The 288,358-nt window shown below is 43.3% G+C and overlaps 3 protein-coding genes across 10 annotated transcripts in view; 2 read left to right on the forward strand and 1 right to left on the reverse strand.

Annotated features, from left to right (window-relative positions):
• Window positions 1-6,645: 6,645 nt before the first annotated feature.
• Window positions 6,646-192,240, reverse strand: PTBP3 (polypyrimidine tract binding protein 3). Of its 7 annotated transcripts, none has more exons than XM_044271212.1 (15): window positions 192,150-192,240; window positions 90,996-91,054; window positions 59,004-59,079; window positions 55,593-55,762; window positions 47,102-47,248; window positions 43,262-43,426; window positions 41,820-41,930; window positions 32,727-32,901; window positions 20,940-21,014; window positions 20,130-20,266; window positions 19,177-19,210; window positions 18,478-18,570; window positions 15,926-16,142; window positions 15,222-15,299; window positions 6,646-11,042 (listed from the first exon to the last, which is right to left on the reverse strand). In XM_044271212.1, the coding sequence occupies exons 3-15, from the start codon at window positions 59,026-59,028 to the stop codon at window positions 10,910-10,912; spliced, it is 1,560 nt and encodes a 519-aa protein (XP_044127147.1). In that variant the 5' UTR covers window positions 59,029-59,079; window positions 90,996-91,054; window positions 192,150-192,240; the 3' UTR covers window positions 6,646-10,909. The 7 variants fall into 7 exon arrangements, with proteins under 7 accessions (XP_044127147.1, XP_044127142.1, XP_044127157.1 ...); XM_044271207.1 differs by lacking the exon at window positions 192,150-192,240 and adding an exon at window positions 139,366-139,435; XM_044271222.1 differs by lacking the exon at window positions 90,996-91,054 and having other exon boundaries at window positions 192,150-192,219.
• Window positions 192,241-192,326: 86 nt separating this feature from the next.
• HSDL2 (hydroxysteroid dehydrogenase like 2) lies at window positions 192,327-233,544 on the forward strand. Its single transcript, XM_044271243.1, has 12 exons — window positions 192,327-192,422; window positions 192,609-192,668; window positions 199,076-199,239; window positions 200,583-200,681; window positions 200,967-201,081; window positions 215,123-215,226; window positions 215,640-215,738; window positions 223,044-223,238; window positions 227,470-227,541; window positions 229,144-229,287; window positions 231,529-231,657; window positions 233,109-233,544. Exons 2-12 carry the CDS (start codon window positions 192,652-192,654, stop codon window positions 233,219-233,221), a joined length of 1,251 nt encoding a protein of 416 aa, XP_044127178.1. The 5' UTR covers window positions 192,327-192,422; window positions 192,609-192,651; the 3' UTR covers window positions 233,222-233,544.
• Window positions 233,545-275,794: 42,250 nt separating this feature from the next.
• LOC122921271 (uncharacterized protein KIAA1958-like) overlaps window positions 275,795-288,358 on the forward strand; it is a 153,802-nt gene continuing 141,238 nt past the window's right edge. For both annotated transcript variants that reach the window (XM_044271259.1, XM_044271253.1), the window contains exon 1: window positions 275,795-276,065. The gene's annotated coding sequence lies outside the window, so the exon portion shown is untranslated. The remainder of the gene's footprint in view (window positions 276,066-288,358) is intronic.

The following is a 288,358-nucleotide window of genomic DNA, read 5'->3' on the forward strand; positions in this document are numbered from 1 at the left end:
AAAGAAACCACAGAGGTCAACCAACACTGCCACTCCATTCTGAGGATCAGCTGTAGTCCTGGCAGTTAGATCCCCAGGAAGTGATGGTATACCCTAGCAATAAGTCATCACTTGTGTTGTGATTAAAACTCTTCATGAACTTTTGAGCAACTACCGAGTCTACAGCATTCAGTATAAAAATGTAGATTTAGTCTGGTGGTTTTTGTAGCTTTTTCAGTGCAATTTCTGCTGGCTTCTTTTAGGCATAAAATGGCAGCTACAAATGTATCAAACTCTATGGGAAATATTAAATGAGAGACAGGGATTTTTATCCTTAAAGTCCATTTCTGGGTCAATTAATTTTATTATTTTTAAATTGCTAGTATTTTTTTCCTTCCTTGCCTGGCATTCTTGTCCAATAGACTTCCATTGTTTTTTAATGCCATTTTAACAGTGCTTTTTTCCTCTTGCGGATCACAGAGGAAGTAACATTACACAGGGGCACATACTTTCCCATAAATATATATATATATATATATATATATATATATATATATATATATATATAAACCTAGGCTTACAAAACACTGATCAAGTCAGATAAGAAAAAAAATGTACCTGTGAGGGAACCCTTACAAGGATTTTCTCACTAAAATAGGGGTCAAACATGCCTGCTCATTCTCAATGAAAGAAACAGGAGTTACAGAAAGACGATTATAAAATACATAAAACAGTCACAGTGTACTGCATCTTTTATCACGCGAATTAACCAGGTCAACAAAAAAATGAAGATAATAAAATAAGAAGACAATATTAGCATCACAAATAAAGACAAGGGAAACCCTAATGTAGGAAACAAGAACGCAGGAAAAATTTAGAAGAGTATAGGTGTAATGACATTTATTAACGGCATGCTACAAACAGCTAGAGTTGTTAAGAAAGGGTAAGTATAGATATTTGAGTAGTTTTCAGTAAATACATAAACTTATAAAAATGATACAGAATACAGAAATATGAATTAACCATGCACTACGCAGTTAGAAAATATTGGTTTCTTTAATATTCATCTTCACTTTCCATGTGATAACAGGTCATGATATACATGAAATTGTGCTGCCCACCCACCCTCTGCATTGTCACAAGTAAAGCTGGTACTGTTGCTTATCAAAATATACAAGACAAGTGATTCTTTTCATATAAAAGCACTTTATACTTTAAATTGTTCCCAAAAACCACATTTTTGTCTAGTTAAAAAAAAAATATTTACAGCATTTTCTTATGTCAGATCAACATTCTTGGTTTGACGAAAAGGTTGTGATGAAGGAAATAGGCAGAACAGACTTAAAATGCCTCTGGCTCCATAATCTCTCTATAAATACAGTACTGTAAATAGCCATCTATTGTCTCAGGTTACATAAAATGTTGATCACAAAACGGAAATTATCTGGTCAACAGGAGAAGAAAAGAAGTTGAAAAGGCCACTTTTCATTTCTGAATAACGTAGTATAAATGTACAGAACCACTGAATGTCTTAGTAATACCAGGACAGACATCTTTGGTCAGAGCAATGAGGTGACATTCTAGATACAGTACAGAAGTGCACCTGTAACTTGTGCTACCGTGGGCTTAAATCCTAAATGTGCAATATACACATATATATAAAAAAAAAAAAAAAAAAAAAAAAAAAGGAACCTGGAGAGAAAATGCGACATGTACTTATCAACACTACAATGCACACAGAATAAGCTATAACATCTCACCTGTGCCCTCCCATTAAACACCAAAGAATCACATTGACTGCTGCGAAATAAAGACTGCTGCATATTAGTTATATGGGAATGTAGTTTACATATTTCTAATGCTGTACGACACAGGGCAACCTGCTGAGGTCCTTAATTAAGTATATACGTCATTAACAGGCCTTCTATTTTCTCCTAGTGATGACCTCTAAGGTCTTCAACCTCAGCGAGACACTAATGTGAAATGGCATTGAGGATCTATGCAAGGACAAACAACGAAATGTGAATAATTGAAGGCACATAAACTTTGGTCCTTTAAAATGTTAAGAATCTTGCATCAAACCCCAAGAATATATATAAAAATACATATTAATTACATAAGCTAGAACCCAAATAGATGTGAATACTCTCAGAATAGTCAAATAAGAATTACTATCGGTCTGAAAGCAGTTTGGAGAGAAAAATGCATGAAATGTAGGGAAGCATCTGTGCCATACGGTAAAGGACTCTGTACCACACATCCACTTAGATATAACACGCAAGGAAAGCCAGTGACAACTGTAAATTCACCACATTAAAACTATGTTTTACCTCCACTAATGTCTGTAATGGCTGGATAGGTGAAATGACATACATTGATCCGAAATGTCAATTTTCTCTCTTTAGTGGCATTGCCCTGGAGGCATCCTCAAACTGCGGCCCTCCAGCTGTTGCAAAATTACAACTTCCAGCATGCACGAACAGCCTACAGGTATCAGCCTACAGCAAGGCATTGTGGGAGTTGTAGTTTTACAACAGCTGGAGGGCCGCAGTTTGAGGATGCCTGGTCTATGCAATGGAACGTTTAGGAGTCCTCTTCATTATATCTCTGGGATTAGGAGTCCCCAGTATGCATTTGCATACAGCACAGAATACAAGTAAATACCAAGATAAAAAAAATGACAGATTCGAAATCTGTGTCGTATCACTTATACTAGTGATGGCTAACTTCCGGCACTCCAGCTGTTGTGAAACTACGACTCCCAGCATGCTCCATTCATTTCTATGGAGTTCTGAGAAAAGCCAAGCAAGTGTGTATCTTGTCTGTGAAGGTTCTCATTTATCCAGGTCATGGTATCTCTGTAAAGAATCAATCAAGGCAACTGGACGTACTGTAGATTTCTTGAAACGTTTCACTCGTTCTTCCAACGAGCTTTCTCAATTCTTTGAGAATTGAGAAAGCTCGTTGGAAGAACGAGTGAAACGTTTTCAAGAAATCTACAGTACGTCCAGTTGCCTTGATTGATTCTTTACAGATAAGTGTGTATCTTGTGAGTCGTAGTTTTGCCACAGCTGGAGTGCCGGAGGTTAGCCATCACAGACCTATACAGTCATGACAGCAATTGGTAGGTGTAACACAGTGACAGATTCCCTTAATATGCAGCGCAAAATTTATCATAAGTTGTTGCATGTAATCATGCCGGTTAAGTGCGTAAATGCTACTAATTCATTAGATATACATACATTTGTGAATGATATAATAAGTACAGCTGTTCAAATGCAATGTTAAGAATTACGCTACACACAGTCGACATTGTGGCGACATTCTTAGTTAAAATCAATCTTGTAGCACTACAAAAAAAGTTCAGGCGTAGCCCTGGGGTGCTGCTACACAGTTTTTAAGCCCTAATCATGAGTGGATGATAAAAGTAGAGAAAGTATAAAGGACAGATACAAACTCCCCTTCAATCCACTGCTGGATTTGCTTTCAAAAACTGCATAAAAACCTGAAAACATAGCAGCACACTTGGCCTAAATTCCTGATTTTCCACGTGCTCTTTAGGCTACTTTCACACTTGCGTTCAGAGCGGATCCGTCTGAGACGGATCCGCTCATATAATGCAGACGGTGGCTTCGTTCAGAACGGATCCGTCTGCATTATATTGTAAAAAAAAATTCTAAGTGTGAAAGTAGCCTGAACGGATCCGTCCAGACTTTACATTGAAAGTCAATGGGGGACAGATCCGTTTGAAGATTGAGCCATAGTGTGCCATCTTCAAACGGATCCGTCCCCATTGACTTACATTGTAAGTCTGGACGGATCCGCACGCCTCAGCACGGCCAGGCGGACACCCGAACACTGCAAGCAGCGTTCAGGTGTCCGCCTGCTGAGCGGAGGCTGAACGCTGCCAGACTGATGCATTCTGAGCGGATCCGCCTCCATTCAGAATGCATTAGGGCTGGACGGATGCGTTCGGGGCTGCTTGTGAGCCCCTTCAAACGGAGCTCACAAGCGGACACCCGAACGCTAGTGTGAAAGTAGCATTAGAATATTGATTACAGGTTTTCGGCTAGAGCTAAATATCCAGTGTCGGGCACTATACTGTACATTCAAAGATATCATGGATATAGAGGATACAGGAGTTGCACTGAATTATTGACTCTTTGATACAAACAGAAAATCAAAAAAAAGGAGTCTGGTTTATAATAATCCACACATTTAGCCTTAGCAGCATTGTTCTCACATATTGTATGTGTACAAACTACGACAACCCGAACATGCCACAGGGATTTCATATTTTGATAATTGATATCTTCTATACATTCCAAACTGAACTGTGAGGGTACAGCTGGCCACACACATCCTCGCCAACCCCACCTGTTCTTGCAAAATCATGCGGTCATTGGCTGCCACCAGCGGTCGTGGCATTGCCAAAAGCAGCAATCCACTCCATGTAGCTGTACCCTTATATTTGTCACGAACTCAAACACTATAGTGAAATAAAATTGCCCTGCATCCATATAACTGGGACTGTGTCAGGAGGGGGGGGGGGGGGGACTTTTTGCAAACTGTAACCATCCCTTTAAAGTGTTTTATGATGAACAATAGGAATGCCTTGAAGGCACTGGAATACACTTGTATTTAATTATTTGGCAGTACTCATTTACATAAACAGCCTATATGCACAGGCATGCCAAGTCCGTCAGGACGTTGTAACCACTTTCCCGATTCACAGATGAAGGCCCTGAATGCCCCCCTTTCCAATTCACTTATTACATAACAGGGTACCTGAGAATAAACACAATGGCCTGGAGTGTGTTTTAATGTTAAAGGGGTATTCCCATCTCAACATTTTTTGGTATATTGCTAGGAGAGGTGCTGGTCCCACCTCTAGGCCCACTCCTGTGTTAAGAATGGGCCCCCAAAGTTAGGGAGAGCAAGCAGTAAATCCATCCATTCCAGGTGCTCGGCTATTTTTGGAAATCCCATAGAGGTGAATGGACGGTGGCTGCACATACACAACGGCTTTCCCTTCACTTTGAGGGCATTCTAGAGACAGGAGCGGGCCCAAAAGTTGGACCTGCACTTATCTGACATTTGTGGCATATCCTAGCGATGGAAGAATCTCCTTTAGGTTTATACTGGATCTAGTATGAATTGTCAAACTTACATATTAAATGAAGAATATGCCATGAAAGTTACAGCAAACATTTCCTTGCTGATTGTGACCAAATAAATGTTTACAGGACAACATCAAATACTGAATGTTCTACTTTAGAGTCTCAAATGATAGCTAGTTTTAGAAAACGCAACTTGAGTGGCAGAATATACTTTTCTCATCACAATTAAATAAGCCACCTTCCAATATTATATAGGTCAAAAGAAAAGAATGCTAGCTCTTTAAACCACACTCACTGCATGCCATAAGATAAACAGAACCTCTTTCATAACCAGATAATAAAATAACACATTTGGCCGCACACTACTAAAAAAAAACAAAAAAACACCAGATCAAATATATTTATATATACACACACACAATGTTACATAAATAATCAAACCTCAACTAATTTAGGGGTCTACAGCTTTGTCCCCACAGCAACCCTTCATACTATTGACCTCAATATCAACGGTACACAAGCATAAAGTGATCAAAGCATGCTTGTATATACAAAATTAACCCACAGAAGTTATTTTACTCTACCTAATGTCATGCAATACGTCACAAGTAGTCTCTGTCCAAGACTAAGTCATGCATCAACATTATTTGTAGACAGGTGTAATAAAACTGGTAGATGGGCATGAGCGCATTCCATTTGCCAATGCTTCGACAAGCGATTACGTGACAAAAGAATTATACCCTGCCACTGAATAAATGCAAATTACAGCTGCCTCCTTCACCATCACAACATATTCATTGAGTTCATAGGAAGCTAATTATACATTCCAAGTTCTGCCAGGCATAATATACTGTGCCTTGGCTAAGTAGAAGAGCAACATATACGTAAAGGCAATCAGTATATGAAAAAATGTATCCCTCTAAAAATAATAAGCATTTCTGCTAACTACAGTAAATAGTATATTCTATATCTCAGACACGCACATATAAGTCACCAGTATATATTGATGTTAGCCTATAAGAATGGACATGAAAAATTCATGAAGTCTCTCCCACTAATCACTAATGTCTTAAAACATCATCTTGAGCATTAAGCCACCTTCTATATATACACACACACAATACTTGAGAGTATAGAAAGAGTACTTCAACAATCCATGAGTAGCAACCCTATAATGAATCCATGAAAAAGACCATATAGTTTGACAATTCTAGGTTAATGCTGACGAGCGCTTCTCAAAGTCCAAAATAATTTTTGCCATGTTACAAAGCAAACATTTAGGAACATAAAATTGCTTGTCACCATACTCCAGCCATAAGTATCCTATAAAAGACATAGATAATAGTTAATCATGAAAAATCAAACAAGTAAGGCTGACCGGTCTACATTTTCTCAGTGGTCCTGGAAGTTATTCCGTGATATGAAAAATTCCTTATTGCCTCTGGATGTGAAGGGGCGAAGATTCCAGCAGAAGTATTGTTTTATTGCAGTTTGGTTAAGTATCTCATTCATGGTAGGTGCACCCAGCTACATGACACATAATGGAAACGGTTCGGATGATAACTTTAATTGCCAGAAAAGTGTATATTACAATCTGGAAAGAATAAATTAAAGTGCCCCCCAAAAATCTGCATTTGGGTAATTTTGAGAAGCCACTCAGGAACTATTTATTTTTGCTTCTGAAAATGACCTGAGACAGGATTTCAATTAATACAGGTTGTTGGGTATAGTTACCAGTACTCAATAGGTTAAACATCTTTGTATAACGTACGCATGTGGAAACGGACGTCAGGGGTACTATAAATGACATGTACAATATTAATTAAAACACTGCTAGCGCTCCAGTGAAATCCTGAAGCACCTTCTGACTTGGTTCTTCACAAACATTATATAAATAGTCAATGATTTTGGATTCTGATCACATATATATAGATATATTTCAGACACGGGGAAGGGGTGGTTAAGAATCCAATGAACACCACACAACGTACTTAGACCAGCTAAGACCTCACATATTATCTATATTATATATCTTACCACTGCAATTTCTTGTAAAGCAGCAGCTGACATTCAGTGCCGGTTAGAGATTCTTGAGGATATGATTGATTTTATTTTTTATATTATGTTTTTTTGCATTTTGAAATGCATAATCAAGCAAAAAAAAAAGCTCAAATATATCCTGAGATACTCTGAGTGTGGCAACGGTTGCAGACCATGAATCTATCAACCCAGAACAACTGGCGGTCAACCAGGATTTAATCACAAACCACAGCGATTCACAAGGTTGACATATTTTGGGCCCATTTATCAAAACTCTTCAAGGCCTTATGCTCATGGTGGTATTACAGCTCCACTTTGTACAGGGCACCCATAGAGGTGCATGGGCCTTGGTGTAGATTTGTATGCCTCTAATTTCACAAGGAGACCCTTGTTTTTCTCTGTTGGATTCTGCATATTTGCAAACAGTCTCAAAATTGCTAGGATTGTCCTGGATTTTCTGAGACAATCCCAGCAAATTAAGCTTTTCTTTGGCCAAAAATGAGTGGGACTTATGTAAACCTTGCCAGGAACTAAGCATTCTGGGGGAGCGGAATTGAGTGTGCCCAGGAGTGTGGCTTAAATAACACATATTTATCAACACAAATGTTGGTAAGCATGAATTCTGTCCAAAAATTGTGGCATGCTCCATCAGGTGCCGTTTGTATAGTACATTGCTTCTAGGTGATAATATCTCCATACATACCTGATGGTGCATGGTACAGCAACACCCGGAGCACAGTGCCCCACAGGACTTCAACTGGCGCCATACAATCTCTACAAATCTCTGGTGTTTGCAAGAAAAAGGTGGAAAATTTGTCTTGTTTGCCCCCCCCAAAAAACAAACAAACAATCACAGCTCAGCTTGTATTTTCTGAGTAGTTAAAAAAAAAAAATTGCAGTACTTGGTTGCTTTGGGCAACAAGGCCAGCTCTACTTTATCTTAGACAGTATGGATAAATAAAACCTAACGTCTTCACTGCAATTTTTACGTCAACACCTTATAAACAAGATAAACCATCACATTTTATGTTAGCTATATATCAATACAAACAGGTTTGAAACTTGCAGATACTTTCACATGTGAATTTCCTAACTGGCTTTCATGCATTAAAAAAATAAAAATAAAATAAAGAAAACCATAAAAAAATAAAAAAAAAATAAAGGAAAAATATAAAGCCACACCTAGGTTTCCTAATTTCTTGTTAGTCTGAGTACATAGGGGTGCAAGATACTGCCCTTTTTGCATACGTGCACAGTTTTTCAGCCAGTGACTACAGTGGCTTCCATACTATAAAATAGGAGCAGAAAGGATTCTTGAAACCACATATAGTTTTTCTACAGAACGGAAAGTTGGAAAGCTTCAGAAATAATGCAGAGCTTACACAAGTAAGTAGTTGTAGAAAGACAACTATTCACTGAAGATCTGTGACATTTTTCATCACTCACTATTAGGATAGTGCTATCCAACCTGTGGCTCAAGGGACTGATGTGGCCAAGTACAAGTGCTCCATCACCCGAGTACACTTCATATCTACCACACCGAAAAAAATCTGGCATGCAAACAAGTATTTTTAACATACATGAAGTCCACCACATTGTAAAAGTATACAGATTTTCAAGGCTTTTATCTTCTGTTTCTATTCTCATTATCTGCTTTCTACACAACTGAAACAATTTAAAGGGAACCTGTCATCAATTTATGCTGTCCTCCCTAGTGACAGAATGCTGATTTCAGTGACGTCATTCTTGAGATAAAAGTAAGTGGTTGTTGAGCATCTGCATCATAATCATTGCAGCTCGGGCCTGGAAAACAGTCGTGGCTGTCTGTGAAGATTCACGTTTATTCATGATCACCTGCTTGATCTCTCCCACCTGCTGATGATTGCCAGTCTTCTTCTAGAAGAGAACTGCCTCCATCAGCAGGTGGGTGGGTAGAGCAGGAGATCATCAATATCCATGACTCTTCTCAGGCAGCCATGACTCTTTTCCAGGCCTAGTTGTGAAGATTAGGAAGCTGGTTTTCAGCAACCACTTATTATCTAATGAATGACAACACCACTGAAATCAACATGTATGTCACTACTCTATGCTACCCTCAGTGAGGGCAGCACCAAGATGATGGCAGTTTCCCATCAATGCTTCTGGAAACAGAAAAAAGAAAAAGAAAAGAAACACAACATGAAATCTGAAAACAGAAAAATGTGAAGGAAAAAAAACTCACCAAACCCACAATACAATTTTCAAAAGATACATCAAAAATAATCTACCCTATTTTACATTATAAGCACATAATAAGGCACATAAGTAAATTAAGTACACAGTAATTCTGATGTAAGGATTTTAGTTATCATAGTGGTACAAAAACCCTTGAGGTTTAAATCTTCTTTAACATATTACCAAAAATAATTTCTCAAAAATCTGCAAAACCAAATGATAGACCTGAATAATTATTTGTAAGACTGTAAACTTCTTATATTCAGAAAAGAAACCGTTCATGATTTCATTTAACAGTGAACTTTTACAGTTTGCTCCAAAATAAGCATATCACACAACACATCTCGACAGGCAATAGCTGGCATTTCACAAGGCAGGCCGCTTATGAATATGTGCAGCTACATTTTCAAGTAGCATTCAGTGTGATAACCATTTCCAAAAACTTGGAGATCCATTAGAAAAAAACTAAAATATCCCAACATGCAAGGTTTAATTAGGAAAAAGGTAACTTAAATGATTAAAAATGTGTAAAAATTATATATTTGTGGGCAATAAAACAAATGTGGTCTACTGTCTAACTTGTCATGGTATTATATTACCATATCATCTGCCTAAAATAGAATACTTGACAGAGATCTGCCCACTAAAAAAAAAACTATAACAAACAAAAAAAGGTCATCTTCGCTTTCATTGTTCTCTACCTATAAGTATATAAAAAAAGAAGGATGTAAAGGGGTCGACCAGGATTGACATATGTCACCTGTCTATAGGCTAGACGATAAATATCCAACCACTGGGGGCACTACCAAACACTAAAACAGGGGTCCTGAACCCCTGTTCCTCCTCACTGCACAACCAAAGGGAGGAAGAGTTTGAACCATGCAGCTCCATTGAAGGTCTATCAGTCCAATGTAGCTGCACCATGCATACTCGACTGCTGTGCTTAAACTGCTCCTCACTGTGGTCATGAAGTGAGGCGGAACGGCAGGCTCAGGACCCCCATTCTGGTGTTTGGTGATGTTCCAGAGGTGGGATTCCAGAAATCAGGCTTTTATCACCTATCATGTAGGCGATTGATAAATGCTGATCTTGGGACAACCCCTTTAAATTCTTGTAAAGTGAAATTCATCACAAAATAAAAAAATAAAATAAAAAAAGAGGAAAAGGAGGAGTAGAGATTTATCTCCATAGAACTATTTCAAAACCTTGATGATTGTCAGAAAAATGTTGTGTACGGTTTATTTGGAGCAAAAAGAAAATGAACACCAAGGATATGAAGTTGTAAAACAAAATGATCATACTTAGATTTTGCTGTAAATGCAGAATGTGTATATTTCATCACTATCAAGCACAAAGCTTTAGATGGGTTCTGCATATCCTCAGTCTGTTTATAAGAAGGCATATGATGCGTTCCTTCCCATGGAGACCTAATATTACAAACGAGGCAGGTTTGGTCTTATAATTATCAGTCTCTGTCTGACGGCTTTTGCCAAAACCGTGGTCCAGTCTTTACAAAGATTTAATGAAGAGGAAGGAATGTTGATGGCAGATGGAACTTAGATCATTGATTTGGAAAATGAAACTCTCAGATGGTGGTTGTCTCCCAAATCATGGTTGTGTAGATCTATTACAGCTGTTATAGCTTCCTCCACTGACCCCAGCTGGATAAGTGCCATTTTTCTGTCTTTCCTACAAAAATATAAAGCAAACATTTTTCACAATCTACACATCTGCTTTACATAAGATGTGTATAGCATGGATTTGTTCCTACATGCATTTGGACTTCTGATAGCTTTGTTTAAGTTTCAGTCTAACAGCAGCTGCCACTAGGGGGGGCTTAGAAGCTTTCTGCATACAGTTTTTTTTTTATGGAGGTTGAATGAATGAACAAACAGTATACAGCAAGTTCCTAAAATCCCCCTTGTGGTGGCTGCAAGCAGACTGTTATAATTGACCTCTGACTATGCAGGCAGTTTGGAGCTCTGTATCAGAAACACAGAGCAATAGCCAATATAGAGATATATAAAATAAAAAAAATCTAATACTTCAATAATTCAATTTATAAACATTTCTTGCATGGTGGTAAACTCACCTGGGCAGGGGAATTTACTTTCAATATTTTTAATAATCATGCTCCAATTATTTTCTAAAAGGATCCCTGTAGCTGGTTATTCTCTCTGTTGCAAGGATACTTCTCCCCCTTCTTTTCAGCTCCTACTTCCATGTAGTGTTATTTTCAGCTCTGGGCAGGCTGCGACTGGCTACATGTTGCCCCTGCAGCTGCCCTTTAAATAAAAAAAATTCATTGGGTCCCTCAGAACGAGCCACTATTTACGGCAGCTCTCTTCTCTGACCCCTCTATGACAGTCACGTACCCTAAAAGAGCATATGGAAGGGGGTTTCCTAAAGTGAAAGTAATATATTTTATACTATATATTTCTGTGCCATTTTCATTTTATGGTAAAACAATCCTTTAAGGAAAAACAAGCGCTTCCCCCAGGATTAAAGTGTAGGCATACATGGTGCTCAATATATCATTCCATAATAAGTCATTTAAAAAAAGGGTTAGTAGGGTTTCAAACTCTGGTGACCCCCCACTGATTGTTCACATGAATGAATGGACTATGATGGCAGCTTTACCAAAGCACCGCTCTAGCCATCAATTTATGATTTGTAAGGTATTGACCAATAAAAAGTGTTCATGTCTTAAAGGGGACCTGTCACCCAAAAATGCAATGCAATCTTAAATTGCCATGTTATAAAGCAGAAGAAGCTGAGCAGAATAATATATAGTAAAACCTGTAATTTATACATCTATTTTTTTCACTTCCTGTTGACAAACTCCGATGGTATATAACCGGCACACACGCACCCTGCTGTGTGTGTGGAGTGTGTGCTGATTGGTTTGTGCGCGGCGTGTGTGCCGATTGGTTTGTACGCTGCGCATGCGCACTTCACTAATCGGCACACACGCACGGACAACAGCCCTGAGCACGTACACAGGGCTTTTATTAGTATAGATATCTCTGCTTTTTCTAAGAACTATCAGTACAGGAGGGAGGGGTCATCAGTTATTGATGGCATTGGGTGTATAATTGTGCATTAGAGATAGCGGTCACTCACTAATAACCCCTCCCTCCTGTACTGATAGTTCTTAGAAAAAGCAGAGATATCTATACTCATAAAAGCCCTGTGTACGTGCTCAGGGCTGTTGTCCGTGCGTGTGTGCCGATTAGAGAAATGCGCATGCGCAGCGTACAAACCAATCAGCACACACGCAGCGCACAAACCAATCAGCACACACTCCACACACAGCAGGGTGTGTGTGTGCCGATTATATACCATCGGATCAGGGTTTTCTCCAATCCGATGGTATATTTTAACTTGAAGCGTCCCCATCACCATGGGAACGCCTCTATGTTAGACTATACCATCGGATTTGAGTTAGATCGTGAAAACTCAGATTCGACAGTATATTCTAACACATAAGCGTTCCCATAGTGATGGGGACGCTTCAAGTTAGAATATACTAAGAACTGTGTACATAACTGCCCCCTGCTGCCTGGCACCACCCGATCTCTTACAGGGGGCTGTGATCCGCACAATTAACCCATCAGATGCCGCACCTGAGGGGTTAATTGTGCGTATCATAGCCCCCTGTAAGAGATCAGGTGCTGCCAGGCAGCAGGGGCCAGACCCCCCTGCCTCCCTCCCCAGTTTTAAATTCATTGGTGGCCAGTGCTGCCCCCCCTCCCTCCCCAGTATTAAATTCAATGGTGGCCAGTGCGGCCTCCCCTCTCCTCCTTCCCCCCTAATTAAAATCACGCCCCCCCCCCCCATCATTGGTGGCAGCGGAGAGTTCCGATCGGAGTCCCAGTTTAATCGCTGGGGCTCCGATCGGGTACCATGGCAGCCAGGACGCTACTGCAATCCTGGCTGCAATGGTTACTTAGCAATTTTAGAAGCATTATACTTACCTGCGCTGTCTGTGGCCGGCCGGGCGCTCCTCCTACTGGTAAGTGACAGGTCTGTGCTATATACAATGCGCCGCACAGACCTTTCACTTACCAGTAAGAGGAGCGACCGGCCGGCCACAGACAGCGCAGGTAAGTATAAGCTAAGTAACCATGGCAGCCAGGACTGCAGTAGCGTCCTGGCTGCCATGGTAACCGATCGGAGCCCCAGCGATTAAACTGGGACTCCGATCGGAAATGCCGCTCCGCTGCCACCTATGATGGGGGGGAGGAGGGTTGTTAGCCTGTGGCCACTGCCACCAATGCTTTTAATACTGGGGAGGGAGGGAGGGGGGTCCCCCATAACAGTACCATTCACAGATACCCCCATAACAGTGTGCCATCCACAGATCCCCCCCATAACAGTGCCATCCACAGATCCCCTCCATAACAGTGCCACCCACAGATCCCCTCCATAACAGTGCCATCCACAGATCCCCTCCATAACAGTGCCATCCACAGATCCCCTCCATAACAGTGCCATCCACAGATCCCCTCCATCACAGTGCCATCCACAGATCCCCCATCACAGTGCCAGCGCTACTGTTCTAGTGCCAGTTATTGTAACGGGCTTAATGTCTAGTAAATGTATAAATTACAAGCTTTACGGAATCTTTTTCCACAAACTATATATCAATCTGCTCAGCTCCTCCTGCTCTATAACATGCTGCCTTCAGATTAACTGCATTTTTTGGTGACAGGTCCTCGTTAAAAACAGTGGGGATTGTTCCCTAAGGCTGGGTTCACACCTGAGCGTTTCTCAAACGCGCGTTTTACGCGCGTTTTAGTCGCGCGTTTTTTGTAATAGTAAACGCGCGTTTGACGCGCGTTTGTGTGATTGACTGCAGTGTCCTATGGCCACAAACGCGCGTCAAAACGCCCAAAAGAAGCTCAAGTACTTGATTATGCGTCAGGCGTTTTACAGCGCGATCGTACGCGCTGTAAAACGCCCAGGTGAGAACCATTCCCATAGGGAAGCATTGGTTTTCATGTGTTGAGCGTTTTACACTTTGCTGATTTATGCCGACAAACCTCAGGAACCCCCATGGACTGTGAGACTGAGTGAGGTAAAGTCCTTTCAGCCTTTCCCCATGCGGACTAGGTACAGAGGACTGCAACTCAACTCCACTCAAGGGAAATCCTGGACAGGAGTGTTATAAAAAAAAAAAAAAAAAAAAAAAGTCTAAATTCAAAAGGCGCTGGAGTGCAAAACTAAATTTATATAAACCTGCAATTGATTGGGGTACCAGCAGTCAGAAACTGTTGAAAGCATATCCTAGCAATATGAAGTCACTTGCTTAGGTGGAAACCTCTTAATGACATTTCAGAAAGTAGCCGTGGCTCCAGGAATCCCCCCATAGATGTAATTTTGATGATACAGTATAACATGTTAAAACAATAAAGGATATTGTACACATGCAGAAGTCCATGTAAAATGTAAAGTAATTACTGACAGTGATGGCCAGTTCGCAGTGTGCGCCAGCGAACACATGCGGGCTGCCATCTTGACTCACAAGGCTGGCGATGCACAGGTAAGCTCTTGCCTGTGCCGGGAGCCGGTCTGAAAATCAAATGCGGTCACCAGGAGCAGGCAGTTCCGATAACAGCCCGATGAAGGCCCTCGGCGGCTGTTCTAAGACTGCCTGCTCCCGGTGACCGCATTTGATTTCAGACCGGCACCTGGCACAGGCAAGAGCTTATCTGTGCATCTCCGGACTTGTGAGTCAAGATGGCAGCCTGCATGTGTTCGCTGGCGAACACTGCGAACTGGCCATCACTGAATACTGATCTGACATTGCATAAAAGGGGACAAAAAAAAAACACTTACTGCAAAAACGAATACAGATATACTTACTGGAAGAATTTGAAGGCCTTCACTGAACATCCTGTACTTGCAAATAATCTTTTAAGGTCATCATCCGAAACTGAAGGCCTTTCAAAAATAAAATAAGAAGGAAATAATATGAAGCATCCAACACTTATAAAAGAAGGTTCTCTGAGGAACCTGGAAATGTACCATTTGAAGGTTTCCATTGTATAGTTATAATATATAAACCAAGACCAGTGAATGTGTGACATATACAAAATCCATGTACCGTACTAAAAACATTAAAACCAGGCACTACATACGCTGTAAACCTGATCAAACAGTTGTGTGAAGAAATAATGAGAAGTCCCCATCACACCAAGTTTAATTAGAAATGTCAAAGGCACATGTTTCCTTTTAGCATGCATTTGACAGGTAAACATGGGACTTCTGCACATGGCTGTGCCCAAATTTAGGTCTCCAAAAAAAAAAAAAAAAAAAAAAAAAAAAGGGGTATTCTGTACCTTTCCCTTTCTTTCAATAGAAAGGGCTATTCTCATTGACAAATATAAAAACAACGGATGGCCCCATAGGAATGAATGTGACATTGTGCTAGCCATAATAAAATAAGGATAGCGCAGGTAGAAAAATATGGTTGCATGCTTGAACCAACTTATAAGTGCAGGGTATATTGTGATCCCATCAGATGTTTCATATTGCCCTTAAATACACTACTCAAATATTATACATACGGTATGTTCGATAGGTGTAGGGTTGCAGAGGGGGGAAATATATTCTGGAAGTTCTTTGAGCCTGGCTTTTTGAAGCGATGTAGTGGGCTGTTGGTATAGTCCTTAGTTAGGCCTTGGTCTTCATGTCCTTCGCGAGGAAGCTGAACAGCCTGGTGCTTTGACAGGGTAATTCGCAGTACCCTTCCGTGAAGTCTCTGTCCATTCAGATGGCTCATAGCTAAATGTGCAAAAGCACAAAAACATTTCACAATTATTACAGCAATGCAGTGGGTTAAAGAATGGTTAAATATCAAGTCCAGAAAACGCTAGAGAATAAAGGAGACGCACTCTAGACTTGTAATACAATACCTACATTGAAGGGGATTGTCAAGCATATTCAGTGTATGATTACTTTGAATTACGATCCCGCAGGTCCGCTGTCCTATGTGCCGCCGCTGCGCTCTGAAAACTGTCCTCCAGTCAGTCACTTATACTGGGGACTGCACATGCAGTAGCTCCATTGTCTGTCTCCAGTGTAAGTGAATTGAAGCAGCTGAAGGACAGAACCCTCCATGAGTGGTCATGTCCCAAGCACGGTGGCGGCATGCAGGTCAGTGGACCTACATGTGAACATGAATTATTCATATTAAACTATTGGACATCCGTGCTGATAGTTTAATAATGCTTATTACTAGCTGCATGCACATGTTGTTACTAGTAAATGTGCAGCTAGTGATATAAAATAGTCAAAGACTAGTGAGGAGCTCAAACACAACTATAGTAGGAAGTTGCATAATGCTGTCTTTACATAAAACCTAAAACCATCTTGTTTTAGATGATGGTACACTGACCCCTCTACACCATTTGAGAACTCAGTGGAGTACAGCTCGGTTTCCCTTTCTAGCAGGGTTTAGTGAAGATTAGTGAAGTCTGCGTTGCTATCCTTGCCAGCAAAAATACCAGAACCCTGATAGAAACTTGATCAACCCCGTCAAAGTACATTCAGTCAAATGGAGGCATCAGGATTCGTTGGGATGAAAATGGATCCGTCCTGCCTGTCATGGCTCTATTAATAATGGAGGGCATGTAGCTGTCGTTAACAGCCTGCTAGGTAATAAAATGCTTTCTGACCAACATTACACTTCCAATTCACACTTCTTAATAAAGTGCTGGAAATAGTCATAAATACTGCTGCAGCCCGAGTTGTAAACGATGGAGCAGGAATACAATTTATTAAAGGTTTTACCAAAGTGCTGTAAAAAATAAAAAAAAATTAAAAAATGCACGTACATGCAATATTTGCATTATAATTTGTAACTTTTTGGACTTCTATAAACTTTTCAAAAGCAAGTTTAGTGGGAGGGCCCAGTGCCAACTGCAGCCCAAGGATTTACTACAATATACGCCAGAAGGTGAAATCTTCAGCCGCTCCTAGCTGGCGTACATTTTAATTTCTGGCACACAGACAGTCAGAAGATGTGCCCAATATATTCGGAGGTCTAGTGTCTCTTAATAAAGTTGCTGCCTCTTACTCCAAAGTACTTTTTACCAAGGCTTGCGTATGAAATGTCTTCGGACATCTACCTTAATATGTTTATTCATTTTCCGGTGTGCCTATCCTCTTTGAACACCCAAGTACAGTAAATGTTAAAGGGGTTTTCCGTGCTCCTACTATTGAGGACCTGTCCTCAGGATGGGTCATCAACATCCAATCAGTGGGGATGCGACACCATGCGCCCCCATCGATCAGCCTCTGGTGCCGGAACTTGCACTTTGAACACAACCAGAAACACAGCTCGGTTCAAAGTGTAGTAGCTGTGTTGGGTTACTGCAGCTCAGCGCCCATTCGCTCGAACCCGGCATTGCCTATACACTTTGAATATAACTGTGCGCCCAGCTCTGGTCAAAGTGCTCATTTTGCTGCCAGAGGCAGATCGGTGGGGGTGCCAGGTGTCTGACTCCGACCAATTGGATGGAATAGGTCATCAATATTAGTTGCCTGGAAAACCCCTTTAAGGATATATTCATAAGTGGCTTGTAAAAATCCACACAGGTGCTGTAGAATCAGAAACATTCATATCTATGGAATAGATTTTCAGGATTTTCTGCAAGAAATCAGTCACATATGAAGACCCCCTAAGGAATTATTATGAATGTCAAGTTATAAAAGACAAAAATACTGCTAACTGGGCAGTATACGATAAAAATAAAAAAAAACTGGCTGCTTTATTTTTCTGGTGTATTCCGACTGTGCTGTTAAAATCACATCTGTAAAAAATTAATGCTTTTTTTCCCATGCTCTGATACAGTTGGAGATTTTACAGGTGAAACAAATTTATTTAACATGTTTCTCCTTTGAAAAAAAGCAACCACACTAAAAACCACATGCTTTTTGAGGTGTCTGAATACAAACCAAAACCTAGCATTGCATCTCAGCCCCATTCAAGTGCTGTGGAGCTGAGCTACAATACCAGAGAGAACCCATGGGCACAAGTGGGGCCGTTTCTGGGGGGGGGGGGGGGAAACAAGGAAATAAACAGTTTTTCTCATGGACAAATCCTTTAAGTACTCACCAAGTTGTGCTTGAGTTGCATCTGCCATCTGCACCAATGCGTTTTCTTTTTTATTGAACAGAATCTTCACACGATGAACGTCACCATACACTCCTAAAGGATTGCAGCATTATAGTACCAATAAGCCACAGATGTACAGCCATTCATAAATGAACTATGCAGCGACTATGAGGGTTACAAACAGATTTCCTTGGTAACCACATTTCAGTTAAACTCTCAATAGTACCTTAAGTTCCTTACTAAATATATGAGGAACCTGCTGAAACAAAAATGACCTAGTAGAACCTAATTGATTAAATTAATCCTATTAGCACCAGGGGTTATCAGTTATTTCCATTTCACACGACTTATCTATGAAAGAAGATCCTGGTTCTTGGACAACCTATAGCTACAGTAGGCTTTAGGCTTGGTTTATATCTGTGATCCATCGCATGAAAGGAAAACCTTGTCAGTACTATGATGGACACCAACAGAGCCCAGCAAACCCCACTGATTTATAACTGGGTCTCTCAGATTTCTTAATGATTTTCATGGAATTTACGAAAGAGTCGTCTAATGGAAAAGCAGATGTGAACTTGACATTAATTCGGTATGGGTCTGGGGATGTTGCCTACCATATAAAATTTTTGAGTAAATAACTGAAATATGGTAAGTCTTTATATCTGAATGGTTCTTCAACAAAGAGATAAAATTGCTTACCGAACAGGATAAATAGGGCATGGGGTAAGATAACCTGTTAAAAAAGTTAGATGCAGTTTAGCAAAAGAGGTAATTAAGTACAATATATTACTAAATAGGAAGCAAAAACAAAAACAAAAAACCTTTTCTGAAGGGTACTGAATTTAAGGGGACTGTCAACAAATGCAGCCTCTGTTCATCAGTAGTGTATATGGACATCACAGAGGGGAGTCCCCTTTAAGAGACAGAGCAGAGTGCTACAAGCTTTTACTTACAAAATACACTCTGCTTCTAGCACTGCTCTCAGGGTACGTCTACTGGTTGAGAGGGGAGTATGACTACCAACATTCTTCCTTGAAGGGCTACTACTAATATATTTTTATTACATAAAATGAATGTCAAGAATGTCTTGAGGGAGTAAATTACAATGTCCTGGGTCAGCTGTACCCGACCTACATTGATACCAGGTGCCAGCAATATTGTGGTCTTGCAAAGTTCATATCTAGAAGTGCTACACTGACAATTAGCAGACCACAGTTCCTGGTGACATGGAGAAGGTCAGGTCCCAATACACTAGGTCTAATAAAACCTTGAAGCCTGTGCCTGTGATCTCGGTCACCTTTTGTTTTCAATAGGACGCTGATGCCATTGTTGCTTTATTGTCCACCAATACATTTTCTGCACCTTACATTTCTCATAATGATCTATCCATCTCATCTCTCTCATGCACACACACCCAAATCTCGCTCTCCCACAGCTCTCTGAGGATAGCTCTCTTTCATAGGTCTGTCATATCGCTCTCTAATCTCAGTCCATCTTTCCCACATCTCTCTAATATTTCCCTCTCTCTAATATCTCTTTCATATCCATCTCCCATCCATCCATTTCATATCCATCTATATAATACACACACTGATCAGCTTCATCTCTCTCTAATATACAGTCAGTAAACTTAAAACAAATGTCTAACTTACATCAGGATTTAGATTACTGACTAACAAAACCGAGTGTCCTGGAATGGCAGTCATGCCAGGTATTGCCATACGTCCAGTGATAGAAGTGGTGAGAGCAAGAGGTCCAAGGGCTCCTGGTACACTTGAGACTGACAGCCCTTAAACAGGGAAAAAAACAGAGGAATTAAAATTCAATCTGGTACTTAAAGCAGACATCCTGGATTACAAAAATAAAATAAAAAAATGTTCTTTTTCCAGACACATCACCGCTTTTGTCCATTGGTCATGTCTGCTACTGCAGCTAAACCTTGTTAAGTTGAACTGCAATACCAGACCAAACCCATGAACAAGAATGGCCCTATTTCTAGAAGATCAAGCAACCCTTTTTTTTTATCCCATTTTTAATGTACAGAGTCCACTTTACCATTTTATAAGTACAAAAAAAACAAAAACAAAACTACAATAGATCCGCAGCCACATAAAAACTCACTGCATCATAAATCAGTGTGATGCAGTAGGTTCTGCTCAGATGAGCCGCCACCGTCGGTACGGAAGATGCAGGTGACACATGGGCACAAGGTCATGTACATGCAGTCTTATACATATTGTAAGGAATTATTCCACATATAACAGCTGATAAAAATTCCATTCAAAATCATCAGCAAGAAGCGACAGCACCCAAAAGACTTAAACTGGTTGTGTCACAAAACATATTCTACATTTTTCATATAAATTCTCCTATATTCCAAAATTTAAATGACAGTTACACTTTAATTCTATAGAGATTGAGAAAGATACCTAAAATTTCATGTTATTTCATGGTACACCTACCTGCCTGAGGGAAGCCAATAGTGGGTGCAAATCCAGCAGCTCCTGCATAAGGTGAGGAAATTATACCTGGAGCACCTGAACAGAAAGAAAAAAATGTATATGGTCAAGAGGGAGAGATGGTTATGTTCTTGATCTACAAAACCTCCATCATAGAAAAAAAAAAATGGCCACAGCAGGTTCTTTTTCAAACATTGCAATAAATAGCACTGAATAAAATCTAGAGGGAGGGTCACCTCTCAAAGGGGCTGTCCAGTGAAAAAAATGTTTTGCAATACCAGATCTTGCCCGAGTATCGGTATACATTTTTCTAAACGATCTACCTTGATTAAAAATTCCAGAATTCTCCATCACATTTAGCCTCCTTTCTGGGAGGGAAGTTCTGTAGTTTTATCTGTCTCAACATAGATTTAGATTGTGAGCTTCACTGTGGGACAGGGATTCAAATATCTGTAAAGTGCTGCAGAATATGTTAGTACTAGATAAGTAAGTAAAATAAAATCAAAAACAGATGAAACTGCTTCACCTCCCTTCTGTGTTGAGAAGTCAGGAGCTCATGTGACTGAGGGGTTTGGCTGTCCTCTGGCCAGTGTCCTTTGGGCCAGCCCTCTCTATGTCATCATTCTCTCCACTAGCCTTGCACCACCCTCTCCCCATCTGCTTCCAATACTTCTTCCTGAGTCTTCACTGATGCATGTCTCACAATTCTTTGCACTGACCAGTGAGGACACAGAAAAAAGTATGGAGGAGAGAGTAATACATTACTTTGTTTCGCTGAGAGAGGAGGATCATACTACCAGACGCAGAGCAGAACGTTTTACTGCTACAGTAAGAAACTTTTTTAGCACAGACAATTGCCAATCGCAGATAGTGTGTAGTTAATACGGTTGAAAAAAAGACATAAGTCCATCAAGTTCAACCAAGGGAATGGTGGGGATGCGAATCCCAGAAAGAAGTGAGACTCCGATTTCTACACGTTTTCATAAGCATTAATGTCATTTACTTATAAGAATTCACCTAAACCCTTGTTAAAACTGTCCACTGTTCCTGCTGTGACCACGTCCTGAGGAAGTCTATTCTACAGATTCACAATTCTTACAGTAAAGAAGTTTTGAAGCTTCTGGATACTGAACTTTTTCTTCTCCAGTCGGAGGCAGTGCCTCCTTGTCTTTCAGGGCATTTTACATGGAACAGTTTTTCACCTTAATTTTTGTATGGCCCATTTTTTATTACATCACCTTGAAAACACAAATGACTGGTCCTAAACCCTGATCTATAACTCCACAAGCTTCCAACTTGTTTACACCACATCAACCCTCATATGACCCAACTCTCTCATGATTGCTGTAATAAGAAGAACATGCAAATCTTTAAAACCAAAATTAAGCCAATTGGAAGGGCATACAGGGCAGGGCTGTATCTCTGTAGGCCTCTAAGTTCATACACAGGTATACAGAGTCTTTTTGTTTGGATTCCCTACGAGTAAGACATAATCTAAAAAAATGTGGCATGCTGCTTGGGATGCTATATTACAGAGGTAATAACTTACAAGCATTGCCTTTAGAGGAGAGTAACTCAAGAATATAGTACTGTATGCAGCACTACACATTAAATTGCCTATGGCACCACCGTATGGTGCCGCAGCAACTAGATATTCCTACTTACAGTCTTAAAGGGAACCTGTCATCAACTTTATGCTGACCTCACTGAGGGCAGCAAAAAAAGTGTGACAGGAATGCGGATTTCAGCGGTGTGCCACTCATGTGCTAAATGTAAGTGGTTGCTGAGAAACAGCATCATAATCATTGCAACTCAGGGCTTGAGAAGAGTCACATCTACCTGAGAAGAGTCAGAGTTATTCATAATCTCCTGCTCTCTTACCTATCTGCTGATGACTGACAGTTCTGTCCTAGAGAGAAAGGGAGAAAACTAGATAGAAGCCTGTCAGTCATCAGCAGGTGGGCGAGAGAGCAGGAATCCATGAATAACCAGGACTCTTCTCAGGTGGCCGGGACTCTTTTCCAGGCCCAGTCTGCATAGATTGTGATGTTGGTTCTTGGCAACCACTTACTTTAAACTTATAAATGACAGACCGCTGAAATCAACTCCCCTGTCTCTAGTTTATGCTGCAGTTAGTATGGACAGCATAAAGTTGATGACAGGTTCCCTTTAATGTGCATGTGGCCTTTAAATAATAAAAAGAAAATCAAAGATGCCAAGCTACAAGGAAGGGAGCACTGATGCTGTCCTGACAGTAAAAAAACAGGAGTTGTTTAAGTAGTGATATCAAAAAACTTCCCTGGAAAGCAGAATGATAAATGAATGATGGCCTCATCACAGCAGCTGTAGGACACAAGGGACTAAAGAAAGTCTAAATGAAAATCTGCATTATAATGAACGATGGTACATAAAATATCATGAATTACTGTAAGATCTGGCAGTATGACACATTCACAATGGGATAATTTAAACCTGGCAAGATTCATCAGTACAGAAGAGCAAAACACACTGCATTAAAGATGCGAGAACGGCTACGGTAAGTTAAGACTGTGGCATCTTAATAACTATAGATGGAAGGAGAAAAGCAGTATGAAGACCAAGGGGCTTCTCTCACTCCAGTGATGACTGACATGCTTATAGTCATTCCTGTGACAAGAAAATTGTAAGCATGCAAAAAAACTGGAAGACTGCAGAATCTTCAGGGAAAAAAAAACAGTAAACCTTAGTGATGAATACTAATAAGAACATAGAGTACACACCAGCATAATCATGGGAGGATATTAAAGGGCTAAAAAGAGTCAAGAGCCTGACAAACAAGTAATAACTAGGACACATTTAGCAATAAACTCTCTAATACTGCACATATATTTGCACTTAATATGGTTGTCAGGGATTTAAAATTTGGCTACCTGCAGGGTATGTGACAGAATATTCGCTAACTTGTAGTGATGACATGCTGTACATGATAGCTGCAGCAACAGTACCCTTAGCAGGCATATGCCGTACAGCCAATCATCCCCACTGAGGCCAGTCATTGCCTGCAATGGTTACACAGCCCGGAAATGGACTCCCAACGTTGCCAATGGGAGGCTGCAGTTTATTGCTGTGATTGCGCCTAGAAAGGACTTAAAAAGGTACTTGCAATAAATTGAAAAACAATGGGAGGCAGATTCTTTTTGCCCGCACGGCCGTTTCTGGCATGGAATCTGCGCCAAATTCAGCTAACAAAACAATGTGCGAACAGCCCTCAAAATAGCTTTATATTTTTGTTTGCTATGGTCCACCAGTTATTTTAACATCGGGAAACTGCGTCAGGTCTAGGGCTCTAGACAAGCAGGGAATGAGTAATGCAAGGAATTTTTATTACTGCTTTTTAAAACTGTATGAAAAAAAAAAGACTTTTTCTGCTGGATGCCTGGCTCTCAGACAGCACTGATCTGGGGTTTCACTATGCTCCAAGCAGCTGCCTTTCCACAGTGCCATGTATTCAAAAATGTATGGCAAATCCCCAAAAAGTACTGTAAATACCCAGACCCATATTTTATTCGCAATAGATCATAGAACACATATCAGATGCTGGAAGTTAGACATTTTACCATTTCATTAAAAAAGTTAACTCATTTAGAACCTGATGGCAGCAACACATCTAATAAAAGTTGGGACAAGGCCATGTCTTCTGATGTGTAGCATGCCCTCTTCTTTTAACAACAGTCTGAAAACGTCTGGGAAGTGAGGAGACCAATTGCTGGAGTTTTGGGAGAGAAATGTCATCCCATTCTTGCTGTAGGATTCAAGCTGCTCAACAGTCCTGGGTCGTCTTCTTTGAAAACACTGCACCCCAGGGACCCCAGCTCAGCACTCACTCTTCTTCTGTGAAACCATGCTCTTGTGATAGATGCAGTATGTGGTTTAGCATTATCTTGCTGAAATATGCAAAGCCTTCCCTGAAAGAGATGTCTGGATAGGAGAATATGTTGTCCTAAAACCTCTATATACTCTCCAGCATTGATAGTGCTATTACAGATCTGTGAACTGCCTACACCATAGGCACTAATACACCCCATACCATCAGAGATGCAGGCTTTTGAACTACGTGCTAATAAGCTGGATGGTCCCTCTCCTCTTGTCTGCAGAACATGGCGTCCGTGGTTTCCCAATAGAAATTAAAATTTTGATTCATATGACCATATAACAGTTTTCCATTTTGCCTCCATTTTAAATGAGCTTTGGCCCAGAGAGGACAGTGGCGTTTCTGGATTGTGTTGACATATGGCTTCTTCTTTGCGTGATACAGCTTTAACTTGCATTTGTGGATTACACTGTGTGCAGAATCACGCCTGTTTCTAACGCAGTGCCGCCTGAGGGCCTGTAGACTACAAGCATCAGATTTTTTCATGAAATCGTAAAATGTGATCTAAGATCTATTGCAAATAAAATATGGGTCTACGAACTTTGCAAATGGTTGCATTCTGTTCTTATTTATCATTTTACACAGCGTCCCAACTTTTTGGGAATTGGGGTTGGGGACACCTTATATTTTTTTGAGGGCAATAAGTCCCCATGGATCTGTAGTTTTTGAGATCTGTTGTACTCATTTAGCCATAGTTCCCAGAGAACCTCTTCACATGCTGAGTCACACACAGCACATTAGCTTCAATGTTCTATTCTTCCACTTCTACTCATTTTTACATTTTAGATAGTACTTTGTCATTTTACAGCACTAAAACGAGTGCCATTATCAGGGCTAAAAATATAATTTCAGGGGAATAGAAATGTATAAAATATTTTCTTCAGTGACCTGAATTACACAGGGAACAGCAAAGAAAATATTTTAAAAGTATTTTTTTTACATTTCAATCCATAGATTTAAGAGATCCTCCTGTGAAAACAGTTGCCAAAATGTAGTCGTCAACATATAGGGGAACAGAGGTTGGGGGGAGGGGGGTATTTACAATATTTTTACTTTTATTGTAACCTCACCAGCTGTTAACCACCCAGGATATCTATAATGACTGTATAGCCAAATCAAATTTTTTTTTTTTTTTAAATTCATATATACCTATACTGTAAAATATGCTATACTGTAAAATACAGAGCACTTCAGCCAGTCCCGCCAAAAACAGGGTCGATTGTACATGATTAAGAGTCATCAGCTAGAAAATGCAGAAAGGCACATAGAAATAATATGTTATATGTATATAAACACTACATGGACAAAAGTATTGGAACACTTCTTAATTATGTAATTCAGGAATTTCATTCAGTCCCATTGCCACAGGTGTATAAAATCCAGCCCCTGGCCATGCAGTCTGCCTTTACACACAATTGTGAAAGAATGTTCATTCTAAAGAGCTCACTAAATTCTAGGGTGGTACTGTTATAGGATGCCATCGTTGTAACAAGTGAATTTATTACATTTCTTTCCTAGATACTCCACGATCAACTGTGAGTAGTATTACTGCAAAGTGGAAGTGTTTAGGACCCACAGCAACTCAGCCAATAACAGCAGAGTTCCAAACCTCCTCTGGCATTAACATCAGCACAAAAGCTTCATGGCCAAGCAGCTGCATGCAAGCCTTACATCACCAAGCACAAGTGTTGGATGGAGTGGTGTAAAGCATGCTGCCACTGGATCAGTGGAAAAGTGTTCTGTGGAGTCAAGACTCATGCCTCTCTGTTGTCAGGTGAAATGCTAGGAGAATGTTACCTGCCTGACTGCATCGTAACTGTAGAGTTCGGTGAAGGAGGGATAATGCTATAGCGTTCTTGGACTAGGTCTCTCTGAAGTTTATGTATGCTTCCAAACCCATCAAACACCCATGGAATGAACTAGAACGGAGATTGTGAACCAGGACCGTTGGCTATGGGGCCCTACGCCACTGGCCCGTCCGGGCCACCTTCTGTTGATTATTATTTTTTTGTTTTTTACACACACACACTACACAAGCCCAGTGGCGTATCTAAATGACAGCTGCCCCGGCAGCGTGTGTGACAGTTTATTTTCAAGTTAGTTAAATATCATGTTCAGGGCCCCTTCACAGCAGCAGCGGCTGACCAGGCCCCCTCGCTAATGTGATCTAATCTTACCGTCTCCTGATGTGTCTGGGATTCAAACCCACAACCTCCAATGTATCAGTGGCAAAGCATTAACCCACACACCCATAAAAGGCTGCATTGTAATATGAGACTTCTACTGTATAGCAATACTTAGAGATATATAGATGTAGCAGAGCTGGGTTTGCTGGGGCAGCTGTCATATATAGAGATATAGTAGAGCTGAGTGTGCTGGGACAGCTATCATATAGAGCTATAGCAGTAGTGGTTGAGTTTGGGCAGCTGTCATGTGTATATATGTAGCAGAGCTGCGTTTGCTGGGGCAGCTGTCATATATAGAGATATAGCAGAGCTGAGTGTGCTGGGACAGCTGTCATATAGAGCTATAGCAGTGCTGGTTGTGTTTGGGCAGCTGTCATGTGTATAGATGTAGCAGGGCTGGGTTTGCTGGGGCAGCTGTCATATATAGAGATATAGCAGAGCTTAGTGTGCTGGAACGGCTGTCATATAGAGATATAGCAGTGCTGGGTGTGTTAGGGCAGCTGTCATGTGTATAGATGTACGCTTAGCCAGCTATAACAGTAGAAGTTTCATATTCTTTCAGTCAGCAGCAAGGTGCTTTGTTAGGTGCTTTGCCTCTGATACAGAAGGTCGTGGGTTCGAATCCCAGCAGAAACTTTTCTGAAATACAAGCACTGACTCCATATATGGACATACAGGGCGGGACACAGGAAGAGGCTGCATCGCATCGCTGACATGGAGGTAAGTAGAAGTAGTTTTTTTTTATACCCGACTGTTACTGCCATGGGGGGAGCGGGAGGCACTTGATACTGGCACATGGGGGGGGAGGGGGGGAGGGGGGTTGGCACCTGATACTGGCACATGGGGGGGAGGGGTTGGCACCTGATACTGGCACATGGGGGGGAGGGGTTGGCACCTGATACTGCCACTTTGTTGGGGGGGGGGGAGATGGCACTATGATATACTGGGACATGGGGGGGGAAGAGAGAGGCACTTGATACTGGCATGTGGGGGGGGGGGTTGGCACTATGATACTGGCACATGGGGGGGCGGAGAGAGGCACTTGATACTGGCATGTGGGGGGGGTTTGGCACTTGATACTGGCACATGGGTGGGTTTGGCACTATGATACTGGCACATAGGGGGGAAGGAGGCACTTGATACTGGCACATGGGTGGGTTTGGCACTATGATACTGGCACATGGGGAGGAGAGAGGCACTTGATACTGGCACATGATGGGGGGGAATCTATGGGGACACTTACTGGCACATTATTGGGGGGCATTATGGGGGACACTAGGCCGGCAGCCTATCAGAGGCAGGACACTGAGGGGCATCTACTGGGGCACTATATATGGGGCATTTTATACTGGTACATTATGGGGGGCACTAGGAGGGAGGGGGTGAGGAGCACTATGGGGGCATTTACTGGGGGCACTATATAGGGGTATTTTATACTGGCACATTATGGGGGCACTATGGGGACATTAGCTCAACTGGGGGCATTACAAGGGGGTATTTTTTGCACTGTCACATTATAAGGAGAATTATTACTACTGGGGGGGCATTATGGTGGGCTTTATTACCCCCCATGGTATGACCCCCTAGTAGCAGCACCAGCCTCTCCCTGCTCTGCTATCCCTCTGCCCCTTCTCCAAATCCTTATTATGAAATCTTTCTCATTAGGGTAAAACACAACATCAGCTCCGCCGAGCCCCCGGCCAAAGTGTTGAAGTGGTGTCCGAGATCCCCAAGGGCCAAGCCAAGTAACTAAGTTTTCATATGAAATATGTTTATGTTATACACATATAGCCTACACTGTGCCACACAATATACAGTATACCGCTACACTGTGCCCCACAATGTACAGTATACCCCTACACTGTACCACACAATATACAGTATACCGCTACACTGTGCCAAAGGAGTGGGGTTTACACAGGAGGAGGGAGGTGCGAAGCACGCTGGGGGGGCCCTTACAAATATTTGCTGTGGGGCCCAGTCACTACTAGTTACGCCCCTGAATGGGGCTGTTGTTGAGAAGGTAAGTAGTACCAAGTTTTTGGGTGTGCACATTTCAGAGGATCTGTCTTGGGGTGAGAATACAATGGCCTTGGCTAATAAGGCTCATCAACACCTTTATTTTCTTTGTAAGTTAAGAAGAGCCAGTGTCCTAACCCACAATTATGTGCACATTCTACAGAGGTGCTACTAACCGAATTCGAAGTGGTATTAAGGTGTGGTACAGGGCCTGTACCGCGTCTTGTCGTAAGACCCTTCAGCGCATTGTAAGAGCAGTCATTGTATATCTCATGCAGATACAGCAACACCTGCCTTACTCGTAAGGCCATTAGCATAGCCAGGGACCTGGTTCCCCCGTTATATTGCTTCTTCAGCTTGTTGCCACCAGGGAGGAGACTATGGAGTCTTCGGGCTAGAACTAGCAGATTAAGGGATCTCTCTGTCCAACAGGCTATTAGAATGTTAAATTCTTTATCCGTTTTGCCTGCTTTCAAACCAACTTGGAATCAGGATATTGTACATATATTTATACTGGATTTTTTTTATTTTATTGGATTGTACTATTCATTATTGGTTAATGATTTTTAAGGCATTTATATTACCAAACAGTATACTTACAAAAACAGACTAGAAGAAATATTTACAATGAGAAACTAAGGTCCTTTTTACCTTATAAACAGCTCTGATTGATAATTTGTGTTAAGAATTTGTAAAGCCTAGTAACAGCAGGAAACTAATGATATGTCAATGGGAAAAAAGCGGCTGAGAGGGAATAAATGGCCCCCCTGGCAACTCTGCTTTCTTTTTATATTTTATTATGATTTCTTGCTCTCGTTCTGGGATACTCTGAACAGTTGGCATTTATTACTTGTACAGCTGAATAAATGTGAAAACAAGTCATATATTACTTCATATTACCCTATTGCACAGGGGCATAACAAAAAAAAAAAAAAAGGGCCCCCCGAAGTGAACACCCTCTGTTCACGGCTATGGGATAAAAAATAAATAAATAAATTGATGCGGGCCAGCTCTGCTACGCCCACAGCAATGAATGGAGAGCATGCCGTGTATGTGCAGTGTGCTCACCCTCATTTCCGGGGCCCCATTCTGGAGATAGGAGCGGGTCCTAGAGGTGGTCTGACATTAATAGCATATCATAGAGATATTCCATCAATTTCCCAGATGGTCCAACCCCATGAATCTTTTAATAGGTCCCACTCAGCAGTAACAGCACCCCAAAACTTAGCAGCACTTTACTCCACTTCTTTTAACTTACACTGTCTTCTTTCACTCAATCTTGTTTCCGGTACTGTAACAGGTAAAGAAGGTCATAGCGCTAACTAGTGCCATGACGTTCTTTACCAGTGCCAGGGAAGTGGGGAACAAAAAGTCCTCCTCTTGAATCCTGACTGCCACAGGTGGCAGCCCCTGTATTAACCCCATAAAGATCGGGCCTATTTTCATTTTTGTATTTTTGATTTTTCCTACCCACTTTCCAATAGCCATAACTTTTTACAATTTTTGTTCACATAGCCATATGAGGGCTTATTTTTTGCCGAACAATATGCATGTTTTTAATGCCACCATTTAAATTTACCATGTCTTGTATTGGAAAGCGGGAAAAAATTATTTGTGGGGTAAAATAAAATTAAAAATAAAACAATTCAGCCACGGTTTTTGGGGTTTTGACATCACGGCGTTCACTGTGCGCTAACAATGCCATGATGTCCTTATTCTGCGGATCAATACAATTGTGGCAATACCAAACTTGTATAGTTTTTATTTTAATTACTTTTTAAAAAAATGAAATCCTTTGAAAAAAAAAAAAATTCAACATTTTCTTTCCATCGTCATAATCTAACAGCCATAACTTTTTTATATTTCAGTATAAGGAGTTGTATGAGGGCTTGTTTTGTGAATAACGAACTGTAGTTTTGATTGGTCCCATTTTTGTGGTATGTATGACTTTTTGATCATGGTTAGGCTACTTTCACACTAGCGTTCGGGGCTCCGCTTGTGAGTTCCGTTTGAAGGGGCTCACAAGCGGCCCCGAACGCATCCGTACGGCCCCAATGCATTCTGAGTGGATGCGGATCTGCTCAGAATGCATCAGTCTGGCACAGTCTCAGCAGGTGGACACCCATTTTTTTTTGGGGGGGGGGGGGGGAGACAAGATCACTAAAACAATGGCGAACCACATGTTTTTCATTTTTTTTATCCCTTTACGGCTTTCATGGCACAGGAAATGTTTTAATATATTGTAATCGCTCAGACATTTTCAGATGCAGCAATACCTAATATGTTTGTTTTGTATTGTTTACATATTTTTATATGCAAAATTGGGAAAGGAGGGGCGATTTAAGCTTTTAATATTTTGTGTTTTTTTTTTAAACTTTTTATTTATTGGTTTCATTTCTTTTACATTAATGGGATAACGTCTTTAATTTGTAGCATACTGGTGGAAGGAAACCTCACAACCAGGATAAAGAAATATAAAAAGTCCGAAGGAAATCAATCAGATAATGGCTCTCATTTTACGCTAAGGGTACATGCACACGTTCAGGATTCATGTGCGGAGAATCCGCACTGAAATCCGCAGGTGTTCGCAGGCAAATCTGTGCGGTCAATCCGCATTAATTAGTGAAATCCGCATGCGGAAAATCCGCACCAAGTGAATGAAGAAAATCCGGTCAGGAAAAATAAAATAAACTGACATGCTGCGGATTTTAAACGCACCGAAGGTCAAAATCCGCACGGAAAAAATCTGCATCATGTGCATTGAGAATTTCAAATTCTCATAGAATACAATGTACATGACCTAAGGTGCGGATTTTCCGTGCGGAAAATCCGCACGCAATCCTGATCGTGTGCATGTAGCCTTACAGTATATCAAACTGAATTGTAAATCTAATGTGGAATGAGACTAAAGGTTGTATCAAACAATTGCTACAGGCCAGAATGTAATGGAAAACTTTATGATTAAAGAACTACTCCGGTCAAAAATTAAAAAGTAATTTATATGCGTGTTCCCTACTTTTACATTGTTCAGGCTTCCTGCTCCATTTTATTTCCTGGTACTACATATATTCCACATTACAGCATCAAATGGTTGCTATCTCCATGACTCCAATGCCAGAAACGGAGTCAGCTGTATAGCCATTATGACTCAGTACATACATGCGAGTATGAAAGAAAATGCATGTAAAAAAAAAAAAAAAGTGAACTGTATTTAGAAAAGATCCGTCAAGGACCCTGGGAGACACAGCCCTGAGGTAATTTTACATCCTAACTTTCTCCAGGCTTCATCATCACTGGTGTCCTGTTAATATCCCGCAGGGGAGTAGTCATCATTGCACAATTAGGTCATGCTGTATGCGTATATGCTCAGTCACTGAAGTGGCTCAGGACAGCACAGGCATCAGCTTTGGCCTAGTAGGGGACCTCTGTGATGGCACCATTTAGGTGAATGAAACTTTGGAGGCATGTATTGCTCCATGGCTCTGACCAAAAGGATTACCTTTTAGTTCCTGGTCAGTGTACCTTGGTAGTAGTCATGTAACATTTCGTACATTATAATAGTAGCTATGTGATATTTCCAGAATTGACAACACAAAACATATTTTATATGAGCTTATAAGGGGTTAGGAAGAGGTTGGAACTCTTTAAGATGATGCTAAACCATGAAGAACCTACCAAAAGCAGCTGCCATTGTGGCATCAAGGGATGGCTGTCCATCTCCACTAGGCAGGTCAAGGCGGGTGAAGTCTCGACTCTTATCATTGTTGTATTTGACATTAAGGCTTGTCAGTTTGGAGTATTCGACACGCAGTGTGCAGCAGGCATTGTAAATATTCTGCCCATCTAAAGCCTAGAAAAAGACAAGAAGTAGAATAAAATTTGCCCCTTCAATTAAATGAAGACACACAGGAAGAACGCAGATTTTATTTCACAAACTGCTGGTAAACATGTACTTTAGGTTACCCAATAATCTTTCTAATATTTTATATACCGCAGGTAAATCCATCTTGTGACTGTCAGATAAGGGGCCATTCACACGTCCGTATGAACGGGTCCGGATCCGTTCCGCTATTTTTCGGAACAGTGCTGACCCATTCAATTTTCAATAGGGCCGCAGAACGGAAGTGAGGATGCGGACAACACACAGTGTGCTGTCCGCATCCGCACTTCCGTTCCGCATCCCTGCAAAAAAATAGAGCATGTACAAGAGACACGGACAAGAAAAGACATTTCTATTGGGGTGCCGGGCATGTGCGGTCCGGTGTTTTGCAGATTCGCAATTTGTAGACCGCAAAACACTTGCGGACGTGTGAATGGACCCTAACTCAATGTAGCACTCATCTAACTAGGATACCGATCCTGGATTTATGCAATAAGTGTGGGAATCTGGTATTGTTACTGGTAATGGTAGTGCATATTCACACACGCCTTCAGCACTTTGAATACCAACAGCCACCTTCTTAACCCAGACGCCAGAGACCAAAAATGCTGGGAGCATGTACAAATGTGTGCGAGTCAATGCTAGTGTTGGATAATGGATTTCTATTTTTTTTAAACCTTTTGTAATGTTGAGGGGGATTAAGTAGGAATTTTTCATGAGTAAATCGGCATAAAAGACAATTCCAAGCTTGGATACCTTGCACTACCTCCTTTGTAATATTTTAATGGATGCTACATTTATTCAAGGCTCTACAATGTCATAAAAGATGACAAAGTACAAAAAAAAAAATCGGTAGAATTGCTAAACTGCTGCTTCACGTGGCATATATGAGAAGACAATATCGCAGAAATTAATCTGCACGTCATATTTTTGGCCTAATTAGAGTAGGGTCCAGCATGGCACAGTATCAGCAAAACGACATGCAACTTTGTACGGTCTTCAAACTGACTGTTTAAAAATCCACAATCAATTGATTGTTGAAGGATGATTCTCTACCAATCAGCAGTCAATTAAGGGCCGATTCAAAAACCGTGCTTAGTCCAGGAGACATGGCCCGTGTGTCAAGACCGACTACAGCTCCTCTGACCCGAACAGACTGTATTATAATTCACTACGATGCAGTCAGCTGCAATCAGATTGCGGGTCTGTTGTACTGTACTCACATGTTCAGACAGGAACGCACTGCATCACAAAATCAGTATGATGCATCAGTTTGGGTCAGGGGAGCCGTGATCGGTTTGGGAGATTCAGTCGACACACGGGCCAGGTTTCCCGGACCAAGGATTTTCAGTTTAAAAAGTGAGCAAGTTAGTTTTTGCTCTAACTTTTGGACAAATTTCTGCACTAAAATACCACACTCACTGAGCATTCATTGACTTATGACCTGCTCCTCTTTTACTCCACCAGGCAGTAGGGTTAAGCGAACCGGTGGAAATTCAGGTTCGCCCGAACTTGACCCCGAACCCAATTGAAGTCAATAGGGACCTGAAATTCACTTTATTATTTTCATTATAACATTGTGTTTTTTCTGTGTTAACCACTTGCCATCTGGGCCATTTGCCCCCTTCCTGACCAGGCCTAATTTTGCAAAACTGACATATCTCACTTTATGTGGTAATAACTTTGAAACGCCTTTATTTATCCAAGTCATTCAGAGATTGTTTTCTCGTGACACATTGTACTTCATGATAGTCATAAATTTTTGTCAAAATATTTCACCTTTATTTATGAAAAAATCCCAAATTTAAAAAAAAAATGAAAAATTCGCAATTTTCTAAATTTCAATTTCTCTGCTTTTAAAACAGAAAGTGATACCTCATAAAATATTTATTACTTAACATTCCCCATATGTCTACTTTATGTTGGCATCATTTTGGAAATGTCATTTTATTTTTTTAGGACGTTAGAAGGCTTAGAAGTTTAGAAGCAATTCTTCAAATTTTTAAGAAAATTGCCAAAACCCACTTTTTAAGGACCAGTTCAGGTCTGAAGTCACTTTGTGGGGCCTATATAGTGGATACCCCCATAAATGACCCCATTGTAGAAACTACACCCCTCAAGGTATTCAAAACCGATTTTACAAACTTTGTTAACCCTTTAGGCCAGGCATCCTCAAACTGCGGCCCTCCAGCTGTTGCAAAACTACAACTCCCAGCATGCCTGAACAGCCTACAGGTATCAGCCTACAGCAGGGCATTGTGGGAGTTGTAGTTTTACAACAGCTGGAGGGCCGCAGTTTGAGGATGCCTGCTTTAGGCGTTCCACAAGAATTAAAGGAAAATGGAGATCAAATTTTTAAATTTCACTTTTTTGGCAGATTTTCCATTTTAATCAAATTTTTTCTTTAACACATCGATGGTTAACAGCCAAACAAAACTCAATATTTATTACCCAGATTCTGCGGTTTACAGAAACACCCCACATGTGGTCATAAACTGCTGTATGGGCACACGGCAGGGCGCAGAAGAAAAAGAACTCCACATGGTTTTTAGATGCCATGTCCCATTTGAAGCCCCCTGATGCACCCTTACAGTAGAAACTCCCAAGAAGTGACCCCATTTTGGAAACTAGGGGATAAGGTGCCAGTTTTATTAGTACTATTTTTGGGTACATATGATTTTTTGATCATTCATTATAACACTTTATGGGGCAAGGTGACCAAAAAATTGGTTGTTTTAGCACAGTTTCTATTTATTTATTTTTACAGCGTTCACCTGAGGGGTTCATTCAAGTGACATTTTTATAGAGCAGATTGTTACGGACGTGGCGATACCTAATATGTATACTTTTTCTGATTTATTAAGTTTTACACAATAATAGCATTTTTGAAACCAAAAAAAGGATGTTTTAGTGTCTCCATGTTCTAAGAGCTATATTTTTTTTTATTTTTTGAGAGATTTTCTTATGTAGGGGCTCATTTTTTGCGGGATGAGGTGAAGGTTTTATTGGTACCATTTTGTGGGACATACGCGTTTTTGATCACTTGGTGTTGCACATTTTGTGATGTAAGGTGACAAAAATAGCTTGTTTTGACACAGTTTTTTTTTTTGTTTTTTTTACGGTGTTCACCCGAGGGGTTAGGCCATGTGATATTTTTAGAGAGCTGGTTTTTACGGACGCGGAAATACCTAATATGTATACTTTTTTTTATTTGTTTCACTTTAACACAATAATAGCATTTTTGAAACCAAAAAAATGATGTTTTAGTGTCTCCATGTTCTAAGAGCTATAGTTTTTTTTTATTTTTTAAGAGATTTTCTTATGTAGGGGCTCATTTTTTGCGGGATGAGGTGACTGTTTTAGTGGTACCATTTTGTGGGACATACGCGTTTTTGATCACTTTGTGTTGCACCTTTTGTGATGTAAGGTGACAAAAATTGCTTGTTTTGACACTGTTTTTTTTTTTTTTTTTTACGGTGTTCACCCGAGGGGTTAGGTCATGTGATATTTTTATAGAGCTGGTTTTTACGGACGCGGCAATACTAAATATGTCTATTTTATTTTATTTTTTCTATTTTTTTTATTCCTTACTTGGGGACTTTTTTTTTTTTTTACATGTGAAACTTTTTTTTATTTTACACTTTTCGTCCCCCATAAGGTCATACAAGACCTCTGGGGGACATTTACTTCACTTTTTTTTTTTTTTCACTGTTGATTTCTCCTGTAACTGGGGCTGACATAGTAGCCCCAGTTACAGTGGAAATACACCCCCCAGAGAGGCTGTACAGCGCAATACTGCGCTGTACAGCCTCAGAGCAGGGCTGATCGAGGTCTCTGAAAGACCTCGCACAGCTCCTGCACTCTCCGGTCCTGGCGGTCGCCGGAACAGGAAGCGCATAGCGCTTCCTGCTCTGCATACACAGCGCTCGGTGAGCGCTGTGTATGCAGCGATCCGGAAGGCAGGGACACCTGGGCACTGTCCCTGCCTTCTCTCTGGGTTGCCCTGCTGTCACTGACAGCGGGCAACCCGATCAGCAGCTGCACGATTAGCGTGCAGCTGCGATCTCTGAAAGGACGTTTTAAAACGTCCATTAGGAGATAGAGATCCACCTCCCGGACGTTTATAGTCTATGGGCGGACGGGAGGTGGTTAACAATGCAATTTTTTTCAGAAATAACCATGTTGTAATGGAAAACAATGAAATCACCCGAACACAGAACCCAAACTTCTGTGAAAAAGTCTGGGTTTAGGTCCGGGCACCTAAACTTGCAAAGTTCGGTACGAACTCGAACTTTGCAGTTCGGGTTCGCTCATCCCTACCAGGCAGCTTTCCTTGCAATACTCAGATGGACTCAGCTGTACGCAGTGTATGTAGATATCCTTTAAGCAAATTCTTTAAAACCTTTTTATGTCTTTTTTTTCTACATCACATATGGATGTGTGATTTAGTTCCTACTTGTGTTCCATATTATCTCTTACATATTAAAGCGTGGTCCAAAAGCAAGCAGGGCTGAGGTGTTAGGAACTTCTGTGAAGTTCTTTCATACAAGTCACACTGTGGTTAAATAGTGACACTTGGACAACCCCCAGCTAATGAATTTATAGATACCTTCATCCTCAGGCTGGGGTTCAAAAGAAGAATGAGGGCAAAACACCATAAGAAGGAAGCAGCACATTAAAAACCTTAGGACAAATCAGAAATGGACCCATGTGTTTTCCAGCAGGCTTTACTACGAGTGGAATTTTTTACTAGTAAAAAACAATTTTGGCCTAATTACCGCCAGATGGGAAGGTGCCAGCAGCTAAAGTTCATCAGACAGACATTTTCCCATTTGAAACCTTTCTTAATAGTTTTGCGCCAGGGTTCACACAGCACCTTTTTGACACTGCCATTTTAATGCAAGGATTTTCTGATTATTACTATTTATCATTAAAGCACCATTTATTCCGGGGCTCCATACATATGAAAACACGTAATACAAAAACAAGTACAATAAGCACAAAGAAGACGAGTTACAAACTGGCACAGAAAGAGAGAGAAACCTGTCCACAAGGGCTTACAATCTACAAGGGGTGGGGCAAGAACACAGTACATGAAAACAGAAGCTGCTCATATGGCGGTATAGTGGCAGCAGGGTTACTGTAGGTTGTAGGTTTGTCTGAAGAGGTGAGTTTTCAGGTTACTTTTTAAAGGTTTCCATGGTTATGTTTTACGTTGTTTCGTTTTTAGATCTCGGTAGTCTCTAGCTGAGATTTTTGCTGCATTTTGCCCAAATGGCTTTCAATGGTGAAGAACAGAATGTTTTATAAAACTGCACAAAAAAAAAGGGCACAAACAAAAATGCATTGTGTGTTGAGAACTTTAAATTCTTATAATGACTACCAGCAAACATCTGCCCGCTGCATCTCTAGCAGCTGAAGAAGACAAGGATGAAAAAAACCTGTTATCAATACGCTGTTAAAACCTTAACCCCTTCAAGACCAAGCTAGTTTTTACTTTCAGGACCAGGCCATTATTAGCAAATCTGACATGTGTCACTTTATGTGGTGATAACTTTAAAACACTTTTACTTATCCAAGCAATTCTGAGATTGTTTTCTCGTCACATATTGTACTTCATGACCGTGGTAAAATTGAGTAAAAAAATATAAAAAAAAATATTTCAAATTTGCAAATATCAATTTCTCTACTTTTATAATAGACAGTTATACCTCTAAAAATAGTTACTACTTTACATTTCCCATATGTCTACTTCATGTTTAGATCATTTTGTGAATGCCATTTTTTTGGGGGGGACATTAGAAGGCTTAGAAGTTTAGAAGTAAATCTTGACATTTTTCAGAAAATTTCCAAAACCCACTTTTTAAAAAGGACCAGTTCAGGTCTGAAGTCACTTTGTGAGGCTTACATAATCGAAACCACCCAAAAATGACCCCATTTTAGAAACTACACCCCTCAAGGTATTCAAAACTGATTTTACAAACCTTGTTAACCCTTCAGGTGTTCCACAAGAATTAAAAGAAAATGGAGATGAAATTTCAGAATTTCACTTTTTTGGCAGATTTTCCATTTTAATCCATTTTTCCAGTAACAAAGCAAGGGTTAACAAGAAGGCCATATGGTTTTGGAGGGCCATGTCAGATTTGAAGACCCCCTGATGCACCCCTAGAGTAGAAACTCCAAAAAATTACCCCATTTTGGAAACTACGGGATAAGGTGGCAGTTTTGTTGGTACTATTTTAGGGTACATATGAATTTCGGTTGCTTCATATTACACTTTTTTGAGGCAAGGTAAAAAAAAAAAAAAAAAAAAAAAAAAAAAAAAAAAAAAAGCTGTTTTGGCACCATTTAAATTTTTTGTTATTTACAATGTTCATCTGACAGATTAGATCATGTGGTATTTTTATAGAACAGATTGTTACGGATGCGACAATACCAAATATGACTAATGACTTTAGTGTCTTCATATTCTGAAAGCTAGATTTTTTGGGGGGCGACTGTCTTATGTAGGGTCGCATTTTTTGCGGGATGAGATGATTATTGGTACAAATTTGGAGTGTGTATGACTTTTTGATCGCTTGGTATTACACATTTTGTGATGTAAGGTGACAAAAAATTGTTTTTTTACACTTTTTTTTTTTTTTACGTTGTTTACCTGAGGGTTAAAGCATGTGATATTTTTATAGAGCAGGTTGTTACAGATGTGGCAATGTCTAATATGCCTACTTTTTTATACACTTATATTTTTGAAACAAAAAAATAATAAACATGTTTTAGCGATTTTATAAATTTTTGGGGAAATTGTTTTAGGTAGGGGCTCATTTTTTGCAGGATGAGGTGACAGTTAGATTGGTACTATTTTGGGGGGCATATGCCTTTTTGATCACTTGGTGTTACACTTTTAGTGACGTAAGGTGACAAAAAAATTAGTTTTTTTTATCAGCACAGTTTTTATTTAACTTTTTTGACAGTGTTCATCTGAGGGGTTAGGTCATGTGATATTTTTATAGAGCCTGTCTATACGGATGTGGCGATACGTAATATGTCTACTTTTCTTTTTTTTCCTATTTTGTACAATTTAGTTTTTTACTTTATTTTGGAAAAATACGCTTTTTTTACTTGAAACTTGAATTTTTTTCACTTTATTTTAGTTTTTCTATATTTGTCCCACTGTGGGACTTCATCTTTTCAGGGTTTGATACCTGTTTCAATTCAGTACAATACATTCTGTGTTGTACTGAATTGAACTGTCAGCACTGACAGTTGCCTAGGAGACCCAGCGCTCAGGCTGGATCTTCTGGGCTTCCGTAGGCTGGCAGCTCCGATGCCTGTGCAAGGCATCGGGGCTGCCATGGCAACCATCGACTCCCTGCCAGCGCGGGGGAGCTATGGAGTCAGAGGGAGCCCCCTCCCTCTGTAAACGCCGCACGTGCCGCGGTCAGCACTGACTGCCGTACGTGAAAGGGTTAATCACCGCAGACACACATGCCGGCGGATGCAGCAGGGGCCCGTGCTGCAGATCAGGCGGGTGCAGCTCCTGCACCCGCCCGATCCAATCACGTACATGCACGTGAGGATGCGGCAAGGAGCTACATTCGCTCACGTACATGTGCGTGATAATGCGAAATCTGTCATCAGTCTTATGCTGCCCTATCTGAGTGATCCTGCTTAAAATTAGGGGTCGTTTTCTTACAGTCAGTACACAGCAGCTTCCACACGAGCCAAGCACTGGCATATGCTCAGTACAAGCTCAGAATTCCCAATATTCATCAGTTCTTTGCTCTTTCCAACGCTAACTGGCAGGCTCCTTTCTATATACAGTATAGAAAGAGAGCAGTTAGCCATCCATAGAAGCTCTTGAATATTGGTGCTCATCACTATGCCGAGTGGACTTCAGCACTCTGATCATGCTGGAGCTGCTAAATAGTGATTTTAAAAGAAGAAAATGTTTTTCTCTAACCTGTTAGAAAGGTACATGATGTAAACTGTAGTGAGGGTAATCTTCTTTCCAGTTACTGTATTTGAGAGCTATAACCTTCCTTCTGATCCTCAGCTGTGTCATGTGACCAACTCTCTGATCTCCAACTGACAAAGGACAGGAAGTCAGTTACTTCTCTATTGATTCCTATGAGACTGACATTGAGGCTCCCATAGGAATACATAGAGAAGCTGATGATGTGTTTTTTGGATCGTCAGAGTGTTGGTTACATGACACAGCTGAGGATCAGAAGGGAGGCTATAACTCACAAATACAGTCACCGCTAATTGGATTACCTTCACTACAGTTTACACGATGTAAGTGGGAGTGCTTCTTTAAGAAAACGACTGGGCCAATATATATCCTCCTTTTTGCATGCTAAAATAATCTAAACAGAGAAGTATATGTAGGCATCACACTATAGTGTGTGGCAAAATGTGCAACATAAAATACTCACGTCCACTTTGCATTTCACGTGCCACACTGCTGCACAACAATAGGGTGATCTCCAGAAGATAAAAGACTATCACGCCAGATAAAAACCAACCAATAGTAAGATGAATGATAGATTTGTGAAGACACTTGCTCGCTTGATAGACAACCAGTTCTGCAAAAGCTCTTTCAGGTGGATAAATTCCCCCCCCCCCCCCATTGTTGGCACAAGCTCAGCCACTTATCTCTATTTTGCAAAATAGGTCAGTCATTGTAGAGCTGGGTCCAAGAACATTTCAGACTCATTCATTACTGAAGGTCTTTGTTTATCAGGCGCATTTACACAAAGCAGCTTTGTAACTCGATAATGCACAGCATAAGACTGCCAAATTTTAGGAATCCCTATAAAACATGCAGAAAGAATATTTTTTCTCTTCCCTGTCTCCTGTAATAAGTGTGCGTCATGTGCCGTTCTTACCACTTTGGCGTGATGTGCGTTCATTGGATCAGCATACTGAAGCAGAGCCTGGAACTGGTTGTTCTTTGTGAATGTGATGATCTTCAGTACTGTTCCAAACTTGGAAAAGATCTGTGACACAGGCAAGAAGTGAGATGTCTCAAAGATGTCTTAAAGATTCCTCCTACTTATCAAGCGTGATGTGAACGTGTTCTTCCAAAGATTTCAATGTGATAATAGGGTAATAATGTAGTGCCCTAAACACAGTCCCCCTTCTGCTATAGGTCTTGGGATTAATTAAAAGCATGGAGCATTGGGCAATGTATAATGTACTACGCATGCAGCATACATTATACATTGTAAAATCTATTCCTGGAAACTATACTGCTACTGGCATACTGTACTATGATGTACTAATGCAATGAAGACTCTGAAACTGCAATTAAAGGGGTATTACCATCTCAGCAATTCATGTCAGTATGCGTTGCTATGGAAACAGCCGAGTGGGCTGTGTTACAGTGTTTCCATAGCACCCCATTCAGTTCTAGGGGAGATATGGAAACAGTGTAGCACAGGCCGCTTCTGGCCTCTGCGTATGACAGGTATTCTGATCTCAGCCATGAATGGATGAGATGGAAATGTGTGTGTAATACAAGTGAAATATAAAGTCATATCAGGCGAACAGATTGGTCTGTTTGTAGACATTGCATAAAAGTAGAAATATGGTGGAACTTCAGTTCAAAATGTCCCACTGCTTCAATCGGGAGAAAGTGTACTTTAAATACATATCCAAAGAGCAGTTAAAGAGGACCTGTCCCATCTCCATACATGTCTGTCTTAGGAACTTCTTGAATTCCCCATGTAATAACAAGTCTGGAACATCTATTCTTATGTCTCTATGTTGTGCCATTCCTTTATTATTCCTTCAAGAAGTTACGTATTAAAGGGGTTTTCAGAGATTTTTATACTGATGGCCAACCCTCAGAATAGGTCATCCGTATCTGATCTGGGACCCCCACCGATCAGCTGTTTAAGAAGGCACGGGCATTTCTGTGAGCGCCACGGCCTTTCTGTGGTTACCAAGCACAGCGTTGTACATTATATAACAGCTGTTCTTGGTATTGCGCTCACCCCCACTTAATTCAGGAGTGGGGGTCCTGGGTTTTGGACCCCCACTGATCACTTATCCTGATAATAGATCATCAGTATCAAAATCTTGGAAAACCCGGCACAGTCTGACACTAGTAGCACTGATTGGATAGTGGCAGATTGTGCATGCACGCCCCCCCTTAAAATAAGAGACAGACACAGAAATAAAATACACAAAAAACAAAACAAATAAAAATAAACATAAGGTCAGGGGTAGTAATAATGCAGTGAGGTATCTATTAGGCTTAATCACAGGTTTCAATTATTTTTGGACTATATTAGTGCAGCTAAGGGAAGAGTAGAAATATGAATACCTGATGCAGAACTTCCAGAGTAACGGGATAGAACAGGTTTTCCACAATTATTCTTAGCACAGGACTATGGCCTGTTAACATCAAGCTTTCACTTCCGGGAACACCAGTGAGAGTCAGACCACCAGACTGGACAGTGTTCACAGCTTGCAAAGCAGCCTGTGCGCGCTTATAAAAAATAAATAAAAAGGCATGTTCCATATTAGAAAACATTTTCTGTGCATCAGCATAAAAACAGCCTAAGAAACAACTAATTATACAGTATTAACCAATAACTTTATTTCATCACGGTCATAACTATGTATAAAATGTGAATTCCTGTACATGAATTACACAGCTTAGTAAATGCACTGAACTACTCATCTTGCACCAGTCCTGAGTTACAGCTTGTATATGTAAGCATAATAGTTTGGTGCTACATTCAGATTTCTGCTAGCTCCAACTAGAGTCAACAGGATTTCAGTACATTCTGTCAGGGTTCGTCTTACTGTATTTGAGATGACTGAAGAAAAGTGATTTCTAGACAACAGGAAGGGCCAGCCTATTACGAGGCACCAAAACCTGTACGGCAAGATTTAATTATTTTTTGTTAGAGAGAGTCTGTCACCTCCAAAATCAAAGTAAGCATATGTGGGATAGAGGCCCAAAACACAACCATACCCTACTTGTGAAAATACAGTTTTCTAATCCTGAGAAATTTTCTTTTTATTTGGTGCAAATAAGGATTTCAGTGCACCAAAGTTACTCTATTTGATGCACCTGGCGTTCCCTGTGTCATCACTACTGCCTCTGAAATCTCAGGGACTGTCAACTGTACAAGAGGGGAAGGTGTTGGTTGGTGTTATGGCAGACCGATGGGGCACCTGAGAGGCCCCACCCATAATAAAAATAAAGCTTTTCTAGATTTTCATGAAAAAGTAAGGTTATATTTCAGGGTACCTACCCTGCATGGTGGTATGCTTTGAAAGCAATTTTGGAGGTGGCAGATTCTTTTTAATTAAAATTTTTTTTTAACAATAAGTCATTTTCTGATTACATACTCCCTTTAAAACATCAAACTGGCCCCAATATAAAAAAAAAAAGTCCCACAGGTCACCATTATATTGAAGGCCAAAATAGTGCAAATAGATTTTTGGGCCTATTTCTTATTAGATTTTTATTCGGTTTCCCTATATGACTATACAGTATCAAAATATACAGTCATAAGAAAAACAAGGTGCACCATCTTTGAATTCTGTGGTTTTACGTATCTGGGCATAATGCTAAAAAAATCTTGAGGTAAATACATCCTCAGATGAACAGCACATGACAAATTATACCACATCATTATTTATTTTAAAAAAACTAGGCCAAAATGCATAAGCTGTTTGTGAAGTAGTAAGTGCACCCATTACTGCTCCCATAGAATTAAGAGGGTAAGTGGCAACCAGGTGCCACGGAGGAAAGACTGGGTCATGCCACAGGACAATGATCCCAAGCATACCAGCAAATCTACAACAGCGTGGCTGAAAAATAAATGATTATTTTGTGGAATAAATAATGGCACGGTTGAATCCGTTGTGCGTGGCCGTTTATCTGAGGTTCTATGTATCTAATTTTAAGACATTCTAAGGGTCAGATTTTTTTTTATGCCTCGATATGTAAAACCATTGAAAGACAGTGTACATTGCTTTTCTCAAGACTGTAGCCGTTTCCAGTTCTTCTTACAGATGTTATAACGAAGAAGCTCATGACTGCACTGGTTACATTCATGTTGGGCTCTAAAGCGAGTAAAGATAGATAAAAACTGAAAGGAAGGGAAGAAGAACAGGAGAGAGGGAAACTTAGGGGATGAAAATTAACATTTAGGAGCGAGTAGAAAGGGAGAACGGGATAGGGTGGCCCAATATGAAGCTTTAACACAGTGTTGTCTAACTGGTGACTCTCCAGCTCTTGTAAAAACCCTAAGACATTCTGAGAGTTGTAGTGCTGCAAGAGCTGGAGACCTATAGGTCAGAGACCACTTTTCAAATGACATTAAAAGGGTTGTCCAGGGGGAACTACAACTAAACAGCCGATCTCATATTGATGGGCTATTCTGAGGATAAGCCATCAATATCGAAATCCTAGATAAGCCCCTTTAAGGGAGCTATATGTAGGGGTTCAGCAGTTTGCAACATGTACTTAAATCTACAAACGTCTTTGATGGTTTTCCTGTCGCTTGATTTTGGGCAAATGGCTGAAAAAGGTAGAAAACAAAAAGTACTCCATAAACGTCCGGTCGTTCTTTCTTCACAAGGCGTCAACGCAGGAATGCAAGAGATTGGTTAACAAACAAAAATCCGGCTGCCTGCAGACGTCACTAGGGTTACACTCGTGCAGACTCATCTACAGAGCTCCTACTGAACTTTATGAAAAAGAACCGTCTTCGGTATGCTCCAGAGATCTGCATAGTGGCGACGGCTGGCAGCCAGCAACTACACGGTTAACAGTAAAACCCAGGATTGTAAGGCTATGTTCACACTGCATTTGAGCCTTCTGTCAGAGGTGTATGTAGGAAAGTATTCACTGATGTACATCCACGATGACAGATTGTGACGTACACCGCTGTATAGGTATATAGTGGCATACAACATCCATAAGCATCCAAAGTAAACAAGCCTGATGGAGGACATTCTTTGGCTTCCACTGATGTAGGAAGATTTTCCTGCATATTTGGCAGCTGTACACAGCAGAAGCAGTATGGATGTAGCCCAAGAGGGAGTTCAGATGCGGTAGTTTAATACGCAACAGAATTTGATGAAATCCACAGTTGCTACGTGTAGATTTTGAAGTGGCTTTTGCTGTGGTAATTATCCATAATGGAATAAGGATGGTGCAGACATGAAAACCTACAGCATGCCCTCACATCTGAAGTAAAAAAAATAACCTCCAATCTATATGGTGTTGCATAATCTGCACACAAAAAAAAAAATCTGCAAAAATATCACATCTGAACGTGGCCTAATAATAAACTAATTAGCACAGAATTTCCAATTTAAAAATAAAAAATGGCAACAATGGCACAGCTGGTTGTTTATTCTAGTTGTCAAAATTAAGGCTCATACACACGGCCGTAGTTACAGTCCGCATCCGATCCACATTTTTTTGGGGCAGATTAGATGCATTCATCTCAAAGGGGGCCGCAAAAGATGCGGACAGCATTCCCATGCGCTGTCAGCATCCGCATGTACGGCCCTGCGGACAAGCATAGGAAATTTTTACAGAAGTTAAAAAAGGTGGGTTGCACTCCGCCAGGATCATTGTTTTGCGGACCACAAAACACTTAAGGCCGTGTGCATGAGTCCTTACCATCTACAAATTGACTCCATTGAATTTATTGACGAGATTTACCGTATCCATTTAAAACAGGTCCCGCATAACTCTTATGGCTCTTTTGTAAACAGAAGCCATAAAGAGCTAGTGTGAACAGAGGCTTGGGATCCTTTTAGCTGAAGCTGGGCCATATTGTGTGTTTCAACAATATAACAAATTAATCGGGGCCTGTTAAAACGGCCTTTACAAGGGCAGATGCAAAGTGTATGGGAAGATGAACGATCATTCGTTCCAAATACAGTTTGTATATTGTTGGCAATACATCCCTTGTTTCCATGGGAAGAAGTGCTGCCAGCAAACACTAAAGATCTGCTCAGCCAACAAATGAGCGTCTGTCGGCTGATCGGTGGAGAGTTTAGATGGGCCAATGATAGCCAGGACAAACAATCCTACAAATATTCACTCCTGAATCATCGTCCCATGTAAAATGGCTTTTAGTCCAAGCCCACTGAAGTAGATTACCAATTACAATCGCATTCTGGTACATACCGACTGATTAGGTAGGTTGTCAGTCTTTAATTCTCTGTGGTTAGAATACTGAATATAGACAGGCTGGCTGCGGAGATGAGGAGTGACAGGGGTGTAGTAATTCATCATAGTAATAGCTGCTTCTTCAGAAGCCATTTCCAAGAAGGCCTGAGATTGAAAGAAACATAGGAAAATATTACCATAAAACCAGACCGTAATACATTTGTTTGCTCAATTCATTATTTCAATCTAGAATGCTGAATTCCTGGTTAAAATACTGCTTAGAAAAAAAAATTATCTAGGTAACTAATGGGTTATACTGCATCCTTTTCAAAGTAGCAGACTCAACGACAGATCAATGCAAGTATTTGTGCTTTTCCAGTAAAACGTGGGTATGTAGCGTATAAATAGCATATCTGCTGCATACAACAACCTACTTGTCTCCATTCTCACTAACTAGAATAATCCAATTACCAGAAGTGGTAACTAAGTAGGTTTGCTTTAATTTTAAGCTTGTATGTACGCAAACACAAAGAAGCAGAAAAATGAAGAATCTAAAAAGAAAAATACAGCATACAGTAGTGCAATCCCATGAGAAAGCTAGTCACGCAACTGGACTGTGCACATACCGCATGTAATCAAAGTCATTCACCAGTACATTGAATGGCAGGGCTACAGTCACACTACTTCAGACGTGGACCTGTCAAATGGATAGACTGTTCACACTGGAGTCACACAATAGAGCAGGGGTGCACAGCCTGCGGGCCAGGGGCCACATGCAGCACGTTATGCCATTCTGTGCAGCTCTCAACCATCTACACACAGAAATGGAAATAAATGGGAAAAATAAAAAATAAAAAAATCAATAGAAAAAAATATAAAAAATAAATCTCCTCCGCATACTTGGTATTGCTGTGTACAATACAATTATAGTATGATTTACCCCACATGGTGAACACCGTAAAAAAAAAAATTATTACTTAATTACAGTTTTTTGCTTATTGTCCACCAAAAAAAAAAGAATTAAAATTAATCTTATGCAATTGAGTCTTATGCAAAATGATACCAATGAAAACTTAAAGGGCTTCTGTCACCCCACTAAACAGTTTTTTTTTTTTTTTGTTTACTTATAATCCCTATACTGCGATTTATGGCTACATAATCTAATTAATCATTTTGGTTCAGTAGATTGTGTTAAAAACGTAATTTTAAAATATGCAAATTACCTTGCTACCAGCAAGTAGGGCGGCTACTTGCTGGTAGCAGCCGCATCCTCCGATCCTAAAGACGCCCCCTCCGCATGTTGATTGACAGGGCCGGTGAACGGGATCGACCTCTGGCTTGCCCTGCCTGCTATCAAGATCTCGCGCCTGTGCCGTAACGGTATTCAGTCGGCGCAGGCGCACTGAGAGGCGGCCGCTCGCTCGGCCGCTCCATCCTCAATGCGCCTGCGCCGATGACGTCACATCTTCACCCGGCGCAGGCACATTGAGGATGGAGCGGCCGAGCGAGCGTCCGCCTCAGTGCGCCTGCGCTGATTGAAGACAGGTACGGCGCAGGCACGAGATTTTGAATGCAAACAGGGCCAGCCAGAGAACGATCCCGTTCCCTGGCCCTGTCACTCAACATGCGGAGGGGGCGTCTTTAGGATCGGAGGATGCGGCTGCTACCAGCAAGTAGCCGCCCTACTTGCTGGTAGCAAGGTAATTTGCATATTTTAAAAGTACGTTTTTAACACAATCTACTGAACCAAAATGATTAGGTAATTAAATTATGTAGGCATAAATCGCAGTATAGGGATTATAAGTAAACAAAAAAAAAAAAACAGTTTAGTGGGGTGACAGAAGCCCTTTTAAAAAAAAAAGCCCCCCAAAAAAAAAAAAATATAAGGAATTGCCCTTGGAATATGGCAAGGAGAAAACATTTTCTTTTTTTTTCCAATAGGTTTTAGGCCCCTTTCAAACAAGCGAGTATTCCGCGCGGGTGCAATGCAAGATGCGAACGGACCCATTCATTTCAATGGGTCTGTTCACATGAGCATTTGTTTTCACACATCACTTGTGGTTGAAAATGGCAGCATGTTCTATATCCTGCGACTTTCAAGCAACGCTGGCCCTATAGAAGTGAATAGGGGTGCGTGAAAATCACGTTTTTCATGGATGGTTGCTAAGAGATGTTGTTTGTGTACCTTCAGTTTTTTATCACGCGCGTGCAAAACGAATTAAATCGCACTGCACCCGCGTGATAAAAACTGAAAGCTATTGCAGACAAAACTGAATGACTTGGTTTGCGAAATCGCGCAGTTTTCACTAAGAATGTATTCACAATAAATCCGGACCTAATCTGCACACGCTCGTCTGCAAGGGGCCTTATTGTGGATAAGTAGTAAAGGCAAAAAAAAACACAAAAAAAAAAACAAACAAAAAAAAAACATATTTGGTATCGCTGTAATCATACTGACCCAGAGATTAAAGTTATTATGTTACTTACGCAGCAAGATGAACGTCTTAAAATTTACAGTGTAAAAACTCATTGGTGGTATTACTGTTTTTTTTTTCCATTCTTCCCCAGAAAGAGTTAATAAAAGTTAATCAATGATTATACGTAGAAACGTGAAACACTAATCCAGCTCATCCAGTCTTGTTCACTGTATCTGCACGGTAACTCCTGGAGTATCAGGTAGGGGTGGGCGATATGGCCTAAAATCTATATTGCGATATAATTTTAAGCATGTGCGATATGCGATATATATTGCGATATATTGTTTTCTATATTGGGGGGGGTGTTAAATTTTTTTTTTTTACTTTTTGGCCTCCTTAAGGGCTAGAACCCTTGTCATATTCACCCTAATAGAGCTCTATTAGGGTGAATAGGACTTTGCACTCTCCCTGCTGCCCTGTGCATAGTGCACACAAGAGCAGGGAGCTGACCATGGCGCCAGCCTCTCATGTGCTCCCCCAGCCTCTGATCTGCCCCCCTTCCCCAGCCTCTGATCTGCCCCCCTTCCCCAGCCTCTGATCTGCCCCCCTTCCCCAGCCTCTGATCTGCCCCCCTTCCCCAGCCTCTGATCTGCCCCCCTTCCCCAGCCTCTGATCTGCCCCCCTTCCCCAGCCTCTGATCTGCCCCCCTTCCCCAGCCTCTGATCTGCCCCCCTTCCCCAGCCTCTGATCTGCCCCCCTTCCCCAGCCTCTGATCTGCCCCCCTTCCCCAGCCTCTGATCTGCCCCCCTTCCCCAGCCTCTGATCTGCCCCCCTTCCCCAGCCTCTGATCTTCTCCCCTTCCCCAGCCTCTGATCTTCTCCCCTTCCCCAGCCTCTGATCTTCTCCCCTTCCCCAGCCTCTGATCTGCCCCCCTTCCCCAGCCTCTGATCTTCTCCCCTTCCCCAGCCTCTGATCTTCTCCCCAGCCTCTGATCTGTCCCCAGCCTCTGATCTGTCCCCCTTCCCCAGCCTCTGATCTTCTCCCCTTCCCCAGCCTCTGATCTTCTCCCCCAGCCTCTGATATGTCCCCTCTGGTAACGCAAACCCCCCCTCCCTCCCTCCCCAGTATTAAACATTGGTGGCAGTGGCCACAGGGTCCCCCTCCCCCCCCCCCCCCCATCATTGGTGGCAGTTTGCAGTTCCGATCGGAGCCCCAGCAGTGTAATGCTGGGGCTCCGATCGGTTACCATGGCAGCCAGGAGTCACGCTACTGAAGTCCTGGCTGCCATGGTATGTTAGTGAGCAGAGAGCAGCGCATTATACTCACGTGCGCTGTGGCCGCCGGTCGCTCCTTCTTCTCATAGGTCTGTGCGGCGCATTGCTAATGCTGTAAGCATTAGCAATCCGCCGCACAGACAGAAGAAGGAGCGACCGGCGGCCACAGCACACGTGAGTATAATGCGCTGCTCTCTGCTCACTAACATACCATGGCAGCCAGGACTTCAGTAGCGTGACTCCTGGCTGCCATGGTAACCGATCGGAGCCCCAGCATCACACTGCTGGGGCTCCGATCGGAACTGCAAACTGCCACCAATGATGGGGGGGAGGAGGGGGACCCTGTGGGATATGGCCGGCACAGTCATTGGTAGCGCAGTGGCCACAGTCCCTCCCCTCCTCCTCCTACTCTGTCCTCGTTGGTCTTCAGCGGCAGCCGCGCACAGTGGGGAGGGAGAGACTCCCTCCTCCTCCCTCCTCCCCCCTCCTCCCTCCGCTGTGCCGGCCGGCTCAGGAGAAAATGGTGGGCGCGATCATATCGCGGTCCGGCGATATGGCGAAAATCCATATCGTGGCCCAAATTCATATCGCATATCGCCTATACCGCCCACCCCTAGTATCAGGTTTTCAGAACTGTAGTAAAACAAATCCAGACCCAGAAACTGTCCAATAAAATACAGTTTATTTCTTGAAAAAAAAATACAAAAAGTCCACATACAGGAGCCTACTCCCTGGAAATGGACTTCATTTGTTTCATGAAAAATAAACCATGGATATTATTGGACCGTTTCTGCTGCTGGATTTTTTTGGCTAGAATAATTATTTGTACCTCAAAATTGTGCCATTAAAGACTACAACCTTTAAAAAAAATTTAAAAAAAAGTTCAGATATGACTACATAGACAGAAAAATAAAAAAAAAGTTGCTTGGTCGCCAAGGTGCAAAATGCAAACGGGGGACAGAGTTAGGGCTGTTTCACACAAGCGAGTCCATTGCGGGAATCGCGCTCCGTGTGTGAGTGTGATCCTCCGCTCTGGACTTGCAGGAGCGCACGGCATTATCATGATTTATAATGCTATGCGTCTCTGCATGGCCTTATTTCCACAGGATCATAGTGACATAAAGCTGTCAGTATGATTCTGTAGAAATATCGTCAAGCAGAGACACATGGCATTATAAATCATGATAATGCCGTGCGCTCCTGCAAGTCCAGAGCGGAGGATCACACTCATACACGGCGCGCGATTCCCGCAATGGACTCGCTCGTGTGAAACAATCCTTAAGAAAGCCATATGCATGTCTGGCCTCCTACTCTCTGAAGTGATTATTGGTGGAGAAAGGGACCCTTAACATTTCAATATGTGGGTGTCCTGATAGTGGAACCTGCATAAATTTCTCAGATGGGAATAGCCCTTTAAGTTTTAGGCTGAGGCTAAATGGCGACACGTGAAGCTTGCCATGTTGCACTGCATGTGAAGTACTGTGACACAAAGAGCACGAAAATGCGACATGGTTGTATTTTTGGTCGCAAGCAACTTGTCATAAACCAACACAGGTCACAATGCAACTTGTGTGAGACTGTGATTTGCCTGTGAACTTTCTGCTATTTGACCTTTTTAACAATTGAAGCCATAAAATCACGCAACAGAAAGTTGTTTTGGTGACTTTTCTGAGACTTTTAGTCGTGCATTACATGTAATCGTGTAGTGCCATTCTTGTTACGACCCTTTGAAGTTGTTCAGTATAACAATGTGGCCCTCAAACCAGAAAAGGTCATGAACCTCTAAGAGATCTATAGTGAATGCATTTTAATGGATCAAAACAGAACTGTTACGTGACCGCAGTAGCTTTAAAGGGATCTGTCATTTTAGAAAATTTTCATGAAATAAACCAACTCTGCTTGTCGACGACAAAGGAATTGAATAGAATGGGTCTCAGAATATGGTGACAAAAAGAAAAAAAAGTGTGCAAAAGTTGTAAAACTAAATTATTAAAATTTGGCATCACCATAATCGTACTAATCTGCTAAATAGTAAAGATAGCATTTCAACCACACAGTGAATGCAGTTACAATGAAACTCAATGAACAGGAAATTGCAGTATTGCTGTTTGTTTTTAATCCTCCCCCACCAAACAAAAATATATTTTAAATATATTAATGAAATAAATATATTTTAATATTTAAAAAAAAAAAGGTTAAAAAAAAAATAATCACTTGCTCCTTAAATGTTGGCTGTACTTTCAAACAAACTTTGCATAAATTAATAGTACAGGCAACTATAATAAACCTTACAATATATTTTATTAGAGAAAAAAACCTCTTTCTCCCAACTCTTAAATTAGTCTTGAGAGACAAATTGGATTGCCATCTCACTGATGGATCAGATTATGGGCTGCCCATAGAAGTCTAAGGAGGGATGGGGAGGAAGTGCAGAGAAACACACATAGACATGCTGCCAGTGAACGTCTATGGAGAGGGGAGGGATTAGAAGGAGTTAGTTGCTAGAGAGAGAAAATAGCATTTTGTTCTGATGAGATATATTTCAAAGTTTCTTATATTTTCCTGTACTACTAATTTATGTAAAGTTTGATGAAAGAACAGTCACCTATTAAGGCCAAATTAGATTTATCTTTAAAAGGGGTTGTTTCATCATAGACAATGGGGGCATATCACTAGGATATGTCTCCATTGTCTTATAGGTGTGAGTCCCACACCTATATCGAGAACGGAGCCCTACAAGGTGGTAGCTGGAGGACTCCGGTCCGGCCATCATCAAGCCGGCTCCCCGTAGAAGTGAATGGGAGTGTATCGCGCATGCGCGGACCCCACTCCCATTCATTTCTAGGGGCCGACGGAAAAGCAGAGCCAGCGATCTGCTATTTTCGCCGGCCCATAGAAAATGAAGAAAATCACAGAAATAAGATAATAATGCACTTAGTAATGATAAAATCCGAGACACCCAGCCAATATATTTTGATCAAAACATATCCGCGCCCGCGCACCAAGCGCCAAGGTGGTCTCAGGTCGGGCGGGTCCTACGCTAAACCTACCTAAGTCATTGGGCCTCTATGTTCAGGAGCGCACACGCCGCACATATGGTGTGCTGTTCCTAATCACCTTCATGTGCGTCAAGCAACCGATGGGAGGAGGAGCAAGCACACCTATATGTCCCCATAGAAAATGAATGGAGGGCGGCTGCGCATGCTCAGTGCGCCCTCCTTCACTTATGGGGCTCTGTTCTCGATATAGGTGCGGGTCCCAGCGGGCCCTCACCTATAAGAAAATGGGGGCATATCCTAGCGATATACTCCTATTGTCAATGATGAGACAACCCCTTTAAGGAGCAAATTCTCAGGAGTTCTCATTTGCTAAAAGTTTTATAGACAATAAGTTGGGGATTGCATCGCCTATATTTTTTTCATTAATTAAAATGAATCATCATCATAATAATAGTCATCATAACTACCAGCCCCAAACTACTATAATGCATGAATAGCTGAAGAAATACAGACATAAAAAATGTCATTAGTACTTTCACTCCACCACAGAAAGGCACGCAAAACTGTACACTTAAAGGGGTCGTGACAAGTTTTAATGTTACAATGCCCGGCAGTTCTAGAGAGAATGAATAAGGCTACTTTCACACTAGCGTTCGGGCGGATCCGTTCTGAACGGATCCGCCCATAATAATGCAGACGGAGGCTCCGTTCAGAACGGATCCGTCTGCATTATATTAGCTAAAAAAAGCTAAGTGTGAAAATAGCCTGGGACGGATCCGTCCAGACTTTCAATGTAAAGTCAATGGGGGACGGATCCGCTTGAAGATTGAGCCACATTGTGGCATCTTCAAACGGATCCGTCCCCATTGACTTACATTGTAAGTCTGGACGGATCCGCACGCCTCCGCACGGCCAGGCGGACACCCGAACGCTGCAAGCAGCGTTCAGCTGTCCGCCTGTCCGTGCGGAGGCGAGCGGAGCGGAGGCTGAACGCCGCCAGACTGATGCAGTCTGAGCGGATCCGCTCCATTCAGACTGCATCAGGGCTGGACGGCTGCGTTCGGGTCCGCTCGTGAGCTCCTTCAAACGGAGCTCACGAACGGAAACCCGAACGCTAGTGTGAAAGCAGCCTAAAGCAACAGGATGCATGCTTGACCTGCTGCTACATCAGGATGATGGGGATCCCAGCACTTGGACCCTCAGCAGTCAGTTAGTTATCCCCTATTTTGTGGATTAGGGATGACTTTTAAAAAGGTGGCAAACCCCTTTAACAGAGTTTTGGATTGTTCAATCCATCTCTCGAAATAAATACAATACAAAGTTCATTAAAAAGTCATATGTACCCCAAACTGGCACCAATAAAAATCCCACAAAAAACTGGCTCTCACATAGCCCTGTCAAGGGAAGAAAAAGTCAGTCATTGTTCTTTCAAAGCATTGATTCAAAAATAAAGTTTATATCAAAAGTAGAAAAACAAACGCTGTATAATGTGGCATCTGTGTCATGCTCCTAATCTGCCGAATAAAACACAGCGAATGTCATAAAAACAAACCTTAAAAAAGTTATACACATCAGATATACCCCGAAATGGTATACAAATACGACTTGTCTTGCAAAAAACAAGCTCTCTTACACCTATGTCAACAGAAACATAAAAAAGTTATGTCTTTTGAAATGCAAAGATCTAGAAATGAAAAAAAAAAAAAAAAATTCATTTTTTTTTTTACATTGTATACCCATGTTGCACTATATCAAAAACAAAAAATAATAATGAAAGATAACAGAAATGTGCTTAACAGCAAAATATAATATATAGTACCTGGCTTTTACTTTTCAACATCAAAAGATTGGTAACTTTTCCAAAAGGTACACCTAATGAGATGACGTCAGCTTCTGTGACTTCATTTGGAACCTTGCGAATGTGGATAACGCGTGAAGGGGAACAGGGAGAGCGATCTCCTTTAAATATCTTGCTATCGTTCCCATTAGCTGAAAAGAAAGAAATTAAAATAGTCAGTAACACCAATGCAGACATGTCTGTAAGGTTTTCATTAAAGTGGAGCTACTGCTTAGAACTGAAATTCCAGCTTATGAAAGGAGCTTCATCACATAAGGAAACAACATCTAAAATAACAAAATAAATAAAAAATAATAATAACGAAAAATATGGGGCTACAAAGAGGATCACTTAAACGACTGAAATAAAGCACCAGATTCATAGAAAAAATAAAATCACAAAAGGATTTATTATATCACAACATCACAATTTAATGGGCATCGTACAGTCTCCAAATAGCGATAGAGGAGACACAAATCCGCAATTTATGTAGCGTAATACAACATTTACTGCCAGGCAAACTAAGGCTGTGTTCACATGACATTTTTGTCCCATGTTTAAACCATTTCTGACACGACAATTTTCCGTTTTTTGTGTTTTAGTTTTTCCCTCTCTGCTTTTCTATAATGTTGGGAAGCTAGAATTATAATTTTTTTCTAAAAGTGGTGAAATTGGAAAAAGAATGCAATTCCACCATAGTTTTATGGGTTTTGTTTTGACTTGTTACCTTCATTCTCGGATCAGTATGATTACTTTGATATGACATTTATATGCTTTTTCTTGCATTTTAATACAAAAAAAAATATTGCGGGGCGATCTGTAGTATTTATTGATACCATTTTAGACTGTGGAAGACTTTTTGATTATTTTTTATTCCATTTCTTTGGGAGGCGAAATTATAAATGTTTTAAAGACATGACAATGCCTATGATCTTTTTATTGTTTGTTTATTTTTATTATCGGGAAAGGGGGGGGGGGCGATTTGAATTTTTAAAAACATTTTCTCACTTATTTTCATACTTTTTAAAAGTTTCAGCGTGGGGAAGCTGTTCAGGTCCTGGAAGCGCAGCGTTTCCAGGGAAGGCCGTCTGAAATGCTGGTTTCACAAATGAACCACAGCATCTGAGGCATTAAAAAAGTCTTCCATCTTGGCAGAAATTAGCCCCCGATGCCTGCTGTGTAAAAGATCAGAAACCCGGCACCTAAAAGACTTGCTCGCTCTGGTTCAGGTGGCATCTTTAACCCTTAGGATACCAGAGGTTTTTTCAGGTTCACATTTCACTTCCCTATCTTCCTTGAGCCATAACTTTTTTATTTTCCCGTTCACATAGCTTCATGAGGGCTGATTTTTTGTGGAACAAGTTGTACTTTTTAATGCCATCATTTAATATGGCATACAATGTAGTGGTGGAAATAGGAATTGTTCCCACGGCGTTCCCTTTGCGGCACAACTGACCTGTGCCCTTCATTCTCTGGGTCAGTAAGATTACAATAATACCACATATGTATAGGTTTTTAATGTTTAAATAGTGTAAAAAAAAAAAAAAATTGGGTTTCATTACCATATTCTGACCCCCATAACTTTTATATAGGTATATCTACTGAGCTGAGTGGGGGCTAATTTTTGGTGGCACAATCTGTAGTTTTTATTGATACAATTTTGGAATGTGTGACTTTTTGATCACATTGTATTACATTCTTTTGGCTAAGAGAAGCAATGAAAAATGGCAAATTGACCGGCATTCAGGCAAGTCTTCAGTTTTTTTGGCCGGAGACAAAACCGTAGCATGCTGCGGTTTTCTCTTTTGCCTGATCAGTCAAAAAGACTGAACTGAAGACATCCTGAACGGATTGCTCTCCATTCAGAATGCATGGGGATAAAACTGATCAATTATTTTCCGGTATAGAGCCCCTAGGACGGAACTCAATGCCGGAAAAAAAAAAAAAACGCAAGTGTGAAAGTACCCTAAGGAGTCCAGATTGCCATTTTTTATTTTCCTACTGCCCCCTGTTTCCCCCTCCGTCGGTGCTCAAAGCTCAAGTCCGGACTGCTGAGCCATGCTAACATAATGGAGGGGACTCCTGTGTGTATCCACAGCGGTCCTGATAAGGTATTTCAGTGCAGCTCTTACCGTTGACAGCAGAACAGCAGTAGTAGAAAAAAAAAAAAAAAAAATTGCGATCTGGACTACCATATATATAGCATTACCATATTTATTGAAAAACAAAAAATACAAACTTTCTTTAATACATTACATACATAGTAAATACAACATACAGACACACAATGCAATCATGCAAGTGGGCAAAAAAATCTGGTGGGCATGAGATACAGCGAATTGTCACGCAGAGCCTTTAGCACAAATTTACACTCACGATTTATCTAAAAATTTCCAGTCCTAGGTGTTTCAGGGTCACATATTTGATGCACCAAAGTTACAGAGCTCTTGGGAACATATTCGCTCACTATACTGACTTTTGGACAAACTGACTGCATGCACTGCCTCTACCTTCTTCATAACCACTGCATATTAGCCCCTAAACCATGCCAGATGCAAAGCAATATAAAGTGTGAACCCCTCAACCGCCCCAGATCACTAATGCTGTTAAGAAACTAGAACATTTTCATTGATCCCTAAATCATCCTAGAACACCTGAGATATTACCAATAGCCAGAAGAATTAAGCCACCCTAGACCACAAGATATATCATTCACCCTTAATCCACCCAATAGAATATTCTGCCCTCTATATAGCAGTATTATTTAAACGCTGGGCACTGTAGGGCAGTATTATGTGGTCAGTAAGTGACTGACTTGTCCATTGTATGGTAGTTTTATATATTTTTTGCAATGTATATTATACACTTGATTTATTAAATAATGACAAACTCAAAGTTTAGAGCACTTTTTCTGGTTTTATTCTCCTGCATGTAAATCTAAGTTTTTATGATAAGGAAATAGAAGTTTTGACAAATTATTTGCTGTGAGGCTTCATCTTTATTTATTTCTATGAGTTAGGTTTATTTAATGATGGGGAAGATCTCATTTTTATTTTTTGGCGTTATTTACTCTAATATCAGCCCTGGATATTGAAATGTCAGATGCTAAATAAAGTATAGCACTGATATACGTGGAAATATTAAATCACTTTATGAGCAAAGTAAATTACCGTAATAATCAGCACGTTTTAACACTATTTTTACCAGCCTTCCCTGACAAGGTGTACTGCATTCTTATTTTATTTATATACAGTAGGACAGGTCTCTCATCCAGTAAGAGAATTTCCCAGCATCTGGAACATTTAGCTAGGACTAATAAATTGCATTAAGAAAATATCACTTCATGAGAGGCTAGCAAAGCACAGCATGCTGGCTCTCAAAGACTCACTGTACCTGTAGCTGGAGTGGAATGGCTCATGGTAAAAGGCCCGTTAGCGATACCAGAACGGAGAAGCTCATCAGATGCCCGCTAAAAAATAAAAAAGTAAAATAAAACAAATGCATATCAGTATAAAACAATCAAAAAAAATAAAAAAAATGCTAAAAAATGACACTAATTATGTGTTTGGAATTACATGTGAGAGAGTCTATGGGCACTGGGTTTACAAACTGTACTATTAAGCCCACATACAGGTGCCTTTTTGCCAAGCTTCCATGCAAATTTGTCAGGCTACTTTCACATCTGCGCTTTTAATTCAGGTTTTGAGATCCGGCAGATGATCTCAAAACCTGAATTAGGCCACTTTCACACTTGCGGGATCCGTGCTACCGCAAGTTCACCATGCTGGTGGAAGTCTGCTCCGGCCCTATTCACTATAATGGGGGCAGGCCGTGAGGACGGCTGCAGCATGGCAAACAAGCCAAGAGGCGGCCGGACAAAAACCGCAGCATGTTGTAGTTTTATTCCGGCCGCATCTCGGCATGTGAATGGGGCCGGAGCGACTTTCACGAGCACGGTGGACTTACAGTAACACGGATCCAGCAGGCTGTTACCCCGCCGGAACAGCCTGCCGGAAAAGGCTACTGCAAGTGTGAATGTAGCCTTAAAAGTATCCGCTCCATTTAATAATTCCCGATGGCTCAGTTTCAGCTGGATCCGGTTGTATTAAAATCAAAACTGAACAAACTTGATCAGGCATGAAAATCATTGTAAGTCAATGGGCGCCTGATCCGTTTTTTTTCTGTTACGAAATAAATGTATCAGACGCCATTGACTTACGGCTCATGCACACGGCCGTTGCTCTGCCGTGGAAGTATTGCGGCCCAGAATACACAGGGCACAGGCTGTGTGTACCCCACATCACGGATGCGGACCCATTCACTTGAATACGTCTGCAAACCCGGAGATGCGGTGCGGAAGCACTGATCGAAACCCCACGGAAGAACTATGGAGTGGTGTTTCTGCCCGTGCCTCCGCACTGCAAAAAAGTAATTTTTGCAGTGCGGACCGCGGACCCCGTTCAAGTGAATGCGTCCCAGATCCGCATGCGGCTGCCCGATCAGGTTTGTTCAGTTTTGCAAACCGGACATAAAAACGCTGCTTGCAGCGGTTTCTGGTCCAATCTTCATTACACGAGACAGAAAGATCCACAAAACCGTTTACCAATAGATTATGGCTATTAAGCTTGGCTGCGGGCTGGAAAATCACTTAAAGCACAAGTAGCAAAGTGTTTTGGAGACCTCTTGCCCATGAGTACTATACATGCACTGGTAAAATGGAGGATTTCCGGTAATCCCTAATTTTTTACATCCCACCCTTGTCTGTATCACAAAGTCCTGTTCTAAAGCACTGGATAGATCACTGCCTTCCACCTTGAACATGCATCTGACACGCATAGGGCCCTATGGCGTTCGTATATGATGTTTTTACCATACATTAAAAGGGCATCTGTCAGCAGACTTGTACCTATGAAACTGGCTGACCTGTTACATGTGCACTTGGCAGCTGAAGACATCTGTGTTGGTCCCATGTTCTTCTGAGAAAGATTATGCTTTAATATCTCTCTCTGTAACTGCTGCACACACTCTACTTTAATTGACAGAACCAGACAGTCATCATAAGATCGTAACGTCTGGCTCTGTCAATGGCAGTGGAGTGGCAGTGGCAGAGAAAGAAGAGCCTCTAGGTGTAATGGCAACGCCCCTGTTGCTCCTAGAGGTTCATTTGAATATATTAAAACATCATTTTTCTCAGCAACGCTGGGACATATGAACATGGGACCAACACAGATGCTAATATTAGCACAGGAGTGTATGATACGATATGATAAGTGCTTCATACAACTGCAAAAAAAAAAAAAAGTCTGAAATTCAAAATCATGGATGCATAAAACGCCATGCACATACACTTTTTCATGAGAATCCGCCCTAGTTACTATACATCCCTTAAGAGAATTTTCATTTTTGCGTTTTTCAGTTTTTCTTACCTACCTTCCAGGAGCTATAACTTTTTAAAGGGCTTATTTGTTTCGGGGCATAGCTTGTATTAGAAAACAGAAAAAAATTATTTGTGGGGTGAAATTGTAATAAAAAAAACGAACAAAAAAACAAAAAAAAACAAAATGCAGTTCTGCCATGTTTTATTTTGGTCTTGTGTTTATGGTGTTCACATGACTCCCTTATTCTGCAGTACCAAATATATGTGTCTATTATGTTTTACTACTTTAAAAAGCATTGCCATATTCTGACAACCATAACTTTTTAGTTTTCCATTTTTCAGAGCTGTGAAAGGGCTCATTTTTTGCGCAACGAGTCGTGGTTTTTATTGGTACCATCTTGGAGTCCATACTAACTTATTGCTAACCTTTTATTCAATGTTCTTTTGTTGGGGGTGTGGGCAACATGACAAACAACAAATCGTCTATTTTTTCCACGTTACAGTTTTCGCTGCAAACTATAAATAGTCTTATATTTTAAGAGTTTGGACATTCTCAGACACAGTGACACATATTATGGTTATTTTTTTTATAGTTTATGGTGTCACAGTAACTGGGGGTCTCAATGCAGCCACATTCTTTTTATCATGTATAACTTTTGATTAAAATAAAAGTTTAACATATACAAATAGTGCATCGTTTCAGAATGATTTTTGTAAAGATATCCACATAGTTTGACAAATAAATAAACCGTATGATGCAAAACCCCCCCCCCCCCCCCAACTAACTGTCCTGCAGGGAGACGATTTCGACTGACCACATCTGAATGAGCAGAAAAAAATAAATACAATTACTGCACTCTAATATGGTAGGCGCAATATGAAAAATATCCTATACATTGAAATGCAGAGAAATATATAATCAGGTGCGGCTGTAAAAACAGACCTAGAGCCATGGGTGTGTTCATATAATTTGCCCCAATATGGACATTTGCGCACTCAAACAATCCCTCGTCAACACCATAGACACTAATCCAGGGACCGCAAACCAACCCTCCTATATCTTAATAAACTTGGCGGGGAATATCCTTTTCAGGTAGGCCCCCCTTTCAAATTGTAAAATTGTGTTCAAGCGGTTCACAAATTCCTGCCTGGTAGGCGGGCTACTCTGCATTCAATGTTTAGCTATCAACACTCTGGCCTGGAAAAGTATTCTTTGAATACACAAGGATATTTTATCAAGTCCTGGTGAATCTAAAATTCCCAGCACATGGACCCTATGGTCCCCCTTGTATCTGTATCTGAGTTGTTTTAGCAATGATCCTTATTACTCCTTCCCAGCAGGCCCTCAACTCGGAGCACTCTCAGAACATGTGCAACAAGGAAGCATCCATCCCTTCACATCTAGGGCATTTTGAGCAACGCAGCCACAATTACTATCATTAGTTACTATGTAGCCGCAAGAATTTCTGATCTTATGTTGAGTGGCCATAAGTTACCTCATAGTCCTCGCCTTAGGGCATGTTCACAAGGCTGTTTATGTTGCCAAAATTTTAGCGTGGACACTGTACCAAAATTCCGGCATCAGCCATGTAGAGTCTATTGTCAATCGGAAGCACCACTGTGAAGTTCACACAAATGGCAGTTAAAAGTCGCCAAGGCACCAAGAAGGCTCCTTCTTGGCACAGTGTCCGGACGGATGTTGCTTGACGCCGTGGTGTGTGTCCACATGTGCTTTAGAATCAACCAGCGAGAGGGTCCACAGCGGCTTTTGCCTTGTGAACATACAATAAGTGTTACAATACATTCTCATGGAAGGATTTTTTCTACTCTTGAGTTCTCTGCCGAATCAGCAAAGAAGGCGTCACTGTTGCTCTTGTTGCACCCAAGCTCCACTCATTTCTGTGGCCAGCTCCTCCCTGGGTGCTTTCATTGACAGGGCCAGGCAATGGCAATGCCTCAGATTGATAGAGCAGATTGGACAGCAAATACAAGTCAGAAGTTTCAGAAGTGTATTTGCTGTGTGAATCTAACCTGAGGGTCACTGGCTAAGCCATCTCCCATAGACTTCACTGTTTGCAAACATCTCCTGCATACGCCTGTGATAGGGTGGTGGTGTTGTCTTGTGGTCCCGTATACTGTGGTGATGGACACTTCTAAGAACTTTAATGGATCTAGTTCATTTTAAAATTAATACATAGCAAGGATTTCCCATTCATAAGGATTTAAAATCTAGAAGTGTGCTATAGCTTTAGTTAAAAAGGACCTGTAGTCTCTCTAGACTGTTACAATGACGATTCATGGCCACCGCTGTCCTGTACGCATGGGTACCGGCTGCCTGTGTCTGAATTAGGGCCAGTGTCCCTTTAGACACCTCTGTTGCAGTACAGCAAAGGTTCATCTTGCAGCTGTATGACTAATGGGCCCTCCTATAAATGCTGATCTGAGGTTCCACCACTTGCCTGATCTTCAGGTGCCTATTTTGCTACTTTAACCAGTGAAGGTGTGCTATTTTGATTGTCTGCCCATGTGCTGCATTTCTTCCTGTTAACTGACTCTGTAATTATGCTGCCTGCCCTGACCTTAGCCTGTCTACAGTAATGATGGTTTGCTGCCTGCCCTGAGCTCGGATGAGTTTCGCACACAGAGTTGCATGACCTCTGTCTGTGCTGACCTCTGCCTGTTTACCGACTAGGCCTGACCCCTTGAAGCTTTGCACTGGGTTCTCTGACCCTGTGGGTCAACTGCCAAATATACCGTTCAAATAGGTAGTAGCCCAGTAGGTCCCCTACAGCAAAGGGGTAAAAGAGCGTAAACCAGGGGATTGCCATGATAACAACCACAGGACTAACACAACATCAAACTGGTTAGTTGGTACAGTGGGTTCACACCGACTGCTTGTAACACTGACATGTCTCTTTTTGCAGCTACTTGAATTCCCCATGTAATAATTCTGGAGCATCTATTCTTATGGCTCTATGTTGTGCCATTCTTTCATTATTCCTTATAGAAGTTATGAATGAATTGCTAGAAATCTGCAATGAAGGTCCAGCTGGGTGTTACAAAGTTGGTTGTGTGTCCCTTAAGTCTTACACTATCCATTCAGTGCTGCTAGTATCAGACTATCCATGTACCCCCCCCCCCCCCCCAACTGATAACACCCATCTGGACCTTTACTGCAAGCGGTTAGCAATGCATTCAGAACTTCTAGCAGGAATCCTAAAGGAATGGCGCAACAAAGAGACATAAGAATAGATGCTCCAGAATCATTATTACATGGGGATATAAGTAACTATAAGAAATGTCAGGAAAAGTTATAGCTCCTTGCTAGGTACTGACTAATTACCAGGGTCGAACAAGACGGGGGCAATGATACAGCAGGACTCAGCACAGCCTGCAGCAACGCAGCTTACCTAACTGTTTCAATACAAGTGCTGGTATGCTACGCCAACAATTCTGGTATCCTCCGGAAGGGAGTGAAAGGGTTGGGCAAAGTTGACAATCTTTGTAATTTTTTTTTCTCATTCAAATGACTGCATCTTTTTTTTTATCTCAGCAGTATGACTAATACGAGTAGCTCATAAGCCTAGCAGATGTGCTATACCCAAGCCAGAGAACTTTTACTACATACAGTAATTTCTATCACTACTGTACTTTTATAGTTTTGTCTGTACAAAGGTCTCCAGTAATATTACACAAAGGATAAAATTGCTCAGGTAAACATGTTGTAGGGGGCACATAATCACATCATGGTCTACGTTAACATTAGATATCAACCTGTTTCTAAGGAAGAAATATGTGCCGTATGAGTTTTGACATATCTGTTGGCTTGGCCCTTTGAGCCAGTGATCATGAGACTATCACATGGCATAAATGTACCTAAAAAAACAACAACAATGCTATAAAAATAAAAAAAAGGGGAATTGGGCTCTCAGCAGGTTTCAAATGGCCATAATATGTCTGTATCAATACCGACAAGTGTGTTCAGGATTTATACATGGATTCCACTTCCATAGCCTCATCAAATCCTCAAGCATTCTGCATCCAGTGAATCGGTATTACATACCCCACATACATGCTCTGGAAAAACTCAGCACATTTTTGTCTGTGTCATGAGGAAAAAAACTAAAATAAAAATCAGTGATGAGAAAGAGCATGTTCATTTTTTTTTCTTCTTTTTGTGTATTCTGCACTGAAAAAGCTGTGAATTAGCCCCACTGAGAGACAATGGGCTAAAGGTCCTTTTAGATGGGACGATTCGGCAGGTGATTGTCGGGAAGGCAATCACCTGCTCGTCAGTGGAGGAGAGCAAGACATTTACATGCAGCGATCCCCTCCACAGTATGAGGAGGAGCGATCACTAATGCCATAGCTTGTCCCCATACAGAATCACTGTTTAGTAGCAGCGGAGTGCTGTTTACACAGCATGATTTGCTGCCAGCAAACGATAAATTATGTGCCTACACAAATGATCGAATTACCTGACGAATGAGCGTTTCATGGCGAGACCTTTAAACCGGCAGATATCTGGCAAATTCTTGTCCTATGTAAAGGGCCCTTTATCCTCGTGCAGATGTGCAGACACATTTGCTGCATATGTGTGCCAGAGATCATAGTGTCGGCCTTGGATTTCTGCCATGGATCTTCTTGCTAGAACATGTTGGATTTGCCATTGGCAAATTGTGAACACGTCAAAAAGTCCAAGGGGCTTGAGCTACACGTCAGCAGAATAGGATGCAACATTAGCATATAGCAGCATCACCTCTAGTTGCATCCCATACCTGAAGCACTGATTCATACCCGTCTGTAAGTGGGGTCTGTGCAATGTACTCAGGAGCTGCAATGACCAGATATATGGATAAACATCTGGCAAGTAACGCCAGACCGCTTCTAGGCCAACAGTCATTACATATCGCTAGGCTAGGGCATGCAATAACTGATAGAAGGACAAAATATTACTGCCATACAACAATTGGGTCATCTCATCTGCCCGTTGTACAGGGGCACAAGAATATATCTATTTCCAGTATATCTTATGTAAATACCAAAAATGACAAAACTGTACAAGAAAGGAAACTGCTATAGCGGTTTCCTTCGTAAATGTAACAAGCACTTAAAGGGAACCTGTCACCAGGTTTTGTGTATAGAGCTAAGGAAATGGGTTGCGAGATGGCCGCTAGCACATCCACAATACCCAGTCCCTATAGCTCTGTGTGCTTTTATTGTGTAAAAAAACACGATTTGATACATATGCAAATTAACCTGAGATGAGTCCTGTCCCCGACTCATCTCACAGACAGGACTCTTCTCAGGTTGATTTGCATATGTATAAAATCTTATTTTTTTTTACACAATAAAAGCACTCAGAGCTATGGGGACAGGGTATTGTGGATGTGCCAGCGGCCATCTAGCAACCCATGTCCTCAGCTCTATACACAAAATCCCGGTGACAGGTTCACTTTAAAGGGGTTATCCCATGATTAATGTAAAAAATGAAAATCAGACATCATATATAGAGATGAGCGAATCGACTATGGATGGAACATCCGAAGTCGATTCGCATAAAACGTTGTTCCAATACTGTACAGAGCAGGAGCTCCATACAGTATTAGAATGTATGTCTCGCGAGACTTCAGGCAATACCTTTATAAATTAATTTGTACTGTATAAAAAACAAAAACAAAAAAAACAAAAAAAAACATTTCCCGAAACATTTCCCAAATCAGAGTTCGGGAAATGGTTTTCTGCCGTAGCTCTTTCCTTGTAAATGTCACAGCTTCTAATAGAATATATGGCTGGTGACAGTTGAAGATTAATGGGGCATTCACATGACTAGCTTTTTTTTGTGGTCCCCAAATTGTGGATCCACACAGAAACCAGCCGTGTGCGTTTTGCATTTAGTGGATCAGCTGCAGAACGGACATACGGATGTGGACAGCACACAGTCCCATTGTAATGAATGGGTCCGCATTTGATTTGCAAAAAATGCAGATCAGATACAGACAAAGTATGTTCATGTGAATGTCCCCTTAAACTAAGTAAGTGTGACCCCCAAAGTGAGGTGGACAAGAAATAAGGACAAGAACAAACAGCAGGTGGTGCTATGCAGATTCATTCTATTGAATAGCTCAGTGACTATACAGAATTCTTGATTACAAGCAATTACCAAAGTATTCAGATCCAGGTGCTGGTTAGAAAATGTAGAATATAACCCCTTTAAGTGAAAGGCGTTGCCCCATTACAAACACATATCCCAATCCATAGTCGCTGTGTCTGACAGAGTTGAATGGCAATGAGCTTGCATTATTGGAGCTCCAATGAGAGAACATAGGGGGTCCCATTCTTGTGGTCCACACCAGCAGTTGGACCTCCACAGATCAGACACATCCCCTTACCCTGTGAATAAAGGAAAAGTGCTTGGAATAGGACAACCCCTGTAATTGAAGGGTAGCTGTTAGGCCCTGTTACATGATATGGTTCTTGCAAAAGAAACAGAAGCTTCTGATGCTTTCAGATAGGTTATACCTTGCACTCCACACTTCGGGATCATTCAGACGGCGGTGTTTGCGGTCCGCAGAATGCACAGGGCCAGCGCTATACAGAAATGCCTATTCTTGTCTTCAAGAATAGGACATGCTCTATATTATTTGTGGGGCCATGGAACGGAACTACGGATGTGGACAACACATGGTTGGCTGCCCGCATCTTTTGCGGCCCTATTGAAACGAATGGGTCCGCACCCGTTCCTCGCAATTGTGGATGGAGACCCGTACATATGGCCGTCTGAATGAGCCCCTATAGAGGGAAATAAGCTAAGCTCTGTGATATATAGGTTTATATGATTTGGAGGATTTGAACAGAAATTCCACATTGATTTTTCTGCAGATATCCACACCATTGCAAAGGGTGAAATCCAGAGGAAAAAAGATCGCACAATCAACATCCTGCAGACTTCAAAATCCGTACGGGAGGTCAATTTACTGCATCACGCTAGAGAGTTTTTCCACATGAAAATTCAAATATAATCTGTAACTTGAGCAGGTAACCTTAGAGTCAGTATGTAGGGCACAAATGATGAAATACAGTGTTTTTCTACATTTCTACAGGAAACTACAGTGGTCCCTCAAGTTACAATATTAACGGGTTCTGTATCAACCATTGTATGTTAAAACTAGGGATGAGCGAATCGACTTCGGATGAAACTTCCAAAGTCAATTTGCATAAAACTATGTAAAGGTCAGAAATAGATGCTGAAAGCTGTAGATCACTTTCTATGATGAGAATTAGAGCTTCCTAAGGAACCTGCAGAGCACACAGGGCACCAGTATGATAAAATGGAGCTTGGTGCTACTTTACTGAGCTGGGTGTGTCCTCTGGTGGTCGATGCAAACAAAAGGGACCACCAGAGGACCAGGTAGCAGGTATATTAGACGCTGTTATCAAAACAGCGTCTAATATACCTGTTAGGGGTTAAAAAAAAAAATGTAAAAAAAAAATAAAAATCGCATCTACAGCCTGCCAGCGAACGATCGCCGCTGGCAGGCTGTAGATCCACTCGCTTACCGGCCGATCCTGTGTGCGCACGTTCACAGGAAATCTCGCCTCTCGCGCCGGCGCGTCCAGGAAGAATAACAAGAATCCTGCGTACGGCGGTCCTAGGGCGCTTAAAGACTTCAACTGCTCATGAAATAAATTAAGGGCTGCAATTTTCAACACAATCACTGGGTGGCAGCACATGGACACAAGCTGGTCATCTCATGACACACCTATCAGGGCATGTCAAGCCAAGAGGAAAGGATGCATCAGTATGGCAATAATGTGGCTGCACCTACAAGTTTCAGACACTACTGTGAGAGATAGGTTCTCGTTCTGTCTCTCTCTATATCTATATCTATATATACTGTATTACTCTTTTCTGTCCACAAGATGGCAGCAAACCAGAGGTGTGAGCCTCATGTGCATTTATTTGTCTTAAGGTCACTGGGGGAGGGAGGAGTTAGGTTGTCATTTTTGAACGTGCCAATGAAACTCAGGGATAAAATTGGCAAAATACTCCATTTTGTCAAAGAGCCAATAGTCTTTTCTTAAGGAACACCCCTTTTGTGATGTCATGTCTGCTATTTAAGTGAATGTAACTTGAATAAAGTGCTCTTGCTCAGGGGGATGAGAAGATGCTTTCATGAAACCAACTTGTGTGTGTGGTCTCATGAAAGCAGTATGGCCTATGCATACTTCTACTTCTAATTGATTTGGCACCACACAAGAAGATGAGAATCACATGAATTGCGCTAACACTACAACAAATCTAAAAAGAAAAATATTACATACATCCTCATTTCACATACACTTGTTAGTCAAGTTACAAAAGTCATTGGATAGTACAAGTTTTTAGCAAGGGGACTGTGCCACAAAATGTGCTCCGCTACTATGTGACGCTCAGAAAGGAAAACTGCTCCCACAACTGAATTTTAAAAAGGTTTTCTAGATTTTGATGATCTACCCTAAGGATTGCTCATCAATATCATTATTGGTGGGGGCAGTGGCGTACCTACCATATAGGCAGACCACGCAGCTGCTATGGGGCCCGTGAGGAAGAGGGGCCCGCAGTGGAGGAGAGGCCCCGCCCCCGTCTATCTTCCTAATTGTCTCCCGTCTGCTAGCCCCGCCTCCCGTCGGCTAGCTCCGCCTCCCGCCTGTTAGCTCCATTATGCCTGATTCCTCTCTGGATTGCCAGTAATGAAGTAAGTGACCGCTTGTAGGTGAGGACAGTGGAGTGGGGGGTCACTCAGCTTTCCCAGGCTATTCCTCTGCACATATGCCATTCAGAACAGGAGGAAAGCTGGGTGCTATTATGTAATGTGACTCAGCTTTCCTGATGTCCTGCATGGCACAAGTGCAGAGGCCTGAGGAGATATGAGGGGAGGTGGAAGCTGTGTCACTCAGCTTTCTCAGATTATTCTCATGTCTCTCCACATGTGCAGGCAGGACAGCAGAAAAGCTGGGTGCTATTACATCATGTCCCTCAGATTTCCTGCTATCCTGCAAGGCATAAATGCAGATAATAAGAAGATGGTAAGGCAGGGGGGAGGGGTTCACCCAGCTTTCCCAGAGACTCCTGTCTCTGCACATGTGTCATGCAGGATAGCGAGTAATGTCAGTGTCTCCCAGCTGTCCTGCATGACACAGAGGATATGGGAAGGGGGGCACTCGCTTCCTCAAACTTTTCTCATGTCTATGCGCATGTGCATGTGCCATGCTGGACAGCAGGAAAGTTGGGTGGTATTACATCATGTAACGCCCCAGATTCTTGTCAATATATGCTGAACACCGCCGGGAACTATCAGATCCCATTCTCTATAAGGCGACTTTCACACTTGCGGCAGGACGGATCCGACAGGCTGTTCACCATGTCGGATCCGTCCTGTGGCTATTTCGCGCGACCGCCGCTCCATCCCCATTGACTATAACGGGGGCGGAGCTCTGGCGCAGCATGGCGGTGCACGGCGAAAGCCGCCGGACTAAAAGGTACTGCATGTCTGACTTTTTAGTCCGGCGACTTTCGCCGTGCACCATATAGTCAATGGGGACAGAGCGGCGGTCCGGCGGCACGGCGAAATAGCCACAGGATGGATCCGACATGGTGAACAGCCTGTCGGATCCGTCCTGCCGCAAGTGTGAAAGTAGCCTAATGGGTCTGTTGGGATCCGGCATGAGTACTGCCATTTTGTAGAACAAAATACTTCTGCATGAGGTGGGGCAGGGGAGAAGTTAGGGAGGGTAGTAAGAGGAGCCAGGGTGCATAGTAGGAGGGACTAGGAACGGGCATGGGGGCCCAATCTAAATTCATGCTATGGGGCCCAATGATTTCTGTGTACGCCCCTGGGTGGGGGTCTTACACCTGGCAGCTGCTGGCGTCTGAGAAAACACAGTGTAAGCAGAATGCTCTGTCCGCTGAGCAAGCGTACTGAATCTCAGGTGCCATTCACTTCAACCTGATATTGATGACCTATTCTGAGGATAGGCCATCAATATCTAGACATCTCCTTTAGGCCTCTTTCAGACGGAAAAATGTGCGGGTGCAAAACATTGTAATGCGTTTTGCACTCGCATGAGAAAAATCGTGCATATTTGGTACCCAAACCCGAACTTCTTCACAGAAGTTCGGGCTTGGGATCGGTGTTCTGTAAATTGTATTATTTTCCCTTAAAACAGGGTTAGAAGGGAAAATAATAGCAGTCTGAATACATAATGCATAGTAAAATAGCGCTGGAGGGGTTACATTTTTTTTTTAACTCACCTTAATCCACTTGCTCGCATAGCCGGCATCTCCTTCTGTCTTCATCTTAGCTTTGTGTAGCAACAGGACCTGTGGTGACATCACTCCGGTCATCACATGGTCCATGGCCATGGTTAAAGATCATGTGATGACTGTGACGTCACCAAAGGTCCTTGTTGCTACACAGAGCTAAGATCAAGACAGAAGGAGATGCCAGGCCGCGCGAGCAAGTGGATTAAGGTGAGTTAAATTATTATTATTTTTAACCCCTCCAGCGCTATTTTACTCTGCATTCTGTATTCAGAATGCTATTATTTTCCCTTATAACCAAGTTATAAGGGAAAATAATAATGATCGGGTCTCCATCCCGATCGTCTCCTAGCAACTGTGCGTGAAATCCGCACCGCATCCGCACTTGCTTGCTCACAACCCTATTCACTTCTATGGGGCCTGTGTTACGTGAAAAACGCACAATATAGAGCATGCTGCGATTTTCACTCAACGCACAAGTGATGCGTGAAAATCACCGCTTATGTGAACAGCCCCATAAAAATGAATGGGTTGGTATTCAGTGCGGGTGCAATGCGTTCATCTGCGCATCCGCGCAGAATACTCGCCTGTGTGAAAGGGGCCTTAAAGTGACTAGCTATTCGAAGAAAACTTTAAAGGAGGATCCTGTGTGTATATTAGACAAACACGGAAGCATTTCACAATTCTGTGCTATTTAACTATCCAAGAAAAAAAAAAAAAAGTTCTGGATCTCTGAAAGTCCCACAGAGTTAAACTGAGTAGCATTGCACATGATTGACTGTGGCTCTATTCTCGTCAACACCAGGGCCCTCAGCGGTGAGACCCTAGACCAGGGATGCTCAACCTGCGGCCCTTCAGCCATTGTAAAACTACAACTCCCACCATGCCCTTCTGTAGGCTTATAGCTGTAGGCTGTCCGGGAATGATGGGAGTTGTAGATTATCAACAGCTGGAGGGCCGCAGGTTGAGCATGCCTGCCCTAGACAATCAGACTCTTTTCCTCTATCCTGTGGATTGTAGAATAAGAATTTTTCATAGGAAAGCCTGTGTGTGCTTGCGTCCTAGGAATCTGATTATTCATTTTTTTTTCAAGCAAAAAACTGCTAAAAAGAAGCAATACAAACAAAAAAAAATAGACTGCAAAAAATTGTAAGCAAGATAATAAATAGACAATGAAACAGTATAAACAATGAACACACACATACCAGAAGATGACTACACAGAGAAACAGATGTCTGCTATTTTTATTTTAGCACTCACTTCTTCCTGTACCTTGGCCCTGCTTACCACTGTCCTCTTCTTGAGTGACCTGCTTTCTTTTCAAGTACCTCAACATGGTAGCAGAACTAATTTCTCCTCCCTAAAAAAAAAAAAGTGTGTGCTAGACCAGCCAATTTCAGCTAGGGACCGCCCTGATTTACGTAAAAATAAATACAACCTAAAGCAGTTGTCCCATCAAGACCACCACTGTCCATATACATAGGTGAGGTGGCCTGAGCGAACGACTTCTATTGTGGTGGTCTTGAGCTGTCCATGTATTACTAGACATTATTCACCCTAATGGCCATGTAATACTACATACCCCCTGCAGCAGCATCCTGGCTGACCATAGCTTTCTCCATGAAAAGACCAAACGCAATCATCTGATCACCAAACAGAGGCCTCATTCTGCGAGGGATTCCCTTTGATGAGCCAATCCCTTAATTTTTTTATTAATTTATTATTTAATCAGGGCGGACCATAGCTGGACCACTGTGTTCTACAGATGTTTCAAACATAAATTTTTCAGGCTCAGTGCTCGTCACGATGCAAATATGACACCTACATTAAAGGGGTTTTGTCACTTCAGCAAATGGCATTTATCATGTAGAGAAAGTTATTATAAGCCACTTACTAATGTATTTTTATTATCCTTTTCCATATACACTGCTTATTTCCGGGGTTTATGGCCAACACTGCAGAACAGATACGAGGTGGACCGGATGGTAGCTGCTGTGCACTCCTGTGGTCCTAGCCACTGAGTGGCCAACACTTTTTCCTATAATGTTCAAGCATGGCCACTGCTGCTGGATTGCAATGATGGCCATAACTGCTGGAAACGAGATGTGATGGAAAAAATTAATCAAGCCAGCAAAAAAGGCAATATGGACAAACACAATATTTAATAATGATTGCCTATTCTCAGAAAGGGTCATCAATATCTGATGGGTGAGGCTCCACCCCCCGCGATCAGATGTTTGTAGAGGCCGTGGCACCCCGGTGAGCACTGCTGCTACCTCACAGTTTACCAAGCACAGCTCTGTCCATTGTAGGGCTGTGCATGGTATTGTAGCCCAGGCCCATTCACTTGAATCGGACTCAGCTATGCCTAAACCATGCGACCGATGAACATAACGTCAGTGTTGTAGAAAGAGGGCACAGCACTCATCAGAGTGACATGACCTCTTCTAACAACGGATTGACAGGGGTGCCAGGTGTTGGACCTCAACCAATCAGATACTGATGAACTATCCTAAGGATAGGTCAACAATATTACCCCTTCAGTACCTTACGATTTTCTGTTTTTGCGTTCTCATTTTTTTTTACTCCCTGCCTTTCTGGAGCCATAACTTTTTTCTTTTTTCTTTCACATAGCCATATGATGGATTGTTTTGTTGCATACTTTTTTATTGGCTCAATTTAATATGGCATACAATGTTGTGGTAAGCTGGAAAAACCCCAAATAGGGTAGAATTAGAAAAAATAGTTTTATGTGATTTGTTTTTATGGAGTTCGCTGTGCGGTAAAACTGACCTGTTCCATTTATTCTCTGGGTCAGTGCGATTGCAATGATACCACATTTAGATCGTTTTCTTATAGTGTTTTTTTCTAAGACTTTAGACCTTTTTTTTTCCTTTCAATTGTCTTCTGTACCCCCATAACTTTTTATATTTACATCTACCGAGTTGTGTGAGGGCTCATTTTTGCGGTACGATCTGTAGTTAATACTGATACCATTTTGGAGTGTGTATGACTTTCATCACTTATTATTACATTCTTTTGGGAGGTAAAGTAAAAATTACAAATTGGCTATTTTGATTTTCTGCCGTTATGCCTTTCGCCGTATGGCATAAATATTTTTAGATTTTATTTGTACGAGCGTTTCAGACGCGGCAATGCTCATAAGGTTTAATTTATTTTATTATTTATTAAATTTTTTTATTGTGAGGAAAGCGGGGCAATTTGAATTTTTACTTGAATTAGTAGACTGCTACTTGTATTCTGTAATGGATAGAAATCCATTACAGACTACAGGATTCAGTATATTCCAATGCAGTGCTAACACTAGTAGGCCAGCATGGCAATATACTAGTAATCAGCCTGGAAGTCTCATAGAGGCTCAGGCATATTACTACCAAGGAACACCTTCCCTGATCTCAGTCAGGGGAAGGCGTCCCCAGCTGGGCAGTGCAGGGCTTCTGGATTTAGCCCTCTCAGATGCTGTGGTCACAATTTACCACTGCATCTGTGGGGTTAAATGTCTGCAATCGGAATTATCGCCAATCGCAGACATTAGCCTCTTTAAAGACCAGACTTCTGCCGTACATTTACAGTGAAGGTCTGGAAAGGGTTAAAGTCCCATAAAACCCCTTTAATAGGACCCGTGTATGATACTTACAATGTGCAATTGCATCTCTCAATGCCAGCATCAGTTTCTGCTAAAAATTATGTGATACAACCCCTTCAAGGTAGTAATCTGTAGCTAGGCTTTCTTTCACCCGGAACAAAGGTTCAGTTTATTACCCTATCCCTGTATCTGAATACCCCAGCCAAAGCAAGGAGGCTGACGGCGCTCCCCTCAAACTCTGTACCAGGTGTACACGCCCTGGTTGCCCCCAGAGCCACTCGCCTGAATATTCCAATTGCTTTGTCCTATTCCCAGGGTGCTCTATTATGTTTATCCAGAGCAAAAGGGAAAGTCAATACGACACACACTAAAGGCTAGTATACATGGCAGAGATGTGAGTAGAGGGGGCACACTTTTTGACATCTCCTATTGCCACCGACACCATATTTTGGTAAAAACTAAATTTGGATGTAGAACCGCTCGAAGGCCTGGTTAGGGACAACAGCTAAAAACTAAAGAATTTGTAAAATAAAAAATTGCTTTAGCCATGTTTTCCCCAGCGGCCTTTAGGATTACGTCTAGTGAGAAAATATATACAGGTGCTGCACTCACTATTTGATCCATAGGCCTCATGCACATGAGTGAATTTTTCTTCAGTGCTTGTTGTGGATAGCAAACTGACCCATTCACGTCTATGGAGCCTTGCACATATCTGTGTTTTTTGCGAATCTGTGTGACCGTTTTGCAAACTATAGGGGAGGCCCAATTCCTGCCCGTATTTGCAGATGAGAATAGCCACAAATATTTTGTGGACCGAAATATGGACATGTCTGTTTGCATGAGTAATAAGGAGAAGAGCGATTCCTCCTCTATACCTTCACCATGCTCAGTATCAATCCAGGACATGCAGGATATTGTATACCCCCCTATGCACATAACCTATTTTAATGTGACTTGGTAGGTTCACATCTGTGACAGGTAAATCCGGTAGTCTGTTCCTGCAAAGTAGAGGACTACCGGAGTTACCGTATCCAACACAGCCAGACAATGGTGGATCCCCATTCACTGTAATGGGATCCGATGGGAATCCAGTGGGTTAACAGCATAACTGCTGGCTTTCTGCCAGAAAAATACTGCTGCATTCACAATGCTGGCATTTATGCCACAAACCCATCAGATTCCATTATAGCGAATGGGGATCCAGTGGTGCCCAGCTATGCCCGATATGGTTACTCCAGTTGGCTGCAACTCTGCTGAAACAGACTACTGGATTTACCTGTAGCAGATGTGAACCTACCCATACAGCCTGCTCACATCTGTGTCGTAGACGCAACTCAGGGGCTGTCGCAGATTCAAAAACAATGGAAAGCAAAGTCTTGCATGTGGGACATTATTCTATGCAAAAAAAAAAAAGTGGACTCCTGAAACAGACCCCATTATAGTCAACTGGATCGGTTTGGCCCCATTCTGGTCAGTTATGTGATGAAACTTGCACGTCCGTTATTTTTGTTGTTCTGCGGCTATAATGGAGCAGAACGATAGAAATCGATAGCCAAGTGTGAATAAGGCCTTAGGAGTGTATAGAAACAGAGAACAGATGCAGATATGAAATAAAATACAGTATATCGAGCACGAGCCCATAGTAGGAACCCGTGGAGTTAATAAGGTCTCACGCACACATCCGATTTGCATTTTCTGCATTTTCTGCAGATCACATGTGGACTCTTTCATTTCTGTGGGGCCACAATAAACAATGGCAGCACACGGATGTCATCTGTGTGCTGTCCACAATCCTGCCGATTTGCCACAATTTATAGAACATGTCCTATTTTTGTACGAGTATCCGCAGACCACAAAACAGATACGCCTGTGTGCATGAGGCCTAAAAAGAGTGGCATCATCTGAAGAGGGGAGCAAAATATCTACACACCCCTTAAAAATATCGGTAAACATTTACCTCCGATTTTCTTAAAAGGCAGGGTCATGTACGGAGCCCCAGGGAGTGTCTAGAGGGAAATTCAGCTAAAAGGAAAAGAGATGAAACGACAGAAAACAAAATATACTGTCATTTTTGTCTTTTCTAAGTGTAAAGGGATAAGACAGGAAAAAAAAAAACAATATATCCTAGAACTTGGCGAAGCGGAGAGGAAGACAATTCGGGTGAGCAAACTGATTTGCCAACATCAAAGCCGTTCGCAAATTTTGAGTTATTACTGGACATGGACAAATTGCTTCGTCTAACCAAATTCAACCATAATTTCGATAAAAAAAATATATATAAAAATCATAAAAAAGTAGGAAAATCTAAACCAATTTCAAATGATACTAAATATAATAAAAAGAGAAAAAATAGGCATACATTTATTCAATGACGGAAACGCAGCGGTTCTCTTATAATGGGCTATTATAGGAATCGTGACGCTATGTATACAACTAGGCAAATATATGGTTTCCTTTTTGCATGCAAATAGTTAACTATGAAGTGCCCTTCTGTCCATTAATCTTCCTCTTATTGCATTGGTACACATGTAAAATAAAAAAAAAATATATAAAAACTATCTAATCCATCAAGTATAATATACACAGACTAATATTCTTCCCACCGCTAAAAATATGCTGTTAACCCCTTTCATGACATTTCACTTCAGAGGCATAAGGACTTTAACAACAATGTATTCTACAACAGCTCGCTCGACGCGTTTCTTTTTCCTTGTTACTACAATTACCAGTACACAAGGCAACAAATGACTTGCAAAGCAGCAAGTAGGGCAATCATGTCGCACTTACCAAACAGGAAGCGTATACATTTAATTCATTTGGGAGGCAGCGTATTAACTTTCGCCGCACAATACACAAATAATAAGCGACGGTATAAATAAAAGTAGATTGAAGTAAAACAGAGTCCTACATATTCAGATGCATCTACTGAAAAGTGTAGGAAAGAAGAAGGCAGGGCTTCCCCGTGCCTGCTCCTCAAGCAGTTTGGGTGTATCTCTGCCATGAAACTCTCTGTGCAATACTACCTTTCACAAGTTGGGTGTCCCTGGCAAGACTTCAGACGAGGTGACAACACGGTCCAGCCGTGGCGGAGGGTGACGGAGACGACAAGCTGCCATGTAGGCCTCTAGCATGAGAAGCAGATTTCAGAAAGAGAGAGGGAGAAGAGAGAGACAGAGCCGGAGGGGAGCAGGACAGAAAAGAGGAAGCAGTGGGAGCTGCACGCAGTAGATAAGCAAATTACCCTCACACAAAAGAGGGCTGTCATTTCAGGCAAAGAGCACAGATGAATGAGAGCAGAGCGCTGGGAGGGAGGGGTCTCGAACACCCAGCTCTTCTCAACAGGTGATCTCCTATACAAGCACGCCTGCTGCTAGGAGGCTCCTATTCGCTCACTAAATGTGATCTCCATCCAGCTTTCTATCTCAGAAAGTGTACAGAAGCAGTATTGACCAATCTGAATAGGAGGCTGTAGGCTGCTTTCACACAATCAGTGTTTGGTCAGCGTTCGATCTGTGATTTCCATCAGTGACCATGAGCCAAAAGCAGGAGTGGAAAGATTTGCACATGTGCGTTTTTGACCCGTGTATGGCATTGGCTCAGAATTACTGATGGAAATCACTGATCGAACACGGACTGTGTGAAAGTGGTCTTAAAGGGAACCTGATCTCACTGAGGACAGCATAAAATAGTGACAGAAATGCTGATTTCAGCTGTGTGTCACTCATGAGCTAAAAGTAAGTGGTTGCCAAGAACCAACATCACAATCATTGCAGACTGGGCTTGGAAAAGAGTCTCAGCCACCTGAGAAGAGTCCTGGTTATTCATGAATTCCTGCTCTCCCGTCCACCTGCTGATGATTGGCAGTTCTCTCCTAGAAAGAAAGGGAGAAAACTAGGTAGAAGACTGTCAGTCATCAGCAGGTGGGCAGGAGAGCAGGAATGACTTTGTATATAGACACCTTTACCCAGGTTAGGCCCCCTTTTTGGTAAACGAGAGCCATCAATATGGGCTGTATAAAGTTGATGACAGGTTCCCTTTAAAGGGAATCTGTCGCCTCTATTAACTGAAAGCAGCATGGTATAGCGACAGATGTGCGGATTTCAGCAGTCAGTACTTTCATAGTACTGGCATGCTGAACCTCACAGACAGAGGTAGATGAGTCTGATGAGACTTGTGGCACCGCCCTCCCCCACCTCCTGACCATGAGTAGCAGGTTTCTTTCCTAGGCATGATTAGAAATAAAGCTGCCAGCCATGGCCTGTAAGTGGGGTACTGTGACCACGTGTCTCGGATCGCCCGGGACAGTCCTGCATTTGGAGAGTCTGTCCCGGGTCCCGGTCACCCTCATTCTGGGACAATGCAGTGTCCCGGAATGACCTGAGCCACCGACCGCTGCTTTTGCGACAGTCAGGGCCGGCGTTTCTATAGAGGCAAGGGGCCGGAGATAAGCGCTTCCATTGTGGAAGCACTCATCTCCAGTAATCTGTATCGCCGTCCTCAGGACAGCGATACAGATGGCTGTGCAGCAGGGCAGGGGAGGGAGAGGTGTGTCCCTTCCCCTTCCTCTGATAGGCTGCAGGCCTAGTGCCTGCAGCTTATCAGACGCCGCCGCCTGAGCCCTTAGCCGTACAGCGCGGGACACAGGCCGGAAGAGGCCTGCATCACATCGCTGCCAAGGAGCTAAGTATATGTGTTTTTTTTTTGTCAATACTGGTGGCTACTGGCACATGATTGGGGGGGGGGGGGCTGTGGCTACTGGCACATGATTGGGGGGGGGGGGGCTGTGGCTACTGGCACATGATTGGGGGGGGGGCTGTGGCTACTGGCACATGATGGTGGGGGGGCTGTGGCTACTGGCACATGATGGTGGGGGGGCTGTGGCTACTGGCACATGATGGTGGGGGGGCTGTGGCTACTGGCACATGATGGTGGGGGGGCTGTGGCTACTGGCACATGATGGTGGGGGGGGCTGTGGCTACTGGCACATGATGGTGGGGGGGGCTGTGGCTACTGGCACATGATGGTGGGGGGGGGCTGTGGCTACTGGCACATGATGGTGGGGGGGCTGTGGCTACTGGCACATGATGGTGGGGGGGCTGTGGCTACTGGCACATGATGGTGGGGGGGCTGTGGCTACTGGCACATGATGGTGGGGGGGGCTGTGGCTACTGGCACATGATGGTGGGGGGGCTGTGGCTACTGGCACATGATGGTGGGGGGGGCTGTGGCTACTGGCACATGATGGTGGGGGGGGCTGTGGCTACTGGCACATGATGGTGGGGGGGGCTGTGGCTACTGGCACATGATGGTGGGGGGGGGCTGTGGCTACTGGCACATGATGGTGGGGGGGGCTGTGGCTACTGGCACATGATGGTGGGGGGGCTGTGGCTACTGGCACATGATGGTGGGGGGGCTGTGGCTACTGGCACATGAGTGTGGGGGGGCTGTGGCTACTGGCACATGATGGTGGGGGGGCTGTGGCTACTGGCACATGATGGTGGGGGGGCTGTGGCTACTGGCACATGATGGTGGGGGGGCTGTGGCTACTGGCACATGATGGTGGGGGGGCTGTGGCTACTGGCACATGATGGTGGGGGGGCTGTGGCTACTGGCACATGATGGTGGGGGGGCTGTGGCTACTGGCACATGATGGTGGGGGGGCTGTGGCTACTGGCACATGATGGTGGGGGGGCTGTGGCTACTGGCACATGATGGTGGGGGGGCTCTGGCTACTGGCACATGATGGTGGGGGGCTCTGGCTACTGGCACATGATGGTGGGGGGCTCTGGCTACTGGCACATGATGGTGGGGGGCTCTGGCTACTGGCACATGATGGTGGGGGGCTCTGGCTACTGGCACATGATGGTGGGGGGCTCTGGCTACTGGCACATGATGGTGGGGGGCTCTGGCTACTGGCACATGATGGTGGGGGGCTCTGGCTACTGGCACATTATTGGGGGACATCTATGGGGGCACTTATTACTGGCACATTATTGGTGGGCACTATAGGGGCATCTGAGGCCACAAAGAATGGTTATTTTATATGGGGGCTCTGTATAGGGGCATTTTATACTGGGACACATTATGGTGGGTACTATGGGGAAGGTGAGAGAGGAGTACTATGGGGTCATCTACAGGGGCACTGAGATAGGGGGATTTTATACTTACAAATTATGGGGGACACTGAGGGCATCTACTGGGGCACTATATATGGGGCATTTTATACTGGTACATTATGGGGGGCACTAGGAGGGAGGGGGAGAGGAGCACTATGGGGGCACTATATAGGGGTATTTTATACTGGCACATTATGGGGGCACTATGGGGACATTAGCTCAACTGGGGGCATTACAAGGGGGTATTTTTTGCACTGTCACATTATAAGGAGAATAATTTCTACGGGGGGGGGGGGGCATTATGGTGGGCTTTATTACTCCCCCATGGTATGAGCCCCTAGTAGCAGCCCCAGCTGCCTATCCCTGCTCTGCTATCTCTCTGCCCCTTCTCCAAATCCTTATTATGAAATCTTTCTCATTAGGATAAAACACATCAGCTCCGCCGAGCCCCCGTGCAAAGAGTGGAGGTGACCGAGATCCCCAAGGGTCAAGCCAAGTAATTGTAAGTTTTCATATGAAATATGTTTGTTTATGTTATACACATATAGCATACACCGTGCCCCACAATATACAGTTTCTTCTGTAAAAGTCATCAAGTGTCATGGGGGGGGGGGGGGGGGGCCTTATTGTTTTTCGCCCCAGGGCCCCATTTCACCTAGAACCGGCCCAGCACTTGTGAAAGTAAGTGTCCCTAAATGGCAGTTAGGAAATGTGGTCACCCTAAAGTGGGGGGCGGGGCCACAAGTCTCATAAGACTCATCTACCTTGCAGAGCTGGTGCGTTCTGTGAGGTTCAGAATGTCAGTAGTATAAAAGTACTGACTGCCAGCTCAAAAGTGACAGACCACTGAAATTAGGTGAGGGTAGCTTAGTAGAGGTGACAGGTTCCGTTTAAAGGGGCATTTCTATTTAAATAACATGGGACGACAGCCTCAGTGCTCAGATCCTGTACTACAAAAGCGGGTCAGTGCAGTCTGCCGCTTTCAAAAATCAACACATTCTTCGCTCACCTCTTGATCAAGTCACTGTAAAACTTTTCATGTCCATGGCTATAAGAATAGGTTGCATGTGCATGCAATGATCTGTGTCAGATCAATGTGCACACTTATTACCAGATGCAGTACGCCCCCTTTAAAAAGAGGACCTGTCGCCTCTACCGATATGCCTATTTTAATAGCTACTTGCATTCCCCCTGTGATAACAATTCTGAAGCATCTATTCTTATATGACTCTGTTGTGCTATTCCTTTATTATTTCTACTAGAAGTTATGAATGAGTTGCTAGCAGTCTGCAGTAAGGGCACGGAGGGGTGGTAACCAGTTGGGGGGGGGGGGTGTTCTTGCACTGTGACACCAGCAGCACTGATTGGATAATGTCAGACTGCGCAGGTACACCCCCCTTCCCCCACAACTGGTTACCACCCCTCCGTACCCTTGCTGCAGACTGCTAGCAATGAATTCATAACTTCTAGTAGAAATAATAAAGGAACGACACAACATAGAGCCATAAAAATAGATGCTCCAGAATTTTTATTACACAGCAAATGCATGTAGCTAATAAAACAGGCATGTCAGGAGCGTTGACAGGTCCTCTTTAAATAACTTTTGAATGTGACAGAAAAAAATAAAAATAAAAAAATATCACGGAAAGGCCTATGAACACCCCCCCTCATATTTAGACAGACTTGCCAAGAATTTTGGCATCAGGTGGCCATGTTAATCATTTCTAAACATGCCCTCTTTGTTGTTTTTCTTATCCTAAAATTTATTCCGTCCACGTAAATAAAAGGGGGTCAAGTGACTGATTTAGCTGGATTTGCCCATTGGAACACAGCTTGTCGTCTATAATAAAAACTAGCAGACACATGTAAAGAGAATACGGGAGGATGGGTAAATAAGAAGCCTGATCCTCCTGCCTGGCTGTGGAAAGAGCAGCTGCTGGCGGTGCCTGCCTATTCTCCTCCCCCTGCTGCCCAGCTAGCGTGCGGCCTTTTGTCTAAAGGATCAATTATTGAAGAGAACCTCTTCATCTTGTAATAAGATACCTGACGTTCTAACAAAAGCCTATTCCACCTTGTCATTAGACAGCCCAAACGCAACAGGCTTCACAAGGGGAACACTGAAGCAAACACAAAGTGACAAATTAACAATTCGGCAGGTAGAAGACAAAAAATGTGTTATCCAGTTGTAATACAATTTAAAAAATATATAAAAATGCAAAGTTCTATACAAACTACTGACTTGTGTTTCCAGCTTTACTCCTTAGTGATTATTAGTGCAGTAAAAAGATATATAAATCTACATATAGATATATGGCACAAAAAACTATATACATAATATAAAATAAATTTTAAAAATAAAGACATGGATTACACATCCACATGCCATGCATTGATCTATTGCTGCCAAGCATAACTTATAAACATGAACACAAGCTTCGTTGCCCACTCCCCACCGTCACTGTGGCTTATTTCAACTGGGTTCTATACCAATGCGGCAGACCACCACATGGTGATCACTGTCGCCACAACATAGCACCTGCTGTCAGACACAACCTCCGTGGCAAAGGACCACAGCAACAACAGCCCCCATGCAGTACCGCTTGTGAACAGATATCATAAGTGCGTCTTTCCATGTGATCTCAGAAACCAGACAGACCAAATAGACATTAACCACTGTCCAGTCACCTGCTTATTTAAAGCACCAGGGTTAAAGGGGTGCTGTTGGGCTACTGGGTCTTACCACCTGCAGATGCTGTGTTAAGGAGGCGGATATTGCCATGTGGTGTTTTTGTGGCTAATTACAGTCGGGACCCACTTAAAAAATGCCACTATGATCCCAGCATGTGCGGCTGGGCTGGTTTCCAGCCAGGTGAGGTCAAATACCAGACCGGAGTTTAAGTGCCGATGCAGGTTTTGGCAGCACCTGGCTGTCCTTAAATAGGCAGCTGGGCTCAGCAGAGATGTCTCTGTTTTGGGGATCTGAGACTTTGTGCCATGCTGGAGGGCTGAGAGACGCATGCTGGGGAAACAGGACCCCTAAAGCCTGCTGTGGACTACTGAAGGCGAACTGCCAGGAAGGTGACTTATGGTATATAAACTTTCCATTGTGTGTGAATCAACACCAAGACTGCAAAGTTATGTGCTGTTTTGTGCAATTGCCTCAAGTGTGACGTTTTGAGTCAAGAACTTGTATTTTGCCTCTGTACTGCACCCACTTACCCTATCTACCAGAGCGAAACCCCACAATATATAATCTTAGAAAAAATAGGACTGCACTCCAGAATAAAAGTGAAAATTGTGAGCTTTTATTCACCCATAATATGGCAAGGTTGCCATATGATGGGTGAATAAAAGCTCACAATTTTCACTTTTATTCTGGAGTGCAGTCCTATTTTTTCTAAGCTGTACTATTGGGGTATTGCTGCTGCCCTTGTGGACATTGCACCCGTTCCCTGGTTGGTGCTCCCGCTGGACTTTTTTTTACAATATTATATATATATATATATATATTATATACATATACACATATAGGTAAAACAATAAAGTGCAGCACCTTGAGGAAGATAAATTGTTGTGTTGCATCACAAACTTGCATATACAGATCTTTGAACATTTTCATTGCTGCTCATTACCATACATGTTATAAATTAATTTACATAGAAATGAAAAGCCCAAGCCAAGATTACATTCCCCTAGGTCCGATGAATTACTTTGTCACCATATATGCAATCATTACTACTCTGGCTGCCTCTTATCGGTTGCTACAACCATATCTATGGAAGTTTTAACAGTATGCCCTGACAGCCTTAGCTTTAGTTCTACAAACAGCTGAGGAGCCACAAGCTGGAGACCACTGCTGTGAGTGCAAATGTAAGGTGCTCTATATCCAGTCCAACTATGGAGCTGAACGTAGATTATGCTTTAGATCACAGCTCAGCATTAGGCAATTAGCCATGGAGTCTTCTGAAATAAAACCGTAAATATGTGGTGCCCAATCACTGGCTCCCAAGCCACAGGAGGCTTGCGACCCCCGAATGTGTGGCTTACCATTGGAGTTGTCAGGTCTGGCCATATGCACTGGTTACAATACATCTGTTCTGACAATATTGCAAACATATACTTACCCCTAAACAGTGCAAATACACTCCCTGACAAAAATAAATAAATAAGCTAACGCACCCAGATAGAAATGTCGGATTTCAGCAAAACTTGGTGTGCAGTTATGTCCGATATGTAAATGTTTCAATGTGTGGTCTGATTAGAAACTGGGTCCGATAGCAAAAGAGCGTAAAAGTGCTTCCCCACAGCTCTATAAAAAGGCTCTCAGAGGCTACTTTTGGGTAGTATACCTGTGTGAGAGATTGTTTTATTAAATATCTTCATTTAAGACACAACATCGTACATAAATCTGTACAACCATCATCAGAAACACATACAAAAATATCCTGCTCATAAAATAACATTCCGCGACAAAATCCATGGTCTGAATTTTGCGCTTATTTAGCAATCCAGCGAGAACCTTTAGCGGGTCATTTACCTTTACAGAATGGCGATGTGTTAGTTTTCAATGATGTAGTCTGCCTAATGTTCCTTTTAGTTGTTCAGTCAGATACCATTGGGTCAATGAGAAAGGGCCTTGCTACCGATTCGATGTCTGAACTAGAAAGGAGTTGCACTATAAAACAGCGCAATTTAAAATAAAAATAAAAAATTGCCTACACTTCCCTCCTTCCGTCTCTCTGCTCCCCCAAATAGATGTCTCAGAGGCTGGATCAGAGTGCAGCGACTGGGGCTGGGCCTACTCGCGGCAGTATTGTGGTCCAATCAGTGCTTACACTCCCAATCAGGGAAAGGATCGGACCATCCTTCAGGAGTCCTCAATACACATAAGATGGTCAGCTGCTCCGGCTGAAATCAGCAGGTTCGGCCGACATTTATCCAATGTGCATGGCCAGCTTCACATTCATTTCCAGCAGGTTATGTACATTCTTACTTTGGGAGTAAATCAGCAAAGAAGAATTTAATCTGCATTTAGTACCACTGTTATCATATCTATCACCATTTTATCACAGTAGGACTGCTCCAGAAAACGCTTTACTGTGACATTAATTTTTTCCCTGAAGCAAGGGAGGGTCCATATAATTTTTTTTACAGATTCTAAGATCTAGCCATATAACTGGTTTTATCAGGAATGTAAATGAGCAAGGTGCAGCCCTAGCTTTCTTGTCTGCAAAATGATCACGTTTGAGGAAGGAGCATAAGTGTGCCGCTTCTGCACGTATGGTATACCTGTGCTTTATCTCAGACACACGCATTTATTAATATTCACTTTTACAGAGGACCTGTCACCTCTCCTGACATGCCGGTTTTAATAGCTCCATGTAATAATTCTGGAACATCTATTCTTATGTCTCTGTGTCGTACCATTCCTATATTATTTGCACTAGAAGTTATGAATGAATTGCTATTAACCTTCAGAAAGGGTACGGGGGGTGGTAACCAGTTTGGGGGGGGGGGGGGGGGGGTGTACCTGCACAGTCTGACAATGGCAGCACTGATTGGATAGAGTGAGCCTGTGCAGGTACACCCCCCCCCCCCAACTGGTTACCACCCCTCTGTACCCTTACTGCAGACTGCTAGCAACTCATTCATAACTTCTAGTAGGAATAAAGGAATGGCACAACATGGAGCCATAAGAATAGATGCTCCAGAATTGTTATTACATGGGGAATCCATGAAGCTATTAAAAACAGGCATGTCATTTCCTCCCAGTGTGCGCTGCTGGACTGATTTGCAGCCAGGTGGGGTCAAACACCAGACTAGATCTCAGGTGTCCGTCCGGGGTTTTGGCAACACCTAGCTGCCTTTAAAAGACAGCTGGGATCAGCAGAAGAGATCTCTGTGTTGGGATCTGAGGCTTGTGCCGAGTTGGAGGGCTGAGACCCGTGTGAGGGGAAACAGGCATCCTAAGGCTGGGTTCAGACCCGAGCGTTTTACAGCGCGTTCCTATGCGCTGTAAAACGCTCAGCAGGCAAGAACCAATGATTCCCTATGGGAATGGTTCTCACCTGGGCGTTTTACAGTGCGTACGATCGCACAGTAAAACGCCCGACGCCCCAAGTAGTACATGAGCTTCTTTGGGGCGTCTTCTCGCGCGTTCCCGTACATAGACTTAGCGGTAACGCGCGACAATAGGCGTTCGCTTGTTCTGGAGTCGCGTATGTCAGACGCCCGTAGAATCTGCGCGACATCCCGAACGCTCAGGTCTGAAGCCAGCGTAAAGCCTGCTGATGGACTTTTTGTGGCAGAACAGCCCGCCTGGCGTGAACCAACAGCAATACTGCAAGGTGGCTTTTTGCTTGAAAGTGATTTTTTGTTTTGTGAATTTGCTAATGTGTGAATAAACACTGAACTTTTTGATTTAAGAACTGGTTTGTGCCTCCATACTGCGTCCGCTTATCCTGTCTATCAGAGCGAATCCCCACAATACATAATATAAAGCAACACAGATACAATAAGCATGAACTCATTAACAGACTGGTACAGAGGAAGAGAGGACCCTGCAATCTACAGCTTGAACATACTAATACACATGGACATATAAGACAGAAAAGACATACAGCTGGATATAGCAGGTCGCCAGTCTGATGGTTACAGATTTTCCATCTCTTTTTGTTACTAGTATTTTTTCATTTTCTTTTTTCTTTTATTGTTCTGTTCGATCCAAACATATTGTGCTGGTCATTGAACCTACCAAAAAAACTCCCGGTGGGCTGTGGCCTAGTGTGGTATCAAAGCCCTCCTCATGGCCACAAGCCGGGTGCATGAATGATCAGACAGCCTCAGTGTTATGCACCTGACCAGTGACCGCAGGTACTTCCCTGACGTTAACTATCGCTGACCTTAGGGCGGTAATACAAATGGAATATTGCAGCAGGGGATGGAAGCCGATGGCGTCCTGTCATCCACCCTCACAGGCCACTAGATCTCAAGCTTATGAAGTAGGGTACATTTTTAATTTCTGCGGGCACTATAAGGGACATTACTGTGGGACATTATAGGACACTTTAATGAAGGCACTATAGAAGGCATTGTTCGTATTACTGGGGGCACAATAGATGCAATGTCATTATTACTAGGGGCACAATAGGGAGCATATTACACTGGAGGCACTATGGGGACATTATTGTTACTCGAAGCATTCTAGGGGAATTATTACTGCGGGCAATATAGGGGGCATTATTAGTCTATACAAAGATTTTCCAGCATCTGGCGGGATCGATAGGTCCTAATTAGGGATGAGCGAATCGACTTCAGATGAAACATCCGAAGTCGATTCGCATAAAACTTTGTTCCAATACTGTATGGAGCAGGAGCTCCGTACATTATCAGAATGTATTGGCTCCGATGAGCCGAAGTTATTGCTTTGCGCAATAACTTCATAAATAAATTTGTACTGTAAAAAAAACATTTCCCAACTGAAACATTTCTGGTTCAGTTCCAAGGTACCAAATGTTTTTTTACAGTACAAATTAATTGATGAAGGCATTACCCGAAGTCTCTCAAGACTTCGCGAAGCAATAACTTGGATTGGAACGAAGTTTTATGCGAATCGACTTTGGATGTTTCATCCGAAGTCGATTCACTCATCCCTAGTCCTAATAGGCATGTGAGGAAGGCACTCTCCACACATACTCTTTATTTAATTTCTATTCTATTGCCTAACATTTAAAATTATCATTCAGATTATATTTTGGCTTTATAATATACATAGATCCCGGTTCTATATAGGATGGGGTTGCGAGATGCCATATTACCCATTGAATATTCATATCCTACATTGTCCTGTGTATGTACATTAGCAATATTTGTTGAAGTGGCACCCTACTTAAGCAGGTTGGTATAATGATACCACGAAACCTTTTTGCACACAGATGTAAACCAGTGATATACATTATAATTTAAGAGCCAGCCCAGCTATTAGCCTGTGTAATGTTACTGTTAATGAAGCACACTGCTGCCAATTTAATATTATGGTCTTTCAACAAAAAGGACAACAGTGTCTTTTCACTTAGGCTTAAGCTAGGCAGATGGTTTCTGTTTATTCAGTAAGCCAGGTGGAGGATGCTGGAAAATATATAACCCTCCCTATGCTTCACATAACCATCATCATTGTATTTTGAGTGGAATGAAAATCTCATAATACTAGACACTGTCTAATTTACAATCTAATCATTTGGTAGTCATATCAAAGATCTAGTCAATACTGTCCCATTCCTAAAGTATTCCCATCATTCAGAGGTGCCGTGTGGGTTGCCAGCATCTTGGGCATAACCTGTGGATATGCCCCTTTTAGAGGGTAAAATTAATTGGTTGAACTATCTCTAGTGTATTTTTTCTACATCGTATAGTCTTGTAAAATTAGACATTGCTTTAAAAGCAGCAGGATTAATTTTTTTTTCCCAGTTTACAAAATCTCCAAAAGGGTTAAATGCTTTTCCCAGTAGGTTTCGAGAACTACTCATACCCCCAACTCAGATGTTAACTATCCTGACCAGAACCACATTGTTCATCACACTGTTCCTAAAATAACAAGGACTACCAAATTATCGAGAGCTATACAATTCTGAAGTGGCTTTTTTTTCCTTTTTTTTCACACAACTCAACTTGCGCTCTTGTTTCCCAAGTGCTTGCCCAACAGCTTCTGTAGACTCCTGCCACTCTCAACAAAGAGAAGGAAGACTCTTTATTTAACGCAGCATGTCTGTCTTGCTTCTCCTTCACAGAGATACAAAGCTGAAGTTTTCCATGAACATGTCAATCGATACTGCCAAGCAAGACTTGTGACAAAGCCTGTATGACTTGGCTGGTCGTTCAGACACATTGGTAAATACAGAGTGCCCGTGCCAAGCGGACCATTATTACACACATTGGTGAATAGCTGGTTACAGGAAATATAACGTATATTATCCATGTATTTTAATCTCTGACAGTAAAGAAGTTTCCATGCACTTTCATATAAAACAAGTACTGCTTTTTTCAAGACCCAACTTGTAAAGAGTGTAAAAGAAAAGCTGAAATTCTACTTAGAGATTTCATGTTGATTTAACACTCTTTTGATGTAGATATGTGAAACCACACATTGGATTAATGCACAGTATTTTAAAAGAAGCACTCCCACAAAATTTTTTATTCTTGCGTGTTAAAAAAAGAACGTGATGTAAATTGAGGTGACGGTAATCCCCTTATGTGTAGCTGTCAGTTATAACCTCCTTTCTGATCCTCAGTTGTATCATCTGACCTCCACCAGACTCTCCAACGGACATAGCGTCTTATGTATGGACAGGAAGTCCGTTTCTCTATTCACTCTTACAGGAGCTTTGAGGTCGGTCTCATAGGAATGAATAGAGAAACTGACTGCCTGTCCAAACATAACATACTGAGTCAGTCGAAGAGTCAGTGTCGGTCACATGACGCATCTGTGGAACAGAAGGGAGGTTATAACTCACAACTATGTCCACTGAAAGAGGATTACCTTTACTACTAATTAACTCATGTACCTTTCTAACAGGTCAGAGAATAACATTTTTATGGGAGTACTTCTTAGAACTAAAAAACACAAAACCGAATTACATTAATTACAAAACAGAGTTACATTAAGGTAATTTAGGCTTCCCTTTGCTGGAAGAAACCCCCAATTAAACACAGATTTTTTGGCGCCTATTTTTGCTAAAAAAAAAAGAAGTGCAGACCAACAGTTAATTGGAGCCTGCTGCAGTTCGTATGGCCATGTGGTGTTCAACCACAGCGTGGCCAGTTCGCAATCATGTCACGACAGTGCCATGTGGTTGTACGCTTCTTGTAGTTGATATATTGAAGCATAAAATGACAGCATTATATGAAAATGGAGGGGGACGACGACAACAATATTTCATTGGGCAACAAGTATATAATAAATAAAGAAAGTGATCATGCTACACACCTAGGGTTGTTTTGCTCATGGGCCAAGGACCTCAGCCAGGCTTCCTCCCCTGGTGTCTCCTGGAACAGGAAAATGGAGGATTTTACCAATGCTTGCCTGGAATTCTCAAAGTATAACTTGGATTATCTAATTGCACAACAATTAACAGTGCGGTCCTAATTATTTAATTGAAGCCCGCTGCGACTTGTGCGACCGCACCTTGTGGTCATACTTGAACAAGGATCAAAGTTTTAAACAACACCTTCCAAAAGCTTCCTGCCTTATCAGGATGGGCAGAGATAATTTCTCTAAATCTAGATGTGCCAAATTGTGCTACATTTTTGATCAATTCATGCCAAAATTTGCGCCATAATTTGTGACTCTTTGAGCTTCTCGCCACTTTTCCAAAGTGGTGAGAGAAGGGTGTGGGGCTTAGCGGGAGGATCCTATTGTGGCCTGATGAATTTACAATAACTTGCACCAGAAACTAGCGCAAGTTGTAGACTAAAGCTTCAGAGGCGAAGAATGCCAGTTTTGATAAATTCCTCCCCATTTTAAATACATAAATAATGCTTTGCCATACTCAGTCCTTCTTGGTCAAAAATAGTACATAATGACATCAATGTGAGTAATCGCCACCACATGACCAGCTGTCAATATGAATGAAGCAAACCCATGGTGTGGGCTTCAACTGGCCACCACAGTCACTTGACATGGACATCACATACTGATACATGACAATAATTATTTTTGTTTGTGGATTTCTAAGAGAAATGTCAGAATAAAAAGTTTGTGAGCACTAATCTAATTTACATCAGATTAAAGGAAGAAGTAAGAATGCATTGCTGTATACAATGAGACAGTTCATTTAGGGCCAATTATATTTGTACTGATTAAACAAGAAGCACCTACAACTAAGCTTTCTAGCTACAGCATAGGCTACTTTCACACTGGCGTTTTGGATCCGTTCAGGGCTCTCACAAGCGGTCCAAAACGGATCAGTTTTGCCCTAATGCATTTTGAATGGAAAAGGATCTGCTCAGAATGCATCAGTTTGCCTCCGTTCTGTTTCCATTCCGCTCTGTAGGCGGACACCAAAACACTGCCTGCAGCGTCTGATGAAACTGAGCCAAACGGATCCATCCTGGCACACAATGTAAGTCAATGGGGACGGATCATTTTTCATGGACACAATCTGGCACAATAGAAAACGGATCCGTCCCCCATTGACTTTCAATGGTGTTCAAGACGGATCCGTCATTGCTATAGAAGACCTAATACAACCGGATCCGTTCATGACTGATACATTCGGTGGTATTATTGTAACGGAGGCAGTTTTGCAGATCTATGACTGATCCGCAAATAACGCTATTGTGAAAGTAACATACGCAATTCAAAAACTAAAAGATATTTGTCATGCAGTTGACAAGCATTTGTAATTACATACAGTATATGGGCACTGGAGCTGTATTGGTAAGCTTAGGAGATTTTTACAGCCTAAAAAGGGAATCTGTCAACAGATTTGTACCTATGAAACTGTGTGACCTGTTACATGTGAACTTGGCAGCTGAAGGCATCTGTGTTGGTCCTATGTTCATATGCGCCCACATTGCTGAGAAAAATGTTTTAATATAGGGGTGGGCGATATGGCCTAAAATCTGTATTGCAATATAATTTTAAAGCATATGCGATATATATCGGGATATATTGTTTTCTATATGGGGGGGGGGGGGTTTAAACTTTTTTTTTTTTTACTTTTTATTTAATAACTATTAGCCTCCTTAAGGGCTAGAACCCCTGTCATATTCACCCTAATAGAGCCTCTGATCAGCCCCCCAGCCTCTCATGTGCCCCCCAGCCCCTGATCCGCCCCCCAGCCCCCTCTGGTAACTCAAACCCACCCTTTCTCCCCAGTATTAATAATTGGTGGCAGTGGCCACAGGGTCCCCCTCCTCCCTCTCCCCATCATTGGTGCCAGTGGGCAGTTCCGATCGGAGTCCCAGCAGTGTAATGCTGGGGCTCCGATCGGTTACCATGGCAGCCAGGACGCTACTGAAGTCCTGGCTGCATTGGTATGTTAGTGAGCAGCATTATACTCACGTGCGCCGTGGCCGCCGGGCGCTCCTTCTCATAGGTCTGTGCGGCGCATTGCTAATGCTGTAAGCATTAGCAATGTGCCGCACAGACAGAAGGAGCGACCGGCGGCCACGGCGCACGCGAGTATAATGCTGCTCACTAACATACCATGGCAGCCAGGACTTCAGTAGCGTGACTCCTGGCTGTCATGGTAACCGATCTTCACTACCGCTCCGTGGTCATATCGCGGTCCGGCGATATGCACAAAATCCATATCGTGGCACAAATTTATATTGCATATCGCCCACCCCTATTTTAATATATGCAAATTACGCTCTAGGAGCAATGGGGGGTGGTGCCGTTAAACCTATAAGCTCTGCTCTCACTGCCACTGCCGTGCCTTCTGCACTTTGGTGTCAGAACCTCCCAGGGAGCCAGTAGTGGGATGAGGAACCCACTGGCAGTAAGCAGCTGACAGCCCAGAATGCGGTACAAGTTTAGGGATAATCCACTGCCTGTCCAATCCGGGTCGAGGCAGGCAGTGAAGGTTCAAGGCGGAAGACAGTCCAGGGGTCAGTAGCAGGGAAGGATTCAAAGAAACAACAGGCAATAGAAGGATCTGCAGGGAGGCTAGGTGTTCACCATAAGGTGGAATAACTCAGCAATGAGCCAGAGCTCAGGCCAGGTCTTTATAGCCAGGGAAGGTAGGAACCACCCTCCCCAGGAACCAATGGCAGGCGAGGAAGGTGGAAGGTGTGTACTGGGAATCTCCCTCAGCAAGGTTCACACCTGACAGCCGGATAATGCAGGAACTCTATGCACCCGGAAATGTGCGAGCAGCCTGTGTACTGCGCACACGCCGTGCACCCGCACCTCGGGCACCAGGTGTTCTACCGAGCTGAAGGGGAACCCGTGCCCTGCGCCGTGCCCGTGGTCCCAGAGTAGGGGTAACACCCCCTGCTTCCTGACATTTGGTTAACAGGGCCAGGCAGTAAAAATGTCATCACACCTGGCTGTGTCAATCAAAGTGGAAAGGGAGCAGCAGTTGGAGACCAGAGCCTATAGGTGTAATGGCAACACCCCCATTGCTCCCAGAAACTCAATTGCATATATTAAAATATAATTTTTCTCAGCAATGCAGGAACATATGAACATGGGACCAACGCAGATGCCTTCAGCTGCCAAGCACACATGCAACATGTCAGCCAGTTTCACAGGCATAAATCTGCTTTAAAGAGGACCTTTCACCTGAAAATGCAAGTTAAACTAAAGATATGCCCTTACTTGCCGGCCCCCGATGGTGCTTATTCAGTTCTTCATTTTGTACTCTGTGCCCCCGTTTGTCCGCGGTGTTCCCCGCAATATTTCCCGTCTCCTTTGCTAATGAGCCATTCGGCTCAACTGGGCGGGCCTGCAAAAGTTCTCCCGGGGCGTGTCTTTCTTCTCCCTGCAGAAGAAGCTCCATTTCTTGCGAGAACTGGAGCGATTTCATCCATCCTGAGCCGGTGCCATCTTGGATTCCCGCGGCGAGCATTGGAGCAGCGTCTGAGGCGGCGGCTCAGGATGGATGAAATCGCGAGAACTGGAGCTTCTTCTCCCTGGCAAAGAGCGGAGCGCGCTGATTGGATGCGCTCCGTGCCAGGGAGAAGAAACACACGCCCGGAAGAACTTTTGCAGGCCCGCCCAGTTGAGCCGAATGGCTCATTGGCATAGAAGGCAGGAAATATTGCGGGGGGCATCGCGGACAAACGGGGGCACAGAGTGCAAAATAAAGAACTGAATAAGCACCCATGGGGGCCTGCAAGCAAGGGTATATCTTTAGTTTAACTTGCATTTTCAGATGAAAGGTCCTCTTTAAGTACATCGCTGTAGATTACATTATCAGGGTCAGCCTTGTCCAAGCAATAAAAAAAATATAAAAAACTGTCCCTAACAATGACATTTTGACAGGGTTAAACTTTTTAAAACAGATGCTCTCCTAATTAAGGCATCCTACACCAGCTTGTTGTGGTGCAGATGTAGATCAGTATCTCCTGGAGTCTTCTCATCAAGACAATCCCTTTTTCAAATGAAAACAGCTAGGTGAAAAGCAGTCTACAGAGGGTTTGGTTACTGAAAACCCTACTGAAGAGCTGAAACCCCTGGCTTCTTGAACAGGGGAAACTTAGTCCTATATGCCAGCCATTTGGATGAATGGCCAACCATTTAATACATAGCCAGGCCCAGAATGAGAGCCACTCTTTCTCAGCAGCGTTTCACTCTGTCTAACAGAGTTGGGTCTCAAGTCTAATTAGGCATATGAAAAGAGTTGATTGTAAAAGGAGTAGTCCCATTACAGCACTAGTGACTACTTGACCTCCACTGAGGAACCAAGTAACATCACTGTCCTGAACAGCTGTAGTAAACTTCACTCAGTCACTTTATTTCCAGGTTTCTTGCATGTTTCTATATATGCTTTCCATTATTGCTTGCATACTTCTCAGCTTGGCTACAGTTTAGGTAATAAATTCTTACGAACTCAATTATCTCATAGATTGGCCTAAACAAGACTTCAGGCCAAGATCAGCTCCTAGATTACTACTCTACTGTGTTACTCATTACTGTAATCCCTATGGAAGACAGTGTTTTAGCTACAGATATTAAATGTTGACACAAAAATGTAGGACTATAATTCTTCCTGCATAATTTCATGTGCAGGACAATGTCCAAGTGGGCATTATGCCCATTGACAAGGTCCCAGATGAAGGCAATTTATCCTTAAAAGGTAACCTCAATGCTATACAGATCACAAGTAAGGACCAGTATAGTTGTGAATTAGTGGGTTCCCAAGTATTGCAGTTCATTTATAACTCAAAATGCTAGCTGCCACATACAATATACTATGCAGTCTTTTCATTTTATATAAAGGCCGCAAATGGCTAGGATGCATCAAGATATTATAAAAATACATTCCAGCCATGCTGGTAAATTACCCTCTTTAGTCTAAATTTTTCCTGTCCACATTTGTGTGTCAGTTCCTCAAGCCTCTTCTCTCTAAACATTGCCTTGGCTCACATCCTAGCTTTGAAAAATCCAATTAGGTAATAACCTCATTACACCAAATATTAAGCTAGGTTTTCAACGTTTTTTCCTCCCTGAATGCTGTCATATGTTCTCCGCTAATGCCTGAAAAATATGTTTCAAAATAATTAAGGCTGCAGTGCAAGTCAATTTAAATCCTAATATTTCAGATCTTTCAATATGTTCAATCAGCATCTGGCAGTATTTTGTCTATACTTAGATTTAAAGCAGCCTTAGGCTAGTGCCACACAGGTTTTTTTCTGGCGTTTGAGGGGTTTTGTTGTTTTTTAACACTTTCTTAAAGCCAGTTTCCAGATGTTGCACGGAAGTCTATGGGAAATATTAAAAGCAGGACAAATTAGTGTTTTTTTTGTAGTGCTCTGACTTTTTCCCCTCGTTGCCTGAAGTTTTTCTCCCATAGACCTCCACTGAGCAAAAAATTAATAAAAAAATAAAATAAAAATAACAAAAATAAAGAAGATGAAACATCTGAAGTCGATTTGAATAAAACGTCCTTCTAATACTGTATGAAGCAGGAGCTATGTACAGTATTAGAATGTATTGGCTCCTTTGAGCCGAAGTTATTGCTTTGCAAAGTCTCACAAGACTTGGTGTAATAACTTTATAAATTAATTTGTACTGTTTAAAAAATAAAAATTTCCCAAACTCTGGTTCGGTTCCAAGTGTTACCTTAGAACTGAACCAGAGTTCGGGAATGTTTTTTATTTTTTATTTTTTATAGTGTTATTTTCCTTTTTTTCAATTGCTGCATGCTTAGAGTGTCACCCTAACAGGAAAAAAAAGTAAATAATAATAATAATACTTAAATACCTCAATTTCATGCTGTTTTTACATAAAAAAGGCCAACAAAGATGTAGTGTGGCAGCACCCTAAAGAGTATGAAAAATGTAGCTGATCAACACACCAATTTGTTTTCCCATGTGGCATATGCATTTTGGCCTTCATAGGTGTGGTTCTACCTATTAGGGGTGGGCGATATACGTGATATGCAATATAAATTTGTGCCACCATATGGATTTTGTGCATATCGCCGGACCGCGATATGACCACGGAGCGGTAGTGAAGATCGGTTACCATGGCAGCCAGGAGTCACGCTACTGAAGTCCTGGCTGCCATGGTATGTTAGTGAGCAGCATTATACTCACGTGTGCCGTGGCCGCCGGTCGCTTCTTCTGTCTGTGCGGCACATTGCTAATGCTTACAGCATTAGCAATGCGCCGCACAGGCCTATGAAAAGAAGGAGCGCCTGGCGGCCATAGCGCACGTGAGTATAATGCTGCTCACTAACATACCATGGCAGCCAGGACTTCAGTAGCGTGACTCCTGGCTGCCATGGTAACCGATCTTCACTACCGCTCCGTGGTCATATCGCGGTCCGGCGATATGCACAAAATCCATATCGTGGCACAAATTTATATTGCATATCACGTATATCGCCCACCCCTAATAGGTAGAACCACACCTATGAAGGCCAAAATGCATATGCCACATGGGAAAACAAATTGGTGTGTTGATCAGCTACATTTTTCATACTCTTTAGGGTGCTGCCACACTACATCTTTGTTGGCCTTTTTTTATGTAAAAACAGCATGAAATTGAGGTATTTAAGTATTATTATTTACTTTTTTTTCCTGTTAGGGCAGGGTGACACTAAGCATGCAGCAATTGAAAAAAAGGAAAATAACACTATAAAAAAAAAAAAAAAAAAAAAAAAAAAAAACCATTCCCGAACTCTGGTTCAGTTCTAAGGTAACACTTGGAACCGAACCAGAGTTTGGGAAATTTTTATTTTTTAAACAGTACAAATTAATTTATAAAGTTATTACACCAATTATTCAGTAGCGTCCTGGCTGCCATGGTAACCGATCGGAGCCCCAGCATTACACTGCTGGGACTCCGATTGGAACTGCCCACTGCCACCAATGATGGGGGGGGGGACCCTGTGGCCACTGCCTCCAATGATTAATACTGGGGAGGGAGGGGGTGGGTTTGAGTTACCAGAGGGGGCTGATAAGAGGGAGAGGCTGGGGGGCGGATCAGAGGCTGGCTGCCATGGTCAGCTCCCTGCTGTTGTGTGCACAAAGCACAGGGCAGCAGGGAGAGTGTTAAGTCCTATTCACCCTAATAGAGCTCTATTAGGGTAAATATGACAAGGGTTCTAGCCCTTAAGGAGGCAAATTTTTATTTTATTTTTACTTATGAAATAAAAACTAAGTTTAAACCCCCCCAAATATAGAAAACAATATATTGCGATATATATCGCACATGCTTAAAATTATATCGCAATATAGATTTTAGGCCATATCGCCCATCCCTACTACCCATCATGTATTAAAGGGATTCTGTCACTAGAATTAACCCTATTAAGCTAGCTGACATTAGCGATGTGCAAATGCTAAACCTAACTAGCCTATTCCTACTTTTATCTATGCCCCCGTTACGCCAGAAATCTAACTTTTATAATATGCTATTTCGCCTCTAGGAGCAGGAGGGGGGCATTGTTCCTGCTCCTAGAGGCTCCATTCTCCCACCTTTGACGCTTCCCTTCAAGTCCTGATTGACAGGGCCAGGCAGCGCTCACATCTGTCTGCCAGCCCTGTGCTCTGGTGAAATCTTGCGCCGTTCAGAATTCGGCGCAGGCGCGGTGAGTAGGCTGGCAGCTGGTTATAGTCTTTTCCTCATTGCGCCTGCGGCGAATGCTAAACGCCGTGATATTTCACCAGAGCACAGGGCTAGCAGACAGATGCGAGCGCTGCCTGGCGCTGTCAATCAGGACTTGGAGCGAGGCGATAAAGGTGGGAGAACAGAGCATCTAGGAGCACGAACAACGCCCCCTGCCCCTGCTCCTAGAGGCTAATTAGTATATGATAAAAATTAGATTTCTGGCGTAACGGGGGCATAGATAAAACTAGGAATAGGCTAGTTAGGTTTAGCTGACATTAGCACATTGCTAATGTCAGCTAGCTTAATAGGGTAAAATCTGGTGACAGAATCCCTTTAAGCTTCATGCAGACGTCCATGGAACACAGTCACTTTGATACCGGACTGGCATTGCAGGAGCAATGACGCCGTGCGCTTCGTGCCGCCGCTGCTGTACAGTAATACACTCATAAGAGTGTATTACTGTACTGCGGTGGCGGCACAAAGCGCACGGCGTTATAGCAACCAATGACGCTGTGCGCTCCTGCAATGCCAGTCCGGTATCTCATGGACCATGTTCCACGGACGTCTGCATGAGGCTTTATTGACATGAGAACATCTACTATCTCATGTAACAGTCCACTAAATTGAGCAGGAAGTCTGCAAGAGCCCTCCAACATCCGATGCTTAGGCCAACATCACATGTTGGATCAAAGGAAATTCCGCTCCATGTCCCATCATTAAACTTTTGCCCACCTCCTGTAGAATTCTATATATGAGTGTGGATGAAGCAGATCAAGCCAACCAGCTGACATACACCAAAATTTTGCACAAACACAAAAGCTGTTTTGCAAAAAAAAAAAAAAAAAAAATAAATAAATAGACTTTTGTCTTTTTCTGAATTCATAAATTAGGTGCATCCTCCGGCAGCGCAGGGGGTATCAAAAACCGGTCTTTGATAAATGACTCCCATTATATGCACCGCTGAAGTTTATGATCACCTTTTAGGGAGCAGCCGCTTTAATTTTTCCGTCTCACAAGTGCCATCACCAGTGTGGGAGGATTAGAAGATTAAACGAGCACCAAGTCTGCATCCTATAAATGTGAAGCTTGAGAAAAAGAGCCGATAACATAATCCGCAAACAATCAAACGTATTTCTTGACATTTCCATAACTAGAGAGCTGGGAGCGAAAATTAGTCCCTCCGAAGCTTCGTTAGCTACAGCCACATGTAGCGACTGCATAGTGACATTGCATCTGCCAGAATGCGCAGTAACAGAATCCAGAACAAATAGGGCGGATTTTGTTGTGGAATTTGCCGTGAAAAGATTTCACCCTCTTCATTGTAAATTGAGAAATACAAATGTAGCAGAGTTACCAGTCAGGCTTGGTGAGTTATCATACCTAGTTAACTCTGCTACATCTGTATGCATCGATAACCCATGGTATAAACTGACACGCTGTGGATTTAAAATCCGGACTGCATGCCTAGTTATGTGAGGATTTTCTGCAATTTCCGAATGCAATTCTGCTGCAGGAAATCTTGTAACTAACTGAATGAAACCAATGAAATGATACAGGACTTTGGATCTCTGGATGGAATTGCTATTTGAACACATAAAACACATGCATTAGTAGTGCGGTTTTAAACGAAGGAAAAAAAAAAAAACACACACACACACATGAAATGGATAAACTAGACAGACAACATTTCAACAAGGAATTACAGTTTCAGAGTCAAGACAAGGAAGAAAACAAGGAAGAGGACAAGAAAGAGGTCACGCCATGGAGCAACTGTAATAGGATCTGTTACAGCACTGAGAAATGGAAAGCTACATTTGAAAACGGTTTTCTCTATAAAATTGTGCGTTTATGTAGCTGCCTTCTATAGGTAAATTGTGAAAGCGGTGTTCAAAGCAGGCAGTTTTATTTGACTTTAAACCTTTTGAATTATTTTTTGTATAAACTGTTTACTGTGCAATCCTTTGATCGCTCCAATAATGCACTGCAGTACTGACAGGCAACCTATTAGGCCTCATAGGCCAATACACATGGCAGACATGAGGCCTTTGTTAGGCCCCTTTTTTACATGACATTAGTACGTCGCAGGGGCGATCATGAGGTAACAGGCGACTTTGTTAACTCATTCCAGCCCTTTGACGCAACTGTACATCCAGGTGAGGCATTATTTTACGCAGCTTGATGTAGAATACTACAGTCTTTGGGAATTTTAACCTATTAAGCCTTGTCACTGGTAGGGCTTAACAGGCAGCTTACTATAGCCTTCCATTTGTGTAACCCCTCAGATGCTGCAGTCACTATAAACCACAGCATCTATCGAACTGATCTATGTCATTGTGACTGGGTGTCAGCTGTATTACACAGCTGGCATGCATGCATATGGTGCGGGTTCACTACAATTACATGATTTACATTAAGGAATCTAAAAAATAAAAATAAAAAAAGGAATTCCTTGATACTAAAGTAGTAAAGCTATAAATATTTGGCACATCATATCAACCCATATAAAAGTTAATCCATATGGTTAACTCCATAAAAAATACTGTAACAAACATAAAACGTACCCCAAAATTGCTCCAATGGAAACTACAACTCAGCCCACAAAAAACATGCCCTTATACAGCTCCCTGAACAGACAAATAAAAAGGTTACGGATTCTAGGATATGGTAACACAAAATATAAAAATTACATAAATATGGCATAGTCACCATTATTTATTATTATTACAGCACCATCAATTCCATGGCGCTGTAGATATAATGAGGGGTATACATACATAATACAGACAACTGCTATAAGCATGAACAAGACGAGTTACAAACTGGTACAGAAGGAGAGAGGGCCCTGCCCGCAAGGGCTTACAATCTACCATCATAAACTAAAATGTATAAATAATAAAAAAAAATTGACAATTGCTATTATTTGGCCACCTTATCTTGCAAAAATGGAATCTTATTACTTCTGTGAAAATGACTATTGGAAAAATTCTGTGAAACACCTGTGGAGTCAAAGCCATCGCTGCACTCCTAGCTGAATTCCATTTTCTACAGGAGGAGAATATGAGGAAGTAACTCTCACTATACAACAGAACCTTTACAAGGTCAGAGGGCACATTAGTGCAGCAGAGGTCAGAGGGCACACTAGTGCAGCGGAGGTCAGAGGGCACACTAGTGCAGCGGAGGTCAGAGGGCACACTAGTGCAGCGGAGGTCAGAGGGCACACTAGTGCAGCGGAGGTCAGAGGGCACACTAGTGCAGCGGAGGTCAGAGGGCACACTAGTGCAGCGGAGGTCAGAGGGCACACTAGTGCAGCGGAGGTCAGAGGGCACACTAGTGCAGCGGAGGTCAGAGGGCACACTAGTGCAGCGGAGGTCAGAGGGCACACTAGTGCAGCGGAGGTCAGAGGGCACACTAGTGCAGCGGAGGTCAGAGGGCACACTAGTGCAGCGGAGGTCAGAGGGCACACTAGTGCAGCGGAGGTCAGAGGGCACACTAGTGCAGCGGAGGTCAGAGGGCACACTAGTGCAGCGGAGGTCAGAGGGCACACTAGTGCAGCGGAGGTCAGAGGGCACACTAGTGCAGCGGAGGTCAGAGGGCACACTAGTGCAGCGGAGAGCAGACACTTTTCTACTGAGGATGAAAAAGGACTAAGAAGTCTATACAAGGAGCCGCCGCCCTAATGTCAAAAATCAAAGATCTAAAAAATTACTGTACCTTCGAAGAAATAATCTTTGGATTATTGGAATTCCTGGAAGAGTAGATGGTAAGGAGCAAGGAGATGCTATTTCCACTGTTCTTTACTGAGAGGGTTTACAGGGTCCCCACAAAACTATTGCCGCCGGGTTGTTCACAGTGCCCATTTCTTGGTAAAGTTCTTCACTTCAAAGATGGGGACGCTATACTGTGAAAGGCTTAGGACCATCAGGATCTAACCAATAATAGAATTCAAGTCTCTATTTTTCTTATTTACTTATTACTTAGTTGACGTGCAAAAGCACCGGGCCTGTTTTGTGGTTATAAAATGCCACTTGATAGACCTACATGTCTGCTACTCTATAATCAGGCTTTCGATTGCAGCTATAAGAGGGTTGCAGGTTTTTTTTAATTAAAGGTGGTTCTCCAGGAATTAAGAAAATACTTAAATATTACTTTATTATAAACATATTCCCAAATACCTTTAGCCATAAGGCTGATCGCATAAATTTTCCCCTTCAGATGCCGTGGTCAAATGTGACCACGGCATCTGATCAGTCCGGAAGCGTAAATCGCGTGTTTCCGTTCTGGTAACAGCGTTCCCGGCTGAGATCAGGGAGCCATCTACATCTCTGAAAGAGCCTGAAGCCTCAAGCAGGTTCGGAGCCTATTTCAGGAATATACCAATACATGTCACTAGGTGGCAGCATTGTATTGTTATATTGAAAATTAAGTGTTCAATGATGGCTATATAGGCTAAAGATTATAAAAAAATAAAATAATTTTTTTTGTAAGAAATGAGCCCTCAAACAGCTCTGTATACATAACTACAAATAAGTTATAGGGGTCAGAATATGGTTATAATTTTTTTTCCTCAAAAGGTTTTAATTTTTTTTCAGTATTAAAAAGCAAGAAAAATTATACAAGTGTGGTATCGTTGTAACCGTACTGACCTGGAGAATAAAGATAACAGGTCAATTTTACCGCATAGTGTACAGTGTAAAAAAATAAATAAAAATCTGAATTGCGTTTTTTCCCAATTCTACCCCAAGTGGAATTTTTTTCCGCTTCCTACTACATGCAACCGTAAATGATGCCATTAGAAATTACAACTTGTCCCGCAAAAAAGAAGCCCTCATAAGACTATGTGAATGGAAAAATAAAAAAGTTAGGACTATGGGAAGGATGAGGAGTGAAAAACAAAAATGCAAAAATGGAAAATCTCAGGGTCCTGAAGGGGTTAAAGAAACCTTGCTTTGGGAGGACCAGCATAAATCCAGTCTGTGGAAAGTTAAAGGGAACCTGTCACCTACGCATATAAAACCGCCAGCATTGCCTTATAGTAGCCCCCGTCTGTTATTAATCATGTGTTTGATCAGGTAATCTGATGCTCCATTCATGACAAAAGCGATGTTTTAAGCGCCATCAGCGCTATCTGGCCGGTCAGCCTGAAGTCAAGGGGGCAGCGGCCTCCTTGCTTTAAGTCAAGATAAGCACGCCCCCTAACCATCCTCTCTTGTGTGTGATTGACATCCTGCAGTGAGGCCTGGGATCACGCAAGTCTCACGCATGCGCGGTGTGCTGATGAAACCCGGATAACTGCGGGAGTCGAGAGGGGATCGCACAGTAACAAGGAGCACCGTTCATGTACGAGACTAACACGATCCCAGGCCGCACTGCAGGATGTCAATCACACACAAGAGAGGATGGTTAGGGGGCGTGCTTATCTTGACTTGAAACAAGGAGGCCGCTGCCCCCTTGACTTCAGGCTGACTGTCAAAATAGCGCTGATGGTGCTTAAAACATTGCTTTTGTCATGTATGGAGCATAGGGTGGCCAGACGTCCGGTTTTCAGGCTCCCTGTCCTCCGTCTGCCGCAGTGCCTGGACGGAGACAGGGATGTCCTCCCTTTCAGTAGCTCACGCTCAGGCAGCAGCATTGTGCTGTCTGAGCGTGAGCTGCAGCAACTGACCGAGGCTTCTCTCACCTCCAGTCAGTCACTAGAGCCGCAGACATGGCTCCCTGTGGCTGACTGAGGGGGAGAGAAGCACCCGGCTGCCCCTGCTCTCCTTCCATTCACAAAGTTCTTCCCTCTCCTCCCCTGTGTTTTTCCGGCAGGCTGTGGGGGTGTGGCTTCACAGATGTGAGGGGGGTGTCGCATGGTTTGGAGGCGTATTTTGGGGTGTTGTGGGTGTGGCCGGTGAGGTCCTGCTTTCCAGGGTGAAGTCAGTGGCCACCCTAATGGAGCATCAGATTACCGGATCAAACACATTATTAATAACAGACTGGGGGCTACTATAAGGTAATGCTGGCGGTTTTATATGCGTTTTTTAGTTGACAGCTTCCCTTTAAAGGGGTTGTCTCACTTCAGCAAGCGGCATTTATCATGTAGATAAAGTTAAGGCACGTCCTAATGTAATGTTATTGTCCATATTGCCTCCTTTGCTGGCTTGATTCATTTTTCCATCGCATTATATACTGCTTGTATCCAAGCGTTACGACCATCCTACAGTCCAGGGGCAGTGACCGTGTTTGCACACTATAGGAAAAAAATTGCTTTTTTTTTTAAAGTGTGCAAGCGCTACTACAGGGGGGTTGTAACTACTGAAAATGAGCAGAGTATAATGTGAAGGAAAATTGAATCAAGCCAGCAAAATGAATTATCTACCGTTCACGGTGTGGTGGCTGTGCTGGGTTAATGCAGCTCTGAAGTGAACAGGAGCTGAGCTTTCTATTCCATTGAAGGTGCTAGTGCCAGGATCAGAGGCTGCAGTGAATGGTGGGGGTGCGGGTGTCAAAACCTTACCATTCTGATATTAATGACTTATCCAAAGAAAAGATCATCAATATCAGGAGCCTTTAATGCACATTTTTGAGATTTGAAGGGAGGAACAACCATCCCTTCTCTGAAGCTTGAAATACTTCAACACCCGAAAACACAGGGGGGCCTACCATAGCTTGGTCTTTGAGCAGAAGAACAGGTGTGGTGACTAATATAGTTTTTGTGAACCATGTTTTGAGAACTTTCCTAGAGAAACATTGGAATCGGATCTTCCATCATCTCTCTGGAAGAGGGACACTCACAGCTATACATTCTTATTAAGATACGTTAAACTTCTTCTAGACCAAATCAGAAATGTCTACAATGTGGCAAAGAGCAACTGTTGGAGGCAGGTTTTAGGTCTGGTTAATCCAGGGGTGCACAACCTGCGGCCACATGCGGCCCTTGATACCATTCTGTGTGGCCCCCAACCATCTGGTAACAGACATGTATGCCTATGTCTTGTGGCTGCTCACATGTATTTTTCATGTATTTCTCCCATTAGATGGGAGTCCTGGAAGTGTAACTAGACATTAATGGTATATAATGTGTGTTCAATATGCCATAAGTACAATATTTCAGTTGTTAATACATCTTTAAATTTTAATTTCGGCCCTCGTCATTGGTTCAGTCAGGAAACGTCGTGCACCCCTGAACCGTTAATCAAATCTTCTGCCCTAACAAGACATCTAGCCATGGGTTGTTTTAAAGAAATTATAAAAACTACTATTTAAACATTTTTAAAATGAAACAACCAACCACTGATCAGCCGATTGCTACAGGTCCAGGTTCTCCCATCTCTTTCTAATCAACTGGACAAGCCAAAACCAGCCAGACTACTGCAGGGGAAATTAAGCATTACATACCGTCCATTAAAGTGAATAACTGCCCATGTAATACAAGAAGAAATGCTTTTAACTTGAGCCAAGTTATAGAAACACGAATCTGGTAATGACACTCCGACATTTGAGTTTAAATGGAGTGTGAAATGGATGTGGCTTCTTACTTTGCAGTCATAACAAAATAAAATACTTAAAAGGGGTTCTCCCATAATTAGTGTAAAGAATGAAAATCAGACATCATATAATACAATACATGACAAAGCTAGAACCAGCCCTGTACCTCACATGGATCCTGAGATCTCCCCATTCATTGCTCTGCCAGATTTATATTAAGCTGACAACTCAAAGGCTGGGTTCACACGAGCGTGTTCGGATTAGGTCCGGATGAGTCCCGATATATTGCGGCAAACCCCTGAGAGTAGGTACGCAATTGCAGTCAGTTTTGACTGCAATTGCGTTCCGATGTTCAGTTTTTATCGCGCGGGTGCAATGAAGTTCACAGAAGTTCAGGTTTGGGTTCGGTGTTGTGTAGATGTTATTATTTTCGCTTATAACATGGTTATAAGGAAAAATAATAGCATTCTGAATACAGAATGCATAGTAGGTGATCAATTGAGGGATAAAAAAATAAATAATAATAATTAACTCACCTTCTCCTCTTGATCGCGTAGTTCCCGGTCTATTCTTTACTTCTTTAATGATGAGCTGTGGGCTAAAGGACCTGTGGTGACGTCAGATCACATGCCCCATCACCACGGTGATGGACCATGTGATTGGAGCATGTGATCTGATGTCACCACAGGTCCTTTAGCCGGCAGCTCATCATTAAAGAAGTAAAGAAAAGACCGGCAACTACGCGATCAATAGGAGAAGGTGAGTTATTTTTTTTTTTAACCCTCAATTGATCACCTACTAAGCATTCTGTATTCAGAATGCTATTATTTTCCCTTATAACCATGTTATAAGGGAAAATAATACAGTGAATAGACTATCACCTAGCAACCATGCGTGAAAATTGCACCGCATCCGCACTTGCTTGCGATTTTCACTCAGCCCCATTCACTTCTATTGGGCCTGCGTTGTGTGATAAACGCACAATATAGAGCATGCTGCGATTTTCACGCAACGCATAAGTGATGTCAAAATCACAGCTCATGCGCACAGCCCCATAGAAATAAATGGGTCCAGATTCAGTGCGGGTGCAATACGTTCACCTCCCGCATTGCACCCGCGCGGAAATCTCGCCCGTGTGAACTCAGCCAAAGGAAGTGTCTTTTCTGCTGCAGATAAGGGGGTGTGTCCATGTGTAACACCCCAGAGTTGTGTTACGACACGCCTCTACCCCTCTACTATCTGTTAAGTGCCTTTACATTGTCATTAGATATGATTTTGCTCATATCTTCACAACTGTGCATTTAAAACTATGTTAAATGTAAATGTCCTTGTAATTTTCCATGTTCACCAGCAGGTGGCAGCAATGCATTGGTAAGGAACTAGTTTTAGTTTAGTGTATCTAGGCTGGAATGGTTCACTCCAGCTTACCCAGCCCTCCACCCCACCCCTGTGGAGGTGTGGACTCTTCCCACCATCCTGCAGTACGGGAGGGGAAGGAAGTTAGGTTCAGTGTGCCAGCCACCCCTGTTAGGGAAGGCTGTGTGATAGAGTTCAGGAGTCCCCCTGCATACCGAAGAAAGCCAGGATCTTGTCTCGGCTGAGACATTGATCAAATACCCAGACTGAGCCCTGCAGCCTCAGCTGGATGACAAAAAAGCAGACAACCTACAGAGTTCCAGGACGAAAGCATTCCCTGAGAATATATCTGTGAGTAAAGTCCAGAGACTTAGGAGAAGTCATATTCCTCCTCAGCTAGTCAGTCCTCACAAAGCAGAAGATAAAGAGAAGTGCAGAAGCTAAATTCCACAGTTACAGAGCTACTAAGCAGAGTCTTAAGCTACATGCATAAGACCGTATGTGTTTTGCAGTCCGCAAATTGCGGATCCATTGTAATAATGCCTATCCTTGTCCGCAAACTAGAAAAAAATAGGACATGCACTATTTTTTGGGCGGAGCAACAGAACGGACATACTGATGCGTTTTTTTGCGGACCCATTGAAATGAATGGGTCCGCATCCTATCCGCAAAAAAAAAACGGATCGGACACGGAGACAAAATACGGTCGTGTGCATGAGGCCTTATCCTGCAAGTTCCAGATTGATAGTGCAGAAGATTTATTCCTGCCTTCCTGCCAACGATTGCCAACCCCTGCTGGGACCAAAGACCAAAGCTGTAATCTGCTTGGATACCAGTTATCAGAAAAGAAAAGTTTGAACTTCATCTAAAGGTCTGACATAATTTCTGCTGCAAAATTCCTCTATTACTCCTACTATCACTACACTAAAATTTATTGCAAGTGAGCCAGGAGTCCAGCCGTACCCAGGTAGGAGACACCGTTGACACCATTATCATCACCATACAGAGACATTATAGGCAATTACACCACGCTGGCATTCCTAACCTGGGACGTGCGTTATAACACCTTGGGAGGGCCCTGCGCACACTGCAATTGGCATCACAAACAAACTATAGACTATTAGCCACCCATATCCTGACCCACTGCATACGTGTCGTCAGTGTACCCAAATCCTGCTCATTGCACATGCTCTCCCCATCACAGCTCAGGAGGCAGTTGAAGGATGAAACTGAGCGTGTGCGGCCTTCTCAGTGAGCAGGACAAAGAAATAAGAAAAAGAACAAACAGCAGGTGGCGCTATACAGATACATTTTATTGAATAACTCAGTGGCTAGGATACATTTTTAATTACATGCAATCATAAGAGTATTCATATCCAGGTGCTGTTTTCGAAACTGCAGAATATTTTTCATGTGACACTAAATATGCAAAATGGACATGAAAAAAAAAAAAATAATAATATCTAAGCTTTTCTTATATTAAAGGGGTTGTTCAGGATTTTAATACAAATGGCCTATCCTCAGGAAACGCTTTAATAACATATGAGCAGAGGTCCTCACACGCCAGCTGACCAGCTGTTTCCTTCTAGCTCAGTCCACCGAGTAGTGTAGTGCATGGAGCTGGTAACTGTAGCACTGCTGCCATGGACTTCAAATAGCAGCAGAGCTGCAGTTACGAGCTCTGTCCACTACACAATGAACTGAGCTGTATAGTGTCAGCACTAGTGCTGCAAGGAAACAGCTGATCATAATGGGTGGGGGGGATGGTGGATGCTGGCAATCTGATATTGATGACCTATCCTGAGGCTATTTCAGTGCTGCAGCCCTGTGCAGTTACCCAGCTTACCCTAGTATGCCATAGTGATTTGTTTTGTACAACTAATTGAAAGTGATTGTCTATGGTGACAGACAGTGAGCTAAAATGTTTTTTTTTTTTTTATATTATTGCTGAGTGTAACTGGTATCACTAGAGAAACAATCTGCATGTTGTATGGTAAAGATCAGGTATGGACAGGACATTGTAAAATGGTAATGATATTAACGTTAGTGTGTGTGTGTGTGTGTGTGTGTGTGTGTGAGAGTGTGAGATGCAGGGGCGGACAGGGAACTTAAAGTGGCCCTGGAAAAAAATACTAAAAGTCGCCCCATTTTGTAGTCGAGTCCAAATTGATGGAAGGCAGGGCCAGCAATACCATATTGTGGCACATTATACCACCTCAACAGAGCCAAACACCACAGTCCATCACAAAATACATCCCCAAAAATGTCCACCTGCTGGCTGTGAGGAGGGCCCAGGAGACCCCCTGGGCATTGGCCCACCGGGAAATTTCCCTGTAAGGTCTATGGCCAATCCGCCCCAATGGGATGCAAGTGTTTGGTGTGACCCATTTGACACTGTGATCCAGACACTGGTAAACGTCTGTGTCGAAGCACTGCTAAATGGGTGAATTAAGTACGGAGCGGTGATGAAAGGGCAAGCACTCATTTTGTCACTACCTTTCCTGGAAATAAAAGACCTCCCATATGTGACAACCAAAGAGAAAGTATGGTCTCTCATTAATGGGGGAAGGGGGGACTGAAAACATGCACAGAAGTCACCCTTCCCTTGGGGACATATACAGTCATGCCTCATTTACATAGTAAGTGCTCGGTCAGTGATTTCCATCAGTGATTGTAAGCCATAACCAGGTGGTGGTCTAGACATAGAACCGGTGCAGATCTTTTCCTTATACCTTATGTCTGCGGAGGCTCCAGTACTGGTTTTGGCTCACAGTCACTGACGTGTGAATGAGGCTTTATTCAGGGAGAGAGGATCTGTGGCTCTCCTCACTGCAGCCTGTCCCCCCACACTATCTCAGGCTACAATTAAATAAGAGCAGGACAGCGGTGCTAGCTGCCATAAAACCGGAGATACAGTCTTTAATAATTAGGTCGAGAGTGCAGGTTTGCGCAGCTCTCATTGGGAACCGTTTCTAATGGCTGCATTTCCAGTTTTATTTTAAAAAGATTGTTAGGCACCACCCCTTGACTACGCAACCCTCTCCCCCAGAGTTTCTCCAGGCGAAAATGGGACAGATTGGCAGTAAATGAACCTTTGGATTTCTATAAAACTGTATGCGCTGTAGCCGTGATTCAGGTCGACTTATTGCATAATATCAGATCTTGCTACTGCTCAAGTATTAGTAGCTCTACCTCAAAAAGATCATATCTATCTATATAGGAGTTTTTTTTCTCTATCTTTCTTCAACTTTCACTATTGAATTTGAGGAAAACATGATGCGATTCTGAAACTCCCAGGTCACAGGTAATGACCAGGGCTATCTAGGGCCCCTTTAATTTATGTTGTAACACTGAGGAGGTATTTAGCTGACCAACATAATCTTCTATAAAAAGTGCTTCCTCTCTTTGATCTGGTAACTCCAGATGTGAACACGTCCTACAGAACATAAAAAAGAAAAAAACAAAGATCATTGAAATTACCCTAGTTAATGCTACTGCACTGCATGCTGTGGGAAGACGAGGAGAGTTGTTTCCATTTATAAATTTTTGCCCAGAGGCCAAGCTTTCTACGGAGAGAAACCTTTGCGCAGTTAAGAGAAATACAAAAAGGAGATTTATAAAAGGGCAAAATGAACGCTATTACTTTTATATTACCCTTTCTTGTTTTTCTCCACACAAAAGGTATTAGCTACTGAATAATGTCCACTGTCCAACACAAGACTGTATTCTTGGTTATTTCGGTCTGGAATGCAAACAAACTGTGTGTGGGGGGCACATGAGAACATATGCCGTTTTAAATTATTTTTTTTAAGTACATGGCATGTTGTAGTTAAGGTAGGTTGTCATCTGACCCACCCCTGGTGGACATCTGAACTTTCATGATCAGGTGCATCCATTACAATACATTTACAAATGCTTCTTCACTATAGAATATCAGGGAAGAAGGCTGCTGCAAAATATGAAATTAGTCCACCTTTCATAACATGTTTTCCCTGCCTGAAACATAAAATTTACAGGGTAACTTTCTGCATAAATAAGTGTCCTGTTACATTTGTTCTCACACCAAGCAATCTTGAAAGCTAGCATTGTAAATCTCCTCCAATAGCCAATAAGAAGTATTACTCATTCTCAAATATACAAAGAAAAGGGGAAAATAACATCCTTATATTTGATTTAAAAAAAGTGGTAACCCAGCTTTCCCAGGGCCCTGAAGTCTCCCAAGCTATGGCACTATTTAGGAATGAGGAGGAGGATTTATCTTGGTAGACTTAGTATTCTGCATTCTCTATTGCAGATCCACATGGTGGTAACCCAGGTTTCCTAGCACCCTGAAAAGTAAATCTGCCTAGCTATGCCACTATTTAGCAGTGAGGAGAGGGATCTATCTTGGTAGATTTGGTATTCTGCACGATATGGCAGTATGACCTAGTGGTAACACAGCTTTCCCAGGACCCCGAAATTTCTCTAGCTATAGCACTTTTTAGGAATGAGTAGGGAGGTTTACTTAGGTAGACTTAGAATTTAGCAACCCTTACTACAGCACCACATAATGTGTTACCAAGCTTTCCCTGACCTGAATCTGTCTAGCTATGCTACAGTATGGTGGATTGTGCAAGCCAAAGTGAACATGTTGGAGGTAATCCCGGGTAGACCAAGGAGCAGGGCTTAAAGTGATTTTCCAACCCTATACAAGTAATGACCTATCCTCCAAAAGAGGTCATCATTATCTGATCAGAGGTCCAACACCCTGCACCCCACTAAGTCAGCTATTCTGTGGTAGAAGAAAATAATCCAATTGAGTAAAAGGATCCAATATCACATGTCTGAGTGGCAAAATTATGTGAACCTTTGCCTTTAGTATCTGGTGTAACCCCCTTGAGAAGCAGTGACTGCAGCTAAGCCTTTCCGGCAATTGTTGATTAGTCCTGCATATCAGCTTGGTGGAATTTTAGCTCAATCCTCCGTACAAAACACCTCCAGCTCTGTTATGCTGTTGGGTTTCCTCCTATTAACGGCTCACTTCAGGTCCTGCCAAAACATTTTAGATTGACCCTTTCCTGACACAGCGATTTTACGTTTTTCGCGTTTTTTTCGCTTCTTGCCTTTCTGGAGCCATACGTTTTTTATTTTTTTGCTCACATAGCCTCATGAGGTCTTGTTTTTTTGACACTGTTTAATATGGTTTACAATTTAGTGAGAGGCAGGGAAAAATTCCAAATGAGGTAGAATTTGATAAAAAAAATAAAAATAAAAAACAAAAGCAATTCCTCTTTAGTTTTACAGGTTTTGTTGCGACTTGTACTCTTCCTTCTCAAGGGCAGTACAATTATAGCCATACCACATATGTACAGTTTTTCTTAAGTGAAAAAAAACCCAAAACATAAAAGCTTTTGACAAAATTAATTTCTTCTTTTCATCGCCATATTCTGACCCTCATAACCTTTACCTATAGTTATGTGAATGGAGATGTGTGAGGGCTCATTTTGTAGTTTTTGATAATACCACTTTTTATTCAAGTTTTTCTGGGGGAGATAAAGTTATAAAAAAAACCTGCAAATTGGCCACATTTTTTTTTCCATTTCGCTGTCACCATATGGGATACGTATTTTTTATATTTTAATATTATAGACATTTTTCACGCCTATGTTTTATTTTATTGTTGAAGTATATAGATTTTGAGGACAGGGGGGTGTTTATATACAATTTTTTTTTACTTTTTATTAGGTCCCTAAGTGGACCACAACATGCAATCTTCAGATTGCAATTTGTATAGGGTAATGGAATTTTCTCCATTATCCGTTATGGAAATAGGTATAGTACAGTTCAGTGCTACCACCTGCTGACCTGAATTGTAATATACAAGTAATGCTCCTGGAAGCCTAATACAGGCTTTGGCTCATTGCTCTGAATGAACCCCTTCCCCGGTCTCAGCCGGGGGGGGGGGGCGTTCCTGTCCATAAAGCACGCGCTTCCAGGATTTCAGATGCCGTAGTCACTTTTGACCATGGCATCTGAGACGTTAAATGTCTGTGATTGGCATTACCGCCAGTCGTGGACATGTGTCTGCTCTATGAAACCATATTTAAAGACCCAACATCCGCAGTACATTTATGGCGGATGTCTTGAAGGGGTTAAGGTCAGGACTTTGACTTGGCCATTCCAAAACTTTAACTTTATTCATCTTTAACGATTGTTTGGTACAACGAATTGTGTGTTTAGAGTTGTTGTCTTGCTGCAGGACCCACATTCTGCTCACAGACAGATGTCCTGACATTGTTCTTTAGAATATACAGGTATAATTCAGAATTCATTGTTCCATCAATGATGGCAAGCCATCCTGACCCAAATGAAGCAATACAGGCCCAAAGCATGATATTACCACCATTATGTATAACAGATGGGATGAGGTTTCTATGTTGGAATGCATTGTTTTCCTTTCTCCAAACAATACTTCCCATTCAAACCAAAAAGTTCTGTTCTGTTCATGCATCCACAAAACATTGTTCCAATAGCCTTCTGTCCAAGCGATTTTTAGTAAACTGCAGACAGGCAGCAATGTTTTTTGGAGAGCAGCAGCTTTCTCCTTGCAATCCTGCCATGCCACTGTTGTTCAGTGTCAGAAATGTGGAAAATTTTAAAGGGTAAAAAAAACTTTCAAGCACCACTGTATATGCAGTATATACTGTTACCATTTGCACCTAAACATTCTGAGAGACACTCTACCTAAAACCCCAGGTAAATGCAATCTGTTAAATAGACATCTGAGGTCCAGTCCCACTAAAGTATAATATCAGCAGGCTGGTCTTGCCTAAACTGGTAGTTGGAAAGAATTTTCCTAAGGCCAAAGACGTCAGCAAGAAAAACAGTTTTTCAGGTTTGCTAATCCTTCACAAAACTGTGGAATGCAAGAATAAATATAGAAATCTCAGTAAGACCATAAATATATAGCTGCACTCATTACAAACTTGTTTTTTTCCCCATGTCCCTTCAGTTTTTTTTATGGCGTCCGTATTACGGACAAGGATATGTTCTATTAAGGGCGGGGGACCTTTCCGTACTGCAAAATGCACACAGCTGGTATTCATGTCTAGCGGATCAGCAATTTGCGGACCGGAGAACATCCAACGGTTGTGTGCATGAGCCCGTACTACACTGGTGCTTTACATTACATTAAAAGGGTTCTGCAGTTCTTTTAAACTGATAGATCATCAGCATCTAAATCGGCGGGGGTCCAACACCCGAGACCCCTGCCGATCAGCTGTTTGAAAAGGCAGTGGCGCCCTCAGGCCCAGTGACATCACGACTAGTATTATTGGCCTGGGTGGGGCCAAGCTCTGTTCACTTGAATGGAGCTTAGCCGCACCCAGGCCAGTGATACTAGTCGTGATGTCATTGGGCCTTCTCAAACAGCTGATCGGCAGGGGTCCCGGGTGTTGGATCCCTGCCAATCAGAGGCTGATGATTTATTCAGAGGATAGATCATCAGTTTAAAAGAACTGCAGAACCCCTTTAAGAATGGATTTACACGGCCGTCCTGGGTACGGGAAACACGGTCTGTGTGTTGGCCGCATCTCCCGGACTGATTACAGATCCCCTGATCTGAACTGACTGCATCATAGTGATTTATGATACAGTCAGTTCATATGAAAATCGCAGGTCTACTGTATACATGATGTGAGCACAGTACATTAGACCCACAATCAGACAGAAACTGACTGCACCAAAAAAAATACTATAATGAAGGGTTAGTGGAGCCGTGGTCAGTCCAGGAGATGCAGCAGACACTCCGGCCAGCCCTAACCCTCTCATTCTTATCCCACTTTTTCATCCTTCGTAGATCTTCAATATTACACCTCCAAATCACTGGAATACTAGATTCCAGGTGAATTAGGCACATGACCTACAAGTACAACATATCACATAAGATCCATATGGCAGGCTTTGTCATTTCTATCCTTGCTACTTACAGTATGACCACATTGTGTGGTGATAACACTACTGCAACGCGGCCGCGCTTTGGTTCAACCGTGCGAGCCGCAGTGGGCTTCAATTAAACCAATTAGGACTGCACTGTTCAGACTGCATTGTTAATGGTCGCACAGGCCATTAATATTTCATCAATTTCTGATCGTCAGGAGTCCCACTCCCCAAAACCTGTTGATCAGCTGCTTCTGAGTAGCTCCAGCACCGCAACGTGATGGAACTACACAGCTCTGCCCATTGTGTAGTCGATGGGAGCTGGTCACTGCAGTGCTGTTCCCATTGACTTTAAAAGGGAGAAGTGCAGCAGTAACCATCTCTGGCTGTTACACAATGGATAGAGCTATGTAGGCCGTCAATACTAAAATCTTGGAACACCCCTTTAAGGCCATTTGCTGAAACCTTTATGTTCCAGAGAACAGATGTTAGAGGAAATGAGGATCAGGCATGTTGAATTTTCATGTACAAATCCTTGTTCTATCCCCATTTCTCCACTGAAATAAACATGTATGCTTGGCAGAGCCAAATATGCTTGTTTATGGGGTGATCAGGGAAGCCTTTCCTACTCTCCCAACTGCATCTCTCCTGGTCAGTGTGACAAATAATAGTAATATGAAGAAGGCTACTTTCACATCTCCTTTCCCTTTCCGGTATTGAGATCAGTCATAGAATCTCAATAGCGGAGGAACACGCTTCAGTTTTGTCCCCATTAATGGTCAATGGGGACAAAACTGAACTAAATGCAAAAGAAAGCGGATCAGGCGCCCATTGACTTGCAATGGTGTTAGTGCCGAAACAGTCTTGTACATTTTAGAGAGAATCCAACTGGATCCGTTCATATAATGGATGCAGCCGGTTATTGTAATAACAGAAGCGTTTTTGCTGATGTTAAAATAGCCTAATATAGAATAGGAAATTCACGTACATGTACAGTGTACAAGATTAACCACATCACAAATGAAGACTTTTGTGCCTTCTTTGTCACTTCCTTTCAGTCTTTAAAGGGAACCTGCCATTAACGTTATGCTGACCTCACTGAGGGCAGCATAATATAGTGACAGAAATGCTGATTTCAGCGGTGTGCTACTCATGAGCTAAATGTAAGTGGTTGCCTAGAACCAGCATCATAATCATTGCAGCTCAGGGCTTGAGAAGAGTCCTGGTTATTCCTAATCTCCTGCTCTCCTGTCCACCTGCTGATGATTGACAGTTCTCTCCTGGAGAGAAAGGGAGAAAACTCAGTCATCAGCAGGTAGGCAGGAATCCATGAATAACCAGGACTCTTCTCAGGTGGCCGGAACTCTTTTCCAGGCCCAGTCTGCAATGATTGTGATGTTGGTTCTCGACAACCACTTACTTATAACTTATAAATGAAAGGCCGCTGAAATCAACTCCCCTGTCTCTACTTTATGATGCCGTTAGTATGGGCACCATAAACGTGATGACAGGTTCCCTTTAAGGAAATGTGTCACCTACATTTTTGCCTATTAAAAAACAGATAGTAACACACACTCTTTGTATAATCTGTTATTTTTTTAAATTGTATTTTCTATGTAATATATTATGGGGGAAGCCATGTTGCCTGAGCTGTTGTTAAAGGGTTTGTCCTGTTTCAGAATGAAACTGGATAATCTTGAGAATCAAACTGCACCGAAGAACAGGTAAGTACTTACCAGCCTGCTCCGATTCTAAAGCTGGGCTTCATTTGTTTAGCTGCAGAAGTGATGTGATGTCGACAAAATGTGACAGATGAAGCCAATCACTTCCCGCACCAATGGACCTGAAGAGGCCACCAATTGGCTGCAGCAGTTACATGTTGTTACTCATAATGTCACCACAGCAGCTGGGTAAATAAAGCCCATCCAGTAAAATTGGCGCAGCAGCATGGGTTCTAGCAGGTAAGTATTTGCCCGTTCTTCATTGCCAGATGGTTATCCAGTTTCAACCTGAAACAGGACCACCTCTTTAACAGCATTTACAGAATACTCTGGAGGGGTCTTTGACTTGTATGGGATGGTTTTCTAGACCTTCTGTGACTTGTGCAGAGTGAATCGTGGGGTGGGGTGGGGTGGTCAGATAAGCTGTGAATATCACTTATTATGAATGTTGGATATTTATTTACATATAAAGGTGTTACCGATTATTGTAATCCTGGTAGTAGTGATAATGAGGTCACTACTGAAAAGTGATCTATACAGAACAGAAATTCTTAGGCTATTCTGAAGCTTAGTGAGCAATGCAAAAATTGCAGGGACTTTAGGAACAGTTTTAAAACATAGTGACATAGAAAGCTTAAAAAATAAAAATAAATAAATAACTTAAAAATATGATTTAAACAATTTTCTGATGACTCATTTACTCTTACGCATAGACCACGACATAACTTAAGATGGAGTATTCTTAGTAAAAGGGAGACATTCTACCAACAAACAATTCAATTTATGCTTTGATGTCGCTGTAACTTAATGACCTTCTTGCAAGGAAACTTCCTGAAGCCATTTTCTTCATAATGAACCTTTAAATCATCATCATCATCAATAGTACATTTGACAGAAAAACTGTGGTAGCCTGGAAAGATCATTCAAATCCACTTTTTTTCCCAATCTAATTGCCCATTTATGCTTTTTAGACACTAAACCTTTGACCTAAAGATTTTAAAAGCAAATCATTCAGGCCAAGAGATTTTGCACTTAAAGCCACCCCACATACGGCTGTCCAGAGCTGTGAAAATGGATGGGGTTTCACAACGGGAAAGAATTTCAAGAGGAAGACATGTTTTTCCCTTTACGCTTTTCTGCATAATGGAATTCTGCGACTGAAAATCAGTTCCATTCATTTGAATGGGGCAGTAAGTGCATGGATTTCAGCAAGCCCTATTAAAGGGTTTCTACCACTTCGGTGTCACATATTTAGCTGTCAGACACTAGCGATCCGCTAGTGTCTGCTCTGCCCAACCATCCTAATATAATTGCTTTTTGTGCAGCCGTTTTGCTAAAAAAAAGAACTTTTATTAATATGCTAATGAGCCTCTAGGTGCTATGGGGGCTCATTAGCATATTAATAAAAGTTCTTTTTTTAGCAAAACGGCTGCCCCAAAAGCAATTATATTAGGATGGTTGGGCAGAGCAGACACTAGCGGATCGCTAGTGTCTGACAGCTAAATATGTGACACCGAAGTGGTAGAAACCCTTTAAGGTGAATGGAACCAATTTTCAGTCGCAGAATTTTCTGCCACAAAATCTGCCATGTGAAGGCACCCCATTACAGAAACTAATTGCCAGAGGAACAAGCAAACGCTCGCTCATCGGGCTGAAAGATCTGGATTTGCTGGTGGCATTTTTGTGGTTGCAGAAAAAAGATCCAATCCGCCAAACAAGCTTTAGCCAATTTCTCAGTTGATTGGGGGTGTTCAGATGGGCCAATGATCAGTTGAACCATCTCAGAGATTGGGGGCATATCGTTAGGATATGCCCCCAATGTCAGATAGGTGCGGGTCACACTTTAGAGGCATTCCGGTATTCATTCAGTCATAGAATTGCGTTCTGGTCCGTGGTAACGGAATCCATAACGCAATTCTGCTTTTACCAGTAAACGAATCGCAAACTAATTTCAAAATATGAAATTCGCTCATCTCTAAGGGTAACCATAATGGCTGGTAGTGCATGACTTGTAGTAAAAGCCTGACATTACTAGAAAGCAGACAAACCTGAAAGGGAGAGTCAAAAAGCCAGTTTGTGTGGGGCTTGCTCGATCTGCAGCCGTAAGCACTTGGCTGTACCTCTGCTAGATTACAGCCTGGCAATGAGGGACAAGAAAACGGGAAAAAGGTGCCAGGAATACAGTAGCTTTTTTGACATTTGTGTTTTTAGACGACATTGGAGTAAATTATACAGCTTTCAAACATGATTCATATACTAACATTTTGACATACATATTAAATATTTTAGAATATCACTAACAAAAAAAGCCCATGGTGAAAAAAAATAGAAATAAGTCACAAAGCAGAAAGCCAGGGCTAATCCATGCCCCTGGTTTCACCTACCCACAGCTGATGTAATGAAGATTCCTCTACATACAGGTGAAACTCGAAAAATTAGAATATCAGGCAAAAGTTCATTTATTTCAGTAATGCAACTTACAATTAGAATGTTGTGAAAAGTTTTAATATTCTAGGCTCAAAGTGTCACACTCTAGTCAGCTAATTAATCCATACCCCCTGAGCAAAGGGGACCTCAAAATTGTGACTTTGGGGTTTCATAAGCTACAAGCCATAATCATCCAAATTATACCAAATAAAGGCTTGAAATATCTCGCTTTGCATGTAACGAGTCTCTCATATGTTGGTTTCACATTTTAAGTTGCATTACTGAAATAAATGGACTTTTGCACCATACTCAAATTTTTCGAGTTTCGCCTGTATGTTTTCCAGATACACAGTGAGCACTACAATTAACCATTTGCTAGTAATTCCTACCGAGAGCTTTAATACAAGTCGAGGCATACCAGCCTCATGATCTAAAGACATATTTGTAGACTTCAGACTTTCTCATGTATTCCATGTGAAGTCAAAAGATATTTGTTAACATATGGAACAATTGATAATACCAAGTTAGACTACAATCTACAATTGAGGTAGCAGGGGGCCACTACAGATCTTAGAGAACCTGTCAGTTAGGCTAGGCTAGTTTCACACTAGTGGTAAACAGATCTGGGAGGCTGTTCTGGCAGGGAATAGATGTCTGACAGTCCTCATTATAGTTAATTGGGCCAGGGGACATTCAGGTAGCATTGGGCAATGCCAGACAGAGAGATTTTGCCGAAACAGCCTGCCAGATCTCTTTACCGCTGGTTTGAAACTAGCCTTATAGAACAGGAGGAGATTGAACCTCTGGGTGGATACTATTTCTATTATGGAGACCAGCTGATATATGTGAACAGTTGTAGGCTACACAATGCTCCTCTGGATTTCTGGGTAAAATATATGCAAATTAACATCTGCCGACATCAGATTTAGGAAAGCCAATTTGAATATCTTTACCAGAAACCATGAGGGGCATCACCTTGCTCACAATACTGCGCACACAATGATGTGTACAGCTACCTTAAAGTGGATGACCAGGGCTAGAAAAAATTTAAATAAATCTACCACTTCTGTTCACGATGTGTCTGGTATTACACTTTAAACCCATTTTCTCGAATGGGAGTTAGCTGCAATGCCTGACACAGCCCTTGGACAAAAGGGCATTGCCACTCTTTCCGGAAAGAGTTGCAGTTTTTTTTTTTTACTTTTTTGAATTTCAACTCCAGACTGCTGTACCTGTGGGGAAAAACAAACAAAAAAAAAAAAACACAGTCACTTGCTCCCTGCTGCACCTTTTGGGATACCTGGCTCTCTTCATTGGTATTCCAGTCCCCATCCTTCAAATTTATGAACAGACAGGGTCAAGTGCACCACTGCACCAAGTGGCTGACCTCAGCAGTGACGTGTATCCAAGTGGCACTTCACTGCTAGCTCACTTCACCGCTGAAGCCAATAATTGGCTGCAGTGGCACACATGACCTCATCTGTCCAGAGGTTTACAGGGAATCCAAGACCAGTGAAGTTGGAATGGAGCAGAAAAAAGCTGGACAACCCCTTTAAGGGTCCATTCATACGTCCGCAAATTGGGTCCGCATCCGTTCCGCAAATTTTGCGGAACAGGTGCAGACCCATTCATTCTCAATGGGGCCGGAATGTGCTGTCCGCATCCGCGGATCTGCACTTCTGTTCCGCAAAAAAATATAGAACCTGTCCTATTCTTGTCCACGATTGCAGACAAGAAAAGGCATTTTCTACAAGAGTACCTGCGATGTGCGGTCTGCAAAATTCGGAATGCACATTGCCGGTGTCCGCAATCTGTGGATCCGCAAAACACATACGGACGTGTGAATGGACCCTAAGAGTTCAACCCTTCTAAAGCAAAATAATTATATTTATAAAGCATCTTAAAAATGGGAATTCATCATTAAATGTACAAAACAGACAAAAAAATAAAATACTAATAGAAACATTACAGCTGATCTTTAAATGAAGAGCACATGTTGAAAGACATTTACTAAGATTAAGAAAAGCCTGATAGCGGAAGAATGGACCAATCTATTAAGATTAAACACACATCTAAGGCCTCATGCATCAGGGTCTGATCTGCATTTTTGCAGATTGAATGTGGATCCATTTATTTCCATATGTCCAGCAAAAAAAACACTTGGAGGTCATCAGTGTGCTGTCCGCATCCGTGTGCCCAACAGCAACAACATTTTTGACTTTTATACACCATAAAAACTGTCGTAGAGCTATAGTAAATGGCCCCCAACTGCTCTACAATGTTGCATAAAACCCCCCCCCCCCCAAAAAAAAACACAAAATAATTCAGCTTCCTGTGGCACACTTCAATCAGAAATTCTGAACAAATGAAGTATAAAATGATGTTCAAACATAAGTGACATTTTAAATCCATTGCAACATGTCATTATTATATTTTATTATTGAATCACTATTAAAAACATGTTAAAAAGAATGTTCCCCAACCTCTTCCAGAAGAAACAGATGTATGATTGCACAGCTTATCACATATAGACCCTGCCTTCACTAGTGCCCCCAAAAGAGCAACACTGGGGCATATTTTCTTATTCGGCTATGCTCACATTTCAGTACAAGTTTCTGGCAGGCTGTTCTGGCAGAGAATGGCCTGCCAACGTTCCCTAGATCCTGCACTACCAGATTCAACAGATCACATGCACTTTGCTTTTCATGCGGAAACTGACCTGTCATGCAGATTTTGGAATCTGCAGAATGTCAATTCTTTGTGCGTTTTGTATTTAGGCTAGTTTCACACTAGAGTTAAAAGCATCGGCAGGCTGTTCTGGAAGAAGGACAGCCTGCCGGAGTTCATCATATCCGGCATAGCTAGATACTACCTTTCCCCACCAGACCCCAATTCACTATAATGGGACCTGACCCATTTCCAGTGTTGAGATTCGGCCGGACAAAAAGCGGTGCAAGCACTTATGCCAGAAATAGCCCGGATCCCATAATAGTGAATGGGCAGGGTGGTGCTCTGGCGATGAACTCTAGCAGAGGTTTTAATGTTGGTGGTTAGCGTTAGTGCAGATTTTACCCTTTTGAATACGAGGGTAAGATCTGCGGTAAAACCACATCAAATCCACACCAAAAAGCACACAAGGTTTCTGGTGTGGAAACGCATAGAATTCTGTAAAAATGTATACTGCTTTCACAAATCTTTTTTTTTTGTTTTTGTTTGTTCTTTTTTTTGTTTTTAACACATTGCCGTTGTGGATGGCCATAAACGATTTTGATCAAAATATATTTGCCGAGTACCTCACGTTTATTCATATAGTGAGTATAGCATTAGTTCATACATTCTGTGTTTGCAGAGTACTGTTTGATTTTGCTAAAGAGGTAGCATACAGATTGGGTCCAGTTGATAAATGGAGCCTGCTTCCCTTAATTTATTGGAGTCAGTTGGCACCAAAAGAGGTACAGTTTAGAGTGGTTCCCTGTCCAAAAAGAGGTGACCTTGCTGTGGTAGATGGGCACAAATGATTTTGCTCAAAATATATTTGCCAAGTACCTCATATTCATTTTATATTGTGAATACACAGTAGCATTACTTCATATATCCTGTGTTTGCAGGGGTGGTGTTGCATTGTGTTTGCTTTATTTATTTTTTATTGATGTGCTTTCTGCACTTTTGCAGTTTTATTCTCATTTTTGCAGTAATAACACCAGCTCCAGACGAACGTGTGCTGGCTGGGCCCATGCTGCAGACCGGACCCACTTGAATGGGATCCGTAATCCGCACCACAAAAAAGTACTGCATGCACTACTTTTTTGTGGTGCAGAGGCACGGACGAACCTCACGGAAGCACTCCAGGGTGCTTCCGTGCCTCCGTTCTGCCCCGACCTTCCAGATTGCGGAACATTCAAGTGAATGGGTCCATATCCGTGATGCGGGGTGCACGCGGCCAGTGCCGGTGTATTGCTCACCCACTATGTGTGGCCGCAATACAGCCACAACCGTGTGAATGAGGCTTTATTCTGTCATCTTTTGTGATACATAAAACACTGGAGCAACAAATCATGTGTATAAGGACTTAACAGTGGAATGTCAAAATGCAAAGTAATAAGAAAAATTACTCTGCTCGACCTCAGATCTATTGCATTGTACTGATGGCATGATGTCAGTATAGGGGCGTCATTCATACAACTGTATCCATTTTTGCGGTCCACAAATTGCAGACCTGCAAAACATGCATAACAGCCATGTGCGTTCCTCATTTTTCGGAACGTCCTTCTCCTGTGTACAAATGCCTATTTTTGTCCGCATTTACGGACAAGAATTGGACAGGTTCCATCTTTTTTGTGGGGCCACGGAACGAAGTATGGATGCAGATGGCACATGGAGTGCTGTCTGCATAGTTTGCGGCCCAGTTGAAATGAATGGGTCCGCATCCGTTCCACAATTTTGTGGAACGGATATGGACAGAAATGTATACGGTTGTGTGAATGGGCCCTAATTCAGTAGATCCGAGGCCGGGCTGAGACACACCGTATTATAAATCATTATAAAACCATGATATCCTGTTACAAGAGCAGAATCCGGATGGGAAATCATGCTCCTACATGTGTTTTCTGCAGTGTACACTTTTGTCTGAAATTAGCCTTAAAGGGGTTGTCTCACTTCAGTAAGTGGCATTTATCATGTAGAGAAAGTTAATACAAGGCACTTACTAATGTATTGTTATTATCCATATTGCTTCCTTTGTTGACTGGATTCATTTTTCTATCACATTATACACTGCTCGTTTCCATGGTTACAGACCAGCCTGCAATCCATCAGTGGTGACCTTGCTTGCACAATATAGGAAAAAGCACCAGCCAATGTGCGCTCCCATGGTCCCGGCCAACAGAGAGGCTGACGCTTTTTCCTATAGTGTGCAAGCATGACCACCACTGATGGATTGCAAGGTGGTCTGTAACCATGGAAACAAGCAGTGCATAATATGGATAACAACAATACATTAGTAAGTGGCTTGTTTTTACTCTCTCTACATGATAAATGCAACTTACCGAAGTGAGACAACCCCTTTAGGCCCCTTGCAGACGAGCGTTTGTCATGCTGCAAATCCGCAGCGCAGCTCCCGTCCTGAACTCCCAGCGCTGCCGGGGAGGGGGGGGGGGGGGGGAGGGGGTCAAATAGCACTATATTGATTTATGATGCCATGTAACCCTTACAGTTCTGGAATGTTTTGGATAACACTGACATATTGCTGCCAGTGTTATCCATTACATTCCAGAACTGTAAGGTTACATAGCATCATAACTTAATATAATGCTATGCCACCCAGTCAGTGCTGGGAGCTGCGCTGCGGACTCACAGCGTGACAAACGCTCATCTGCAAGGAGCATTTACATGAGACTGTTATTGGGCATTAGGCTCCTTTCACACCTGCGTTCAGGTGTCCGCTCGTGAGCTCCGTTTGAAGGGGCTCACGAGCGGCCCTGAACGCAGCCGTCTGGCCCTAATGCATTCTCAGTGGAGGCGGATCCACTGAGAATGCATCCGTCTGCCAGCGTTCAGCCTCCGCTCCGCTCAGTGAGCGGACACCTGAACGCTGCAAGCAGCGTTCGGGTGTCCGCCTGGCCGTGCGGAGGCGAGCGGATCCGTCCAGACTTACAATGTAAGTCAATGGGGACGGATCCGCTTGAAGATGACACACTATGGCTCAATTTTCAAACGGATCCGTCCCCCATTGACTTTCAATGTAAAGTCTGAACGGATCCGCTCAGGCTACTTTCACACTTAGAAATTTTTTCTAAGTTATAATGCAGACGGATCCGTTCTGAACTGATGCAAACGTCTGCATTAATATGAGCGGATCCGTTCAGAACGGATCCGATCGAACGCAGGTGTGAAAGTAGCCTTAATTGTGAAGGTGTCGATGTTCATCGGGGGAAATACTTTTCAGGTGAAATTATGGCTTGTGGGCAGCAGATCATGCAGTGTAAACAGGGATTTGCTGCCCAAAACAATGAATCTGTATGAGGATGAGACACTGTAGTAGCCATTGCTCGTTCCCACACAGGGGAGGTGATTGCTTCATGTAACTGCAGCTCTTGCCTCCACTGAAGAGCAGGAAATTATTGGGAAGGAACGGTTCATTCCGATTACTGCTCAGTTGGCGCATGTGAATGTGCCAGTACTCTTTCATGGGCACTAGTAAAGGCCACATACTGTCGGTTCATTCAGTTTATTTACCACTGAATCTGCATTTGTTCACTCTGCTGCAGAGAAGATGCCCATCATGAAATTCTACTACATTTCTAGGAAGAATAACAGAGGGGCAAATACAATACAAAGTTCTAGTAAAAGAGGCTCTAGAATTGTTTTTACACAGAGTATATTTACATAGATAAATATGTGAGGAGAACAGACAAATCCTCCAGGAACAAAAGCTAAAAGATGATATGTGCCATTACCATGTGTTTACTCGTGGCACCACATCTTACGAATACATGTTCACATGCTATTAAACCATATTTAAAATTTTCCTAACCACAAAAATTACCTGCATTGTTATGCCCTGGTCACCACTGCAGTAACCCAATTGTCCTGGCTACGAGACACCGACAAGGTGATATCAGCAGAAACACTAAAACAGGTTATGGAAAATAATGAATTTTCATGTAATGAAATAAAGTAATCCATAAACTGCCTTTACACACAATTGTGCAGATTTATCATCTCCCACATGCCTGAAAAGTGGCGTGAAAAAAATTGTCGCATCTGCCAGTTTTTACGCCGTCTTGGCACTTTTCATAAAGGGGCTTGGCAGCTACAACAAATTTATCTTCACTTCCACCAGTTTTCTGTTTAGGCGCACGGACTGCCGGAGGAGGCACCTAATTTATGACAAGGCCTGAGCCTCGTCAAAAATTAGGTGCATCAAAATCTCCCCTCGGCAAAAACTGGATGGACATTTCCATCAGGACAATCCTCCTAAGAGCCATGCGCTAGATGCCAATGCCGGTTGTAGATGTTGCTGTATGTAGGAGATTACTGTGATTTTTAATGGCAGTAAAATTTGTGAAGAGTAATAATAATGATAGCGTTATTGTTCATCTCTTGCTGGATTCAAGCTGTCTCGTAAACTAGCGAATGGTCATGATAAGTGACCATTGTAAATTGGCGCATTCCTGTGTAAGGCCTAGTTCACATTTCCGTTTTTTTACTGACGTTGGCTGTCTGCATTTTCCATAGACAGCCCACGTACAATTTTTTTTGAGTTGTCTGATATGCACTACTTTGGTCCGCAAAGTTTATGGGTCTGAGAAAATCACTGGCACGACACTGATGGCTTCCGTGTTGCGTCCATTTCTTTCACTGACCACTAATAGGAGATGCTCTGGAAATAAATTTTCAGCCGAGCAGGGTCCATGGAATACACACGATACACGAGTGTAAAAAAAAAAAAAAAGGGGGGGGGAGGTCACATGGACCAAACACGGATCCTTCACCGACATCTTCACGGATAAAACACGCACGTCAAACAGACACGGAGATGTGAACGAGGCTTAAGGCTGGCCATACACATTAGATAACTCTAGACTAGAGATGAGTGAATCGATTCTGCTCATCAGCAGCACTTCTTGACCTGCAGCAATTGCAGTGGTGAGCAGTGTAACTACAAGTATGGCGTCCCCAATCACTTCTATGGGACAGTTCTGTAGTATTCATTTGAACAGACAGAGCCATCCCATAGAAGTGAAAGGGGACGCCATATTTGTAATCACACTTTTCACCACTGCAATTGCTGCAGCGAGCAGAAAAAAAACGGAGCAGAGAAGGCAGCGCTGCCTTCACTTCAAACAGGTGATCGGCAGGGGTGCCGGGAGTTGGACCCCAACCAATATGATACTGATGACCTCTCCTGAGGAAAGGTCATCAATAGTAAAAAGCGGACAACCCCTTTAAAGCAATGACCTCATTATCCCAACACCCACACTGACAATATTTCCCTTGTGCTTATCTGATGCTCTCCCGTCTGGCACACATCCTGCTCTAAGCCAATCACGTTGAATGCTATACAAACAGTGTCTTATCTTCCATACCTTCCACGCAGTGTATATTTATACTTAATTCCTAGGATTCCTGTCCTGAATTATTACCTTTCACCTCTGACATCTGCTACCATTGATTTTTGTCTTCAGATGGCCACAAAAGCCCAGCTCTAGTTACAACGAACGTCAATACTACAGTAAAAAGCCTTTATTCGGAATTGTTATTCTTGTCACATCAAGATGGTCTACAGAATGTCATTTCTTCAAACTGGGAGGTGCTTTTTTTTTAACCTGTACTCATGGTCACTGGCAAGAGAAGAAAGATAGAAACTGCTTTTTGCTCAGAAAAGTGATTTCAAGTTTTTGATACATGGGGGGAGGGCATTAAACCTAAAAAACACGAGTATGCAAATTTTTTTATGCCACTGAGACTAAATTTTGTTGCAATTGGTGATTTTAAAGCGCCCTCACCATTTTCCAAATAAAGGGGTGGCATCATCATTTACACCATGACTTATGATTGAAATCTACAAATGGCAAAAAGCTGGCATAAATTTCATTATAGCCACATGGACTACCAGAGGATGTGCCTTATTTATGACGAGAAGCACACCATTATTTAAGGACATCCTCTGGTGGTGCAGGGGATGTCCAGCACAGAGTAGAAAAAGCTGGTCTTGATAAATGACCCCCCATTGAGTAAACTAACCTGAAAGTTAAATGTTGTGGCAGGCACGTTTTAAAACAAAGAAATCATTAAAATAAAAAATAAAAAGTAAGCTACCTCTAGTCGTGGCTCCCTCTAGTGGTGGCCAGAAGTTCATAGGTTATGACTATACTAGGATTTAGAGTGTTAGAACGTGTAGACTGACTGTATTGAAGGAACTCAAAGTGGTTGGTTCAAGATGATCGCCCCTTTTCATATGATTTTTTGAGGAAACTTGCCATTTACTATAATGCATGATAAAGATGTCTTGGGTCCACCATCTATTTGTTAGGCTAGTTTTACACCAGTTTCTCTGCCGGAATTCACCGGATCAAGCACTGCCGGCTGCAAGCGGAATCCCTACTAGAGCCATTAAGTATAACAGGGTCCAGCAGAGGGTCTAGCCGCACTACCTGAAACTGCCTACTTACAATGGTCTCCATTGTGTTCTTGTCATTCTGCATTAAAGGGGATCTGTCACTGATTCTGGACGATTAGCTATAGTAATACATGACTAGTACTGCAGATAAGGAGTCCAGATCACCATTTTATTTTCCTGCTGCCAGCACTCAAAGCTGCACTGAAATACACAGTTCAGACGTCACACCAGTCCTGATAATGTATTTAAACACCGCTCTGATCGCTGACAGTAGGGGAACAGGGGACAATAGGGATCTGGACTCTATATCTACAGTATTACTCATGTATAGCTGTAGATAAAAATCCAACATTGGGGTGACAGATTCTCTTTAAAGACGACCTGTCCCCACTCAGGGCACGCACTTCTGCAATAGAAATGGTAATGCCCAGTTGCCATACTATTCATTAATAGGAAAAGGGCACGCTATAGCGCTAGAAGCTGCATTTATTTACTAAAGACATGTCAGGAATTGTGGATTCCTATCATCCTCAATAATCCCTGAGTGGCGACACTTATGGGTGAATAAATACATCCTTTTTATCACAATTTTGGAGTGCTGCTCTGCTTTACAGCTTTGTATTTTGGGTAAGCTTTTCCCCTTGGCACCCATCTCCTATACAGGTTGGTGCTGCCATATTCTCATTTTTTGTATATATATATATATATATATATATATATATATATATATATACACATATACACACACACACACACACACACACACACATATACATACACACACATATACACACACACTGGTATATATATATTTTTCTTTTATTTTTTATTAATATTAGTCTCTTCCGCAACCTTTTCTCATCATAAACACAAGTCGGTGTGATATTTTTAATTGTCCTGTAATATGTCCTTACACATTCAAAGAACCCAGACATTTTAATAGAAAACAACCACCAAAAATAAAGTATCTAGGGATTCTAGGCGCAATAACGACCTGGCTTTTGGGATTTGGATAGGCCTGGCTCGTGACAGACGGGAACTAGCAGATATGACATTTTCTGCTGGTAAAGATGCCAGCTACACAAGACTGGCACTGTGTCAATACGTGCACCAGCCAAACAGATACCTTATCATTTATTGATGGTATATACAATACATAGCAAAAAAACCTCACAGGAGCACACCCCAATTACTGTGGGTTCCTGAAAGAACGCAGCGGTCTCAGACAGATTACTGCTCTATTTGTACCATGATTTTATCCTGCAAGCAAAGAACTTTTTGACCCTGGATTCTCAAGAGGTCATTGACTCTGGATTAATATTTTCTATTGCTGTTTGCACTGTGAAGCGCTGTGCTCACAGTCACTTACCTAGCCACAATAAGTATCTGTTCATGCCAGCACTTTATGTATGCCCCTGTACTGCACACTGGGAACAGTACAGGGAAATTTTAAATTGCAACACATGAAAGTGGGCTTCCTCAAGCAACTGGATAAGCTATGGTGTTACCAGACATGTTCTGGTAACCAGGCAAGGGCCCTTTTACATCACCACCATTGTTTTCCATTCCGCCGCTACGTTATAGGAGTAGAAGAACGAAAATAACGGAAGTGTGGGATTCCCCATATAACTGACAGGAAAGGAGCCAGACGGATCCTATTTACTATAATGGGATCTATTAGGTATCTAATTTTTATTGAAGAAAAAAAGTCATGCATGTAAGACTTTTCTTAAACTATTTTTGATGAACTCTGTGACAGAGGCTCCGACACAGATGTGAATGTAGCCTTATAAAAAATAAAATATATAATAATAATAATAATATTCAGGATTACACTTACAGGTAATAATTTTTCCATAAGTCCCCTTAAGAGACCGCCTCCATCCAGGACAGGAAACAGGAACTTTCGTGGAGAGCTCTTAAGGAGGGGCTCTGCCCCTATACCACCAGTTAATGGCGAGAACGTGTCCAAAACACTTTATAAAAAAAAAAAAAAAAGTGTTTGTGTTTTTTTTTTTTTTTTTTTACACATTTTAATTATTTATTATATTATTTTTTTTCATATGCATTATATACAAGCTGAAAATATAGAGCGGGAACAAATCCCGGGTGCTGTCATGGGCTCATGGAAAAACGAATACCGGTAAGTGTAATCTTGAATTTCCCTTACGCCCATGACAGCTCCCTTGAGAGAAAACTAGAATAGTAAGTAGCTTGGGGGGGTGGACTACTGCCTGCAAGACCTTCCTGCCGAAAGATAAACGTTCCTTAGAGTAAATCTAACCAGTAGTGGCGAAAAAAAAAGTACATGGAGACTTACAGGTAGCAGCCCTACAAATTTGTTCTAGAGATGCATCAGCCCGCTCTGCCCAAGAAGTAGAAATTGATCTAGTTGAGTGAGCACCAAATCCCAAAGGGAGAGTTTTCCCTGCTGAGGAACAGGCTAAAGCGATAGCTTCCACTATCCATCTGGATAGAGTTCTAGAAGAAACTTTATTAACTGTTTTTTTACCCTAACTGTACAAAAAAGTCTAGAGAATTTCCTCTACTGACCAGTGACTTTCAGATATTCAGACAGGCATCTTTTAACGTCTAGACCAGGGATGTCAAACTGCGGCCCTCCAGCTGTTGCAAAACTACAACTCCCAGCATGCCCGGACAGCCTACAGGTATCAGCCTACAGCAGGGCATTGTGGGAGTTGTAGTTTTGCAACAGCTGGAGGACCGCAGTTTGACATCCCTGCTCTAGACAATGGAGCCTCCTCTCTTGCTCGTTCTTTGGGGATTGACACAAGGATGGAGGAACAATGTCTTGGGTCCTATGAAACAGGGAGACCACTTTAGGTAGAAAAGAAGGATCTGGTTTAAATGAGCACTCTGTCCTCCAGGATGTTAGTATAAAGAAGGAGGGGCTGAAAAGAAATCTCACCCACACACCTGGCAGAGGTGAAAGCCACCAGAAAAGCAGTTTTGAAAGAAAAAGCTTTAATAGATAAATCCTTCAGAGGTTCAAAAAGAGGCCCCATCATTCCAGACAAAAGTAGATTAAGATCCCACGGGGGAACGGAAGATCTGATCACAGGCTTAATCCTACTAACCACTTTAAAGAACCTCCTAATCCACGGATGATTGGCAATTGGTAAATCACTAATAAAGCACTAAGGGCAGAAACTTGAACTTTAAGGGTGCCAAGTCTTAAGTTCTTATCAAGACCCTTTTGTAAAAAAATCCATCATTTTGTACATAGGAGGAGAACTCAAGGGATCTACTGGGGACATTAGAAAAATTTAAGGTCTTCCATACTCTGAGGTAAATAGTAGAGGTTACTTCTTTCCTACATGATAAAAGGGTAGATATAACTTACTTAGATAGACCCCTATGCTCTAGGATTTCCCCTTCAAATACCAGGCTGTTAGATGAGGGTTTCTCACTTCTGGATGGAAGACAACAGATCCTGCCTGTCCGGAAGAATCCAGGGATCTGCAAGAGATAGCTTCCTCAACCAAGTGATCCATGTTCTCCTTGGCCAGAAAGTGGCGTTTAGAATGAGCCTTGCCTGTTCCTGCCTCAGCTTATGTAATCTCGGAATCCTCGGAAGAAGTCGTAGAGGAGGAAAGGCATACAGAAGCTGATCCGGCTATTGAAGGGAGAAAGTCTATCCCTGACAGAAAATCTTTCAGATTTAGAGAAAAGAATAGGTTGCATTTTTGTTCTCTCTGGTTGCAAAAAGGTCTACTTGAGGTTGGCTCCACAGCTGAACTATCTGACTGAAGACTTCTTGGTTTAAACACCATTCTCCCTGATCCAAATGGTTTCTGATTAGATAATCCGCCACTTTGTTTTCTGTTCCCTTTAAGTGTACTGCCTTGATAAAAGGAACATAAGAAATGATTAGAGAAAAAAGGTCTGCAGCTAAGGACATAGGATTTTTTGACCTTATCCCTCCTTTCCTGTTTAGGTAGGATACCACCGTGGCACTGTCTGAGAAGATTTTTACTCCCTATTCTCATATTTTGGGTACGAATTCTCTTAAAGCCAACAGAACCCAGAACGCATTGCCGGATCCGACGTTTAGCTTTTTCTGAATGGTTACCATGGCTGCCGGGACGCTAAAGTCCTGGCAGCCATGGTAAAGTGTAGTGGAGAGCGGGGGAGCAGCATACTTACCGTCCGTGCGGTTCCCGGGGCGCTCCAGAGTGACGTCAGGGCGCCCCAAGCGCATGGATCACGTGATCGCATGGCACGTCATCCATGCGCATGGGGCGCTCTGACGTCATTCTGGAGCACCCCGGGAGCCGCACGGACTGTAAGTATACCGCTCCCCCGCTCCCCACTACTACTATGGCAACCAGGACTTTAATAGCGTCCTGGCTGCCATAGTAACACTGAAAGCATTTTGAAGACGGATCCGTCTTCAAATGCTTTCAGTACACTTGCGTTTTTCCTGATCCGGCGTGTAATTCCGGCAAGTGGAGTACACGCCGGATCCGGACAACGCAAGTCTGAAAGAGGCCTTATCGCCATTTGCGACTTGTCCCACCAACTTTTTTTTTTTTTTTTTTTTTAATACAGAGGAGGTAAAGAGGGTTTTATTACTATGGAGGAGGCACAGAGGGCTTTATTACTATGGAGGGGCGCACAGAAGGCTTTATTACTATGGAGGGGGGCACAGAGAGCATTACTACTATGGAGGGGGGCACAAAGGGCATTACTAATGTGAAAGGGGCGCAATGAGCATTTCTACTATAGAGGGGGCACAGAGCCAGAGGGCATTGCTACAATGAAGGAGCACAGAGGGCATTATTACTGTGAAGGGGGCAAAATGGGCATTATTACTATGAAGGGGGCACAGTAGGCATTAATATAAAGGAGGCACAATGGGGATTATTACTGTGAAGGGGGCACAAACAGGGCATTACAACTGTGAAAGGGGCATAACTACTGTGAGGGGGGGAACAATGTGGGTATCACTACTGTGAGAGGGTGCAATATGGGCATATCTACTGTGAGGGGGCACACATCTGTACAAAACTACTGTGAAGGTTGTACAATGACGACAATACTACTGTGAGGGGGTACAATTTTATAGAAGTATTGTGGAGGGGGGTGCCAGAGAAAGGTCCCGCCCCGGGTGCCAAACACCCTAGGCGCACCACTGGCAAGGACGACAAGCTTGTGAGTACACAAGTACAATACTCTGCCTTCCTAAACACTTCGGCATCCACATTGGGTAGTCTAACTGGCTGCATATCATAGCTGGTACATTATCATGAGGCCCCTGTGCTGCTCCCCCTCCCCCGTCTTCCTCCCTTCACGGCACACTTCTTTGCCTCCTTCTTGTGGAGACCACGCTGCTCTGAAGATTTCTACCTTCAGTGCAGACAACGCGGATCACAGGAGACAGGCTCTCACCGAAGATCATGAAGCAGGGACCATACAGCACCACAGGGAACACAGAAGTGCTGAACCAAGGACAAAGCCCAGAGAACTGCTTTAATAAAAGTTGATCAATGAATATATATATACCCCAGGATGGTACTATTGAAAAGTAGAACTCAATCTAGTGTGATTTTTTATTTTTTTGTCTGGAGCACTGGAACCGCTCTCAACTCCCTCATATTCTGGGAATCCTGACCTGTTGAACTCCACACCCCCTGCTGAACCCCCCACTGACAATAGGCCCCCACCCGGTCGGACTGGTATCCGTGGTGATGGTTATTTGCTCTTGTAGATCCCAAGGGAGGCCCCGAGTCAGATTTGAAGGTTCCAGCCACCTTGTTAAGGATTGTATCACCTGAGGGGTGAGGAGGAAGTAGGGCATCCAACGGGGACAATGATCCCTGCCACTCTTTTAGAATCTGCCATTGAAGCGTCCTGGAGTTAAACAGGGTCCAACTGACAGCAGGTATCGTGGAGGTAATTCTGCCTAAGGCCTCTTAAAGGTCCGGATGCGTTGCGGCAAACCCGCGCGAGTAGGTACGCAATTGCAGTCAGTTTTGACTGCGATTGCGTTCCGTTGTTCAGTTTTTATCACGCGGGTGCAATGCGTTTTGCACGCGCGTGATAAAAAACTGAATGTGGTACCCAGACCCGAACTTCTTCACAGAAGTTCAGGTTTAGGTTCAAGGTTGTGTAGATTGTATTATTTCCCTTATAACATGGTTATAAGGGAAAATAATAGCATTCTGACTACAGAATGCATAGTACAATAGGGCTGGAGGGGTTAAAAAAATAAATACAAATAATTTAACTCACCTTAATCCACTTGTTCGCGCAGCCGGCATCTCTTCTGTCTTGTTCTGTGAGGAATAGGACCTTTGATGACGTCACTACGCTCATCACACGGTCCGTCACATGATCCATCACCATGGTGCAATGCGTTCACTTCCAAACGGAAGTGCTCTACATTGTAAATGATGAACTTGGCCTTCCATGGACACCGCCACTCAGATATTTTTTTTAATCTGCATGAATTGGGATGTAATAATAGGCATATTTTATGTCTATGGTAGCCATGACAGTCTTTGAAGAGATGTTTTATTGCAGACTGTACCGATTCCATTCAGAATTTTTTGTATTTTAGGTACTGATTTAAGTCTTTTCAGGTTTATAATCATTCTAAATGATCCGTCTGGCTTGGGTATGAGAAAAAGAGACGAATCACCCCCCCCCCCCCCCCTTCTCCGAGTCTGGAACAGGAACAAGAACCTTTTTCTTAAAAAAGGGAAAAAAAAAAAACTTTGTCTCTTACAGAATTTGGAACCAGATTTGTAATTTTGAATCTTCTCGGTGTGGAAGCGATAAACTCTACACGAAACCAGTCTTTTACAATACCAATAATCCAAAGGCTTGCCGAGATTTTTTTTCCCAAGCCCCAGAAAACAGAGAAAGTCTTCCCCCCACGGGACAGTAACCGTCATTGTTGACCAGCCTTGGGCCCTGAAGTGGATTAGGTATTAAAGAGGAATCCCTTATCCTTCCTACCTAAATTTTCTCCACATAGACGTCTTATCCATAGGACAAGAAACCGGAACTGGTGGTATAGGGGCAGAGCCCCTCCTTAAGAGCTCTCCACGAAAGTTCCGGTTTCCTGTCCTGGATGGAGGCGGTCTCTCAAGGGTGCTGTCATGGGCGTAAGGGAAAAAAATTATTGCATTAAAAGGGAGACATCACTATTAAGCAGCTATGCTAATGGTCAAAAGTAAAATGTCTAGAGGTTTCAGAGATGCTTTCTGAAATGAAAGACTAAGCCCTCCTGTACAGGTTCCTCTCTCCTGTACCAGCCTGTAACTCGTCTTGTTCATGCTTACTGCAATTGTCTGTATTATGTATGTATACCCCTCATCATATGTACAGCGCCATGGAATGAATGGCACTTTAATAATAAATAATAATAATGAAAAAGTATTTCTTACAGATTTATTGGTTCCTGAAGTGGGTGGAGCTTAAGATGTGTCCCGCCTCATAATGCTGCAGTCATATTATAAACAACACTTACTGCATACTCCCCAGTCACACACCGATCCTCCCCAAGGGTCTTTGGCTGCAGCAGTGGTATATAGCCAAGCAGTGGTATACAGCACACCACCATAAAGGAGGATTGAAGTACAGCACTAAAGATGCATTTACACAGCCTGAAAATCGAGCAGATTATTGAGAACGACCGTCCCTGTGAAGCGGTCATTCCCGACAATCTGGACATTTAAATGTGCCGCCGATCACCCGATGAATGAGCAAAACACTCATTCATCGGGTGATCCTGTTGCTCCACCAGGCACCACCAATCATGGCTTCTGGGCAGCAGATCGTGTGGCCTAAACAGTGATCTGCTGCTCAGAAATAATGATTCTGTATGAGGATGAGGGATCACAATAGCGATCCCTCGTCCTCATACTGTGGAGGAGATCACTGCATGTAATAGCAGCATCCTCGTTCACTGGGCGAGCAGCCGACTGTCGGGGAGAAACGCCTCCTTCCCGACAATCGCCACTCAGTCGGCCCATGTAAATCCAGTTTAAGGGTACTTTCACACATGAGTTGTTGGATTCCGGCAGGCAGTTCCATTGCCGGAACTGCCTGCCGGATCCGGAAATCCGTATGCAAACGGATAGCATTTGTTTTGAGATCCGGCCGTCAAATGCATTGAAACACCGGATCAGTCTCTCCGGTTTCATCCGGAAAAACTGATTTTTCACATTTTTAAAAGGTCTGCGTATGGATCCGGTTTTCCAGAACACTTGGTACCGGATCCGGCATTAATACATTTCAATGGAAATTAATGCTGGATCCGGCATTACAGAAAGTGTTCCAGAATTTTGGCTGCAGTATTTTCTCCGGCCAAATACCGGAGAAAATACTTAAGTTCAGTCACCGTTCAGAGTGACTGAACTTAAGACATCCTGATGCATACTGAACGGAATGCTTTCCATTCAGAATGCATTAGGATAAAACTGAAGCGGGTTTTTTTCCGTTATTGAGCCCCTGTGACGGAACTCAATACCGGAACACTTTAACGCAAGTGTGAAAGTACCCTAAGGTATTGAACTGCAGAGTATAGATTGCTGGTGTAGACAATCAGTAGATTTCTTACAGTGGCGATTGCATAACTGGACCATGGCCCAGATTTACTAGTCGTAAAGATGGTGTAAACTTAGACCTGCTGTCTAGACCTGCAGCAGATTTATTACAGGGGCTGAGGCTGGATGATATATCTGGTACAGGGATAGACACTTTCACTGACTCGATCCCAACTATTGGTTGGATTACTTTGAGATTTTTACACTGGAATTGTGGCACAAAATGGCACATCTTATGCTCTGCCCCCGTTCCCATGAAGACCCACCCCTTTCAACTAAGCACCACCTCCTCGTCAAGCATGCCGGGAATTTTTTATTTTTTGTAGAAACCCTAGATGTGCCAAACTAGGTCACTTTTTAGAGAAATATTTGGTGCAGACTCATTAGTAAATCTAAATAGCTGACAACTGAACAAATCCTGAACAATTCACCCCATATTATCATTTGCCAAACAGTAAATGCAGATTTAATAGATACGCGGTAGCTCAGTGGTTAGCACTGGTGCCTTGCAGTGCTCGGGTACTTAGTGTGAATCCAACCAATCACAACATCTGCATGGAGTTTGTATGTTCTCCCTGTGTTTTTAAGGGATTCCTCCTTGTACTCCTTCATTATAAACACATCCTGACAGGTAAATTTGGGATTTAGAGATAGTTTGTGAGCCCCATGGGGGGACATATGCATACAGATCGGTTAGCGATCATCTTGCAGTGTAATACTGCTGTTGATTGCCCGATCATTGGGCAATCCAAATCCTTTGACATGTTAAAAAAAATATCGTTTGCAGGCGGCAGATTGTGGTGTCTAATCACGATCTGCCGTCAGCAAACCACTATATAGCGATTGCACAGCAGCGGTCTCCTCCGCTCGTGAGCAGGCGATTGCCGGAAGGGAACGCTTCCCTCCCGACAACCGTTAGCCACGTCGGGAATGTAATACAGCCTTTAAGCCTGGGTGACACATGTTGTGACCCGGCTCAGTCTCCCTCCAGGAGGAAGACTGACGCTAGAACTGATATCACTCTATGGGATTGTTCATATTCATATCACGCACAAGTTATGATGCCAGGATCTAAAAAAGCGGCAGACATGAAACTGCTTTTTCGGTCTGCTATAAAGCAGTCTTTATACTCTCATACATCAGTTGTGTCCAGAAAGACATAGCTGATGTATGTGGGCCCGGCCCTACAATTCCTCGTTCTCATCCCCATATAACACAAGATAAAACCAGAATATTCAATCTTTTCTGGTCTTCTTACGTATAACTTATCACTGCAGATGTGACGTCTTAATTAATCTATCCTCTAAAGAGTAAGACATCAAAAAAAAAAAAATTGTTCCATCAGAGTCCAGTCAGTAGAGAAAGCGAGCGTCCTACTTGCCTCCAGCTACACAGGTGTGACCGTACATACACAGGGAGGGGCAGCTTGCATACTTCACACACCTCTGCTTCAAGTCCACCACGTAATGACAGGCCAGGCAAGTCTCCCCGCAGAACAAGGCACATATTACATAATTTCATAGGAGCTTCTGCCTATATACCTAGAGATACACAACGGATATGCACAGAGACGGAGACTGACTCGAAACATTTGTAGAAGTACATGAATAGAACTACACAGCACCATGATGACACAAAGTATGGAGGTCTCCTTTAAGTTTCCCTTTTTATATCTTCCCATTTATATTCTGAATGGATAAAATGTGGACGGAAACAAGTATAAGTAATATAACTAGATCAATGGATCGAATACGAAAAAAGGGCACCCATTTATCCAGGGATCTTTAGTAGGCATCTGCCGCCCCTCTGAACTGAGGTTTACAAACACATACACACCCACCAACCCCTAGAGGGATGTTCAAAGGAGATCCTAATTCCAGGGTGAAGCAGTGAGCACAAGATATTCTCAAGTCCTGTCGGGCTACATTCACTGGCGACGCTTAGCACCTTCACAAATCAGGCATATAGACGGTATAGACACTTACCCATCCATGGCCCGGAGGACAAGGAAAAGAAGGCAGAGGAGAGACAGGCAGAGAGCAGAAGAGACCAGTGCAGAGGAGAGGGAAGAGGCGGAGGAAGGGAGATGATTGAAGAGGAGGAGGGAGGGCAGGAAGAGAGGTGCCACTGGAGGAGAGGAGGTGGGGAGTTACCACTTTAACAGCTTCAGTGCCAAAAGAGCTACACACTCACTGACAGCAAGCAAGAAACTCTACAAAACCTCTCCAGAGCCATCAGGAGCCTGAAGACTCAAACACAAGACAGAACAACCTAAAGAAACATCCTTCATATGAATGCCAGGAGTCAAGACTGGCTTGATAGAACTTAACAATAATAAGGCTACTTTCACACTCATGTTTCTCTTTCCGTTGGCGAGATCCGTTCAGGGCTCTCACAAGCGGTCCAAAACGGATCCGTTTTGCCCTAATGCATTCTGAATGGAAAAGGATCCGCTCAGAATGCATCAGTTTGCCTCCGTTTAGTCACTATTTGGCTCTGGAGGAGGACACCAAAACGCTGCTTGCTTTTGGTGTCCGCCTGACGATGCAGAGGCAGACTGATCCGTCCTGACACACAATGCAAGTCAATGGGGATGGACACAATATGGCACAATAGAAAACTGATCCGTCCTCCATTGACTTACATTGTGTGTCAGGACGGATCCGTCTGTGCAGATCCATGACGGATCCGTCTGTGCAGATCCATGACGGATCCGCACCAAATGCTAGTGTGAAAGTAGCCTAATAGTTGCAACAGAAATATAGAATAACAACACTACAATATAATATCAGTAATATATACGAGATTAGAATTATCATCAGAAAAGACGATTTTGCAAGCACTTGTAATAAATCAGTCTTATAATGATACAGTTGGACTACTAGGGATTTGTATAATTCTCTAATACAATCCTATCACTTGAGTTGTTGCATATACAGTATGCAGGTATGATGTGGATCGTAGGTGGGCGCAACTGCAGGGAAAGTAAATTCTTGGTGGTTGCTCTCCCCACCAGCATCAGCAGAAAACACCAAGGCTTCTTTCACACTGGTGTTAGGATTGTCTGGCAGGGGAACCGCCTGCCGGATCGGTACTAAGGTTTGCACACGTGCGCTGCCGGAAGTCTGCTCCGGACGGGTCGGAGATGCGGCCACAGCGCGGCAAACATGCAGAGAGGCCAGAGCGGACTTCCTGCAGCACACGTGCGCAAACATTAGAACGAATGCGGCAGGCAGTTCCCCAACCGGAAGAGCCTGCCGGACAATCCTACCGCCAGTGTGAAAGCAGCCTTACACAGGAAAGCACAATATACACAATGCTGTTGCAAAGAACTGATGGCAGAGGTCCCATGCCTATCGGTGATGCCATGTACTCTGAGCTTGTATGGCAGCAGAAGGAATCCCTACAGGTATATGCACACGGCAGTGTAGTTTTTGCAGATTTTCGTGCCGTTTCCACACCAAAGCCACATGTATTACAGATTTTGTCGAGGATTTGCCGTAGATCTCCTAGTCTGGACAAAGCCCAGTGCGGCTGCATGCACGCTAGACTGGCCACTCTTTTCATTTTGGAGGGCACTAGGGTCCCCATTCTCTTGATTGGGGGAGGTCCCATTGGCAGCACCCCCACCGATCTAACAGTCATCTCCTATCCTATATAATCAACACTTTCTCTTCGGCGGTGGTTTGGTTCTCATGCTGCTTGTTTACAAACTGCAGCAGTGATGTGCCGGGATCCAGCATCTGACCATTGCAGCCACTGTCCTCACCGCCAGGGGTCCACAATCCTAGACAAAAATAGGGCATGCTTCTGTGGCGTCACCGTGGAAACCACTGATGTTTGAATACACACCTTAAGGTCTATAGATGTGTGTGCTGTCCATGGAGACGACATCCGTGATTCACTGACATGTGAAAGAGGCCTTTTAAAAAGGTCATACACATGAGCCTATTGCCAGTATTGGAACGCTCCCACTCGAAACTGGAGTGATTACAATAACAGTATATTGGGGAGCGATTCCCCAGTTTCCATGAACTCTCAGATTTTTAAAGAACTTCTCAGGATTTTCTCAGTGTCTACTATTAAAGTTCCATTCACACGTTGGAACGGGTGCTGACCTATTCATTTCCAATGGCGCCGCAAAAGACGCCTTGTGTTATCCGCAGTTCCGTTCTGCAGCCCCGCAAAAAGAATAGAACATGTTCTATTCTTGTCCGCAGCCACGGACAAGAAAAAGGCATTTCTATTATAGTGCCGTCTGCAAAATGCGGGATAAGGGCTGTTTCACACGAGCGAGTCCATTGCGGGAATCACGCGCCGTGTGTGAGTGTGATGCTCCATTCTGGACTTGCAGGAGCGCAGGGCATTATCATGATTTATAATGCTGTGTGCCTATGCTTGACCTTATTGCTACAGAATCATAGTGACAGCTTTATGTCAGCATCATTCTGTAGAAGTAAGGTCAAGCAGAGACACATAGCATTATAAATCAGTATAATGCCCTGCGCTCCTGCAAGTCCAGAATGGAGGATAACACTTATATATGGAGCGCGATTCTCGCAACGGAATCGCTTGTGTTAAACAGCCCTAGCTATTAGATCTGTGGGAGTCCTACCACTGGGACCCCCATCGATCATGAGAACCTCGTAATACTCGAAGCCCCCAAAAATTAACAGAGCAGCAGGTCTGACATGCAGACTGACACTCCATTCATCTCTAAGGGGGTTCCAGAAAACTCTGGTAGAGATGAATGGAGTGGAAGTGTGCACGCGGCAGGCTCTGTTCACTTCAAGGGGGTTCGGTGAAGGGATTACAGGGTACCCATTCTCTTGATCTGTGGGGATCCGAGCATTAGGACCCCCCCCCCCCCCTATCAAATAGTTATCCCCTATTCTGTGGACAGGGGATAGTTTGTAACGAGAATACACCTTTAAGTACATATCCCCTTAAGAATGAGTTAACAAAGAGGTGGTCTTTCTGTGCACTTTTGCAGTTTTAGTGGTAAAAATGCCAGCTCCAGATGTCAGCTGAAAGTTTATGGGAAATATGAAATGAAAGACACGCAAGCGTTCTTTGCAACTGGCATTTATGTTAATAAGCTGGGCTTTTTTTTTAAATCTCTGGCGCATCGGGTTAAATATTATGGAGGTTTTTTTTTATTGCTTTTCTCTGTAGAAAATAAAATGCCAGTAAATGGTTTTGGTTTTAGTATAAAAGAATGTATTTTAATATATATATATATGAGAAGAGATATTTATATGTTTTTGACTTATCCAATATACTGTGTAATTACTTGTGATTAGAGAGTTTTAATACGTATGTGCCTTTTTTCTCATAATGTTATCCTTTTGGAGTTTGCAAGTTTGACCACTAGGGGGACATTGGTAGAGATGATCCAAGTCTCGGTAATGCTGCTAATGCTAGGTCGTGTGTGATCCTAGAGATACGATAATACACATCCAGCTCTGCAGTATACTTCTCCGTAACATTATACCATAATGGTACAGTGGAAGAGAAGGCCAAATGGTAACACTGTCACGACAAACATGTAAAAAGGCCATTGGGTCAAATCAGGCACCAGTGCCTAGGTGCATCTCTAGCATCAACACTTCATATATTAAAGGGGTTGTCCATTTTCAGGAGTAAACTGTACAACCCTCAAGATCAGCTCTTCAGTAAAGAACAGGTAGATACATACAGGACAAGCTCTATTTACCTGACTGCAGGGGTGACATCACATTGACAACACATGCATGCTTGTCAAGCTCTAGTGTGGGAGGGAAACACTGAACCTAGGAGGGAAAGGGGAAAGGAAATAAGGCCTGAAAACTAGGGAAGGAAGATGGACACCTCCTAGTGAAAATCCTAATCAAAGCCCTGACTGAATACAAGTGTGAACAGACCCCAGAGGTAGGCGAGTTCATACACAGGAAAACCTGAAGTTCTATCTAACCCTAAAGGACCCTGGTACTAATGGCAGAGACAAAACTACCTGTTCCTCCAAAAGGAAGGATGAACAGGAATCTCCCTAAGGCCTAATACAAAACAACAAGGATATGCAACACACACAGAAAAGCCAAAATACAATGGGAAAGGAAACACTTAAAGAGGACCTTTCACTAGAATAAAACATCTAAACTAACTATACAGACATGGAGAGCGGCGCCCAGGGATCTCCCTGCTCTCACTGTTATACCTGGGCGCCCCTCCGTTCTCCCGATATAGCCTCCGGTATCTTCATAGTTAGGCTCCACCCAGTTGAACCTGCCGGCGTCTCATTCTCCCATGCTGTAGCGCTGGCCAATCACAGCGCTCAGCTCATAGCCTGAGAGAAAAAAAGGCCCCCTCCCCTTACCTGCTTCAGTTAATGATATAGGACTCGGTTAGTTAGTTGGTTCAAGAACTGTATTGATATAATGACAACATAACATGAATAACATAACACTCCCACATTAATTATACAACCTGGGTAGGGAATCCAGTGCCATTGTGGAGGCTATTGGAAAATCCAATTACCGGTAAGAGTAATCGTCTCTTTTCCCCGGCGCCTCCACAACGGCACTCCAGGAGGATTAATAGAGAAATAAACACAAGGGTGGGACTACTGCAGATAAGACATTTCTGCCATATGACAACTCATAATTTTTGAGTACATCTAATTTATAATGTTTAAAGAAAGTATTTTGGTTTTTCCATGTAGCTGCTGTACATATATTTGTTCTACTGAGGCAGAGGCGTTTTCCGCCCATGAGGCCGACACAGCTCTGGTAGAGTGTGCTTTGATCCCTTTAGGAGGGGTCAAGTTTCTCTGCAGGTAGCAGAACTCGATGGTGTTCCGGATCCATCCGGATATAGTGCCCTTGCTTGCCGCTGATCCCTTGTACTGGCCTTGATACTGAAGGAGGAGATGGTCCGATTTTCTAAATGTCGCTGAGACTTCCAGGTAGGTTAGTAGACATCTCCTGACATCCAGGTTATGGAATTTCCTCTCCAAGTCAGAGGTTGGATCTTTACAGAAGGATGGAAGTGACACCTCCTATTGGCGGTGGAATTTTGAGGCCACCTTGGGTAGAAACATTGGGGTGTGTCTAAGAATAATATGGTCCTCTAATACTGTGAGATAAGGCGCTTTACAGGAGAATGCCTGAATCTCTCCTACCCTTTTGGCTGATGTTATAGCCAGCAGAAAGGCGGTCTTTAAAGGACAAAAGTTTAAGTGAGATCTCTTCTAAAGGCTCAAAGGGTGCTTCCATTAGAACCTCTAATACTAGGTTCAAGTCCCAAGGGGGAATGGTCGAATGAATAAATGGGCATTTCCTGAATGCTCCTTTTATGAATCTCTTTATTAATGGTAGGTCTGCCAATTTCACATCTAGGAAGCTACTTAATGCTGAGACCTGCACTTTTATGGTGTTGGGTCTGAGACCTTTGTCAAGGCCTGCCTGTAAAAAGTCCAGTACGAGTGGAATATTAGCTTCCTGATTGTGGTATATTCTGTCTCCTGCAAATCCTAGGAATGTTTCCTCTGTTCTTTTGTAGATCCGTGAGGTAGAGGCCTTTTTACTGCATAGTAGGGTAGATATTACAGATTCTGATAGGCCTCTTTATTGTAAGTGGACCCGTTCACTTTCCATGCTGTTAAGTGAAGACTTGCTACCTCTGGATGAAGCACCGGCCCCTGACGTAGTAGCCCCGGATAAGACGGGAGAGACCAGTATAGACCTGCTGACAGATTGTAGAGTAGGGGAAACCAGGACCTTTTGGGCCAGAATGGAGCAATTCATATTAGTTGTGCCTTCTCTTCTATTACTTTCATTAGCACTTTGGAAATTATATTGTACGGGGGAAATGCGTACAGGAGATCTTTTGGCCATGGACAGGACAGGGCGTCCACCATCAGTGGGTGATCCCTGCTGGAGAGGGAACCGAATAACTCGAGTTGTCTGTTCTTCTGATTTGCAAAGAGATCTACTTTTGGTAACCCCCATTTGAGAGCTATTTGTTTGAACATGTTGGGATCTAGTGACCATTCTCCCAATTTTAGCACCTCTCTGCTGAGATAGTCTGCTATTCTGTTTTCCTCTCCTTTCAGATGGACCGCTACCAGGTACTTTATATATTTTTCTCCCCAGCTGAAGATTTCCCCTGACAACTTTTGTAGTTCTTTGCTTCTGGTACCCCCCTGTCGGTTTAGGTAGGCTACGGTAGTAGCGTTGTCGGACAGTATTTTCACATGATGGGTTTTTATGTATGGAAGATGATGTGTTAGCACCTCCCATACTGCCGACAGTTCTCTTACGTTTGAAGAGGCTGCTGACATCTCCGGGCTCCAGGTGCCCTGGATTACATGACTTCCTGTATGGCCTCCCCAACCTCGGCTGCTGGCGTCGGTTGTTATAATGATCTGATTTGCCGGACGCTAAAAGACTCCTCTTTGGAGATTTCTCTTTATCTTCCACCAAAAGAGATATTTTTACTCTTAATGGAATTTCTACCTTCCCGTTTAAGGAGTTTTGCTCTCCATCCCAGGATTCCAGGAGAAAACTTTGTAAAATTCTTGTGTGATGCTGGGCCCATCGCACTGCGGGAATAGTGGATGTTAGATGACCTAACAGTCTCATGATGTCTCTTATGGTCACTCTTTTTGCTTCAGAGAATCTGGAGATTTTTTGACTTATGCCTATCTGTTTTTCTGGGGGTAGAAAGGACATGAGATTGTATGAGTCTAGTAATATTCCTAGAAATTTTTTCTGTTGACTGGGAACCAGGTCGGATTTTTGGGTATTTATTAGCCAGCCTAACTCGGTCAGTTTCTCCTGCACCAGCTGCAGATGCCCCTGAAGAACCTGAAGAGATGAGCCCGCTATCAGGAGGTTGTCTAAGAATGGAACTACTAGGATACCCTGAAGGTGTAGAAACCCCATCACCTCGGCCATGATTTTAGAAAAAATTCTTGGGGCTGACGATATCCCAAAGGGAAGGGCCTGGAATTGGAAGTGAGACTCCTGACCTCTTAGAAGAAGGGCTATCCTGAGATATTTCTGGTAAGCTCTGTGTATAGGAACATGGTAATATGCGTCTCCAAGGTCTATAGTTACCATGTAGCAATTACGGGATAGGAGATTCACTGTGGATCTGATCGACTCAATTTTGAATCTCTTGTAGGTCATGTATTTGTTTAGTTTTTTTAGATTGATTATTAGCCTGAAGGATTTGTTGGGTTTTTGAATAAGGAATATGGGGGAATAAAACCCCTGCCTCTCCTGACCTTCTGGAACTTGAATAATTACTCCCTTTTTTAGGAGAGATGATATCTCTAGTTCTAAGGCATATTGACTTTCCGTTTTTTTTTTATGGTTTGTTGATAGAGAAATGCTCTGGAGGAGCCGTATCTAATTTATTTATGATCCAAGGGGCGGACGAGATCTTTCCCCAGGCCCTGGCAAACATTCTTAGCCTGCCCCCTACTTGATGGCTGGCGCCATTGACCGGGCTTAGAGGTGGATTCAGGGTTAAAAAGGAACCCCCTCCCTCTGGAGGATTGCCATCTATTGGTGTTGTCATTCCTCTTCTGGTCCGTTCCATTTCTTCTTTGATTACGAAAGGACTGACGCTGTTGATAGAATTTTGATTCTGAAGGAAACCCTTTCTTTTTGTCCGACGCTTTCTCTAAAATGTCCTCAAGGACTGACCCAAAAAGCTTTTCCCCCTCACACGGAATGGCGCATAGCCTACTCTTTGAGCTGGCGTCACCGGACCAAGATCTAAGCCACACAGCTCTTCTTGTATAGGAGAGGGCTGCGGATCTAGCCGAGAGCGTCACCAGATCTGCCGATGCGTCTGACAAAACATTACAGGCCTGCTTTAGGGTAGGTATTGAGGCCAGGATTTCCTCCCTAGAAGTCCCTACTGCCAGGTGTTCTTCTAATTGGTTTAGCCATACTGACAGGGATCTTAATGTGCATGTAGCTGCTATACTGGGCCTAAGCATGGCTGTGTTTGTCTCCAATGTTCGCTTTAATAGTCCCTCACATTTCTTATCCATGGAATCTTTAAGCAGGCCCATGTCCTCAAAGGGAAGACACCTCTTTTTAGAAATTCTGGCGACAGGCGCATCAATTTTAGGCGTCTTGTCCCACAGAACTGAATCCTCCTCCATAAATGGGTATTTCCTTTTAAAGGAGGCCGATATTAGATTATTTTTCTCAGGACCTTTCCATTCCTTTTTAAATTAAAGTCTTAATATTACTATGGACTGGAAAAACTTTCCTTTTTTTCTCCCCCAGCCCCTGGAACATTCTGTCCTGCACGGACTGAGGCTCTTTGGTCTCTTCAATTTTCATTGTGGCCCTAATGGTCCTTAACAGCCTCTCGGTTTCTTCTGGGCTACAGAGGGGTCTTCCCGATTCCTCATCAGAGGATTCAGATTCCTCAAGAGATACTACCTCTCCCTCTTCGGAGTCAGGCTCCGATGGTCCGACACCTGAGATCTTTGCGAGGTGGAGGGCTGAGGAGAACACGGAGGGAGTCTACTATTAATTGCAGATTTCACCTCCTCTTTAATCATATCACAAATTGATTCTAAAAAAGAGAGGGAGATTTCTCCGCCACCATTTTGTCCGTACACTTAGGACACAGATTTAGAGGGTAGGGATTTTTTGGTGCTGGTGTCCTTGCCCTGAAAGATAATATTTAGATCCTTTTTAGGGCTTGTAATAAGGCTACTCTAACACCAGCACCACACCAGTGAGGGAATAGTAGTGTGCACTCTTCCACCCCCCCCCCCCCCCCAAACAGGGTTAATACACACAGTAAGGAGACTTACCGGGCTCTGGGCGGCAGGATCCACAGGAGCCGACATCTCACCAAGTAAAGCAGGACGCCGAACTCCTCGTTTCCAGCTCTATATCCGCCAGTCCTCTGACGTCACACACCACCGGAAGTGACGCCGAGGACTAGCAAGTTTACTTCCGCCTGTGCGCGCGCATGCTCGATCCCTCGTTCCTGTAGTTAGATCCCTCGTTCCTGTAGTTAGATCAATGCGCATGCATTGATCCCTCGTTCCTGTAGTTAGATGAGGAACTGTAGGCCCATGGCTGCCTTCACAGACGGACTTACGCCTAAGGTACAGGGCAGTCAATCAATCCCCTACCTCTGCACGGCCCTCCCGGATGGGGAAAATCTCCAGGCTGTGCACATTGAACCCCCGCCGTAGCAGGAGCGGCTTCCACGCGATCCCGAGGACAGGAAACAACAAAACTGAAGCAGGTAAGGGGAGGGGGCCTTTTAAACTTTAGCTTCTACGTTGTTTCCTGTCCTGGGGAGGCAGGGACATCCTCCTGGAGTGCCGTTGTGGAGGCGCCGGGGAAAAGTTAAATGACCACAATAGCAACACCTGGAGGTTAGGGGTGTGGCCAGTACCAGAAACAACACAGACGTCTATTGATCCACAAGGTAAACATGTTAAATCAAACCATGTCTCACCAGTCTCAAAAATCTCCTGCCACTCACTGTCGCGGGGGCGTCTTTATGTCTCAGTACGTCCGTGACAATGCTGTAGCCAATCACTAGTCTTAGCAGTGCACCTGACAAGGCCAGTGGCTGGCTGCAGCAGTCACATGTAGTTGATTTAATCTCACTGCTACAGCTTGGTAAAAAAAGATTCAGGTCATGAGAACCCAAGTGGTAGAATGGGATCTGTCAGTTAAGTACCTACCAGGACTTTACTGCAGGTGGATTCCAGGATTTTTCTGGTTTTCACCAGAAACCAGACAACCTCTTTGTGAGCCAATACATAGCAGTTCAACGGCAGTGTTGCTTCAATTTTTAGAATTATTTGCCAAAACTGCCGACATTTTGCCTCAATTTTCAGAACACTTTGCTGAAACAAAACTGCAACTAGTGGTCTTGCATTTAACTCTGAAATGAACAATCATTATATTTATGTCAAAGAACTTGGACAGTGCACCTTATCCCCATCACGTGCATAATGAGCACATTGAAAATGATTAGACATGAGTGAATTCATTCATAAGAATGTATTTATCTCATCAAGCAGAGTTCTGCAGAGTTCAGTGCCCCCAAAGCTGAGGATGCCCCACTTGCCACTTGATTGACATGGCTGGACATCTCTGCCGGCCTTGACAATCTTGCACCTGAGTAGCAGAGCAAGCGTAGAGGTTTGCTTCTGCTTCCATAGCAGCGACTGTTCATGCACCTCTACCCAGAAGTCCTCGGAGCCGAGATGTCTAGCCTGTCAACTATGTGGCATGGGGTGCGTCCTCAGCTTCAGGGACACCCCATTGCAGGTATAGAACTCTACTAGATGAGATGAATTGATTCTTACAAATTAAATCACACTTCTCTAATAATGATTATTGTCATATCATAATACATACTGGATGTAATAATGATATCTGTGGACAGTGATAATAAAATAGTGATGTCAGGGGTAAAAGTGCCCATACAGTTTGTTCAGACCACAGTTAACAGTGTAAGGCTCCATTCACATGTCCGCAATGTGTTTTGCGGAGACACGGATCCGCAAAACACGGAAATTATGCCGACATAATAGAATATGCCTGTTCTTGTCCGCAATTGCGGACAAGAATAGGACATGTTCTATTGTTTTGCGGAAGCACGGATGCGGAAGTGCGGATCCGCAAATGTGGATGCGGACAGCACATTCCGTCCCCATAGAGAATGAATGGGTCCGCACCCTTTCCGCAAAATTGCGGAAAGGATGCGGACCCATTTTACGGACGTGTGAATGGAGCCTTAGGCTGCGTTCACATCTTAATTTCAGAGATCTGGCGCAAATGCCAGCTGAAACACCAAATTCATGATTTCTTGATGACCGCTGGACCTCATTACAGTCATTGGGGATCCAGCAGGCTGCTCTTTGCTGCAACCGCCTGCCAGATCTCTGAACTGAGATGTGAATGAGGCCTAAGTGCTCTCAATTGGGAGAGGAGAAAACCATTGCCAGACACCTCTGGTGGTGGCTTATCTCTAAGGAGACAACAAAAGGATCAGGTATTAAAATTCAAAGCACCCAAAGGCCTCCATAGGGTAATTCCTTTGTCAGCTGATTTGCATCTTCATCAGGATAAAAAAAATGAATGATTATTAGCAGCTCATCTCCATCAGGGATGTGCTGCTGGTAATAAATAGAAGTGAATGAGGTAGGAACAAGTGCAGTGTAATATGCCAATACAAATGAGAGAAGCTGCAAAAGCAGTAATGAACCGCTCCTGTCTTCTCCTCAGGGTCCCTGCTGTGTCCGTCAGCCGGGACCGGACCTGCTCCTGCTAGATTGCAGGAGCAGGAGCTTTAATCCCAGCACTGATCAGCGCTGGGATTAAAGCGCTGCCTACACATGTATATATGTGCTATCTGCACAGGGCATGTGCAGATAGCACGTATATACACAGCGGGCAAGGGGTTAAAAAAAAAATATAAAACCATAAAAATATGAAGTAATTGCATTTTCTACAAATTCCACCCCATTTCTTTTCTTTTCCAGCTTCCCACTACACTGTATGCCATATTGAATGGTGCCATTAGAAAGTACAACTTGTCCTGCGATAAAACAAGCCCTCATACAGCTATGTGAAAGGAAAAATAAAGGGAGTAAAAAAAGTAAAAAATGAAGACACAGAAAATCGCTCAGGAAGGGGTTAAAGGGGTTGTACCATCTCAGACATTTGTGCCCCCAATGTCTCATAGGTGCAAGTCCACCCACCTCTGGGACCCGCACCCATACTAAGAACGGAGCTAGCAAAGTCCTGGAGGGCGACCATACGTCCTTCATTCAATCCTATGAGAGCACCAAAAATAGTCAAGCCAGGCTAAGTGAATGGAGCGGTGGCCGCACTTGTGCAGTGCGCCCTCCAAGACTTTGCCGAAGGGTGCGTGCCTTTCTGCTATTTTTGACGCTCCCATAGGAATGATAGGGGAGACCCACACCTATCAGACATTGGGGGTATATGCCAGCGATATGCCCCCAATGTCCGAGATGGTATAACCCCTTTAAATATCCATATGCTGGGAGCCATAACTTTGTTTTAACATCACTCAGGCTGCAGGCTGAGTTATAGTTTTCATTGGTATCATTTTTAGGCACAAATGACTTTTTGATCATGTTTTAGGTTAAGGTTACACTTAGCAACAAGGTTTCACACACAGCAGATACCCGATCGTGGACATTTAACTCCCTCATTTGCCACGGTCAAGTGTAACCACGTCATCCAAGAGGTATAAAAACCCAGAAGCGCACTTTTGCCGGGCAAAAAGCGCCTCCCTCGGGTGGTGATATGGGAATGTATTCCATCAAAGAGTTGTAATATAGCGATCTAGGTAATGGATAAAATTCCATTGCTCTATACAAATTGCATGATGCCATAGTCCCCATCTAAATAAACCAGTTAATATTATAAAACCACACCATCATAGAGTCGTTAAAATAAATTCTTTATTAAATATTTGTTGGTTACTAAAGGCTGCGATGCTTATCAGGTTACTAATAATTAAAGTTGATCAATAAATCAATAACCAATTAATTAAGTTTCAGTTTATCACTTATGATAATAAACCAACATTTGAAAAACTTTTTTAAACTTATAGTCCACTCAACAGAGTGACTTAACCCCCATCAATAAGCAACGCGACTAATTAAACGTTTTTGGGGGGGGGGGAGGGAGGGAGATTGAAAATGTATATTTACGTGAATGCACTAATGCTATTGTGTCTGTTCTTTTATAGGTCCAGAAAAGACCTTTTGAAGATTCTCCAATCAAACTTCTTCCTGATGTCTACTGCCAAACTGCAGTTTCCTTGGGACCGTCCATATGAACCTTCAATGCAGGTAAGTAAATGACAATTTGATTCAACCAACAATACCATGAAAGGTGTCAAGACATCATGGCTTCCCTAAATTGCCTTTACAATTTGGTTCACGTCATCATGCCATATTCCACATTTAAATAAACCAGTTAATATTATAAAAAACACACCACCATCGAGTCGTTAAAATAAATTCTTTATTATATATTTGTTGGTTATTAAAGGCAGCGATGCTTATGTTACTAATAATAAAAGTTGATCAATACATTAATAACCAATTACATTTCAGTTGATCACTTATGATAATAAACCAACATTTAAACAACTTTTTTAAACTTCTAGTCCACTCAACAAAGTAACTTAACCCCAACCACCAAAGCGTGAAGCGAAATGGCAAAACATCGCGAGCCAAATTAAATTAAATAAGACATTTTTCTATCATAATATGTCACAACCAATATCCGAGAGATGGCCTTTTAGTGGATGGTAAAGACCTATAAAGCATCCATCCAATTCCACATGTCTGTAAGAATGTTCTCCAATTTCATGCATGAATTTTTTCATTTGTTTATTAATTGTTCTACAGATTTTTTCCAGGAATGCAATATCTTTGTTAGACCGTTGAAATTTTGGAATGATGTCGGAAAACACTAAACTGGCGTTGCCTAGTAAGTGTCGGATTTGTACAATATTTTCTTTGAGCGCATAAATAAGTTAATGTATTTAAAATTAGCCTAGTTCGTGAGAACCAAGTTGTAAAATGAATAGATCAGGTTTAGGCCATTTTGCCAAAAGATATCTACATTCTGAAATATTGCTGATTTTTAGTCCACTCACAGCTTTCCATATTATACTGTAAACCAATTTTTTTGAAGATTTTCTGACTGAGGTTCTTTGATTGGCCAGGGATATTCGTTCATTACCAAGGATTCATATTATTTTATTTTGTCCTGAAAATTAATGAATTTTAAAATTAGGTCGAATGTAATATTTAAAACAATTGGAGTTCCATCTACCTATTCATTTTATCATGTTATGATCCAGACCGATATGAGCCGCATAAGCTGAAATTTTGAGATCATTACACCCAAGTCTCGTTAAGCACAATTTAAGGATTTAATAAATTGGTATTTAGTCAGTGGGATTACATCCAAGTGTAGAATTAAAGGACCAAAATTATTCGGTTTGATTTTGAACCAATTAGAAATATTTTCTACTGGGCAAACATACTTGGTCGAAAATGTATTCAGGTGCAACCAGGTTCCCTTGCCTAATTGGTCTGTCTTAGATTTTTTTATGTGGATTTTTAAGTAGATATTGTTACAAAAAAAAATAAAAAAAGTCAGAAATTAATAATGGGGGTTCTGAATGTTTATCATCAGCAGCTAATTCAAAGAGCAGGCTGACGAAAAAAAGAAGCGTTTCATGAATTGAAGTAAAAATTCTAGGTAATTACTGTCATGAGATTTTACCCCTATAACCTAAACCCCTATAACCTAAACATATGCCCATGTCTGTACTAACAACATGAATCCTAAGCTGGCCTTATTAAACCTGCTTGTGGCTCTATTAGCACAAAAAACAGGTTTTGTTGAGCGAAGTGCGCATGCGCATCAGGCCGACGCATGCGCACTTCGCTCAGCGAAGCTGCTGCCAGGAGTCCGCACAGGCACATCAGGCTGAGCCTAGTGCGCACGCGCGGGATCTGGCAGAGGGACGGGAGGATTGCGCAGGCGGCGCTGAGGAAGGCAGCACTGTAGACAGGGAGGGCGACAATTAAGACAGGGAAGGCGGTGCTGGGCACCAGACGGCGATAGGTGCGGCCGGGCACCCTGTATTATCAGATGTCCCCTTGGGCACCTTAGGTAGGTGATTGACAGGTTATAAAAACCTGCTTTTTGGGCTAATAGAGCCACAAGCAGGTTTAATAAGGCCAGCTTAGGATTCACGTTATTATTTTTAGGTTAGGTTATAGGGGTAAAATCTCATGACAGAATCCCTTTAAGTGATGGCTCTCCAGCTTTTTTTAAACTACAATTCCCACCATGCCCTGCTGTAGGCGGACAGCTGTAGGCAGCCTGGGCATGCTGGGAGTTGTAGTTTTGCAACAGTTGGAGAGCCACAGGTTGGCCATCCCTGGTCTAGTTTTTTCTTTACACAGATTTTCAGCGAATGCCTTTTATGATCTGTTTTATTCTGAAGAGGGGCGTAGATAAAGGGGGGGGGGGGGATAGGTGTTCACTCTAAGCTTCGCTTGTGTTAAGCAACAGATAGGAGCAGGAGGCTGCTGATTGGCCAGTATCAGCTAGCTGCCCTGCCATTGGTCCATCCTTTCACACACCCTTCTCTCTGCAACTGAACACAGCAGGAGGTTGTGAAGACAGGAAGCCTGCGTTCTCACAGTGGATCATGTGACCATGAAGGAGCATGTGACCAGTGACGTCACAGACCTCCTAACAAATCCATTCTAGCATCTACCCAGCATGTATGGCAGGACTCTGCTTAGCAAAGACCATGTGCCCAGGTGAGGTGACCACAGAAGTGCTCTGGCATCTGTCTGCTGCTGGAAGCTCAATGTGGAGCTTTATGAATGTAAAAACTAATACCCAAGAGGCTAAACAAACCCCTGCTTGTCTGCTTCTGACCCTAATCTTAACACATAATGTTCATTTGATTGCAATTTACTCTAACACCTAAAGGGATTTTTTTTAAAGCCTGCTGTTTCTGTAGATGACCTTATGTTGATAGTAGTGTTAATAGAGTCTCAACGGTCTGTAAAAATAGGGCAACTGCTTTTATAGACCCTTGAGACTCTATTAACACTACTATAAACATAAAGGTCACCTAGAGAAAGAGCAAGTTTTTAAAATTATTTTTTTCCTTTAGGTGTTAAAACATAACTTATTTGATTGCTTGAACACCTAAAGGAAAACAAATAAAAAACCTCCTGTTTCTCAAGATGTTGATAGCAGTGGTAATAGAGTCTGAAAGTGCTATAGAAGCAGTTACCCTATTTTTTTTATAGACCTTTGAGGCTCTATTAACACTACTGTCAACATAAGGTCATCTAGAGACACAGCAGGTTTTTAAAATGATTTTTCCTTTAGGCGTTACTGCAATCAAATGAAAGTTATGTTTTAACACCTAAAGGAAAAACATAATTAAAAAAAACATGTAGTTTCTCTAAATGACCTGATGTTGATAGTAGTGTTAATAGAGTCTCAAAGGTTTATAAAAAATAGTGTACCTGCTTCTATAGATCTTTGAGACTCTATTACCACTACTTTTAGCATAAGATCATCTGGAGAAACATCAGGTTTTTTAAATTATAATTTTTTCTTTAGGTGTTAGAGCAATCAAATGGAGGGGGAGAAATGTGACATGGGTGAGGATGGGGTTACATGATGGGCCGGAGACAATCTCTGTAGTCTGTCTGTACCATGGACGGGGAGAAATATGACATGGAGGGATGATGGCTGACATGGGGGTCTGATCTGAGACATTGGGGCTGTGCCAGTGAGCTGAGGTCTAATTAACATTGGGGGTCTGATGGCTGGTCTGACCTGAGGTGGAATGAAAAATATTGTTTCCTATTATCCTCCTCTAAAACCTAGGTGCGTCTTATGAGACAAACCTACATTTTGGCGCACCCCCCCCCCCCCCCCGGTGAGCTGAAGGGGGGGGGGGGGGTTGGGGGCACCAAAATGTAGGTTCGCTTGTGTTGGTAAAAAACCTTGCACAGGCCCTGCGGTGGCTGGTATATTTTTTTCAAACCCTGGTGTGTCTGCTAGATAAAGTCTTATAATTTGAGAAAGCTGAACCCCCCCCCCCCCCCCCCCCTGGAAAAAAAAAACATTATCTACAGCACCGATTCTGAAGGAATTCATTAAGGAATTAAAACCCTGTAGTTTAAAGAAAAATGAAATACCTGACAATTTCTTTGATATAGCGTCAGCCTGTAATCCTTTTTTAGACAGCATTAAAAAAAAAAGATGAAATACTCTATTATATAATTAAAGGAGTGAATTTTTTGAATTTCACAAAATTCGTTCCATTACCACCATGCGGCCGAATATGAAGTATTTTTGGCTAACGAATTTATTATTAAATCGTTAGTTAATCTGTCATGTTCCATAGATGAATTGGACAAGAGATTCCGATTCGAGAAACTTGAGGTACCATCATAAAGAACTCCTTGAAGTGATGCCGGGACAAAGAATCCACGATAATATTATATTTAGCTGGGATGTATTTCGCCTTGATCCAAATATTGTTTTTCAAATATTGTAGAACCAATTGACGCAATAAAGAAATTACTATTTTGGATTTGGAGGAGAAACATTTGATGGTGAACACTACGCCCAGGTTATCGGAATGTAAAAGGATTCTTTTGTTTTGCAATTTGTGAGACCAAATAGTTAAAAGAAACTAGGAATGGGAAAAGCTCAATGAAAACCAAGTTTTTTGTGTAATTATTGTTGACCCAATCCGAAGGCCACTTTACCACTGACCAAAGTTTGTTATAATAAGCTTTATAACCTGCAGCATCTGTGTATAAAAAAAAAGCATCTGAATTTATAAACTATTTGCCAAATTGTGTGACCGTTAAATTCACGTAAGAATTTGAGCCAAATGTTAATATCTTCTTTGATTTGTTTTGTTATGCGAATATGAGAGTGAGGGCATGATTTACCTGTTGTGGTTGAGTACATTCACTTTGAGAAGACTCTACCCATGGGTGTCACTCTAGAAATAAAGTTCAATGACCCAAGTACAGATTGTAGGTTTTTGAAAGTTGTTCTCTCTTTTTTGGACAAGTCTGATAAAATTTTAATAGTTTGAAGGCTTTTTTCCTCAGGATCACTGAACTCCATTGTAACAGTATTTATATAAATACCTAAGAATTTTAAATACGTTGTTGGATAAATAGTTTTGTCCATGGCCAAAGGGATATTAAAATAATTCTTTATTACAAAGAATTTTTGAAAAAGGAGCAGAACAATTACTGGAGTCCCTTTGGCCTATGAACAAGAAGTCGTCCAGATAGTGTATTATATAACCTTTATCTGAATGCATTTCCAACATCCAATGTAAGAATGTTGAAAATCCCTCAAAATAGTGGCAAGAAAGTGTAAAACCCATGGGAAGAGCCATGTCATAAAAGAATCTACCAAGAAAATGGAGACCTAATGAATTCTAGCCTTTCGGGTTTATTGGTAAAAGTCTAAATGCGGATTTAATGTCAGCTTTGGCAAGAAGAGCATTTTGTCCTGCCTGATGAAGAAAAGACAGGGCCTGATCAAAAGATTATTATTTAACACTGGCTTTATTTTTGTCTATTTCGTCATTCAAAGAATTATTCCTTGGAAATGATAGGTTATGGATTAGTCGAAAGGAATTTTGTTCTTTTTTGGGAACTAAGCCAATTGGAGATATGTGGAAATTTGCAAATGGTGGGGAAACAAATGGACCAGCTATTCTACCAGCAATTATTTCGGAATGAATCTTTTCTTTAACGATGTTGGCATTTTATTTTACCGATAATTTATTATCAACTATAACACAAACCTGTACCTGTAAATTCAGGTTTGAAAAACCATCAATTAATAGCGTGGCCGTCTGTTTGTTTGGATAAAGCTTTAACCACTGAATTAGCCTTAATGTATTCAGTGGTGTCGCTTTGTTTATTTGCATGTTGTTCTTTGTTTGAATGTGGGAAATGAATTCTTAGTTTTTTTTATAACATTTGGCTACTGGATGTGATCTGGAACAGAATGAACACTCATGTATATATTTACAATTTGTCTGCCATCTACAGAAGTTTTCGTTGAAGGCAAAAAAATATCCCTTTTTTGAAGTTGTTGAGACTGCTGGATGGTTGGCGAAAAGGATAATTCCATTAGGCTGGGTTCACACGGGCGTGACGGATTGGCTCAGGATGCGTTCAGTGAAACTCGCACTATTTTGCAAGCAAGTTCAGTCAGTTTTGTCTGCGATTGCGTTTAGTTGTTCAGTTTTTTCCGCGCGGGTGCAACGTATTTTGATGCGTTTTTCACTCGCGTGATAAAAAACTGAAGGTTTACAAACAACATCTCTAAGCAACCATTAGTGAAAAACGCATCGCACGTGCACTTGCTTGCGGACGCAATGCGTTTTTCACGCAGCCCCATTCACTTCTATGGGGCCTGTCCTGCGTTACAAACGCAGAATATAGAACATGCTGCGATTTTAAAGCATTGCAGAAGTGATGCGTGAAAAAAACCGCTCATGTACACAGCCCTATTGAAATGAATGGTGCCGGATTCAGTGTGGGTGCAATACGTTTACCTACCGCATTGCACCCGCACGGAAATCTCGCCCGTGTGAACTCAGCCTTAAGGAAGCATCAGATTCAGCCAAAGCCCAACATCTTTGCTTCCACAATTGAGATTTGGAAAAATGTATAGTTTTTGTCTATATGATTCATTGTATAGACACCAACCGAAGCTTCCGAAATTTTTATATATTTATGTGATAAAACAAGCCCATGCAAAGATTGGGATGCTCTTCACCCAATACTGATGCATATATGCTAAAGGCTTGTAGCCAATTTAGGAATTACTTTTGTTGTGGTCTCTTTATCTTCATTAGATTCTTTACTTTTTCCGAATCCATTTTTAAATTCTCGTTGGATGAAGGTAAAAGAGAAAAAAATATAAAAGCGACGTATTCTCTTTTCCAAATATTTATTTTTTTACGCTCTGGATTAAATGAAATCCCAGTGGTGAAATTTGGCATGTTAAAGCTTCTTTTACCAAAGTTTCTTTGATTCCTGTACCAAATTCCAGCACAGGAAGTGTATTAAATTACGGATTAAAAATAATTTGATTGGACGTAGGAGATGGAAATACTTTAGGTGGGATAACCTCAGGTTTAGAACTAGGAGGAGGAGTAAATTGTGATGCATTAGAAGATTCGGACCAAACATTGCATACTGAATCTGAATTCTCTTTTTTGGAAATAAATAGTAAAACTTCTTTAAACAAATGACTCTTGTCAGAAGAAGATTCAATGTCTAAAGAATGCAATTCCTTGTTTGAAGTGCGCTGCTGTATGCAGTCTCTGTGTTTTATTATGTGAAGTCTCACCCAATGAAGAATTGACAGTTGGTCTGCTGTCTTAAGTGATGAAATGTTCTTGGCAGCTGTTGGACTTCTGTGAGGATGGTTTTCCTTGTTCACGAAGCAGATTTGGAGTCTGATGGATGTCTGCTCTTTTTTGTTGGTGGTATAGTAGTATATTGGGACAGAGAGTAAACTCTTCTATCTTTTCTCTGCCGCTTTTTAGGAGGAAATACGTCACACACTCTGCGCTCGCGCTGGGACCTGCGTAGGAGCCTGTATTAGAAGATCGAAAATGGATTTCTTCTATGTCCGGGGCGGATTGAAGACATCTGCGCAGCCATTCTTCACCACTGAGTTTCAGTCTTGAATAATCAGCTGTTTGAGAAGTTCTTCCATTATGAAAGTCACGCAGGTCTGTATCGAAAGTTTATACTTACGTGAATGCGCTAATGTCGTTGGGTCTGTTCTTTTATAGGTCCAAAAAAGACCGTTTGAAGATTCTCCAATCAGACTTCTTCCTGATGTCTCCTGCCAAACTGCAGTTACCTTGGGACTGTCCATATGAACCTTCAATGCAGGTAAGTACTGTAAATGACAATTTGATACAACCAACAATACCATGAGAGGTGTCATGACATCAATGCTCCCCTCATTGCATTTACAATGTGGGTCCCTTCAATCTAATAATTGCGTGTTGGGGTCCAGTCGGGGAACTAAAAAAGTAAAAATTAAAAGTTAAAAATCACCCCCCTTTCACCAAAATCGAAATAAAAAATAAACATCATGGGCATCGCCACATGCGATAACGCACATACTATTTATAAAAAAAAAACAAAAAAAAAAACACACACTATCCCATGTGGAGAATGGGGTCATGGATTTTTTTTTTTAAAATATAATAAAAAAAGAAATAAGTGATCAAAAGTGACCAAAGAGTCGCACACCCCAAAATGGTATCAATACAAAAACTAAAGATCGGATTCCACACAGCTCTGTAGACAAAACTATTAAAAAAAAAAAAAAAAAAGTTATGGAGGTCAGAATATGGTGATGTAAATAAAAAATAAAATAAAAATTTCTAAAGTTTTTTTCTGTATTAAAACATAAGAAAAACTATACAAATATGGCATTGCTGTAATTATACTGAAAATGAAGAGCAAAAGTCAGTTTTACTGCATACTGAACGCAATAAAAACAAAACCCATAAAACCATGGCGGATTGTACTCCAAATGTTAATAAGACCCCCAAATCAGACCCCCCATGTTAATAAGACCCCCATTAACACACTCAGATCAGATCCCCATGTTAGGACCCCTATTTAGACCTCAGATCAGACATCAGACAAAAACAATAAAGCAACTTACCTCTCCTTGCTCTGGAGATCCTGCCGCACGCTGTGCTGTGACCTGGCGCCGCACAGCATGAGGTCACAGCACGCCGATGTCCTCACGTTATGCGCAGTCACAGCACAGCAAGCATCTGAAAACCAGGAAGCAGCGAGTACAAAGCCCAGGGAGCGCTGCTTTCACCGCTTCCCGGTTCTCTTGTACTAATGAGTGCTTCCATAATAAAAGTGCTCATTAGTATTCGTCCCATAAGACGCAGTGACATTTTCTCCTCACTTTGGGTGTCTTATAGAGCGAAAAATACAGTACCCTTTTTGTGGAATTCAAACAGATGCAGCATGCTATATCTTTGGGCGATATGCAAATGGTTAATCACCATCACTCGACTGTTTCGGCACCTCTCAGAGATATACTGAGCATCAATTGTGGGGGGTATTAGTGGTCACACCTACCCTAATGTAACATTTGTCAACTGGTCCATAGGGATGGCCATAAACTGTGTCCAATAAAAAAAATACACATAATTGCCTGTCCACCTTCGGGGATATCAGTGGTCACACCTACACCAATGTAACATTTGTCAACTGGTCCATAGTTGTTAAATCTTACATTAAAGGGGTGGCTAAAGCTGTGCCCAATTAAACAAAAAAAAAAAAAAAACTTACCTGTCCACCTTCGGTTTGGCAAGGACCAGAAGTGGCTTGGTCCTGTGACCGTTGTAGCCAATCACTGGCCTCAGCAGTTACACCTGCTAGACTGGCACATCACTGACAAACCAATGGCAGATCTTATAGGCATCTGTAAATGGCAGGCCCGACAGTTAGGCACCATGCGATCTTGTTAGTGAGGAGGGGGGTTATGGGGTGAGAGATAGAGTGAAAGCCGCCTCACTCTCTCTAACCACTTAGATGCCATGTTAAAAACCTGGGATTGGAGTTAATTTCGATCTTGGAAGGGAGTGGGGAGTGCCAGCTGTATAACACAGTTGGCACCCTCATGTGATGGCATGTGTACAGCTCCTGAGCTATTACTGCGCCATAACAGCATGGCTCGTGGGAAGTATAGAATTTCTACAATGTACTATTAAGCTACTGGGCGAGCAGGGTTTAATAAAAAGCATCTAATTGATGCTCCTAGTAACTGCAGAGTGCTGTATATGCTGCTCTGAGCCACTTATGTGTACAGCATGGTGGCTCAGGGATCAGCCTTGTCGTGCAGCAGTCCTGTGTCTGAATCTATTGGAGGATACCATTTGCATGGAGTTTGCATGTTCTCCTGTGTTTGTTTGGGGGTTCACCATGAAAGATCAGCAGCACGACGCCTGCTCCTGTGGGAAATCATCTCACATCAGTATCCAGTAGTCACGGCAGTGTCAGGCTCCAGCTCCTGAGCCCCACAGCTCTCCTACGACAAATCAGGAAAACGTTGCAAATTTTTTCTCAAGCAGCTTTTCACGGTGCATAGCTCAGGCATTATAAAGGAATTATGACATTGCACATCTCACTAAAGTGCATTTGTACCTATGAAACCGGCTGACCTGTTACATGTGCACTTGGCAGCTGAAGGCATCTGTGTTAGTCTCATGTTCATATGTGCCCGCATTGCTGAGAAAAATTAGGTCTTCATATATGCAAATGAGTATCTAGGAGCCATTGTGATTAACAGGACACGGCAGTGTAAAAATCATCACATTTGGTCCTGTCAATCACAATGCAGAGGGCACAGCAGTTACACAGAGAGCAGAGTATCTAGGTGTAACGGCAACGCCCCTGTTGCTTCTAGAGACTCATTTGCATAAATTAAAACCTCATTTTTCTCAGTAATGCGGGCACATATAAACATGGGACCAACACAGATGCCTTCAGCTGCCAAGTGCTCATGTAACAGGTCAGCCAGTTTCATAGGTAAACTGCTGACAGATGCCCTTTAATTACGCAAATGATCTAAAATCTCATCAACTACCCCTATACACACAAAGTGCCATTTTAGAGCAGATAGTGAGAGTTGGATACTGGGATCAATGGTGCTTTTGCTCTCTATTGAGAATATAGAATATGACGTCTTCACCCAATTTCCATTTGGTATAGAGTTGTTGCGATACCATAATTTGGAATCGGTTTCGATACCATAAAAAAAGTATTGCGATACTCGATACCACGCGAAAAAAATAAAACAAAAAATCCACGTGCATTCCACATTTTTAAAAATAGCGAATCGCGCAGATTTTTTTCATATTTAATAGTTTGAACTTTTCAGACGTGGCGACGTTTATTTATTGTTTATATATTTTATATGTAAAATTGGGAAAGGGGACGATTTATAATTAAAATTTAGGTGTGTTTTTTTTACAGGTTTGTTTAATAACTATCCTGGGATCTTCTAATCCCTTGTCCTATTCACCCTGATAGAGCTCTATCAGGGTGAATAGGACTTCACACTGTCCCTGCTGCTCTGTGCTTTGTGCACACAGCATCAAGGATGTTACCATGGCAGCCAGGGCTTCAGTAGCATCCTGGCTGCCATGGTAACTGATCGGAGCCCCAGGATTACACTGCTGGGGCTTTGATCAGAAGCTGCCACTGCCACCAATGAGGGGGAGGGGAGAGGACCCTGTTGCCACTGCCACCAATAATTATAATACTGGGGGGGTTGAGGGGGCACTGTGCCACCAATGATAATTAACCCTTAATACAGGAGGCGGGTACTGGCAGCAGATCAGCGGCAGTTAACCCCTCAGCTGCGGACAAGAATAGGCATTTATATAGGGGTGCCGGGCGGGTGTGTTGCGGATCCGCAACACACCACGGACGTGTGACTGGAGCCTAAGAGAGGTGGAGTATGCACAGGTCATGACGGCCATCCCAGAAGGCTGGGACAGAATAGGAGGGCGACTGCTGTCAGCTCCACCCTCTGCCGAATGGGGATAAAAATGAGCTATTGGGAACATTTCTTTGACACAATATGGGGATCCGATCAGCATTGGGTTGTGCTCCACTTTCCTCCTGTCCCCGGAAACCAGAAGACAATCTGACCACACAAATCGTTGAGTAATAACCTTTTTTGCTTTTTATCCTTTATTTTTATACTGTTTTGTGCACGTTTATGTAGGTCTTATTTCTTGTAACTCCGTACTGTACCTTTTTAGTACATTAAAGCACATAGTTAATGGTTTTGCCTTGTGCCCTGAACAAGCCCAGTAACCTCCATTTTTTATGTGTATGAGTGCGGTTTGCGTTACCGTGTATTTGCTATAAGTGTGGCCTGTGCTACTGTGAGCCTGCGAGTGGGGCGCTGTGGGGTTTTCTATGAGCCCTTAGTTAATCGGTATATCGATTTAAATGTCATAGATGGTGGCAGCGTGTTGGGGTGCATGAGAGGCTGTGACAGGGTGTGATCGAGGCTCAATCTGAGGTCTGTGTGTAGGGGCGCGAGAGATTGAGTGCCCGAAATAGATCGACCCTTGGATGTCGCACCCGGGTCATGTGACAGGGCGGTTCCCGTACGCGACACCGAGCTTTTAATATTCCTGTTCACCGCTGCTTTGCCATAGACAGCAGCGGTGAACAGGAAGAGAGGAGGGAGACGGCAATGATATAGCTCTGGTATGACCAAGCTCTTATGATCGAAACACGTAAGCAAAGATATTGAAGAGGTTTCCATGTTGAGGTTTTGAAGATTTTACACTGCTCACAGGAGTGCTGGATATTGCTTTCCTCATGGTTGAAGCTTTCCAGCTATTCTCCGTGCACCCAGAGGACTACTATTAAGAAGCCAGGTGAGCTGACTACAAGTGTGTACCCGGGCTATTAAAACAGATCTATGTGCCCCATCCAAGAAATTCAAAGCGTAGTCTGGTATTGTGGATGAAACTCACCTTCAAATCTATGGGAGACAGAAAAAAGTGATCGTGTGCTATTTTTCACAGATCTGCAGACAGAAAAATTGGGCACAGGCGTGTAAAAAAGGCCTTAGGGTATGTTCCCACAAAGCGAGTTTAACCACTGGAAAATCCACCATGGATTTGACAGCGACTCCTTGGCAAACTTCACACAAATTACATGCAAAGAGAGAAGTCAGCGATGGACATTTTGCAGCATGAAGTGACATGCTCTAGGGTTCGACATCCACACCACAGGTCAACTTCTGCTGCAAATTTTTTCCGCAGGGTGTTGAGGTTTGTAAAATGTCATCCTCTTTGCTGCTATTGTAAATACTGCAGATTTTCCACCCATAACTTCCCAGTGGAAAATTGGCAGCATCTACATCCCGGGGGGGAAAATCCCCTACATGTCCATGTTGAATAAATGTCACTATTCCGTCTAATCAGGCAGGTTCTGACTAGGAAATCCCAATAATCTAGCTTTACAGAGAACAGTCTGCTTTCTTCTGCACAGCCGGGGTAATACGGCCATGCATTTATTAGGCAGGATATATCAGTAACATACAGTTCCAGTACATCTCTTTCATGCTTCTATCAAATTATGGATGTCATTTCCTCCGCCTGCTTTTTAGAATACCTATTAGAAGGTGGTTGTCATAGAAAAAGAAAATAAAGTAGGCATGTAATTCAATTTGCGGCACTGTTGTGTGCGCAGTTCATTTCAGACATGCCGCTGATCATCTGTGAAGGGCTATATTTTCTGCTGTACATGTGTATTATGTTCAAAGATTAGAAGAGAGATAATTCATCAACATTTTTCTATGCTCACCATCTGCTGCAATACTGCCGGGTTTCTGTCCGTCCCATAGATGTCTGTTCCACTGTGGGGCTGGACAAATCCTAAGACTCTGGTAGCCAAAGCGCTTATAAAATGGTCATTGGCCATTTGAAATATCTGGAAGAAAAGTCAAGCTGGCTCCTGCTGCCTCTGAAATAAACACCGAACGCAATTGCAGACAAACCTGACTTAACTTGCTTGCGAAATGGTGCAAGTTTCACTGAACGCACCCTGACACAATCCATATAGCTCATGTGAAAGAGGCCTTAGGCCTTAAAAGGGGTTCTGCAGTCCTTTTAAACTGATGATCTATCCTCTACATAGATCATCAGCATCTGGTTGGCAGGGGTCCGACACCCGGGACCCCCTCCGATCAGCTGTTTGAGAAGGCAGCAGCGCCGCGGCCTTCTCTCAGTTTCCCTCAGACCCAGGAGGGAAATATATATATATATATATAAAATTTTATATTTCCCTCTGGTTAATATATATATATATATATATATATATATATATATATATATATATATGAAAAGTAGGACTGCACTCCAAATTAGTAGTGAAAACAAAAGGTTTTATTCACCCATGTGGCAAATCTTGCGACGTTTCAGCTCACACGAGCCTTCCTCAAGCTTGTAAATTGTAAATAAAACCTTTTGTTTTCACTACTAATTTGGAGTGCAGTCCTACTTTTCCTGTTTATAATATTGGGGATTGCCGTCTCCCCACAGCCTGGCTGGTGCTCCCGTTGGACTTTTTCTTTATATATATATATATATATATATATATATATATATATATATATATATATATATATATAAAATTTGTGGTCAAGGCTCCGGTGGGAGTGCTGGACGAAGGTAGAGAAACTGGACACAGTTGGACCTAACTTGGCTAGTGGTGTGCCTCTAGCCATGTAACGCGGGTAAGCCAGAAAAGGGGGCAAAACATGAATTTAGGCAGTTTATTGATTGAGAAATTACAGAACCAAACTGGAAAAAGCTTTGGCGATCTCGACCCGTGGATGTGGGATGTAACGGGAAAAACATGAAGATTGCCACTGTCCCATCTTCCGTATGACGTGAGCGGGGACGCCGTGTTTGGAAGCTGCGGACGCGGCCCCGATTCGGAAAGAATGCCCGGATATGGAGGCAGCGTGAAACCCTAGACCCGAAGCTAGGGAGCGAATGTGTCTGATGAACTGCGCAGAAGTCAGTGAGAGCACGGGAAAAGGCAGTAAGGGGCTGTCGGGAGTTCTGTCACGGAGAGTGGAGAGCAGTTGATTGAACACTGTCACTGGGCACCAAGGATTGAATGAATTGAAGTACTCGATCTGTACCGGTGGACCGACTTGGGAGGTTTTAGAGGAAGGTAGAAGGAAGATGAAGTGGTCTAGACTACGGTGGAGCTGACTAATTGCTGGCCCTAAGTTCTGGGCTGAGGTGCAGCAGAACTCCCCAGGCCTGAGGAACCCATAGAAGCTGAGGTAGAGGACAGCTTTGAGGATCAAACTTTTGAATGGGCCAAAAGGACTACCATCTAGGGCGGCAGAAATGTTTTAAAATGAATCCCCTGTAACCGGTTGTCTGGTGGGAGTGGATGGAGAAGAGAGCTTCTGGATGCCTCTCAAGACTGCCTTAACCGCCTGGGAAGAAAAAAAGGAGGTATGACTGATCATGTGGTGGTGCTGGATGCCCGCTAGGTAAAGTCTGATGGTGTTGTGGGATAACCGGAGCTCCTTGTGGTATTACGCCAAAAGGCCAGGACGAAGGAGACTTTGTCCCTGTCCCCCCTAGGATGAAGGCGTGAAAACCGTCTGAAGGTGTTCCACCCCGTTAGATAGTTCCGGGCAGAATTAGCCGAGAGTGACTTGCGGATGAGACCGTGGGCTGCGGAAATGTACTTATCTAGTCCATGATCAGGGTTTCGAACCCTGGAGGGTTGATTCCGACTTTCCGCGCTCCCGGCATGACCTGAAAAAAACAAATTAAAGTTTAAGCGGGACAGGGCATCGGCTGCGGTATTTTTCTTGCCCTGTATGTGCCTGCAGATGACATGGCAGTTGTATTGTAAAGACAGCCAGGTGAGCTTGCGAACTAGACACATGACCTTGGGGGAGCTGGACCTACCCCTGGCGAGGATGTCGACAACTGCTTGGTTGTCTGTCATGAAGCATACTGGCCTGTTACTCCATGACTGCCCCCAGACAAGAGCAGCTGGTACGATGGGGTATACTTCGAGCAGGGGAGAGGACTTGGCGGCCTCCTGGTCTGAAGAGACCTGCGCGGGCCAAGGACCCGCAAACCATTGGTCCCCGCAGATGGCCCCGAAACCGAGGGAAGCAGCAGCAGCAGCATCGGAAAAACACCAAGGGGGAGGCATCGTTCCACTGGGGAACAAAGAGGGAGATGCCGTTCCAGCTGGACAAAAAAAACTGACCACATGGCCAGATCCGCAAACGCATCGCGTCCGAGGTGGATGAGGGCATGCTGATCTGAGGCTGTTGGGAGGAGTCCGAGTAGGCCGGAGGTGAACGATCTGCCCTGGGGCATGATCCTGGCGGCAAAGTTGAAAGACCCCAACAATGATTGGAGTTCCAACTTTGACACCGTGCGGGTACCCACGAGCCTGGCCACTGAGTCCTTTAGTCTGATTAATTTGTCCAGGGGAAGGCTGGCCTCCATTTTGACGGTGTTCAGGGTGATACCTAGAAAGGCGATTACCCTGGAGGGGCCCTCGACCTTTGCTTAAGCCACTGGGACGTTCAGGCGACTGAACAGGCTGAGGAGGCTGTCCAGCATATCCGGGGCGTGTTCGGCCTGCTCGATGAGCAAGAAGTCGTCCAACTAATGGATCACCCTCGGACAATGGGCATGGTTGACCAGAATCCAGTGAAGTGCTTGGGCGAACTGGTCAAAGAGCCAGGGGCTGCTCTTTGACCCGAACGTCAAGCGGGTGGCAAAATAATACTTTGCCCTCCATTTGATGCCGTAGAACTTCCACAGGTGAGGCAGAATTGGCAGCAACTTGAAGGCATCAGAAAGGTCAGCCTTCGACAACCAAGCTCCTGGCCCGACCTGTAAGATGAGTTCTATGGCCTCGTCCAGAGAAGAATACTGCATGGAGAATTCGTCTGACGGGACCAGGGAATTTAGGCTGGGGGTGCTGGATGCATGAGGAGCAGACAGGTTGTAGATTAATCTTTTTTTATTTGAGGATTTCTTGACAACTAAGCCTATGGGGCTGACCCGGTACACGAGGAAAGGAGAATCGGCAAATGGACCAATCATGAAGCCTTTCTGCAACTCGGCCTCCAACAATTCGTCCACCGCCACGGGGTCCGCCAGAGATGAGAGAAGGTTGGGGCATTCATTAGTGACCTCCGAAAAACCCTGTTTGAGAAACAGGACGAAACTGGGGTCATGATGCTGTTGGAGGAGGGAGAGTAACAGGTCAATGTTGACCCCGCCTAGTCAGGAGCGTTTGGCTGTGTGTTGGGAACAGGAGGACTGAGGGTGGGCCCTAAAACAGATAGAGCAAATGTGCAAGGCTTTGCACTTATCATAACTGCAGAAACCTAAATTGAAATTGTTGCATATTTGATTCTTCCCTAAGAAGGTGATGGGACGACCGAGTTTGTCCGTGAAGGGGTTGGATTTCTGCGCACCGGTGTTGATCATTGGCCTAGCAGGGGGTGGGTTGGCGACATGGGGGCACCAATCGGAAGAATGGAGGACTGATTGGCATCCGGCACAAGCTGGGGCTTTCTGGCCGGCAAAATGCCTGCAAAAGAGCTCCATGTCCAAGACAGCCCAGTTGGTGACATGCTGATATTGGAGGAACACAGCTGCAGCTTTTGCGGAAAATGACCGGTGGTATTCGTAGAAGGCGGAGCCGCCGTATTTGTACCCTAACTCGGTGATCCTGTATAGGTATGTATCTAGTTGGAGCACACAATGTCACGGTACAGGCTGAAGGTCAGCATGAATTCGGGGATGGTAAGCTTCCTATTGAGGCGGACGTCTTTAGACCTCAGCACCACTGATACATCACCGCAGGCAATTGTCCGGTTTTCGACTGTGTCGTGGGTGGAGATCAGGATGGCGGCTAAATTGATTGCCTTTCCTGCCAGGATATCCCGCCTGATATTTTCTGGTACGGGGCGGAGCCTGACCTCGCTTCATGGCGGTTGCATCTGAATAGAGCTCCCGTCACCAAGCGCTCCATAAGCCTGTCTATAGCACGTTTTGCCTAACATGGTGAAGATCCAACCTAAGGATTTTGCTGAGAAGATGTCCAGCGTGAGTAAAGTTGCCAAGCAGGACAAATCTATGGAGAAATACCTGAACAAACCGAGACCTCGCTCAGACACCGTGCAGCCCAAGATGGCGCAGGCGGGCGCGAAGCGGAGAGACGGAGGGGCCGGTGGCCTGCTTGATAGCTCGGACGCAGATGAGGATTACATCTCGCCCTCTTCAGGAGCAGTGGTCGATCCTCCGCTGACTGCTGCTTATCTGGACTTAGCCTTGAGCAAAGCATTAGCCCCGCTAGCCGAAGACCTCTCCCTCATTAAAGCTGACATCCGCCATATTGGAGACAGGGTTGAAACCCTGGAGCAGCGGAGCGAGGACCAGCAAGTTCTTAACACAGCGGTCAGACAATCATTATCATTATGTCAAACGTATCTTAATGACTCTATCGCGATGATAGAAGATCAAGAAAATAGGAGCCGGAGAAAGAACTTACAGATAAGAGGCTTTCCAGAAGCATCCGATAAGGAAAGTCTGTTTAGCATTATGAGGGAACTATTCTCCTTCTTGGTAGGCGCTGACCGGGCCACATCCATAACGGTGGAACGTGTGCATCGCTCCCTCCGACCCAAGCCCCTACCCTCGGAGAACCCGAGGGATATCATATGTGGGTTGCTCAGCTATAGGGACACGGAGGCTTTGCTGAAGAAAGCGCGAGACCTTCCTGATGTTTTTATAGGCAGCACAGAAGTCCAAGTGTTTCAGGATATCTCGCCCACCACGCTGCAGAAGAGAAGGGTGTTGAAACCCCTAACAGTGGCGTTGAGGGAAGCTGGGATCAACTACCGCTGGTTATTCCCTTTCGGTCTCCTGATCTCCGCAAGGAACAAGAGATTTACCATAAGCACCCCGAGCGATCTGGAGCAGATTTGGGAACCCTTGGGGATCGCCCCGATTAAGCTTCCGACATGGCTTCCTGTATCCATATTACCCGAATCACCCGCTGTCAAGGTTCCATCCAGCTGGTCCACCGTCAGGAGACCAAAGATCCATAAGCAGCAACGATCTCTTCAGCCGGACTCTAACGACTGAAAGGGACTTGGAGCCGTCGTTCGGATACCTTCCCACCAGTTCCAGGAGTTCCTGTGGACTTCTTTATCTCGCCTGGTTAGACTCACCTTACTTTGCTTTTATGTTTTGACCACTATTGGCCTCGGTGACTCTTCCTGCTTTGCGGGTCTCTTCTTATATGGAGGTATTTGTCATCGTGCCTCCCTACAGCAACTGGCTGTGTGGCTATAATCTTGACCCGCAATGGTAGCATTCAGGTTAGATATGTCTGTATTTCGCAGTATTACCATTGGAGTTATTTGGCCATTACTGTTATTTATTTGATTGTTCTGTGCTAATACCTTTGGTGTTTCTATATGCGCCATAGAGGCGAACTCTCCTTAAGCCTTGTTGTGGAGAGTTTGGGCGGATCAGGCTTCATTGTACCTCTATACTGAATTTCTGCCCCTGCTCCAATTCCATTGGAGCCATGTATACTTACTATTTGTTCATTTTACTGTTCATTATGTTCATCATTATGTTGTCACAAGTCTGGATCACTTTTGGGGTGAGTGGGTGGCTGTTAAGCGGACTTCCTCCTGATAGATTGTTATGGCCCCATTGTGCTTAACTATAACCTCCCTTAATGTAAAGGGTTGTAAACAACCTGTTAAAAGGAGCCGTATTATGCAGTTGCTCAGGAGGGAGTCAGCGGACATCCTGCTATTGCAGGAGACCCACTTTAAGAAAGGGCGCATCCCTAACATGAATAAGTCAGGTTATTCCACATGGCATCACGCCTGTTTTGATAAAGCTTCCAGAGGGGTCAGTATAGGCTTACACAAAAACCTTCCTTTTGTGATGACCTCCATATTATTGGATCCCGAAGGGAGGTATATCCTTCTGAGAGGTAGGCTGGGCTCAAAAGAGATTACGGTTTGCAATCTGTACGCACCTAACTCGGGCACGGCTAGGTGGTTGTGTAAAATGCTCACCACTATCTCACAGTTTACTTCCGGCCTTTTACTAATAGGGGGGACTTCAACCTCGCCTTGAACCCTGCACTCAACTCCTCGACGGGTAGATCAGTGGTTCCAGCCTCACTACTGAGGAAGTTGAACAAGCAATTGCTTGATATGGGCGTGTGTGATGTGTGGAGGTCCTCACATGGTGACACAAAAAATTACACTTTTTACTCTGTCCCACATAAGTCCTATCATAGATTGGACTATATTTTTATTCCTGATAGGTCGCTTAATAATGTCCGTAGGTCTGACATACTGGGGATTACGGTCTCTGACCACGCTCCTGTAGTGTGTGAGGTTACCCTTCCGGATTTGGAGGGGTTTGAATGGACTTGGCGGATGAATCCCACTATTTTGGAGACTGCCACGCAGGTTACAACCTTAAACGACAAATTGTCTGACTATTTTAGGTTTAATGATACCCCCGAGGTCTCTCCTACTTCGGTATGGGAGGCTCATAAGTCAGTCATTAGGGGAGAAATGATTTCTCTTAGCTCACACCTTAAAAAGAAGAGACGAGAGCAAGTCACCTCACTGCTTGCCAAAATAGCGGAATTAGAAGCCACCCACAAAAAGACATTGACCCCTGATACTCTTAATACCTTGTCTGCTTTGAGGAATGAACTAAAATCAGTCCTGAACATTAAGGCTGCTCAAGCTTACCTGAGACTTAGGCACAGACAATACGCCCACGGCGACAAAGGCAATAAACTCATGTCTATCCTAGTGAAAAAACAGATTCAATGCTCCTTTATTTGTCAAATGGTTGATGGGGACGGCAAAAAGCATACCACCTCCTCAGACATAGCGGGAATCTTTGCCAGATTCTACCATTCCCTTTACAACATCAGGTCAGAGGAACTTGGGGGTGAGTCTGCCCATAGATCCCAAAAAATTAAAACCTTTCTAGACGCCCTCGAGCTACCGATTATCCCTGAAGAAGCCAGATCCTCTCTTGTGGCTCCTGTCACTCTGGAGGAGGTGAGCAAAATACTATCCTCTGTTCCCAAGGGCAAAAGCCCAGGCCCTGATGGGTTGCCTATTATTACAATAAATTTTTTCCCACCATTGGTCCCTATCTAGTTAAGTACTTTAACTCTTTGCTCTCGGGAGCTTTACCAGCTAAACAAAACTTGGAAGCTTTTATAGTGGTCATACCGAAGCCTGATAAGAACCCTGAGTCCCCTGCAAGCTATAGACCAATTTCCCTGCTGAACGCAGATTTGAAGCTATGGGCAAAGTTGTTGGCTCACAGAGTGGCTCCGCTACTGCCTGGATTGGTGTCTCCTGAGCAGACAGGCTTTGTGGGGGGTAGAGAGTGCAGAGACAGTACATTTCGAGTCCTACAGGCCATTGATTATGCTAGGAAGCACGGGTCCCCTCTTGCTTTGCTCAGTACAGATGCTGAGAAAGCATTTGACAGAGTGGATTGGGGCTTTATGCAAGCTACTCTTGCAAGGTTCGGCTTTCCCCAGATCTTCATTTCGGCCGTGCTCTCTCTGTACTCCTCCCCCCATGCCAGAGTACGTGTCAATGGGATACTTTCCCCCTCATTCCCAATAACTAATGGGACGCGGCAAGGCTGCCCGCTATCCCCCTCCCTTTTCATCCTATGTCTGGAGACACTGATCCAGGCAATACGTCAGGAGGAGGCGGTTGAGGGGCTGCAGGTGGGCCCGGTGACACAAAGTGGCAGCATTTGCGGACGACATGCTCCTCCTGTTGTCCAAGCCTGCGGCAGCTTTCCCTGCTTTACTTAATTTACTGGAGACTTATGGGGCCATTTCCAATTTTAAAATAAATCTTGCCAAATGTAACGCTCTCTCCATTAATCTCCCTCACAATACGGTCTCAAACCTAGCCGCTAGCTTCCCCTTTGTGTGGGCTCCTTTACATATTAATTATTTGGGGATAAAGATCTCCTCTAAGCCTTCGCAGCTATGTGACCTTAACTATAATCCGATACTGATAGAGGTTAAAAAAACAATTAGATGACCTGCGTATCCCATTCATGTCCTGGTTAGGAAAGGTACACATGATAAAGACCTATGTGCTTCCTAAAATTCTCTATATTATACAGACACTCCCAGTTTATGTCCCCGAACATTTCTTCTCATCTCTGCGTAAAATTCTTTCCTCCTTCGTCTGGAAGCAAACTAAACCTCGTTTAGCTCATGATACGTTGATACGCCAGAAACAAAAGGTGGAATAGGATTGCCAGACTTTAGATATTATTATTTATCCTCCTTTCTTCGGTTACATTCAGAAATATTAAATCCTAATAATCACAAGTTAGGCTGTCAAATTGCGAGACTAGTCCTTACTACTTCGGAAATCGCTAGGCTTTGGAAGGTCAAGAAGGCAACTAGTTCACCCACACAACGACACCGCTGGGTCCTGGCTAATTCCTCACCCTTCTACCAAGGTGTCTTATCAGCCTGGCAGAAGATGTCACATCTTTTAGGTCTCTAGGCTCGCCCTACATGCCGATTAAACTTCTCCCATATTTCCTGCTTAACGGATATTCCGACACATTCGGCATATGGTCGAGGATGGAGAACCACACTGTTGGGGACATACTGACTAACAACTGTGTACCATGTGAAAAATATCTCCTGGAGTCTCTCAGATTGGTTGGTTGGTCCACACTACACTACGCCCACTTCAGCTTTTTCTGTAGGCAATTTCTGAGCAGGACCCACGCGGCATATATCCCCTCCTGGCATGATGTCCTTCTGACAACAAAACTGCCATTGAAGAAAGTTCTTTCACTAATATATAACAAAACTCTGGAGGCCAGCTCCCAATTCACCCCCTCGTTTATCACTCAATGGGAAAAAGATTTGGGCGACCCTCTTGAAGATGAGGACAGAGGAGACATTCTTAGCCATTCCCATGGCTTCTCTAGGTGCGTCCGCTTCCAAGAGAACTCTTATAAACTTGTAGCCCACTGGTATCGTACTCCTGCTATTTTGCATAAAATGGACCCCACTTATTCCCCATATTGTTGGAGATGCAGTGGGGATCTAGGCACGGCTTACCACGTGTGGTGGACATGCCCGGGAATTGCAGCGTTTTGGGAAATAGTGTCGAAGGACATCCAGGATATTTGCTCCATACGTACTCCTTTAACTCCCAGGACTGTACTACTGAATCTGCCAACTAAAGACTACCCTCTTTCCAAAATTTCATTAGTCTCTCACCTAATAGCCGCAGCCAAGATCCTTGTTCCACGACACTGGCTATCGACGGTCCCTCCGTCTAGAGGGGAGTGGATAGATGAAGTAAGAGAGGTTTGTAGATTTGAAGAGTTATCCAGTTGGGAAACCTTTACCCACGATAAATACCTTAAAATATGGGCTCCCTGGTTTGACTGGTGTAGCTCCAGGGGGTAAGATAACTTGCATGATATCCCTCCACGCATGGTAAAGCCCTCTCTGATTGCCACGACCCCCAGACCAGCTCCATTTATATAGTAATCTCATCATATGGTAACTCAACTGCATGTTTTAGGGAACTCGCTCATCTGAATCCAACTCGCCAAACCAGTTGCAGCGATTCTGTCTTGCCCTTCATATGTGTTCCACGACTTGTACCTAGTTTACTGTTTATTTTTACTTTTTTGGTTTATGTTTAAATGATGCACTTATTGCCTGCACGATGGATTCAGGCTTTTGTCGAACAGGGATGTAATTCTGCTTATAAGATCTTCTATTGCTGTGCTGTGTATGTACAATCTGAATGTATACCCTGTACCTTTGCCATGCATCAATAAACAAAGATTTGAAAGAAAGATATTTTCTGGTACGAAGAAAGTGGGGGCGATGTCGGGAGTGCCAAGACTTGTACCTGGGGTGTTGGCCCGGGAAGTGGAAGGAACAGCTTCGGGCTCTGGGGGAGGAGGAGACGTGGAACCCTTGTTCTCGATGGCCTGGAGTCTGGAATCGATGTCCGATATTGACTACGCTAAGTTGTTGATGGTCGCGTGGAGCTGGGTCAGGGATAGTTGAATGGTAGACATGGAGACCAGGTCTTCGGAGGCTCTGGGTGGTTCGGGAAAGAGCAGACGATATAACTCGGCCTTTCGTGCTGATGCAGAGTGGCGGATCCCTTTCTTTTTAAGTTCAGTGATCAACCTGGGGATGGTCCAATGTCTGTAAGAAGCGCGGCTGGCTGCTTTGGAGATCGCTGACTCCGGGATAGACATTGAGTCTTCAATGTCGGACACGTGGGACATGATACCAATTAAAAGATGGGCACACCGTTCGAGCCGGACCCTGTTGGGAGGATCTGAAGTGAAATGACAAACCTCATGCAATACCATTTTTTTTTTTTTTAAAACTTACCTGGAGCCAAGAGGGGTTAGGATGGAAAAAAAATGGAGCACTGGGCGCAAGCAAAATGCCCGGGAATGTCCGCGAAGAGGGTGAAACTTCACACCCCACGAACCTGGGATTGGTAAGTGAGGAAGAAATTTAACTGGTACCTGCGTGAAGAGGTACACCAAAATAGTCTGAAAAACTGAACTTACGTAGATGACGATCAGGAAGAACGAGACCTGAATAAGGAGAAAAAGAAATGACAACCTGAGCGGGTCAGGAAATTACAAAAAACAATGGACTGTGTAGAATGATCGGACTGGAGACCCAGGGTACGCCAGGAGTTGGTACTGAAGGGGATAAAAGACGGTGCTGTGTAGATGAGTGGCACATGCCAGGTGCCGTGATGAGTGGACAGAAAGCATGCCCAGGGCCAACGAAACTGACCTGAACGTGTCAGGCAGAAGAAACGTAAAAATAACCTGAACGGTATCAGGCGACGGAAGGACAAGACCTGAAAGAAACACGCAAAACAAAGTGGCCTGAGCGTATCAGGTAGTGAAAGAAACATGACCTGTGGCGACAGGCGATTTAGAAAACGTTGGGCCCTGTAAACAAGACAGAGAGCCGAGACGCCTCCGGTGACGAAGCCCCAACTGGATGCCAGCGTAGAATTTACCAGTGTGGCAGGCAGTGAGGTGACATGACCCGCGCGTGACAGGTAAGAAGCATGAACTTGACCGTGATAGGTACACTTATGAAGCAGAAGACAAGAAGCGTGACAGGACAGTAGGAGAGGAGTGACACGAGTGGCATGAGTAAACAAAGGAAATTATTTAGAATGAAGAACGAAAAACAAGCAGATCAGACAAACCGGACAAAAAAAAAAAAAAAAAGAGGGCCTGAGTGCCAGGACCAGGACATGACGAAAACCTGAACGGGACGGCCAGGAAACATGGAGTGACCGTGGACGTGTCAGGCAAACGGGCCATGAAAAAAAACGAACGTATCAGAAGGGAGAAAAACTGAACATGACAAGCAAAAGGACATGACGAAAACCTGAACGTATAAGGCAGGAGGATACTAAGAAAAACCCGGAAGGTATCGGGCAACAGGACACGAAGAAAACCTGAACGTATCAGGCGACAGGACACGAAGAGAACCTGAACGTATCAGGCAGCAGGACCCGACGAGAACCTGAACGTATCAGTGTAAAAACAGGAAATGAAGACAACCTGAACGCACTTGGAAGGATAAAAAACATGGCGGCCCAGACAATGGAATGCAAGGAAAACCTGAGCATGCGACAGAGCTGGACGGAAGATAGGCCCTGACCCGTCTCATGATCTGCCCCAGGCGAGCCCCCCCCCCACCACAGCCCCGGCCCAGGATAGATCAAGATAGCGGAAATGTACCAGGACCTGGGGGAGCTGTGGCGGAGCGGACCCAGCCCGAGCAGAGGACCCTGGCACCCCACCCCCACGCACGCCGTGTCTGAGTGGGGGCCCAGGGGTGGCTGAGGGGCCACTCCTCTGCGGAGTGAAGGTGCGCCTCAGCAGGGCCTGACCCCGCAGGAGACTGCGGGGCAGTGCATACACTGTGGCAGAGAGCCGACCCATCCACAGGGGAAGCGCAGCTCTCCGCGTCCCCGTCTGCTGCTCCCTCCGGCTCTGACACCGGTGATGCGAACTGCATGAGGGAGGAGAACGCGCGGCGCCCCCTGCAGAAGCGGCCTGTGCCGGTGGAAATCTCCACAGCGCTCTGATGGCAGGGACCCCGCTGCTGCTGCCCGCGGCCCCTGGATGCTCAGCTACGGGCCGCAGCCGTGAATGTGAGGCCGACCGGGGAATCAGCCGGGGCGGCTATGCATGCGTGCGGAGGGAGCACGGTTAGCGGGGACGTGCTGGGGGGGAAACGTGAAGCTGGCGGTGGCCGCCCGGACATGCGGAGGAGCGACGGTGTAAAACGGGACCGATTGCAGCTTACCACGAAAAAACGCTGCGCAGGAGAGGAGTACCGCCGCCGCCGGTCGATGTAGGGAGGCCGGAACCGGAAGTCGCACTTGGATGACGTCACCGCAATACGAGCACCACGCGATGCCGACACCTTGGGGAGGCCGTGCGGCAGGATAAGTACCCTATGCCCCTCCCACAAATGCAGGCTGGAAATCCAGCCGTACGTACATATATATATATATACACACACACACACACACAGGTCCTTCTAAAAAAATTAGCATATTGTGATAAAGTTCATTGTTTTCTGTAATGTACTGATAAACATTAGACTTTCATATATTTTAGATTTATTACACACCAACTGAAGTAGTTCAAGCCTTTTATTGTTTTAATATTGATGATTTTGGCATACAGCTCATGAAAACCCAAATTTCCTATCTCAAAAAATTAGCATATTTCATCCGACCAATAAAAGAAAAGTGTTTTTAATACAAAAAAAGTCAACCTTCAAATAATTATGTTCAGTTATGCACTCCAATACTTGGTCGGGAATCCTTTTGCAGAAATGACTGCTTCAATGCGGCGTGGCATGGAGGCAATCAGCCTGTGGCACTGCTGAGGTGTTATGGAGTCCCAGGATGCTTCGATAGCGGCCTTAAGCTCATCCAGAGTGTTGGGTCTTGCGGCTCTCAACTTTCTCTTCCCAATATCCCACAGATTCTCTATGGGGTTCAGGTCAGGAGAGTTGGCAGGCCAATTGAGCACAGTAATACCATGGTCAGTAAACCATTTACCAGTGGTTTTGGCACTGTGAGCAGGTGCCAGGTCGTGCTGAAAAATGAAATCTTCATCTCCATAAAGCTTTTCAGCAGATGGAAGCATGAAGCGCTCCAAGATCTCCTGATAGCTAGCTGCATTGACCCTGCCCTTGATAAAACACAGTGGACCAACACCAGCAGCTGACATGGCACCCCAGACCATCACTGACTGTGGGTACTTGACACTGGACTTCAGGCATTTTGGCATTTCCCTCTCCCCAGTCTTCCTCCAGACTCTGGCACCTTGATTTCCGAATGACATGCAAAATTAGCTTTCATCCGAAAAAAGTACTTTGGACCACTGAGCAACAGTCCAGTGCTGCTTCTCTGTAGCCCAGGTCAGGCGCTTCTGCCGCTGTTTCTGGTTCAAAAGTGGCTTGACCTGGGGAATGCGGCACCTGTAGCCCATTTCCTGCACACGCCTGTACACGGTGGCTCTGGATGTTTCTACTCCAGACTCAGTCCACTGCTTCCGCAGGTCCCCCAAGGTCTGGAATCGGTCCTTCTCCACAATCTTCCTCAGGGTCTGGTCACCTCTTCTCGTTGTGCAGCGTTTTCTGCCACACTTTTTCCTTCCCACAGACTTCCCACTGAGGTGCCTTGATACAGCACTCTGGGAACAGCCTATTCATTCAGAAATTTCTTTCTGTGTCTTACCCTCTTGCTTGAGGGTGTCAATCATGGCCTTCTGGACAGCAGTCAGGTCGGCAGTCTTACCCATGATTGCGGTTTTGAGTAATGAACCAGGCTGGGAGTTTTTAAAAGCCTCAGGAATCTTTTGCAGGTTTTTAGAGTTAATTAGTTGATTCAGATGATTAGGTTAATAGCTCGTTTAGAGAACCTTTTCATGATATGCTAATTTTTTTAGATAGGAATTTTGGGTTTTCATGAGCTGTATGCCAAAATCATCAATATTAAAACAATAAAAGGCTTGAACTACTTCAGTTGGTGTGTAATGAATCTAAAATATATGAAAGTCTAATGTTTATCAGTACATTACAGAAAACAATAAACTTTATCACAATATGCTAATTTTTTTAGAAGGACCTGTATATATATATATATATATATATATATATAAAAAATAACTGGCAGCACTATCCAAATAGTATAGAAAAAAAACGAAGGTGGGTGCAATGTCCAAGTATGGTAACTGGTGCTTACCCACTAATACAGAACAAGAAAATCGGACTGCACTCCAGATGAATCTTCAGAAAAGTGTGTGTTTATTCACCCATATGGTGGCAAAGACGACGTTTCGGCTCGTACATGAGCCTTTCTCAAGCCTTGAGAAAGGCTCATGTACAAGCCGAAACGTCGTCTTTGCCACCATATGGGTGAATAAACACACACTTTTCTGAAGATTCATCTGGAGTGCAGTCCGATTTTCTTGTTCAATATACATTATATATATATTATACAGGTAAAACCGCAGCATACAGAGACTAACCTGCCGTTTAAGGTGGCCATGCATCGTCAAATTCGATGAACGCTCAGCCGGCAGCTAAAATTTCAGCAGCACACCTCTCCATAGTTCAATCAATGTATAAACAGCAAAGTACAGGAGAGCTGGACTAGTCTTTGCTTCATCTTGGGCAAAGCTTCCTGCCCTAGCCCGTCATCTAAATACCATGGCCAAGCAGAGTGGCTTGTCGAGCCTGCACCCCAGCATATGGGACACATGCCACCCCAGCCCAGATTCCTAGCTATGTTCCTGTTAAAGAATGCCAAGCTTAAAGGGGATATCCAGGAATTCATATTGGTGACGTATCCTCAGTAGAGGTCATCAATATTATTTCCCAGATAACCCCTTTAATGCCTTTTTCCAATATTCAAGACCAATATAACCTATAGAGGCCCGTCACTGACGTGTGGGGTCATGAAACAATCTGGAGCTTTAGGTGCTTAAAAGGCCCCAAAAATTAAAACAGACTAAATAATAGGTTATAAAACCCGTGGGTCCTTTGAAGCTGGCCCTTCGCCTACTTGCTGCATGGGCAAACCTTCATGTGCCGTTATGTAGGGCTAGATCTGGGAGATACATGACCACCCTATGCTGAGCTCTAGGTGGGCAGGGGTTGCTCAGTAGCCCACAACACAACAAAGAATTAAAACAAATGTATATCGCTAAATGACTTTGCTTCGTATGGTTCATGTATCAAGAAAACATAATTACAAAATCTTGTTTTATTTGTAGCCAACAGATAAGAGCAAGAGACCTACCAATAGGACAGTGCAGGGATATGCTCAGCTTCACAGACAGCCTTGCATCCCTGAGGGCTAAGGGCGAGGCCACGGCTAACATACAGATGTGGCAAACCTTGGAAAGCATCAGATAAATGTTTGGCACGGCCAAGATCTTCCCAGAGGAAATTACAGAACACATTTCTCATTATGAAATCTATATTTATAGTCTGTGTGTAGACCTTCTAGTAATGGATGTTCATATTCATAAAATATTCAGCAGAAATTGATTTCTGCATGTGTCTGCATGGGTTAATGGATATTTCGAGGAGCAGATTATTCCACAACTGTCCTGCAAATAAACTGTTGGGGAACCTACATACACAAATTCACTCTAGCGTTTTTTTTCTTAGCTCAAAAGACACCACAGAAACAGCTTTCGCCTATAGAGAAGGAGATGTAAAAACACAAAAATTTTTTATATATATATATATATATATATATATATATATATATATATATATATATATACACACACACACACAATATTTAACCCCTTCCCAACAGCTTGCAGGAGCTGCTTGCATCAATGAATTCACCGATGCTGGTGCATTAACCCCTTGTATGCAGCAGTCAATGCGATGCCCTCCACAGGCATTCGGGCTTGCCTCCTACAGAAGCCTGTCAGACCCAGCCCCCTGAATTAAACTGGCAATACAATGACAGCCAATGCATTACAATACACATGCATTGTAGAGGGGATTAGACCCCCAAAAGTTAATGTCCCACAGTGAGACAAAAATAAAAAGATTAAAAGTGTTTAATTTTATTGTTTATTTTATTGTTTTTTTCCTTTAATTATTTTTTTAAATTATTTATAAAATAATTCAAAAATAAATATAGGACATATTAGGTATCGCCACATCCATATTGACCGGCTCTATAAAAATATCACATGATCTACCCAGTCACATGAACCCCATAAAAAATGTAATAAAAAGGCATCAAAATAGCCATTTTTCTCACCTTGCCTTACAAAAAAATGTAACAGCGAGTGATCAAAAAGTACTATGGACCCAAAATGGTACCAATAAAAACATCAACTAATCCCACAAAAATGAGCCCCCACACAAGACGATTGAAAGAATAAGGGTACTTTCACACTAGCGTTTTTCTTTTCCGGCGCTGAGTTCCGTCCTAGGGGCTCAAATCCGGAAAAGAACTGATCAGTTTTATCCTAATGCATTCTGAATGGAGAGTAATCCGTTCAGGATGCATCAGGATGTCTTCTGTTCAGTCTTTTTGACTGATCAGGCTTTTCAGAAAAACGTAGCATGCAGTATTTTTACCTCCGGCCAAAAATCCTGAACACTTTGACTGAACGCCGGATCCGGCCTTTTTCCCATTGACTTGCATTAACGCCGGATCCAGCGCCGTGTGTTCAGTCAAAACGGATCCGGCTTTTGCATGTTAAACCCGAAAAATAGGGAAAAAAAGTTAAAGTCCATAAATGGCGGATCCGTTTTTTCCAATGCATTTTTCCATTGTGATCGAAAGCCTGATCAGGATTCAAATGTAATCAGTTTTCACACGTTTTTCCGGATGCGGCGGGCAGTTCCGGTGTCGGAATTGAACGCCGGATTCAAACAACGCTAGTGTGAAAGTAGCCTTATAAAAAAATAAAATTATATGGCTCTCAGAAAATGGCAGCATAAAACACAGCAGTTTTTTTTATTTATTTTTTGCAAAAAATGCTTTTATTGCGTAAGATTGCAACGGAACCATACATTTCAATGGGGCTTGAAAAAAAAAAAAAAAATTGACATATTAGGTATCGCTGCGTCCATAATGATCTAATGGTCTATCCCTTCAGCTGAATGCTGTAAAAAAATGGCAACGGCAGAGTTGCCACCTTTTCTTTATACTGTTTCCCAAAAAGCTAAATAACAAGTGATCAAAAAGTCATATGTACCCCAAAATAGAACCAATAATAAAGCTCAGTTGAGAGAAAAATGAAATGCACGATTGTCAGAAAATGGCTGTACTGGTGTATAGCAATATGACGCCCATAAACCATTATACAAAAATCTGCCCTTCAAAAACCATATGGTGCTCCTTCTCTTCTGATCCCTGCTGTGTGCCCACACTACATATGAGCTGTTGCCATCTTCAGGAGAAAATGTTTAACAAAATTTATTGTGCTTTTTCTCCTGTTACTCCTTGCGAAAATGAAAAATGGGAAGCTTATGCAACATCTTATTGGAAGAAATAAAAATTTTCATTTTCACAGCCAAGCATTTCTAAGGCTACTGTCACACCAGTTTTTTTTGCGGATCCATCATGGATCTGCAAAAACGTTTCCGTTACAATAATACAACAGCATGCAGTCATGAACAGATCCGGTTGTATTATGTCTTCTATAGCCATGACGGATCCGTCTTGAACACCATTGAAAGTCAATGGGGGACGGATCAGTTTTCTATTGTGCCAGAGAAAATGGATCCGTCCCCATTGACTTACATTGTGTGCCAGGACGGATCCGTTTGGCTCCGCTTCGTCAGGCAGACAGCAAAACGCTGCAGGCAGCCTTTTGGTGTCCCCCTCCAGAGCAGAATGGTGACTGATGCATTCTGAGCGGATCCTTTTCCATTCAGAATGCATTAGGGCAAAACTGATCCGTTTTGAACCGCTTTTGAGAGCCCTAAACGGAAAGCCAAAAGGCTAGTGTGAGAGTAGCCTAAGTTCTAAAGCCTGAGCGGTCAAAATGGTCAGTACATCCCTCAATAAATTCCTTGAGGGGTGTGGTTTCCAAAATCTGGGGAGTGCGCTTCAAATGTAACATAACGCCCAAAAAACATTCCAGCAAAATCTGCCTACAAAACCATATGGCTCTCCTTACCTTCTGAGCCCTGTCGTGTGCCCATACAGCAGTTTACAACCACACATGGGGCGTTTCCGTAAACTGCAGAGGATAATAAATATTGACCCTTGTTGTGTTAGGGCTCATGCACACGAACGTATTTTACATCCATTAACATTCACCATATGTCTACTTTATGTTTGCATCATTTTGTGAATGTCTTATGTATTTTTTTTTACGTTTCCGTTCATTTTTTTTTTTTTACAGTTCCGTATACGGAACCATACATTTCAATGGGGCTTGAAGAAAAAAAAAAAAAAAAAAACCCATGTCCTATTCTCGGATCCGCAAAAATAACGGATGTTTGTTTTTTTTGCAGAACGCACATGTGGACATACGGAAACGTAATGCACATGGAGTCATTTCATTTATTTTTTGGCAGACCCATTGAAATGAATGGTTCCGCATACGGACCTGTAACAAAAAAATAAAAATAAAAATACATAAGAGACATTCACAAAATGATGCAAACATAAAGTAGACATATGGTGAATGTTAATTAATAACATAACTATTTTATGAAGTATAGCTATCCAGCTTAAAGGGAACCTGTCACCGGGATTTTGTGTATAGAGCTGAGAACATGAGTTGCTAGATGGCCGCTAGCACATCCGCAATACCCAGTCCCCATAGCTCTGTGCGCTTTTATTGTGTAAAAAATAACAATTTGATACATATGCAAATGAACCTGAGATGAGTCCTGTCCCTAAGATGAGTCAGGGACAGGACTTATCTCAGGTTAATTTGCATATGTATCAAATAGTTTTTTTTACACAATAAAAGCGCACAGAGCTATGGGGACTGGGTATTGTGTATGTGCTAGCGGCCATCTAGCAACCCATGTCCTCAGCTCTATACACAAAATCCCGGTGACAGGTTCCCTTTAAAAATCAGAGAAACTAAAATTTAAAAAAATAGTTAATTTTTCAAAATTTTCCATATCGACTGAATATACACCACTGGTGAAGAAATTAATTCAGTTTCTAAACACGTCTGGTGAGCAAGATCCATACAGCATGCTACTACAGAAGTGTGAATAAACACATTATAGTTAGTGGGTATATGTGCTGTCTGTGCAGACCAAGCAAGGACAGGACACATCTGTGATTCACTTATGTGGGAAAGAGGCCACAGCACACCTTTAACCACTTCAGCCCCGCTAGCTGAAACCCCCTTCATGACCAGAGCACTTTTTACACTTCGGCACTACACTACTTTCACCGTTTATCGCTCGGTCATGCAACTTACCACCCAAATGAATTTTACCTCCTTTTCTTCTCACTAATGGAGCTTTCATTTGGTGGTATTTTATTGCTGCTGACATTTTTACTTTTTTTGTTATTAATCGAAATGTAACGATTTTTTTGCAAAAAAATGACATTTTTCACTTTCAGCTGTAAAATTTTGCAAAAAAAACGACATCCATATATAAATTTTTCGCTAAATTTATAGTTCTACATGTCTTTGATAAAAAAAAAATGTTTGGGCAAAAAAATAAAATAAAATGGTTTGGGTAAAAGTTATAGCGTTTACAAACTATGGTACAAAAATGTGAATTTCCGCTTTTTGAAGCAGCTCTGACTTTCTGAGCACCTGTCATGTTTCCTGAGGTTCTACAATGCCCAGACAGTAGAAACACCCCACAAATGACCCCATTTCTGAAAGTAGACACCCTAAGGTATTCGCTGATGGGCATAGTGAGTTCATAGAACTTTTTATTTTTTGTCTCAAGTTAGCGGAAAATGATGATGATTTTTTTTTTTTTTTTTTCTTACAAAGTCTCATATTCCACTAACTTGCGACAAAAAATAAAAAAATTCTAGGAACTCGCCATGCCCCTCACGGAATACCTTGGGGTGTCTTCTTTCCAAAATGGGGTCACTTGTGGCGTAGTTATACTGCCCTGGCAATTTAGGGGCCCAAATGTGTAAGAAGTACCTTGCAATCAAAATGTGTAAAAAATGGCCTGTGAAATCCGAAACGTGCACTTTGGAATATGTGCCCCTTTGCCCACCTTGGCTGCAAAAAAGTGTCACACATCTGGTATCGCCGTACTCAGGAGAAGTTGGGGAATGTGTTTTGGGGGTGTCATTTTACATATAACCATGCTGGGTGAGAGAAATATCTTGGCAAAAGACAACTTTTCCCATTTTTTATACAAAGTTGGCATTTGACCAAGATATTTTTCTCACCCAGCATGGGTATATGTAAAATGACACCCCAAAACACATTGCCCAACTTCTCCCGAGTACGGCGATACCAGATGTGTGACACTTTTTTGCAGCCTAGATGCGCAAAGGTGCCCAAATTCCTTTTAGGAGGGCATTTTTAGACATTTGGATCCCAGACTTCTTCTCACACTTTCGGGCCCCTAAAAAGCCAGGGCAGTATAAATACCCCACATGTGACCCCACTTTGGAAAGAAGACACCCCGAGGTATTCAATGAGGGGCCTGGCGAGTTCATAGAAATTTTATTTATTTTTTTGCATAAGTTAGCGGATATTGATTTTTTTTGTTTTTTTCTCACAAAGTCTCACTTTCTGCTAACTTAGGACAAAAATTTCAATCTTTCATGGACTCAATATGCCCCTCACGGAATACCTTGGGGTGTCTTCTTTCCGAAATGGGGTCACATGTGGGGTATTTATACTGCCCTGGCTTTTTAGGGGCCCTAAAGCGTGAGAAGAAGTCTGAAATATAAATGTCTAAAAATGTTTACGCATTTGGATTCCGTGAGGGGTATGGTGAGTTCATGTAAGATTTTATTTTTTGACACAAGTTAGTGAAATATGAGACTTAGTAAGAAAAAACAAACAAAAAAATATATATATTTCCGCTAACTTGGGCCAAAAAAATGTCTGAATGGAGCCTTACAGGGGGGATGGTGATCAATGACAGGGGGGTGATCAATGACAGGGGGGTGATCACCCATATAGACTCCCGGATCACCCCCCTGTCATTGATCACCCCCCTGGTAAGGCTCCATTCAGACGTCCGTATGATTTTTACGGATCCATGGATCGGATCCGCAAAACACATGCGGACGTCTGAATGGAGCCTTACAGGGGGGTGATCAATGACAGGCGGGTGATCACCCATATACACTCCCTGATCACCCCCTGTCATTGATCACCCCCCTGTAAGGCTCCATTCAGACGTCCGCATGGAGCCTTACAGGGGGGTGATCAATGACAGGGGGGTGATCAGGGAGTCTATATGGGGTGATCATGGGTGATCAGGGGTTCATAAAGGGTTAATAAGTGACGGGGGGGGGTGTAGTGTAGTGTTTGGGTGCGACTTTACTGACCTACCTGTGTCCTCTGGTGGTCGATCCTAACAAAAAGGACCACCAGAGGACCAGGTAGCAGGTATATTAGACGCTGTTATCAAAACAGCGTCTAATATACCTGTTAGGGGTTAAAAAAAAAATATATATCAGATCTCCAGCCTGCCAGCGAGCGATCGCCGCTGGCAGGCTGGAGATCCACTCGCTTACCTTCCGTTCCTGTGAGCGCGCGCGCCTGTGTGCGCGCGTTCACAGGAAATCCCGGCCCTCGCGAGATGACGCGTATATGCGTTGTCGTGCGCAGGGCTGCCGCCTCCGGACCGCACATCTGCGTTAGGAGGTCCGGAGGCGGTTAAAGCCTCATTTACATGTCCGTGCTCAATTCCGTGAGCAGGTGGTCAGTGATGCAAACGTGAAGCATCCGCGTGTCCGTCTTTTGCTGTCAGTGTTATCCCCTGTATAACGGAAACAGGACTGATCCGTTATGCAGGCTATAGACTTCTATTATGACGGAATAAAGGCCTCTAAAGGCATTCCATCATAGAATTGCGTTATGGTCCGTGGTAACGGAATCCATAACTCAATTCTGCTTTTACCACCAAACGAAGTGCAAACGAATTTCAAAATATGAAATTCGCTCATCTCTAGCTCCGATGCTCTTCTTTACTGAATTGCGCAGGGCAAAGGCATTTTCAGGAGATCCGGGGACGTACCTGGCTCTTCATAGGGCTGCCAGACAGAGGCTTGAGCCCGATGTGAGCCCTGTAAAATGGCTAGGGCAGCGCTAAAGCCCGCCAATCAGAGCCGGTGACGTCAACAAACACACTGCTGGGCAGAAGCCTCCGCTTAGCAGTGTGTTATGGTAAATAAAAAATGCTCTGATGCTAACATTAGGGGGGGCCGGAGAGGTAAAATTCTGGTTATGTCCGGGTTCAGCTCTGAAACCGGACAACCCCTTTAAGATACCACAGCAACTTAGCCATGAAGTAGAGACCAAATAAAGTCACAGAGCAGGATCACCGAATGCTGAGGCGCATAGTGCATAAAAGTCACCAACGCTCGGCTGATTCAAAAACTGCAGTTTCAACCCTCCTCTGGCACTAACATCAGCACAAAAACTGTGCACCGGGAGCTTCATGCCATGGATTTCCATGACCGAGCAGTTGTATGCAAGCCTTACATCCCCAAGCACAATGCCAAGTGTTGGATAGAGTAGTATAAAGCATGCTGCCCATGGATACTGGAGCAGTGGAAATGTGTCCTGTGGAGTGATGAATCGTGCCTCTCTTTCTGCCAGTCTGATGGTAGAGTATGGGTTTGGCAAATGCCAGCAGAACATTACCTGCTTGACTGTAATGTGCCAACTGTAAAGTTTGGTGGAGGAGTAATAAAGCTATGGAGTTGTTTTTCAGAGGTTGGCCTGGGCCCCTTAGTTCCAGGGAAGATAAATTTTAATGCTTCAGAATACCAAGACATTTTCGACAATTGTATGCTTCCAACTTTGTGGAAACAGTTTGGGGAACACTATTTTCTGTTCCAGCATAATTGGGGCCCAGTGCAGAAAGGAAGGTCCATAAAGGCGTTTTTGGGTCAGTTTGGTGTAAAAGACCTTAAATGGTCCACATTCTGCCACTGATGTAAGTGAGAGAAGACTCTGATGAGTGTCAGTGGCACTCTCGTACAAGTAATAGAAGACAGTTAACGCGCTATACTCATTCCTCTACTGATACCAGTTGCATGTAGAATTCCAGTGAGGAAGATGCAATTGATATGCTTTTAGATAATTTATGGAATGTACTTTGAGAAATGATGAGAGAGGTCCAGGGAAAATCCTCTCTCCAGCTCTGTGATGCATGTCTGACAAATAGGAAAAGACTGAAAGACACAGTATGTGAGCTCACAGAAGAAGAATTACAAGATGAATGACATAATGAATTACAACCACAGATAATTTACTTAAACCAAATATAACAATGGCCACTAGGTGGCAGCAAAGTACATTAAGTACAGTGGTTAACAGCTGTAACACTAAAAATGTATTGAACTCTACAGTAGTTGAGAAGCTATAGCTGGGACAGCACAGAAGAGTGGAAGCTGTTGTAGCTCCAAAGAAGGGGGGGGGGGGGGGGGCCCCCAATAACTACATATTAATGCCTATGGATGTCATAAAAGCTCCTGTATATGTAAGTGTCCCAATACTTTTGTCCATATAGTGTCCCCTTTTTGAGTAGCATGGTATCCAGTGATATACAAGAAAAAACACAGCATTGTCAGATAATCTGAAGACAATTTGACTGACCAATGTGCCTGAAAATAAATTTTTGTGTGGCAACAATTACAACTATTTTTATAAATGATTAAAATGCCCTTTGAGATGTTTTCTGTGAAAGGCCCCTAGCAGGCATTGTATACAGCAAGATTGTTATTTACCAGCTACCCACCGTTCTGGCCCTGAGCGCTGGCTCCCGTTTCTCTATCTTTCAGTCCCCAGGTTGTTTTCGTCTGACTGGGACATGGACATGCCTCCTGCACCGCAGCAGCCAATGAGTAGTATCAGCGGTGACACATCACCTCTGAATGCAATCACTGACAGCTGTACATGGGGAAGATATTATCAGTGACTGATCGTATTCTCTGTGTGTGTATACATAGATAGCTGTCAGTCACTGAAGGTTGTACATGGGGAAGGTATTATCAGTGATTGCAGTCCACCTTTCACATATGGTTAGTTGGAGACGCTAGTTGGGCATTCTTCTGTTCTGATTTGACAAACATGCAAAAACAGATGACATTTTTAAGCCATACGGATGGAAAAAAAACAGACAAAGAGAACGCAGATGAAAACAAAACTGATTCAACATGAATGGAAAAGGCAGTTGTTTAGTGGACAGAACCTAGCTGGTGGTCTTCATAAGTCCTTAGACAAGGTATTCTATGATGTACAAGTATTAAAGAGGATCTGAACCTGTCTCTACAAAATGCAATACAATCTGAAAGCACTGTGCTATAGAGCAGGAGGAGCTGAGCAGATTGATACGTAGTCTTGTTGGAAGAGATTCAGTAAAACCTGTAATGTATACACATATCTTTGCTTTTTTAACCTCCTGTGAATACCTATTGGTACAGGGAGAAGGTGTAATCAGTGACTGATAGCATTGTGCATACAGAGAAAACGCTAAATGTATAAATTACAGGTTTTATTGAATCTCTACTCAGCTCTTTCTGCTCTATAACATGGTGCTTTCAGATTGCATTTTACCTTGTAGTGACTGGTCCTCTTTAGGCCTCTTTCACACGGGAGTGTGCGCCCCCGTTGCCGTATTGCGGACCGCGGGTGCCGTTTCGTGGGCATTTTGCATCACGGATGTGCACCCATTCACTTCAATGGGTTTGCAAATCCGGAGATGCGGAAAGGAAGCACGGAACGAAACCCTATGGAAGCACTACGGAGTGCTTCCGTTCCGCAAAAAGATAGAACATGTCCTATCTTTTTGTGGAACGGTCGGATAGCGAACCCATTCAAGTGAATGGGTCCGCGATCCGCTGCGGCTTCCCCAGGGACTGTGCTCGTGCATTGCGGCCTGCAGCATCACCACGGGGCGCACATGCCCGTGTGAAAGAGGCCTTAAGGGGTTAAGGTCAAAAGGTTACCAAAAAAGGGTGCAAATTAGTAACCAGTCATATATAGAAACTCAGCTAGACAATGCACCAAACTTATTAAGAGGCGCGTGCCTTTTAATAAAGTAGGTAGGTATAATACTCGTCCACTACTCTGACCAGTTTCATTAGCGCCAAATACTCCATTGGGAGACAAAATGTATGAGGCTGAGGCTACATGGGGATCTTGTCCGCAACACATGTGGTTTGACCAAAGATCACTGTGCAGCTGTGGACCTGTTGAAATGAATGGGGTCGTAGCATGACTCAGATTGCAGTGACCATGACCCCAGAATCTCTGAACAAATTTGGCGATTCTGGTGTTAGGGCCGTGGCAATTTGTGAGTTGCACTGCGACCCCATTCAGTTCAATGGCTGTACTCCCACACAGCGATCTTTGGTTGCGCGGCATCACAGCCAAGAGAGCCATGTAGCCCCAGCCGAGGGCTGCATATACATCTGCATCAAAGGCTCAGCTAGGAGCCTCTGTGCATACACAGGTGACTTATAGGGATGAGCGAACTTCTGTTTAAGTTCGGCGTACATGGTCTGTTGTAGCGGAATCCATAACGGAATTCTTAGATAACCTGAACCTTGTATACCAAACTTGAAAATAGATGTTCACTCAACACTAGTGACTATTGTTCGGCATCTAAAGTTTGGGTTATCGAAGAATCGCGTTATGAATTCTAAATGGACCATAACGGAATTTAGAATCCATAACGCGATTCTTCGATAACCCAAACCCTAACTTTAGACGCCGAACTTAAAACACAAGTTCGCTCAACACTACTAGTGACCAACTCAACCAGGGACCGGCTGAGAGGTTCTTTCCAGCATGTCTAAATGGAGAGCACAGGTGACGTACGTAGTGTCGGAAAGGGATCCGTAAGCCAAAGTATGGATTATTATTTTTTTAACCCAAAAAATCTTCTTGGAAAATCCCTTTAAAAGGGAATATTTATATCACTTATTAAATCCTTACACCCTGTTTTAATTTTGGGAGAGGATTTCTCTAATTGCCGTACACCCAGTGAGTAACGCACCTTGTAAAACCTGTCACCAAGTGTGGGGGAGGGAAAGCGACAACCAGTTTGTGCATATTTTTGCCTCTGAAATGTTGTCAGTTTATCCCACTTGTCAACAAGGGCTGCATTTAGATTAAAAGGAGCAAAAACACAGTCTTGGCAAAGGGCCACCAAATGAGTTATAACCATGAAGTATGAACACTGAGAGAAAAAGTTTTTTTTTTAAGACACGAGCAGACATTAATTCGTATGTCTAACAAATACCTGATGTATGTTTTCCTTCTAGGTGTCTACCCCACACACACACTGCACCAAGGTCCACCATCCATAGCATAAAAAAGGAAGACAGGCTCCCAGACCAAAGCAGTAGCTTTCCTCCTTCCAAGCCTCGCTCTCAGAGCAGAAGGCTGAGCGCCTCACGTGTATTGATGTGATCGCTTATTGGCTACCGGTCCTGAGGCTTCTTATTGGCTGCGGTTGGCACTCGCTGCAGGAACTAGGTGACCGGTCACCGAGAAGACAGAGCTCCAGCACAAGGTATACAAGTGTGGCACAATACCTGCCGTGCTTATCTATGTGGCATTAAGTGCCAGCCTTCACATGGCGGCTTGTATAACCCTCAGGGGGGTTAGTGCACGCGACCTTTAGTACGTGACGCTGTGGGTGAACTTGGAAATGTGGAGTAAAGGTTATAGTCTAACTGCTGCCTCCTTATACACACAGAAGCCGGACATTGGGAAGGATCGTGTGCCCTGAGGTGTCCAGCATGCTGCCAAACACTGGGTAAGAGGGCAGGCTAAGGGCACAGGAGGGTCTCTCTGCTTGAAAGGGGCTCATCCCAGAAGTTCTGATGGGCTGCTATTCGCTACTGTGCAGTGTTTGTAGCATAGCCAAACTTCCTTTCTGATCATGATCTGCTTCCCAGTGTTGTCCTTGGTGCAGATCTGACCCTGGGGCGGACTCTGGAGACAGTCGGTGTCCTTCTTCACTTTTATTTCTATTGGGCAGTGAACAGAGGATGAGCATACCTGACCTCTGTAGATGTGGACATGCGCATTTCTTTACACTTTGACCACCAGGTGGCGCCATACAATGTAGAGAATTGTCATAAGGGTACTTTCACACTTGCGGCAGAGGATTCTGGCAGGCAGTTCCGTCAAAATGCTTGCAAACTGATGGCATATGTCATACGGTTCAGGATCCTGATCCGTATGACAAATGCATTGAAATGCTGGATCCGTCTTTCCGGTGTCATCCGGAAAAACGGATCCGGCATTTATTTATATTTTCAAATTTTTTGCGGTCTGAGCATGCACAGATCCGTTTTGCAGGAACACTTAGGGCCAGATCCGGAATTAATGCATTTCAATGGGGGAAAAAATGCCGGATCCAGCATTCCGGCAAGTGTTCCGGAATTTTGGACGGAGCTAAAACTGTAGCATGCTGAGGTTTTATCTCCGTCCTGAAAAAGACTGAACTGAAGACATCCTGATGCATCCTGAACGGATTGCTCACCATCCAGAATGCATGGGGATAAAACTGATCAGTTCTTTTCCGGTATTGAGCCCCTAGGACGGAACCCAGTGCCGGAAAAGAATAGCGCTAGTGTGAAAGTAGCCTAACTTGTCATGAGTGAATTGATTTGTGCAAAGCAAGTTAGATTAAAAATCAGCCTCCTTTAGCAGCAAGGGGCTGACCCCACAGCTCGAGGTCCAAAGTGCACCAGACTAAGTGCAATAAATACTTTGCCAGGCACATGGCACTTAATAAGTTAGTCATATGGTTGCCTGTCTGTGTGCCAGTAAATGAAATCTATGACCGCTATGAGCTGCCGTAGATCTGCGCTGTGGTGTCATTTATAGTGAATCTATTGGTTGTGGGAGTCAGGCAGTTGTGAGGTGTCAGGAATAAATGATCATTACTAACCTAGCAGGTCCCATGCCACTGTTCTGGTTCTCCTGGCTGGGCTCTGTTGATCCTCAGTGCATTACTGAGGCCAATGATTGGCTGCAGTGGTCACGTGTTGTCGACGTGATGTCACCACTGTAGTCAGGTCAACAGGACCTGCTAGGTGATAGTCTATTTTTCTTATCTCAGGCCCGCCCTAACTGTTGTCCGATTTCTTCCTGAAAACAGACAACCCCTTTAAAGTGGTTGTCCGAGATTTTAATATCGATCCTATTCTCAGGAAGACCATCAATAACTGATCAGTGAGAGAACAACTCTAGAGACTGCCGTTGATCAGCTGGAGTGCTACAGCCTCTTCCTAGGCCAGTGACGTCATATTCATCGGTCACATTGCCTAGGCACAGCTCGGTCTTATTCGAGTGCATGGGCCTGGGTTGCAGTACCAAGCACAGCTTTTATACAGTGTAGAGTGCTGTGCTTGGTAAACTGCAAGGAGGCTGCAGCGCTCACCAAAGTGTCTGATTGGAGGGGGTCCTGAGAGTTGGACCCCTTGATCAGATAAGGGTACTTTCACACTAGCGGCAGGACCGATCCGACAAGCTGTTCACCCTGTCTGATCCGTCCTGCCGCTATTTCTCCGTGCCGCCGCTCCATCCGCCGGACTAAAAAGTCGGACATGCAGTACTTTTAGTCCGGTGGCCTTTCGCCCTGCACTGCCGTGCTGCGCCGAAGCTCTGCCCCGCCCCCATTATAGTCAATGGGGATGGAGCGGCGGCACGGCGAAATAGCAGCAGGACGGATCCGACAGGGTGAACAGCCTGTCAGATCCGTCCTGCCGCTAGTGTGAAAGTAGCCTCATGATGACCTATCCTGAGGATAGGCCACCAAAATCAAAATGTCAGACAACCCCTTTATGCCACAGGCCCTTTTTGGAACAGTGGCGAGAGCAGCAAAAAAATGGCTAAAAGTCAAATTTTTGCGCACATACAAGCTTTTGCCAAAATTTGTGACTTCTGTACACCAGTGTTCTGTCATAAGGCTGGGGTCACACGGTGACCTTGGGAGTGACAGTAGTTGCACCACTGTGGATCGCAGTTAAGCCATAGAAATGAATGGGGTCGCAGAGTGACTTGCAGGTTGCCGCAGCCGCTACCCCAGAATCCCCCCAAAAATCCCACCCTTCTGGAGGAAGATGCGACTAATCTTTTTTGGGAAAAGTGGTCAGGGTGTTGGGAAGACACCTAAAAAGTCACAAACTTTGTCCCAAATTGGCACTATAAGAAATGATCCCCCATAGGCTGCAAGTCTGAGCTGGTCATGTTCACGTCACACAGGTGCACAGCTCCTTTCAGTATCATTGTAACCAGCCATAGTTCCACCTGATCCGGATTTTCAGCCTGTGACTAGGATACGTGTTTCCATTCAGTATCGGTAAGCGGATATGGAGGAATTGTAACACATGGGGAAGAGTTATGAGACTAAATGAGCCAAACTTCTGGTTTAATTTTAGCAAAACGGTGGCATTCTAGTCTTAAGATGCAGTGACATGTGCCAACATTTTTGGCACAAAGTTTTGATGCCAGGAAAGACATCCAGTAGGTGGTATAAAGTTAGACAAAAGTGTCTAGCCTAAATCTGTCTAAGGCCTCATGCACACAACCGTATGTATTTTGCGGTCCGCAAAAAATACGGATGACATCCGTGTGCATTCCGTATTTTGCAGAACGGAACAGCTGGCTCCTAATAGAACAGTCCTATCCTTGTCCATAATGCAGACAATAATAGGACATATTCAATTTATTTTATTTTTTTGCGGAAGGACATACGGACATACGAAAACGGAATGCACACGGAGTACCTTCCCCTTTTTTGCAGACCCATTGAAATGAATGGTTCCGCATCGGTCTGCAAAAAAAAAAAACGGAACAGACACGGAATAAAAACACTTTCGTGTGCGTGAGGCCTAAATATTAGAAAGGATTAGCAAATCTGCCTCAATCTAAATTCCGAAGAAGTACAGTAGAACTTCTATTCGGTAGTTGCTCAGTAAGAAGAAACTTTTAACTCCTTAAAGATGCGGACCTATTTTGTCGTTCAAGACCTAACTATTTCTTTACCCATCGCTCAATGTTACTATAAGAGGGCTTACTTTTTGGAAGATAAGTTGTATTTTTTGAGGGGCGTTGGATTAATAAAGCCATCAGTTTAGCAATTTTTGACAGGGAGAGATAGATAGATATATATATATATATATATATTTATTTAAATTTTTATGGTGTTGGGGTACTTTCACACTAGCGTTTTCTTTTCCGGCATAGAGTTCCGTCCTAGGGGCTCTATACCGGAAAAGAGCTGATCAGTTTTATCCCCATGCATTCTGAATGGAGAGCAATCTTTGCAGGACGTCTTCAGTTCAGTCGTTTTGATTGATCAGGCAAAAGATAAAACTGCAGCATGCTACAGTTTTATCTCCGGCCAAAATAAAAACTTGCCAGAATGCCGGATCCAGCATTTTTTCCCATAGGAATGTATTACTGCCGGATCCGGCATTCAAAATACCAGAATGCCGATCCGTCCTTCCTGCGCAGACCGAAAAAAAGGTGAAAAAAATAAATTAATGCCAGATCCGTTTTGCCGGATGAGACCAGAAAGACGGATTTGGCATTTCAATGCATTTTTCTGACTGATCAGGATCCTGATCAGTCTTACAAATGCCATCAGTTGGCATACGTTTTGCGGATCCAGCAGGCAGTTCCGGCGACGGAACTGCTTGCCGGATCACTCTGCCGCAAGTGTGAAAGTAGCCTTAACTGTGCAGGGTAAGGCCTCGTGCACACAAACGTTGTTTTGGTCCGCATCCGAGACGTAGCGGACGACACTCGGTGTGCTGTGTTATAGAGGCAGAGCACCGCACACCGTTTATGCCAGTGATAGCAAGGACTGGTAAGTCATAGCTAAGTAATAGAGAACTGCGGCACACAGCTTCTTTTGTCTGCAGTTTGACATTTATTAGTAGTACATCACATGGGATTCACTAGATTTGGCAACTAAACGTTTCGGCCTATCAAGGCCTTCCTCAGCGGTCTATTATCTTAGTGTGACTTCTTGTGTTGTGGTTCACGTGAGGTGATCCGGCGCCACAACACAAGAAGTCACACTAAGATAATAGACCGCTGAGGAAGGCCTTGATAGGCCGAAACGTTTGGTCACCAAATCTAGTTATTGTGACTACTTCTTCTGTAATGTAACTGGATCATAAATCCCATGTGATGTAACACTAATAAATGTCATAAACTGCAGACAAAATTAGCTGTGTGCCGCAATTTGCTCCGTTCTGTGGTCCGCAAAAAAAATACAACCTGTCCTATTCTTGTACGTTTTGCAGACAAGAATAGGCAGTTATATTAATGGCTGTCCGTGCCGTTCCACAAATTGTGGAACGCACACGGACGCCATCCTTGTTTTGCGGACCGCAAAACACAACGGTCGTGTGCAAGTGACGATAACTTTATTCTGCTGGTCAGTACGATTGCAGTAATTACGAACTTATATAGTTCTATTTTTTTACTACTTTTGTGCAATAGACACAAGGGAAAAAGTCATTGGTTTTTGTGTTGCCAAAGTCAGTCAGAACTTTTTTTTTTTGTGTTTTTATCTTTTCATCAACGGAACTGCGTGAAGGCTTGTCCTTTTGCAGGATGAGTTGACGTTTTCATTAGTACCATTTTCAGATACATAGGACATTTTGATTGCTCTTTTATTGGGAGAGGAGGTGAGCAAAAACTGCAATTTCTAAACTAAATACAGGGTGAGGTAAAAGCCAGATCTGCCCCTTAACTGCTGCAATCTGTAGAAAATTGACTTCCAGTGTGTGAAATGATTAAGTGAGCGGGAGGTTGCATAATTTGGTGGAGGAAGCATTTCCTGCCACTATATTGAATTCAGCTCAGGTTTTTCCTGAAGGTTTACCTTTACCTGTTTGAGTTCAGCAAGGTCAAAGCTTCCTTAAGTGCTTTACATGACATCTTCAATGTATCCACCGTTCTGCCACATGCACGTGGTTTAACGTTTAAGGCAGTCTTCGTGAGCACCCCGAAGAACCGCAGGTGATACTTCTTCACAGTGATGTAGGGTTTACCATTTCAGCGGAGCCATATTATGCAATAGAACAGTGTATTTTATTGTATATAATATAGATTCCATGTCTCAGAAAAGATTAAAGGGGTTGTCCAAAATTTTGATATTAGTTGCTTGCCCTCAGGATAGGTCATGAATATCTGATTGGTGGGGGGTCTGACTCCTGGCCACCCCACTGATCAGCGGTTTAAAAGGCGCACTCACAGCTTGCCAAGCACAGCGCTGTCCATTGTATAGTGGCTGTTCTTGTTATTGCAGCTCAGTCCCATTCACTAGCTGTGCCTAGGCTATATGACTGATGAACGTGATATTTTATTTTTCAGTAGATTTGATAGATATTTGTTTCTGTATATGGTTACGGTTATATTAATTTTGGCCTAACAGCAGTTCATAAACATACTTTTCAGTAGGGACATGCACTCTAGGTATAGATGTATTGTTCCAGACATGTTCTGTGTTATTGTGAATGGTTGATCCTGGGTTATCTGTGTTTGTGTTATTTGTCAATGTGACCCTGACTGCTGAAAAGTGAACAGTACAAATGTCAGTATATGATGGGGCTTCACACTCTGAGCAAAAACTACAGGATTTTATATATATTTTTATATTTTGACATAGATAATGAGACCAAAATTTTTAAGAAATATCACAGCATTGTTTAAAAATATATTTAGCCTAAAAACTAGATTCAAAGGGGTTATCCCATGAAAAACTTTACTAAGCAATGAATAGAACATTTTGAAATAAAGGGGTTGTCCGGGTTCAGAGCTGGACTGGGACATATCCCCTTCTGTATCCAGACAGCCCCTCTGAGATGAGCATCAGAACATTTCATGGCCCCTCCCTCAACACAGTGGTCACTATAGACCCCCCCCTTTTCATTAGTGATCACAACAGATCTAAAGCCCCACCTATCCTCAGCAAGGTGTCATGGCAAGTCTATTCTTTATTTCCCAGAGCTCTGCAACTGTATTATAATACAATATATATTCCCCCATTAGTAGCTGGAACAGACCCAAAAATAACCTAAGTACATTCTCAGTCAATGGTCATTATTTCAGACCAACTCATTGACCATCTTGCGTTTTTGTTTTTTGTTTTTATTCCCCTATATTTATTATATATTTTTTATTTCTCTCTTACAGGAGACTCGCAGGATGTACTCTGTTTATCACCGGTGCCAGTCGTGGCATTGGAAAAGCTATTGCCTTAAAAGCTGCCAAAGATGGTGCTAATGTGGTCATAGCAGCCAAAACTTCAGAACCGCACCCTAAGCTGCCAGGAACCATCTACAGCGCAGCTGAGGAAAGTAAGTCTCAAAATGTGTTCTGCATTGAACAAATACTTCGGTTTTAGATTAGATCATTTTAAGGAAACAACATTTAGCATTCTTGGGGCTACCCATCTAATTTTCCCATCTTAGACATTGTAAGGAACAAGCTAGGTCCAGGAGGTGGTAGCTGTTCCCTGGTACGGGATAAAGCAGGGACGCTGTATAGCCAGATTTGCAATACTGATTATCTTTTAATAAAAAATGTAATGAATGCTGATAAATTGTCCCTTTCTCTAGAAATGCATTGAAGGCATTCTCCTCTTTGGGCAACATGTCTTACTGTAGTCACTGAAAGTGGGATTGATCAGAGGCTGAGTGGCTTTCACAGAGAAAACTGCTGAACACTTGTGACCAGTGATGGCCAGTTCGCAGTGTTCACCAGCGAACACATGCGGGCTGCCATCCTGACTCACAAGTCCGGCGATGCACAGGTAAGCCCTTACCTGTGCCGGGAGCCGGTCTGAAATCAAATGCGGTCACCGGGAGCAGGCAGTTCCGAGAACAGCCGCCGGGGGCCTTCATCAGGCTGTTCTTGGAACTGCCTGCTCCCGGTGACCACATTTGATTTCAGACCAGCTACAGGCACAGCTAAGGGCTTACCTGTGCATCGCCGGACTTGTGAGTCAAGATGGCAGCCCGCATGTGTTCGCTGGTGAACACTGCGAACTGGCCATCACTGCTTGTGACACACTGAACTGACAAACTGCATGTGTATATAGGAAAGGTTGCAAGGCTAAAAATGTGCAACATATACCGTAGATTATACTGCCCAATAAGTTTTTATTTTTTCTAAATTTGAGCAGAGAAACCTGTTAACAGGGAGAAGAAAATTAAAAAAAATTTGTTTAGGAAGGATTTCAACTTAAAAAAATAATACTGGCCATATGTCAGCAGATTTTAGGAAACCGTAACTATCGATTAAAGGTGCTGACACAACGAGAGTTGACCATCAGATTCTAAGAAGTTTAATTCAAACGTGATGACAACCAATATGGCTTCATGATGTCATTTTTCCAAAAATGACCACCAGGGCAACACAAGGAAAAAAGTCTTTCTCTAAAAGTTAATAAAAAATACCAATTGTTGGCTACTGATCTAACTTCTACTTTACCAGTGTGTGGCAAAGTTTAGTTTTTGGTTGGAAAGTTTCAGCTTATTGAACAATAGTGGCCCACTCCATTATTCTCTACAACTCCATACATATGATTAGGATGGATGCTTAGTGCCATCTTCCTACAAAATGTCTGTTAGCAGTTAGTATCTATTAGGACTGGTCAATAGGTTGTGTGCTGACTCTTCCATGTGTTTTCTTCTCACAGTTGAAGCTGCTGGTGGAAAGGCTTTACCATGCATTGTCGATGTGAGAGATGAAAATCAGATCAGCCAGGCAGTGGAAAAGGCGGTGAAAACATTTGGAGGTATCACATCTGTTTTGACAGTATTGGGGTAAAGCTGCTTCAGGAAGACAATTGTACAGACATATCTGCCGTTTCTTACTTCTTTCACGGAATATGTCATATTTCTCCTATTTGTGGAGCATAGAGGTTTTATTTTTGGGGGGTTTGCATCAACATCCTTTAAAATGAATCATTTATGAAGGTAGCTGTAATTTTGTAATGTATTTATTCTAGCTTTATTACTCCTATTTATTTTTTTCATTCTGGGCTTTGGTCACAAGTATAATTTTACATTTACTTAAACAGGTATAGACATCTTGATAAATAATGCTAGCGCCATCAGCCTGACCAGCACTCTGGATACTCCAATGAAAACGGTTGATCTCATGATGGGCATCAATACTAGAGGAACCTATCTTACGTATGTAGCACTTGGAAAGCTTTCCTATTGAAATACTGTATATGTAATAGTGATCACTAATATTGAGGTCAAGCCGTAGTAATAGGCCTATATTTTGCTTCCCATATAGAAATTGTCTCAGTATAATTGTCATATTTTTAAGTGTGAGCGATTATCTGCATGTTACTTTTATTTTATTTTCTTAATAATGCTTATTAACAATATACATAAAGTTCTACAGCTTTTCCAAATTAATGACCCAACTATATGGATGTTGTCAAAATGCAAAGGCAAACTTTAACTCTTTCCCATCCCCCTCCGATCCAGCACCACCTCTCGGTCCCCTCTGCTAGGCTGCAGCAGTGACTTATTTGGGGTCATTTATCAAGTCGGTGTAAATTAGAACTTGCTTAGTTGTCCGTAGCAACCAATCAGATTCCACCTGACAGCTCCTTTGGAAAATGAAAGGTGGAATCTGATTGGTTGCTATAAGCAGTTTAATAAATGACCCCTAATGCTTTAGCTGTAGCATTTATGTCCCATATACCACTGCCATACACTGCTGAGGCTGGTGATTTGGCTTTTTAAATTTGGAAAACATGGCTGCTTCATTACAGAAACGGACGCCCTCTTGTTCACGGGCAGTTTTCTATTCAAATTAGTTTCTGGAATTAAACAACCATATTTTTCTTATCTCTTACATGCAATTTATTCAACTGTGTAGTAATAACCAATTTGCTGCTTAGGAAACGCAGTCCTTGCGTCTGCCGGATGTCCCCGGCTGATGGCAGCTCCCCTGAAATGACTGTATTATAGTGTTTTATGATGCAGTCGGTTCATATCTGATTGTGGATCCCTTGTACTGAACTCATAAAACGCTATGATACAGTCAGTTCAGGGAAGCTGTGGTTGGCCTGTGAAATCTGGCAGATGCACGGACTGTGTTTCCAGGTTGATCACGGCCGTTTGCACGAGCCCGAAGTTAAAGGGGTTACTCCATTATGAAAACTCCTGCTTATTTGTCCTGTTATGGCAGATGGATGTTCTCAAGGGAGTTTCCCTGTAATAGTCTGTAATGAGATAACCCTTTAAAAGTATCCTGCCTAGGATGTTGGGCATGTTTGTATGCTAGTCTCATGTCAAACACATTCTACACTAAACAAAAATATAAACGCAACACTTTCGGTTTTGCTCCTATTTTGCATGAGCTGAACTCAACGATCTGTGTTGGTGAGCACTTCTCCTTTGCTGAGATAATCCATCCCACCTCACAGGTGTGGCATATCAAGGTGCTGATTAGACAGCATGAATATTGCACAGGTGGGCCTTAGACTGCCCACAATAAAACGCCACTCTGAAATGTGCAGTTTGATCAAACAGCACAATGCCACAGATGTCAAAACGTTTGAGGGAGAGTGCAATTGGCATGCTGACTGCAAGAATGTCTACCAGAGCTGATGCCTGTGCAATGAATGTTCATTTCTCTACCATAAGCCGTCTCCAAAGGCGTTTCAGAGAATTTGGCAGTACATCCAACCACAACCGCATATCACGTGTAACCACACCAGCCCAGGACCTCCACATCCAGCATGTTCACCTCCATGATCATCTGAGACCAGCCACCTGGACAGCTGCAGCAACAATCGGATTGCATAACCAAAGAATTTCTGCACAAACTGTCAGAAACCGTCTCAGGGAACTTCATCTGCATGCTCGTCGTCCTCATTGGGGTCTGGACCTGACTGCAGTTCATCGTTGTAATATTCATGCTGTCTAATGAGCACCTTGATATGCCGCACCCGTGAGGTGGGATGGATTATCTCAGCAAAGGAGAAGTGCTCACTAACACAGATTTAGACAGATTTGGGAACAATATTTGATAGTAATGGGTCTTTTGTGTATGTAGAAAATGTTTCAGATCTTTGACTTCAGCTCCTGCAAAATGGGAGCAAAACTGAAAGTGTTACATTTATATTTTTGTACAGTGTATATAATCTCTACTAGATAGAACATGTATCTCTTGTTCTATCTAGATATGCCCACATTTAGGCCAAAGTGTTAATAATCTGCATAGAGCAGTAGATGAAATCTGATAAGTGCCATTTTAGCTGGGGGGGGGTTCTTTGGTAAGTGTATAGCAGCATTGTGTTGATATAGTATGTGTCCAGATTTCTATTAATTCTGCATCATATTTTTCTGGGGCTTTCACACCATCCTCTCTTTAAACTATGCAGGAAATAAAATATTCTAGTTAATTAACCTTCTGTGTCTGACAAACAATGCATCTTTTGAAGATGTTAAATACGGTTCACAACAAGCCGTGTTCTTCTTAAGGAAGAAAAAGCCTTTTTATATGCGTTTTGCCATCTGAATTCGGTGTCTTTTGTGTGCAGAGCGTCATTAGAAAACACAATGTGGAGCGCTTTGACACATTTATTAAAATGATAATGCACTGAAGTGTCTTTACACTGTTTCATATGTCGCTGCCTTTGCCAGCTGGGGGAACAAGGCAATATAAATAATCAGAATAACCAGAGCGCATTGTGTGCAGAATTCTAAAATCGTCCGAGATCAAATGTGCTGGAGTGCTGCTATTTAATTAAATGGATTTGAACAACTCTTCAACGTTGAGTGTATTTAGCATTATTTAGTATCGGAATAAAAGGAAAGGTATACGAAATGCCCCACTAGATAACGTGAACAAAAAAAATGAATTCCTTGTTAGATGTGCTATTTAATATATTCATATGAGACCGCGCTGATCACATGCCTTCCATTATGCATCTCTAAGAATACATTACTCTGAGAATGGCTCAGAGCCATCAGGTCAGGCTCCTACACTATTTATTGCAGCATTATACAGGTCAGATTATATATGTTCCTAAAACATTGCTAAAGACTATGTCCTGTTATATAACCCTTTCAGAATATCAAGATTATTCATTTAGGCTGTCTTGATCCTCTGTAGAATTGCACACTGTAAGCAAATTGTGGCTGTAACAGAAGTTTTATCATGGGAGGTACAGAAACCAGACGCTTGAGGGTATATCAGTCACTATATTGGTCACTTAACCTCTTCACGTAAAGGTCTTCAGTTTTAGCTGTACAGATGGCAGTTGCAGCCTGCAACATCTTCATGGCTCTGACATATCGAATTGAACCTTTACTATACTAAAAGGATGGTGTGTGAGATACAGAGGTTTCTTGACTAATGTGCTGGTTTAAAGGCCATGAACACCTTGGAAGGCAATTTTTGTTTATGATTGCATTTTACACAATTTTGTTTAAAATCATATTTTCAATTGGCCTTTATTAAAAATATTGAGCCATTCTGTCACAAAGGGTTAAATGTTTTTTCTAGCTGTGTGACTGGTACATTCACTTTTACTTTGTGCTGGTCATCTAATAACCCTTATCTCTAAACTGAGAGGTTTAAACACTTATTTAAAGGGAACCTGTCACCTCCAAAAGTGATATAAAACTGCCAGCATTACCTTACAGCAGCCCCCAGTCTGTTATTGATCATGTGTGTGAGCCAGAAATTCGATCATGCATACTTGAGAAAAACGCTTTTTTAATCTCCATGAGCGCTCTGTTTCCTGTGAGCTTGAAGTCAAGGGGGCAGCAGCCTCCTTGCTTCAAATCAAATAAAGCCCGCCTCTTACCGGTCCCCTCTTGACTGTGATTTACATATTTTCTATTCCTTGGGATCGCGCAAGTATGGCGCCTGTGCGGTGCACCCCTTGTGACTGCACGATCCCGTCTCGGGCTCCCGCAGTCAGCCGGGTATAATTTCGCAAGTATGCATGATCGAATTTCTGGCTCACACACATGATCAATAACAGACTGGGGGCTGCTATAAGGTAATGCTGGCAGGGGGGGGGATTCCATATTTTTAATAAAGACCAACTGACCAAAATAAGTAAAATGCAATATAAAAAAAAAAAAAGGTGTACATAGCCTTGGAAACTAACCTTTCTGTCTCGAAGGGGTTTTCTGGCAATATCAACATTTAAAGGGGTTGTGCAAAGTTAATAATGCTAGCCCCTTGTGAAGAGCCCTTGCAGTTACCGTAAATTTCTTTGCAAATACGTATTGGCAAAGAGTTATCAAAATTGTTGCAAAGCAAATCGGACTTAGTTGCCCATAGCAGCCAATCAAATTAATCCTTTCATTTTCCAAATGAGGTCTGAAAAATGAAAGGTGTAATCTGATTTGTTGCTATGGGCAACTAAGTTTTAGTTTGCACCAGTTTTGATAAATCTCTCCAATTTCCAAAATTGCACTACTTTCTAGCAGTTTCACTTTGCATTTATATTGACATTTATTCTGACCCAAAATCCACTGCTTTCAGATGTTACATTAAAGGGGTTGTCTGGCCTAGCAGCTGATTTAATGCTTGCCCATAACATGTGCCAAAAATAAAATAAAATTGCACTCCCCTGTCCAGTCATGCCACTTCAGCGCCACAATTCCCTTCCTGATTGCTTAGGGTCCCTGTAGGATCACAGTGACGTCCTAGCCTTCGGCCAGTATCACACATGCAACTAGGGCTGAAACGATTACTCGATTGAATCGAGTAATTCGACACAAAAAAATCCTCGATGCAAATTTTTGTAATCGAAGATTTGTTTGTGTCACGTGACCATGGAGCAGGAGTGAAGCGCTTGCTTTTACTCCCGCTCCGTGGTCTCCCGCTGGACCGCAATACTCGCCTTTCCAGCAGGGGGCCTCCGGACACTCCACAGCACATCCATGGTCCCACGCTGCACTGACTGCCTAACGTACACACGCTGTGACCTGACGTGCTGTGTGATGTCAGACGCAGAGCAGCGCGGAATGATGGAGTGTCGGCGGCACCCCTGCTGGAAAGGTAAGTTGGTGCGACTAAGGACGGGCGCCCGGAGTGCACAGCGTCATAGCAACCAATGACTCTGTGCACTGCAGGTGTAAGGAGGAGAAGGGGAGAGCTGCTGGCACAAGTGGGGGGGGGGGCGGCGCTGCTGGCTCTGGGGTGGGGGAGAGCTGAAGGCACTAGGAGAGTGGAGCTGATGGCACTGGGGGGGACCTGAAACACTTGGCCTGATCACACAGGGGGAATGAAAGGTGTTGGGGACTGATGGCTGGGGGTGTGAGTTTTTATAAAAGAAAACAGTCTATTAATTATTTATTTTTAGAATACTTGATTGATCGTTAAAATAATCAATAGAATACTCCTATTTCTAAAATAATCGTTTACTGCAGCCCTACATGCTATGTTTGTTCATTTTTGGTGAAGAATTCTGAGGCAAAGCCAGGAGTGGATTCCATAGGAACGGGAAATCCAAAGAAAGGACTTCTCCTGCACCTTACACTGCATCAAAAGCAACATGTATTTCCAACCTTACATACAGTTTATGCATCTGGTTTATTTGGGACAAAAGGCTGTACAATAAACAAGAGATCCTTAGTTAAGTTAGGTTTACACACTCCAATTTGGGAATAATGCAGCTTATCGAGGCGTATCATTTGTAGCACAATTAGGGCCGTATTGGACCTGCAGATCATTTCTATCAAGCGTTCGTAGGAATGCTTGTTAGCGATTATCTGCCTGTGTAAAAGTGCCAACGATTACCCTATGAATGAGGAAACGCAATCATTGTTTGCTGGCGGCAGGTCGTGCCGTCTAATCATGTTCTGCTGCCGGCAAGCAATGATACTGTATGTGGACAAGTGATGGCATTAGTGATCACTCCTCCCCATACTGTGGAGGAGATCGCTGTATGGAAATTGTTGGGAAGGAAGACTTAATGCTTATCTGCAGGTGTAATACATCCCTTACACACGCCAAACGAACACGTGTTCCCAAAAATCCGGCAGTGTAATAGACAATATAGCAGATAGAAACCCTCAAAATTCAGGTTAGAGGTTAAGGGTGTATTACACCTGCTGATTTTTGGCAGATGATCGCTAATGAGCGTTCAGTAACACTTGTTAGCGATCATTGTTCATTGGACAATCTAAATAATTTGCCGGCAGGAGAACTTGATTAGACATCACGATCTGCCGCCAGCAAACAATGATTCAGTACGGAGAAGAGCAATGGTATAACTATTGCTCCTCCATATACTGAGGGGGAGATACTTTTACACTGCTCGATAATCTTGCAGTTTCGCTTGTTTTAAAGATACTTTACACCATAATCGTCTTGTATAAAGGTACTTTAACCCCTTAAGGACCGAGGACGTACCGGTACGCCCTATTTCCCGAGTCCTTAAGGACCGAGGACGTACCGGTACGTCCTGACTTAAAATCTGAATTCCGGCGCCGCGGGGGTTAATCGAAACGGGATTTCGGCTGAAATCATTCAGCCGGCATCCCGTAACAACGCAGGGGGGGGGTCATTGGACCCCCCCGTATCGGCGATCGCAGAAAACCGCAGGTCAATTCAGACCTGCGGTTTTCTGCGTTTCCGGTCCATTCGGGTGTCCTGTGACCCGATGAACCGGAAAAAGACTGCGATCGGTGGCGTAATTTTACACCACCAATCGCGGTCCGAGGATTTGCAGAGGCGGAGCTGGCCCTGGTGCTGAACGCCGCTGTCCAGGGTGCTGATTGGTGCAGGGGAGAGAGGCGCGAGATTCAAACTTCCTGCGCTCCTCTCTCCCCTCCTCTTCCTGTCCAGCACCCTGACCGTGCAGCATCGTCCAGCACCAGCTCCTGTGTCCCCCTAAATCGGCATCCATCACCCTCCTGCACCCATCGCCACCCAGGTAGGTTAGGGTCAGTGAGGGAGAGGCACCTTTAGGCAGGGATAGAAGGGAAAAGTTAGAAAAAAAAAAAAAAAAAAAAAACACATTTATTCCAAACTTTTTTTTTTTTTCAACTTTCAGACCCCAGACCCTTCCCCCACCACCACTTTTTTTTTTTTTTTCTGCGTGCGCTGACTGGCCGGCACTTTTTAGCGTCCGTCCACTGTTAGCGCATCGCCCGCCCCACCACCCCACCGACCGCTGATCAGCGTTGAACCGCTGATCAGCAAGTTTGAACTTTTTTTAATTTTTTTATTTTTTTCCTAACACTTGCCCATTTTTTTTGCCTGGACTTTTTAGTACGTGAACACCCGTGCCCCCACACACACGCACATAGAATAAAGGTTTACACGCACGCACATACACACGCACACACACACACACACACCCATGGCCCGCCGGGTGTTCTCGGCCGAGGAGGCATATGCCCAGATTGCCTCCGACTCTGAGAGCCCCAGTGAGGATGAGGATGACCCCACGTTCCTTTTGTCATCCGCATCCTCCTCATCATCATCGGATGACGATGAGCCACCAAGGCAGCGGAGACGCCGCCAGGCGGAGCCAGGGGCCACACATGCTAGGGATCCTGTGGCCCACCCTAGTACGAGCCGCCCTGGGGTTCGTACTGGTTTCCCGGCCCACCAAATAAGTTCACCGGAGCCCCCTGCCGATGAACTTAGCTGGTGTCCCCCAGTGGACTTTGAGCCTGAGATTCCGGATTTCGCTGGCAATCCTGGAATCCAGATTCCCACAGTGGGGTTTACTGAAATAGACTTTTTTAGTTTTTTTTTCAGTAACCCACTGGTGAATTTGATGGTGGAGCAGACGAATCTGTACGCCCAACAGTTCGTCGCTCAAAACCCAGGCTCAGTTTTGGCTAGACCCGGTGGCTGGACGCCGGTCAGTGCAGCCGAGATGAGGACATTTTGGGGCCTCGTGCTGCATATGGGTCTAGTCCAAAAACCCAGTGTCAGGCAATACTGGAGTGGGGACGTCCTGTACCAGACCCCACTGTACAGTATGGTCATGACACGTCACCGGTTTGAGGCCATCCGGAAATGTCTGCATTATTCCGATAATGCAGCATGTCCACCCCGAGGTGATCCTGCCTATGACCGGCTGTACAAGATACGGCCGGTCATCGATCACTTTGGGGCCACATTTCAGCAGGCCTACGTACCTGGAAGGGAGGTCGCGGTTGATGAGTCTCTCGTTGCGTTCAAGGGGAGACTCAGTTTCCGCCAATACATTCCCACAAAGCGGGCGAGGTATGGCGTGAAGCTATACAAAATTTGTGAGAGTACCTCAGGGTACACTTACAAATTTCGTGTGTACGAGGGGCGAGATTCCCGGATTCAACCACCAGAATGTCCCCCCACTCTGGGTGTTACCGGGAAACTCGTGTGGGACCTTATGTACCCACTGCTGGATAAGGGTTACCACTTGTACGTGGACAACTTTTATACCAGCATTCCCTTGTTCAGGTCCCTTGCCGCCAGATCCACGTTCGCTTGTGGGACCGTGCGGAAAAATCAACGCGGCCTCCCTGCCTACCCCCTCCAGGTACCTATCCCCAGGGGTGAGACCCGTGCACTTACCAGTGGAAACCTGTTGCTGGTCAGGTATAAGGACAAGAGGGATGTCCTTATGCTGTCCACAATCCACGGTAACAGCACCACCCCAGTCCCTGTGCGAGGTACCGCGGCAACGGTCCTCAAGCCCGATTGTATCGTCGACTACAATCGGTATATGGGAGGAGTTGATCTCTCTGATCAAGTCCTCACGCCATATAACGCCATGCGCAAAACCCGGGCATGGTACAAAAAAGTTGCGGTCTACATGGTGCAGGTTGCCATGTACAACTCTTTTGTACTATCCCGAAGCGCTGGCAGCACAGGGACATTCCTCCAATTCTATGAGGCAGTCCTCAAAGACCTGATCTTTTCGGACCGGGAAAGAGCAGGCCGGAGTACCTCGGGAACTGGAGGCGCCCGGATCGTCCCTGGCCAACACTTTCCAGGTGTGGTCCCCCATACTGGAAAGAAGGGACGAACCCAAAAAAAGTGCAGAGTGTGTCACAAGAGGGGGATACGGAAGGACACCACAACTCAATGTGACACGTGCCCCGATCATCCGGGCCTCTGCATTATCGATTGCTTCAGGGAGTATCACACTTCCATGGAGTACTAAATTTTTATAATCCCCAACAGTTCACTAGAGAACATAAAACACTATGGCTCTCAGACTTTGGAGACACGAAAACAATTTTTCTTTCCCCAAAAAATATTAGTTTTAGTGCAGGCATCCTCAAACTGCGGCCCTCCAGATGTTGTAAAACTATAACTCCCAGCATGCCCAGACAACCTACAGCCATCATCAGGGCATGGTGGGAATTGTAGTTTTACAACATCTGGAGGGCCGCAGTTTTAGGATGCCTGCTTAGTGTCTCCAAAGTCTGAGAGCCATACATATTGGGCATCGTCGCGTGCGTAAAAGTCGTCGCTATAAAAATAACTTTTTACCAAACGCCTCGGATGAACGGTGTTAAAAATATAAAATAAAAACGGTGCCAAAACACCTATTTTTGGGCAAAATTTAAATTTAAATCCATTTTGCCGGTAATAAAGCAAGGGTTAACAGCCAAACAAAACTAAACATTTATTGCCCCAATTCTGTAGTTTGCAGAAACACCCCATATGTGGTCGTAAATGGCTATATAGCCGCACGGCAGGGCATAGAACGAAGGGAACTCCATACGGTTTCTGGAAGGCAGATTTTGATGGACAGTTTTTTTTTTTTACACCATGTCCCATTAGAAGCCCCCCCCTGATGTAGCCTAGACTAGAAACTCCAAAAAAGTGACCCCATCTAAGAAACTACACCCCTCAAGGTATTCAAAAATTACTTTACAAACTATGTTAACCCTTTAGGTGTTCCACAAAACTAAATAGCGAATGTAGAAACAATTTTAGAATTAAATTTTTTTGTTACATTGCCTCAAAAAAGAGTAATATAGAGCAACCAAAAATCTAATTTACCCCAAAAATTGTCCCAAAACAACAACCACCTTATCCCGTAGTTTCCTAGATGGGGTCACTTTTATGGAGTTTCTACTCTAGGGGTGCATCAGGGGGCTTGAAAGGGTACATGGTGTAAATAAACCAGTCCAGCAAAATCTGCCTTCCAAAAACCGTATGGCGTTCCCCTTCTTCTATGTCCTGCCGTTTAGCCAAACAGTAGTTTACGACCACATATGGGGTGTTTTTGCAAACTACAGAATCAGGGCAACCCATTTTGAGTGTTGTTTGGCAGTTAACCCTTGTTTTACTCCTGGAAAAAATTGATTATATTGGAAAATTTTCCAAAAAATAGAAATTTCAAAATTGTTTCTCCATCTGCCATTAACTCTTGTGGAACACCTAAAGGGTTAACAAAGTTTGTAAACCCAGTTTTGAATACCTTGAGGGGTGTACTTTCTTAGATGGAGTCACTTTTTTGAAATTTCTATTCTAGGGGTGCAACAGGGGGCTTCAAATGGGACATGGTATAAACAAAACCAGTCCTGCAAAATCTGCCTTCCAAAACCCATATGGTGTTCCCCTCCTTCTATGTGCTACCGTTCGGCCAAACAGTAGTTTACGACCACATATGGGGTGTTTCTGCAAACTACAGAATCAGGGCAACCCATTTTGAGTGTTGTTTGGCAGTTAACCCTTGTTTTACTCCTGGAAAAAATTGATTATATTGGAAAATTTTCCAAAAAATAGAAATTTCAAAATTGTTTCTCCATCTGCCATCAACTCTTGTGGAAGACCTAAAGGGTTAATAAAGTTTGAAAAAACAGTTTTGAATACCTTGAGGGGTGTAGTTTCTAGAATGGGGTCATTTTTGGGAGGTTTCTATTATCTAAGCCTCACAATATGACTGCAAACCTGAACTGGTCCATAAAAAGTGGGATTTTGAAGATTTCTCAAAAATTTCAAAATTTGCTTCTAAACTTCTAAGCCTTGTAACATCCCCAAAAAATAAAATATCATTCCCAAAATGCTACAAACATGAAGTAGACATATGGGGAATGTAAAGTCATCACAATTTTGGGGGTATTACTATGTATTACAGAAGTAGAGAAACTGAAACTTTGAAATTTGCTAATTTTTCAAAATTTTTGGTAAAAAATGTATTTTTTTATGCAAAAAAATTAACTTTTTTGACCCAATTTTAGCAGTGTCATGAAGTACAATATGTGACGAAAAAACAATCTCAGAACGGCCTGGGTAAGTCGAAGCGTTTTAAAGTTATGAGCACTTAAAGTGACACTGGTCAGGTTTGCAAAAAATGGCCTGGTCCTGAAGGTGAAAATGAGCCTGGTCCTTAAGGGGTTAATACACCCTTTAATGAATTGGATGCAGATCATTTAAGATTGGGTTCACATCGCATTTTATACTATGCACTGTAACACGCGAAGACATACATGCACATAGCAATCGATCGCTTAGATAGTCCCACATATAAAGGGCAATCATTTACTTAAATGGTCCCATACCCATACACAGTGTCAGCCGTCTCATAGATGAAGAAACAGACTCTGTATGTATGTGTAGGCATGCACAAAAATATCATACGGCAAATAAGGTTATTGCCAGTACTTTCAATAAAGCCATGTATAGAAAGAGATGACAGGGAGGAATCACCCAGACACCCGCATCCACTAAGTAAAAACGGGGATCCGGGAGATGCACCCGTAGCATGCACAAAGTAGCTAATTATGCCATAAAGAAGATGATGGTTGTAACAAAAAGTAGCCTCACATATAAAGTAACATACCCATAGAGATAGAAATCTGTCCAACTCAGGAGAGCCACGTACCCCGACGTGCGTTTCGGCAGTAATGCCTTCCTCTGGGGGATGTTGGTTTGATAAGCGGTCTGATTGAGGGTCTTGTTAACATTGGGGGTCTGGGGCTGTGAGCTGAGACCTTATTAACATTGGGGGTCTGATCTGAGATCTAATGAAAACATTTTTTCTTATTGTCCTTCTCTAAAACCTAGGTGTGCTTTATAGGGCGCAAAATACAGTCGTTTTTATTATGTTCTACTACTTGCACCATAAAACCCCTTTATTGTTTTCCATACAGCTGTGTGAGGGCTTATTTTTTGTGGAATGATTGTACTTTACATTAGTACAATGTATTTGACACACATGATGTGTTTTATTCTTTTGAGTTTTGTAGCGTCCTTGATTTAAAAAAAAATACTGTCATTTGTAAAATGCAGATACAAATGATGCATAGGCCTCATGTGTAATGAAATAAGCACAAAGCCATGAAAAATACATTCCACTTACTTCAATGCAGCCCCAGAACCATGCAGGCCTATGCAGGAGCCCAGCTTATCCTGGTTTGCCATAACCCTGGGTTCACACCTAAGCGTTCCTCAAACGCGCGTTTTACGAGCGTTTTTATGCGCGTTTTTTGTAATAGTAAACGCGCGTTTGACGCGCGTTTGTGTCATTGACTGCAGTGTCCTATGGCCACAAACGCGCGTCAAAACGCCCCAAAGAAGCTCAAGTACTTGTTTGAGCGTCGGGCGTTTTACAGCGCGTTCGTACGCGCTGTAAAACGCCCAGGTGTGAACCCTTCCCATAGGGAAGCATTGGTCTTCATGTGTTAAGCGTTTTACAGCGCGTTTGAACGCGCTGTAAAACGCTCAGGTGTGAACCCAGGGTAATGGTTTGTTTTGCCAAACTAATTTAAAAGTGATTGTTTATGGCGACAGTCGGTGAGAGAGAGTGCCTTTTCTGACAATCAGAATTTTTTTTTTTTCCGTAGATATATAAAAAGGAGGAAACGCGTTCGATTCACCCCTAGTGGTAACAGCTACTGCAGCAGCATGTAACCGCTATTACTAGAGAAGTGGTTTGCGTATTTTACAGTAAAGGCTTTGTGTCTGCTAATACAATCTAACAGGAGAACATGGACCCCTGTTCTTGTGATTAGCGGGGGCCCCCCGAGTCAGACCTCCACCGAACAAACACGTTTTCCCTATCCTTTGAATAAGGACATAAGTTATTTTAACGGGATATCCCCTTTAAAGTACTGGAAACCCTTTTTAAGAAGTATAAGTCTTTTCTTTAGGGTTTCCTTTTGCTAAGGATACAGTTGAAAAGCAAAGATTGCACTCTGTTCACACAGCCTTGCACTTAAGGGAAACCTATCGGACAAGTTATATATTCACCAGTCCAAACACTTGCTTCCCCAGTGATAATCGGTACCAGCAGTGGTTGGTAGTAGATTAAGGGCCTGTTCACACAACAGATTTTACTGCGGATTTTGGTGCAGACAGCCGTGCGAAAATTCAACCAAAAACCTGTCGGGAGCTGTGTCCTTTCTGTCTCCCATGCATTTCAATGGGAGGAAGAGGTGAGGGCTGTCCACGCCAAAATTCCACAGTAACACCCGCCATGAGGATAGGCACTTAATCCTCAATGCCAAACAGACTTATTAATGTGGGACTGGGGTAAGATAAATGTTGGATACATACTATGCCTAGTTGGAAAGCTGCTAAAGGGTTTATGGCGGGTTACAATAACATGACTGCTTCCTTCCAAAAACCATACTTTACCTGTCTAATCCTGGACAATTCCTTTAAGCTTGTAACATTTATCACAAACCCTACAATCCTTTAAAAGTTCAAAGGGGTTTTCCGTATTTTTATATTGATGGCCTATGCTCAGGATTCCCTTCACCTCCACTGATCAGCTGTATGAAGATGCCTCTTCCTAGGCCATGTGACATAACTTTAATGGGTCCCATGGCCTAGGCACAGCTCAACCCATTCAAGTGAATGGAGCTGAGCTTGTATACCAAGTACAGTCACTATCAAATGGACTGCACTGTGCTTGGTGAGCCACGAGGAGGCCGTGTCTTTTACTGGACCTAATAGCTGATTAGCTGGTGTGACGGGTGTCGAACCCCACCAATCTCCTATTGATGACCTATCTTGAGGATAGGCCATTAATATGAAAATCCTGGAAAATCTCCCTTTAACATTGATATCTCAAATGACAACATATTCCCTGGATAGGACCACCAACCACAAGGAGAAGTTGACTGTTCTTTCCGCCCACAGGGCACCAGAGCTGAGGTACAACTGCAACCTTAGAACCCCTTCTAGCTGTACCACTGAAATAAATCCTATATCTGTATGTATGTTATCTATTTTGCTTGGTTTTCCCATTAAATTTGTAATTTCACTTATTTACTTATTACTCAGATCAAAAGTCTGCATCCCTTACTTGAAAAGAAGCAAAGTAGCACATATCCTGAATCTCAGCCCTCCTCTGAACCTGAACCCAGTCTGGTTCAAAAATCACTGTGGTAAGTTCTAGTTGGACAGTTTATAGCAACTAGCCAATCCTACAGATTTCCATGGCTTTCCATGGTCTTTAGAAATTGTCCATTCATTAATGAACATCAGCATTATGATGTGGCAAATAAGAAAATGCATTTATTATGAAAATGGCAGCATATGTATGGCAATGTCCATCTTTAGGCTGGCAATGATTGTGTGCCTCCAGGATGGTATGCCAGTGGTCTAAATAAATCAGTACACGTATGTATAACGTAACGTACATCACATCAGAGAGGCCAAGGAATCGGTAGTATGACCTGATGGATATAACGGAAATCATCTAGAACGTGTGCTGTGGTCACTGGTCTTTCTATCTGCTCTATATGTATGTGCTCATTAACAGTCTCTCAATTTCAAGGACTCAATTTTTTTCTTTTAGCGTACACTATGGCAAAGTATGGAATGTCCATGTGTGTTTTAGGGATGGCCGAAGAATTTAAGGGGGAAATTGCCGTCAATGCTTTGTGGCCAAAAACAGGTAACATGTTCTAGTTATCACTGTCTTCACTTTCTCTGCTCCTTTCTTTGTTAGTTAAAGGGAACCTTTAACAATTAAAAATAACGTACAGGCAGCTGTTATAGAGCAGTAGGAGCTTAACAGGTTAATATATAGTTTTATGGGAAAAGATTCAGTATAACTTGTATTTTAGTCATTTACATTCCTGCTCATTCTGGGCTTTGAAGTCAAGCAGACGGTCCTATCGGTGACTGACCGTTTTCCTTCTATGACTGTATATACAGAGATAGCTGTCAATGACTGATAGGCCCACCTTCGTGACTTCAAAGCCCAGAATGGGCAGGAATATAAATGAATAAAATACAAGTTATACTAATATATAGCTCAGCTCCTGCTGCTCTATAGCATGCTGCCTGCGGCATACACCAGGTTTAGTATGACAGGCTACCTTTTAAACATGGATACAGTATATGGTTTTTTAAATAATTCTGCTCAGTTTTTCAAATCAACAGCACTGCTATATGTAACAAAGAGTCAATCAATCTGACTATTATTACACAGATGTGAATGTCATAATATGAAGGCAGCGTCCCGGTATGTCCATCAAATTCTACATTTAGAAGAGAACAGCCTGTTATGTAACACTTCTTACTGTCATGTAAGAAATCGCAGCACAATACAGTTTGAAAGGGAAAGCTCTTAAGACGCATTGAGTCCTCCCAAGATTAAATCTACACATTTAATTGTTCTATAAATACCTCCTTCCAGCATATCTGTTTTCTTTTTGGTTGGACATAATATAAGCTTTTCATAATGGTCAGCCATGTTTCAATATATGTTCCTTTTGATAATATTTCAGAAGTCCAAGGTCATTATAGTAATTTTTAAACTTGTGAATACTTGATGTACTCCTATCCATTCAGCAACTAGAGGGCATAAATGTACATAACATAGATTTATTTATGGTATTCTGTTTAATTTGAGTATAGATTAACATTATCCCCGTCTTTCAGTGTTAAACATGGATATATGTTTTTTGTAATAATTTAGATTGAATTAATTTAGCAATAATTCTGTTCAGTTTTGCCTTTCAAATTAATAGCACTGCTATATGTAGTGGGCATATATAAGGTCAGTTTATTAGATAAATGTGATTCCTTCTATTTGACCAAATCTCAGTCACCTCATTGACATAAGCTGACCATAAGGGTCTATTCACACATCCGTGGTGTATTGCGGATCCGCAAAACACCCGGCCGGCACCCCCATAGAACTGCCTATGCGTCCTTGAAGTTCTGGGCCGCGCTCCTGAAATGCGGATGCATAGAGCACATAGTGTGCTCTCCGCATCCCGTTCTGCCTCATTGAGAATTAATGGATCCGCACCCGTTCCCAATATTGCGGAACGGATGCGGACCCATTTGCAGACGTGTGAATGGACCCTAAGGCTGGACATTTTGCCTATGATTAAACTTGGTCCCTCTCAGTTATGTGCATTGATGCATATATTTTCTTAAAGGGGTTACCGCACAGGATGGGTGATAATTGTGTAATTGTCCCTGTTCCTCCCCGCTGCATGACAAAGTACTGTACCCGGCTGTTTCCATCTACCTCATCGATGCTGAGTGGAGCAGCATATGTGGCCACCAGTCCATGCAGTTGTGCAATGAGAAAGAACAGTGGGCTCAGGAGCCCCCTGCCATCGATCAGATATTTATCGCCTATCCTGCTAAAAATGTACCTTATGCAGTATGTAACAAATAAAAACCATTTAGGCCTGGGCTACACTGCAACTTTTTGTAGCGCAAATTATTGATTTTTAACTATTGAACTACAGCTGCAGTCCATAAGATTGCATTCAACTAAATACGTTCATTTGGACTGCAGCTGTACTTTAAAAGTTAAAATCAATTATGTGTGCTACAAAAAGTCGCAGCGTAGACCTAGCCTTAAACAGTGATCAGCTGGTATTGCCAGGGGAGGCTACAAGCAGCCACAAATTTGGTGGTTTACTGTATATAGTATTACTAGTATATAGTATGTACTTAGGACTGCCATAAGGTATTTCAATTATACCTGGCTGTCCTCATATTTATATGTTAAAGGATAGGGGATAACTTACTGACTGCTGGGGGTCTGACCACTTGTAACCTCACCTATCCCAAGAATAGGGGTCCCCTGATATAATGGAGCGGCAGGTCGGGCATGCACCATGCCACTCCACTCATCCTCCATAGGACCATCGGAGATAGGAGAGTGCAGCACTTGGCGATTTCTCTCGGTCACATAGAAAATTAATGGAATGGTAGGGCTTCATCAGATTGGGGGAACAAAACCCTATTCTCAGGGGGGCGGAGCCGACTGAGCATGGTGGAGGACGTGTGCGTCTGAGCTCCTCTCCACAAGCCCGGCCTTTTAGCCTTTTTCATAGCTACCTGACGGGATTATGGGGAAGACAAGAGGGGAGAGGGGGAGAGGTGGAGAGCACCCCGAAACTGAAAAGCTCGCAAAGCGACATGAGCAAATACCTCAGTAAAAAGACCTCTTCGTCTCAGCCGGAGCGGGGTAAGGCAGCGCGGCATACTCCTGCTGTGGAGACGCGGGAAGGCGACTCTGATGGTGACAGCTCAGATGCCTGCTCTGAAATACAAGGGGAGCGTGACTCCTTACCGATCACCAGAGCCTTCCTGCAGCAGTCGCTAGCGCAATCGCTGAACAAAGCTTTGTCCCCAGTCCTGAAAGAGCTATCGGACATTAAAACAGAGGTCCTGCATATGGGCCACAGAGTTGAGGCCCTGGAGGACTCACATTCCCTCATGACTCAGCACAGTGCAGGGATGCAGTCGCAACTGGCATCGGTCTGCAAACAGGTGAACACTGCTTTCTTATACCTGGAGGACCAGGAGAACAGAGGCCGATGCAAGAACATCCGCTTGAGAGGCATCCCTGAGTCGGTTACCACAGAAGAGCTGACGCCTACAGTGCGCCATTTGTTTGAGTTGCTGGTGGGCAAAGAGCGCGCAGACACCATTGTTATTGAGCGCGCCCATAGAGCCCTGTGGCCAAAACCGCCGGCCACAGAACCTCCCAGGGATGTGGTTTGCGCTCTCATGAACTACCGCGGCCTTGCTTAAAGCTGCAAGAGAGGCCGGAGACATTCTGTTGGATGAACATAAAATCTTATTCTTCCAGGACTTAGCGGCCAGCACGCTGGCGAAACGGAGAGTCTTTCGCCCACTAACCAATGCCTTAAGGGAGAAGAAACTCCCTGTGAAGTGGCTCTTTCCTTTTGGCCTGACAACCACCACCTCATATGTTAACCCATGGTTCTTTAGGTTGCTTTATGATATAACTATGGGTATTCTTTTATTATTGGCCTGATAGGCCGGGTGGATGGAGATGGGTCCTGTGACTTCTCCACACGTGTCACCCCCCCACTGGCCATGTTTACTTGGCCAGAGTGTGCTTTATAGCGTCGCGAGGCACCATCGGGCTCTTTAGCCCATTTGTTATGTTCATATTCACTGTTAACTGTTGTTGTTGTTTAAGTCCTGTCTTGCTCGACATCCTTTGTAATGCTAATCTTCTAGATAACCGCTTCCTTGGATATGGCTGAAGTGAAAATATACTCCCTAAATATTAATGGCGCTAATATCCCTCAAAAGAGGAGTCAGTTGTACCACATCTTAAAGAAAGAACGTGTTAATATAGCCTTTATACAGGAGACTCGCTTCAGACATATGCATGTACCTAATGTGATCAGCAAGCAATTTCCCATATGGTATCATGCGTCCCACTCATCAGCCTCCAGGGGCGTCTCTGTAGGTGTGAGGAAGAATGTCCCGTTTCAAATGTCAGCTACAATGGCAGATCCGGAAGGCAGATACCTGTTGGTCAAAGGGAAACTCCTTAAGTTAACGGTCACTATGGCTAATTTGTATGCCCCTAGGCCCTGCGCTTTAAACATTACCTCCACGGTAATAAGAGCTCCAAACTAATGTCCGCTCTTTTAAAGCATCAGAGAGATAAATCATTCATTCAGGCAATAAAATCCTCAGATGGTAATAGACTCACCAATACGCCGGCCATAGCGAAGGAGTTCTGTAAGTTTTATGGGTCCCTATATAACTTGAAGGACACTGGTCCTTGCCCCGATATAGCCTTGCAGATTAAGGAGTTTTTACGCTCCATTAAGATTCCATCAGTTTCAGAGGCAAATAGCCTTGAGTTACTGAAGCCTTTCACTGCAGAGGAGGTGGCACGAGTTCTAGATACCATTCCGTCTGGGAGGTCCCCCGAGTCCGGATGGGTTCCCCATTGCTTATTATAAAAAGTTCAGAGAGATCCTCATCCCTTACTTTGTCCGCTTGTGCAACTCTCTACTCAGAGGGGAGACTCTTCCCCCACAGGCTCAGGCAGCGCATATATCAGTGATGCATAAGGAGGGGAAAGACCAAGAAGCATGTGGAAGCTACAGGCCAATTTCCCTGCTTAATACTGACTTGAAGTGGTGGGCGAAATTGCTTAGTGCTAGGATTTCTAAGCTTCTGCCTGGGCTTGTGGGGGAGGAGCAAGTGGGGTTCGTCCCGGGACGGGAGGGGAGACATAATGTTAGTAGGGTAGTCCATGCTGTTTGCCATGCTAAGAAGAATCGAGTCCCGATGGTACTCCTGGGTACAGATGCGGAGAAGGCGTTCGACAGAGTCAGCTGGCTGTACATGCGTAGTACACTGGAGGCATTTGGCTTTCCAGAACAGTTTATTGATGCCATATTTTCACTATACTCGTCGCCGTCAGCATGCGTCATGGTGAATGGGACTCTGTCGGACTCCTTCTTGATACGCAATGGCACGCGGCAGGGATGCCCCCTATCTCCCACACTCTTTATACTCACTTTAGAGACTTTACTTCTAAAATTTAGACAAAATTCTGCTATACAGGGGCTGCGCTTGGGCACGTTCATCCACAAAATGGCAGCGTTCGCTGATGATTTACTCCTTATGTTGACTGACCCTGTGAACGCTATGAGCGAGGTTTTGACAATTTTCCAGCAGTTCGGAACACTGTCTAACTAAGATCAACCTGGATAAATCCGAAGCATTAGGTATATCCCTCTCCCCTGCGCAACAGCTTAGACTTAGGAGGATGACACTCTTCAAGTGGCCACCAACTTCCATTAAATACTTGGGAATTAATATAGCTAATGATCCGGGTCTGCTGTTTAGACTAAATTTCCCTCCTCTGCTAAATAAGATTGAAACTTTCCTTACAAAAAGTTCTCTGCCATTCCTTTTTTGGCTAGGGAGGAAAAATGTGATTACAGCTTACATACTGCCTCAGCTGTTATACACCCTAAGATCTCTTCCATTGCACTTACCGGCCAATTACCTGGCTAAGATCAGACGGATAATAGGGAGATACCTCTGGGCGAGCAAAAGGGCTAGACTTCCATTTGGACTGCTCACTAGGAGAAGGAAACAGGGGGGCATATCACTCCCTGATGTAGAGCAATATGTACAAGCCATACACCTGGAGAGATGGATTGCCTTGGTGGGGCTCACACCCCCACCATTGCATGTGGAGATGGAGCGTGCCCTAATGGGAAACTCAGCAGACTACATGTTGTGGTTCCCTTTCAAAAAAACGGATAAGGATTCCCTGATTAGCGTCATCACGAAAAGCACTGTGATTGCATGCAGTAGAACAGAGGCGCTTAACATGGGGAGGGGAAAACTGTCACCTCTGACTCCACTTAGAATGCTGCCCCAGATACTAAACAAATCGTATGTAGAATCTGGCCCCATCTGGAACTCTCTGCCGGGGATAGTGTTAGGGGACCTTGTGAGAACCACCCATCAGAAGGATTATTATGCGTCCTTCACTGGTGGAGATAGCACAAAGTGGGATTTTTTGCAAGCAAGAGATTTTGAGATTACGGGTGCCAAGTTAAAAAAAATCTAAGCTTGTCCCTCTTGCGGATCCCACTTGGTTAGAAACGTATACTCTGCTTCCCAAAACACCTCCGAAATGCATCTCGCTTATCTACACGCAATTGTTGAGAGACAAGAACGATGGTATACCCTCTTATGTTAGCGCCTGGGAGAAAGAGCTGAACTGCATATTGGATGATGGAGAAAAGGGCTTTATTTTGACCCATTCACATGGGTTCTCTAAATGTATCCTGACCCAAGAAAACTCCCTAAAAATCCTTACTAAATGGTACAGAACTCCTGAGCTGTTATTCAAAATGGGACTGGCGCCGAATGATCTATGTTGGAGATGTGGCGGGTGGCGGGGGGGGGGGGGATAAAGGATCTGTCAGAGTCTGAAGGAGTTTTGGGACGGTATTGAAAAGCTGATTGTCTGCTAAGTTGTTAGTGCCTATGAAATGGAAAGATGAAGACCCACCGTCCCTTAAGATGTGGCATGAGAAAATGAGCGATATGTGCAGAATGGAAGAATTAGTGGGGTGGACTTACAACACTAGGGATAAATATCTACAGGTCTGGGAACCATGGATCAAATATGTTAAGAAGAGGGATACAGAGGAGACCTTTAAGGGTTAATTGCTGGGAGAATAAGCCTGCCCTTTAGATTCGCTCCAATCACTCTAAGCAAGTGGGGACTAGAGAAAGGAACAGGTTGGACGCCTGTTTGGATTCTGACCGAACCTCTCAAGCATGACTTCAAGTATATTCATTGAATCCAACACCTGGATGTCTTGGAGCACATTGGGAAGCTTTATATGACAGGACCATTGTGTTTTTTGTGTTTTTATGTCTTGTATTGTGTTACCGTCTGTGTAATTTTGTTCACTTATATTTGTACCAAATGGCTTTATGCATACACTTGGTGGTATCAGGATACCTAGATACGTTTGTGTACCCTTACCTGCCTGTATTGTCGGGCTAATGCCCTGGAAGCCTAAATTATATTGAATTGTGTTAATGTGATGATATACAATCGACCTTTTGCACTGATGTAAATTGGTGAGACTTATCACTGTTTGTACAGTAAGTGCTTTTATTATTCAATAAAAACAGATTTGGCTAAAACCCTATTCTCAGGATCAATGAGGATCCCAGCCATAGGGGATAACTGTGGATAGGGGATCATTTCTAAACTTGGCACAACACTTTTAAAGCTTATTCAACATGATGGTGAATGATCATGGTTAGCAATAAAAATTAAAATTCCAGAGGCAAACTGATCTTGTCTTTACACATTAACCAGCATTATACCACATTGTTTCTATATGGTGTATGTCTGCTATTGATTTAGAACATTAGAATTATGAGTACTGTGTTTTTTCCTTACTTTTCACAGCTATACATACAGCTGCTATGGATATGTTGGGAGGATCAGGGGTGGAGAAGCAGTGCAGGACCACTGACATCATAGCTGATGCTGCATACTCCATTTTGACCAAGCCAAAGAATTATACAGGAAACATTGTAATTGATGAGGAGTTACTGAGATCTGAGGGGATCAAGGATTTTGATGTCTATGCAGTATCTCCAGGTACTAACTTTTAGACATGTACACTAGGGATCGACCGATATTGATTTTTTAGGGCCGATACCGATACCGATAATTTGTGAACTTTCAGGCCGATAGCCGATAATTTATACCGATATTCTGGGAATTTTCATTTTTGAAAAAAAAATTAAAATTCCCACATCTGCTGAAAATTAATGTTTATTGTTAATGTGTATTTTTTATTTTTTTTGTAAATCTTTCTTTTTCATTTATATTTAATATTTTGGAGTTTTTATTATTATTTTTGTAACTTTTTTTTTAAACTAACTTTTAGCCCCCTTAGGGACTAGAACCCTTGTCCTATTCACCCCGATAGAGATCTATCAGGGTGAATAGGAGCTCACACTGTCCCTGCTGCTGTGTGCTTTGTGCACACAGCAGCATGGAGCTTATCATGGCAGCCAGGGCTTCAATAGCGTCCTGGCTGCCATGGTAACCCCAGCATTACACTGCTGGGGCTCCGATCGGAGGAGCAGGGGAGAGGGGATCCTGTGGGGGGCGCACTGCGACTGGGGTGGGGGGGGCGCACCACTGCTTAATACTGGGGGGGAGGGGGGCGCACTGCGCCACCAATGTCTGATACTGGGGGGCTTGGGGGGCGCACTGCGCCACCAATGAAGCTTAATCTCTAATTTATTCATATACAGGAGGCGGGAGCTGCAGGATCACATAGCCGGCTCCCGACCTCTATGAGCTGTAGCTGCGATCCGCGGCACCTGAGGAGTTAACTACCGCAGATCGCAGCTACAGCTCATAGAGGCCGGGAGCCGGCTATGTGATCCTGCAGCCAGCTCCCGCCTCCTGTATATGAATGAATGATAGATTAATCTTCATTGGTGGAGCAGTGGCCATAGCTCCTCCCCTCCTCCTGTCCCCTGTACTTTCATTGGCTGCAGCGGCAGGAGCAGCACAGGGGGAGGAGACACTGCTTCCTTCTCCCCTGTGCTGCTGCTGAGGGAACACGGAGAGCGCTGTCAGCAGCGCGATCTGTGTTCCCCATACACTATCGGAATATCGGCAAAATAAATGCCGATACCGATAGTGTTCAAAATCCTGAATATCGGCCGATAATATCGGTAAATCCGATAATCGGTCGATCCCTAATGTACACAATAATATGAATGTGACTGTATGTAAGGGAACTTGTCACTATGAAAATGCAGTGTAATCTGCGGGCTGCATGTTTTAGAGCAGGAGGTGCTGAGCAGATTGATATATAGCTTTATGGGAAAAGATTCAGTAACACTTGCAATTAATTTATATCTCTGCTCTTTTTACGCTTGGGTGTCATGTGGGCGGCGTGGACAGCTAACTCTGCATGACTAAGCATACAGGGAAGGCTGTCCATTACTTAGTAGGTCCACCCACATGACTCCTAAACATAAAGAGAGCAGAGATTTAAATGAAAAAAAATGACAAGTTAAAGGGGTTCTCCCATGATTAATGTAAAAAATGAAAATCAGACATCATACAGTACATGACCATCTCTTTCTAACAAAGCTAGAACCAGCCCTGTACCTCACATAGATCCAGAGATCTCCCCATTCATTGCTCTGCTGGATTTATATCAAGCTGACAGCTCAAGGGGACGTGTCTTTCCTGCTGCAGATAAGAGGGCGTGTCCATGCTCTCCCTATCACAGCTCAGGAGGCAGATGAAGAATGAAACTGAGCATGTGCGGCCTTCTCAGTGAGCTGGACAAAGAAATTAAGTCGCACTATACAGATACATTTTATTGAATAACTCACTGGCTATACAAAATTTTTAATGCAATTACAAAAGTATTCAGATTCTGTGTTGGTTTCAAAACTAGAATATTTTTCATGGAACAACCCCTTTAAAATAAATATTTTCCCTATATATCTACTCAGATTCTGCTCTATAACATGCTGCCTTCAGACTGTACTGCATTTCCATGGTGACTGTTCCCTTTAATTAACTTTCCTTTCAAATTTTATGAATTTGTTACCACTTTTAGGCTACATGCACACGACCGTTGTGTGTTTTGCGGTCCTCAAATCACGGATCCGCAAAACACAGATGGCGTCCGTGCGCGTTCCGCAATTTGCGGAACGGCACGGACTGCCTATTCTTGTCCGCAAAGCGCAGACAAGAATAGGACAGGTTATTTATTTTTATTTTTTTTGCCGGACCACGGAACGAAGCAATGGATGCAGACAGCACACAGAGTGCTGTCCGCATCTTTTGCGGCCCCATTGAAGTGAATGGGTCCGCAGCAGAGCCGCCAAAACTGCGGCTCGGATGCGGACCAAAACAACGGCCATGTGTATGAGGCCTTAAGCGGATATCTGACTTTGACTAGAATATGCTAACTAGTTGTGTAAAATATATATAATCATAACTATATAGTAATTTTACTGCATAAAACAAGCCTACATACAGCTATGTTGATTGGGGGGGGGGGGGGTTATGGCTTTTGAAATGTCGAGATGATAAAAAGGGGAAAAAAATCTTGTAACCTTAAGTACCAAACTAGACTGCGTCCTCGGCTGTATATGGGTTAATGGGGTTTTCCCTCAATGTACATGTATCACTTTTCCACACCTATTCCCTCAGCATCTATGGAGCTCACGGAAAAAACCTAGCACTGTACCAACTGTTTCCGTCCTCAGGAGTGGATTGGGAACTTAAATTGGCCCTTGGGGAAAAAAACTAAGTCGTCCCTGTGTTGTAGGCGATCTCTCGTGGATGGCATGGCTTCCAACCGGCATTTTGTCATCAGCCACACACAGCAAGGGCTACCCAGAAATGTCTCTGCCATATTGCAGCACTTCCTGGGCCTGCCCAGTTGCCAGGTTTATCGCCAATCGAGCATTTATGGGATCTGCGGAGATGCCTGAGTGTGCAGGATCTAGAGCAAACTTGTATTTTGTTCATTTAAATTCCTGCTCATTCTGATTTTTGATGTCAAGTAGACGGTTATATCATTGATTGACCACCTTCCTTCTATGACTGTATACAGATATAGGACCACATCCTTGACTTCAAAGCCCAGAATGAGTATACATTTTTTATTAAATTACAAGTTTTACTGAATATTTTTCTACAAAACTATACATCGATCTGCTCAGTTCCTCCTGCTCTATAACATACTGTCTGTAGATCGCAATGCATTTTCAATGTAACAGGTTTCCTTTAAGGAGTCTTTCACACGGGCGTCTTATTTTTGGCCCTGATAAGAGGCGGGTGCATTGCGGGAAAATGCGTGATTTTTCCATGCGAGGAAATTGTAATGCGTTTTGCACTCGCGTGAGAAAAATCGCGCATGTTTGGTACCCAAACCCGAACTTCTTCACAGAAGTTCAGGCTTGGGATTGATGTTCTGAAGATTGTATTATTTTCCCTTATAACATGGTTATAAGGGAAAATAATAGCATTCTGAATACAGAATGCATAGTATATAGTGCTGGAGGGGTTAAAAAAAAAAAAAAAAAAAAAGTTAACTCACCTTCTCCTCTTGATCGCGTAGTTCCCGGTCTCTTTACTTCTTGAATGACGAGCTGTGGGCTAAATGACCTGTGGTGACGTCAGATCACATGCTCCAATCACATGGTCCATCACCGTGGTGATGGAGCATGTGATCTGACGTCACCACAGGTCATTTAGCCCACAGCTCGTCATTCAAGAAGTAAAGAGACCGGGAACTACGCGATCAAGAGGAGAAAGGGAGTTAATTTATTTATTTTTTAACCCCTCCAGCACTATTATATTATGCATTCTGTATTCAGAATGCCATTATCTTCCCTTATAACCATGTTATAAGGGAAAATAATAGTGAATACACTTGCTTGCGATTTTCACGCAACCTGGGGCCTGCGTCGCGTGAAAATCGCACAATATAGAGCATGCTGCGATTTTTCACTCAACGCACAAGTGATGCGTGAAAATCAACGCTCATGTGCACAGCCCCATAGAAATTAATGGGTCAGGATTCAGTGCGGGTGCAATACGTTCACCGCACGCATCGCACCCGCACAGAAAACTCGCCCGTGTGAAAGGGGCCTTAAGATCTAAGAAAAGTGGTGTGACAGGAAAAATCCAAGAAGACATGAAGTTGAGAAGTAAAGCCAGCAATGGACTATAGATCATAAGTCCATTTTTGTCATGTAGATCAGTTGTATCTGTAAAGTGGTGCTCATGTTTGAACTTGATCTTTAAGATTAAATTAACATGTGGTATGTTTATTTTATAGGACATCCATTGCTTCCAGATTTCTTTTTAGATGACGCTCCAGATAAGCTCACCAGTAAAATGGAGAAGTTTGGTATGTGACTACATCCTTTAACTTTCATTTAGGTTTCCTTCACACACAAATTATGTCTGGAGTTTTATTTTACCACTAAAAAGTCCCACTGCATGTTTTTATGTTTTTTTTTTTTTTTTTTTTTTCCAAAACAAACTTGTGGATCTATTTTTCACTTTTTTTTTTTTTTTTTTCCAGTAGAATAGACAATGTCTGAAAAATGCCAGTATCAACATGCTGTGGTTAGGAAAAAAATACTCCCAGTTTTTATTTTCTGATTGCAGATTTTTTTTAAATTCTATTTCCTGAACATGATTATGGGGCTGCCATCTTACCTGAGCGTTTGTGAAAAACATTTAGGCGCTTTTAACTCCGTTAGTTTGTTCCGGCAGAGGAACAGACTGCCAGAGTATGCAGTACCTGGCACCGCCGGATCCCCATTCTCTGTAATGGGATCCGCCTACTTTCTGGTATATATGAAAATGCTGCATTTAGGTTTTTTTTGTCTGTCAGAAAGCCGACATTTACACCAGATACAAAGAATTTCGGCACTCTGTTCTTCTGCCGGAATTAAAAGCGCAGATGTGAACCCAGCCTAAAGCCTCGTTCACACATCATTGTTTTGGTCTGTTATTTCCATCAGTGACTGTGAGCCAAAGCCAGGAGTGGAGCCTCCACAGACATAAGGTATAAAGGAAAGATCTGCACCTGTTCTGTGTTTTAGAGCCGCACCTGGTTTTGGCTCAAAATCAATGATGGATATCACTGACTAAACACTGACGTGTGAATGAGACATAATAGAGATGTTTTACAGCAGCCACATGGACCATAGACACAAGGATTGGAGAGGACATCACTGACTTCTATGGGTGAGTTTTCTAGGCATGCTCTGTGACCTGTGCAGAGGTCAGGAGGGAGTAGATAAGCTGTGATATTTGTGAATGGTGGATCCTGTGTTATCTATATATAGGTGATATGTCATTCTAATCTTGCCTGTGATAATGAGATGACTGCTGAAAAGTGATCTAAGTGGTGCCTATTATTAGTCTTTATTGCCAGTGTATTTCAGGCTTTTAGGATTTTTTTTATCTTTTTATAAATATGGTGACATGAAAAATTAAAATTAACAACCCCAAAATTCTTTAAACAGGTCATTTTCTGATGACACATTCCCTTTATGCTAACATTAGGAATTGGCATTTTTCCTGCGAAAACAGCTCTGAAAACCTTATATGCAAGAAAAACACTACTAAAAATATGCGTGAATTCACCCTAACAGACTTTTTGTAAGGCTATATTCACATTTGCGTGACTGTATTCTGGTAGTCCGTTCTGGCAGAGACGCAGACTACAAGAATTACGTTATCTGGCATAGCAGACAACTGAGGAATGCAGTTTGTTTGTTTTTTTGCAAAAAGCTGGCAAACTCAAATGATCCCCTAATAATTTATAGGGATCTGCTGTGTCAGACTATGCCACATCCAGTTATTTTGATAGTCTACTACCGGAATACAATACCGCAGATGTGGATGTAAAATGTTACAAATGTTCATTTGCTTGGATTGTCGCTTACTGAAAATGCATCAACTTTTTTTTGTTTCTTTCGTTCTTTATATTTTCAAGGAGGGTCTGCAGCTTTCAAGGAGGGTAAACAAGTGGCCTCAAGTCTCAGTAGTCCTGTGGAGGAAACGTTTGCTGTTATTGGAAAATCTATCAATGAGGAGGCTGTCAAGTCTGTAAATGGAGTTTACCAGTTTGTGCTTGCAGGTAGGGGTTTATGTAATCCAATGTTATTATCTTCAAGTATAAGGACTAGAGCTAAGCTTTCTAGGTGTAATTGTTGGGTCGCAGCACTCCTTTAAAGACAGCTGAGGGATGAAAAGTATATATATATATATATATATATATATATATATATATATATATATATTTTATAATATATTTTTTTATTTATTTATTTTTTTACTTCCTGGTTCTCTGAATATCTGATTGAGGTGTATAAGGGGGTAGACTGCAAAGTTTTAGGACAAATTAAGGGGCTTGTCCTGGCTTTTCCTATTGGTGACCTGTCCTCGGGATAGGTCATCAATATCAGATTGGCGAGGGTCTGATACCCGGCACCCCCGCCGATCAGCTGCATGAGGAGACTACGCACGCACTGCCATCTCCCTTCTCTCTTCCTGCCCGCTGCTGTCTATAGTCTTTGCCATAGACTGCAGCAGCGGACAGGAAGAGAGAACGGCGGCGGCACGTGCGCGCGCGCCATCTCCTCATGCAGCTGATCGCTGGGTGTCAGACCCTCGCCAATCTGATATTGATGATCTATCCTGAGGATAAGTCATCAATAACAACCCCTTTAAACTCCTAGCCTCTTAGTTTTTTTTTTTTTTTTTTCTCTCATATGAATTGGCAGCAGATAGACTGGGAAAGCCATGAACTCATTAATATAGGAATTGTTCGGCATGTGCTGGAGCTGTTGAGCACAAGATTTTAGCAAAATTAATTAAAGAAAGTGATTCCAACCTATAAGAAAAAAAACTCAAATTGGGTGTATAGATACACTGGGTTCTAGTATAATATCTGAGCCAACCAACGAAAAAAGACCAATAACCCCATAAGTAATAAGAGAGCCCACATATAAAATACATGTAGTTTATTAAATACACTGTGAGGGTGGCTGGTCTTGATCCCGGGACCAAGACCAGCCACCCTCACATATAGCAGACTAACAGGGAAAGAGGGTCACAGACACTGGGTATTTAACCGCATACTAATGGGAGAGCTGTAAGTTCGCCCAAAGTAACCTATGAACATGTGTGTGCTGCATGCAAAAAATAAGAGGGTCAATGTGGTCACACATGGCAAACTTGCCCACCTACGGTAACATAGATGGCCATCAGATAATACAAATGACCAAATGATATCAGACAGGGGCGGCGAAGCAAGGATGCTATGTGTAAGCAATATATAACACTAAAGTAACAAACTAGCCATGCATGAAGCAAAAACACAAATTACCCATGGTATGCCGGATCCCAAGGTCCATGACCAGAGCTGTACCTCGACACGCGTTTCGCCGAGAAAGGCTTAGTCTTGATTAGTTGTCTGCAGGAACAATCCTATTATCCGATGAAGGAGCGTTTTTCGCTTTCATCGGGTAATGGGCATAAAATTTACACCAGCAGATCACGATTACTGGGATTCATATGAACACTTGTTGGCAATAACCTCCCCAAACACTGAGCAGTGTAAAGGGGTCTTAAGAAGGGAGAAGCTGCAGACATTGTAACTGTGGCTGAAAGCAAGAGACAATGAGGGACATCTATCAAGTGTTTTATACTGCTATTGTAAAGTAAAAAGGTTGCAAATTATGGTGCATGCCATGTTTGTGCCATAGTTTGCGACTCTTCACTTCTCTTTTGAAAACTGGGCACATATTAGCCAGAGGGGCATGGCCTCTGACAGATTTACTGGCTTTGATTTGAATTTCTAATGCAGGGAGATACAGGCCACTTAATGAATTTAGCCAATTCTGTGCCAATCAACTTTATACTAAAACTAACGTTTGTAACACTAGTCTTAGTATATCTTCCCCAGTGACTTCTAAAGGGAAACCAGATTATAACAGAAGTATCAGCTGTATAATTAGTACAACCTACTTACTGATTCCAAGGAGTGTAATTACTGGAGATCTAGTATGTACACACATCTACTAATACAGGGCATGCATGGATGCCAATGTCCAACTGCAAATTATGTTATCTTCAAGACTACAGCTTTTATTATAATTTCCGCAGTAATAAAGGAGTACTATAGTTGGATAATTCTCATTGTCTGTAACTGCAACCCCTTACTAAACAAAATGGGAACAACAAGTAATATTAGATAAGATCTGAGAATGAATATATTTAAAGTTCTAACAGGACTTGCCACCACTAGTGATTATGAGGGGAGAAGGACCTGCCAGCATTGATTCACTGATCGTGGTTGTTTTGCTTCTTTATTTAGGTTCAGATGAAGGCACATGGTATATGGATCTGAAAAATGACAAGGGTGCCGTTGGAAAAGGTGAACCACCTATCAAAGCAGATGTGGTGATGAGTATGGATAGTGAGGACTTTGTAAAGATGTTTACAGGTTAGTTTATGGTATTTCTTTTGAGATGTGGGCATTGGATACCTTCTAGAAATGGAATAAATTATTGCAGAAGTCTTCATGATTCATTAGTGTTAAGAAATAATTGTTCAGAATGGTGTTACACATATAGTTAAAGGGGGTCTGCAGTTAGTTCTTTCTGATGACCTATCCTCTGGATAGATCATTAGCATCTGATCGGCGGGGGTTCGACACCTGGGACCTCCGCCGATCAGATGTTTAAGAAGACAGCGGCGCTCCAGTAGCGCAGCAGCCTTTTCTCTGATTACCGCAGGCCCAGTGACGTCATGACTATTATCACTGGCCTGGGCGCGGCTAAGCTCCGTTCAAGTGAACAGGGCTTTGCCTCGCCCAGGCCAGTTATACTAGTGGTGACGTCACTGGGCCTGCGGTAAACAGAGAAAACGCCGCTGCACTACTGGAGCGCCGCTGTCTTCTCAAAGAGTTGATCGGCGGTCGTCCTGGGTTTCAGACCCCCACTGATCAGATGCTGATTATCTAGCCAGAGGAGAGATCATGATAAAGAAAAAACTGTAGAACTACTTTAAGTTAAAACAAGATGAATATCTGTAAAACGGGGATGCCCAACCTGCGGCCCTCCAGCTGTTGCAAAACCAACTCCTAGCATGCCCGGAGAGCCTACAGCTATCAGCCTACAGCCGGGCATGTTGGGAGTTGTAGTTTTACAACAGCTGGAGGGCCGCAGGTTGAGCATCCCTGCTGTAAAAGAACAAAGACATAAAGAACTGTGCTATTGTTGTTACCTTTGCTTATATTAAAAGGGGTTAGTCACTTAATTTTAACTTTTACAAATGTGCTGGAAGCAGTACTATTATTAATTACAGTTCTAAGCCCATCAACATTGTTGTCCCCAGCTGAACAGTGCCACCCACTTATGTACTACAATCAAACCCTCACCCCATTACACAGCAGTGTGGACCTAAGATGACCATTGATGGAGGGACAGGAGACCAGTCCTGTCTATCTGCATTGGATAATACTGCAAATGGTTTGTGTGTTATTTACGCATGCCATGTGCAGTATTATTCAAAGGAGGATTAAGGTGTGGTCATGTGGCCATACATCAGTGGTCCTGTTTGGAATGGATTGGTGTGTAAACTAGGGAATCTATTGTACTACGCAAGGGGACGGCACTGCCCATCAGAGCTGCTGTCTCCCATTGAGCAAATAACAGTATAATCATTAGTTGATCATACTTTCCAGCACACTTGTAGATGTTATTTAAAGTAATTGGTCATTTTATCATAAGCAATAAAAGCGTTATCAAGTTATATTTTTTTCATGTTATCTTACCCACAGTAGCAAGTCTTACAAGACGATGAAGTATACTTTTTTTAACAATGGAAATCTATGCAGAAAAAATGCCACTGTTGTTTTCTAGTAGTAGTACCTATGGGATTTCTTCATTACAGGTAAACTGAAGCCTACAATGGCATTCATGTCGGGAAAGCTGAAGATTAAAGGAAATATGGGTCTGGCAATGAAACTGGAAGCACTTATGGGCCGGATGAACTCAAAGTTGTGATTTTGCTACGTCAAGTTGGTTTTTTTATGGAAATTTCAGAAAAGGGATGAAATTACTTGACTACGGGCTTCACTACAGAAGAATATGCTGTGAAGGAGAAACTGAAAATTCTAGACTATCCAATACAGAGTTAACCAAAATAGAAATTTGTACATGACCTTCTTGTATTAATAGTTTTGCAAGGAGGGCATGAATACATTGAACAGATTTATTGACTCACTATACCAATATAGAATACTGTACACTTATCAATACTTCATTCAATTAACAACATGGTAAAACAACTTTTTTTTTCCCAGCTATTAAAGAACGAGATCTGCAGATCTGTTTTCTCTTTGACTGTTTTTGTCAGTGTGGTGAGGTTTGTAGGTAGCTGGATATGGACAATCTAGATAATCATGGTAGAACAAAACACTATCCATCCATCAGTATGTAATCAATTAGATGAAAACAGTTGTATATGTTTATTTGTAATTACCATGCCTCTAACAGGTGTATCCCAGATAAAGAAACCATACAACACTGAGGAGTAGGCTGTAGTAAAGCAGTGAGCTGTAGTTACTTAGCAGAGACTGGGACTTCTGGCCAGGCTCTGTTTACCTGGCTGCAGCAGTGACATCACGTCAACAACATGAGATGTGCTGCAGCAGTCATGTGACAAGTATACAGAACCGTACTGCGAGAACTAAGTAAATAGTGCTAAATCCTTTAATGTCAGGCTAATCACCAGTGCTTTGAAACTTGAATCATCTTTTAACAATACCTACAACATCTACTTATCCTGATCTTTCATTCTGTCATCATTGAATCAGGTGTTTCATTCAGTCCCATTGCCACAGGTGTATAAAATCCACTCCCCGGCCATGCAGTCTGCCTTTACAAAATTTTGGGAAAGAATGGCTCGTTCAAAAGAGCTCACTGAATTCCAGCGTAGTATTGTAATAGGATGTCACCATTGTAACAAGTCAGTTTATGAACTTTCCTTCCTCCTAGATATTCCATGATCAACTTGTAGTGGTATAACTGCAAAGTGGAAGCATTTAGAAACCACAGCAACTCGGGATTATGAATAAGGGGAATCGAGAGCATACAGGTGACTTTGGGGGGGATGTCTAGTCTGCAGGGGAGTATGATCGGAAACAAGCATGTCCTTTGTATATACAGTATTATATACAATTTTTTATAAATCTGTATTACATAATAGGTATTTCTATACATATTGTGGAATGCCCACATAAATCTTTCCATACATATACACATACTGTATAAACTATTAACTGTAAAGGGTAAATGTAAAAAAAAAAATACATCCATAGTGAGGTGCATACGCATATAGAGGGGACAATAAAAGAACAATATAATGCATAATGAGATGTATTAGGGATAGACATATGGGTGACAAGGAAACTTATCATTTTGGGTGATGGTTGATGAAGCAAGTTTCACTATGTGACTGAGCAGAAGGGTGTCTAGCTGACAGCAATTTTAGGCTGCTTGGATCACACTGGGAGGAGTGGGAGTAGGGTTGCCACCTTTCCCAACAAAAAAAATGCCGGCTAAATTTACACCGGTAAAAGTAGGTATGGCTAAACTAGATTGTTATTTGACACCAATGGTTTGATCATAATGTAAGTTTTGCGCTTTTTTTTAAACCGAATTTTTACACATTTGTAATGTAAAATGCTGACTAAAATGATGCTCTAGCCTCGTGTGAACTGGTGTAATGAATGAGATTTTATTGAACAGCAAGTATCCACACAGCCAGGAAAAATACCTCCTCTCCATCTATTTCACTGCTGCTGCTGAACTGTTCGGCCCTATGCAAAAGCCCAGTTTACCCTGCTTTGTTCTGTAGAATTAACAGAAGAAATTGGTTTCTGCACTTAGGAGTCCCTGCTCTGCTGACTCCATATATGGAGTCATTGCTTGGAAAATACTGTAAGTTTGCTTGAGGATACCCCTGTGTATTTAAAGGGGTTGTCCGGGTTCAGAGCTGAACCTGGACATACCTCCATTTCACCCAGGCAGCCCCCCTGACTTGAGCATCGGAGCGCAGGGCAAAGGCATTTTTGGGAGATCCGGTGACGTACCGGGTTCTCCATGGAGCTGCCAGGAAGTCCGGTGATGTCACCAGCACTGATGGACGTGCTTTAGCGCTGCCCTAGCCAGTAAAATGGCTAGGGCAGCGCTAAATCCCGCCCATCAGAGCCGGTGACGTCAGTGAACACACTGCTGGGTTCAGAGCTTTTTTTCAGAATTTTTATTTATTTATTTTTATTGTCTGTTCTGAACCAACAACCTTCTGTATTGAAGGCAAAGACTCTAACCATTGAGCCACAGAGCCCAATGTATCATTCATCCTCACCACAAAATTCAGTGTTAGAAGTTTGCAAAAGAACATCTAAACAAGCCTATGGATTTTGGAAACAAGTCCTGTGAACTAATGAGTTTAAAATAGAACTCTTTGGCCACAATGAGCAAAGGTATGTTTGGAGAAAAAAGGGCACAGAATTTCATTAAAAGAACACCACTCCAACCATTAAGCATGGGGGTGGATCAATCATGCTTTAGTGTTGTGTTGCCACCAATGCAACGGGGAACATTTGACAAGTAGAGTGAAGAATGGATTCAATGAATGTCCAGCAAATTCTGAAGCAAACATAACACCCATAGTAAAAAATCTGAAGTAGAAAAGATGGCTTCTACAAATGACCCTAAACACACCTAACAATACACAATAGACTACATCAAAAGGTGCAAGCTGAAGGGTTTACTAAGGCCCTCCCTAATCTGATCATTGAAAATCTGTGGCTAGACCTCAAAAGAGCAGTGCATGTAAGATTGCCCAGAAATCTCACAGAACTGGAGGACTTTTGCTAGGAAGAATGGATGAAAAACCCTCAAACAAGAACTGAAAGACTCTTGGTTAGCTACAAAAAGTGTTCAAAAGCTGTGATTCTTGCCAAAGGGCAGGGGTGCACCACCAATGAGGCCAGGTGAGGCGATCGCCTCAGGCAGCACCAGGTAGAGGCAAGAGGGGGTCAGCAAAAGGGTCATGGGCAATGGGGTTAGGTTAAGAAATTGGCATTGGGGGTGGCATCATTTTAGTTTTTGCCTCAGGCAGCAGAAAGGCTAGTTGCACCCCTGCCAGAGGGGTTCTACTAGGTACTAACCATGCAGGGTGCCGAAAGTTTTGCTTCAAGTCCTTTTCCTTTTTTGTTATTTTAAACATGTAAAAACTGAGAAAAAAAATACCATACTGTGGATAATGCACTGCTATGGGGGGGATGTGTGAATGAAACTGTTATGGGGGATTTGTGGATGACACACTGTTATGGGGATTTGTGGATGACACACTGTTATGGGGGATCTGTGGATGACACACTGTTATGAGTGATCTGTGGATGACACACTGTTATGGGCGATCTGTGGATGACACACTGTTATGGGCGATCTGTGGATGACACACTGTTATGGGCGATCTGTGGATGACACACTGTTATGGGCGATCTGTGGATGACACACTGTTATGGGCGATCTGTGGATGACACACTGTTATGAGCGATCTGTGGATGACACACTGTTATGGGCGATCTGTGGATGACACACTGTTATGGGCGATCTGTGGATGACACACTTATGGGGGAATCTGTGGATGATGCACTGTTATGTGACTATAACCCCCATCATCCTAAATAATTTACACATGTACTGCAGTACATTGGTGTTTTGTTAAGGATAAGGGGGATTATAGTCACATTAAATATAAACACTGTCCAGGGACTGTACCATTATTGGCCTGTGTTTATATTAAATATGACTATAACCTCCCTCATCCATAGGAATGCACCCATTTACTGCAGTACATCGGTGCATTCCTATAGATGAGAGGAGTTATAGTCATATTTAACACACATTTCACCCAGGACTTTGTGACAGGCCAGGGAATAGCACAGGGCGACAGAGGGCCAGTAAAACTCTGTTGCTTTCTCTCTAACAGCAGGAGCTGCACAGCTCTGCAACAGCGGCGCTCTTGGGAGGGAGTAAGCTGATTGAGGGAGGCAGAGAGCAGCAGTAGTTCCCGCCGGCGCACACCACCAATCAACGTTACATGCGTGTGGGCGGCAATGCAGAGGGGAAGAACTGCTTTCCCTCCTCCTCCCTCGGCCGGCAGATCTGTGGAAAGTACGTGCAGGCTGGCAGCATTCAGCATCACTGAATGCTTAACTGCCGCCGCAGTTAGGGCCGGCCATCTTGATTTGAGGCACATTCGCTTTATAAGATGCACTGACTTTTTCTCCCCACTTTGGGGGGGGGGGGTGCATCTTATAAAGCGAAAAATACGGTAGTTTTTGCTTCAAATACAAAGGGAATGTGTCATCTTTAAAGGTGTTGTCCGAGTTTTTTTTGTTCTTTGTATGTTTCTAACTAATCAAATATAAGGGGTTTACAATTCATCTGCAGTGGTTCCTTTCTCAGATTTCACTGAGGGTCACATGGCCTGTGATGTCGGCTTCCCTTCTACTATCAGCAGCACAGACTCGGGGCTGGAGGCTTTACTGAGCAGCTTCAGGCAGTGAAGAGACAAATGTTGGGAACATGATCTTCCCTTCTCATCCTAGAGACACAGAACTGACAGACTGGAGGAGTTCTGGAGAGCATTACACAAGAACAAGTAGGGGGAAGATCCTGTGTGTATCAGAAGTGTCATTGTACAGCTGGGACTTGTAGTCCTACACATACAACATGCTGCTGAGTATCCCAGCTGTCCCAGACATTTCACTCAGGGCAGCACTTTTTAGCTAGAGCAGGAGGAGGGGCAGTCTTTTTTGACGCCCACAATTATTGATGAGGAAATCCTCAGAGATTGTTGTTATTGAAGGTACAAAGGGCCAGAAGAGAACTAGGGAATTGAGGAAATAGAATTTGTTTTGCCTAAAACTTGCTTAGATTAGTTATATATTGCTGACCATCAGATTTATATTTTTTTTCATAACTCTGACAACCCCTTTAACTTTACACCTATTGGGGATCATTTCATCTTCAACTTACTTATGTGTTCACATTAACAGTCATTTTGACCAGGGGTGCCCAAACTTTTGCATGCCACTGTATAATATTCAAATGTTCTGAGATACTCACTTTTGGGTTTTCATTAGCTGTAAGCCATAATTATCAACATAAAAATAAATAAACACTTGAATGAGATCACTCTGTGTGTAGAGAATCTATATATTATATGAATATCCCTTTTTTAATTGAATTACTAAAATAAAATCACTCATAGCCGGAACCCTGCTGTATGCGCCAGCATCAGTGACCGCAGCACATGCAGTATTCTGTTGGGTGCAGGGTGGCCATCTGGTTCCCGCGCTGCTGTGACGAGGACCCGATGGCAGGGAAGGCAGCCCGATGACCTCCTTAGGCATCATAGCTGCCTTCCGAGAGAGCCTGTGAGATCCATCCCCCTGAATCTCACAGGCAGGAAGCTGTAAGTGTATTACAGTCTGTAATGCACTTACAACCAATGCATTACAATACAGAAGTATTGTAATGTATTGTAAAGGGAATCAGACCCTCAAAAGTTGGAGTCCCAGAGTGGGACAAAAAAATAAAGTAAAAAAAGAAGTTAAAAAAAAAAAAATGTAAATAGGGAAAAAAAGAAAAGTTGACATATTAGGTATTGCTGCATCCGTATTGACCGGCTCTATAAAAATATCACATGAACTAATGCCTCAGATGAACACCGTCAAAGAAATTAAATAAAAACGGTGCTAAAAAAAATATTTTTTTGTCACCTTACATCACTAAAAGTGCAACACCAAGCGATTAAAAAGGCGTATGCCCCCCCCCCCCCAAAATAGTACCAATCTAACTGTCACCTCATCCTGCAAAAAATAAGCTCCTACCTAAGACAATCATCCTAAAAATAAAAAAAATATGGCTCAGACTATGGAGACACTAAAACATGATTTTTTTTTTATTCAAAAATGCTTTTATTGTGTTAATTGTAAAAAAGTATACATATTAGGTATCGCCGCATCTGTAACAACCTGCTTTATAAAAATAGCACATGACCTAACCCCTCAGGTGAACACCGTAGAAAAAATATATATACGGTGTCAAAAAAGAAATTGTCACCTTACATCACAAAAAGTGTAATAGCAAACGATCAAAAAGTCATATGTACCCCAAAATAGTGCCAATCAAACCGTCATTGCATCTCCAAAAAAATGATACTCTACCAAAGACAATCGCCCAAAAAAATTAAATAAACTATGGCTCTCAGACTATGGAGACGCTAAAACCGATATTTTTTTTGTTTCAAAAATGATATTATTGTGTAAAACTTAAATAAATAAAAAAAGTATACATATTAGGTATTTTCACGTCCGTAACGACCTGCTCTATAAAAATATCACATGACCTAACCTTTCAGGTGAACATCGTAAAAACAAATATAAAAACGGTTTTAAAAAAGCCATTTTTTCTTAGCTTACATCACAAAAAGTCTAATACCAAGCGATCAAAAAGCCATACGCACCCCAAAATCAAACCAATAAAACCATCATCTCATCCCGCAAAAAATGAGACCTTACCTAAGAGAATCGCCTAAAAAATAAAAAAAACTATGGCTCTCAGAATATGGAGACACTAAAACAAACATGATTTTTTTTGTTTCAAAAATGCTGTTATTGTATAAAACTTAAAAATAAAGTGTACATATTAGGTATCGCCGCATCTGTAAGAACTTGCTGTATAAGTAAAAATAATAAAATAAAAAGTATGTCAAAAAAGCAATTTTTGGTCACCATACATCTCAAAAAGTCATATGCACCCTAAAATAGTACCAATCAAACCAACAGTCGCCCAAAAAATAAAAATAAACTATGACTTTCAGAATATGGAGACACAAAAAAATCCTTTTTAAAAAAAAATGCTTTATTATGTAAAACTGAAACAAAAAGTATAATATAGAGCAACCAAAAATCATATGTACCCAAAAATAGTACCAACAAAACTGACAACTTATCCCGTAGTTTCCAAAATGGGGTAATTTTTTTAGAGTTTCTACTCTAGGGGTGCATCAGGGGTCTTCCAATGTGACATGTCACCTCAGTGAAATCTGCCCTCCAAAAACCAATACGGCGTTCCTTTCATTCTGCGCCCTGCCGTGTGCCCGTACAGACGTTTACAATCACAAATTGGGTGTTTCTGTAAACCACAGAATCAGGCTAATAAATATTGAATTTTGTTTGGCTGTTATCCCTTGCTTTGTTACTGGAAAAAATGGATTAAAATGGAAAATCTGCCCCCAAAAAAAAAAATGTAATTCTGAAATTTCATCTAAATTTTCCTTTAATTCTTGTGGAACACTAAAGGGTTAACAAAGTTTGAAAAATCAGTTTTGAATACCTTAGGGGGTATATTTTCCAACATGCGGTCACTTTTTGAAGTTTCTACTCTAGGGGTGCATCAGGAGGTCCTCAAATGTGACATGGCAACTTTAAAATTATCCCAGTGAAATCTGCCCTCCAAAAACCATATGGCATTCCTTTCATTCTGCGCCCTGCCGTGTGCCCATACAGCAGTTTATGACCACATATGGGGTGTTACCGTAAACTACAGAATAAGGGTAATAAATAGAGTTTTGTTTGGCTGTTAACCCTTGCTTTGTTACTAGAAAAAATGGATTAAAATGTAAAATCTTCTAAAAAAGCGAAATTCTGAATTTTTTGGGTGGTTTCTATTAAGTAAGCCTCACAAAGTGACTTCAGACCTGAACTAGTCCTTAAAAAGTGGGTTTTAGAAATTTTCTCAAAAAATTTCAAGATTTGCTTATAAACTTCTAAGCCTTCTAACATCCCCAAAAAATAAAATGCCATTCACAAAATGATCCAAACATTATTGGAATTGTAAAGTAATAACTATTATATAAGGTATCACTATCTGTTTTAAAAGCAGAGAAATTGAAATTTGGAAAGTTGCAAATTTTTCCGATTTCTTTTTTATTTGGTATTTTTGGGAATAAAAATGAAAACTATTGAATGAAATTTACCACTATCATGAAGTACAATGTGTCACGAGAAAACATTCTCAGAATGGCTTGGATAAGTAAAAGCGTTCCAAAGTTATTAAAACATAAAGGGACACATGTCAGATTTGCATAAATCGGCCTGGGATTTAAGGTGAAAAGTGGCTCAGTAGTGAAGGGGTTAATATTTTGGTTGTATGACTATGTGAATAAAGCATGTAAATACCTAGTTTTAAGAAGGCTTTTCTGTATTATATCACATATCTGCTTTAGTGTAATAATTCAAGTAACCTGTAGGCGGCAGGGCATTTCCATTGTATTTTATCAGGAAAAGCAATCTTTCACACACTTTCAAATTCATCACAATCATTTGAAGAGTAGCCAGTATTTTCCCATTAAACATACACCTTACATTTATACTGTGTTCTGTTTCAAGGTCTTAAGGATAAATTACTATTAAGTGTTGGTGTTCTCTTTATCTACAGTCTCCAGCCATAAACATATATCTTCATTCCTTGTGTTGGCTGAACTGTAAAGAAATCCAACAAAGACATGAATGAAATTGCTCACTTTATACTGTATGTTCAGCAATAAACTAGATTCCATATAGAGAAATAATTCTAACATTTAATGTGTAATGGCCAATTTACCAGTGAGAAACAATTAGATCTGAGTAAAATTATTCCCCATGGGAATTTTCATATAATGCAGAACAAAGATTAATAAAAGAATAAATGCAAATCTAAATTATTGTTAAAGTAATGCAATTATTTTATCAATTGCGAAGAGAGCTTTGTAGATTTTAGACAGAGAATATCTTAAAGGGAACCTGTTATCAGAACTGGCTTATTGAACTATTTACATGTTCCCACTCTTCAAGCTGCCAGCTTTCAGAAATTGGCTTTGTTGAAATTCACAATAAGGGTGTCATCAAAAGGTAGTTCAGGTAGATCAGTGGGGCCTATCACTGGATGAGATGTCTCACAGAGTCGTGTCCTATAAGCTGTCCAACTTGCTCTCACAGACCTCCCCTGGCTTCCTGATGTAATCGTCTGGCAGTGCGAAATCTCACGCAGGCGTAGAGGACCTCATTCTGCTGGTAGAATGTGCAATAACTGGCAATAAGCAGTCCAAGAGCAGGATTTAAATACAGCACAAGTCTCGATGACCGGCTTAAAGCCAAGCATCCTTCTGTTTCTTTGCTTTAAAACATGTAAACTCATCAGGCTACATTCTTTTCTACCTGTTTGCCTGTATTTTTGAGCAGAGACTGTTACAGTACCCTGCCTTTATGAAGGGCCACTGGATCCTCAGAACAAGGATTAAGAGGATGAACACTGCGATTTTTTTTTACCAAATTCGGGGCATTCACAGAGCTGGCAGCAACCCACAATCTTTCCATGGGACAATATCCTGTTACAGAAGCAGATGTGGATCCGCTATACCAATGAATAGGTTTGGCTTAAGGCTACTCTGAAGGACGTTATCTAAGTGACCTCCCTGGTCTTTATCCTTTAATCTCTATATAGGGATCTGGACTCTGCTGTATAGGAACCACCAGGCAGCTACCTCTTAGAGCACCAAAGGATCAAGCAAGACCGTAGTCAGTGACAGCCCAAAGGTCTGAGTGGGCAGTACAGGGTCAATATGAGGAACAGGCAGAGAAGTCAAGCAGCAACAGGTCAAATACAGTAAACAGACAGGTGGTGGCTAACAGGCAAGCAAACAGAAGAATGGTGCACCTTTACAAAAAAAATAGCAACTGGAACCTTTTGCTCGGGCGGGAAGTACAGGCCGCAAAGCATTAGCACAGGAGGTCCCTGTCAGGCATGAACCGCTGGAGATGATGCAGGTACACAGTAAGTGATCTGGTGGCCATGCCAACCAACAGCAGAAGGACTCCAGCGGGCAGAGACTGTACACTTACAGTGTACAAACTTTGATGGACCACCTAGCACATCTGGAGTCCACATTACCTTTCATCTCAAAATCAAGATTATCTCTAACGAAGACAGGTGATGGTGGAGACTTATTAATATGGAATGGAGTATGGTATTGCTTCAAAAGAGAGTTATGATACCTGGAAGGAGCATAAGAGCCTAACTTTATTGCCAAGTGTGAATATTAGCCCAGAAGAGCGCTTCCTATCTGTGGCCCTCTTCTGCCTGCTGACTGAGCCCTCAACATTCCATTGAACCTGGGCCCAAACCTGCTTCAGCTATTCAATGTATCACTACTTCAGAAGTGTTGAAATCAATAGAAGAACAAGAATCAAAACGTGAATGGGTGTATTCACTGACCCAGCTGTTAAGTGAAAATTTGACTAAAGGAAGGAATGACACATCTTCACGTTTAGTTTGTCCATTAGGCTCTGGGTGGTAGGCAGAGATGAGCAAAGTTTTGTAAAATTCGACTCGAGTTGCTTCACCAAATTTTACAAAAAAAAAGACTTAATTTGTCACAAAGTGGATTTTTTTGTGTATTTCTTTGCAAGCAGTGGGTACAATGACAGGGAGCGGCGATAGTGCCGCTCCCTGTCATTGTACAACTCAGATGCCATGTTCATAGCTTGTAGCGGTATCTGATAGGAATAATACATTGTAAGATAATAAAAAAAATATTTACCTGATCCATTTGCTCGCGAAGGGCTGGCTGCTTGAAGGTCTCGCAAGAAATTTTGTGCGGCCCGAGATTATGTCATAACACATGGGCCATCATACGTCATCGCATGGGCCAGCCACCGTCGAGATATTCAAGCAAGATGGCGGTGGCTGTCCCATTGCGAGCAAATGGATCAGGTAAGTATATATTTTTTATTTATAATGTATTATTTCTATCAGATGCCACAAAGCAGATTTTTCTGTAAAATTCTGCAAAGCAGCCGAATCGGATTTTGCTAAACTTTGGATAATTTTTTTGTTTTTTACCCAATTTCAGGTTAAATCGATTCGCAAATGTAATTTATCTTGAAATTCGGATCGAATTTCAAAATTTAACTTCAATTCGCTCCTCACTAGTGGTAGGCAGATGAAAATGCCAAGTGTGCCTTAAGCTTGGCACAGAATGCCCTCCAAAATCTGGACACAAACAGCATACCGTATTTTTCGACCCATAAGACGCAGTTTCAACCCCCCCAAGGTGCGTCTTATAGGCCTAATACTAATGGAGTGCTTCCATTTTGGAAGCACTTCATTAGCACCGGAGGACCGGGAAGCGGTGAAGGATCTGTACTCACCGCTTCCTGGTCCTCTGCTTGGCTGTCTGCTGTGCAGGGCTGCGCACCATGTGACCTCACTGTGCGCAGCCTTCACAGCTGACAGACGAGAACCAGGAAGAAGAGAGAAAGTGCTGGTGGTGAGGAGCGGCGGCGTCCAGGAGAGGTAAGTTATTTTTTTTTGTGGTGATGGCTGACATGGGGGGCTGATCTAAAGCATTGGGGGGTCTGATTTGAGGTCTGATTAACATTGGGGATTTGATTGGGGCTGTGAGCTGAGGTCTGATTGGGGGGCTGATTGCTGGTAAATATTTTTTTCTTATTATCCTCCTCTAAAACATATGTGTGTCTTATGGACCGGTGCGTCTTATAGGGCAAAAAATACAGTAACTCTATCAGAGACAGTATTGTCAGGAATACTATGTAGTCACACTACATGTTGGATAAACAACAGTAAATGAGTAACTTAGTCAGTGGGATTGGATGACACTGTTTGGGAACTGGTTCACCCCCACCCAAAAGACTGTTTTGTTCTCATGAGTGTCCAGGGATGGATGAGTACAAGAACGGCGATGTTTCCCAAAAACTAGGCAATTTGGCTCAGGCACACACCCCACAGGCTAGTACCTAAACCCTCACGTTCCGCATGTAAGAGGGCCACCAGTAGTTACGAGAACACCAAATGTCCGGTATTAGCAATAACAGGATGTCCCGCCAGAATCAGTAACCTATTTTACAACCTTGACCTTGGATTGAAGTGGTACAAATGACTTCCCAGAAGGCAGGACCTTCAGGTATGAGGGTTGTACACCTCTTATTTCTTCTGCCAGGTCTGAGGAGACCATGGAAATGAAAATACCAGGAGAGAGTATTGGTTTGGGAACATAATTGCTCAACTGTACAGAACTAAAACATCTTGACAGTGCATCTGCCTTGATGTTATTCAGGGACGGAATGGGAATTCAAAGTGGCCCTGGAAGAAACTTAAAATAGCCCCCTGTTGTAGACACGTCTAAATCGACAGAAGGGCAGAATGAGGGGCAAAACAATTAGATGGGGCCAGCAATACCATATTGTGGCACAAAGCACTACCCCTGCAGAACCAAATACCACAGTGCAGCACAAAATAATGCCCCATCAGCACAAAATACCTTCCTCAGAAGCTACCCCTCTGTGGTAGCCAGCACCAGCTCTCATGTTCCATCCCTCTACTCCAGTTGCCTCAGGAAGGCAATACAGTTGAAGGCAGAAGGCAGGAGGGCACCTGCGCCAGCTGGACAGGTAAACAGATTGTTCACACTCCCAGTTTTAATTAACTCCGGGAGCATCAGATAATTCATTCTGGCTGGCAGCCGCAAGTGGGGCCCAGGTGGCACTTTGAGCATCTGCCCACCAGTATGTTTCCCTGTACGGTCTATGGCTAGTCTGCCCCTGAAATTGTTAGACCCAGTCCCAAAAGTTACCCCAAAATTAAATCTAGCAAAAAAAAAACCTGACCTGGGATTCAACATTTTAGCAGAATCCAAATACATAAGACTCTTATGATCCATAATTAGAGTAACACAATGAGTTGCCCCTTGAGGAAGTATCACCACTTCTCGAACACCCATTTAATTGCCAACAGCTCTCTTTTGCAAATATCATACTTGGCTTCTGCCTTCTGCTGGAAGAAATTTATAGGAGAAGAAGGGATGGGGTTGTAAGTTAGTGAGACTTCATGGACCCTGAAATAGGACAGAATCTCGGAAGTGTCCACTTCAACTGTGAAGGGCTTTTGGACATCCAGCTGAACCAGATTGGGGCAGTAATGAAGCGTTTCTTCAGAGACTCAAATGCTTGAACAGCTTCTGGACTACCGTACATCAGCCCACTTCTAGGTCTGTCAGAGGCTTAACAGTTTAGAAAATCTAGTGATACTTTTCTATATGTGATAAAATGTCAGGAAGCTTAAAACCTTTAAGGGTTGTCGGCTGTGCCCAGTCAGCAATGGCCTACATCTTAGCAGGAACCATACTAAAACCCTTCGCTAAGAGGATATTACAAAAAAAAAAACTCACCTCCTAAGCCTCAAACACATAGCTTTCTCGTTTGGCAAAAGTTTTCACATAATTTTTTCATCACAGCACAGACATGAGAGACAAGAGAAACCAAGTCAGGAGAGAAAATGAGTATGTCTTTTAAGCAAACAACCACGAAGAAGCTTATAAAGTCCATGAAAATACAATATACTAACCCTTGGAATACAATTGGAGTATTACAAAGACCAAAATACATACTTAGGTTTTTGTAATGACCTTTTGGGGTATTAAATGCTGTCTTCTATTCATCCCACAGACCTTATCCTGATGAAGTTGTAAGCTCCAAAGGATACAGATTTTTCACTGGAATCTTGTTCCGTTCGTATAATCAATGTATGGTCTTAGACCTCAGTTTTTTTCTCTACAAAAAAGAACCCTGCCCCACAGAGAATGAGGAAGGTCTAGTTAATCCCTTGTGCAGACTGTCAGCAATATAGTCTTTTAAAGCCTTGTGCCTAGGAACTGACAGATTCAAAATTTGCAGATGGGAATCGGGTATAAACTCAATAGGACAGTCATATTCTCTATGAGGAGGCAACTTGTCATATCCTGAAACAGAGAAGACATCTGAAAAATGCTCTAATTAATGGGGCAGGACAGGTTGGGAGCTGGAAAAGGAACAGAAAAAAAGTGTCATAAAGGTGGAATTGGCAACGCATTGAAGTCAATGCTGATTCAACATGGGCCGCATCCATATTTTGCAGATCCATAATTTGGGGACCACAAAACGGGTATGGTCATGTGGATGGGGCCTAACAGTTTCCACATCATCGATTCCAAAAGTGGAACAGCATCAGCTTTCCTGAATGAACAATTATGAAATTGCTGAATAAGTGGCCGAGCAAGACTTCTGCCAGCAAGATATTTTATAGGCTCTCCAGGGTCTCTAGATATCTGATTGGCCTACAGTCACCTAAGTTCATTCTGTTCCTACACTTAATTTTCCTGCTCCTATCCATGGCACAGTAGGGCTCCTAATGCCTGCCACAGGTGTATCAACCACACTATACAAAATATGTCCTGTGCAAGTAGCCAAGGTGGCCTACATAGTAGCCTTGCTCACAGGAAAAGCCCTGGCCTTCTCTAAATGATTGGTTGAGATCAAAGACCTGACCTCATAAGAGTGGATCTTTTCTTCTGAGGGGGTGATTCTAGGGAAGTAAAAAACTCATTGTTACTTACCCACATACCAATCTTGAGTATTACTCATGCTGCTTTACCTGTTGAGCCCTTGCATTTGGCTTGCCCACCCTTGTATTTTGACAGAAAAAGATCAATGTCTGTCTCAGGTACTTTAGTTCTGCTGTAGGCAAAAAGGACATCTGTGCTCCAATTGTCCAGTAGTGCCGATGGGGCTAGAGAAATTCTAATGTCCTAAGCAGTGGCCTCAAGCCACATCTGTTTAGTAGTCACAGTGGGTCCCCACCTGCTACGTTACAATGATCTCAGGCAATGGACCTCTCTGGCACACCTAAATTGGGAGTACAGGATCTATACGGACACCAGGAACAATAAATTGTTATAGAACATGAACACAATCTCAGCAAGTCTAGGCACCATAACTGTCTCTTTTCCTGCTCCACCTCCTTGAGCTGCAGTTCCAGGACCTCAGCCACAGTTTGTTTCTCATTCCAGTGCTACCAGATTGCACCTACCACTGCTGTCACAATATGTTGATCTCAAGACTTATCTTGGCTTCCTACACCAGTGCACCATACATTTTAAACCTTTTGCCCACCAGTTCCTTAGGGTACTTTCACACTTGCAGCAGAGGATTCAGTCAGGTAGTTCCGTCGCCGGAACTGCCTGCCGGATCCGTCAAAACCTATGCAAATTGATGGCATTTGTCAGACGGATTAGGATCCTGATCCATATGACAAATGCATTGAAATGCCGGATCCGGCATTCATTTTTATTTACATTTTTTGCAGTCTGAGCATGCGCAAACCGCAATGCCGGATCCGTTTTGCCGGAACACTCGGGCCGGATCCGGCATTAATGCAGTTCAATGGGAAAAAATGCCGGATCCGGCATTCCGGCAAGTGTTCCGGAATTTTGGACGGAGATAAAACCGCAGCTTGCTGCGGTATTATCTCCATCCTGAAAAGGTAAAAATACTAAACTGAAGACATTCTGATGCATCCTGAATGGATTGCTCTCCATTCAGAATGCATTAGGATAAAACTGATCAGTTCTTTTCCGGTATTGAGCCCCTAGGACGGAACTCAATGCCGGAAAGAATAATGCTAGTGTGAAAGTACCTTTACAGATCATGCCACAGTGACCTTCATAGAGTCCCTTGTGCCCATTGAAGCACTGGCATGGGTCACATCTGTCTGGGAATGTGTGGATTCCCTGACAACTAATCTGCCTGAATTCCTGACTACCTTCTGTAGAGTGAAGAGCTTGGCTGGACGGCTTCAGCTGCATCATGTTTACTACACCTTCACCAAAGCAATTTGACTGTGGGTCAGTATGTCATCCAGTTCCACACCCTGTCCTTGGAGCTGTCCTGGAACAAAGCCCTGGCAGCAGCTTTCTGGGAGGGTCTGGCCTGTCAATGTGTTAATCACTTTGGCTAGTCGTGGCCTTGGTGAGTTTACTTGGGGAAAAAGAAACTCCACAGCGGGCACCTTCATTCCAGAATCCCCTCCTCACCTGCCTCACAGGAGAAACTCATACAGTTAGTGTAATGATCAGCGGGTGTGAAACCACTGTGTCACCCAATCAATTTGAATTTTGGCTAAACCTAAGGGCATCATCCTGGCACTCCCCTGGTATTCATCCTTTGAATTCTATACAGGTATCTGGACTTTGCTGCAGGGCAGCAACCAGGCCACTACCTCCTGGAGTAGTCCTGGTGTAGGTGACAATTGACCCATGGAGGTCAGAGACACTGGTGCGGATCACCGAGTGATCAGGCAACATTTTTAGTCAGTAACAGGCCAAGGTCAGGGCAAGAAGCTCAGGGTCAGTATAATCAGGCATGGGTCAGAATCCGGGAATCAAACATAAGTTGGGACACGAACAGGCAAGCACATTATAGCAACTTTGCAGGATCTAGCAGGCTAGTAAACCTATTGCTACAGCACAGCATATATAGCAGAGCTGACTAACACATTAGAAGCAGCTGCACACAGAACCAAAGTATGCAGAATGAGGTGAGGTACAACGAAGAATACCTCCAGTACACACAAGTGCCCAGGCCCGCTACCAGAGCACTGGAACTGCGACAGACACAGAGGGAGCAGAGCGGTGCCCATGCACCATAGTAGTGATTTCACTAGGGAGAGGTCAGGTCCTGAACACTTTCACAAATGAGCAGAGACATTCCACTGACGGGGGCTCACTCGCTCTCCAAAGATTACAAAACCACCAGTGAAACTCCACTAAAGGAGTTGTCTCACTTTAGCAAATGGCATTTATCATGTAGAGAAAGTTAACACAAGGGAATTACTAATGTATTGTGATTGTCCATATTGCCTCCTTTGTTGGCTTGATTAATTTCTCCATACCATTATACACTGCTCGTTTCCAGGGGTTACGACTACCCTACAATCCACTAGTGGTGACCGAGCATGCACACTATAGGAAAAAACCCTGGCCTATCTGGTAGCCAGACCTTTGGAGTGATCATAGGCCGGAATTTTTTCCTATAGTGGGCAAGCAGGGTCACTGCTGCTGGACTACAAGGTAATCGTAGCCCCTGGAAACGAGCAGTGTACAATGTGATGGAAAAACTAATGAAGCCAGCAAAGGAGGCAATATGTATAATAACAATACATTATTAAGTGCCTTATAATAACTTTATTTACAAGATAAATGCCACTTGCTGAAGTCAGACAATGCCTTTAAGAGATACCTGGATAAAGGACACCATGGGGAGCTGGACTGAAGCAATAATAATTACTGATTATAAAACTATACTCTGTTGTAGAAGAGCTCTGAGGGCACGACAATACAGGTTTTACAGGTTAGTGTCCAGTTTGTGCTGCTCAACATCTCATAGCAGTTTCAACTTGTTATAGTGTAGTCTTAGCCCAGTGGTTATCCAGTGGTTAGTGCAGTCCTAGCCAGGAGTATCTAGTTTTATTCCATTAGTGGTGATGCCTATAAGCACTAATAAAAAGGGGGGTATGCCGTGATATAGACAAGATGACGTGGTGTCCCAAAAATATAAATCACTCACTAAAGAAATAAGGACCCTCTAAAATGTGATACTTTATTTATTTATACTAATTTAGATAAAAAGAATATCCAATACCTAAAACTAAGGCTGGCTCTAGTAGGTACAAGATAAAGATAAATGTACAAAAAAAAATCAATAAACCAGACCACCGTTGAACACCGTAAAAAGAAAAAAATTAAAACTGTGCTAAATAAACCATTTTTTTGTCACCTTACATCACTAAAAGTACAACACCAAGCGATCAAAAAGACGTATGCCTGCCAAAATAGTACCAATCAAACCAACACCTCATCCTGCAAAAAATGAGCCCCTACCTAAGACAATCGCCCACAAAATATAAAAAAACTATGGCTCAGAATATGGAGACACTAAAGCATTTTTTTTTTTGTTTTAAAAATGCTGTTATTGTGTAAAATAGAAAAAGTATACATATTTACATATTAGGTATCGCCTCGTCCCTAAGAACCTGCTCTATAAAAATATCACATGACCTAACCCCTCAGGTGAACACCATAAAAAAATTAATAAAAAGGGTGTAAAAAAAAAGCAATTTTTTTGTCACCTTACATCACAAAAAGTGTAATAGCAAGCGATCAAAAAGTTATATGCACTCCAAAATAGTGCCAATCAAACCATAATCTCATCCTGCAAAAATGGTACCCTACTTAAGATAATCGGCCAAAAACTGAAAAAACTATGGCTCTCAGAATATGGAGACACTAAAACATGATGTTTTTTTGTTTCAAAAATGATATTATTGTGTAAAACTTAAATAAATATAAAAAAGTATACATATTAGGTATTGCCAGTCCAAAACGATCGGCTCTATAAAAATACCACATGACCTAACCCCTCAGGTGAACACCGTAAAAAAATTCAAATAAAAACTGTGTAAAAAAAGCGCCTTTTTTTGTCACCTTATATCACACAAAGTGCAATAGCAAACGATCAAAAAGTCATATGCACCATATAATAGTACCAATCAAACAGTCATCTCATCTCGAAAAAATTTAGCCCCTACACAAGACAGTCGCCCCAAAAAATAAATAAGACTATGGCTTTCAGAATGTGGAGACACTAAAAAAAACTTTTTTTTTCAAAAATGCTTTGTTAAAAAATAAAAACGGTGCCAAAACAGCTATTTTTTGTTATCTTGCCTCACAAAAAGTGTAATATAGAGCAAACAAAAATCATTTGCACCTTAAAATAGTACCAACTAAACTGACACCTTATCCCGTAGTTTCCAAAATGGGGTCACTTTTTTGGAGTTTCTACTCTAGGGGTGCATCAGGGGGGCTTCAAATGGGACATGGTATAAAAAAAACAGTCTAGCAAAATCTGCCTTCCAAAATTCGTATGGCGTTCCTTTCCTTATGCGCAATGCCGTGTGCCCGTACAGCAGTTTACAACGACATATGGGGTGTTTCTGTAAACTACAGAATCAGGGCCATAAATATTGAGTTTTGTTTGGCTGTTAATCCTTGCTGTGTAACTGGAAAAAATGGATTAAAATGGAAAATCTGACAAAAAAGTGAAATTCTGAAATTTCATCTCTAATTTCCATTAATTCTTGTGGAACACCTAAAGCGTTAACAAAGTTTGTAAAATCAGTTTTGTATACCTTGAGGGGTGTAGTTTCTAAAATGGGGTCACTTTTTTGGAGTTTCTACTCTAGTAGTGCATCAGGGGGTCTTCAAATGTGAAATGGCAGCTTAAAATTATCCCAGTGAAATCTGCTTTCCCACAAAACATATGGCGTTTCTTTACTTCTGCGAAATGCTGTGTGCCCGTACAGCAGTTTACGACCACATATGGGGTGTTTCTGTAAACTACAGAATCAGGGCCATAAATATTGAGTTTTGTTTGGCTGTTAACCCTTGTTTTGTAACTGGAAAAAAAGGATTCAAATGGAAAATCTGCCAAAAAAGTGAAATTTTACTTCTATTTTCCATGAATTCTTGTGGAACACCTAAAGGGTTAACACAGTTTGTAAAATCAGTTTTGAATACCTTGAGGGTGTAGTTTGTAAAATGGGGTCATTTTTGGGTGGTTTCTATTATATAAGCCTCACAAAGTGACTTCAGACCTGAACTGGTCCTGAAAAAGTTGGTTTTAGAAAGATTTGCTTCTAGACTTCTATGCCAACATCCCCAAAAAATAAAATGATCCAAACATGAAGTAGACATATGGGAAATGTAAAGTAATAACTATTTTTTGAGGTATTACTATCTATTATAAAAGTAGAGAAATTGAAATTTGGAAATGTGCAAATTTTTCAAAAATGTATGTAAACTTAGAATAAAAAAAATATAAATATTTTTTTTAACTTAATTTTGCCACTGTCATGAAGTACAATATGTGACGAGAAAACAATCTCAGAATGGCCTGCATAAGTAAAAGTGTTTAAAAGTTATCACCACATTAAGTGACATGTCAGATTTGAAAAAAATGGCCTGGTCCTTAAGGTGAAAAATGGCAGAGCCCTGAAAGGGTTAAGCAAAGGGATATTAGTGTTTGCTATTGATTCCGCTCCTCTCTCGTAAAATTATCTAACTCATATTGTGCAGGATATTCATTTGAGGGTGGGTGATTCTCATGTTGAGTCCATTTCTTGTTTTGTACTGAAAGGTTTCCCAGCTCCTCTGCTACTGGGTTTACCATGGTTGATCAAACACAATCCTACCATTGACTGGCAAGCTAGACAAATCAGTAATTGAAGTGATTTTTGTATGGACAACTGTCTCGGCGCATCTATTTCTGTGGTATCCACTAAGTTGTTACCTTTGTTTCTTTCTGATTTTGCTGACGTATTCTCTGAGGGTGGGGATCAGGAGTTACCTCCTCACCGAGAGTATGATTGTCTGATTAATCTTATTCCCGGAGCTAAATTGTCAAAATCTTGGCTATATAATCTTTCCCAACCTGAAAGAGTAGCTATGTGGGAGTATATTACCGAGAGTTTGACAAAAGGGCATTTTAGGCCATCTAAGTCACCTATGGCAGCTGGCTTTTTTTTTTGTTTAAAAAAAAAGACGGGACCCTTAGACCATGTCTAGATTTCCGGGAACTGAAACTCATTACTGTCCGTGATCCTTATCCTCTTCCCTTGATCCTGGATTTATTTGATCAGCTTGTCGGAGCCAAGGTGTTTTCTAAGTTGGATTTAAGAGGGGCTTATAATCTGATAAGATTCAGAGAAGGGGATGAATGGAAGACGGCCTTCAATACCCCTGAGAACCACTTCGAGAACCTGGTCATGCCTTTTGGTTTGACTAATGCCCTGGCAGTCTTCCAGCACTTTATCAATGACATTTTTCATCATTTGGTGGGGAGGTTTGTTGACCTCGATGACATATTAATTTACTCACCCAATATGGAGTCTCATCAGGATAATTTAAGACAAGTATTATCGATCCTTCGGGAGAATAAATTGTATGCTAAGTTGGAGAAATGTGTGTTTGCTGTCCAGGAGCTGCAGTTTCTGGGTTACTTACTTTCTGCCTTAGGTTTTCGCATGGATCCTGAAATTTACCCTGAATTATTCCAATATTGTCAAGCCTTTGACTGATATGACTAGGAAGGGTGTGGACTTCTCAGTCTGGTCGGAAGAAGCATTACAGGCTTTTCTGCTATAAAAGAATGTTTTGCTTCTGCTCCCATTCTGATGCAAGCCAAGGTGTGTCAACCCTTCATTGTGGAGGTTGACGCGTCAGAAGTGGGAGTCGGAGCAGTTTTGTCGCAGGGTCCCTCTCCTAGCAAATGGCACCCATGTGCTTTTTTTTCAAAGAAACTTTCTGCTGCTAAAAGAAATTATGATGTTGGGAATAGAGAGTTGCTGGCCATTAAATTGGCCTTTGAGGAGTGGCGTCATTGGCTAGAAGGAGCGATTCATCCGATTACGGTAATTACTGACCATAAGAATCTGGCTTACCTGCAATCAGCAAAGCGTCTGAACCCAAGGCAGGCCAGATGGTCATTGTTTTTTACCAGATTTTTATGGTCACCTATCGCCCTGGGGTCAAAAACGTCAAAGCGGATGCTTTGTCACGTAGCTTTCCTAGGCGGTGGAAATTCGTTGTATCCCGCTCCGATTTTGGCTGATGGAGTGGTTGTATCCGCTCTTTATCCCGAACTGGAGGCGAAAGTGTTGGGGGTTCAAGGTGAGGCACCTGATTCCTGTCCTTCAGGGAAGTTGTTTGTTCCTTCTGAACGTCGACACAAGGTGTTTAAGGAACATCATGATACTGTTCTTTACGGGACACCCTGGGAGTAGATCCACTGTGGATCTTATTTCTCGGAGATTCTGGTGGCCAGCTTTGCGTAAATGTGTTGAGGGTTATGTATCAGCTTGTGAGACCTGTGCCCGTGCTAAGGTGGCTCACACTCGGCCTTCAGGGTCTCTTCTTCCTTTGTCCATCCCGTCTCGTCCTTGGATGCATTTGTGCATGGACTTCATAACTGATTTACTGAGTTCCTCTGGGAAAACTGTGATTTTGGTGGTGGTGGACTGCTTCAGTAAGATGGCTCACTTTGTACCATTATCGGGGCTGCCCAATGCTAAAACTCTCGCTCAGGTGTTTGTTGATAACATTGTGAAATTACACGGCATCCCCTCAGATGTTGTGTCTGATAGGTGGACGCAATTTGTTTCCAGGTTTTGGAAGGCGTTTTGTACTTGTCTGGGTATTCAGTTGTCTTTCTCTTCGGCTTTCCATCCTCAGTCGAATGTACAAACTGAGCGCACTAACCTGAACCTGGAGACTTATTTAAGGCGTTTTGTTGCCGAGAATCAGGATGAGTGGTCTTAGTTTTTGTCCTTGGCTGAGTTTGCCTTGAATAACCGTAGACAGGAGTCCACTGATAAGTCACCATTTTTTGGCGCATATGGTTTTCACCCTCAGTTTGGTACTTTTTCTGGGACTGATTCGTCTGGTATACCTGAAGAGGAGAGATTCTCTTCTTCGCTGTCTTCTATCTGGCGGAAGATTCAAACTAATTTGAAAAAAATGGGTGAAAGATATAAACGGATGGCTGACAAGAGACGTATGACTGGTCCGGACCTGTGTGTGGGTGATTTGGTGTGGTTGTCCACTAAGAACATTAAGTTGAAAGTACCTTCTTGGAAGTTGGGCCCAAGATTTATTGGTCCTTACAAAATCTCGGCCATTGTTAATCCGGTTGCGTTTCATCTGGAACTTCCGCAGGCCTTGAAGATCCATAATGTCTTTCACAGGTCTTTGTTGAAGAAGTATGTTGAACCTGCTGAACCATCTCCTTTGCCACCTCCTACTGTCTTGGTAGATGGTAATCTGGAGTTTCAGATCTCCAGAATACTCAACTTGCGTGTTCTTCGTGGCTCCCTTCAGTACCTTGTGCATTGGAGGGGATACGGCCCTGAGGAAAGAATGTGGGTTCCAGCGACTGATGTCAATGCTAGTCGCATTGTGAAGGCCTTTCACAGGGCAAACCCGGATAAGTTTGGTCCTGGGTGCCCGGAGGTCACCCATAGAAGTGGGGGGTACTGTCACGCCCTGCCCTGTGAGTGGCCTGAGAAAATCTGACAGACTTGCTACACGTGAGTCTTTCTGACAGATTGTTCTGTTTCTCTTTGTTGTGGTTTTGGGCAGGATCCCACCTCCCCACAGGTTCTGCTCATTGGCTATTTAGTGGTGCTATTTATACCCGCCTCTCACTATTGTCCTTGCGGTTTATATTTGCTTCTGGAGTTCTCAGCTGGTGTTTGGTGGATCTCCTGCTCCCCGTCCGTCTTAAGCTAAGTCCTATTGCTTCCCTTTTGTTGTGTGTTCTGGCTAGGCCTCAGGAAGACGCTGGTTCCTGCACCAAATGCTAGGAACCGGTTGTATTATCTCCAGCTCCCTAGCTGAGGGTTTGTTCCAGTTTCAGCTAGGTTTAGGTTCCAGCACATGAGCACTTCCACCTTTAGGATTTGCTCATGTTGTCAGCAGTCAGGGAAAGACACAGGGATTGTCAGGTGGTGACCTTTTCCAGTTCCCTAGCTTTGGGGCCTAGCCTGGTGTTTTGTTGCTTTGGTTATATTTGGTTTACTTCCGTTCCCTCATCTACCGTGACAAAAGAATATCCAATACCTAAAACTAAGGCTGGCTCTAGTAGGTACAGGATAAAGATAAATATACAAAAAAATATCAACAAACCAGACCCCTATCACAGGAAAAATCAGGGGAGTGTGGACATAGACTATAAAGGGAAGGTATGCGGTATGTCTAAAGGGGAGGGGGGAACTCTCCCTAAGGAAGCCCTGGTCTATCCTCAGCCCGGTGACAACCCCTGAAGGTGGAGTCTCCCCGTACCTGTTCTATTTATCCCCTAGGTGGCCCTGCGTTGTCGGACCTATTACCAGTTAACCCCGATGTGTTTCCCCCGAAGTGGGTTCATCAGGGGGTATGTAGGGGTAAAAAACGGTCCAAAAACATGAGATATAAAGGATATACAAAAATACAAAAGATTCTACAAGGCATAGTCAAACAAAGGAAAAAAGATACATCCTACCACATGACACTGCCAGCATAGTGGTAAAAACGATCCTGAGAAAATACTGGCCTATCTTGTTGATGGACCCGGATCTCACTCAAGCTATTTCACCTTACCCGAGTATCACATATCGATGGGGAAGGAGCCTAATGGATCGGCTAGTACATAGCTACTACATGCCCCTTCGGGACCAGGTACATGGTTAGAACACCGTCTACTGGGGCTGTTCCGTTTATCTATATTAGAAATAAAGTATCAAGTTTTAAAGGGCCCTTTTTTCTATAAGCACTAATAGTTTATATAAGATTGGGAAGAAAACTTTCTATCTGATGGATTGGAGGAGATCTGGTCCTGAAGAGAGATTTCCGGAGGCTGCTGAGAGCATCAATGCACCATCTCTTCTCAGAAAATTCCATGTTTGGTCTGTGCCCACCAGCATCTCCACTCTCCTGGAAGGCATGGCCTCCGGAGTATTTTCCGTTCCCGCTGCTCCACGCTGTCTTTTGCTACAGGCTGTCACTGCCTGCTTCCAGCTGCTCGCTCCCTTAGGGCACACACACTCTCCATGGCTCTTAACCCATTAGTGACCAGCCTGTTTTGGGCCTTACTGACCAAGCATTTTTCTTCCTTTTTTCATCGTCGCGTTCCAAGATCTATAACTTTTTTATTTTTCCGTCTATATAGCTTTATGAGGGCTTGTTTTATGCGGACAAGTTGTAGTTTTTAATGGCGCCATTTTGGGGTACATTTTGGGGTAACTTTCTGATTAAGGCCTTTCACACAAGCGAGTCTTCCGCGCGTGTGCAATGCGTGACGTGAAAGCATAGCACCTGCACTAAATTCTGACCCATTTATTTCAATGGGTCTGTATACATGAGCGTTTTTTTTCCTGCATCAGTTTTGCGTTGCATGAAAAACGCAGCATGTTCTATATTCTACGTTTTTCACCAGTCCTGGCCTCATCAAAGTGAATGGGGCTTTATCTTAGGGGATAATTTACATGATATTTATGTAGTCCGGGTCGTTACGGACGCGGCAATACCAAACATATGGGGGAGATTTTTGTTTGCAATTTTTTTTCATTGAAAAGCATATTTTCAAGGAAAACGTAATTTTTTAATGGGATTTTTTTTATTGAATAAATGTTTATTTTTATTTTTTTATCACATAATAGTCCCACAAGAGGACTATAATAGACAGCTTTTTGATTGATTTTAAAATACAATGCATTATTCCCATAGTGCATTGCATTTTAATGTCAGTGCTATTTTGACACTGATCAGCAGGCTGTGCCAGAGAGGCGCAGCCTGCTGGAAATTACTGAAGGCTGGTCTGGGGCCTACATCAGACCCCTTCCAGCATTCACACACATTGGCACCCCGCGATCCCACTTTACATGCGGCGGGCGCCATTGCCTGCGGTATGTAATGTGTTAAACAGCCCGGATCGGCACTCCTGCCGGTCCGGGCTGTTAGAGCAGGGTCGCGTCTCTCATGTGAGTGATGGCCCCCACTCCCCGGGGGACCTGTGCAGCGCTTAGACTGGGTGGCCCAGCCTACAGCCATTTTTTGTCTCTGCAATTTGACACAAAAAATCTTATTACTACTTTTCCATCATCCTCCCACCCCATCTTCCTGGACAAATCATCCTACTACCCCCAATACTGTGCCGCTGTGCTCCCCAATACTATACTGCAGAAACAGATAAACCCCCTGATAATTGTAGTACCATGCAGAACCCCCCATATAAAATACCCCTTCTTTGTGGCCTCAGTAGAAGCCCCCATAGTGCCCCCAATAATGTGCCAGTAAGAAGTGCCCCCATAGATGCCCCCCAATTATGTGCCAGTAAGTGCCCCCATAGATGCCCCCCAATAATGTGCCAGTAAGTGCCCCCATAGATGCCCCCCAATAATGTGCCAGTAAGTGCCCCCATAGACTTGCTACACGTGCCCTCATAGATGCCCCCAATCATGTGCCAGTTAGAAGTGCCTCTCCATGCACCCTTCCCAATCATGTGCCACAAGTATTGTTCCATATAAAAAAAATAAACAGTTATACTTACCTCCATGTCAGCGATGCGATGCAGGCCTCTTCCAGCCTGTGTCCCGCGCTGTATGGCTCAGGCGGCGCGATGACGTCACCGGCCTCTAATAGGCTCCCTGCATCACCAGTGTGACCAGCGCCCCCCTTTGACTTGCGCCCCGTGCGGTGGCACCCCTCGCCCGGCCCTAGAAATGGCCCTGAGTCCCATGTAAATAACATCACACCATCTCTCCTGCCCCCTCCAAAATACAGTCCTATGTAGAGAACATCACTACCCTCCCTTCAGCCCCTCCAACATACTGTCCCATGTAAATAACACTATTTCCCTTCCTCCGCCATAGAGTCCCATGTAAATAACATCACACCATCTCCCCAGCCCTCTCCAATTTACAGTCCCATGTAAATAACATCCCTCTCTATCTACATCCCCCTCCCAAATACAGCCCCATGTAAACAACATCACCTCCTCCTCAGCCGCCTTCAACATACAGTCCCAAGTAAATAATATCACGCCCTCCCCAGCTGCCTCCAACATGCAATTCCATGTAAACATCACCCCCTCAACATTCAGTCCCATGTAAATAACATCAATCCCCCCACCAGCCACCTTCAACATACATGTCAAAGGCGGACTCTGTCTCCCATCAGCCGCAGACCTGCTGCTTAGCTTCGCGAGCAAGGATCTGTGTTTGGCCTCGTTTCCAGGGCGGCTTTACTAGCTGGGAGCCTCCCTGCTCCTAGGTCTGCTTTGAGCGCCGAGCTGACCACTCGGTGCTCGACTTGTCTGTCTGACGGTCATGTGACGCTGGCCACGTCACATGACCCTCAGACTCCACTATAAATACAGGCAGCCTCCTGGCCACAGGTTGCCTGTTAATTCTAGGTTCCTGGCTATTTGTTGGACTACTGAATACTCACCTGATCCTGTTCCCTGACGATCCTTTGCCTGCTCCTCCTGTACTGCGCATCCCTCCTGGTATTGTGACCTCGGCTCCCACCTGACTACTCTTTTCCAGACTCCTCTGGTACTTCTCTACTCTCCTGGTATTGGACCCCGGCTTCTCCTGACCCTTCTTTGCTTAACCCTTTGTACTGCGTAGCTCTCTTGAGTCTGACCTGGTCCTTTCACGTTCCGTATTTTGTCTTGTCTGTTTTTCCTGCACATATCCTAAGTAAGGGACTGCCGTCCAGTTGTCCCCTGTCATCAGGACTTGTGAGGCAAGTAGGCAGGGCCAGGCGTGAGGGTGGAGCGCAGTGGTCACTATCCTTACCCCCGTGTGTGTGGATGAGACCGTTACAGATTAACAGGCCCAATAACCACTGTATCATGAATCCTCTTGTGACCCTGACTGACCATGTCTCTAACCTGACACAGATGGTGCAGGAGCTAGGAGAGAAACTCCGTTCTTTTGAGTTAGGGCAAGGTTCTTCCACTCCTCAGCCCTCCAGTCCACATTTTGAGCCCCAGATCAAGCTCCCAGAACCCTTTTCTGGAGACCGGAAGAGGTTTCTTTTAAGGCGAGTTGCAAACTCTAGTTCTGTTTGCGCCCCGTGTCCTCCGGTCCCGAGAGCCAACGCGTGGGTATTATCATTTCTCTACTACAGGGTGATCCCCAGTACTGGGCATTCTCGTTACCTCCTGGGGCCAGTTGTCTAACTTCTGTGGAGGTTTTTTTTCAGGCCCTGGGTACCCTCTATGACGAACCAGACATTAGGGCACTGGTTCAGGGCCATCTCCCTGCGGAGGAGTTTTGCACCTAATTCAGATGGTGGTGTGTCCCCTCAGGATGGAATGAACCAGTCCTGAAGAGTCAGTTTAGGTCCGGTCTGTCTGATAATTTAAAAGATCTATTAGTCAGTTATCAAATTCCAGAGACCTTAGAGAAGATGATGACCCTAGTTGTCCTACTTGACCGACGAGTTAGAGAGAGACGACAAGAACGACTGTTCTGTTCTCAGATGGTGGTCCAGCCAGAGGCCTTTTTTCCAGGGACAACACTGAGGTCTCCACCGAGGAACCCATGCAGGTTGGCATGACCCGGGGTAATCTTCGTCGCAGATGCAGAGAGTGCTTCTACTGTGGAGATCCTGATGATTGGATCAACAAGTGTCCTAAGAGGGTCCTCTCTGACAAGTCTTGTAAAGCAAGACAACCTAAAGACCAGGTACACCCTGATTTTTCTAAATGTAAGCTTTTGGTACCCATAACAAGTTCTCTGGGGGTTAATAAGTGGCCGGGTAAGGCCTTTATTGATTACGATTCAGCGGCCAGCTTTATTGACTTTGAATATAGGCTAGTAAATTGGGTATTCCAATGTTTGCTTTACCTACACCTATCCATGTCATGGCTATTGATGCTACTTCCCTGATTGGTGGTACGGTGAGGTCATGTAACTGAAATTTCTCTAACCGTGGGTGTGTGCCACTCTGAGAGATGTTCTCTTTTTGTCCTGGAGAACCTACCGGTTGAGGTGGTACTAGGGTTGCCTTGGCTTCGTTTACATAACCCCACAATAGATTGGTCCAAAGGAGAGTTGGTGAAATGGGGACCTAAGTGTGACTCATGCTTGTCCGTGGTCCAGGCTGGGGTTTCAGTAAGGCTAATACATTACCCTCAGTTATTAAGGTTCTACCCCCCATAGACCTTATGATTGCGCCATAGAGCTAATAGAGGGTGCCAAATTTCCTAAAGGGAGAATTTATCATCTTTCTAAGCCTGAACGCAAGGCTATGGAAGATTATATTAAGGAGAGCCTGCTAAAGGGCATATTAGACCTTCAGTCTCTCCTATGGGAGCAGGGTTTTTCTTTGTTAAGAAGGATGGTGGTCTTAGGCCGTGTATTGATTACCGGAGATTAAATAAAATCACTGTCCAAAATAGATACACTCTCCCATTGATTCCGTATTTATTCAATCAGGTTCTGGGGGGCAACCTGGTTTTCCAAGATTGACCTGAAAGGGGCATCTAATCCAAATCAAGGAGGGAGACGAATGGAAGACAGCGTTCAATACTCTGATAGGACACTTTGAATATCAGGTGATGCCTTTTGGACTCAGCAATGCCCCAGCTGTGTTCCAAAACTTAATGTATGATATTCTTAGGGAGTTCTTAGGTAAATTTATTATTGCCTATCTTGACGACATTTTGATTTTTTTCTCCTGATTTCGAATCTCATGTGTCTCATGTCAAACAAGTATTAGAGGTGTTGAGAAAGAATCAGCTATCCGCTAAGCAAGAGAAATGTGTCTTTGGTGTACAGGAGATACTGTTTCTAGGGCATGTTCTGACTCCTCACGCCTTTAAGATGGACCCTGGTAAGGTTTTGGCAATTAAGGAATGGTAAAGGCCTTCATCCTTAAAGGCCTTACAACGGTTTTTGGGTTTCGCTAATTACTATCGTAAATTTATCATGAATTGTTCTGTAATTGCTAAACCAATGACCGACCTTACTAAGAAAGGGGCGGATTTGGAGAATTGGTCTACCAAAGCCAGTTCTTCATTTGAAACATTAAAAAAGGCTTTTAGTAGCGCTCCTATTCTGATCCAGCCTGATCAGGAGAGACCCTTTATTGTAGAGGTGGATGCGTCCGAGGACGGCGCAGGAGCAGTCCTTTCACAAGGTCTTGCTAGCCTCACTAACCTGAGACCGTGTGCCTTCTTCTCCAGGAAATTCTCTCCCACGGAGAGAAACTACGACATAGGGACTAGGGAGCTGCTGGCTATTAAATAGGCATTTGAGGAGTAGAGGCATTTTTTGGAGGGGGCAAGGCATCAGGTAACTGTTGTCACTGACCATAAAAACCTAATGTTTCTCGAGTCTGCTAAGAGGTTGAATCCCCGGCAAGCCCGATGGCCTCTGTTTTGTACCTGTTTTGATTTCTCAATTACGTTCAGGCCAGGAAGTAAAAATGTGAAGACAGATGCATTATCTCGGAGCTTCCAACCCTCTGAGGCACTGCCTGAATCCATCCTACCAGCAAACATCTTCTTAGCAGGATATCTCAGCTCGCATTAAGGCTGAACAACATCTGGCACTGGCATCCACCCCAACAGATAAGTTGTTTGTTCCCATACAATTTCATCTCCAGTTGTTGGGTGAGTGTCACGATTCTGCCTTTTGTAGACATCCGGGTTTTGAGGGCACTAAGGATCTGGTTTCTAGATCTTATTGGTGGCCCACTCTGACCAAGGATGTCAAGTCCTACGTGTCAGCCTGTGAGGTTTGTGCCAGGTCAAAGACACCTAGGTCTCACCCTGCTGGTAACCTTCGACCCCTACCCATTCCCAGTAGACCCTGGTCCCATATCTCGATGGACTTTATAACTGACCTACCGCTGACAGAGGGTAAGAATGTGGTTTGGGTAGTGGTCGATAGGTTTAGCAAGATGGTTAATTTAATTCCCCTGTCTAAACTTCTGAATGCAAAAACCCTGGCGTCTATTTTTGTGAGAGAGATTGTTCGTTTACATGGCATCCCGGAAAATATTGTTTCTGACAGGGGTGTGCAGTTTGTGTCCAAATTCTGGAGGGCCTTCTGTCAAAGATGTAAAATTTCATTTTTTTTTTCTTCCGCCTACCATCCTGAGAGTAATGGGCAGACTGAATGGCAGACTTAATCAGTCTGTGGAACAATTCTTGAGGTTGTATGTTGCTGATGACCAGCAATTATGGGTCAAATTCCTTCCGTTGGCTGAATTTGCTTTAAATAACCGTGTCAATTCTTCTGCTGGGGTCTCCCCTTCTTTTGTAACCATGGTTTTCATCCCCATTTTTATTCTGGGTCGTCCGTCTCCTCCTCTAACTCTGAAGCTGATAAACTCTCCTCCGAACTGTGCACAGTTTGGGCCCGGGTTCAATCGAACCTAGAAAAGGCTCAAAAGGTCTCAAAAACTCAAGGCCGATAAGAGAGGTTCCAAGGGGGTGAACTTTCAGGTTGGGGATAAAGTATGATAAACAATATAAAAACAATCTTCAATTTTTGGTGTACTTATCGGCGCTGCAGATCCACCAAGCGACGTGAGTATAGGTCGCTTCACAGTTAAAATGTCCACAAGTTTGTTGATCGCGCTGCCTTCTGAGTGCAAAAGTTCCAATCCCAGACCCTCTTTTTTCTCCAATGCTCAGGTTGTTTCACTTTGTTGCCACACAAACGGTTACCAGAGGCTAGGTGCACTCACGTACACCAGCAGGTTTTATTCTACTTACAAAAAAGTCTAAAATCTCAGGTCATAAAAACAAGTATTTTTCATCACAGGGGATAAAGTATGGTTGTCCTCCAAGAATCTATCTCTCAAGGTAGCTTCTAGAAAATTTGCTCCTCGTTTTATTGGACCGTATAAGATAACGGCGGTGATTAATCCAGTATCGTTTAAGTTGGAGCTGCCCGAGTCGTGCCACATTCATAATGTATTTCATAAATCTCTACTTAAAAAGTATTTTGAACCTGTTGTACCGTTGAAAGCCTTGCCTCCGCCGATTCTTGTTAGTGATGCTGTCGAGTATGTGGTGTCTAAGATAGTGAATGTCAGGAGAGTGCGTAATTCCTTACAGTACCCGATTCACTGGAAGGGGTATGGACCCAAAGAGGGATCTTGGGTACCCGCCAGGGAGGTTCATGCTCCTAGACTTGTTTGAAAATTTCAGAATTTAGAACACCCTGAAAGGCCATCGCCTGAAGTCTTGGGTCCGGTGGCCCCTCGTAAAAGGGGGGGGGGTACTGTCCCCCTGCTGCTTAGCTTTGGGAGCGAGGATCTGTTTGGCCTCGTTCCCAGGGCGGCTTTACTAGCTGGGAGGCTCCCTGCTCCTAGGTCTGCCTTGAGCGCCGAGCTGATCACTCGGTGCTCGACTTGTCTGTCTGTCAGTCATGTGATGCTGGCCACGTCACATAACCCTTAGACTCCACTATAAATACAGGCAGCCTGCTGGCCACAGGTTGCCTGTTAATTTTAGGTTCCTGGCTATTTGTTGGACTACTGAATACTCACCTGCTCCTGTTCCCTGACGATCCTTTGCCTGCTCCTCCTGTACTGCGCATCCCTCCTGGTATTGTGACCTCGGCTCCCACCTGACTACTCTTTGCGGACTCCTCTGGTACTTCTTTACTCTCCTGGTATTTGACCACGGCTTCTCCTAACCATTCTTTGCTTAACCCTTTGTACTGCGTAGCTCTCTTGGTTCTGACCCGGTCCGTTCACGTTAGGGCTGCAGCTAACGATTATTTGAATAATCGATTAGTTGTCAATAATTTCATTGATTAATCAGGAAAAAACACCAAAATGACCAAAAAAAAGGGGTTTATATGATTTTACTTGAAAAATTATGTCCAAAGGCCATATTAAAACTAATTGTGAATGTCACTGTTATGGGGTATCTGTGGATGTCACTGTTATGGAGGGGTTCTGTGGATGGCACTTATGGAGGGGATCTGTGGATGGCACTGTTATTGGGGATCTGTGGATGGCACTGTTATGGGGGGAAATGTGGATGGCACTGTTATGGGGAGGGGGATCTGTGGATGGCACTGTTATGGGGGGAAATGTGGATGACACTGTTATGGGGGGAAATGTGGATGACACTGTTATGGGGAGGGGGATCTGTGGATGGCACTGTTATGGGGAGGGGTATCTGTGGATGGCACTGTTATGGGGAGGGGGATCTGTGGATGGCACTGTTATGGGGAGGGGGATCTGTGGATGACTATGCTATGGGGGATCTATGGATGACACTATATAGCATCTTATGCCATATGTGACATCCACAGATCTCCCCCATAGCAGTGTCATCCACAGATCCCCCTCCCCATAACAGTGCCATACACAGATCCCCCTCCCCATAACAGCCCTGGCCCTGCCGCTCACAGCAGTATTCCTTAACCGGCAGTAACTTTTACTTTATATCACCGCATCTTCTTTTACCTTACAATGAAGCTCCAGTAACCGGCAGAGCGGGCGGCGGCGTAACGTCACTTACTCACGTGACGTGCCTGCTCCGCCCACTTTATGAATGAAGCAGGCAGAGCATGCGCGTCATGTGAGTAAGTGACGTTACACCGCTGCCCGCTCTGCCTGTTACTGGACCTTAATTGTAAGGTAATAAAGATGCGGTGATCTAAAGTTCAAAGACCCGCAGGCATAGCGCCTAACCGCCCGCTCCCGCCCACATAGCAACGAATAGGCCAATTATTATCGATAACATTGATTAATCGTTGCAGCCCTAGTTCACCTTCCGTATTTTGTCTTGTCTGTCTTCCCTGCACATATCCTAAGTAAGGGACTGCCGTCCAGTTGTCCACTGTCATCAGGACAAGTAGGCAGGGCCAGGGGTCAGGGTGAAGCGTAGTGGTCACTATCCTTCCCCCTGTGTGTGTGTGTGGACGTGACTGTTACAATACAGTCCCATGTTAATAACATCACCCCCTCCCTCAGACTCCTGTAACATTCAGTCCCATGTAAATAACGTCACTCCCTCCGCCAACCCCCTCCGTCATACAGTCCCATGTAAATAACATTCCTCCCACAGCTGCCATCAACATACAGTCCCATGTAAATAACATCCCACCTTCCCCCAGCCCTCTGCAACACACAGTCCCGTGTAAATAACATAACTTTCTCCTACAGCCACCATCAACATACAGTCCCATGTAAATAACATGACCCCCTCCCCAGCCACCTCTAACACACAGTCCCATGTAAGGCTACTTTCACACTCGTGTTTTGTGCGGATCCATCATGGATCTGCATATACGGATCCGTTCAGATAATACAACGTCTGCATCCGTTCAGAACGGATCAGTTTGTATTATCTTTAACATAGCCAAGACAGATCCGTCTTGAACACCATTGAAATTCAATGGAGGACGGATCCAGATTGTGTCATAGAAAAGGGATCCGTCCCCATTGCAAGCAGCGTTTTGGTGTCCGCCTCCAAAGCGGAATGGAGACCGAACTAATGATCCTTTTCCATTCAGAATGCATTAGGGCAAAACTGATCCGTTTTGGACCGCTTGTGAGAGCCCTGAACGGATCTCACAAACAGAAAGCCAAAACGTTTGTGAAAGTAGCCTAAATAACATCCCTCCCTTCAGCCCGAACATAGTCCTAGTTAAATAACCACAACTCCTAGCATTGCTCTGTGCAGCATACGGGTAGGCTACCCGACACTGCTAGATTTGAGTGTGTAGTTCCCTTTAAGCCAGTCAGGCCGGTTACCGGCAATCCTTATAACAGCCAGCAGAGGGAGCCCCCAGTTCAGTATAAATAGGCTAGGGCCTAGCTCAGAAGGGGAGAAGTTTCCAGACTCAGTACAGAGAGGGTTCCCCTCCTGAGTCCGTATGCATAGAAGTCAGAAGGGCCTAGCTAAACAGCCTGAAGACACAGAATACCACAGAGGCCGATCAGATGAAGCAAGAGGTACTCAAGATAACAGAGGAGGTACTAGATAAGGACAGCTTCAAGGGTACGCCAGATAAAGGGCATTAGACCTTGGAGAGAAAGTCACATGTAGCAGGACCAGTCAGGAATTGTGTGCAATCCGCCTGTACTGCATCTCCTGTAATCAACACTCTGTATAATGCCTTGCTAAGACCGGCCATCCTGTAATTCCAAGAACCAGCTGTATTCACTGATATTCAGTAAAAGTTCCAGTTTTTGTTGGCTATCCTATGCTTGCTTCATTCTTCTACAATACCATACACGGCGTGTCACCGTTTAATTGACACTGGCGTCACGAACTGTTAAATACCTGCCTGTTCCAGTATTTGCCCCAATTGAAGACGACAGTGGATCCCAGGTTAGTGGTCAATCTGCACTACAAAGCCCAGCATACACTACTGACCCCCTGGGACACTGCATCGCTCTTTTTGGCGTCACGAACAGGATCCGCATACTTCTACAGTGCAAAGAAGTGTGAACTGTGTGCTTTAACTATTCCACCACCGTATTACAAAGACTGTACCCTTTATTTCCAAGCCGGTGGATTGAAATTGTGCCTGGGAGGAATCAGAGACGCTGTACTGTGTTGCGCTACCCCCAGAGAGAAAATCGTACTTGTGGACTGTGATTTATTGGACTTTGCAACACCCTGCTTGCTGTCAGGGAATCGTGATCAAGATGGCCACCGGCCGCCTGGAGTAAAGTTTCCCGCGCTGCTGAGGACCTCCGTGGGCGGATCCCTTCAAAGACACAGAGAATCCCGCCCCTCTTCATCATCACACCGCCGCGGCCCTGCTTTTCCTGCGTCAGCAACGTCACCGCGTACCCAGGACGTCCGGAGTCTCACGAGATTTGGCCTGCGCACACCCGGCGAAACCGGTAAGAACTTGTATCCGGAGGGAAGGGGATTGTTCCGGCCCCTTTAGTCACCAGCAGCCACCTCGTAATAAGTTAACATGTCAGATCCGGGAGTTGCCGAGCGGCCGGACCCGGGAGAGCTTGCGGCTCCTAATCATCCTATAGCCCCCAGCATGATGCCCTTTACCATGCCTTACTATTTTGGGGCCCCATGGTTTCCCCGCTATAACGGAGAGGCCCATACCCTAAGGGACTTTAAGGAAAAGTTGCTGGCCTTATTCAAACTATACCCCATAAATGCCGATCAGCAAATGGAAATCTTGCTAGCGCAACTGGAGGGGGCTGCCCGCAGAGAGGTATTATCCTGGCCTGCTGCGGAACGGAGTACTCTAGAGCAGATATTCACCCGCCTCAGGGCCACTTTTGAAACGAGGACTGCCTCAGAGATAAAGATGCACTTCTTTGGCAAGAAACAGAGGCCCGGTGAGTCCCTCCGTGACTATGCCCTATCACTTCAGGAGGCTTTGGGGGCTGTAATTCAGATAGATCCCAAGGAAGCTGATAACCAGGATCAGACCCTGAGGGAACAATTTATTACCGGAGTGTCTAGTGAGCAAATAAGGACCCAATTAAAGATGCTGTCCGCCCAACACCCTAACAGTACCTTTCTGGACTTTAAAGAACTGGCTATAAAAATTCTGGGGTCAGCAGTATCTACAGAGCTGAGCACCCCACCTGAGTTATCAGCCTGCAGGTCAAAACCGTTTATCATTAACCGAGCTGAGGCCGGTCAAGCTGTTCAAGCTACAGCTACCGATACTATCGCCATGCTGACAGAGCAAGTAAATCACCTCACTAAAAGCCTAGAGAGAGTGTGCAGAAAAATGGAGGAATGGGGAAAACCTATGATGTCAGAAGAGGAGTTCCTGTCACCCTCTAAGCCGTTCCCACCTCCATACCAAGAGACTCACCCCAGGGATCCTGGGAGGCGCAATAGGGGTCGCAAGCGGCCCGTGTGTGCATACTGCAAAAAGATGGGACACACAGAATCCACTTGCTGGCAGTTAAACGGGCAACCCCTGAGGCTGAGGACCACCCCTCGGGAGGTAGAACACTAGGTCCAAAAGATCCAAATTGGATGCCACGGTATGTAGGATCCCATCCTAAAATCAATGTGGAGATTAACGGGGTCCCCTTTGAAGCCCTATTAGATACTGGGTCTCAGGTCACTACTATTCAGCTGCCCGCCTTTGAAAGATTCTGGGACACCAACCAATTGACCCAGCCGCCTGAATCCTGGGTAGAGATTGTCGCCAGCAATGGCAAACCGGTAAAGATCCATGGATACTGGGAACCCACCCTGCAGGTGGGAGAAGTAACCTTGCCTCAACAGGGGGTGATAGTAGTACAGGCTGGCGACAGAGGAGGACATCCTGTCATTCTAGGCACCAATGTCTTCAAAAACTGTTATGCAGAAATCCTTGCCGTATTACACCAGACTCTGCCCACCGCTTCCTCTGCATCCAAGAGGGTGATTCAAAAGACTATCACTGTGTTAAGTGCCCAGCAGAGGTTTGCTAACGGGAAAGGAGAAATTTGTACTGCCAGGATTCGTGATAATAGGCCTGTGACTTTGCCTCCTAATTCCCAAACTCTCTTATGGTGTCGTGCTGTCCTGGGAGTCCAAGGCCAAGATTATCCAGCCCTGGTGGAACCAATCCAGATGGAGAACTACCCTTACGTGAGAGCTGCCAAGTGCCTGGTGAACGTCTCCCAAGGTAAAGTACCTGTCCGTCTGATTAACCTGAGTGATCATCCTGTTGCGCTTACTAAGCATGACCCTGTTGCCCAGCTTTCTCAGGTGTTCTTCCAAGACATCATCCGTCTTCCAGTGACAGAAAAGCCACCAGCTGTAGTCAGCGGATGTCCGCCGGTGCCCCAGTCACAAGTGCCCTGGTGGGAAGAGCTCCATGTCGGGGACGAGACTACCCCCCAACGTCAACAAGAGGGGATACTACAGCTTGTCAAAGAGCACCACCAGGCCTTCAGTAAACATGCTACTGATTATGGAGAGGTTAGTGCCATACAACACACCATACCTACTGGCTCTCATCCTCCTATCAAGGAGAGATACAGACCCTTACCGCCTACTTCCTATCAGACTGTAAAGGAAATGATCCAAGAGATGAAAGACTCTAATGTAATCCGGGACAGTCGTAGCCCGTGGGCGGCACCCCTGGTCCTTGTAAAGAAGAAGGATGGTGGTATCCGTTTCTGCGTGGACTATAGAAAAATTAATCAAATAACCCACAAAGACGCGTACCCACTGCCCCGCATTGAGGAGTCACTAACTGCTCTGGGCTCCGCTGCCTATTTCTCCACGTTGGACTTGACCAGTGGCTACTGGCAAGTACCCATGGCCCCGGCAGATAGGGAAAAGACGGCTTTCACCACTCCCATGGGCCTGTTCGAATTCAATTGTATGCCGTTCGGGTTATGTAATGCCCCAGGAACTTTCCAGAGACTAATGGAACGGTGCTTGGGTCACAAAAACTTTGAAACAGTGCTGCTGTATCTAGATGACGTCATTGTGTACTCAAAAACATATGAAGACCATCTGAAACACTTAGCAGAGGTATTTGAAATCCTTATCAAATATGGCCTGAAGGTAAAGCCATCCAAGTGCCACTTGCTCAAACCTGCGGTAAAATACCTGGGGCATGTGGTAAGCGGAGAGGGCATACAACCTGACCCTGATAAGTTAGCGGCTGTCCGTAACTGGCCGGTCCCCACTACCGTCAAAGAGGTGAGGGGTTTCCTTGGTTTTGCCGGCTACTATAGACGTTTTATCCCCCATTTTGCTCAAATAGCCGATCCTATCCAGGAACTCTTGAGGGGGCAGCCCAAGAAAAGTCCTAGAACTCCAGTGCCCATTGAGTGGAATGAAGAAAGAGAGATAGCGTTCCAGTTGTTAAAAAAAAAACTGACTGAGCCTCCCGTGTTAGGTTATCCAGACTACAGCAAGCCCTTCCATCTGTATACTGATGCTAGCAAGCGAGGCCTGGGGGCTGTGTTAGCCCAGATCCAAGAGGGAAAAGAAAGAGTGATAGCTTATGCAAGCCGCTCCTTGAAAGGAGCTGAGAAAAATGACCAGAATTATAGTTCCTTCAAACTAGAGTTCCTGGCATTAGTGTGGGCAGTGACGGAGAAATTCAAAGATTATCTAGCCGCTACCCCCTTCATTGCATTCACTGATAATAACCCTCTGGCACATCTAAATACAGCTAAATTGGGGGCTTTGGAGCAAAGATGGGCCTCTCGCCTCGCCAACTATGATTTCTCTGTAAAATATCGTGCTGGACGTACTAATGACAATGCTGATGCTTTATCCAGGCTTCCCACAGAGACAGCTCCTGATGATGTGCGAGATGCTTGGGAAGATGTAGAAATGCCGGCCTTCTACCATAAATTTGCTCAACAGGATCAGGCTCGGGCTACCAGTAACAGAGCTGCAGTTCCTTCACCCTCCAGTAGGCCTGAACTCAAAGAAGAAAGGTGGGTGAAACTACAGTCTGAAAGTAGAGTGCTGGGTGAATTGTTGGACTTCATCACCAGTGGCAGAACCCCTGAGAGGATTCGGCGTAAGAGTACAGATCCTGAGCTCATCAAACTGTGGAGACAGCGCCATCAGCTCTTCATACAAAAGGGCCTGTTGCTGCGGAGAAGCCTAGACCCAGTGTCCAACGAGAGGGTGCATCAGATTCTCATACCCCGACGAGATGCAGGTATGGTGTTGGAGATGTACCACAATCAATCCGGTCACTTTGGGGTCCAAAAGACTGAGGCAAATATCCGCCAGCGGTTTTACTGGGTGGGCATGCGAGAAGACATGGAGAAGTGGTGTCGAGAGTGTGTAGCCTGTACCTTGAAACGAGGTGAACACCATGATCAGAGGGCACCACTGAGACCCATTGTAAGTACTCGTCCTCTTGAACTTGTCGCCATCGACCATGTGAAGCTGGAACCTAGTCGCTCAGGGTATGTGTACGCTATGACTATTATTGACCATTTCACTAAGTTTGTTGTAGCGGTGCCTGTGAGAGACCAGACGGCCAAGACTACAGCCGAACTGTTCTGGAAACACTTCCTCCTGCCCTACGGTTGTCCAGAAAAGATCCTCACCGATCAAGGTCCTGCTTTTGAGTCCCATCTGTTCCATGAACTGTGCCGCCTGCACAACTGTAAGAAGATCCGGACGACGGCCTACCATCCGCAAGGTAATGGATTGTGTGAAAAAATGAATCAGACCTTGATAGAGATGCTGAGGACCGTGCCTCCTGAAACCAGGGGAGATTGGCCTAATCTGTTGCCACAGCTCATGTTCACATACAATCATACCATACACTGTTCCACCGGGTATACCCCCTTCTATTTGATGTTTGGGCGCCAAGGGTTATTGCCTGCTGACCACTCCTTGGACGTACTCGTACCTGATTGCATCAACCCATTACCTAATACCGACTGGGTTGCTGAACACCAAAGGCGATTGAATACGGCCCAAGCTATTGTTCAGGAACGTATGGACTATGCTAGAGACCGGCAGCAGAGAGACTATGACCAAGCAGCCCATGCAGAACCCTTGACAATAGGGGCTGTGGTATGGTTAAAAAATAACCGCCGCACCAGTAAACTGGACAGTAAATGGGAACAAAGTCCCTATGTTGTCACTGCAATCCCAAATGTTGGAACTCACACTTATGAGATCACCCGGGAAGGCAGGGGATCCCAAATTGTACACCGAAACCGGTTAAAGCTCTGCCTGACACCAGAACCCAGTGCCGAGAGTTCTATCTCGGAACCCCCTGTGTCAGAGTCATCAATACGGCCCGAGGATCCTATGCAGGCTGTCCGTGATCTAAGGTATGACGCTGATCCCATGCATTGGCTTCTGACACCATGGTTGAACTTGTTGGTGCCCGCTCCGGCACCTACTGTACCTTCACTTCCAGAAGAGCCGGTTCAAGATGCCCCGGATCCAGCTCCCCCTCTAGTGGATCCTGTTGTTCCTGTTGTTCCAGTTGTTCCTGACCAAGGTCTCACGGATGGAGATCCTCCTGTTGCTCCTCTCTCTTCTACCTCGTTGCTAAGGGAAGAGGAGACCCCTGTGTTGAGAAGGTCCACCCGGATAACCAGGGGACGTCCGCCAGTCCATTTAGGAGACTTTGACTATGCTGGTGGTGTCTCCCCCCGAACAGTTGTTAATAGAAATAGCCTGCTTGACGTTTGTACGCAAGAATGGACTCCTCCACGTGAGCCCTTGCCTGTTCTATACCCACGGGGAAACCCTGTGTAGTTCCTTATTATACTTCAGTCAAGAAAAAAAAATAGACTAACCTGGTTCACCTTAAGTCCGCTGTGCCAGGTCAGCGGCCGTGTCTAAGAAGAAAGAAGACGCCCCTTTTTCTTGCGTCATTTATTGCAAATGTTATATTTTTGTGTGAAATAGTTGTTTATTATATTTATAATGCAATGTTTAAATTATGCAGCAGCTTATGTTGGTTCAGGCATGTGTGTGAGTACGAGGCCTTACTCACGTTAAAGTCTGGGGGTGTGCAGCATACGGGTAGGCTACCCGACACTGCTAGATTTGAGTGTGTAGTTCCCTTTAAGCCAGTCAGGCCGGTTACCGGCAATCCTTATAACAGCCAGCAGAGGGAGCCCCCAGTTCAGTATAAATAGGCTAGGGCCTAGCTCAGAAGGGGAGAAGTTTCCAGACTCAGTACAGAGAGGGTTCCCCTCCTGAGTCCGTATGCATAGAAGTCAGAAGGGCCTAGCTAAACAGCCTGAAGACACAGAATACCACAGAGGCCGATCAGATGAAGCAAGAGGTACTCAAGATAACAGAGGAGGTACTAGATAAGGACAGCTTCAAGGGTACGCCAGATAAAGGGCATTAGACCTTGGAGAGAAAGTCACATGTAGCAGGACCAGTCAGGAATTGTGTGCAATCCGCCTGTACTGCATCTCCTGTAATCAACACTCTGTATAATGCCTTGCTAAGACCGGCCATCCTGTAATTCCAAGAACCAGCTGTATTCACTGATATTCAGTAAAAGTTCCAGTTTTTGTTGGCTATCCTATGCTTGCTTCATTCTTCTACAATACCATACACGGCGTGTCACCGTTTAATTGACACTGGCGTCACGAACTGTTAAATACCTGCCTGTTCCAGTATTTGCCCCAATTGAAGACGACAGTGGATCCCAGGTTAGTGGTCAATCTGCACTACAAAGCCCAGCATACACTACTGACCCCCTGGGACACTGCATCTGCGGCTGCCTTTCCCTTCAGTAAACTCTCCTTCTGTAGCAGACATCACCTCAGATTCTTCCCCCAAGACTTCTCCTCTTCACTGCCGCATTGTGCAGCTGTCAGTCTGTGCAGACTTGGTGAATTGCGGCCGCACTGCAGGCTGTCACACTCAGGCAAGAGGGGACTGTTAGGGGGAGTGGTTACCTTTACTTGAAGCAAGGAGGTTGTTGCCCCCTTGACTTCAAGCTGGCCGGCACTATAGCGCTGATGGAGAATAAAACCGCATTTTTTTAACTTGCGCAGCATCGGCTTTATTTTCTGTGGGGTGGGCAGAAACCACAGTTAGTGCACCTGTGGATTTTGCTGCAGAGTTTTCCAGGACTGAAAAATCAGTTCCATTCAGCTGAATGGGACTTGCACCAATCCATGTGCTTGCCGCCGCATTCAAAGGAATGGAACTGATTTTTAGTTGTGGAAATTTCTGCAACAAAACCTGCAGTGTGTGAAGACGTCCTTAAACTCCAGTGTATCCAAAAATGGCAAATAAAATATAAGTGAGTAAAGTAGATGCCACTAAACACCTACTGTATGCGAGAACTCCCCTTAAAAAAAAAAAGTGAGACACAAGGTTAGCTATAATGGAGCAGGCGGCTACCCCAACTCTGCTGTGATGGAGGCGCGCACACGCTCGAGCGTTCTCCTCACAACAATGGGACAAGCTCGCCGTGAGCGCGCCTTCTAGAACGCCTGACAGAACTGTCCCAGTCAGGCGGGGGGCGGGGCCTCCGCACTGTATTTCCCGCCTCCCCTCATAGTGAATGGGAGGTGGCGACGGCGAAGCCCGACTGTATGTATTATTACATACTTCCTGTGGTATATTTATGAGAGGGATTTCAATTTCCGGTAGCAGCTCCTCCTTACGTTCTGTATTTGTATCTCCCCTCGTATCTCCTCCTGTGACTGGCCGCTATAAGATCATCGACTGGGCGGAGCTGCCGTGAAAGGGGATACTGTCTAGGTTATTATACCCCTCCTTACAGACACACACAGCGGTGGATGGGGGAGAGGAGTCCCCCTAAAAGAGAACGGCAGGAGAGGACTGTGGGAGGGCCATTTAATAACAGCACAACTTATCATACACTTCAGGCAATGTCTATGGGGATCCACCTGCAGGTAAGCAATTCCATGGAGGGGAGGCTTTTGTATGCAGAGAGGTCACCATCACGTGAGGAGACTCTCCTGTCTGGAGCTGTATTGATCGGCTGGAGCCTCTTATTACATGACCGAAGGAATCTCCTATGACATCAGCTGTGAGGATGTGACGTCATTATTTATTGCTGATAAGCCTGCCTGTGTGCCCTCCTCAGAGACTCTATAATGAAGGATGTCAAGGAGAAATACATTAGAATATGATATTAAAAGTGATTTATCCCAAACCACAAGGGTCCGAACTTAGCCCAGCCAAGTGTGCTACTTAGCAATCCCTATTGTCCATTATCTCCCTTTATGTCTCCTCAGACTGTCTGTAACAAAGGCTGTCCCGGGGTACTAATACTTATTCCTCCAGTCCTGTTAAAGGGGCAGAACACTTCTTTTTAGTAGGACCTGCTTAATGATAGGACCGGTGTCAATGCTGAAAGGTACAGAGTGGGGAATTTGAAGGACAAGGTCTTAATATATTGCAGGAGGAGATGGCAGTGCGTGGATTGCAGCGCGCATAGGGTTACAGTAAAGTAGGAATTGCCTGTAAAATGCCAATTCTAGGAATAATAGGCTTGGACTTTTTCATGTGTATCAGTCATGCAGTATATTTCAGAGTAGCTCGCCACTCGTGAGAAAACACAGTACTGTGGTAATACTTAGCGGGTGGCATCTCCTATTATACAGGTGGCGGCGGCAGCACCATATCTATTTAATAGGAGCTCAGGACATCTGGCTTCACTTCAGAGCTTTGCCGTTCTCTTTCAGCGACATATAAAATGCCTGTGTTCTTAGTCTTTTGGTCATATTATATATAAGAAAATACATCTCTCACGTGTCCTTCACTTGGAGAGGCAAGTCACTCATTTTCATCCAAACTTTGTCCAGTTTTGCTACCAAAAGGTTCCACTTTTGCATATGTTCAATAGATATACATTAGTAAATTTCTTGTCTTGCTCCTAAAGTTTTTTTTTTTATGCACGTTATCCTGCACATTATTTATAGGATCTTTTATTAAAGGGAACCTGTCACCAAGAAAATGTGACCTAATCTACGGGCAGCTGTTATAGAGCAGTAGGAGCTGAACAGGTTAATATATAGTTTTATGGGAAAAGATTCAGTATAACTTGTATTTTAGTCATTTACATTCCTGCTCATTCTGGGCTTTGAAGACCAGGAGTTGCTCCTATCAGTGACTGACAACCCACCCTCTATGACTGTGTATACAGAGATAGTTGTCAATCACCGATAGGACCGTCTGCTTGACTTCAAAGCCCAGAATGAGCAGGAATGTAAATGTATAAACTACAAGCTACACTGAATCTTTTCCCATAAAACTATAGATCAGTCTGCTCAGCTCCTTCTGCTCTATAACATGATGCCTGCAGCTCAGACACCATGTTCAATGTGACAGGTTCCCTTTAAAGGGTTTGTCCGCTTTTTACTATTGATGACCTATTCTCAGGATAGATCATTAATATCAGATCAGCGAGGGTCCGACTCCTGTCAGCTGTTTGAAGAGAAGGCAGCGCTCGTATGAGCGCTGCCTTCTCTGTTCTGTTTACCTGCTCACCACATCAATTGCAGCAGTGAACAGGTGTAATTACAAGTATGGCGTCACCATTCACTTCAATGGGACGGCTCTGTAGTATTCACATGAACAGACAGAGCGTCCCATAAAAGTGAATGGTGACGCCATACTTGTAATTGCACCTGTTCACTGCGGAAATTGCTGTGGTGAGCACTTGTATGGGCGCTACCTTCTCTTCAAACTGCTGATTAGAAGGAGTGCCGGTAGTCAGACCCTCACCAATCTGATATTGATGATCTATCCTTAGGACATCAATAGTAAAAAGCAGACAACCCCTTTAAATGGAACCTGTCACCTGGATTTTGTGTATAGAGCTTAGGACATGGGTTGCTAGATGGCCGCTAGCACATCTGCAATACCCAGTCCCCATAGCTCTGTGTGCTTTTATTGTGTAAAAAAACGATTTGATACTTATTATTAATATTATTATTTATTATTAAAGCGCCATTCATTCCATCGAACAGCTGTACATATGAGAAAAGGTATAAATACATAATACAGATAATTGGACTAATCATAAAGAAGACGGGTTGCAAACTGGTACAGAAGGAGAGGGCCCTGCCTGTGAGGGCTTACGATCTACATGTACATATGCAAATTAACCTGAGATGAGTCCTGTCCCTGAGATGAGTCACGGACAGGACTAATCTCAGGTTAATTTGAATATGTATCAAATAGTTTTTTTACACAATAAAAGCACACAGAGCTATGGGGACTGGGTATTGCGGATGTGCTAGCGGCCATCTAGCAACCCATGTCCTCAGCTCTATACACAAAATCCTGGTGACAGGTTCCCTTTAAGTGTTGGCCTATTCTCAGGATAGCCCATCACTAGCCGATCAGCGAGGGTGTGAAACACCGCACCCCCACCAATCAGCTGTTTGGTTATAATTTCCCACCAGAAGCAGACAGCTCTGTCTACTTTATAGTGGACTGAGTTCATCACTGCTGCACTCAAGAATATTGACATGTAGGACAAAAGTATTGGGACACACTTCCTAATGAATGAACTCAAGTGTTTTATTCAATCCTATTGCCACAGGTGTATAAAATCCAGCTCCTAGCCATGCAGTCTGCCTTTACTAAAATTTGTGATAGACTGGCTCACTGAATTCCAGCGTAGCACTGTAATAGGATGTCACCATTGTAACAAGATAGTTTATTAAATCTATTCCCTCCTAGATATTCCATAATAAACTCCAGTTCCAGTGAAGGGAAATCTTAAACGGATTTCAGCTAGACCAACCTCTCCCCAAGTTACCAGGCCTGTGGAGGGTAGCATATCTACCTGCTGCCAGATTCCAGCTTCTTTGGTCCACCACTACTGCACTTTGGTCCTGCTGGTCAATATCCAGTTTGATGGGGGTCATGTGTGCCATTGCAGATAGTGACTGGCTTTTTAATGGTTTGTTTGTACCCCATGCGTCATGTGGCCCATTAACGTGACACACAGGGAAAACATCACCGCTGAGACCAGTCTTTAGCTGCAGCAGTACACATGACCCCATAACCCTGGATGATTACGAGCCGGAACCTGCCAATTGGGAGACGGTAAGGCTACTTTCACACTAGAGTTTTAGTTTTCCGGTATTGAGTTCCGTCATAGGGGCTCAATACTGGAAAAAAAAGCTTCAGTTTTGTCCCCATTCATTGTCAATGGTGACAAAACTGAACCGAACGGAATGCTCCAAAATGCATTCTGTTCCGTTTAGTTGTGTTCCCGACCGGAGTGCAAACCGCAAAATGTTGTAGTTTGCTTTCCATCCTGGGATGCTGAGCAAGACGGATCCAGCATGACCCCCAATGCAAGTCAATGGGGACGGATCCGTTTTCACTGACACAATAGAAAACGGATCAGTCCTCCATTGACTTTCAATGGAGTTCATGACGGATCCGTCTTGGGTATGTTAAAGATAATACAACCGGATCTGTTCATAATGGATGCAGACGGTTGTATTATCAGATTCAGTAACAGAAGCGTTTTTGCAGAACCCTGCCGGATCCAGTAAAAACGCTAGTATAAAAGTAGCCTAAGTATACTTCCCTCCGCAGGATCAGCAACGTTGGGGGCCTTAAAGGTGGACAACCCCTTTACTGCTTCAGCATACCAAGACATTTTGAACAATTTAATGTTTCCAACTTTATGGGAACAAACAAGATCCATAAAGACATGGTTAGGGAGTTCAGTGTGAAAGAACTTCACTGGCCTGCACAGAGCCCTGACCTCAACTCAATAAACAGAACACAGATTGTGAGCCAACATCAGTGTCTGACCTCACAGATGCCCTCCTGGATGAATGAGCAAAAATTTCACCAGACACTTCATAATCTTGTAGAAAGCCTTCCCGGAAGAGTGGAAGATTTTCTACCTGCATATGCAGGACCAACTCCATATTAACGCCTATGGATTTAGAAGGGGATGTCAAAATCTACGGCAATTGGAATGTGTAGTCCTAATACTTTTGTCCATATGGTGTGCTAATTAAAAAGTGAATCTTTAAAGCCAGGATCATATTGTTTATTGCCCATGGTTATTATTTTTCTGAACTGGAACTGACCCCCCCCCCCCCCCCCCCATAAAAGAGGGATTTATTTCATAGTTAAAGGGAACCTGTCACCATGAAAATGCTAATTAATCTCTATAGACTGCAGACAGCATGAAATACAACAGGAGGAACTGAGAAGATTGTCTCTGGATCCATAGGACGGTAAAAACCCTGTCTATTACATTAGGGGAAAAAGTTTTCTCCTTTAACCTCTTAAGGACCCTTGCCATGCATGTACGTCACAGCTGGACATGACATAAGGACCAGCGCCGTACATGTATGGCAGGCTGATCGGGCGGGCACAGCTCACGCGCCCGATCAGCGGCACGAACTCGGCAGTCACTGACAGCCGGGTCCCTGCTGTATAAGCCGGCATCGGTGAAGACACTGATGTCGGCGTATTAACCCCTTGTATGCCGCTGACAGCGGCATGCAGATGGTTCGCTGAGGGTACGGGTGCCTTCCGCTCTCCCATCCGGTCCCTGTGCTGCAGTGGCGGGGACCCGATGGCAGAGAAGGCAAGCCCAATGCCTTCCATAGGCATCAGGGCTTGCCTCCTACGGAAGCCTGTGAGATCCAGCCCTTAGGCTGGGTATCACAGGCAGCCTGTCAGCATAAAAGCTGACAGCCAATGCATTACAATACAGGTTTCTAGTAAAAAGAAACAAATTCCCAAAATAAAACAAATAAAATTGGGGCAAAAAGAAAGAAAAACAGACATATTGGGTATTACCGCATCCATAATGACTGGCTCTATAAAAATATCACATGATCCACCCCCTCACCTGAACGCTGTAGAAAAAATCTAATAAAAACTGTGCTAAAACCCCACCTGAACGCCGTAGAAAAAATCAAATAAAAACTGTGCTAAATCAATTTTTTGTCACCCTACATCACAAAAAGTGAAATACCAAGCGATCAAAAAGGTGCATGCTCCCCAAAATAGTACCAATCTAACCGTCACCTCATCCCGCAAAAAATGAGCCCCTACCTAAGACAGTCGCCCAAAAAATAAAAAAGCTATGGCTCTCAGACTATGGAGACACAAAAATGCATTTATTGTGTAAAAAAAAAAAAAGTAGACATATCAGGTATTGCCGCATCCGTAACAACCTGCTGTATAAAAATATCACATGACCTAACCCCTCAGGTGAACACCGTAAAAATTAAAAAATAAAAACTGTCAAAAAAGCCATTTTTTTGTCACCTTATATCTCAAAAAGAGTAATACCAAGCGATCAAAAAGTCTTATGCACCCTAAAATAGTACCAATTAAACCATCATCTCATACCGAAAAAAACGGGCCCCTACATAAGACAGTTGCCCCAAAAATAAAAAAAATGATGGCTTTAAGAATATAAAGACACTAAAAAATCATTTTTTTTCAAAAATGCTTTATTATGTAAAACTGAAACAAACAACTAAAAAAAGTAGTCCTATTTGGTATTGTCGCATCAGTAACAACCTGCTGTATAAAATGACCACATGATCTAACCTGTCAGATGAACATTGTAAATAACAAAAAATAAAAACGGTGCCAAAACAGCTATTTTTTGTTACTTTGCCTCACAAAAAGTGTAATATTGAGGAACCGAATCATATGTACCCTAAAATAGTACCAACAAAACTACCACCTTATCCCATAGTTTCCAAAATGGGGTCACTTTTTTGGAGTTTCTACTCTAGGGGTGCATCAGGGGGTCTTTAAATGTGACATGGCAACTTAAAATTATCCCAGTTAAATCTACCTTTTAAAAACCATATGGCGTTCCTTTCCTTTTGCGCCCTGCTGTGTGCCCGTACAGCAGTTTACGACCACTAATGGGGTGTTTCTGTAAACTACAGAATCAGGGTAATAAATATTGAGCTTTGTTTGGCTATTAACACTTGCTTTTTTACTTGAAAAAATTGATTAAATAATCTGCCCAAAAAGTGAAATTCTGAAATGTCATCTCCATTTTCCTTTATATCTTGTTGAACACCTAAAGGGTTAACAAAGTTTGTAAAATCAGTTTTGAATACCTTGAGAGGTGTAGTTTCTAAAATGGGGCCATTTATGGGTGGTTTCTATTATGTAAGCCTCACAAAGTGACTTCAGACCTGAACTGGTCCTTAAAAAGTGGGTTTTGGAAATTTTGGTATTTTTTTAAATACATTTTTTGACTCAAATTTGCCTCTGTCATGAAGTACCGTATTTTTCGCCCTATAAGACGCACTTTTCCCCCCCAAAATTGTGGGGGGAAAGGCAGTGCGTCTTATGTGGCGAATACTTGACTTTGTATACCGCCGACCGCATGCTGCGCAGCGCGGTGGCGGGTGTATTAGTGGGCATGGATGAGGGATGAGGGGCCGGCATCCAGGTCTGTAACTACAGCGGGCCCGGTGCAGTCACTGTATTCTGCTACACCGGGCCCGCTCACTGTAGGAATCCTAACTGCAGGCAATGCTAACAGTCTTTTATCCAGCCTGTACTTGCGATACTAACTTTCCGGCAGGCAGCGGGCAGGAGGCTGAACTGGCGGGCGGGCGCTTACAACGTAACTCACTATGTCACGCGCCGGCTCTCCCTTCTTCATTCATAAAGTGGGCGGAGCCGGCGCGTGACATAGTGAGTTACGTTGTAAGCTCCCGCCCGCCAGTTCAGCCTCCTGCCCGCTGCCTGCCGGAAAGTTAGTATCGTAAGTACAGGCTGGATAAAAGACTGTTAGCATTGCCTGCAGTTAGGATTCCTACAGTGAGCGGGCCCGGTGTAGCAGAAAACAGTGACTGCACCGGGCCCGCTGTAATTACAGAGCTGGATGCCGGCCCCTCATCCCTATTGGGGGTCATTCTATGGATGGCACTGTTATGGGGGTCTGTGGACACATAGCGTAAAATGCTATTTATGTTTCATCAACAGATCCCCCATAACAGTGCCATCCACAGTCCCCAATAACAGTGCCCCCCATAACCGTGCCATCCACAGTGCCCCCCATAACCGTGCCATCCACAGTGCCCCCCATAACCGTGCCATCCACAGATCCCCATAACCGTGCCATCCACAGATCCCCATAACCGTGCCATCCACAGATCCCCATAACCGTGCCATCCACAGCTCCCCATAACCGTGCCATCCACAGATCCCCATAACCGTGCCATCCACAGATCCCCATAACAGTGCCATCCACGGACCCCCCATAACAGTGCCATCCACAGACCCCTATAACCGTGCCATCCACAGACCCCCATAACAATGCCATCCACCGACCCCCCCATAACAGTGCCATCCCCAGATCCCACATAACACCATTAGGCACACCTTTTGGTTCAAATGTTTTTATTTTATTTTTTCCTCCTTAAAAACCTAGGTGCGTCTTATGGGCCGGTGCGTCTTATAGGGCGAAAAATACGGTACAATATGTGACGAGAAAACATTCTCAGAATGGCTTGGATAAGTAAAAGTGTTTTAAAATTATTACCACATAAAGTGCCACATGTCAGATTTGCAAAAAATGGCCTGGTCCTTAAAGGGTTTCTGTCATGAGAAATAACGTTATGTAGCTGACTGACATTAGCAATGTGTTAATGTCAGCAGTACATAACAGTATGATTTATAACTGCCTGCCTGCCACGGTTCGCGCTAAATAATGACTTTTATAATATGCTAATGAGCCTCTAGGTGCTAGTGGGGCGTTGCTTCAGCACCTAGAGGCTCCGTCTTTTCACCCTTTGGCACACCCATGTACAGTCGATTGACGTCCGAGTTCTCAGTGTTCCATAAATCCCGCTCCTGCGCCGTCCCGTTCAGTGTTCGGCTCAGGCACAGTGAGTGAAGGACGTGCTCCTTCTGCCGGCTTTCTCACTGTGCCGCTAATGTCAGTCAGCTACATAACACATCACTAATGTCAGTCAGCCACATAATGTTATTTCTGATGACAGAAACCCTTTAAGGTGAAAAATGGCAGGGTCCTTAAGGGGTTAGATTCAATCCCAGTTGTGGAAAATAAAAATGGGGGCAAACAAACTGTACTTCACCTAATGCACCTTGTTTTTATCCAGCTCAAGTGTCTATTTTTCACAGTCTGAAATGTCTAGAGCTATGGAGAGAATCATGAGACTTAGGATACGTTCACACGACCGTAAGTGTTTTGCGGTCCGCATATCGTGGATCCACAAAACATGGGTACTGACCGGGTACTGATTTTGCGGAACGCACACTGCCAGCTCCATGATGGAAATGCCTATTCTTGTCTGTGATAGCGGACAAGAATAGGACATGCTCTATTTTTTTTTGTGGGTGGGGCCACAGAACGAAACTACCACTGTGTGCTGTCCACATCTATTGCGGCCGCATTGAAATAAATAGGTCCGTTACTCAAAATGACGGAACAGATACGGACCGAGAATTGCAGTTAGGGGAATGGACCCTTAGGCTGCTTTCACATCTCTGCTATTATTTCAATTCTTCTGACCGTTATAACTGACAGGGCGGTTTTGGTTTCCATTTTTGAAGCAGAGAAAAAAGTCCTGCATGCAGCACTTTTCTCTCAGCTATTTTTAATGGATTCAGTGATGGAAGTCCTGAAGGCAGCCTCCAAAGCAGATGTGAAAGCAGCTTTACAAAATATAAATACGCATTTATCTTCTTGAAATAAAACTTTCCATTTTGAAACAGTTTTTTTTTCCAGATCTCTGCAACCGCTGTAAAATGGAAATATCTGATTTCTATTCTGCTTATACTATAGTTTTTGACCCACTTTTTAATTATAGGTTAGTAAATGTAAAGCAGTATATTTATAATGACTATCCAGCTACATTAAAAAGGACATCTAACCTCTCTTGACACATCTGGTTTAGTAACTACTTACAGCTCCCTTGTAATTACAATTCTGGAGCATCTACAGTTGCAAGAAAAAGTATGTGAACCCTTTGGAATGATATGGATTTCTGCACAAATTGGTCATAAAATGTGATCTGATCTTCATCTAAGTCACAACAATAGACAATCACAGTCTGCTTAAACTAATAACACACAAATAATTAAATGTTTCCATGTTTTTATTAAACACCCCAAGTAAACATTCACAGTGTAGGTGGAAAAAGTATGTGAACCCCTAGACTAATGACATCTCCAAGAGCTAATTGGAGTGAGGTGTCAGCCAACTGGAGTCCAATTAATGAGATGAGATTGGAGGTGTTGGTTACAGCTGTCCTGCCCTATAAAAAACACACCAGTTCTGGGTTTGCTTTTCACAAGAAGCATTGCCTGATGTAAATGATTCCTCGCACAAAAGAGCTCTCAGAAGACCTATGATTAAGAATTGTTGACTTGCATAAAGCTGGAAAGGGTTATAAAAGTATCTCCAAAAGCCTTGCTGTTCATCAGTCCACGGTAAGACAAATTGTCTATAAATGGAGAAAGTTCAGCACTGCTGCTACTCTCCCTAGGAGTGGCCGTCCTGTAAAGATGACTGCAAGAGCACAGCGCAGACTGCTCAATGAGCTGAAGAAGAATCCTAGAGTGTCAGCTAAAGACTTACAAAAGTCTCTGGCATATGCTAACATATGCCAGAGACTTTTGTAAGTATGCTAACATATGCCCTGTTAGCGAATCTACGATATGTAAAACACTAAACAAGAATGGATTTAATGGGAGGATACCACAGAGGAAGCCACTGCTGTCAAAAAAAAACAATGCTGCACATTTACAGTTTGCACAAGAGCACCTGGATGTTCCACAGCAGTACTGGCAAAATATTCTGTGGACAGATGAAACCAAAGTTGAGTTGTTTGGAAGAAACACACAACACTATGTGTGGAGAAAAAGAGGCACAGCACACCAACATCAAACCTCATCCCAACTGTGAAGTATGGTGGTGGGGGCATCCTGGTTTGGGGCTGCTTTGCTGTGTCAGGGCCTGGACGGATTGCTATCATCGAAAGGAAAAATTCATTCCCAAGACATTGTGCAGAAGAACTTAAGGCCATCTGTCCACCAGCTGAAGCTTAACAGATGATGGGTGTTGCAACAGGACAACGACCCAAAGCATAGAAGTAAATCAACAACAGAATGGCTGAAACAGAAGAAAATACGTCTTCTGGAGCGGCCCAGTCAGAGTCCTGACCTCAGCCCGATTGAGATGCTGTGGCATGACCTCAAGAAAGCGATTCACACCAGACATCCCAAGAATATTGCTGAACTGAAACAGTTCTGTAAAGAGGAATGGTCAAGAATTACTCCTGACCTTTGTGCATGTCTGATCTGCAACTACAGGAAACGTTTGGTTGAAGTTATTGCTGCCAAAGGAGGTTCAACCAGTTATTAAATCCAAGGGTTCACATACTTTTTCCACCTGCACTGTGAATATTTACATGGTGTGTTCAATAAAAACATGGTAACATTTAATTATTTGTGTGTTATTAGTTTAAGCAGACTGTGATTGTCTATTGTTGTGACTATGATGAAGATCAGATCACATTTTATGACCAATTTGTGCAGAAATTCATATAATTCCAAAGGGTTCACATACTTTTTCTTGCAATTGTATTCTTCTGATTCTGTGATGTGCCATTTCTTTATTATTCCTGCTAGAAGTAATGAATGAATTACAAGCAGTCTGCGAGGAAGGTCCAGATGGGTTTTACCAGTTGCAGTGCTCCAGACAAGAAAAAAACATCAAGGAGCCATTGGCTCCTAATCTGAAATATTTAGGAGCCAAATGAAATGTTTTAGTCGCCAAATTTTTGTTGTAACATAAGGGTCAGAAACAGGGTTTTCTTTAGCCTCTTGGCTATTCGTTTTTCCATTCATAAACCTCCACATTGAGCTCCCAGCAGCAGATAGAAGCCTACAGGGCACGCTGGGCACATGGTCTTTGCTCAGCAGAGGCTCCGTTCCTGCCATGCTGTCCCTGGCACTTCATGAGCAGTCGGCAGTGGCGCGTGCTCCCCTGTTCCATGAATGGCAGTTAAATTATCGTGTGTATTCATACGCATTAGACATTTTTTAGGGAGAAAAACTGTCTGTACAGGCATCCATTACCCAACTAGGGATGAGCGAATCGACTTCGGATGAAACATCCGAAGTCGATTTGCATAAGATTTTGCTCCCTAATTGCGACCTCTCCCGCTCACCATGTCTGCGACGCTGCATGCCCTAACCCTGCTGTTCTGTCGAGACTCCACCTGAAGCCTGGCGGGTAACGGCCATATATAAAAAAAAAAAAAAAAAAAAAAAAAAAAAGGGGTGTAAAGTGGTTGTCCCAAATGGCTATTTATTACATAAGCACAGGTTAGATAAGCCTGGGGCTACATAGTGACTTTGGCCCCTTGCAGACGAGCGTTACTCCCGCAGCGAGTCTGCAACACAGCACTCCGCCTGACCTCCCAGCACTGACGGGAATCACATAGCATTACGATGATTGGTCGTGCTGGCATTAGTGCGTTCCTTCCTTTTTAGTTAGCACACAGAGAAAGTGCACCAGGCCCTGTGACAGAATTGCGTAAACCAGCTATGGAATCAGTTTCATCTGCTAGTGTGAGGAGACATAAAGCCCAGCGTTACTCGGCATTCTGTGTGTGGCTGAGCGCACTGCAGCTGTCCACCATCATTGCCCTCTCTTCACCACCACTTACCCCTTACATGGGGGGCACAGGGCACCCTCAGCACGGGGCGCAGTGTATGCAGAACGCTCACCTCCGTGCGCTGCATGACTGAAAAACTCCTCTACTTTAGCTGCCCCTTGTCTATGGAGCAGTCGGCAGTAAGCGCACTCCCGTTTTCATAACTGAAAAGCAAGCTGCTGTGTTCAGCGCGGGAGAAGGGGGGTGAGAGGAGCAGCCAATGGTATGGCAGCACGCTGATACTGACCAATCAGCAGCCTGCTCACTAATAACAGAGCTCTGTACTGTACTTTTATTGGATTGCTGTGTCTGCTGGATGCAAGACCTTTCTTATTAAAGCGGCAGAGCAGCGGAGGGGCTAGGCGCAAATAGCGACAAGACTACAAACCATTTTGGTCGCCATCTGGAGCCCTGAGTTGGGGTGTGTCCCTGCACGGTCTGACACTCTCCTATAGTGTCAAATTGTGCAGGGAAACACACCCACCTGGAAACTCCCATCTGGACCTTTATTCCAGACTGCTGGCAAT

Source organism: Bufo gargarizans, chromosome 1, assembly GCF_014858855.1.
Source record: "Bufo gargarizans isolate SCDJY-AF-19 chromosome 1, ASM1485885v1, whole genome shotgun sequence".
NCBI lineage: Eukaryota > Metazoa > Chordata > Amphibia > Anura > Bufonidae > Bufo > Bufo gargarizans.

What these genes read in the sequence shown, in the direction of transcription:
- PTBP3 (XM_044271212.1), bottom strand. Translation starts at nt 59,028, where the DNA reads ATGAGCCATTCCACTCCAGCTACAG. An exon ending in TGTTGAAAAGTAAAAGCCAG is followed by an intron (nt 47,249 to 55,592) that starts GTACTATATATT and finishes TTTCAATCTCAG; the next exon opens with GCCTTCTTGGAAATGGCTTC. An exon ending in ACGCACATCACGCCAAAGTG is followed by an intron (nt 32,902 to 41,819) that starts GTAAGAACGGCA and finishes GTCTTTTTCTAG; the next exon opens with GCTTTAGATGGGCAGAATAT.
- HSDL2 (XM_044271243.1), top strand. An exon ending in CTACAGCGCAGCTGAGGAAA is followed by an intron (nt 199,240 to 200,582) that starts GTAAGTCTCAAA and finishes TTCTTCTCACAG; the next exon opens with TTGAAGCTGCTGGTGGAAAG. An exon ending in CTTTGTAAAGATGTTTACAG is followed by an intron (nt 231,658 to 233,108) that starts GTTAGTTTATGG and finishes TCTTCATTACAG; the next exon opens with GTAAACTGAAGCCTACAATG.